Source organism: Borostomias antarcticus (genome assembly GCF_949987555.1).
Source record: "Borostomias antarcticus genome assembly, chromosome: 3".
Taxonomy (NCBI): domain Eukaryota; kingdom Metazoa; phylum Chordata; class Actinopteri; order Stomiiformes; family Stomiidae; genus Borostomias; species Borostomias antarcticus.
The window spans coordinates 15994375-16282732 of record NC_140236.1 but is presented as its reverse complement, the minus strand read 5'-3'; the positions used below and the strand labels follow the sequence as shown (position 1 = coordinate 16282732).

Here is a 288358-nt window from a genome sequence, read left to right as displayed (position 1 = left end):
CACAGAGTGAAACCCCAACGCACTCACAGAGTGAAACCCCAACGCACTCACAGAGTGAAACCCCAACGCACTCACAGAGTGAAACCCCAACGCACTCACAGAGTGAAACCCCAACGCACTCACAGAGTGAAACCCCAACGCACTCACAGAGTGAAACCCCAACGCACTCACAGAGTGAAACCCCAACGCACTCACAGAGTGAAACAACAACGCACTCACAGAGTGAAAACGCAACCCTCAGTACGACCCTCTGTACGACCCTCTGTACGACCCTCTGTACGACCCCCTGTAAGAAACCTGTGAAACTTGTGAATCCAAAGCACTACCAGACTGAAACACTAACCGTGGTAAAAGAACATCCTGTTGTTACTGATGATTCATTCTCTTTAACTCAATCTGTTGATTTTCCAGAGAGGTCTGTGTTATTGGGATCTTTTCACCAAGGTCATCCACAGTTTCAAGATGTACGTAACAAGCAGTGTGGTGCAATCAGTCTGACTGCAATTTTGAAGTGCAAGATGAACAGTGTGCTGACTTGGGAGACTCAAGATTTGGATGATGTTCTTGTGAAAGGGACTGATCTGTATAAGTCAATGAGAGCTGAAGGTAAGATAAGCGACCATGTTCAAGAAAGGGGTTACATTGCTGTCTCTGAATTACCAAGGCAACACATATTATGGAATTCTGTTTTCTCAATTAACTTTGCTGATTCTTTCGCTGGATTTGTTCTAGTTGATGATTATGATGATGCGGTACGTGATGTTGCCATGCCATTTGATGTAACATTACAACGGACACTGCTGAGTAATGACGCATGCCTCTTAACCATTTGTGCTAATACATGTGCTATTGTGAAAGCAGGATCATGGTTTGCGGTCATTGATTCACATGCTAATAGAAATGTTAATCAGAAACTACAGAAGGCAAGTTGTGTTGCTTATTTTAGCTCTGCTACATCTCTTTATAGCTACGTTTTGGACTTGGCACAGTCATTTGGGGTAAGAACACCACAGTTTGAGATAACTGGAGTTGAAGTGACCATAACTGATGCCAGTGCTGAGGTGCGTACAACATCTGGTCCATCTTCCAGTTACATGGTAAGCACACCGACTACAACGATCAGCAACCCACTTTACAGCAATGTTGTCAAAGGTAAGCCTAAAGTGTACGGACAGCAGGCAGTTGGAAATACTTTCAGCGAGTCCACTACAATTGTAACAACTTCTGAAAACGGCAGAAAATCACATTGTACTCAGGCGGAAATGGAGAAAAACACTGAATCTAAAGCAAGCAGTAAAGTACTCTACAGTGACGTTTTAAAACGTAAGGCCAAGGTATGTGATGCTGACTTTGGTATTGGTGCTGCGAAACACAATTCAGATTTTTCTGAAGTATATACGATTGGCAGGGATGTAAACACAAAACACAGTACACCAAGGAAAACACAAAGCCGACACTATATTGAACCTAAAGCGTCTAATGATTTTCCTAGAAACCACAAGCCCCTTAATCGTTCTGAGCTTAAACCAGAGAAGCTTCACCAGAGTCGTTCATTCCATTATAACAAACAAGTGAGAGACGACAGTGATAAGGCAACAGAGTTTTCAAAAAGAAAGGGAGACAAACAATTCATAACAGAACCTATAGAAATAACCCATAACGGAAGTAAGGGATCAGATAAGGACAGTGTCATTATTAATGATATAAGAATTCATGAGCGACCTTTTAAACCATTAACAGGTCAGGATCAGGTGGCTCTGTGCACATGTTTAGAACTGCCTAATGCAAACATTGATGTTATTGCACCTGCAAATGTTTATAGCATCGGGTCTCCCTGTAAGATGAAGAGCATAAAGCCAGATGGAAACTGTTTCTACCGTAGTTTGTCCTTTAGCATATGCCAAAACGAAGAGAAGCATCTTAAAATTAGACGGGCTATCGTGCGACACCTTCGAGACAACAGTTCCAAATTTGAAACATATTTGAGAGATGAGAAACACATCTGTGCAGGACTACATGACCAAATCAAGAATATATTACAGTGGCTCATGGGCAACCGAAATAGACATTTTTGCTGCAGCTGACTTATTAAAAACAACCATCATGACTTTTAATGATAGATGGAATGCACATATGCCTACTACAGATTTGCTCACAGAGAATTGTATTTATTTAAACCACACTGGCAATCATTATGAAGTTGTTACATGTGTTAAACAGGGAGATGCAGGAAATGCTTGTGCAGGAACATGTCATGATAAGGGTGATAACTTGAGGTCATTACGGAAAAGGAAGCTTAATGATGAACCAGACAATGTAAAAGCTAAGAGAGAACGCCAACGGTACCAGAATAAGAGCGATTACAGAGAAAAGAAACTTAAAGATCTTAAAGATAAATATCACAAAGACACAGATTTTCAAGAATGTAAGCGTGAATGTATTCGAAGTAAATACAAGACTGATCCAAAGTTCCAGAGATACATGCGTGAACGTATTCGAAGTAAATACAAGACTGATCCAAAGTTCCAGAGATACATGCGTGAACGTATTCGAAGTAAATACAAGACTGATCCAAAGTTCCAGAGAGACATGCGCGAACGTATGCGCGAACGTGTTAGAATTAAATACAAGACTGATCCAAAGTTCCAGAGAGACATGCGCGAACGTATGCGCGAACGTGTTAGAATTAAATACAAGACTGATCCAAAGTTCCAGAGGGACATGCGCAAACGTGTTAGAATTAAATACAAGACTGATCCAAAGTTCCAGAGGGACATGCGCGAACGTGTTAGAATTAAATACAAGACTGATCCAAAGTTCCAGAGGGACATGCGTGACTACAGCATGAAGAAGTACCATGAAAATAATGATGTTCGTCTAAATAAAATCCAAAGAAGTCGTGAGAATTATTTTAAGTCGCAAAAGAGACAGGAAGACAGATTGTACTATTGCTAATTTTCGTCAAGAAGTCAGCCGTGGTCCAGAATATGTGTGCTCTGTCTGTCACCGTTTACTCTTCAGGAAACAGGTGGTTGAGTGTAAAAGACATTGCTATGAAATCAGAGGAGAGCAAATTGCTGCAGTTGCTAACAGATGTATAACATTGCAATATTTACATGTGTGTGATGCTGAATGCGAACATGAATGCTATTTCTCTACTAGTCCATCAAACAAATTATGGATTTGTTATACATGCCATCGAAAAATACTTTGTGGAAAACTACCAGAAGAGAGTGTTACCAATAACATGCATTTGGAAGAAATCCCCGCCAAACTTAAATGTCTTAACTCTTTGGAACAACATCTTATTGCACGTCATATTCCCTTCATGAAATTGTTGTGTTTGCCTCGAGGACGTCAGAATGCTTGCCACGGACCATGTGTGTCTGTTCCAATTAATACTACAGATGTAACAAATATTCTTCCAAGAAATGAATGTGATGATAAAATGATAAGAGTAAAACTTAAACGGAAATTGACTTTTAAAGGTCACTACGAGTATAAGTTTGTCCATACTGATCGAGTCAGAAATGCACTGAAGTATTTGATGAAAAACAATAAGTGGTATGACGATGTCTTGTTTAATGAAGATTGGGTAAACTCTCTGGATGGAATTGATCATGATGAGGAAAATATAAAACATGAAACAGTGTCAAGAAACAATTGAAAAGAGTGATGATGAAAACAGCCGTGAAGATGAAGTAGAGGAAGATTTAACATATATTAAAGATCAGAATGGGCTTTTGTCAGATACGTCATTACAACCAGTTGATCTGGGTTCTGAGATAATTGATCAGAATTTTCAAGACATAGTCAATGTGGCACCTGGTGAAGGCAACAGTCCAGTTAGGTTGCTGTCAGATATAACCAATGAAGCAAAATCTTTCCCTGTTTTGTATCCAACTGGCGGACCTACCTTCCATGATAAGAGAGAGGTAAAAATAACTCTGGCACGATACCTGAATACACGCCTACTCAATGCAGATGGTCGTTTTGCACGAAACACAGACTTTATATTTTATGCACAATACATTTCAGAGGTGTATCAAGTTGTGTGTAGTGTTTCCATTGCATTACGCAAAGGTGGTGGCAATAGTTCTTTGAAAGAAATAACACCAGACATGTTGTTAAACTCTGAGTCTCTTCGTAAAATATTACACACTAATGAAGGATACAAGTTTTTACGAGGAATTCGTGGGACACCTCCATACTGGATGTCAGCACAGAAAGATTTGTTTGCCATGATACGACAACTGTCCATACCCACTTTCTTTGCATCTTTTAGCTCTGCTGACTTGAGATGGCCTGAAATGCTGAACACTATGGCAAGACTAGAAGGACAACAAATTGATGTGGATAACCTTGATTGGTCTGAAAAATGTGGACTTCTACGCCGTAATCCTGTCACGGCAGCAAGAATGTTTGATCACAGATGGCATTCTTTTTTGCGTAATGTAATCATGTCTCAAGCTCAGCCCATAGGGAAGGTCAAGGATTACTTTTATCGGATTGAATTTCAACAGCGTGGATCTCCTCATGTACACTGTCTTTTTTGGATTGAAAACGCTCCTAAGATTGATAAAGAAGAGGATGCCGAAGTAACACATTTCATAGACACATACATTACTTGTGAGACTCCACCTCAAACTGACGCAGAGCTTTATGAGACTGTGAACAGCGTGCAAAAGCACAGTACAAGACATTCCAAAACATGCCGTAAGAAAAACACAGTCTGTCGATTTAATTTCCCACGACCACCATCGAGCCGTACTTTTATCACAAGAGGAGGCAACTCGGATGACTTGAATGGCAAAGACAAAACTAAAAATGCAAGTGCAATTATGAAGAAAGTCAAAAGTGCATTGAAGATCCCTGACATGAATTTTGATTCGACTGAGGCATTTTTTGAATCTCTTGGGATAGATCAAGGATTGTTTGAAAGAGCATATAATACATGTTCCAAAAAGAAAAGTGTTGTCCTTAAACGAAATCCAAAAGACATTTGGGTAAATCAGTATAACAGAGACTTACTGCATGCATGGCAAGGCAATATGGATATCCAATATGTGACGGATGCTTTTTCGGTAGTGGTTTATATACTGACATATATCACAAAATCTGAACAAGAAATGGGATTGTTGTTGCAACGTGCACAGAATGAGGCCATGAATGGGAACCTTGATGCAAAAGGAGCATTTAAAAAGCTTGGAAGCATATACCTGCACAACAGAGAAGTTTCAGCTCAAGAAGCAGTGTATCGGTTAACACACATGCACTTGAAGGAATGCTCTCGTCAAGTACAGTTTATTCCCATTGGAGAAAACCCTGTAAGAATGAGTTTGCCTTTGCACCTACTCCAAGGTAAAGCTGAACATAAAAGGTCTCATGATGACAGCAGTTTGTGGATGACCAATGTGGTTGAGAGATATAAGAACAGACCTAAGACGGAGCAATTCGAAATTCTATGCCTTGCCAGTTTTTGTTCTGAATACAGAGTACTCTCAAGGTCACAGGTGTCACCAAAGAAAGAGTCTTCAGAATGTGTCATAAAACTAGACAACGACTGCGGTTTTATCCAAAAAAGGACTCGAACTGAACCTGCTGTTGTAAGGTATCCCAGATTTTCTCCAACAAGAAACCCAGAGCAGTACTTTCATTCCTTGCTACAACTGTTTTTGCCATATTATGATGACCATCAGCTCAAGCCAGCCCACTTTGATACATTTGAGCATTTCTATGAGAATGGCGCAGTGAAATGTGTCAATGATCTCCAAACAGTGAAGTCAATTGTTGATGTTAATAAATCTCTTTTTGAAAGAGAAAGTGACGAAATAGACAAAGCTAAAGAATTGCTTGAACAGGACATTGATTTAGAAGATGCCTGGGCTCAAATATGTCCTGAAACAGAAAGAGAACGTCTTCATTGTTTGGAACTGATGAAAGACAAAGTTATGCATGATGAGGATGATCATGAGCAACTTATTCCAGACCTTACTGCAAATCCAGAAACCGCATGCACTCTTGAAACAAATCATGTGTCAATGCCCAGACAGGATGCACTGCATTTACTGCGCTCATTAAATGAAGAGCAGTCGGCAATATTCTATAGTGTCCGTAAGTGGTGTTTGCAGAAGCAGCTTGGACAAAATCCAGAACCATTTCGCCTATTTGTTACTGGTGGTGCTGGTACAGGGAAAAGCCATTTGATCAAAGCAATACATTATGAAGCCTCCCGACTGTTGTCTCCGCTTGCTGAAAACCCTGATGATGTCACTGTACTCTTAACAGCGTCTACAGGTGTGGCTGCATTTAACATTGGTGCTGCAACAATTCACAACACATTCTCCATTGGTGCTAATATCAGATTGCCATATCAACCTCTAGGTGATGAGAAGGTTAATTCTTTACGGACTAAAATGAGCAGTTTGCAAATTCTCATCATTGATGAAGTGTCCATGGTTGACCACCGCCTTCTGGCCTACATTCATGGTAGACTACGTCAGATCAAGCAGACTGGTGATTATTCCCCCTTTGGAAAAGTTTGCATTGTTGCTGTGGGCGATTTCTATCAGTTACCAGCTGTAAAAGGTACTCCTCTTTTTGCCGATAACAAAGGAGTCAATCTGTGGGAAAGCAACTTTGAAGTTGTTGAACTAACTAAAGTTGTTAGACAACAAGATGCAACATTTGCTGAGATGCTGAACCGACTGAGTTCGTAAAAAGAAAGAACCCCTAAGCGCCAATGATCTTCTGATGTTGAAACGGTGTGAAACTGGTGAAGAACCTGACCACATCCACATATTTGCTACTAATGGAGAAGTTGATGACTATAACCTTAAGAGGCTGCAAAAGACCTGCCCAGATGCAATCAGTATACATGCTCAAGATTTTATCAGAAATCCCAAAACTGGAAGAATGGAACAGATGGTTGGTTTTCACAGCAAAGTGTTTAATTCATGTTTATCAAATTGTGTTTCTTTGGGTATTGGAGCAAGAGTGATGTTGAAGAAAAACATTGATGTGTCTGATGGCCTTGTCAATGGAGCGTTTGGTAGAGTTGTGCACATCAGTAAAGGTCAACAACAGGATGATTTCCCTACAGCTATTCATGTGGAGTTTGTTAACCCAAATGTTGGCAAGATTCAGAGATCAAAAACACATCAGAGGTTTTCTGAACATTTAACTCTAATCAAAGTGGAAGAGGATCAAGTCACATATGCTGGTGGAGTACGCCGTCAATTTCCACTGAGACTTGCATGGGCATGCACAGTACACAAGGTTCAAGGTCTTACTGTTGAAAAAGCTGTTGTATCACTCAAGAAGATCTTTACTGCAGGGCAAGCATACGTTGCTTTGAGTCGTGTGAAAACTCTCACTGGATTGATAATTGAAGACTTCAAAGAGTCAACCATATATTGCAATAACAAAATAGACTTGGCCCTGAAAAACTATGCTGGTGGAGTACGCCGTCAATTTCCACTGAGACTTGCATGGGCATGCACAGTACACAAGGTTCAAGGTCTTACTGTTGAAAAAGCTGTTGTATCACTCAAGAAGATCTTTACTGCAGGGCAAGCATACGTTGCTTTGAGTCGTGTGAAAACTCTCACTGGATTGATAATTGAAGACTTCAAAGAGTCAACCATATATTGCAATAACAAAATAGACTTGGCCCTGAAAAACTTGCCTCGGTTTTCATTTGAAAAGTCTGTTTTCTCTAATGTTAACCATACCTGCACACTAGCACTTCACAATGTACAAAGTCTAAAAGCCCACATTCAAGACATTCATGCCCATAAAACCCTAATGCAAGCTGATTGTATTTGCTTAACAGAGACATGGCTCAACGTAGACACTGAAGAAGTACCACAACTTCCAGGATTTTGCTTCAACCACAACCCAAGGGCAAACTGTTATGACGACACTCAGCCACTTTTTGCAGAATTGAAACATCAAGAAAGAGGTGGAGTTGGTTTGTATTATTCAGACAACATTGACATGAACACCGTGATTCCAGAAAGATCCAATTTGGAATGGTTGTATTTTGCAATACCTCATGTAAATTTGACTGCTGCTGTTTTGTACAGGCCTAGTTCTTATAAAATTGACATGTTTCGGCAACAACTCTTAAAGGTAATCTGTGAACTTGAGAAGCATCCAGGGAAGAAAATCATAATGGGAGACTTTAATGAAGATGTCTTTGGATCATGTACAATTTTACAGGTAATGGAACACCATGGATATACTCAACATGTACAAACAGCTACAACTGAAAAAGGTACTCTCATAGACCATGTGTACATTAAAGGCCCAGACGATGTTATTGTTGAAGTTGTTCAGACATACTACAGTTTTCATGAAGCGATACTTATTTCATTTGTGTAATATTTTTTATAATCACCATTGAATATTAAAGTATACCTATTATATTCTGAGTGCCCTATATTGCACAATGTAATCTTGTCAATGTTATTGTTGCGCAGACTTACAGCATTATAGTTTTCATAGCATGGTACTTATATCACTTTGTTAATATCTCTCACAATTAAAGATATTCACCATTAAATAGTAAAGTATACCTACTGTGAATGTTCAAAGTTTGTTCTAACCTATTCCGTCCGCAAAGCAGGGGGGGGGGGGAGGAACATAAGACTGGACGGCTCCCCGTAGCAGGTTTAATTTAATTCATATTTCATTTAATAACACTACACAATTCTGTTTATTTATTCTTTTTCATTTCTGTTGAATTTGCTGGTTTATCTAGTTTTTTTTTCGTTATACAAATGTTACTGTTGGCTGTGTGAAACGAACTACAACAAAACACATTGTGAGTATATAGTTTAACAGTGTTTATTTTTCTAACATACACATGCTATATATGATATATTATAAGTTATATATTATATTATAATATATACTATATATTATAAGTGATGTTATTCTTGTTAAACATGCATTATGTTGGTTTGCTTCACCTACTGTATGTTAAAGCATGTACACTTTTTGTAGAAGGACATGTCTCCTCTAATTACCTTACAGATTTGAAATGAACTATTACAAAGGTAGTCGACCCTGCTCCTGCTTCCCTGAATGTAGAGGAGACCTTACAATGCTGTGGGCGATGGAAAGCCGGCTACAACCCTGATATTGCGTTTGTCAGCCATAGCATCTCTGGACTGAGCAAGAAGCTGGTACTGGAGCCACTGCCAAAAACCCAACACCGCCCCATTGGCCTTACAGTCAATGCCGCAGTAACCCCAGCCACAATTCCTTTCCGGAGAAGATTCAACTTTGGGAAAGCAAACTGGCCTGGTTTCCAAGAAGACCTTGAAGGGAAGATTGGCAACCTCCCAGCGGACCCCAAGAACTACGAAATCTTCACCAAACTAGTACACCAGGCAGCCCGGAAGAACATCCCAAGAGGCAGCCGCACCCAATACATCGCCGGCCTCGATGCTCCAAGCAGCAACAGCAAACTATATGAGCAATACCAACAGCTCTACGAATCTGATCCCTTTGCTGACAGCACCATCGAAGTAGGTGAGAGACTCATGACCTCCCTATCAGAACACCGCCAGCAGAAATGGCAAACCCTACTGGAGACAACTGATATGGCAAGAAACAGCAAAAAGGCATGGAACCTCATCTGAAAAATCAGCAATGACCCTCAGTGTTCAATAAAAATGCAAAGGACTGTGTAAAGACATGCGAAACTGTCATATAACCAACCAGCTTCAAAGACACGAAAGAGAGAGAGAAATGCTGTGGAGTGTATTACCATTCGTCCCCCTACTCTGGTTCTTCATAGCTGGTAAGCTGCTGGTAAATAACTATAATATTCATCATAATATTAATAATGCACTTTCCAATGAGAGATAATCTCAAAATGCTAAAAAAAATAAAAAATATTTCTTGTCTTCTCAGGTTCATCAGCCATCACCTCCCATAGGGACTATCAGCCAGGTTTGCCGAAGCCTATCCACACCAACACTACAGGTCTCATGGAAAGGCCTCTTTTGCAACAAAGGCAATTATACTATCTTGGGGTTGTGGAGGGCAGTTAATTTCTCAGTGGGCATTTATGTAGAATTCCTCATGGTAGACCTATTATGGGGGTAATTGATAAGTTAAAGTAGAACTAGAAGCCGTGGCTGTTTCCAGGTGACAGTGAATTAGTTGATTAACAAATGCATTTATTTTAAATTATTCTGAGCTTACCTGTTGTGAAGAAGCATTCATTTTGTCTCATTATTTTTCTATACATGTCTGTAACAGGTTCTTGGCACAACCACTCACATAGCTCACATGTTCCAGTCTACCTGTTGTTCACAGCTAGCTGTCTCCAGAAAACAGTGAGTCGATCAACAAATAAATCTGTTTTTAATTATTCTTATCTGGTGTGAAGGTGCAGATGCATTGGTCTTTTGTCATTACTTCCCTGTACATGTCTGTAACAGGTTCTTAGAGAGACCTCTGTTGCAGGTAGCTCATCTTTTCCAGTCTGCCTGCTTGTCGCTTACAGCCAGCTGTCTCCAAGTGTTTACGACACAGCCAACAGTAACATTTGTATAACATTTGTTTTTATGATTTTTGTGCAACAAGCTGCTCTAAATAAATTGCCCCTAGTGGGACTAATAAAGTTGTTTGAATTGAATTGATCACCAAATGAGTCTGTTTTAAAATTTTCTGAGCTTACCGGTCATAAAGAAGCATTGATCTTGTGTGGCACATACCAGTAGTGGGGCTTGATGAATTTCATTCAGTTTCACCAGCAGTGGGACAGGCCAACCTCCTCCAGCCCCCGAGGACCAAGCTCCAAATGGGAGACGGGCCTTCTGCTCCGCCGCTCCCATGCTATCCCTGACCATCTGAGGGCGCCACAGATTCTGGATGCTTTTTAAAAAGGCCTAAAAACCCACCTTATTTTATGAAAGATTTTTGTTAGATTGTGTCAGATTGTTTGTGTTAGTTCTAGCCCTGTGTAGCCTGTCTTGTCATGTTTTTTTTTATTTTACATTAGCTGCTGTAGCTTTTTTATGTTTTGTCCTGTAGCACTTTGTTTGTTCAATGTAAAGTGTATTTACAAATAAAATATTATTATTATTGCTATTGCTGATGCTCATCAACCATCACCAGCCACAAACTCCATCAACCAGTTGCAGGGCTTGCCGAAGCCCACCCACAACACTACAGGCCTCATAGAAAGGCCTCTTTTGCAAAGGCCCCTAAGCAGCAGAGGCAGCCATCTACTCATTTAAGGTTATGGAGGCCCATTTTTAAAAGTGTGCATTTCTGTAGAAGGCCTTGGGTAGAGATATTATACTGTAGGCTATGTATAATTGATGTATGTGTGATATAGTTGCTGTTGTAACAGTCATGTTTAAGTACAGTTATTTCTGTGTTTATAAAGGAATTTCGACTTTAATAACTTTAATGGTATTTCTGTTTGAGATAGTGTGTATGATTGCAGAATGCATGCATTCCATTTACAGCTTTAATAGAACAAGGCTATTATATAAAAAGGCAAGTGTATAAAAATATATTAGATTAAAACGACATGAATGGTAACTAATTCTCAAGCTGTCAACATGTGACTTGATGACAGGGGATCCATAACCAGTGTGCCAAATGTGGTTTTGATACATTAGCTGAATCCCAATCTGAGTGCGCAAACCACCCTTCCGCCCCTTCACACTTGAGCCTGAGTCCTGAGCACTTAATGTCAGCTGGAAAGGCCAGAGGGTGCAAGGGCCCTGAATTAAATGCTATTAAAGCATTTCTGATACAACTCCTGTTTAGCGGCATTGTCGCCAAATGCAATTGGCTGTCACAAGCGAACGCATTGGAAAATTAGAAAAAATCATATTGAACCTTTGTAGACTAGGATTAGTCTACATATTGTGTTTTTCACTAAATCCAAAATGGCAGACAATTCAATATAGTATGCAAGACGTAATAGGGTTTGTTTAACTCGGCTTGAGCCAAGGAATCATATAGCACCTTGATTTTGAAAATTGGACTAACGGTTCAAAAGTGGCGTGCATAAATGCATTGGCAACTTTGACATGTTGGTGGCGCTAGAGTGTAGGAGCTGAGGACATGGGTCTTGGTGAGAGGGGTCATGGGACTGTCCCGAATCAGTGTGCCAAATTTCATAACTTTCTACCATACGGTTCTATGGGCTGCCATAGACTCCAATGGCAGAAGAGTATAATAAAGAAAAAAAAAAGGATGATAATAAGAAAAGGTAGAAACATAATGGTGCAAGTACAAGGCTAGACTGACGTGGCGACACGTGGAATCTTCAAAACCTTCCCCTACTCCACAGAAGTCTACACCCACTCACTGCATTTCCTTTACCCACTTTGACTATTTGTACACGGCCATGAACATGGCAAACAATACGCAACCAAGTTCCGTCTGCTGCATTTTACACAAGAGGAGCGCATTATTGTACTATATGTGATTGTCTGTACTGTATGTGCTTGTGTCTATGTAATTGTGTCTATTGTATGTTATGTTCTCTGCTGTACTGTATGTCTGTGATTGTCTACTGTATGTGCTTCCGTCTGATTTTCTCTACTGTATGCAATTGTCTATGTGATTATCTTTACTGTATGAGCTTGTCTATGTGATTGTCTCTACTGTATGTGCTTGTCTGGATAATCGTCTCTACAACAAAACCCATGAATATGATGTACCGTACTGTAAGATGCCTCCCCCACATGGCAAACATTTGTAATACACACATATTACTTACTCTAAACAATAGGCACACGAGTCCCTGGTCTGTGAGCCAAATTTCACAACTTTTAACTGGCAGGAGCGACCGACAATGATTCTGTTGTCTGCCATTGACTTCCACAGCAGCATAATTACAATAATTATAAGAATGCACTTTGGATGAACGGGAATCGAACCCTGAACTCGCTGCTTGCGAGACTGACGCGCTACCCGCTATGCCACGACGGATCTTACAAAGTGCGTCGCAGATTTGAGTGGATAATGTCAGCTTCTGCTTCCTCTTGGTAGAGTGAGTCCTGAGCACTTAATTAATGTCACCTGGTAGGGTTGCTTCCTCTCGGTAGAGTGAGAGGGGGGGGTGTCTTTGTTTAAATTGGCACACAGCGAAAAGTATACATAGCATAGCTCAACTATTTACTTCTTCAGAATCCAGACAATCACGCGAACATTTCCATGTATAAAATGTCCTTCGGTCTTCAGAAGTGTAGGAGAGGTGAAGAGTTAGAAACAGTTAGAGATTCTAGAGCGAAGAGAGATTTTCTAGAGTGTGGCTCCATTGATTTCAATGGAGGGGGGGGGGTCATTATTCGAACTGTCACAGAGTGAAAAATATACATCGAAGAGCTTAGCTTTTTTGATTTTATGAATCCCAAGAGTCGTGTGAACGTTTTGATATATAAAATGTGTATGAGCTGTGAGAATTGGAAGAGGGATGGCAGTTTAGAAAATGTGTGACTTTTTCCAAAATGCGCCTTTCACCACTCTGAAACTGGTGAAATTGTGCAGAAGACAAAAAGTGTTCCTATCATTCTGCAATCAAACAAATGAAGTAATAATGAAACCATAGGGTGTTTTGAACTCAGCATGAGCCAGGGAATCCATTGCTACCATAATTTTGAAGATTAGACATACAGTTCAAAAGTTACTGGCATAAACGCAACTCCAACTTTGACACGCTGGTGGCGCTAGAGTGCACTAGATGTCAACATGAGGCTTGGTGACAGATGTCATGGATATGTCCCGGATGAGTGTGCCAAATGTGGTTTTGATGGATTAAAACATTACTGAGATATGATCCCTGTTCCTGTTTTGCAGCTTTTCTGCCAATTTTGATTGGCTGTCACGAGCGAACGCAATGGATAATCAAAAATCCCTGTACATCCTTTGTAGACATTGGTGTATAGATGACATCCACCGATGTCCGTGCAGATTGGTGAAAGTTCCTAGGAGGAGATACATTTTAAGGGTTTTGCACATCATTCAAAATGGCGGAGGAGCCAAGATGGCCACAATGACGTCTTAGAGTGCGTTGAATCCGGCTTGAGCCAAGGAATTGAAGGACACCTGAAGTTTGAAAATTGGACTTGCTGAAGAAAAGCTGCATGCATAAATGCACCTCCAACTTTGACACGTTGGTGGCGCTAGAGAGGGTGAGGTGTGGACATGAGACTTGGTGAGGAGGGTCAGGGCACTGTCCCGAATGAGTGTGCCATTTTTCATAACTTTCTACCATAAGCTTCTATGGGCTGCCATAGACTACAATGGCAGAGGAATAATAATAAAGAAAGAAAGAAGAAAGAGAAAAGGTAGAAACTTAATGGGTGCCTGCGCAGCTGCGCTGCTTGGCCCCCAATAATCCTTCGAAATTCAATAGGGCCTCGCACCGCCAGTGCTCGGGCCCTAATAATCCTTCGAAATACAATAGGGCCTCGCACCGCCAGTGCTCGGGCCCTAATAATCCTTCGAAATACAATAGGGCCTCGCACCGCCAGTGCTCGGGCCCTAATAATAATCCTTCGAGTTTCAATAGGGCCTCGCACCGCCAGTGCTCGGGCCCTAATAATCCTTCGAGTTTCAATAGGGCCTCGCACCGCCAGTGCTCGGGCCCTAACTAGTGCTGCGAGCAGCAGTGAGCGGGCCCTCGCACCCCACGCGGGTCGGGGTGTGGCGCCGTTAAAGGGTGTGCTATTTCGGTGTCCAGTACTGACAGAAACTTCCTGTCACCAGTAGGTGGCGCTCTAAGCGTGACTCAATACCGACGCATAGATGTGTTCAGGACAGTACCTTGATGAAGCGTGAGAAATGTTGTGTAAATCGGACAAAGTATGTAGGAGTTATGAGGACTTCCTGTAAGCAGTAGATGGCGCTGTAGGTATGACGCAATACTGACCTACAGATGTGTTCAAGATGCGACCTTCATCAAGCATGAGCAATTTGGAGTAAATCGGATAATGTATGTAGGAGTTATGAGTACTTCCTGTTTCACCAGTAGGTGGCGCTGTAAGTGTAACTCAATACCGACGCATAGATGTGTTCAGAAGGCCACCTTCATGAAGCATCAGCAATTTGGTGCAAATCGGATGATGTATGCAGGAGTTATGAGGACTTCCTGTTTCAGCAATAGGTGGCGCTATACGTATGACGCAATACTGACACATAGATGTGTTCAGGACAGAACCGTCATGAAGCGTGAGATATATAGGACAAATTGGATAATGTATGGAGGAGTTATGAGTACTTCCTGTTTCACCAATAGGTGGCGCTATAAGTATGATGCAATACTGACACATAGATGTGTTCAGGACAGAACCGTCATGAAGCGTGAGATATATCGGACAAATTGGATAATGTATGGAGGAGTTATGAGGACTTCCTGTTTCACCAATAGGTGGCGCTATAAGTATGACGCAATACTGACACATAGATGTGTTCAGGACAGAACCGTCATGAAGCGTGAGATATATCGGACAAATTGGATAATGTATGGAGGAGTTATGAGGACTTCCTGTTTCACCAATAGGTGGCGCTATAAGTATGACGCAATACTGACACATAGATGTGTTCAGGACAGAACCGTCATGAAGCGTGAGATATATCGGACAAATTGGATAATGTATGGAGGAGTTATGAGGACTTCGTGTTTTATGGCGAAATGTCAAACTTTGGCGGGGCGCCACGGCAAGGGTGTTTGGTGAAAACTCAATTTTTTGGATAACTTTTGATCACAAAGGTCTTAAGATGAAGTTGACCCGATATGAAGTTGATCGGATGAAATCTGTAGGGGGAGTTCGTCGAAGTACGAGGCATGGAAATGGTCAAAACAAGGACAAAATGGCACATTAAGAGCAAAATGGCGGACTTCCTGTTGCATGTTGGGTATAGCTCCAAGAGACATTTAAGTGTGGCTCGATGAAATACATATGCCCACCGAATTTCGTTCGCCTACATCAAACTGAAAGGTGGGGCTCGCCATTTTAAACTTTCCAGGGGGCGCTCTTGAGCCGTTTTGCCACGCCCATTTCCGTCACCCATGAATTATCAAATTTTTCACCGGTACTGACGTATCTGCAAAGTTTCATCCGTTTTCATCGATGTTTAGGCCGCCAAAAAGGCATTCGTTTGGGGAGAAGAAGAAGGAGAAGGTAGGAGAATAATAATCCTTCGAGTTTCAATAGGGCCTCGCACCGCCAGTGCTCGGGCCCTAATAATCCTTCGAGTTTCAATAGGGCCTCGCACCGCCAGTGCTCGGGCCCTAATAATAATCCTTCGAAATTCAATAGGGCCTCGCACCGCCAGTGCTCGGGCCCTAACTAGGGCTGCGAGCAGCAGTGAGCAGGCCCTCGCACCCCACGCGTGTCGGGGTCTGGCGCCGTTAAAGGGTGTGCTATTTCGGTGTGTAGTACTGAGAGAAACTTCCTGTCACCAGTAGGTGGCGCTCTAAGCGTGACTCAATACCGATGCATAGATGTGTTCAGGACGGTACCTTGATGAAGCGTGAGAAATGTTGAGTATTGGATAACGTATGTAGGAGTTATGAGGACTTCCTGTTTCACCAGTAGGTGGCGCTGTAGGTATGACGCAATACTGACTTACAGAAGTGTTCAAGATGTGACCTTCATCAAGCATGAGCAATTTGGAGTAAATCGGATAACGTATGTAGGAGTTATGAGTACTTCCTGTTTCACCAGTAGGTGGCGCTGTAAGTGTGACTCAATACCGACGCATAGATGTGTTCAGAAGGTGACCTTCACGAAGCGTCAGCAATTTGGTGCAAATCGGATGATGTATGCAGGAGTTATGAGGACTCTAGGTGGCGCTATAAGTATGACACAATACGGACACATAGATCTGTTCAGGACCGAACCGTCATGAAGCGTGAGATATATCGGACAAATTGGATAATGTATGGAGGAGTTATGAGGACTTCCTGTTTCACCAATAGGTGGCGCTATAAGTATGATGCAATACTGACACATAGATGTGTTCAGGACAGAACCTTCATGAAGCGTGAGATATATCGGACGAATTGGATAATGTATGTAGGAGTTATGAGGACTTCCTGTTTCACCAATAGGTGGCGCTATAAGTATGATGCAATACTGACACAAAGTTGTGTTCAGGACAGAACCGTCATGAAGCGTGAGATATATCGGACAAATTGGATAATGTATGTAGGAGTTATGAGGACTTCCTGTTTCACCAATAGGTGGCGCTATAAGTATGACGCAATACTGACACATAGATGTGTTCACGACAGAACCGTCATGAAGCGTGAGATATATCGGACAAATCGGATAATGTATGGAGGAGTTATGAGGACTTTGTGTTTTATGGCGAAATGTCAAACTTTAGCGGGGCGCCACGGCAAGGATGTGTGGTGAAAACTAAATTTTTTTGATAACTTGTGATCACAAAGGTCTTAAGATGAAGCTGACCGCATATGAAGCCTCCGTGGGGAGCGTATGACACGGATTATGATGCGCTGAATACCCCTGCTGACTCTGTGGACCACACAAAAGATGGTCGACCGGGGCATGTCAAAGGCCTCTGACACAATCTGGTAGGAGGTTGCACTGGCCAGCCAGTAGACAAAGACTAGCACCTGTGTGTGAATGACAAGACCATTGTAAATGAGTACTGAGAAAAGTTCTAAATGCAATGAATTATTATTATTGTTAATGCTATAATTAGTGTTGTGGAATTTACATCCAAACACCTTAAACCTTTGTTCTCTCTCTCCTTTTGTAATTCATCACCTCCCCCAAATATTCACATAGCTGTGCTAACATACAAAATGGCCTCCAGGAGGCCATACACTTTGAATCTGTCTACAACAGAATAACCATCCTTTGTCATCCTTTGTCCCCAATTGCGTGGAATCGTGGAACTACCGACCAGCTCTTCACTCTCGCAAGGATCTTGGAGGGGGCTTGGGAGTTTGCCCAACCTGTCTACATGTGTTTTGTGGACTTGGAGAAGGCTTACGACCGGGTCCCCCGAGAGGTCTTGTGGAGGGTTATGCGGGAGTATGGGGTGAGGGGGTCCCTACTTAGGGCCATCCAATCCCTGTACACCCAGAGCGAGAGCTGTGTCCGGGTCCTCGGCAGTAAGTCGTCTGCCTTTCCGGTGGGTGTTGGCCTCCGCCAGGGCTGCGCTTTGTCACCAATCCTGTTTGTGATTTTCATGGACAGGATATCGAGGCGTAGCCGGGGGGAGGTGGGTTTGCAGTTCGGTGAGCTGGGGATCACGTCACTGCTTTTTGCAGATGATGTGGTCCTGATGGCATCAGCTGCCTGCGACCTCCAGCACTCTCTGGATAGGTTCGCAACTGAGTGTGAAGCGGCTGGGATGAGAATAAGCACTTCTAAATCTGAGGCCATGGTTCTCAGCAGGAAACCGGTGGCCTGTCCGCTCCGAGTAGGAAATGAGTCCTTACCCCAAGTGAAGGAGTTCAAGTATCTGGGGGTCTTGTTCACGAGTGAGGGAACCATGGAGAGGGAGTTTGGCCGGAGAATCGGAGCAGCTGGTGCGGTTCTGCAGTCGCTATACCGCACTGTTGTGACGAAAAGAGAGCTGAGCCAAAAGGCAAAGCTCTCGATCTACCGGTCTATCTTCGTCCCCACCCTCACCTATGGTCATGAAGGATGGGTCATGACCGAAAGAACGAGATCACGGATACAAGCGGCCGAAATGAGTTTTCTCCGGAGGGTGGCTGGGGTCTCCCTGAGAGATCGGGTGAGAAGTTCAGTCATCCGGGAGAGACTCGGAGTAGAGCCGCTGCTCCTTTGCGTCGAAAGGAGCCAGTTGAGGTGGTTCGGGCATCTAGTGAGGATGCCTCCTGGGCGCCTCCCTAGGGAGGTGTTCCAGGCGTGTCCGGCTGGGAGGAGGCCGCGGGGTAGACCCAGGACCAGGTGGCGGGACTACATCTCCGCACTGGCCTGTGAGCGGCTAAAGATTCCCCAGGCAGAGCTGGTTGATGCTGCTAGGGAAAGGGATGTCTGGGGCCCCCTGCTGGAGCTGCTGCCTCCGCGACCCGACCCTGGATAAGCGGATGAAGATGATGATGATGATGATGATGAGTCAGTGTTCTGTCTGTGCCATTTGGCGATTCATTAAACCAGACCCTTCTGAGTCGCCCAGGGCCGGAGCGAACGAGCGCTGGGTCACTTCCGGGAACAAGCCCGAGACCACGGCAGGCCTGTTACCAATCAGGCTCACCTGCCGCAATAATCGCGGTCGGCTACAAGAAGCCAGCAGCCCCGCCGCTCAGTGCTTGGTTATACTGAGACTGTGGTAATTCTTCTCCGAAGCCCTCAGCTGAAAGAACGTCCTTTGTTGTTTTCCTTTTTGCATATTAACTCGTTTCCCTCTCTTCATTTCCCACTCCAAGACCCCGTCTTCGTCCCGCGCCTCCCACTGCGACTCGGCTCTCCAGGCTCCCCTCCGCGCTTCCCTCCCGCTCCGCGTTCAGCCCTGCCTTCCGCCTCAGCGCCGGCGCCCGCGCCACCTACGCAGCTCCCGGACTACCCCTCTCCGCCGGCTCGCTTCCTCGCTCGCCTCGTGCCCCTCGGACCTGACCTCTCCCCCTGACGCCCCTCCACTGGGATCTCCCCGGCTCGCCAGTCCCTGCGGTAGCCAGACGCACGCACACAGATCTCTCCACATAGCCATTCGCTCTCACGCATCCATTCATTAATGTCACATCCCAATTTTTGTTTATTACTATTATTAAACCGCCTTCGGGCTAGTTTGACTTTACCCTGTGTCCGTCTGCTTCCCTGGGTCTGCTTCCCTGGTCCGGTCCTCCGGTCCTCAGGGGTACCCCCCTTCCCTGGGGCATAACAGTTAGGCTAGATACATGTGGCTTATTTCATTTTGAAACAACTAGTCTTGTGTTGTTTAGCAACTGTATTGCCACCCACACAATGAAAAAATGCACTAATAGGCATAGAACGATGACAATCTACTGATTTACTATAGAAAAAGATACGCGTCCGAAACCATTCGCCTCTGCTGCATGGTCGAATTTGTTGAAAGTCACTTGAAATTGTTAATTTATATAGCCTACTGTTTCTCTTCCTTATATTTCCTTCCATTGTTAATATAAATGGTCAATGTATAAAATGTATTATCGATGGCACCTATGGCCGTTCTCGGGAGCGCACTATTGGTTTTCTAGGAAGTGCGCAGAACGGGGAGAGGCCGGAAGAAAGATGCTCTAGAATGTCGCGCCAGTTTTAAATGTCCTACTGCAGCAATGAAGATCCACATTACCAGCTTTAATGTAGCCTACCTGTAAAAGTATTGAGTTGGGTAGGCCTATTATGTTCGTGGAGAGCGGAACATACAGCATACGGCATGGGGAAACAGGAACGTTCGGATTACAAACAGCTTAGATCAAAGCATCTCCAGGGACTGGTGAGAGCGATCAATATTCTGACGATTAGATTATTGAATGGAGAATATTACTTAAAGTGTCTAGCCTACTCTTGTTTGGGTTATACTTTGAAGTGTGTAGGCTTCTTGTTTGGGAACCTGTAAGCAGCGAATAGGCTAGTTCAAGTTCATCCTAGTCTGTTCGCTTGGCTGTTTTTGTTGTTGCGTGATCCGTTATTCTTTGCAAATTGATATTAACTAGGCTATAGTATGTAAGGGATACCCTACTAACACAGTGGGTTGCAGCAACGTTGTACATAAGTTGTACTTTGGTAAGTTGCAACGTTACCATCAGGCGATGTGACAACGTCCATCTATGGTCTAAAATAACTTTAACCTCCCAAGTCTAATTAGACTTTACTGCAATGTTGCAGAAACATTGGCAACAGGGGTGCCTGCAACGTCATTAAATAACGTGACAGTGACGTTGTATTACAGTCCTATTAGGCTAGCAATCGGGCTAAATGGTAAATGGTAAATGGACTGCACTTATATAGCGCTTTTATCCAAAGCGCTTTACAATGGCCTCTCATTCACCCATTCACACACACATTCACACACCAATGGCAGCAGCTGCCATGCAAGGTAGCCTGCTCATTGGGAGCAATTTGGGGTTCAGTGTCTTGCCCAGGGACACTTCGACATGTGGACAGGAGGAGGCGGGATTCGAACCGCCGACCCTACGATCATTGGACGACCCACTGAGCCACAGCCCCCCCACGACTATCCCGTGACGTCACTGCTTGCTTGGTTCACAGTTGAAGTAGGCAGGATTCTTTGCCAAACTGCTCCTGTCTTTATCTTGTCTCTATCTTTCGCTTATATCCTTCATATTATACTGTACGTTGAGGTTAATAACTCATCTTAGAAATGTTATTGATTGTATATTTCCCTGTTTGTTATAAATTGAATGCTTTTTCACTAATTAAAAAAAAAAAAAGTAGGCAGGATTCTTTATCACTGCGACCCATGGTGGAAATCATGTGTTTAAAGGTGCCATCTCCTCCGGAATGTAATCAATGAAATAAGAGATTTGACACATGAATGCTCAATACGGATAAAAACAGAACAGCCAATCACACTTCTGACCAAGTGAAATGATTGGAATGACCTGTCAAATTGCCTAATCAACCTGCACACAATTTGATGTTTCTTTTCTAATCTACTAACGGTTTATGCCCCCTTGCTGAAAACAGAGCTGGAGGGAGAGCACCTTTAAATGACACCCTCATGAGCAACTGGACTTTAGTTTTACATTTTCATAGTCACAGCTAATTATTTAATATAATTCGGATTGTGATTGAAAATCAGCTATGATCACCAGAATCAATAAAGTTTGTCTCCAAGTATTTGCCGCTTAAGGCATTCTACTAACTTTTCGGTGTCGACCAAGATATCATTTTTCAAAAGACGTGTCTATGAGAAATCCCATTCATTCTCTCGGCATTAGAAAACGCTACCACTAGGGGGCGATGAGATTACTTTCCCTCCCTATATAGACCTTTTACAGCCGTCGGCAGAAGTATGCGCGAGCATTCTTGAAACAGCAGCAGGGGGAGACAGACGGATTCAGAACAAGGAACCCTAACCCAGAGCAGTATTTTAGTGCAAATATATTTTATATGCCATCAAGATGTCTAGCTGTTGCGTCTACGGGTGTACAAATCGGCGCTCTAGTGGATTAAAACTGTATTCGATTCCAAGAGGAAACCGGCCTTTTCAGAGAAACCGGAGGCGAATCCTAAGCGTACGGACTGGACTGAGGACATCAGAAATGCCCGCGTTTGCGGTGCCCATTTCATATCAGGTACGTTATTTTGACTATCTGGTTTAACTGGAATGTCTGGTTGAAATGTAGAGTAATATCTTAATTGGAAGCCTAATGATAGCTAGCTAATGTTAGCTAATGCTAGCTAGCACGCTACCTAGTGTAAGCTAGCTAACTCAAGGTCCGAACTTGGCTAACGTTTAGACAATATTGCAAATACTCCGACAAACTATTGCAAACCTTTTTTCTGTTACTGCCCTACTAACACAGTGGGTTGCAGCAACGTTGCACACATAAGTTGTACTTAGGTAAGTTGCAACGTTACCATCAGGCGATGTTGTGACAACGTCCATCTATGGTCGAAAATAACTTTACCCTCCTAAGTCTAATTAGACTTTACTGCAACGTTGCAGAAACATTGGCAACATGGGTCTCTGCAACGTCATTACATAACGTGAGAGTAACGTTGTATTACAGTCCTATTAGGCTAGCATACTATGGGGTTATTTTTGTGCCAAAATTCTGCGCACACACAAATATGTTTTGCACACGCGTAAACTTAATTTCGAAGAGAAATGTATCGTTGCGCAAATTATTATTAATTTTGAGGAAAGGAAAATCTATTTTGTACTCAATAAAAGTGTATTTGCACGGATGGTAAAGTCCATATATGCACGCATGATGCCTGATCTGCTCGCTCTACTTCCTTGCTCTGTGCGTGGCGCACGGTGTGTGTGCTCAAACCTCTGCCTGCTTGCTCAAAGCTTTGCCATTATTTTTGTGCCAATATTCTGTGCGCAGGAGGGGATATCTGAGCGCACAAAGAGATGTTTTGCACACGCATAAACTTAATGTCGAAGAGAAATGTGTCGTCTCGCAAATTATTATTAATTTTGAGGAAAGGAAAATCTATTTTGTACTCATTAAAGTGTATTTGCATGGCTGGTAAAGTCCATATATGCACGAACGAAGCCTGATCTGCTCGCTCCACTTCCTTGGTCTGTGCGTGGCGCACAGATTATCGTCGAGTATCTAGCTGCAGACTCACACAGCTGTCCGCTCGTCAAATTTGTGCCAGAATTCTTATTGGCTGGCCTGGTCTTCAATCACAATATATCCTGGCCAATGGCAATGAGAGGAGATTCCCATTAGATCAGAGAAGGCGGAGAAGTAGAAGACGACGGGAGAGCAAAATGTCGGAATCTAATACACCGCGACCTGTAAGTTATACGTTTGTAATCCTTTAACTATTAATATTATGGTGTTCATCTTCTTATGGCGGTTGTTTTTGAACTGTATTTAACCTGTTTTTTCGAGCCAGGTAACAGCAAGTTAGCTAAGTTTGCAAGCTAGCTAACTACCGTAGCTTAAGTATGTAGCTAGCTCTAACATTAACGTTAGCTACATAGCATTAGCTAGATAGCTAACGGAGGCTCTGGCTAGTTGTGATGTCTAATCTAGCAAATTGAATTTTAAATTGTGTGCTTAAGTTAACTTGTTTAAATTTATTTAGGGGCATGGTACAGTTGAGTCAGTGGCCAGGGACCTGGTGTCATTGCTGCTTGGTACCATGAGCCCCGAGGCCGGGACTGAGAGACGAGGGTCAAGTAACGTGCAGCAGACTGAGAGACCAGGGCCAAGTAACGTTATGCGGCAGATGAACCCAGGGCCAAGTAACATTACAGTGCAGCAGACGAGACCAGGACCAAGTAACGTTACTGTGCAGCAGGAGATGTCTAGGTTAATGCTTACCCATTCGTTCATAAAGTTTCATTGGCAGTTTGTTTTGCTGTTGCATACATGATCAGATTAGACATTGATCTGTAACTTAACTGGTTTAGAAAATGTATGCATGATAGATAATTGTAAATGCAACGGTTTCTTGTTATGGATGACTTATGTCTCGGACTTATCCCATCTGAGACATAGTCCTCCATGAACGGATGGGATAAATAGATGAGGATGTTACAGATGGACCGCTAGACTACAGATAGTAAATTGCCAGTTTGGGAACCTTTAAAAGTCTAGCTGAGTACCTAGGACTGGAATAAGGAACTGATTAGCACTGATAGGATACTGTAAGGACAAGTGATTACATGAATTCCAATGTACCTGTACTTGTTACACATGGCAAATAAACTTGCTATTCTATTCTATTAACCTGATATCCACTTATTTTTTTAATCCTCAGATCTTTCCCATGCTATTATGGCTCAAAAGCAGGCAAGCGTGGCAAAAAAAGGTTTTTAACTGCCACAAAAGAGCCCACCAGTAAGACATTTACTTTGCATTTTTACCTGCTGCCAAAACATACAAGCAGGACACCTTTGCCAGCAAAGGAGCTTGAACTTCTGCAGATGGGTCTGGGAAGACAGACCGTGTGTATTCCTGAAGACAGCAATCACACAGAGGTACAGTTATCAGTCCAGTAATTTGTCTCAGTGTGAAATGCAGTCACGACAAGACATAGCCTTAGTCATGTGCCACTTTTTCCCTATGTTCTTTCTCTGTCCCTCTGCTTTGCTTATCCAAGATTTCAAGGATCCTGACTGAGGAATACCCAAAAATGGAGGCCCTTCGCGGAGGATGGCTCTTGCACAAAGCAGCAGGTGTGCAACACAAAAATCTAAGATTTAGCTTTGCTTGGTTTTTGTCTTTTACTGTTATTTACGACATCCCGATTTCCATCATTGTCATTTTTTTCTGTAAACAGACTTAATTGTGAATTAAGTACTTATTGTAGCATAACAGATTTAACCATTGACATTCTTTTGCTCATCGACAAAATAAGGAAATCTGATTTTCACCTGGTTTCCACCTGCCTTAGCTGCACTTAATGCCGATTTCTATTTCTTTTTCCTTCAAAGGTGGTAGTGGTCAAAGAAAACTGATAGTAATTCCGCCAGAAGCAGAGGGCTACTGTGCTACAGCTCTGCGAGCTGTGTCAAGTGGTGGCAAAGCCACGTTCTATATAGTGCCACTCCAGGAGACTTTGGACACCTCTCCTCTGCCTCCTGACAGCCACCACTTTGCGAAGATGCCCAAGAGCACATGCCAGCAGTGCAACGAATCCATGCCGTTGCATATGCTGTCAGTGCACATACAGACTTGTAAGGGAGAACTGTCAGATGACACTGAGGATGAGGAACAGGTGAGGGCAAAGTGTTTTGGTGCCAGTAGGGCTGGGCTATGTCTCGAATAATTTGATTAATTAGCATTAAGCTTTTTACACAATGTGAAAAATGGCTAAATTGCAAAATGGAGATTAGTGCTTCCTCTGCTGTCACAGTCACTCAAACGCCAGCCCCAGCACCAGCAGTTCTTTCAGGGCACATTTCAAAATCTAGGTTTGGTCCTCCAAAACCTTTCTAATCTTTCAAATTATATCCGCTTTGCATGCCTCTCTCTCTGCCGATTGCTCAGGTGTTTATCGCCCAGCCCTAGGTGCCAGTGATAATTGGAACATGACCGGAAAGATATGGATTGTTTATTGAATGTATTGCCTTGTCTTTATGAATCTGCAGACCGCCAAAGATGTATGGGTGGTTGAGGACAAGACGAAGGTAAACGTAACACATCACATCAAAAACAACTATCGTTCCAGTTGGTTGTGTTGAGCCGTATGGATTTTCAGAGGTGGCTATTCTCATGCAGTGGATTCATTTGGAGATGTGACTCGTCTCTTAAGCAGTTCTCAAATTTGGGCCGTTTTCATTAGCCTACCCTGTAGTAGGAAATCTAAGCCTACCAAAATTGATGACATAGCCTACTTAAATGACATAGGCCTACTGGAATGCCTCTCAATGTTTCCAGTGTTTATTCTAAAAGGTCAGTGTATAAAGAAAACTATTTTTGAATCCTGTTTTCTCTTGAGTCCATGTAAACAGAAAAAAATTGAAAGTATTGCCTTGTCGTTATGAATCTGCAGACCGCCGAAGATGCATGGGTGGTTGAGGACAAGACGAAGAATGTAAACATAACACATCGCTAACATCAAAAAACACTATTGTTCCCGTTGGGCCAGTATCTGTCAGTGTGTTAGGTGTTTGTAACATAACAGCCTTTTCAAATTTCAGGTGGTTTGTCCAATTTGCACCAAAGAATTCACAGAAGATTACATCACAATCCATGCTAGCCATTGTGGAGAAAGGTGATCTGCTTTGCTTGTGTTAAGTATCATAAACATCTTTGAATAGAAGCATCATGATGTCTGTGTATATGCATTGTTTTAGCCTTGGACTTTATGTTATTTTTTATCTTGTTTCATGTAGTGATAGTGAGACATGTGCATGGAGTTCTGCTGCAAACAACACTGATGAAAGTACTCCTGCTCAAGCTCCTGTATGTACACCAAAAAGGTAAGTTGTGTTTTTAAGGCAAGCTTACCATTTACATTAAATACAGAATGTGCCACTTTCGTTATTGTTCTACCAACAGCCAGTCACAACATTGGCTGTCTCTCAAATTTATTAAAGAAGCTGTTCGCCAATCAACAAAACACGTTACACAATCACATAACCATCTCTTATGTGAGACCAACTCTGTTGGTCCGATTGTGAGTTAGTAGCCTTAATATCTTCCAAAACACCATGCATGTTAAAAGGGAGTAAGGTTTACAAACATGTTTGTGATTGATTCAATATATCTTGCCCTTCACATTGCAGACGATGTACTAAGCTTCCTTGAAGAGCAAGTCGACACCACTAAAGAATTTAAACTGTGTGTAAGCAGAGAAGACCTTCTAGAGAGGGGCATTCTTCAGTGGAACAGGAAGAAAGTCTCTCCAGTCAGTACAGTCAAAGTACAGTACATAGGAGAGGCAGGCATTGATACTGGAGCTCTTAGGAAAGAGTTTCTGACTGGTGAGTTTATGTACGTGTCTTGCTCTGATGGATAACAATAACAAAGGGTAATCTTAAAGCAGGTCTTGCTCTTGGCTTAAGATATGGTTTCAGGTGTTGAGAACAGATTCTTCGAGGGAACTGGGAGCCGGGGCAAAAATCCCAAGTACTCCTTGACAGACTTGGATAACGAGAATTTCAGGTGAAGTCTTTTTCTATTTGAATGAAACGTAGACAAGGACTGTTTTCATTGTATTTTACAACTTACAACTTTTTCCCCTTTTAAAAACAGAACTGTTGGTGAAATATTGGCTGTCAGCCTAGCACAAGGTGGCCCAGCTCCTGCATTTCTGAATGAGTGGTGCTACAATTTCCTCTGCACAGGAGAAGTGAACTTGCATTCTCTGTCTAAGGAGGATGTGACTGATTTAGAATCTTCTCTTCTCATCAGCAGGGTAAACACTCACTTTTACTCTTTTTTAGATATGCATCAGGTCTAACATTTGAACATATTATCTCACCCTGTCTTCTTTTACTATTTTGTCTTTTCAGGTTGAAAATGCTGCAGATCCTGAAACACTTATGTCGTTAGCTGATGATATACTAACCTGTGGATATACTCGCCAGATTAAAGAGGAGTGTAAAGAAATCATCATTCGGTAAGGACTTTGAGAATAAAGCTAATTTGTGATATCATTCTTGTACTTTTTTATTTTTAACCACTTTTTGCATGATTTGTCTTCAAAGGGCTATTGTCTTGCACTCTACAACTGGTCCCAATCCTCCAACAACTGCGCAAAGGTATGGCACTGTACGGCCTGGTGGATCAGATGGCTGAAAACTCTGAGGCTTGCAAATCCCTGTTCGTTCCTGGGAAGATCATCAAAGTAAGTGCATCAATTATAATATTCTGTTCTTCCTGACATTGCTCTTTTCCCCATATTTCTAGTTCTTAAACACTGAGATCCAATATTCATCAAAAATTGCTTTATTTACTGTTTTCTTTGTAGCCGGACGCTGATTTCATAATGATGCACTGCAAGCCAAGTTTCAGTGAAAAAGGAACATTGAATGAGAACGCTGAGAGGAAGGTTGTCAACTTCCTACAAGATTTCCTGGAGGAGCTTGAAGCAGCAGGTACATAACATATTACGTCAGTTTTATAATGGTTCTACTGTGCGGAACACTAAGAAACACCCATAGATATTTAAAATTATCTTCAGACTTAGTTAATCTGCTATGCTGCATTTCTTTGACCATATTCTTCTAAAAATAAATGTTACAAGGACACAAGTTTTGGACCGTAAGCCAAAGTAGCTCTTGTCTAGTCTTAATTTTATTGAAAACTGAATCTTACATTGCAGATGAGACAGTCGGTACTGCTGCTGACGACACAGAACCCCTCTCCGTGCAGGATGTCCTCAAGTGGATGACGGGTCAAGCACACATCCCCATCCTCCCACAGGAAAAGAGAGATTTTAAAATCACATTTGATTTTGAACATTGCTGTAGGGAGAAGCTAGGTGTTCACACTGTGTGCTACCCTACAGTGAGTGCGTGCAGTTGTACAGTAACATTTCCAGTTCAGCATCTGACTAATGGCCCTGAGTTCAAAAGAATAATGACAGAGGCAGTTAGATATGGTGGAGGATTTTTTAGAGTTTAATTAGTAATATATACCAGGCGATTTGTGTCTGTGGGAGGTTTGGGAGTTTAGTGTAGAAAGATATACCAGACGATTTGTGTCTGTGGGAGGTTTGGGAGTTTAGTGTAGAAAGATAAACCAGGCGATTTGTGTCTGTGGGAGGTTTGGGAGTTTAGTGTAGAAAGATATACCAGGCGATTTGTGTCTGTGGGAGGTTTGGGAGTTTAGTGTAGAAAGATATACCAGGCGATTTGTGTCTAGGAGGTTTGGGAGTTTAGATTTACTCTGTCAGCTACAGAAATCCCTGGGACCATGTCCTCACAGCTGTAGTACAAACTGTTGAAAATAAGTGCAAGTGTGTACACGTCTCAGAAACCATTGCACCATTATGTGTTTACATGAAGAATATTAGAAAACTGACATAGGTCTACTCTGAATAGGTTAATGTATCAGGAGGACAGCAGTGTTATAAAATGTTTGTTTGCATAGAGACGATAAATGGTTTCCTTTGCTGCACTTTGAATGTTATATCTCTCGCCACAATACAGGGTTGTGCTGTTTATTGATCTTGCAGCTTTTTGTATATCGTTACTTTATATACAGTTGTGATGTAGAGCTTGTTACAGTAGCGCCTAGAAAAGTCACTCAATGTTGAATAAAAATTGTTTCAGTGTAAAATATGAAATGTTCATTGCTTTCTAGAATAGATGTCATAAAATTTTCAAAATCACACTGCAATGCTCTTTTCCGTCAGCAGATGGCACAGGGGGTCATTCTGACAAGCTTTATATTTCTAGCATTATCTGTAGAGTTAATGTGCAGAATGACGCCAATTATTTTAATGTTTCATAACTGAAGCACATTTGTTATAGTTCCTGACATTGCCAAAGTGTTATGACTTCTCAATGACACAGGGTTCTTCCGTTGTACCTTACATGCTGAATTCACTGCACACATTGATCACAATTTCCAATAAATAAAGTTTTATTTTATTTGATGTCACAGGGAGTTGTTTATATAGGCATACGATAATTCATAGACTCCCTGATGATACAGCAGTGATAGGCCTGATCTCCAATAATGATGAGGGCCTATCTGGAGGAAGTGAGGCTCCTGACCCAGTGGTGTCAGGATAACAACCTCCATCTGAACGTCAAAGACAAAGGAGATGCTGGTGGACCTTGGGAGGAAGCAGGAGAGGAACTACACCCCCATAACCATCAACGGGGCCCCTGTAGAGAGAGTGGACAGTTTCAAGTACCTTGGTGTTGTAAAAGTTATTTCTATCCTTAGATTGTCAAAGAACACGCTGAGTGGTCGATCAAGCTGGTTTTAAACAAAGTCAATAGTTTATTCTATGATACGATTCTGCAGAGTTGGACCCTCGCACCGGAAGTGATTCCAGGCAAGAGTGAAGCATGGGAGGAGGGTTCGTTGGTTTATACAGTGGAAGAGGAAGTGACAGTTTCAGGGGGAAGACAGGGAAGTGATGTCACACAGGGAGGGATTTGTAGTTCTGACAGACTGATCTATGAGAACGAACTACAAGGTTTAGAATTATAGTCCAGGGGGAAAACAGAACACTTTGTTGAGACTTGAAATTCATTCACAATTCCCCACTTTGTGGATTAAATATCCACAACTATAATAGAAATGAAAGAATCAACAATGTGAAATCAAATTATAAAATAGGCCTATCATAAAAATAATCCAACATCTTTGTCAAAAAATCCTATTCTACACATATGGAAAAGAAGTAATCTATTTCTCCACTAGGTGGAGCATAATTAAGATTTAACAAACTCAAGTTATTTAACACACCAAGATCATTTTCTTCTCATATGCAATCACGTACCAAAACTCCTCATCTTAATTTGGCATAAGCAAGGTAAAAAGATAACATGATTATTAATCTAAGACATCATATATTCATGACTGAGTGGGAAAAAAAACCTCTTTGTTTTAGAAGAAAACCCTTAAATTCAAATTAGAACCAACAGATTATGTATCAAAATATTCCAAATAGTCAATGTCAATGGCACAGACATCATTAAGATCCTGAATTGAATTAATAGTAAATTTAACTTTTTCTATCATTATTTAGGCAGCATAGGCATATCTGGAACAGCATTTAAACATACACTTAAGAATATTTAAAAAATAATAACGATGAAGAACATACAACTGAAAACACACATATTTGAGAATATCCAGGACTTGCAAAAGCATTCCATTTAGGAACATTATCTAAGATCTGAATACCTTTATCGTTTGCTTCATGGAACTCAATGTAGCATTTGGATCTGAACTAACCGAACAGCAGATATAGCCAGTATTCTCTCTAAGGGAAGTCTATTTTGTAGCACAATCTTTTCCATGTAATTTACTTCTGTAGCTAAGGCTGAAATTACTTGGTATTGTGCGATCATGTGTCATGCGTTCATGAGAGAAATACTATACTGAAACTAAATTGAAAATTCGAGACAGCTCTATGGTGTCTAGTTTGATTGCTGATGAATTCCCTGCATTTGAGTGTGATCAATCTTCTTACTCCTGGACATTACATGAGCAAGATAACATTCATATGACACTGTTGCAATTTAAAGTTGAATACGCTATTTCCCTATAGCTCAAAAATACACCATTTGGAATGGCTCTCTGAACCTTAATTTCACATCTCATAAATCGCTTAAAACATTAATTTGTCCTAATCTATGTGTTGTATCTGAAAATATTAATACATGCTGTGATATATTGAAGAGGTCACTTCAAATTGTTTAACTCGCTTTTCAAGTTCAGCCCTGTGGATGCAATTCTGTTAGGAATTCTGTTAATTCATTTTAATACTTGGTTGATGTAGTTAGGTGCATAGCAGTTAAACACAGTTAAACACAGTCCCCTGAGAATAGTCTGGAACAGCTTCTACAAAGATCAACTTTATAATTATGAATTTTCAATACTTCTATACCCACTCTAAACTAAACTCCAGTCACAGTTTCAACAGTATAACCTGGAAATCTCTGTTGCTTTCAAATCTTATATATGCAGAATGTAGTATTTTCCATTCCTCTTCGTCTCAACAGTCAAGTGGAGTGCAACATTCAAATAGGACAAACGCTTGTCCACGTTGCCATAATGATCCTGAGAAGGAGGTGACAGGCAAGGTCACTTCTTTCAATAGCTCCTCCTCAGAGGAAGCCACAGTGTGGTGGCCCATGATTGTGTTTTGCTGAAGTGGTGGTCAGAGTTGTCATCCTGACAGCAATGAGGAAAAGTAGTGCGTTATTCTTTGTTTGATTTCTCATCTGAGGAGACCAGAGAGTGAGCTTTCGCCCTGGTGGTGACACTGGATATTGCATCTTGGTTGTTGGAATTCTCAGGCCGGGTGGCCTCGTCCTGGTTTGGAACCAGCCTGCAGTGGCTGGCGTGTACCCGCAAAGTCCTCTCTGCTACGTCTGAGTTAGCAGCAGGAACTGGTACGGGCCCAGCCAACGGGCACTCTGGTTTCAGGTCTCTGCTCACAACCCATTGGCCTGGTTGGAAATGATGCAGGTCGGCTCTCTCAGGTCGGCAGAGACCTGTGAATCCACAGTTGAGAGACAGCATAGACAAAACAGGACAGCACCGCAGCTTTTAGCAGCGGAGTTAGCAGCCATACTACCTATGGACACAGGATCAGAGATTTCAATAGGAGCTTGGCCTTTGCCACCATCTTAAAATATTACACATTAAGTTTCTTCTTCAGCTCTGCATCTTGTTCTTTCAACTACTTTCTAATTTCCTTCAACTACAACCTCCTCACTACCTTCAATTCAACTTCCTCACTACCTTCAATTCAACTTCCTCACTACCTTCAATTCAACTTCTTCATTACCTTCAATTCACTACTACTAGTCTGTTTCATTAGCAACAACCAGTTAACTTGATAACATCCTTTACTCCCCCTCTTTTTTGAAACATGATCTGGTCAGTGTGCTAATTTGAAAACATAATGAAAGCATGGAATATGCAGTATAGGTTATGCTAACTATGAAATGAGCATTCATTCACATTCAAAATCAGAGTGAGAGGAGAATATCTGAGAGGTTTGAGCGTGGCTTAATTGATCTCGGTCAATATGTTGAGTCATGTCTCTCTGCCTTCTGGAGGAGGAAGCAGAGTTAAGAACAGTGCATCTTTGAAATGCACGGTCAACAGTTCATTCTTATTAAAGCAGCAGCCACGCTGTGTGTAGGTGCGATGTAAAAGATGAATAGACACAACATGCCGGACATGGACAAAACTGTGTGCGCAGTGCTACTAGGTCTAGAACAGCACCAGTGGTAGCTGCCACTGATTTCAAGTAGGACCCCAGTCCTTTTAACAGAGTCAAGTCTTAAACAAGGCGTAGTCATTGTTAGAGCCAGTCGGGCTCGTCAGTCCATGTAATCTTGTCAAGTGGAGCTAGCTTTTGTCTAATGAGGGTTATGTCTGCTAAATCAGGGATAGACTCTGCAGTAGTCTATTCCCAAGCAGTGCCTTTGTTTATTTATCATTATTAAGTGACCAAGGTAATTAACCTGCTCACGCACCAATTAGATTTAGGTCTTAGAAATTCTATGGCCATTTCCTAAAATAAAACAACATATTCGTATCATCAAACCATGAGTCCTTGTTTCTAACAAGAAATTGTTATTGAAAATAATCATTTAAAAAAAGGAGCGCCAACACATTATGTAAAACAGCGCCCTCTAATGGTAAAAACAAAAATTCCCTTAAATCAGGGTGAACAAATGGAAAAAATGCATTACTCAAACCAAAAACAATAAATGAATAGCTTCATATGGGGTTCTCAAACCATGAACAAATATAATTTATCTAAACCGCTCTCAAAAGAACACTAGGGGTGTTATAAGTTGAGCTCAATTTCAATAACCACATTTCTGCGTTTGAGGACAGAGGGTTATGAGCACGCTTAGGACGTGATGGTTCCTTGGGTCTGACAACCGCTTGGTTACTATTCTTAAATTTAGCCTAGATCATATCTATCTCTTACCCACAGTCAGTTGGGCAACGTGGGGGTGAGGCGTTTGACCAGTGTCCCCACGAACCAAGGTGTCAGCCCATATAAATGGGAGCAGCCTCCATCTCTCGTCCCGTGCCTGTGTCTACTCTGTAAACAAACTTCAGAAATAATACGTGACACATTTGTTTTACCATGCAGCTGTCTCTGTGGGCCGTCAGACGCACAGACAGAGCTGCATGGGCAGTTTACATATAATAAAAGACAGACAAAACAAAAGACATTTCAATTTCTCACCACTCTTGTGGGTAACACCAATTCTTAGAAATTATGCGCCGGAGGCACATAAACATAACAAAATAAATCATAGACCGCAGTTTTGATAAATTGGAGTGATGTCTTTTCTTTTTCTTTTTTTTCAAGAATATGTATCTGAGCATATTAAGTTAACATGACAATACAGTGAATTGAGTTTGAAGTTAGCAACATCTAACACAACTTTAAGTGGCAGTCATTTCAAATTATTAAAATACTTGCGGTTCCAACCGGTTTGGCATTTATCCGGTAGTCCAGGAACGTCAATTCTCTGTAAAACTCAAAACCAATGAATGTGCATCCGAAATCAGTAAAACATGAAATCTTAAACAAAACAAAATTCTCCAAATTGGGTCGTCAGACAATATGTATCAGACTAAGATATTGGCAAATATGAATTTTTTCTTTTTTCTCTTACCTTTACCCCCCCCCCCCCCCCCCCCCATGTCACGTACACTCTCACTCTCCCTAGACTTTCCCTACTGAAATATCTATCTTATCTAGTCAGAATCCACCACCCTGTGGAGTATTAACAAAAGACTTTTGAAATTTAGCGTATTGTCTACATTCCCTCCGGTAATGCCCTTTGCGGTTGCAAAAATAACAGCGCTGATCAGATTTGTAAACCCTGCTGTTTTGTTGTGAATATCTCTGATTATCTCTATAGCCTCCATCTTGTTTTTTCTGTCCCATCGGTAGTTGCTTAGTGCGAGCGGTATTGTTGAAACACCTACACTGTGCAGCTCGTCTCACAGAGTCCCTTCTTATCTCAGCTTCACATTGTTCACTTAGCAGACGGATTATTGGCAAGCATAGTTTACCAAACTCATTAGCCAGATGTTCAAAAGAATCAGCAGAACCTGGACGGTCAGCTTGTGAGTTATAAGCAGAAACAAAGGGATGGGGCAGAGACACTGAAGGGTCAAAATGGTGACATGGGGTCACAGAGAGACCAATTTGAGCATGAGACACAGCAGGAGGGCATGAAATAGGAGAAGTAACCCTATGGTCAATGGGAGAGGAACCAGAGGGAGGTGTCTCAGAAGAGTAATACCCTAGGGGGGGCGTTATTTCAGACATCCCTGTTTGGGGTAAGGGTGTTATCTGAGATGTAGCAGCCGTAGAGATGACAGTTGGTCGAACAACAGGAAGGGACGTTTGGACAGGAACAACGGACGTGGCCTGAACCAACAAAACTGTTGTTTGGATAGGTGTCACAACAAGGAGGGCCAGTATTGGGGGTTGGTTGAAATAGTTTACATCAGCTTAACAAGGGACATGGCCTGAAACAACAAAACTCTTGTTTGGATAAGAGGTCAGAACAGGAAGAGGGCCTATCTGTCCCTTCACTTCTCACACACATGCTTCAGTGCACTAAAAATAACTCCCATTTTAAAAGAAAATATGAGAACAAACAATGTAATAAAAAGTTACAGAAAAAAAACTAAACACGTTTAGTCAACCAAATTACTGCTGTGCTGAGAGATACTTGTTTGTTTTTTTATCCTGTTATATATATTTTTTTTTCCCAAGATGGCAGTCATCAGAAGCCAAATTGGTTGACCCTCGAGAAGAGAAGAGGGAACAGGAAGTCTCTCTTTTTTTCTTTTTTTTTCACACAAGCAGCAAAACAGGAAGTTAACCACGTTTGCACAGAGGATAGAACTAACTAACACGTGGGTAAATCAACATGTGGATGAGGCAGCTAGCACCTTGAAACAATAGAACAGAGGAGAAAGCTAGTTTGTAGCTAGTTTGAGCAGAACAAGAACAGTAGCCTAGCTAGAATGCAGCTAGCATGAAAATCAATCACAAATGTACACAAACCAAAACCCAGCATAAAACCAAAACACCCAACATAACCATGCGTTTAACAGTTAAACAGGACCTCAAATCCCAAAACAAAAACAGATCTACCTTGGCGTAGACTCAAACATACAATGGACCAAACATTTAAGAAGCCTCAGCTTCACATGAAACACAAAACGCAGCACAAACAGACATCCAAGTCTACAAACAAAACAATAAGGATTACGTCGTAGGTACGACTACCTAGCTAACCCCCCCGGGGATTCCAAATAACCTTTCGAAGTGAAACAGCCATCTTCGTGTCGTGCTCCTTCACAACACGAGATACAGAAATAAAAAGAAATAATGAGCCCAAGATAAAAGCTCTCTCGCGCCGCGGCAACCCCCCACAACGCGGATCCCGAAACAATCAAAAGAGCAGGCTTTCCGAAAGTGAAACGTTGCGTAGTACTAAACACACCCGTTCTCAGAAATGCACACTTACAAAACCAACCCTGGTATATTGGCCTTTAAGCGAGCATGCGGTTCAAAAACCGACTTTCTACCCAGGACACGTGTGCGCGACACCGGCTCGAATAAACACTATTGTCTAAGTTTTCACACAGCTGAACAAACAAAAGACCACTCTTAACTAGGTTCAAACAACGTACCAGACATTCAGCAGTTCCAGGCTGATTCGGGTCCCGGGGGAAAAACCACACCAGCTAGTTTGTGCGTCCCCGAGATTGAAGTCCCCCGTTCCTTGAGAAAGGAACGTCACGCGTCCGTGAATTCAGCCCAAAACACACCGAAGTCCGGCAGTCGTTCCCATTAGAGCATTGTCGTCGCCATATTGTAAAAGTTATTTCTATCCTTAGATTGTCAAAGAACACGCTGAGTGGTCGATCAAGCTGGTTTTAAACAAAGTCAATAGTTTATTCTATGATACGATTCTGCAGAGTCGGACCCTCGCACCGGAAGTGATTCCAGGCAAGAGTGAAGCATGGGAGGAGGGTTCGTTGGTTTATACAGTGGAAGAGGAAGTGACAGTTTCAGGGGGAAGACAGGGAAGTGATGTCACACAGGGAGGGATTTGTAGTTCTGACAGACTGATCTATGAGAACGAACTACAAGGTTTAGAATTATAGTCCAGGGGGAAAACAGAACACTTTGTTGAGACTTGAAATTCATTCACAATTCCCCACTTTGTGGATTAAATATCCACAACTATAATAGAAATGAAAGAATCAACAATGTGAAATCAAATTATAAAATAGGCCTATCATAAAAATAATCCAACATCTTTGTCAAAAAATCCTATTCTACACATATGGAAAAGAAGTAATCTATTTCTCCACTAGGTGGAGCATAATAAAGATTTAACAAACTCAAGTTATTTAACACACCAAGATCATTTTCTTCTCATATGCAATCACGTACCAAAACTCCTCATCTTAATTTGGCATAAGCAAGGTAAAAAGATAACATGATTATTAATCTAAGACATCATATATTCATGACTGAGTGGGAAAAAAACCTCTTTGTTTTAGAAGAAAACCCTTAAATTCAAATTAGAACCAACAGATTATGTATCAAAATATTCCAAATAGTCAATGTCAATGGCACAGACATCATTAAGATCCTGAATTGAATTAATAGTAAATTTAACTTTTTCTATCATTATTTAGGCAGCATAGGCATATCTGGAACAGCATTTAAACATACACTTAAGAATATTTAAAAAATAATAACGATGAAGAACATACAACTGAAAACACACATATTTGAGAATATCCAGGACTTGCAAAAGCATTCCATTTAGGAACATTATCTAAGATCTGAATACCTTTATCGTTTGCTTCATGGAACTCAATGTAGCATTTGGATCTGAACTAACCGAACAGCAGATATAGCCAGTATTCTCTCTAAGGAAGTCTATTTTGTAGCACAATCTTTTCCATGTAATTTACTTCTGTAGCTAAGGCTGAAATTACTTGGTATTGTGCGATCATGTGTCATGCGTTCATGAGAGAAATACTATACTGAAACTAAATTGAAAATTCGAGACAGCTCTATGGTGTCTAGTTTGATTGCTGATGAATTCCCTGCATTTGAGTGTGATCAATCTTCTTACTCCTGGACATTACATGAGCAAGATAACATTCATATGACACTGTTGCAATTTAAAGTTGAATACGCTATTTCCCTATAGCTCAAAAATACACCATTTGGAATGGCTCTCTGAACCTTAATTTCACATCTCATAAATCGCTTAAAACATTAATTTGTCCTAATCTATGTGTTGTATCTGAAAATATTAATACATGCTGTGATATATTGAAGAGGTCACTTCAAATTGTTTAACTCGCTTTTCAAGTTCAGCCCTGTGGATGCAATTCTGTTAGGTTAGTCTGTTAATTCATTTTAATACTTGGTTGATGTAGTTAGGTGCATAGCAGTTAAACACAGTTAAACACAGTCCCCTGAGAATAGTCTGGAAAGATCAACTTTATAATTATGAATTTCCAATACTTCTATACCCACTCTAAACTAAACTCCAGTCACAGTTTCAACAGTATAACCTGGAAATCTCTGTTGCTTTCAAATCTTATATATGCAGAATGTAGTATTTTCCATTCCTCTTCGTCTCAACAGTCAAGTGGAGTGCAACATTCAAATAGGACAAACGCTTGTCCACGTTGCCATAATGATCCTGAGAAGGAGGTGACAGGCAAGGTCACTTCTTTCAATAGCTCCTCCTCAGAGGAAGCCACAGTGTGGTGGCCCATGATTGTGTTTTGCTGAAGTGGTGGTCAGAGTTGTCATCCTGACAGCAATGAGGAAAAGTAGTGCGTTATTCTTTGTTTGATTTCTCATCTGAGGAGACCAGAGAGTGAGCTTTCGCCCTGGTGGTGACACTGGATATTGCATCTTGGTTGTTGGAATTCTCAGGCCGGGTGGCCTCGTCCTGGTTTGGAACCAGCCTGCAGTGGCTGGCGTGTACCCGCAAAGTCCTCTCTGCTACGTCTGAGTTAGCAGCAGGAACTGGTACGGGCCCAGCCAACGGGCACTCTGGTTTCAGGTCTCTGCTCACAACCCATTGGCCTGGTTGGAAATGATGCAGGTCGGCTCTCTCAGGTCGGCAGAGACCTGTGAATCCACAGTTGAGAGACAGCATAGACAAAACAGGACAGCACCGCAGCTTTTAGCAGCGGAGTTAGCAGCCATACTACCTATGGACACAGGATCAGAGATTTCAATAGGAGCTTGGCCTTTGCCACCATCTTAAAATATTACACATTAAGTTTCTTCTTCAGCTCTGCATCTTGTTCTTTCAACTACTTTCTAATTTCCTTCAACTACAACCTCCTCACTACCTTCAATTCAACTTCCTCACTACCTTCAATTCAACTTCCTAACTACCTTCAATTCAACTTCCTCACTACCTTCAATTCAACTTCTTCATTACCTTCAATTCACTACTACTAGTCTGTTTCATTAGCAACAACCAGTTAACTTGATAACATCCTTTACTCCCCCTCTTTTTTGAAACATGATCTGGTCAGTGTGCTAATTTGAAAACATAATGAAAGCATGGAATATGCAGTATAGGTTATGCTAACTATGAAATGAGCATTCATTCACATTCAAAATCAGAGTGAGAGGAGAATATCTGAGAGGTTTGAGCGTGGCTTAATTGATCTCGGTCAATATGTTGAGTCATGTCTCTCTGCCTTCTGGAGGAGGAAGCAGAGTTAAGAACAGTGCATCTTTGAAATGCACGGTCAACAGTTCATTCTTATTAAAGCAGCAGCCACGCTGTGTGTAGGTGCGATGTAAAAGATGAATAGACACAACATGCCGGACATGGACAAAACTGTGTGCGCAGTGCTACTAGGTCTAGAACAGCACCAGTGGTAGCTGCCACTGATTTCAAGTAGGACCCCAGTCCTTTTAACAGAGTCAAGTCTTAAACAAGGCGTAGTCATTGTTAGAGCCAGTCGGGCTCGTCAGTCCATGTAATCTTGTCAAGTGGAGCTAGCTTTTGTCTAATGAGGGTTATGTCTGCTAAATCAGGGATAGACTCTGCAGTAGTCTATTCCCAAGCAGTGCCTTTGTTTATTTATCATTATTAAGTGACCAAGGTAATTAACCTGCTCACGCACCAATTAGATTTAGGTCTTAGAAATTCTATGGCCATTTCCTAAAATAAAACAACATATTCGTATCATCAAACCATGAGTCCTTGTTTCTAACAAGAAATTGTTATTGAAAATAATCATTTAAAAAAAGGAGCGCCAACACATTATGTAAAACAGCGCCCTCTAATGGTAAAAACAAAAATTCCCTTAAATCAGGGTGAACAAATGGAAAAAATGCATTACTCAAACCAAAAACAATAAATGAATAGCTTCATATGGGGTTCTCAAACCATGAACAAATATAATTTATCTAAACCGCTCTCAAAAGAACACTAGGGGTGTTATAAGTTGAGCTCAATTTCAATAACCACATTTCTGCGTTTGAGGACAGAGGGTTATGAGCACGCTTAGGACGTGATGGTTCCTTGGGTCTGACAACCGCTTGGTTACTATTCTTAAATTTAGCCTAGATCATATCTATCTCTTACCCACAGTCAGTTGGGCAACGTGGGGGTGAGGCGTTTGACCAGTGTCCCCACGAACCAAGGTGTCAGCCCATATAAATGGGAGCAGCCTCCATCTCTCGTCCCGTGCCTGTGTCTACTCTGTAAACAAACTTCAGAAATAATACGTGACACATTTGTTTTACCATGCAGCTGTCTCTGTGGGCCGTCAGACGCACAGACAGAGCTGCATGGGCAGTTTACATATAATAAAAGACAGACAAAACAAAAGACATTTCAATTTCTCACCACTCTTGTGGGTAACACCAATTCTTAGAAATTATGCGCCGGAGGCACATAAACATAACAAAATAAATCATAGACCGCAGTTTTGATAAATTGGAGTGATGTCTTTTCTTTTTCTTTTTTTTCAAGAATATGTATCTGAGCATATTAAGTTAACATGACAATACAGTGAATTGAGTTTGAAGTTAGCAACATCTAACACAACTTTAAGTGGCAGTCATTTCAAATTATTAAAATACTTGCGGTTCCAACCGGTTTGGCATTTATCCGGTAGTCCAGGAACGTCAATTCTCTGTAAAACTCAAAACCAATGAATGTGCATCCGAAATCAGTAAAACATGAAATCTTAAACAAAACAAAATTCTCCAAATTGGGTCGTCAGACAATATGTATCAGACTAAGATATTGGCAAATATGAATTTTTTCTTTTTTCTCTTACCTTTACCCCCCCCCCCCCCCCCCCCATGTCACGTACACTCTCACTCTCCCTAGACTTTCCCTACTGAAATATCTATCTTATCTAGTCAGAATCCACCACCCTGTGGAGTATTAACAAAAGACTTTTGAAATTTAGCGTATTGTCTACATTCCCTCCGGTAATGCCCTTTGCGGTTGCAAAAATAACAGCGCTGATCAGATTTGTAAACCCTGCTGTTTTGTTGTGAATATCTCTGATTATCTCTATAGCCTCCATCTTGTTTTTTCTGTCCCATCGGTAGTTGCTTAGTGCGAGCGGTATTGTTGAAACACCTACACTGTGCAGCTCGTCGCACAGAGTCCCTTCTTATCTCAGCTTCACATTGTTCACTTAGCAGACGGATTATTGGCAAGCATAGTTTACCAAACTCATTAGCCAGATGTTCAAAAGAATCAGCAGAACCTGGACGGTCAGCTTGTGACTCAAACATACAATGGACCAAACATTTAAGAAGCCTCAGCTTCACATGAAACACAAAACGCAGCACAAACAGACATCCAAGTCTACAAACAAAACAATAAGGATTACGTCGTAGGTACGACTACCTAGCTAACCCCCCCGGGGATTCCAAATAACCTTTCGAAGTGAAACAGCCATCTTCGTGTCGTGCTCCTTCACAACACGAGATACAGAAATAAAAAGAAATAATGAGCCCAAGATAAAAGCTCTCTCGCGCCGCGGCAACCCCCCACAACGCGGATCCCGAAACAATCAAAAGAGCAGGCTTTCCGAAAGTGAAACGTTGCGTAGTACTAAACACACCCGTTCTCAGAAATGCACACTTACAAAACCAACCCTGGTATATTGGCCTTTAAGCGAGCATGCGGTTCAAAAACCGACTTTCTACCCAGGACACGTGTGCGCGACACCGGCTCGAATAAACACTATTGTCTAAGTTTTCACACAGCTGAACAAACAAAAGACCACTCTTAACTAGGTTCAAACAACGTACCAGACATTCAGCAGTTCCAGGCTGATTCGGGTCCCGGGGGAAAAACCACACCAGCTAGTTTGTGCGTCCCCGAGATTGAAGTCCCCCGTTCCTTGAGAAAGGAACGTCACGCGTCCGTGAATTCAGCCCAAAACACACCGAAGTCCGGCAGTCGTTCCCATTAGAGCATTGTCGTCGCCATATTGTAAAAGTTATTTCTATCCTTAGATTGTCAAAGAACACGCTGAGTGGTCGATCAAGCTGGTTTTAAACAAAGTCAATAGTTTATTCTATGATACGATTCTGCAGAGTCGGACCCTCGCACCGGAAGTGATTCCAGGCAAGAGTGAAGCATGGGAGGAGGGTTCGTTGGTTTATACAGTGGAAGAGGAAGTGACAGTTTCAGGGGGAAGACAGGGAAGTGATGTCACACAGGGAGGGATTTGTAGTTCTGACAGACTGATCTATGAGAACGAACTACAAGGTTTAGAATTATAGTCCAGGGGGAAAACAGAACACTTTGTTGAGACTTGAAATGCATTCACAGTGTCCAGATCACCAAGGACCTGACATGGTCAACACACAGACACTCGGTGAGGAAAGCACGATTGAGAGCATCCTGACTGGGAATATCACCACCTGGTACGGGAACAGCAGCACGCAGGATCACAAGGCCCTACAGAGTGGAACGGTCAGCGGAACATGCATTAGGGGGGCCACTCCCTCACCTCGGGGACATCTACACCAAGAGATGCAAGACCAAGGCCAACAGAATCCTGAAGGACCCCAGCCACCTGTTCTCTCTGCTTCAGTCAGGGAAACGTACCGCACCCACATGGAAGGCACAGAGAGACTAAGAAAGAGCTTTTTTCCCCCCAGGCCATCCGGCACCTGAGTGACTAGCTAGTATATACAGTGTCACCACATTTAGATACATAGGGGCGAATTCACTAAAGGATTCCGTTTTCAGAGATGTGGTGGTATTTAAGCGCAAGGGGGGTGTCATGGCCAGCCTTTCCGCTGATTATGGCAGCAGTGATTGTTGCGAGGCGAAGGCATCGCAATGCCAGGCATGTTGTTTGTGAGAGAATATTTAAAAGAAGAATTTCACTTTTTGATTTAACACTAGAACCGCAGCGGCTCACTATATAGGCCTACCTATATCGGCCAGTAGCCGTTCAATGGACGTAGCGTACCATAAGAACGCATTGTTTTTTACGGTATACGGTCTTAGGATTGTACTGTACAACTCAAGGCTTAATGTTGTCCTTTCATACTACTCACTATGACTATGGTAATAAAATAACACAACAAAATGTTATTTTCGCACTAAATAAAATTCATAATTATCTAGTTGATATACGAATAAAACAATAAGCCGTTGTATTGGCTATGGGCTACTAGTTGTAGGTTATTGGCTACACGAGTTGATGCGCTCTGCTCTTACGCGCGGTTGAAGCGGCAGCTCAAATACACTTCGCACATCTGCACCTTGGCAGTGCAACTGCCACAGACAGTTTTGGTACACTTTGTGCACTGGTAGACAGTTCTGTTCTTGCTGCAGCTTGTCTTCACCATGCAGGTATTTTTTGGGGGGTGTTCTTCTGTGGACACTGCGAGAGCCGCCGCCGGTGGCTGTTTGGACGCCATCCACTCGGCGCGCAGCTCTTCAGCCAACTGGAGGATGAAGTCGCGTCTGGGGAGGCTCTTTAGACTATGCGTCTCTCCACCAGTCCCCAGCGAGTCCAAGCTCCCCCAATGAATAATACTTATTTATAATAGTCTACATAGTGCGAAACTGTGAATATAATAGGCTATACATATAGCGCGAAACTGCGCATTCCCTATAGCCATTCATTGAACGGCTGGCGGCCGATATAGGTATCAATTAAAAAAAAAAAACATTAAAAAAAGATAGTGTATTTGAATGATCTAGAAAATATTTAACAATAGGGGGTGCAACAGAACACCATTTTAGGAAAAGTCATTGACTGGCGGACTTCCGGAGATACAGGTTGCCAGCTCAAACAATTCTTGCACTATTCGACCAAATCAAAGATGACATTGAGCCAGTCAATAAAAGATCCCATGCAATACCTGGGATTACCAAACTGCTGGCAACACTGCAGGTTCTTGCGTCTGGATCGTTCCAGACACCGATGGCAGGTGGCTCTGGTCTATCACAGCCATCCATCAGCAGGGCCATGTGGGAGGTTCTACCAGCAATTGTAAGACTAGCTCCACAAAACATCACATTTCCTCAAAACATGCGGGAAATTGAGGAGACAAAGCAGGAGTTTTTCAACTTTTCTGGCTTCCCCAATGTTGTGGGTGCAATTGACTGCACTCACATACCCATAGTACCACCATTAGAAAACGAGCATGTCTTTCATAATAGGAAGCAAACATACTCAATGAACACCCAGGTAGTATGCAAACGGCAATAACATTATCACGAATGTGGTTGCCAAATTCCCTGGGTCGGTACACGACAGCTACATTTTTAGGAGCAGCGGCCTGTATGGGATCATGCAAGACATGGAGGACAATACCTGGTTACTGGGTAAGAAAGTTGTTAAGAGAAAACGTTACTGCTTTAATATTCATTGCAAATGTGCAATTAAAATATGTGCTTTTGTATTATAGGTGACGGCATGTATCATCTTCAGCCATGGATGATGACTCCCGTGCGTAATCCTTCCAACATTGGATAGGCGGCGTACAACCGGGCTCACATCAGGACGCGCGGTGTCATTGAGCGCACATTTGGAATCCTGAAAAGCCGTTTAGATGCCTAGATCGTACCAGTGGGGCAATGTTATACACTCCACCAAAAGTATGCCAGATCATCATAGCGTGCTGCATCTTGCATAACATAAAATGACAATTTTTCCTTTGTTCGTCTTTTCGAATCATTCCACCTCCGTTTGCAGTCTTCCGCGTTTACACACACCAATGGCACTGACTGCTTGAGAAATTAAACCCCAAATATGATTTTTTGCTGCAGCCGTGATATTTTTTTGCGGAAAGCTGTGAGACATGTTTTTGAACCTCGTTCGTGAGGACTTCAAGTTCGCGGTCTGAAAATCGTATCTTTCTTTTTCTGTCTGCCATCGTCCAATGATATGCATACGAGTTGTATGCGCATTATTTATAGTCATTTCCTATATCAGCAGCAAATTCCACTCATCCGCAAACACCGAATGGGCGTATTTGTGCTGGGATATTATTAGCGCAATGTCTTTTGTGAATGGGTTTTTACAACGGAGCACATAGCTGGAGCAACTGACGCGCAATGTAATGGTGCATTAACTGCCGCAATTCCGCTTTAGTGAATTCGCCCCATAGTGTCAGTATATCTAGTGTATAAAATATATCACTGTATACGACAGATGACAGTATATTTCACACCACTGTAGGCTACTATTTGACAAATTAATCTGAATCTGACTGAGACTCTCCTTTGTAACCACCCAACATGTGTGTAAATAATCATGAGATGTTGAAAAGTGACAGTGAGCATGATTACATGCAAAATTGAACCCATTCACACATCGAATGGCAAGGAGATGTCGGCATGGGCTGTCCCGTTATGATCATTGGATGTGCTATGAATATTCTTGGAATGTTGATCAAGGTACTGGCAAAACATTACATTGAACATAATTTTGAGTTCTTCAATAGACCTAATAATTTTAGATTGTTTTCATTGTGTAGGATAGACTACTGTATGTCTCTACGCATTACATTACAATAATTTAGCAGACGCTTTTATCCAAATCATTATAGACCTATGCATGACTGAGATAAGGCAATATACTACACAAAAGTTGAGTTAGATTATTGGCAGGGCTGCCGTTAAGTGTATTGTGTTGCGGTTATGAATAGTAATGCTTCATATTTGTTTTTAGATCAAATTGATGTAAACAATAAAATAAAGAGGAATCAGGTGAAGCTAAAATCGTATTCCTATACCGCAACAGACGTCAAAAGAACTCTGCCGCGAGCCCCACACTCAACCGTCGCCCTCTGCTGGTCGTGTGCACAAAATACACTTAATCAAACCCAGAAAGAAAATAGACCAAATTGTACGAAAATATTTTATTTGTGATGTCAAAAGCTGACTGTTGGAAATGGTGATGTCCACCTGTTTCACATCCTCCAGCTACTGCTTCCTGAGGTTCCACACAGAATAGGACATCAGTGTGCTTTGTCAAATAAAACACTGATTCAAAACACACAAACATATTCAGACACACCCACCCACTCCTACATATATAGACTAACCACTCTACTCCAACACCTACACACCCACAAAAAAGAAAGTAATGCCATACCCTAACCCTAAAGTAATCTATCCACTAATCTCTATCCACAACTAATATACAGCAGCATGGTTCGACGATGGTTTGATATTTCAGATACTATGCAAGAAACGTATGTATAAGTCACGACCATGTGAGGGTAAATGTTCAAGAGGATTGATGGCTCTCTGTAGCTCTGACAGGGCTTGCTCATCTAGTGGGCACTCCACTTCAGGAACCTCAATTGCACCACTGTAGTCTTCTGATAGTATGGCACTCTCCCAGTCTATGTCTGGGTCCTGAAGATCCTACACAATTATAAACAGATTAATGTCAACAGTAATGTGTCACACTGACACCTTTTCACACTATCCAAACATTTCTAACATTCTAAGACTATGTAGTTAAAATATTGTTAACACATTTGCAAGTATGTGGTTGTTTACAAACCCACCCAAGTAAAAAGCCATACTCTGTTTACTCATGCCTTTGTTATCTGTTATAAAAATTGTGACCGATTGAATAGATGACTGAAACCCATTGTCATTAAGACTACATTTTAACAAAGAGTACCTCAAGTCTCTCCCCTTCGTCTAGATCTTGCATATGTCCCATATGCCACATGCTAAATACAGGACAAAAACAACCGCCATAAGAAGATATGAACACCATAATATTAATAGTTAAAGGATTACAAACGTATAACTTACAGGTCGCGGTGTATTAGATTCCGACATTTTGCTCTCCCGTCTTCTTCTTCTTCTCCGCCTTCTCTGATCTAATGGGAATCTCCTCTCATTGCCATTGGCCAGGACATATTGTGATTGAAGACCAGGCCAGCCAATAAGAATTCTGGCACAAATTTGACGAGCGGACAGCTGTGTGAGTCTGCAGCTGGATACTTGATGATAATCTGTGCGCCACGCACAGACCAAGGAAGTGGAGCGAGCAGATCAGGCTTCGTTCGTGCATATATGGACTTTACCAGCTGTGCAAATACACTTTAATGAGTACAAGATAGCTTTTCCTTTCCTCAAAATTAATAATAATTTGCGGGACGACACATTTCTCTTCGGCATTAAGTTTATGCGTGTGCAAAACATCTCTTTGTGCGCTCAGATATCCCCTCCTGCGCACAGAATATTGGCACAAAAATAATGGCAAGGCTTTGAGCAAGCAGGCAGAGGTTTGAGCACACACCGTGCGCCACGCACAGAGCAAGGAAGTAGAGCGAGCAGATCAGGCATCATGCGTGCATATATGGACTTTACCATCCGTGCAAATACACTTTTATTGAGTACAAAATAGATTTTCCTTTCCTCAAAATTAATAATAATTTGCGCAACGACACATTTCTCTTCGAAATTACGTTTATGCGTGTGCAAAACATATTTGTGCGTGCGCAGAATTTGGGCACAAAAATAACCCCATAGCAATCGGGCTATCCCGTGACGTCACTGCTTGCTGGTTCACAGTTAAAGTAGGCAGGATTCTTTGCCAAACTGCTCCTGTATTATTTTATTATTTTAAATTTTCGCTTATATCCTTCATATTGTACTGTATGTTGAGGTTAATAACTCATCTTAGAAATGTTATTGATTGTATATTTCCCTGTTTGTTATAAATTGAATGCTTTTTCATTAATTAAAAAAAATTCTACTAACTTTTCGGTGTCGACCAAGATATCATTTTTCAAAAGACGTGTCGAGAAATCCCATTCATTCTCTCGGCATTATGGAACGCTACCACTAGGGGGCGATGAGATTACTTTCCCTCCCTATAGATGGGTTCGCCGCCTACGTCACAGCAGAGTGACCACGCAGCCTCTAGGCAAAAAGGCAAACGAACTCGCTAGCCACAGTAGCCAGGAGCTCCGTTTCATGTAGCTAATTATGCCTCAAAACTGCTGTGCTGTGAACTGTACAAACAGAAAAGGACAAGATGATGGCCTCAGATTCTTCAGCATCCCCTCGAGATGTCACCCTTTTCAGAGGAACCGCCGAAAGCTGTGGTTTAAAGCCATAAAGAGAACAGATTGGGGACCAACAAACACTTTTTTGTGTGGTGCGCACTTCATCTCGCTTAAGTTATCTAGCTAACGTCACCTCGGGGGTTTTTTCTCATCAAATTACATTGATTTGACCGTTGGTTTAGCTATTTATTTGTTTACTTACCGGTAATATAAGATTTAAGTAAACAGAAGTAACTCATAACCTGCACGCTAAACTAAGTTCAGGAATTGGAAGCCCAATGATAGCTAGCTAACGTTAGCTAATGCTAGCTAGCACGCTACCTAGTGTTGGCTAGCTAAGTCAAGGCCCGAACTTGGCTAACGTTTAGACAATATTGCAAATACTCCGACAAACTATTGCAAACCTTTTTTCTGTTACTGCTGGCTTTGTGTTCGCTGCGAACATTTGCAGAAACATAAGCGAACGGTCTGAGCTGGTAGTTTGTGTTAGTTAACGTTACTCTAAAATGGCCGCTGGACATATGAATTGTTTGTTTGTTTGACTCTGCTGAATTTGAGACTCACATTGGGAGCTCGCTCGTGTCAGGCTTTCTAAGGCCATCACGAATCTTAGGCTAATTTTACATAGGCAAAAGTGAAGGCGAAGCCAAGATAATGCTTTATATATTTTCCATTTGTCTGGAAAGTGGGAGACTGAGAACGATGCCACCCACGAGGTAAGCGGGGTACCATGGACAATAACGTTAGCTCGAAACAAAGATGGAGGCAGCTTTGTTTGCCACATTAGTAGTATCGGTGTGTATTGTTGGAGTTCACGAGTCAAAAACAGGCGTTCCTGTTAAAACTGCGAGTAGTAACGCGTGATTCACGGGCCTTATACATTTGATCTGTGCACTGCAGTGGCTAATGCCTAAGCTAGCTTCATGTTTCCCACACTGATGATTGACCGCCATTGACCGCATCTGTCCTGGGCAGATACCGGCAGAGAATCAAACATCAATGCTATTTGCCTACCAACTCCCCCTAGTGGCGTGTCACTAATTACTTATCGGCTGTAATGACTTGTTGAATTGTTCAGTTTTAGTCGCTTCTTCCCCTCTGCCTACTTTCCCATAGGGTCCTTATGTGTTTATAACCTTTATATTTTTTGTTTATTGGGCAGACTGTATTGCAGCGTGGAGTTTCTGGGGGAGGACACTGTGTCGGTTGTCCCAGTATCCTGGCTCTCCAAAAAGGATGGGGTAAGAACATGTTTGTGTGAACAATGTTACTGATTGGTGTGCTACTTTTCAATTGTACAGGAAAGCGGGTACTAACATGGTTTCACTCACAGTTGCAGATGTGTTCCTGGCCAATGAACAAAGTCAGCCAACGGATAAAGAGCTGTGTGGAACCTAACCCTGGCTGGGCACTCCACAGAGTCTGGGTTTTCCCAAAGTCCACAACTGGTACTGCATTTGCATTTTAAGCTGTTAAAAAATACTGATGGGAAAAAAATCATGACTCATTATTCTGAGGAAAAAGGATGGCTGAAATGTATTGATTATGGTACTTTATGCACACAGATCATTACGAAGGTGCCAGGCTCATGGCAAAGGTCTTCGAGCAGCAGTCGTCAACGGACGAGTGCCAAGACGTTAGAAAGAGACGGCGCAACACGCGCTATCACTCCAGTGACGAAGGTAATATACTTAAGTGCATTCAACAGTCTCAAAAGAGTAGTACTTTTGAAATCGAGTAATCTGAGCTAATTTACTGATATTCCACTAGATATGCCAAGCCCCGGGCAGCCATTGGTCCCCACAATGCAGGCCAAAGACAGTATGCCAGGTTCCGGAGTTGAAAGGCCTCTGCCGGTTGTCCAGTACAATCCATGTGTGCTGTAAAATCCAGGTATGCATGTTTGTGTTGAAATGAAATGAATGAAAATTCTATGCCTACTGCACACTGATAGTTGGACTATTTTTATTTATTTTGAATACCATTTTACTCATCTTGCAGATTTTCCAAGCTCGTCCCATGTGAGCGAGCGGGGCACAGGCCCCATGTATAGCACCCCAGCCAGACCAGGTAAGAGTGGCATGTAGTGCTGTGGTGTTGTGGTGTCTACCTGTTTCATGTCTTAATTTAGTTTCCCTCCAAATGCCAGAAGCCAAAGGCAACACCATAAGATTTCCTGCTAATCCCTTTACTGCTAATCCCTTTAGGTTTTCAGTTAGCTCTGTGATTGGCTTTTTTAGATTTTGAATACCATTTTACTCATCTTGCAGATTTTCCGAGCTCATCCACTGTGAGCGAAAACCATACGAGCCCAGGCCTCATGTATAGCACCCCAGCCAGACCAGGTAAGAGTGGCATGTACTGCTGTGGTGTTGTGATGTCTACTTGTTAATGTCTTAGATTATTTTCCTTCAAGTGCCAGAAGCCAAAGCATGCTGCCAACACCATAAAGTTTCTTGCTAATCCCTTTCCTTTATCCCTTTTGATTTTCAGTTAGGTCTGTGATGCCGTCGCCCAAGAAAACGGCTCCAGCAGCATTGACTCCATGTACCCCTCTACCCAATCGATGCTGCTCTGCAGATGCTGGTATGTGCAATTTCAGGAACTACTTCATGTTGCATGCAGGGATATATTTTGAGTTTAATTTAGTTTAATTTAGTTTTATGTCAATGTACTTATAGCCACATCTGTGTTTATCTAGATTTCCAGAGGTCGGTACATCAGCAGTTCTCGGACTTGCGGGAGCAACTCCGTGAGCTTGCGCAGAGTGTGAGGGAACTGGCCCAGAGCATGCGGCCTGGGGAGTCTGGAGGTGCCCAAGGAGAAGTGCTGAATGCACTGGACCCTGCCCAAAAGGAGGAGGAGCTGCAGGTCTTTGAGGCCAAGTTGAAGGACTGGGAACATCAGAGGAAGATGGTGAGTGTCTGCAGGGCAGAACTTTGTCTTATTTTTGCAGGGAAGGGTACAGTAAATGACTGTCTTTGTTTTGCAGACACAATACCTAGGTGCCATTGGTGGCAGAGACTTGGCTGACAGTCTGGCGGGTGCTGTCAGCTGTTGCCACACATGCAGTGTGGAGCGCCTACAGTGTGCATGGGAAGAAGGGGAAGAAGCCACTGAAGAGTATGACACTCTTCAATGTTCTAACACGTAAGAAATGGTTAATATTTTTAATATTTTATAATACATCGTCTTTGTTCCATGACCGATGTGAATTGAAACCATTACCTTTCTTGATAACTTAAAGGTGCAGTTATCGTCTCGATGCTAAAGGCTACGATGGCAGAGGTGGCCGCCCAATGATTGTGTACAACTTTTTTGTGCATGTATGTGCGTTGTGTATTTACAGCCATTTCATTATGTCTTTAGGTATCTGCAGAAGTCCGTCTGAGCACAGCCCATCCAAGCACAGTCCATCTGAGCACAGCCCAGCATTCTGATGAGGAAGACTTCCCTTCCTAGCTGCCCCCCAGCCCATCTGACGCCCACCCGCAGCCCATCTGAGCACAGCCCCCCCCCTCCAGCCTATCTGAGCACAGCCTGTCATTATTTTGTAAATAACTTTTTGGGAAATAACTTTTTTTTTTTAACAGGATGTTTTTTTAAATCCTTTTTGTTTTTAGAACTTGTTTATTATGTTTCAGGCCAGACATTGTGTGTACTTTTTTGTCTGGATAGCCATAGTGTGAAATTGTACTTTTTTAATATAATACATTGTTCTTAACTGTTAATAGTGTTGCGTCTTAACTTTTGTACCATCATTTTGCTTGCTGCATTGACTATGGCATTAATAGGCTCTTTGCACAAGCTCCACTACTTCCTGACACTCTACAGGCATATTTCTTTCCTGTCCTATACTAGTGGATGGAAGTGATTGATCAGGTGTGCTGCACACCGGATTCATCGCAATTGCTATCCAATAGTATAGGACGGTAAAGAAATATGCCTGTAGAGTTTCAGGAAGTAGTGGAATTGTGCAAAGAGCTGATTTGTTTTGTAATGCAAATTATAAATGTAGCCAATAGAAGTGTAGAACACGTTGCAGCAAGGTAACAAAGTAATATATAGACGTGTATACAACGTTGCAGCCAGGTATGACTACAATGTTACTTCCTGTCCACGTTGCCACAACGGCGACAAAATGTGCGAAATATACATCGAAATCATCACGGAAATCACAACGTTGTGTGCACATTGCAGCAACTTGTGTGCAGATACCGCATTTTCGTTGCATGCACGTTTAACTTGACGTTGAGTGGACCATACAAAAGTCTAAATTGCACATTGCTGCAACATTGCTCCAACCTGATTGTGTTAGTAGGGAAATAGGTGTGCCGTTATCGAAAAATAATGCACGATGCGGGGGCTAATTAGGCTACCCCACGAGCGAAGCCTGCCTCCGCAAGCTATCTCGCTTACCATGGCCACTTGCCAAATACAAAAAATACCTGCCTTTACTCAGAATGTCTACATGAAAATATAAAGAAATTTGTTATTTATGCTTTGCTCACGGCTGCTTGTAACTTGAAGTGTCTACTCTTGTTTGTGTTATGATTTGAAGTGTAGGCTAGTTGTTTGGGAAGCTGTAAGAATGGAATAAGCTACAGTTCAAGTCCATCCTAGCCTATTATCCGTGTGGCTGTTTTTTACTTTTACGTGCCTTGTTATTCTTATTTCCAAATTGATATTATCCACAAATATACCCATGATTGCTATAGCTCAAATTCATAAATAACCCGTTTGATTGTTAGGCCTATAGCTAATGTGAACACAGCGTTAGATACGGTTAGCTAGCTAACGCCGGTCACTCACCAAGACACCTGCCCTGTTCTCCACTGGTTCTCCTCACACCACAACTCAATCTCTCTCCTCTGGCCGTTATTTCTTCTAATCCTAGGTTGATCCTGCTCTCTTTGACGCCTAGCTGGCTCATAATTAAGGCTGTGGTCCATCATATGCGTCTGCATAAACATTTACAACCTTTTCAGTCTCAAAACTAGCCATTGTTTTGCTGTTCTACTGTTGCCAAACTTGACCGGACTCCCTTCTGCTACGTCATTTCCGGTTTGGGGATTTTTAAAATGCGGTAGTAACAAAACACCTCCAGAGATCACTGTAGTGTATATTATATATAATTTTTTAATGAAATTCTAGTTCCTACATCATTTTCCTACACATTGACTCATAGGGGTCTCCAACCTGCCATATGCCCTTTAAGTAACGTTAAATGGCTTTAACCGTCCATTCTGTATGGTTGATATGAAACAATTAATCATATGTGACAGCGGCTGGTGATTTGGTCTGCAACTCGGCAAACCCCGAAATGCGCTAGGGGGCAAAATAACTAAAAAAACTTTTTTTTTTCGTTTTTTGTTTTTTTGTGTATTACCAAAGTTGAAGTTGTGAAGAACCTACTTACTATAACAGACAACAGTTTTAGGTTCACGAAATACGTTTAATTAGTCTGCAAACTAAGCTCGTTTTTAGCTGATTTCGAGCCGGGTTTGGGGGCGGGCAGATCGATTAGCATGATTTGGTTTCATTGGCTATTGCTTCCGGGTTCTCCGCCCCCCACCCTTCCCCAACACGCCAGCTTTGTTTACATTCAGTTCCAAGTTTAACCATGGATGCTACAGCTTTTGCTAAAGAGAAGACGGGGATGGCATCCAGGACATGGAAAGAGTTTTAAGAGCAGCTAAAACTCCAGCAGAGCAGGACTCGTTCGTACACGGAGTTTTATTCTTGATGACCTGTGATACAGAGATGACTGTATCAGCAAAGCAAGTTGCTACCAAGCGAACGACGTACCAGATTCACACCACCGCCAAGCATTCTGCTTTGCTTTGGGATAAGCTGATCTTTATACTATCTGTGCTGTTTACATTACATTAACGTTAGTCGTTTAGCAGTAGCTCCTTTCTAAACAAGTGACTAAGTCTAGCTAGCATAACAAACTAACAAAGGCTAGCTAGCTAACGTTAGCTAACATGCTAGTTAGCTGAGCTAGCCCTTTGTTCCTAAACTAGCCAGCGTGGCAGCTAATATCGAGCTAGGTAGCTATATTTTAGAGAGAAACAGAATGAGAGAGCATGAGAGCTATGGTAGTCTGACACCTTTGTTTTTTGTTTTGGTTACAGGATGAGCAAAAAGGTGAGGATTTGCAGCTCTCCCTTGGCCCCTCCATACCAGCCAGCAAGAAGATCACTATGCACTACAGCTTTGATTTTGCACAACAGGTGAGAATACGTTCATCCTATCATGCATTAGCTAGTCTATTTAATCAACACTTTCTGGTACTATTTTATCTATATGGAGTGCCAGTACTGTGGGCAATAGTTTAATGTACTTTCTTCCTTCTATTATATTGCAGTTTTGATGCTGAGAGACCTGGCATGGTTGTGGCCAGAGAACACCGTGATGCACCAGCAGTCGAGTTTCAGCTACTGCGCAAGCCTGATGTCCTGCCCCCCAGAGAAGGTCTTCTTGTGCAAGCCCCACCCGGACTGGACATGGCCAGACAGACGTATCTCTTTGACAAGATCAGAGAGTTCTGTTCTGATGAGGGACGAGACGTCACACTCCACACTCCCCGCCAAACTCCACAGCAGCTCAGAACAAGACTGTCCGCTTGTAGATTCACTGCAGATCATCAGGACGGACAGCACTGCAGGAGAAAGGCCACAGCCTTTTCCTGTTTGTATACTGAAGCGTTGCTTGTTCTCTTGCACAGACTTGCCCACACTTGCACAGACTGCATTGTTAGAATATTGAATACTGAGCTGAGTACTGTTGTTATTACCTTGAGTATTGAGCTGGGGACTGTTATTACTTTGTTGTACACTTGATCACAATGAACACTATGCACCTTGTCTATAAAACAGACAACTGACTGTACACTTTAACACTTAGACTGTTGCCTTTTTTGTACACTTTACTACCTATGCTTGTACTTTATATCATGTATGTGACAATAAAGAACGTTACATTTGAACTTAATCTTATATTGTGTTGTGAATGCAGTTAAGAACAAGATTAATACTGACTCAAAGAGTGTGGGGTCATCAGTGAGAGAGCACCCCACTTGGCAGCCACTCCCAGTTAATACCCCAAGTTGACAACCACTCTGACAGATAATGACAGATCGTCCAGTGGGGGAGTGGCTGGGGGTGGGGTTACCAGGCTATTGTTCACGCCCATTACCTGGCAGTCAGAGGTGTGAAAATGTTGGAGAACTTTGGAGGAGGATTTCTCAGCTAAGTTGATTTGGCAGTACTAGCATTCAAATAAGCATATCTTCTTCAACTATGTTCAGATTTCAATGTATGAGACCTCATTTGAAAGCTTACAATCTGCACTTTCATAATCTGTAAAAAACTGAAAAATGATTTTGCCTAGTTGAGGACCAAATTACCAGCGGCGGTCACATATCTAAATCTAACTCCTCCCACATTTTCAATTGCAACCAAAATGCATGCACTGCATCATCAGACAGCCCACACCAAATGATCCAAACAGATTTTTGAAATATCAAAAACTGAGCGCATGATGCATCAAAATGTTTTACTATTACCAATACTGTACATTTACAACAAATTCTCGCTCAATAAATGTCCTATGTTCATGAAAAATGAGGGCATAATTGTCATGAAAGGGTAGATGGAGTGTGATTTTTTTCAGAATTATATCTCAAAAATTTAATTTTTAAAAATATGTTTAATTCTGTCCTCCGAAACCAACACTTCATACTGAGAAAACTGCACTACCCACAATCCAACGCAAGCTCCACCAATCGGAGACGTCGCTGTTGGCAACCCTACCCAGCCCCCGCCGAGGATTACAATGAGTAAATTCATTGATTTTCCACTGACTGAGCACACAGCTGCTGAAGTTAATGTTCAATTATGAAGAAAAGCAAACAAAACCCCAAAAAATGAATAAACATATCTCATCCCACATTTTTCAATCATTTAACACCAAACTTGCAACACTGGATCTTCAGACTGTAATTCACAAACTCATTGACCAGATTGTTGAATTATCAAAATCGAGCTTACAATGCATCAAAATGTTTTACAAATGTTTTACGATGCAAAATGAACATTGGAATGTCAACTTTCTTGTTGTCTTCCTATTCTCTCGCTTATTGCTCCTAAACTTGTCGTTAATAGCCTGGCCCCGCCTCATCGCTGCGTAGCAGCTTTAATCTAGATTGCTATTCCCCACACACACCCAAACAAACACACACCCACACACACACACACAGGCACACACGGCCATACACAAGTCCTGGGCCCAGATCCCTTTCCCAGCACCCTAACCTGGGTCCATATCCTATTCCAACCCCCACCCTACCCTCGACCCTACCTCTACCTGGACCCAGGCACACACACCCACTCACAGGCATACACCAGTGTATACCATATACACAATTTCTGTCATTAAATATTTAGCCCTTTTGCTCTGTAATTGTAATATATTCCCCTGTAACTTCTTCCTTAGTCAATGCCATGATCCTTCTATTTTAGTATTTGAGATTGCTATTCTTGCACTTTGCCTTCAGCACTTGATTATGCGCCTATTCACTTGTTTTCAAAAGAGATTCACTTGTGAGTTCTGGCAAACTGTAGTACTTTGGCTTTTCCTACTTTAAATGCAATTATTGTAAGTTGCTTTGGATAAAAGCGTCAGCTAAATGACTGTAATGTAATCTAAAACGCCTGTTTACTTTTTATCTATTTTTGGTTTGTTTTTGTATTCAGACTCAGCTACAGCACCTACTACTACATTTTCTGCTGCAGCTGCTGCTACACCTTCTGCACCTGCTGCTACACCTTCTGCACCTGCTGCTACACCTTCTGCACCTGCACAGTATGAGATAAAGGATGGCATGGTACGAGAAATTAAAGAGGCCGTAGCTGTTAGATCTTGAGATGTGTTTGTTGTTCGGAATCAACCGTGAATGAATTGAATTGAATTGAATTGAATTGAATTGAATTGAATTGAATTGAATTGAATTGAATTGAATTGAATTGAATTGAATTGAATTGAATTGAATTGAATTGAATTGAATTGAATTGAATTGAAAACCTTTATTGCCCCAGAGGGGAATTTGTTTTGCACACATCAAGCATACAGAAAACATTGAAATGTACGCCCCTCACCAACACCACAATGTCACCAACCACCATCATCGTCATCACCATCCTCACCAACATCATCGCATCAACATCATCATCACTGCAACAGGCATCAACAGCTGTTCAACAATTTAATGCTTCTTGGCACAAAAGAAGTGCTGGCTCGTTTTGTCCTTGTTTTGGGCGTTCTAAACCTGCGTCCAGAGGGGAGTAGGGGGAACTCTGAGAAGAGTGGATGGGAAGGATCGTCCAGTATTCATCTGGCAAGGTTGATGGTATATTGATCAGAGAGCTGAGAGATACTCTGAGTATCTGAGCCAGTGATTTTCCTCCCCGTCTTAGTAACCTTGTCCAGCATGTTTCTGTTCTGGATGGACAGACTTCCACCCCAGCACTGGATGGCGAAGGTCACCACGCTCTGAACGAACGTCAGGTAGAACAGTCTCAGTGTTGTTACGTCTGCCTTGAAGCTGCGTAGCTTCCTTAAAAAATAAAGTCTCTGTTGTGCTTTTTTGTATCTTGCCACTGTGTTGGCAGTCCAGGTGAGTTTGGAGTCAATGATAGTGCCCAGGTACTTATATTCCTCCACCGTCTCAATCGGTGTACCTTGTAGGGTAACCGCTTGCAGGGAGGGGGGGCTTCTTCTAAAATCAATCACCATTTCTTTTGTTTTTGAAATATTTAGAATAAGTGAGTTTGTCGTGCACCATTCATAGAAGTGGTCCACCTCAGTCCTGTAGTCCTGCTCTGTGTCCGTTAAGAGACCCACTAGGGCAGCGTCATCTGCAAACTTGACTAAAGAGCAGCTAGTGTGGTGACTGACGCAATCATTAGTATATAAAATAAATAACAGAGGGGATAAAACGCAGCCTTGCGGCACACCCGTATTTGTTGTGATGGTTGCTGACTGACTTTGACCCACCCTCACATATTGTCGTCTGCCTGCTAGAAAGTCCTGGATCCACTGTATTAGGGTCTGATCTACGCCCATAGCTACCAGCTTCTCCACCAAGATGTTCGATTGGATAGTGTTGAAAGCAGACGAGAAGTCTGCAAACAGAATGCGCACATATGAGGCTGGTGTTTCCAGATGTTTGTATATTCCATTCAGGAGGGTTATGACAGCATCTTCCACTCCCCGTTTCTCTCTGTAGGCAAACTGCATTGTGTCTATATGTGCCTGAGTTTGTTTTTTGAGATGGCTCAGAATGATACGCTCAAAGCACTTCATAGCAATAGAGGTGAGTGCCACTGGTCTAAAATCATTCAACTCTGCAGGTTTAGGTTTTTTCGGAAGTGGTACGATTTCAGCTGTTTTCCATGTCATTGGAACTGTGTGTGTATCCAGTGATTTTTGGAACAATTCACTGAATACAGGGCTGAGTTGTTCTCTGCATCTCATTAGGGTGTTTCCCTCCAATCTGTCTGGCCCGACAGATTTCCGTGTCTTTATTTGGGAGAAAACACGCCTCACTTCCTCAGAGCTGATAGTGATTGGTGTATGTATGGTGTGTACATAATATCTTGTCTCACCAATTTTACTATTTCATCTTTTGTACTTTTGGGACTATTCTATTGATTTCATTATGTCAGTCAGTACCGTATATGTACAATGCTTGGTCAGAACTGTTGTTTAAAAATACAGTAAGTGGCCAGCTGTAACAGGGGCAGTCGTGAGTTCATGGAGGAACTGCCTTGTAGCGACTGCCTGAGTGAAACTCACTCCCAAGCGTGTGTATAGGCAGGGTTTTCCCTGGCTTTTTGGAGGGCTTAGGTCAGGGGTGTCAAACTCAAATACACAGTGGGCCAAAATTTAAAACTTGAACAAAGTCGCGGGCCAACATTGAACAAATGAAAATTTTAATATGGACCCAAACAAGTTTTGCTTTAACATTGAATATGCACTTATCACTTTCGCTTTTGGTGCGCATCAATGGTGTGCACTAACATATGTGAATACGCCCTCAGACACAAGTGTTGGTGCTCCATCTGCTCAGTAGAGAAGCTTGTAAAACCCTGACTGTCCTACAGCCAGGCAGACAGACAGACAGCCGGCATGCAGACAGACAGCCAGACAGACAGGCAGGCAGACAGGCCGGCAAGAAGGCAGACAGGATTGAATGAACAGGAACAGAGCAAACACAGCGGCCGGCTAGGTCAACACAGGTGTCTCTATCACAGTGAGACGTTACATAACGTAAAGCTTCTGTTTTCTGCCTTTCTTTTCGCCATTTTTAAGAAGGGGTAACACGGTTACAGTTGTAGTATGAGATTGCTATGACTACTGTCACAGAAGAGAGGGCGTTTCTGGGTCCTGTCTTGATTGACGTGCCAAAACAACAGCAGAGCATTATGGGATTTGTAGTATTAGCGGTGAATGCGCTGTATAATACTGGCGGGCCAGCTCTAGTAGTCATTTGGTATTGCCTCGCGGGCCAAATATAATTACACTGCAGGCCAAATCTGGCCCGCGGGCCAGAGTTTGACACCCCTGGCTTAGGTGGTGTGTCGTGCAGTGGGGGGTGGTCCTGCTCTGGACATGCCGATAACATCAGAGTGTTACACCAGCATGCTTAATCCTCTAATTAATTTTGTAGCACAATAAGTCAAAGCGCTTTAATTCTTCCTGAAGCCTCTCTACTCATTCATTTATTTTGTTTTCACTCGTTCCTTTCAGATTCACATTGGTATGAAACGGTAGGAAGTCTGGAGGAAGGTGACACGAAACACCTAGGACTCCCTCTTCATCAAGGAGCTGTTAGTGGCCATTTGAGGGACAGCCGCGCTGAAAAACAGAAGCATGACTGGGAAGGAGTGCCCCACAAGCAAAGGCCAAGAACCTTAGCCCCCACTGACCCCAACCAAATTTAGCGCACTGAGAGGTATGTTCAGTCATGGCCTGGGTGAATATTTGATTCTGATTGGCTAGAGGGGTGTGCATTATTTCTCGATGCCTAGAGCCTCATCACAGTTCAAAATTTATTAATTTATTTCATGAAAAAATCATCTAGCGGAGTCGGCTGGAGTACCCTACTAACACAGTACGTAAAACTGACGGGACACATTGGTGTAATTGTGGTAACTTTGCGACGTCACCAGCAGCGGACCTAGCTGACACCTAGCTGACACTTGCCTTTTCAGTCGCAAAATAACCAAAATAGCCGTCCTCAAGTACACTGTAAGGGAACGTAGCCGCCACTGCTGCTTAAATCCGTAACTACGATGTAATTAAATAACGTGACAATGTGGTTACATCGCAGTCCCAATCTGACTTTATTGGAAATGTGTCACAGTGGGTCAGAACATTTGTAAATTACTTAGGTTTTAAAATAAATTTTTAAGTCATACAGTTACAGAATTGTAATAATGAGGAGAAATCCTGCATGTCTGCTTTGTGTGTAATTTCTCATTTACAGTTAATATTAACACTAAAGATTTGCAGTCTAGGCCTAATAAAAATAATGATAAAAAATATGCCTATGAATAAAGTCCTAATTTTGCAACCTAAATGTGAGCAATGAACGCTGAGCATTGAACGTAGAATGCAAGGCATTGGGCTACTTTCTTAGGTGACACATTTGAAGAACTAGACAAACAAGTTACACACTCTGTGCCAGTAGGTGGCGGTATGCACATTAAAGTTGTTTGCGATCCGCCACTAAACCCAGCGAAGAAGAAGAACTAAACTTCCGCTCCGTTTGAGACAGAAACGATTGAGAAAGACCAACACGCTACCCCGCGACAACACAGATCCTGTAAGTATCTCAATTTCAATGTATACATTAGTATGTATACATACATACTATGTATTTTGGTATCGTCCCAGATAAAACACCAACGTTATGTGCAAGCTACCCTTTTGTAATGATTATTTATATGCAGATGCTCTCTTTCCAATGTTAGCTAACTAGCTAGCCAGCTAACGTGATTAGCCTTTTTCGGGCAATGTGGTGGAGTCTAGCAGGCTCGCGCGAGCTCCTGCACGTTCGTACTGTTTCATCGCTTGGAATAAAATGCGATAATTAGCTTACTCATTGATTTCGCATTAACCCACGACACCGTTAGTATGTGTTCGTTTTTAGGCATTCATTTTTCCGATTTTAACGTTAACAGAATACAAGAAGCCCCAACAACGGAGCTAGGCTAGCTAGCAGGATTTGTTATAGCAGCCATCTTGGCTTTTGGCACGTGGTCCTGTGGAGTGTGCATGTCAGCCAACGAGAGGGTCACCCACCCACTTTCTCTCTCTCTCTCCCTCTCTCCCCTCCCATGCTCTCAGTTGCCAACCTCCCAGTTCTTGTTTGAACTGAGCAAGAAGCAGGTGAGCGGGGCAGGAAGAGGTGCTAAGACGGGGACAGGCGTGGCCAGGGGCAGTCCTGGGACAGCACCACAGGCTCTGTGAGTCATGTTCAGTTGAATGCCCTCATGAGTATTAACAGAAGAGCACCATATACATATGCACACACACACTCTAACATGTCGCTCTCTCCTCAGCTCAGCCCAATGGTCTCTGATGGTTCTGTCTGGCCAGCCCTTAGGTGGAGAAACACCTGATCATCAATATAGGCACACGTAAGTACAAATGCACATACGTTTCCATAGACGGGATAAACAAATGGGAATATTGATATTGAGTTAGCGGTAGACATGTGAGATTCATAAGACGCATCACTGACGCCAGTGACGCCACAATATCAGGGAAATTGAGCAATTGCTTCCCTGTAGTGCAAACTTGCAAGATTCGCTCAGTTATTAACCCTTCTTGCCTTTTTTGTTGTTGGTTTTCTCTCTCCTCCTTCCTCTCTGTGCAGTTCTCCTGTGTGCTGAGCCGCTATCCCATGTATTGCCACTGCTGACAGGGTAGAGCTCAGCCCCATGCAGAAGTGAGTGATGAGGAGAGGGAAGATCATTTTCCCGTTTTTTTTCCCTCCAGTTTTAGGAACCGTCTCAAGAATGTGTTCCCCACTTTTATGCCTTTAAATCAGGGTTGGAGTATTCCAGGTGTGTGGCCATGGCCATGAACATCAGTAGAGGAGGGAACCAAGTGTCTCATTCTCTCTCCACAGTTGTGTGGTTGTAACCCCCCACTAGCTACATATTCATTCAATCTTTATTTAACCTCGTGAATCAATTGAGAGTAAGCTCTCATTTACAATGACGTATAATCACTCTATATTTGAACTTGTACTACAGGTGAGATAATCCTTTTTAATGGTCTCTCTCATTGCTGTGCAAGACTTGGGTGTTCTCCTGCTCTGAGTGCCCATTCTCCTATACCTCCCAGATCTACCTCCACAAGCACATCAAGAGGAGCCATGACAACCTCTGTCTCTGCTGAGGAACACACAGAGCATTATGAAGTAGCCAGTGCCTTGGCGAAGGTGTTTGAGCAGCAGTCATCAATGGATTAACTCCCAAGACACAAGGAAGAGACAGCGCAACACACGCTATGACTCCAGTGACGAAGGTAATATAATAAAGTGCATTCAACAGTCCCAAAAGAGTACTACTTGAGTTGACTAATCTGAGCTAATTTACCTCTACTATATGTTCCAGTGCCCAGGCAGCCGGTCGGCAGAACTCAGACCAGACCAGCTATGCCAGGTGCCAGAGCCGGAAGGCCTGCTCTGCCAGTTATCAATGCAGGTATCCATGCATGTTTGTGTTGGTGAAATGTCTATGCATATTTGCACACTTACAGTTAACTCAGGACTGTCTGAAGACTCATGTACTCAGTTCACTAATTCGCTCATCTCACATCTCACTACTCGGCAGTAGATGTTCATCGCCCGGGTCCTTTGAGCCAAGGCGCTGTGAGCCCAGGCCCTTCAGCCCTTCAGACGTCCAGGCACGAGCAGCATGCATCAGCGATTAGCACCCCGGCCAGACCAGGTCAGGGTCTGACATGTCTCATGTCGAGTTGATTCTTCCCCTTATGCCAGAATCACTACGCCGCCAGCACCATAGTTTCCTGCTCATCCCTTTATCCTCTGGTTTTCAGGTAGTTCTCTGATGCCATCGCCTGTGAGACCAACAGCTCCAGCAGGGTTGCCATCAAGCTCTGCAGATGCTGGTATGCTGAATTTTGTGAACTACTTCATGCTGCATGTAGGGATATACTTTGAGCTGAATATCCATTATGGGACTGTACAATTACTTATAGCCACATCTGTGTTTAATATCCAGACTTCCAGAGGATGATGTGTCAGCAGTTCTCCAGCGTCATGCAGAGTCTGAGGGAGATGGCACAGACAATGATGAGGCTGGAGCAGAGACTGGAGCAGAGACTGTCCGGCGAGTCTGCAGACAGCTATCGGGGAGCAGTACTGGATGACCTGCACCCTGCTAAAACGGAGGAGGAGCTGCTGGTCTTGGAGGAGCAGCTGAAGGACAAGGATCATCAAAGGAAGATGGTGAGTAACTTCAAGGCAGAACTTTGTTCCTTATTTTTGCAGAGAAGTGTTAAGGAAATGTAAAAGTAAATGATTGTCTTTATGTTTTGCAGACACGATATCTGAGTTCCATTGGCGGCAAAGATCTGCCAGATGTGGTCCGGCGGGTGCTGTCAGCCATTGCCATACACAGAGTGTGGTGTGTCTACAGCGTCCATGGGAAGAGGGGGAAGAAGCCTCTGAAGAATATGACCCTCTACAATGTCATATTACGTAAGGGATTGTTCATATTTTCGCAAAATAATACATTGTCTTTGCTTCATGCCATGTGCATTGAAACCATTCCCTTTTTGGTTAAAAGGTGCAGTTATGGCCTGTAAGCCAAGCACCACTGTGACGGAGGTGTCTGCCCAGCTGCAGGAGATGCTGAAACATGCCCCTGCTCGATGCAAAAAGGTATGTGATGTCAGGCAGTTAATTTTCTCGTATCCAGTGACATGGCACGCTTCCAATGAACGTATGCGACTTGCTTTTACAGCCATTTCATTATGTCCTTAGGCATCTGCTCCAGCCCAGCTGACCTCCCCAGCCCAGCCCCTGACCGCAGCTCCAGCCCTGACCACAGTGGAGTATTCAGATGAGGATGACCTCTTCTGCCCAGACCCTCGATTCAGATGTGGGTGACCCCCAGCCCGTCTCCCTAAACCTGCCTTTCCAGCCTGCCAGGATGGATGCCTTTTTTGTAAATAGTTTTTGTAAATTTTAACCTTTTTTTTGTGGGATACAACGGTCTGTTCCCGGTCTGCCTGCCACAGAATGCGCACTGTTTCATTTTTGTTTTTAGAACTTTTGCAATTGTCAGATAATGGGTTGCTAGCCAGAGCTTGTACATGCTTTTTTTTGCTTTTCTGGCTATGCGTAATGTGACAGACCGTAAACCTCATCCTTGTAAATATGTATACTTTTAATTTGTAATGTACTTTGTGTAATAAAATGTTCTAAACTGTTCAGTCTTATATTGGTTTGTATCATAATGCTTGCTGCTATATCCCCATATAGCATTAATTCGTTTTTGTACTGGTAAATGCTAAATATAGCCAGTGGTACTGCAAATGCTAAATATAGCCAGGGGTCAGGGTTTAGTAAGTAAGTGACCATATTTGCACCGTGCGAAAAAGACGTGCAGACCAAGTCATATAAATACCTGTAAATCTAGTGTCAGCCAGGTGAGTTTATAACGGAGGTTCCTGCCCACGTGATCACGTGCGTTCTTTGCACGCGGCCGCAACTTCGGAATGACGTGTCGTTCTAACGTAGCGGCTACTAAACGGCAGATCTCGCGTTTCCGTAAATGGCCGCGTAATTTCCGCACGCGGCGCAGACGAATCGTCACCTATAGCGGCCGTATGTAGAACGTTTGCGCAACCTGCGTGTGTTAGTAGGGTAGCGGTACCTTTTAAATGTAAGTATTATGCCGCGTTCCAGATAGGATTTTGAGCCCGTAAGTTATGACTTCAAGTCACGACTCACGACTTCATAGCGTTCCAGGCAAACTGTCTGAATGCGTGGCATTCTGGATAAATGTAAACAAGCCGATATGGTAAGAGATTGAGATTTGGCACATTGTCAGAGCTGGCAAGCTAAACATTGTATGCCTAATTTCTCTATGCTAAGAAATCGTACGTTACATTTTATTTATTGACATAATCGACTTTTCGCCGTTTGCATGGTCACGTTCAGGTTTACCTTAATGTTAGCTAGCTAGCACTAGCTATGTCTTGTCAATATATTTGGGCATCATTACATACACATAGCAGATTGTAGTGCATAATCGTTTGTATTATTTTGATTACAACGTACAAATTTACTTTACGTTGCCCTAAAGTTATCTTTGTCGCCATACCCATGGGGGCTGCCATCTTGCTTAGAGGGCTGTGTGACGTCAGAGAGCGCAACTGGGAGTACATCGATCTGGGAAGTTACGGGTTTGACTGCCATTCCAGTGCATTGTCACGCGTAGAAGGTCGGAAAAACACAAGTTACGGGTTGCCTGGAACGCGCCATTAGTTAAAATTGTCCATAAAAAAATCTATTTTTTCTACAAATCTCTTAGTTATAATGATTCAGAGCTACAGTAGCAAGCATTTTTGTGTTCATACGTGAGGTCAAATTTTGATTTCGAAACGATTTGCGGATCTCGTTGCTAGCTGGTACCATTCATTGACCCAACGTTAGCTAACACTATCTATCTAAACGTTAGCTAGCTAGCTAACCCCCAGTATCTTGCAACTCTAATTTTAATTAACGTTACTGACTAGCCAATTGAACCTACTTGTCGAGTGTTGTGGGATTTTACAACTAGTCTCAAGACTATTCAGATAGCTTTCTGTTCTTTAAAACCTATTGATCCAGTCCCCTGCCTTTTGCTATTGTAAACACCTTAAACCTTTGTTCCTCTCTCTCTTTTGTAATTCCAAACACCTCCTGAACCTCTGTCTTCCTCACTTCTCTTTGAAGACAGACCCCTGTCTCACCAGGACAGGAAAGGCCTCACACCTCGTCCTTCCCGTCCTGGCTCAGGCCTTTTGTTCCTTTGTCTATATTCAAAGTGTACCGCGCTTTTCTTTTCATCCCTCGACCACTGTTTGATATCCGTCACCTTACTTTGACGTATAGACGAGTCAGCCAACCAAATGTCGGCTGCATCACATCCTTGTTTGAGCACATATAAGGCGGTACTAGGCAAGCTTAAGCTCACTTCTGTTCTGATGAACCACTCTGTGTTTTATCCTGAGGTCCTTTTGCAATCGTATTGTTTTCTTAATAAATCTGACTGAACCTTTTTGTGCGAACCTGGGCAAATACTTTATTTTTGACTAAAGATCGAAACTTCTACAACAATTGGCAACTCGGGACGGGATCGGCTGCTGTGAGGTTCGCCTGGAGCGGACGACGAAGGAAGCAGACGTGTGGAGCAGTAGCGAGCTCTGGAAAATATTTTCTCGTTGCGCCTATTTGCATGGGTTTGGAGAAGTCCGCCTCGTTGGTTTCACTCGGCTAAACTCACGGTACGTTGAAAAACAAATCCTTTTATGCTTGGTATTTGCCTTGGTTTCGTTTCAGATTGTGTTGGTCTAGATTGTTGAAAACAAAAACCCCCGGGGTGGGTTTAGTAACGGTCTAAGTAGTTGTGACTCAACAATAGCGATATATTATATTGTATTGTTCTTTGACTTCGTCCTTGTTTCGTTACTAGGGATTATGCCTTTCAGAAGAAGGGTAACTTTGGTCTCGTGACTTGTTCCCCTGCAGTTGATGTACAGTTCAGGTTGTTTATCGGTTGCAGTTTAGAACAGTTTTGAGTTAATACGCCAAAGTTGGCACAGAACGGGCTTCCCTTTGGCCGGTCGCGGGTGTAATTAAAACCGCAAAGCCGTTGTTTGTTTTCTCAACGAAGGTAGCTGCTGGGAGTGATTTGGTAGTGTCCGGTCCGCGTTTTCTTGGAGAAACGTTTTCCCTTTTTATCCCGGGTGGTTGGTGTAGCAACCAAAGGGCTGGTGGTCAGCCAGGCAGGCATATGTTTTTTTGCTTGTTGTAACGTGGGCCTTTGTTCGTCCTTTGTGTTCTGTGTCCCTGCACAGGGTTGTTAGTCTTTGTTGTTTACTGTTGGAGTTTCGGCTCTGTCTTGTATGTGTTGTTAAGCGCGCCTATTTTTTTATCCAGGTAAAAGTACTGTTTTTTTTCCGACACTGTTTTTGAGGGCCGTAAATCGTAACTGCTAGTGAGTAGTCTGAGAGACGTTCATCTCCGTGTTACGTAGGAGTGTGGGAGAGTGTCCTTTGTTTTGTTTTTTCGTAAGCGATTTTTGTGCATTATGGGTTCCACTACTAGCTCACCGCTTGATATTCTCAAATTGTCTGGTCCAGCTTAGATTGTTGCTCTCAAATATTCTGCTAGTGCCTGTTGGCAGATTCAGCTATGGAATAAGCATAGCAGTTTTCCGTCTCCATTTGATACTCTTAGCGTTAAAGGTTTGGCCAACGTTAGGGCTCAACTAGAAGCGTTTGAGAAAACTAGGGAGGGGAGGAAAAGTGGTAATGCCATCGATTGGGCGGTGTTTAAAATTTGGGAGTCAGTAGCGCGGGAAGGGTTTTTGAAGTCAGAGAAAAGAGACAAAGAAGCTATACAGCCAACGGCGTCTCCGCCACTTCCCCCATCGAATCACTCTGACCTAGATTTTTCCCCCGCGACTCGTTGCTCCGTGATCACACCACCTAACCAGGCTGTTGATCTTCCCCCTTTTCATGCTCCCGCCATTATTAGCCACGTCCCTTCCCCCTCTACGCCACCCGATCTTTTTTCCTCGGACATGCAGGCGCCTCCGCAATACAAATTAAGCGCGCCCCTTTCCCCCGACCGACCTGTTATTCCAGGTCCACACTCTTCTCCCGTCCATACTATCGCATCTTCTACGAGATGTTACACTAAACAAGAACAGATAAGGAAGGAAGAGTTGGCTAAAGCCATATCTGAGGCTAAGTTCAATTTGGAACAACTACAACTGGCTAGTAATAGTCTGGAGTGACCGCAACTTCTAGCCCCAATGGTACGATGCCCGAATCCTAATCCCCGACCGTCTCAACAAGATGATACAGATGGCTATGCTGCCTGGACCCCTGAGATCAGGGTGTATAGACCGTGGCGATCTGATGAACTGACGGATGTAGCTAAAACCTTGCCCGATCCAACCAAAGACATTGACGAGTTTGAAAATCTTTTTAACAGTTTAGTTCGAATGTATGAGCCTCACGCGGAGGAAATCGCCATGATCATACGACAAGTGCTTGGTTTAAAATGGGTCGATGTGAAAGATCCCTTGACATTACGTTGCCTTTTTCTCACGCCGATTTCGCCGACCAAAATACTGCGCTGTTGAACAGAATCAAAACTCGATTCCCAAAGAAAATGGATTGGGACCGTATCACATATTGTAAACAAAAATCCGATGAACAGTTCGAGAAATTTTGGGAACGACTAGAATCAGTCTAGTGGCATGGACAAAGCGAATGCCGATTATAAGAAAATTCTAAAACAACAGCTAATGAATAACTCTCTCTCCTCTTTGTCTGACCAAGTTAGGATGTGTTGCCACACCTGGGAGTCAACTTCTCTCGAGGAAGTTGTTGACCATTTCCGCTATGCGGAGCGGCTTCGCGATCACATTGAACAAAGGGAGGCGAAAGAAATTAAGTTAGGTACAGCCAAGTTACAAGCCGCTCAACTGGAACAGATAGAAAACCAGTCCGTAGGACCGGAGAAACAACAACGACCACAGGGTCGTCACACGAACAAGAATCGTAGGGATAGAAACAGAATGGACTACAGGATGAAACCGAGGGAGGGAAACGAAAACGGAGACAGAACTGACGCGTGTTTTCATTGTGGTAAAACTGGTCACTGGATTAGAAACTGTCACAGTTACCGCAGGCGAAATGAGAAAAAGAATCCTGCAACCTGGGGTTCGGCGCCACCTGCTGGAATTTCCCTGAACAACCCACAGCAACAGTCATGACTAGGCCAGGAACAGACAGAGAGTTTTGCTGAGGGACCGTCAGATAGTACAGCTGTACAGGATGAAGAGAAAGTTGTTCATATTTGTCAATACCTTAATCTGCATACAACACCGTCCGAGCTTCCAGTCGTAACTTTAGAAGTTAATGGAGAGCAACTCATGTTTTTAGCTGACACCGGCGCACACTCATCAGTCCTAAGCTCCTCAAAGATTAATGTTGTTCCTAAACTGACAAATGAAGTTGCAAAAACCATTGGTGCAGCAGGTATTGAAAAATCTGAGAGAATGACTACGTCACTTCCTTTTGTGTTGGATGATGCTGAATTCCAACACCAATTTATCTATTCTCATTGTTGTCCTGTTAACCTAATGGGGAGAGATCTGCTGTGCAAACTAGGGTTTCAAATGTGCTGTGACTCAAATGGGGTCACCATTATCCGGCCTAAACAGTTAACACCACTGCGCGACCTCATGTTTATAGAACCTATGACAAGTTGGACATATTCCTGGAACATTGAAAATAATGATCAGATGTCACTACAACGTTCTAAGCTGGTCTCAAAAATTAACTCCTGTTATTCATATGACACCCCTCTCACACCACATACTACATTACACTGCACTGCAAATGTATCCCCACTACAACAAGATCATGATTTTGAGAAAGTCTGGTTACAACCACAAAGTAGTGAGGTTCTTGAATGTGCTATGCTGTATGTAGATCCTGATCATGCAGCTCTCTCTGTGTGTCTGACAGAGACACAGAAACAGCTGTATGATAAAACACAAGGTGTCCCACACATTTCACTTGGTGTCTCTGAGTTTGTTAACAAGGAGGAGACAGGCACGTGGCTGCAGACGGCAATGGAAGCTACTGACTGGGTTGGAGATCCACACCAAGTAAGACACTCTCCAACAACAGGGGTAAGCTGCTTCCCTTTTAGATGGGTGACACCTGTGGTTCGTGGAATGCAGGGTCAACGCCTCAACCCCACGTTTGTCCAAATTCCTTCTGACAGCATAGAAAATCCATCTGTGTTGCAGGGGGTGCCCGACTCATTGTGGGCCAGAGATAAGTTTGATATAGGCAGGATTAAGAATGTCAACCCAGTAGTCGTCAGCCCAAAGGGATCATTCCGTCCAAGACGTGCCCAGTATCCTCTGAGTACAGAGGCAGAGGAGGGGATTGCTAAGGTTCACGCCTCTTTATTAGAAAGAGGTGCTATTGTTGAGATTGACAGCTCGCCTTGCAACACCCCTATTCTGCCTGTGAGGAAGGCTTCAGGTGAATGGAGATTTGTTCAAGATTTGAGAATTGTTAATGAAGCTGTCCATGCTAGAACAGCCATTGTTCCAAACCCTGTTACCATTCTGTCATCCATACCTGCCACAGCTACACATTTTAGTGTTATTGATTTGAGTAATGCGTTTTTCTCTATCCCTGTTCACCCTGTATCCAGAGAGTGGTTCGCGTTCACCTTTCAAGGACGGAGTTATACCTGGTGTGTAATGCCTCAAGGATATGTGGACTCTCCAACCATCTTTAATGTCGAGTTGGCACGGAACCTAGAAGGGTTCATCCCGCCAAAAGGCAGCACTCTCATTCAATGCATGGATGACCTACTTCTTGCCAGTAGAAACAAGGAGTCATGTATTGAGGATACAAGAGCGCTGTTGTTTTTCCTTGCAGAAAATGGCCACAAGGTTTCTAGAAACAAGATCCAGTTAGTATGTGAGCAGGTCAGATACCTTGGTCACTTAATAACAAAAGACGGCAAGGCACTGGGGACTGACCGTGTTAAAGTAATTCTTACACTTCCCCTGCCCACAACCAAAAAACAGATGATGTCACTGCTTGGGACTGTAGGTTACTGCCGAGCTTGGATTCCTGACTTTGCAGAGATAACACAACCACTATCTGATTTAGCTCATGGACAGAAATTAGCTCCCTCAGACAAAATTACATGGACTGACGAAGCCAGATTGGCTTTAACGACACTTAAACAAAGACTGTCCACAGCACCCTGTTTAGGTATTTCCTGACTATGACAAGCCCTTCCACCTGTTCACGAACGAGAAGGAAGGTTACATGGCAGCAGTATTAGCACAGAAGCATGGAGATAGGTACAGACCGGTAGCCTATTACTCCAAAAGACTTGACTCTGTTGTTAGAGGACTCGTGTCCTGCTTGAGATCAGTGGCAGCTACTACTGAGGCTGTATTGAGTTCTGTAGACCTAGTAGCACTGCAGTCGCTGGTTGTCCATGTACCGCATGCTGTGTCTGCTCTTCTTTTACAGGCAAAGACATCGCACCTGCACCCAGCAAGATTCTTGCATTACCAGAATGTACTGTTGACTATGTCTAATCTTACACTTCAAAGATGCACTGTACCGAACCCTGCAACTCTGCTTCCGACTCCAGAAGACGGGGAGCCGCATGACTGTGTGGCTATAGTAGAGGAGGTCAATAAGCCACGCTGAGACCTCACTGATGTTCCTCTCTCTAACCCTGATTTTGAGCTTTTTGTGGACGGATCAGCCCAGCGGTCGACAACAGGTCAACCACTTGTCGCATATGCAGTCACAACATTAGATGGAGTTTTAGAATCAGCAAAACTCCCACAACACCTTTCAGCGCAAGCAGCTGAATTGTTCGCTCTGACCAGAGCTTGTATAATAGCAAGTGGCAAGTCTGCAACCATTTACACCGACAGTAGTTATGCTTTTGGAGTTGTGCATGACTTTGGCTCCCTTTGGCGAAACCGTGGGTTCCTCACATCAACTGGTAAACCTATTGCACACCATGTGTTGATCAACAACCTTCTAGAAGCTATGCTTTTACCATCTAGCCTAGCAGTGTGTAAATGCCAAGCTCATGTTAAAAGCTCTGATCCTGTCTCTGTCGGTAACTCGACTGCTGACCTCGCTGCAAAAGCTGCGGCGGTCTCTGCTTCCTCCCCTGTGCTTTCTATGCTCTCTGTACCATCCACAGACCCTGACAAGACTCCTCCACTGTCCCTGGCAGACATTTCTAACCTACAAGCATCTGCTCCACCTGCGGAGAAAAAGAAATGGAGGAATAAGTGCACATTCCACAACCAAACTAACCTGTATCTAGGGCCTAATGACAAACCTGTACTACCTCGTTCATGTTTTCATTATGCTTTCAAACTAGCCCACGGGCCAGATCATGTTTCAAAAACAGGGGTGGTGGAGGATGTTAACAGGTATTGGTATGCACCAGGGTTCACAGTTTTTGCAGAACAAAGCTGTGCCAAATGCATCATATGCATGCAAAACAATGTTGGCAAAGGGATAAAAATGGAACTGTCAGCACATCCTCGGCCAAGTGGGCCATGGGAACATGTTATGATGGATTTTATTGAACTCTCTCCATGCCAGGGGTACAAATATTGCCTAGTGTTAACTGATGTTTTCCCCAAATGGACTGAGGTATTTCCTTGCAGGCATGCCTCAGCGTTGTCAGTGGCAAAGAGTCTCCTGAGAGAGATCATTCCGAGATGGGGCCTGCCAACCAAACTCTCTTCAGATCGAGGGAGCCATTTTGTAAATAGTGTCATTCAGGAAATCTGCAATAGCCTACAGATTGACCTTAGAACGCATTGTAGCTATCATGCAGCAAGTGCTGGAATAGTGAAGAGAGGTAATCAAACTCTGAAAGTAAAGCTCACCAAGCTGATGGCAGAGACAGGTCTGTCATGGATGAAAGTTCTACCTCTGGCACTCATGTACATGAGAGGGAGACCGCACCAGACCACAGGGCTGGCTCCATATGAAATCCTTACTGGTCGACCTATGAAAATGACTAACACACCGTTTCCCCAAAATAAGATTAGTCTCATGTCATGTGAAGATGATATGGTACAATATTGTTTTGCACTGAATAACATTCTAAAAGATGTCTTCAACAGAGTGAGGACCGCCATTCCTGAGGCTAAGGAGGGGTTCCTGCATCACATCCAGCCTGGGGATGGGTCCTGATCCGTGACCACAGACGAAGGAGCTGGAACTCGCCGAGGTGGCTCGGGCCGTACCAGGTACTACTCACCACGCAGACGGCTGTCAAAGTAGCTGAGAGGACTTCGTGGATCCATGCGAGCCATTGCCGACGGGTCCAAGCAGCAGAGGACGGTCCACCAGGGGATCGCCAACACCAGGAGATCAAGGATGCAGCTGAAGCAGAGAGCTCAGAGGCCAAAGCTATGGGCCGCCACACTGTCCTCTCCACTGATGAGGAATCGGAGGAAAAATGACCTTGCTGGTCACCTCCTTCTCATGGTCGTTATGATGGCAACATGGAGAAACTCCACAGCCATGACCTCACAAGATGCACCACACACGCACACACACCTGCACACACTGCAACTAACATTGAACATAACTGATTCAAACGCGACATTGAAGTTGCGATCTAGAAGAGAAGACGCCTTGCATTCCCCAATGACATTCTATTGCCCAAAAGAGAAGTGTCACCTAAATGACTGTTGGATATACACTATGAACAAGAATGACTGGACTCTGTTACGCTCTACAGATGTCAAAATCCAAGACGATGAGATGTTCCTTGGATCTACCCTGGTGACTCTGACCAATGCTGATGAAAATAGTTGGGCAATGCCATATTGGTGTGTTTTAAGCAGAGATGTGATTAATGTAGCTCGAAGCAAGAACTATGGTGCTGATATTTGCAAACCTGTCCCAGATTATCCCTCTACTATGGTATTTAATTGTAACAAGTATTTAACCAGGTCATCTTAACTCAGATCGGAAGACCCATCCTAACACTGCTATAAGTATGGTAAGGGAATTTGCATCAAAAATGAATTATGATGATTGTTGGATTTGTCAACAGGTCCCGGCTAGTACATCATCACCTACCCTATATCCAATTCCCTTAACACAAGCTGAGTGGTTACAATATGACTGGCAACCCATACATTCTCCACTAGGGAACAAGTCTCATCTTGTCAATTTCATGCAGGAGTAGATAGATTAATTAATTCCTACGACGGTATAGAGAATAGCATTTTAACACAGTTAACTATGCAGGTCAATCAAAACCAGAAACCAAGAGAATTTACTCGACTAGAACTAGCTAGAGTTATACATTTTTCCAGAGTACCTGGACCCCAGTTAATTCATAATATTCAAGCTGTCTTCACATAGGTATATACAGTTCCTTTAACTCCACAGTTAGCGTGTACTGGCTTATCCACAACTGTAGAATGGAGAAATTCAATTGTTTTTTCCGGGTTAAAATGTCAGATTATTGATTGTTTTGTCCAGTCTCAGAGAAAACTATTCAACCAAACTAATCTTAGAGTTCAAACAAACACTGATCAATTCAAAGTCGTACCTCTCCAGAAGGTAACAGGTTGTATTGATGTTTTTAGGAAGAACTTAGACTCAGCCATTACTGATTTAGGAACCAGCTCTTGTATAGACCCAGTCTATGAGTATCTGTATCGAGGCAAGGAAATAGAACTCCCTGAAGGCATTTTCCTAGTCTGTGGAAACACTACCTACTCTAAACTACCTGAGGATAGTATGGGACGTTGTTATTTAGCTCATTTAATTCCTATGATTAGGAAAGTTACTCAGGAACAGATGAAAGTACTCCATAAACAAACTACTATTAGACATCGTAGGGATCTCGCAATTTTCAATGCGTCACTAGGAATGCTGATTCCTAGTTATGGTTTTCTTCAGAATAATGCTGAAATACAGGTTTTATCGTATGTCCTACAAGATCACATAAATGCATCTGATAGAGTTATTTCTGCCCTTGCCCAAGAAGTAAATGAAATGAAGAAAGTCGTTCTCCAGAATAGGTTCGCATTAGATACAATCCTAGCCTCTCAAGGAGGTACATGTGCCATCGTAGGGAGTGAATGCTGTTCGTACATTTCTGATCCAAATGTCACACTAGCTGAATTTCATGAAGCAAACAAAAGAGGACTTGAGACCTTAAAGAAATTACATACCTGGGATATTTGGGGACAGGTTGATAATGCATTTTCAGGTTTTTGTAATATTTTTAGGACTATTATTATTGTTCTTGTGTGTATTATTTTTGGGTTCATTATCATTTCAGTGATTATCAAATGTGCTACAAAGTGTTTAGTGGATATTCCAGCTAAAGCACTAATGGTCCAGACTTCAGGGCCGAGTGGAGAAGTAGATGACCCCTTTGAAAATTATCTCGACGAAATGCATAGTATCTACTTACAAGATTTATAATGTTTTGAAACATGAGCTGATAAATGGATTTGAAGTTTTACTTCTTTGGGTTTTTTCCTCAAAATTTGACCAAGAGGTTTTTCCCCTTTTCAGAACGTCAACCTTTAAACTGGTAACCATGTCACCTTTTTACCTTGTTTCTGTCAACTTTATTTCAAGGTTTTTGGTGAATGGTTGTCCCTTTTAGATTAGTAGTCAAGCCATCTTTTTTTACCTTGTTTCCTGTCAAATTTCTGAAACAAGGGAGTTTTGGTGCGTGATTTGCACGTGGAAAGAAAATAATCTATTTTTTGTTAAATATTTCACAATAAAATTCCTTTTTTTATTCTTGCTCCACCTAGTGGAGAGATTACTTCCTTTCCACATGTATAGCATAGAGTTTTTACAATTTGTGTTTGGAATTGATTTTTGGTTATGCTTATTTTATATTTGATGTATATATTTTTTATGTGTCTGTTTCAGCCACAGATGAGGGAGATTGTCGTGGAATTTTAGAACTAGTCTCAAGACTATTCCGATAGCTTTCTGTACTTTAAAACCTATTGATCCAGTCCCCTGCCTTTTGCTATTGTAAACACCTTAAACCTTTGTTCCTCTCTCTCTTTTGTAATTCCAAACACCTCCTGAACCTCTGTCTTCCTCACTTCTCTTTTAAGACAGACCCGTCTCACCAGGACAGGAAAGGCCTCACACCTCGTCCTTCCCGTCCTGGCTCAGGCCTTTTGTTCCTTTGTCTATATTCAAAGTGTACCGCTCTTTTCTTTTCATCCCTCGACCACTGTTTGATATCCGTCACCTTACTATGACGTATAGACGAGTCAGCCAACCAAATGTCGGCTGCATCACATCCTTGTTTGAGCACATATAAGGCGGTACTAGGCGAGCTTAAGCTCACTTCTGTTCTGATGAACCACTCTGTGTTTTATCCTGAGGTCCTTTTGCAATCGTATTGTTTTCTTATAAATCTGACTGAACCTTTTTGTGCGAATCTGGGCAAATACTTTATTTTTGACTAAAGATCGAAACTTCTACAACACCAGCAATTCAATGTATTCTGTGATTTAAACAAATTGATATTAACGTTAGTATTCATCCAAAATAATTTCGGGTGTAACATAATTACATTGAGCGACGACACCAGGCAGCTCATCCTGTGGCGGACAGCCAACAAGAAACGCCGCTGTAACTGCATTGTTTGAGAGTAATCTGATGTATTATGTAGCCTACCTTTCCGTTAACTTGATTATTGATTTTGCAGGACCTACATTGAAGAGAGTGGCCTGTGGGGGAAGGTAGAGGCGGGCTACTTGAAAAAAAAGGGAGAATCTGGTGGCAAAATATAAGGTGATTTTGTTTTACAACATAGTGGCATTCATTCCTCTTAGGTGATGGATTAAGATTCCATTGTTCAACTGTTTAGCTCTGTTCCATGTCAGGCTGCATGTTAGCAAAGATATATATATATATTGATTCAGAGTTTATATGACACTAGAAAAGTTTTCTAACCTCCCTTCCCTGTCCCTCCCAGAACAGGGGTCAGCTCAGAGAATGGGGAGACCACAGCCGCGTCTTGGAAGTGGTACGGGTTGTTGGACGAGGCGATGGGGGCCAGCCACATTATTGACCCAGTGGTCCTCATCTCCTCGTCCGCCCTGTACCCTTCATCAACTGTGGCCTCCCCTCCCTCTGCGCTGACCCCACCCGCAGACAGAGCGAGGACAGGGAGAGGAGAGAAGAGGTGATCTAGGACTGGGGAGTTGGAGGAGAGGTGGAGGAAGATGTAAAGTAACAGGCTGGAAGAATAGAAGAAGGAGAATGAGAGAGATTGAGGAGAGAAAAATAGAGAAGGAGGCAGCTTACAGGGAGGAGCTGAGGGAAATGAAGATGGGTTGTGTTAATGTATTTATTAAACTGTGTTCAATTACATCGTCGGCCTCTTGTCTCATTCCTTTTAATGTATGCCCAGTCAAAAGAGAGCAAATGTCACTCTTCTAATGTCATTCCTCATGTTCGCTGAGTGATTAGACCCTCCAAGTTACATGACATGGATCTCAATGGACAAGCATGTCTGATGCCCTCAATGTGTAGGTGTACAGTAAGTAGATACTGCAGTTTGGTAGAAATGCTATACAAAAAGAGGAAACTTTACATGTAGAGTGTTATGTTTATCCTGGGTAGCCAACAAAGATGTTGACGAAGCGACTGTTGTGGTCACACACAGCCTGCAGCTGGATGGAGTGGTAGAGCTTGCAGTTGAAATAGCTCTGCTGCTCTGTCGCTGGTGGAATGAAGCGGACGTGTGTGCCATCGATGGCTCCGGCCGCCCGACTGAAGGCAGGAGATCCGGCTCCGACCTCCTCCAGCTCTGCCTCCGTGGGGTAACGTATCACACGGCATATGATGCGCTGAATCCCTCTGCCCACTCTGTGGACCACATCGCAGACCGTTGACCTGGGCATGTCGAAAGCCTCCGACACAACCCAGTACGAGGTTACACTGGCCAGCCAGTACACAAAGATGAGTACCTGTGTGAATGATAAGATGGACCATTGTAAAGCGTGGGTGCTGAGAAAAGCGCTATATAAATGCAATTAATTATTATTAATTATTATTATTAGCACCTCCATGGTCTTGCCCCATCCCTGGAGTTGACCACTCTCCAGGGTAGCCGTGAGGTTGGTCAGAGTCTGTCTGGACAATCTGAAGTCCCTCCTGGTGTCACCGCTCTCAAAGAAGGTCCTCAACAGAGGGACGTGGAGGTTCACCTGGGCATAGGGACCTCTGTGTCAAGGGGTGTAACACTAGTGTTAGGTGGGTGGGTAGGGTCATGCTAATCGAGTGCATTACGTTAGCTAGCTAGCTAACGTTAACGTTAATATTTACCTCAGCCTCCAGTAGGACGAGAAGCAATCGCATGATTGCTCCTCTCCTTGCAGCACGAACACGCCGCCTTCTCCTGGCGGCAGCAGCCGCACTCAAAACGGGTGGGAATGTTTTTCGTCAAATGGAAGGAAAAAGGTACCACATTTTATCAGCACAGGTTCAAGCTGGGTATGACGAAAACAGCCGTATGTAGCGACGCACCACCGTCATTTCCGCTGGAGACTCGAAGTAGTATACTACATTTATTTTGCATTCTGCATGGAGTAGTAGGTACTATACAGTAGGTACTATATAGTAGGCAGTATGCACATTTGGACATGGCCATGTTTTTCCGACTGGCTGAAGGTGCTTGTCTGTCGAGGCAAGTACCCCCGCCCACATAATCGCTCTCTATGGGGCGAAGGCCAGACCGATATTGCGGAGCCAAGCAGTGAGCTCGCTAGATCGGGATGGTTATACCGGGCTAGTATTGTATCATCTCGAATGAGCCTTATGGGATACACCAGGGTTTCCCAACCTGGGGTCCGGGCCCCCCTTAGGGGGGCGCCAACGACAATTTGAGGCCTTAATATTAGCTAGACAAATATTTGTCAAAGAATCATGTTATTGACGTCACAGCAAATTTAACAAAATACATGATTATATCTGATGAAGGGCCAAAAGCCTTGTATTTACAGCAGTCCAATACCATATAAATTCAACAAATTAATCTGAGACTATGAATCGTGTCAACATTAATATTACTGCTACACTGGTGAAGTATTTCATCGTACCCTAACTTACGCCTGATGGAATTTGCACACATACAAACATACACAGACTGGACGTTCACGGAGGGGGGGGGGGTGTGGAGTGAGCGACCAATGAAATTAGTTCGGGGCGTGGTAATTGCAAAACATTCTGTCGTCATTCTAGGAGAAAAAATCGCGCAAACGGTGCACACCGTTTTCAGATTGAACGTGCCCAGCGTTTACTAGGCCTATATGCCTTATGGGGATTGTAGTTAAAATCGGTCAATCAACGTTGCTATGATCTAAATGTTTCGATAAAAATCAAAATCAAACAACACGGTCATTGATAATATTAGTTTTGTAGTTTCTGCCTCTCTCATAATTCCATCATTTACAGATTAACTCTCTAAGGTAGGCGAGGTGCGACGTGGAGAACTACAAGTCCCGGGACTCCATTATCCAGGAAGAGAAACTGTGATGTGGTGCTCGATAACAAGGGACACAATTTTGTCTTCTGTAAAAAACAAAACAAAGACAATAATGTCATCGCGGTTGTAAAGCACGGCTTAAGAATGAAAGGCATCGTATGTAAATGTGCTATTTTCGTTCTATTTATGTTACTGAAGTTGTGCGTGTCAGACCGAGATGAGACTAGAGCGGTATCGTTGTTGAAAAAGCATGAGCGAGACGACGCAGTGGATCAGGATCATGAGAGCACTGTAAATTCACTGTTGGAGGATGAAAATATATCTACTGTCAACCAGTTTCAGAAAGATGGGAAGTCTACCAGGTGAGAACACGATAATTATCTACCATCATCACTTTAAATATGGTGCTCCAGTTTCTCAGTGCTGCTGAAAGCAGTCAAAATAAGTAGGCTAGGCTCACACAAAATATAAAGTATGGTAGTCCTCCAACAGCATGCACTAATTGGCTTATTTCCTGTTTTACTGTGAATATGCATAATAATGTTGGGCATGCTGTAGAGAGCTTGAGGGAAAATTGTAGAAACTTTTCAGCAGTAGTCTCTTGGCTGATCACGCGGTGCATTTCTCTCCTCTCCCTCAGTTGTCACCGAGGTAAAGTTGGTTTCACGCTCGACCTTCGTCAGACATTCATATTCGGAATTTTAGGGACCGTGGAGAAAGTACAATCATAAAAAGGAAAAAAATCAATAACGCCAATATTGGACAAAGATACCACTAGATACCAGTGTGCAGCGCGCCAGCTGTATCCAGACTTTAAAGCATTAATGAGCAGTGCTCCCCTAGGAGCTATCCATGCCGTCTTTATCGCAGCCCTGTCTGCACGCAAGAGCAACTGTAAATTTAGGGTAGGCTATTAAAATAAATGTCGTCTGCTGTTGTTATTTCTTCTTGCCCCCAGTTGCCTACTTCATTTCTATCCCCATTGTCAAAATCCGGTGCGCATTCCTGCTTTCAAAATAATCTGGAATCCAAGATCTAATTGTAGGCCTAGCCTAATCTCTATCTGCGCTGCTGTGATAACAATATATGATAGCCTATTATTACTAGGCTAGTGCCCGTCCCCACTGGTCAGCGGGAATTAACACGTGTCCGCGTGCCCTCCGCGTTTTCATCTGCTTGGGTGGGCGTGTTCGGGCTTCAAGCTAACGAGCGTTATAATCTTGCATAGAATACTGATTCTGTCAAATATATCGGTTCAAAACAATATTTATTTATCCAGGCATCTTAGTTTTATCAGTTTCATTATAGCGGAGCAGGTTATGTTTGCTCGTATGTGGTATTTATTTTGTTCACAAGTTCGCGATCATACAGCCAGGCTACAGAGCTCCAGGGACCCCTATGCCAAGCCGAGCTGCATCAAATTGTGGCCGGCCCAGAATGTGATGCAGCTCGGCTTGGCATAGGGGTTCCTGGAGCTCTGTAGCCTGGCTGTACGATCGCGAACTTGTGAACAAAATGAATACCACATAAGAGCAAATATAACCTGCTCCACTATAATGAAACTAAGATGCCTGGATAAAAAAATATTTTTTCGAAATGATATATTTGACAGAATCGTGATATGATGGCAGATACTTCACAATGCTAATGCAGGGACATGCAATACAGCTGGGAGAGCAAAATTCCAGACAAACGTGTAATACCCTCTCCTGATTGGACACTGGTCACGTACATTAGCATAAAATAAGATGGATGTCTATTTTATGCTAATTAGCTCGCGACTCCGCGACGCACCGCCAGTGCGTTTTCCCCTCGACCGGAAGATCATTCGACGCAAACGCTCTCCGTTGGTTTTGAATTGGACGCGGAAATTGACCCGAGTGACAGTTGACCAGTGGGGACGGCCCCCTACTGTTCACCTTATTATTTATTTATTTAGGTAGCCTACGTTATTGTAAATGTGCAACAGTAGGCTATATGGAACGCTGTGCACACAAAGTTGGATGAATGGAAAATAGCTTCAGATGAAGGAACAAGTTCGGGCAACATGCAACCACTTGACTGTAAATTGTGCATGTATTGCAGTCAAATCAAACAAGCTTGACATTTATTTGGAAACAGCAAGCAAGCATAACCTGTTTGATGGTATTTTTGATAACTGGTCAGTTGATATGTTTGCCCATATTACCTAACTTAGCATACATATGGCTCGACTGCTACTGTATAGGCTAGGTCTACCACCACTCGCCCGCAACAAACCTGGGGCCTCATTTATCAAAGAGCGTGTAAATTCTGGTGTAAAAGAGGGCGTACGACGAAAACGCGGAAAATGCGAAATGTAGCGTACGACGAGAATATTTACACGCTTTTCGGATCTATCAAAAATGTCGTACGCCCTTTCCTGCACGAGAAATCCGAGACTGGCGGAGGAGAGAGCGTACGCGCACGCGCCCCGTGTTCCGCCCTCTCCACGCCCAAATTCAACCATATATGGTCAAAACTATGACAGCGCACAACGTGGATACCCCGGAAGGAACCGACATAATATAGCGTGGAGCATTAGGACAGACAAAGACGTTTATGGAAAAACGCGGAAAGAAGAGAAACTTTTCGGAGACGGAGGTGCATGTGCTTGTTGGTGAGGTCCACGCGAGGAAAGAAAATCATCTTCGGAAGGTAAGCTATTTGTACGAGCCTACATTTGTCTGATTGCTCCTACAGTTTAGGTAGCCTACTGTACGTTTCGTGCATCCTGTATGTGGCGTAGGCTACACGGACATGCTGTATTATGTGGCTGTGAGGAAAGCAAACATTCCACACATTCTGTGGTAGGCTATGATTGATTCAGGACCAAAAACAGGGAACGATAACACAGATGACCACTTCATAATGTTAGACCATATTAAACATTTTCCCCTCTGGGAAATTAAGACTCTCATCTAAATCACCCGGTAAATCACACTTAAGCATTTATTTGGCTGCCAACAGAAAAACATATCAATTGAATATGGCTACACAATAAAATGTTTAATGCATAATCAAGTTAACAGACAAACTCAAAGAAAATGACTGAAATTGTTTCTCCAGACTCTGACGTGGGGTGGGACTCAGAGGAGGGGGAGTCTGCAGTGGTCCTTGACCTGACGGTCGTGCCCCCGCCGGTTGCAGCCTCTACATCCAGTGCCACGACCTCCAGTGCCTCCACCTCCAGCGCACCGGCCTCCACCTCCAGTGCCATCTCCAGCGCCTCCGTCTCCACCGCCCACGCCTCCACCTCCGGCTGCCAGCGTCCCTGCCTCAAGGGTCCCTGAGGGCTGGGCTTCCTATCAGACGCTGTGCTGGAGGCTCATGACCCTAGAGGCCCAGAGGGAAATGGCAGAAGGGATTGGGGCAGTTGTGGGGCAGTTGTTCAGCAGTTGGTGGAGGTCACCACACTACACCACCAGAGCCAACAGGACATCCTCACTGCACTTCATTCCCTCACACATGCTGTCACGGACCTCACACTGTCACTCACTACCACACTCACGGACCTCACACAGTCACTCACTACCACACTCACGGACCTCACACATTCACTCAAAAACGCACTCACACATGTCACACAGTCACCCACCAACAGACAATAAAATGGTAGAAATGTGAACCTTACTTGTTTGTGTCTTCATAGCTGGCGCATGACCTCAGTGTGGGCCCTTTGGCCCCGCTGGTAAACCTCATGACGGGGAGGGGGCTGAGGGCTTGGGTCCTCATTTTGTGGTGGGGTCTTGACTGGTTCTCATTCTTATCAGCTTTGAATATACATCTTGGCAAACATAACAGAATGATGTACAAGGAGGGGACAGATACCTAGTGAAAGTACTATTGGTTGCTAGTAAAAAGACAATAATGAGGGCTTGGTATAAGGTGGAACCCCCAACCAAGGAGCAGTGGTGGGTGTTGTGGAGGAGATTTATGAGATGTATTTATGCATTGAGGATGCAGGAAGGAAAGTTTGAAGGGAGATGGGAAAAATGGATGGATTATAGAAGGAAGTGTGATGATACCACTAATATTAAAATGGTCATATTTGAGTAAGAAAAAAAAGCTGCATGGATGGAAGTACCCATAAGCTGTTATTGTAAGTTTTTATGTTTTATTGTATTGTCGTTGTATGGATGGAAAATGCTAATAAAGATTAAAGTAAATAAGACAAAGAATATGTATCTTGGCTATGCACACACCAACAAGCCAGCCGTCACGCGCAGCGCCTGCCTCCAGTCTAGCCCCTACCCTGCTGTGCGCCAGGATGAATGAGTCATGCGTGGAGCCAGGCCACCGTGCCACTACACTTGTGATGAGCATGTCACATATGATTTGGGTATTTATAGTGTGCACATTTTAGCGATTCACATAGAGCTATTCATTCACTGATGGTGCCCTTTTGTGGGTGCAGTCGCCATCGCCGTCACCTCTTTGGAGTTCTATCTCGGCCAGTAGGCCGAGTAGCGCCGGATTCATTTAGGCTCGCATTACGCACAGGAGGACTGTCATTTATATGCTTACCAAACAGCAAACGGGTCCACATGATCACATATTACTGACAATCTAATTGGTCAATTATTGCCGTTTGATGGAGTGCCTGCATTAGGTGTGTGACATATAGCGCGGAAAGGTTTGGGACAGCGCATAGGTTCAGTTTGGGGAACAAATCCATATCGGACCATGAATGAGCCGGTTAGAGGACACGTCTAATCTTGCATTGCGATATATGTTTGTGCTGAATTGGGCTATTAGCCTACATGATTGTGCGTTCAGAAACTGTCGCTCTTATTCTCTCCGTCAAACATAGTAATTCACCGACGCATCACCTGCGTCGCCAGTTCCCCCTGTGTTCAAAAAGGGCGTAGAACACCGTGTAAATCGGTAGGACAAGTTGAGAGGTGTCCTACAAAAGCGCGGAGAAAGGCGACTAAATTTTCGCCCTTTCGGCTTGATAAATCGCAATGTGGGGGGGGGAAATGGCGTACGCCTGAAATCGCGAAAAAGACCGTGTAAAATATGGCGTACCTCAATGATAAATGAGGCCCCTGGACTGTTGCAACTGAACTGTTGAACAGGATGCTGTTGCAACACCCCTCCCCTGTTACCTGTTCATATTCAAATTACCTGGATGGATGTGTTTCATAGCTAGTATGCTGATGGCTGTGGGGGAGGGGGTTGCTAGTCGTTAGCAAGTTCCAGGCGTCAACCGCACATTCAAACTGATTATGCCAGGGCTACTGGCCAGTTATTTTTTCGCACATAGAATAGCCTACAGAAACTAACTATTATACAACTACCGTAGCTTAATAGCCTACATTTGATTGTTTTATATACTATGTAAATTAGACATTAGACCTTGTAATAATAATAGCCTACTACAAATAAAACATTGTCTTTCCTTCTTGAAATGCTTTCCATGTCCTTCCGGCAGCAGGGACGCGGAATCGAACCCGCGCACTTTGAATTACAAGTCTGCAACACTATCGATTGAGCCATTGGGCAGTTGTGGTAGCGTGTGCTTTGAATGGAATAAGTCTATCATAGGTTGGTAAATACGGGATGAAATTAATTAGTCTTTGCTGGTTTAGCGCTATTTATTGATTGTATATCGTAGTGTCATTACTCTGATTGCATCGTAGAAAATGTGGGATTTCTGAGTTTCCGGGTTTGAATGAATGAAGTCTAAATAGCCTAATGAATGAAGTCCGATCAGTTGGTAAAATGATAGCCCTTTAAATAACCAATTTTATGTCTACTGTCTTTGCTGTACCTAATCCAAAAGAGCAGTTCGCAATTCAGTCCGGTCAAACTGAGAAACGTAGCCTACATTAGTCTAAGCAATGGCAACTGTTTGTCAGACAAGCCTACTGTAGCCTCACTGTAGCAGTGCTTTACTGCCCCTCGTGGTTGCGGGTTGTAATATGTTTTTTACCGCCGCTGTCGCCACACTGTATGCCTGCAGACGCAGGCTTATACTTCTCATGACTGTAGCTAACTAGCTAGCGGACCTTGCTAAATGGCTAGGCTAGCCTGGGCTACTAAAGGCATCGTTTTATTTTCACATAAATCATCCACCTCAGACAAATTGCCAGCCAATCTGTTGGAGAAATTGGCTCTCTGTAATTTGTCTGGATCCTTGGTCCGACTCTCCCCTGCAGACTGTCAAACTGCTCCACAGAAAGGCGAAAGTAGAGCTGGAACCTATCGCTGTGGAAATGGAGCTCCTTCACAAGCCTGAATTCACCAAACTGCTCTCTGGACCTGAGGGTTTCATGCACCCACACTCTCCTCTTCCTTGGTGCTCTCCTCCTTGCTAACAGGGCTAGTGCAAGCGCACGCTTTTTAGCACGGGACAAATACATATCTAGCTATAGCTATTGCTGGCAACAACAAATGGCGAGTGTCGGCCCGCTCGTAAAGTCCGCCTATTTTGTGCTGTCCTCTGCGAATTGACTAAACTCCGTTGTCCTCCGCGGCTTCTTCGCTGAACCCAGCAGTGAGTGCAGCGCAAACCGCATCCTTCAGCAGTGGGCGCATCAAATTTGCATATTAGCTTGCCGAATGTAAAGCGTACATTTAACAATTAACATTTAGATTTAACATTTAGATTTAACATTTAGATTTAGCATTTAGATTTATATTTAACATTTATATTTTGCATTTATATTTAACATTTATATTTAAAGGAGTAGTAAAGGAAAAATGCATGTTTAGCCCTGTTTTAAGGTTACTTATGATCATATACAATGGTTCAGATCAAAATATTGACAAAACTAGCACTTTTGAGAAAGTCTGATAATTGCTCTACCACCGTTTTGGTCATACAATGGATGTGGGTGGGCACCTTGAAAAATCTTTCAAAAACATCTTAAACTCTCGATGTCAAAGACAAGAAGCTCACTGAGGGAGTAATTGGTGTCAGTTGGTGTTCTGATATCAAATTAGCCGCAAAGTATGAATCCTGTAGGGTTTTATTTAACATTTTATGAAATCCATTGACTTGTATTGAAGCGACCGTTGTAGATGTGTAGATAAATCCGCAGAGGGGATTCAGGAAGCGGAACTACTTACGGTAGCTATAGTTATTGTTTATGTTGCTAGGCTACCTAGTTTGCGGAAGTTTACACACATATGTGCTGCGACTAAATAGTTATATGCTAAATATTTAAAAAAGCCTTTCCAGATTAACTAGAATTTTACTTTATGGCGAATTATATGTCAGAACTCCAACTAACAGCTCGGTTTATTTTCAAATTCAAATGTAAGACAGCAGCCAGAGCAGCCAGCACTGTTTGTAGTGATGATAAGGATGACAGCCAGAGCCAGCTTGAATGTGTAGCTACATGGGTAGGCAATGTGTGTCTACATGGGTATTGGGTAGGCAAAATCCTGCTAGTTCCAGACTTCCCATTGGTAAACATATTTAATTACCTTGATCATGTCAATGAGATTGTGGTTAGTTTAATTTCAGACAATGAACAGTTTCATTTTAACATTTGCTTTTGGATGGAGATTGGTGCATATTGGTTTATGGTGTCATTCAGGCTTGTTCTGCAGCAGCGCCAGGTTCTGCAAAATCTGGTTCCCGTGGTCCCGAAGGCAAGGGGAGGTTACCAACAACAGTGCTGGCAATGGTGACTCTTTACATGCAGGCTGTGCACATCACTGTATGTAGCCTAGAACCTACAGGAAGTGGCAGGGAGCAATGCAAGTCCATCCATCCATCTTCATCCGCTTATTCGGGGTCGGGTCGCGGAGGCAGCAGCTCCAGCAGGGGGCCCCAGACATCCCTTTCCCTAGAAGCATCAACCAGCTCTGCCTGGGGAATCTTTAGCCGCTCACAGGCCAGTGCGGAGATGTAGTCCCGCCACCTAGTCCTGGGTCCACCCCGCGGCCTCCTCCCAGCCGGACACGCCTGGAACACCTCCCTAGGGAGGCGCCCAGGAGGCATCCTCACTAGATGCCCGAACCACCTCAACTGGCTCCTTTCGACGCAAAGGAGCAGCGGCTCTACTCTGAGTCGCTCCCGGATGACTGAACTTCTCACCCGATCTCTCAGGGAGACCCCAGCCACCCTCCGGAGAAAACTCATTTCGGCCGCTTGTATCCGTGATCTCGTTCTTTCGGTCATGACCCACCCTTCATGACCATAGGTGAGGGTGGGGATGAAGATAGACTGGTAGATCGAGAGCTTTGCCTTTTGGCTCAGCTCTCTTTTCGTCACAACAGTGCGGTAAAGCGACTGCAGAACCGCACCAGCTGCTCCGATTCTCCGGCCAAACTCCCTCTCCATGGTTCCCTCACCCCCCATCAGGAAGTGGCGTACAGCCGCCACAGGGCCCCATGTTAAAAAACTGTGGCGGCTTTACACTTTTCGAAGGCTGTACATTCCGATCCCGCGTGCCGCCGGGGTCCGCCAAAAATAGGCGGGCGGTCTCTAAAAAGCCGCCCGGGTCCCCGGCTCGCGCCGGCGCCCCCCGTTGGCGGCCCGGACCGACGCCCGGCGGCCCTCCGGACGGACCCCAGGTTTTACGGGTTTTACCGCCCCCCTGGGGCGATCCCGGCCCGTTCCACAAGAGGGCGACCATCCCTGCGGAGCCTGTGAGCGTTGTACGCCCGCGGTTTCGGCCGTGTCTCCATGGTGTACTGTTACTAGGTTTCGAGCCAATCCGAGCAATTTTAATTTTAACATGTAAACCTATTGCGGTTGTACACCGACCTATGGCGGCTGTACACGCCATTTTCTCCAAAGTGGTGGGGGCTAGGAGGCTGATATGGCAGTATGTTCATGTCTCCATGGTGTACTGTTACTGTGCAGAGTTTCGAGCCAATCCGAGCAATTTGAATTTTATCATGTAAACCTATTGCTGTTGTACACCAACCTGTGGCAGCTGTACACGCCCGTTTCTCCAAAGCGATTGGTGGTAGAAGGCTATAGCTCGGTGGTGTTAAAGTACCAAGTGTTGACATAAACATACTGGAATATCAGCCTCCTAGCTCTCTGTTAAGTGTGGAAATAAAGGAATGTACAGCCGCCATATAAACCTATTGGCACTGTACGCCTTTCCCGTACGGCCTACAAACATCCCACAGATATGAATAAAAACTTAGATTGCTCTAGAGTGTCCAAGGATCAACATATTTCAGCGTCAGCCCCCAAGATTAAGCGGTTTTCATTTTGGATCAAAATGATCAATTCTTGCACAGAAGGGTGTTGTACTCTTAGAGCCTGACAGTGTCCTGGGGCAAATTTGGAGATATGTGAGGATTTTTTTTTCTAGAGGGGTTAGCTGAAATATCTCTGCACAGTCTCGAAGGGCACTCACTCATGACCCACTGACCCGATTTTGAGGCCTCTAGTGCTTTCGGAACCCCCTCTGTAAAGTAAAACAATGTGCGTGTACAGGCGCCATAGGAATTCGGCGGCTGTACATATTCTCCCTAAGTCGCTTCCCGTAACCCGACCGAAGGTAGCAGAGACGAAAGCTCTGCACATTCTGCAATGGCAGTGCATGCTGAGTAACTGACCCGAGTACTGTGTCTGTACTGTGCATGTAAAGGTCCTCAGGGAGCTGTGACCTCTGTTTCAAAAGGTCATGTGTACAACGGCAACAGTTTGAATGGTGATTTCCCCCATTCATTCCTGTGGCGGTTGTACACGCCTGTTTCTCCAACATGGATGGGGCTAGGAGGCTGATACTGTAGTATGTTCATGCCACCAAAGGGTAGTCTAAGACCACCAAGTGGCATCCTTCTAGGCCAAACCACTTTGGAGAAACAAGCGCGTGAGTGTAACCCTAATCCTACCCTAATGGTCAATATCTCCAAAGATTATTGTGCTAGGAGGCTGATATGGCAGTATGTTCATGGCACCCCTGGGTACTCTAAGACCACCAAGTGTCAGCCTTCTAGCCCCATCCGTTTTGGAGAAACAGCCGTGTACAGCCGCCACAGGTCAGTGTACAACGGCAATAGGTTTGCATGGCAAGTGTCCAGGCCGATATATCTCCAAATTGACAGGGGCTAGGAGGCTGATATGGCAGTATGTTCATGTCTCCATGGTGTACTGTTACTGTGCAGAGGTTTGAGCCGATTCGAGCAATTTTAATTTTATCATGTAAACCTATTGCTGTTGTACACCGACCTGTGGCGGCTGTACACGCCTGTGTACTGTAGCGTATTAAAACAAATTGAGCGGTCCGATCGGTCCGAAACCCGTACGGCCCTTTGGCCTCGAGGTGACGATCACGCACGCCGGATTTCGTGCCGATCGGACCGCTCTGAATATCCCGTTCTCGGATTGGCCCATATGGGATGCTCCGATTGGTCCGACGTACAGAGGGCCCTTAGGCCCCGAGGGCCCGATCACGCTCACCGGACGTCGTGCCGATCGGACAACTTTGAAAATCGAGCTCTCCGATTGGTCCGAAACTCCGCACGCCGTTAGGCCACGGTCGGGCCTCCGCCCTGACCGGACGTCAGCCCGATCGGTGGGGGTCAAACTCAAAACCGGCCCGAGACACTTTTGGGCACCGCAGGCCTCATCGGCGCCCTCCGGAGGGCGCTGGGTTCGAATTTGGTGAGGCCACGCCCAAAAACGGCGTCCCGAGAGGTCGCATGGTCGGGGACGCCGTTTTTGACTGAAAAGTGCCTGGGCTGTACACGCGTGTACAGCCGTCCAAGGAACCTGCCCGGGTTGTACGCCGCGTACGGCCCAGGCGCGTACCGCCTGAGCTGTACAGGGCGTACGGCCTCCAGCCGGGTGGCATGGGCATTGTACGCCGCGTACGGGGCCCATAGGCCCCCATAGTGCGGTTGGCGGCGGGTCGGAGTCACCCCCAGGTGGTGAAATCGGGCCTGTACACTCGGGTGTACAGCCCTTATTGGGACTGTATTGAGGCTGTACACATTTTCGTGAGTACGTGTACAATGGTAGCACTTTGTGTACAGCTCAGGCAGTTTCAATGCAAGAAAACGTACAGCCCCCATTGACTTTCGGCGGACTTCCCTACCTCGTGAACAAGACCCCCAGATACTTGAACTCCTTCACTTGGGGTAAGGACTCATTTCCTACTCGGAGCGGACAGGTCACCGGTTTCCTGCTGAGAACCATGGCCTCAGATTTAGAAGTGCTGATTCTCATCCCAGCCGCTTCACACTCAGTTGCGAACCTATCCAGAGAGTGCTGGAGGTCGCAGGCAGATGATGCCATCAGGACAACATCATCTGCAAATAGCAGCGACGTGATCCCCAGCTCACCGAACTGCAAACCCACCTCCCCACGGCTACGCCTCGATATCCTGTCCATGAAAATCACAAACAGGATTGGTGACAAAGCGCAGTCCTGGCGGAGGCCAACCCCCACCGGAAAGGAAGACGACTTACTGCCGAGGACCCGGACACAGCTCTCGCTCTGGGTGTATAGGGATTGGATGGCCCTAAGTAGGGACCCCCTCACCCCATACTCTCGCATAACCCTCCACAAGACCTCTCGAGGGACCCGGTTGTAAGCCTTCTCCAAGTCGACAAAACACATGTAGACAGGTTGGGCAAACTCCCAAGCCCCCTCCAAGATCCTCGCGAGAGTGAAGAGCTGGTCGGTTGTTAAGGAAAAATGGTTTAGTTTAGATTTCAAAGAACACGCTGAGTGGTCGGTCAAGCTGGTTTTAAACAAAGGCAATAGTTTTATTCTGTTACGATGCTGCAGAGTCGGACTCTAGCACAGTGAATCCAGGCAGAGTGAGTCAGATGTGGACGAGGTTGATAGGTTATACAGTGAAAAAGGAAGTGACATAGTTTCAGGATGAAGAGGACAGGGAAGTGATGTCACACAGGAAGAATTTGTAGTTTTAACAGACTGATCTATGAGAACGAACTACAAAGTTAGAACAACAGTCAAGTAGGAAAAGAGAACACTTTGGTGAGACTTGAAATTCATTCACACGGTGGTTCCACGACCAGTACGAAATCCGCATTGTTCCTCTTCGATCTGAGGTTCGACTATCGGCCAGACCCTCCTTTCCAGCACCTTGGAGTAAACTTTCCCTGGGAGGCTGAGTAATGTGATGTCTCTATAATTGGCACACCCTCTGGTCCCCTTTTTTGAATATTGGGACCACCACCCCAGTCTGCCACTTTTGGCACTGACCCAGAATTCCACGCAATGTTAAAGAGGCGTGTCAACCAAGACAGCCCCTCAACACCCAGCACCTTCAGCATTTCTGGACGGATCTCATCAGTCCCTGGGGCTCTGCCACTGTGGAGTTGTTTGACTACCTCAGTGACCTCCTCCAAGGAAATTGACGACCCCCCATCATCTTCCGGCTCTGCCTCGATCGTAGAGGGTGGATTAGTCGGGTTCAGGAGTTCCTCAAAGTGCTCCTTCCAACGCTCAACAACCTCCTCAGTTGAGGTTAGCAGTGTCCCCTCCTTGCTGTATACAGCTTGGATGGTCCCCCGCTTTCCTTTCCTGAGGTGTCTGATGGTCTTCCAGAAACACTTTGGTGCCGACCAAAGTCCTTCTCCATGGTTTCTCCGAACTCCTCCCACACCCGCTGCTTTGCCTTGGTCACGGCCGAAGCCGCAGCCCTCCGGTCCAGTCGATACCTTGCAACTGCTTCTGGGGTCTCCCGGGCTAACATATCCCGGAAGGCCTCCTTCTTCAGTCCTTCTTCAGTTCACCCTCACTACACGCTTGGGTTTTCCAGGTCTGTCCAGAAGCTTCCCCCGCCATCGAAACCAGCTCACCACCAGATGGTGATCAGTGGACAGCTCTGCCCCTTTTTTTACCTGAGTGTCCAAAACACATGGCCTCAGATCAGATGATACGATAACGAAATCGATCATCGACCTTCGGCCTAAGGTGTTCTGATGCCAGGTGTACTTGTGGGCATCCTTGTGTTCAAACATGGTGTTTGTTATGGATAAACCGTGACTAGCACAGAAGTCCAACAACAAAACACCACTCGGGTTCAGATCGTGGTGGCCATGCCTCCCAATCACGCCCCTCCAAGTTTCTCCATCATTGCCTACGTGTGCATTGAAGTCCCCCAGTAGGACAGTGGAGTCCCCTGCAGGAGCCCCAAATAGGACTCCACTTAGGGTCTGCAGGAAGGCCGAGTACTCTGAACTGCTGTTCGGTGCATAAGCACAAACCACAGTCAGAGTACCCCCCCCCCACAGTCCTAAGGCGCAGGGAGGCGACCCTATCGTCCACTGGGGTGAACTCCAGCACAGAGGCGCTCAGCTGGGGGCTAGCTAGTATAGCCACACCTGCCTTACGCCTCATACCGTGAGCAACTCCGGAGAAGAACAGGGTCCAACCCCTATCCAGGAGTTTGGTTCCGGCAATGCAAGTTTTGTAAATAAAACTGCATTTCGGCACTCTTTGACCTTTTTCAATTAACTGTGGCTAAACTGCTGTCTAGTGTAAGACGTATTCAGCTGCTGCAAAAGTTGTTTATAAACTGGCTGAAGACATGTGATTGATGATTTTTTTTTCTGAATGTAGCCTTAATATGGAGGTACCATGTTAAAAGAATAAATTATGGACAGTGGACACTTGATTACATTTGTTTGGTGTCATGATTTTGACATTTCAATCACAAAACATGACAAATATGGACCACTCCTGTGATGTGTGTGCTGAGGAGGCTGGGGAACCAGTGTGAGTAAAAATTATGGTAGGCTCTTATGCAGTGAAGTTTTTTTAAAACCGTTTTAATTATTGTGATTTCTGTAGTGGGTAGAAATATCCAGTTTGTAAAAAAAATAAAAAAATCTTTAGGCTACTATAGCTTGTAGGTTTGACTTGTGCTTTGGGAACATGTGTTTTGCTTCTTCACATGCACGCATGTAGATAAAAACAACTGAATTTCCAGTCTGGCATATCTCTGTGCCCCCCCCCCCAGTCAAAAAGGTCCAGAATCGCCACTGTCTGTTGGTATTGGGGTGTACTCCAAGGCACTCAGCTATTCCAAAGGCGGAATAGCCGCAATTGACAAACCACTCCAACGTTTCCTGAGAAATGTTTAAACGGGGTCTCCCTACTAAACCACGTCTGTCTGCATATACGTCAATGGGAAAAACTGGCTTCAGTTAGCTGTAACCTTAGAAGTTCGCTTGTCGCATCAGCTACTAGCTCGACCACCCTTGGATTTATTTGAACTCCGCTAGCTTGTGCATTAACAAGAAAACATTTTAGCCATTCCAAGTTGAAAAGGAGGACGTCGTCGCTGATAGCAAGATCTCGACAGACTCAAAATTTATTTACAATAAAACCCTGCACATCAGAGGATGCCTGCGCCATTTTTTGAAAACTGCAGTCATGCACATGACATTTTTCATCAAAAGACATGTCCAATCGACAAGGATAGCCTGGATGTACACCTGTGGGCGTGGTCAGCTGATTGACACATATAACACACACCAGTTAAAAAAGCTTTATCGTTAGAGTGGTGTGTGTTGGGAAAGGGCAAAAGCTCAGTCTAATGATAAAAGTGCAAGCACACTGTTATGATAAACGCACAATCCAATGATGAAAGCACACTTTTAATGATAAAAGCACACCTAAATTATAAAAGTGCAGTTTAACGATTAATTTAATGAATAATTGAATGATTAATTTAATGAATAATTGAATTTGATTGCATTTTAATCATTCACACATTTAATTTGATTGCATTTTAATCGATCACACATTTAATTCAATTGCATTTTAATCGACAACATATTTATTATACATTTTTGTTACTTCCACCAATCATATAAAACGGGGCTAAACATGCATTTTCCCTTTTCTACTCCTTTAACATTTATATTTAGCATTTATATTTAACATTTGTATTTAACATTTAGATTTAGCATTTATAATTAACATTTATATTTAAAGTCCAGATTAACCCAGTTCAAAATTTTGTTATGAGCTTCATACACCACAGGAAAACATGTCATTAACCAGCCAGCCAAATCTGAGTGATTAAAAATGTCGCTAAGTATATAAAATAAGGCTTCAAAATCGGTTAAAAATCAGCAGCATTCTCTGGTCTGAGACTGTGGGGGCATGTCTGCTGAAGGCACCGAAGCCACACCCAATTGCGTGGGGAGGGGGTGTGAACGGAAGAACCTGTCAAATAGTACAGTTCTCTGGTCTGCATATTGTCACACTGGCACGCTGTCTATTTTGTGGTAGGAAGGCACAGCTTTGTGAAAACAGAGAGGAGTTGAAATTACACTTGTTTAATGAGTCAAACGCACAGATGCTTCCTCCTAACCTACCTCCTGACAAACAACACAGGTAAAACTGTAGCTACTCTATACCAACGCGCCAGTGTTACTGCCCTTAGATGCAAAATACAAAAACAGGCAACGAGGAATGTATGAGTCTGTCCCTACTTTCTCCCTGCCACCTCCGGACCCATTCCTATCCCTCCCAGGCGATCCTGTCGTCCCTTGGGATCAATGGAAAAAGTTGTTTAAAATGTACCTTTTAGTCACTGGCTTGAACAGCGCTGATAGTGCAAAGAAGCGTACACTACCGGAGTTGATAATCGGGACAGACTCATCCACTCTCGTTGGCAATGTTATGTGTGAGAATAACGAGCACTCGGCTTCAACTTTCCGGCAACATATCCAACAGAACTGGAATATTTAACCAGTAGCCGCCGAGCACCGCTTCACTGGCAGAGGGTGCGTCTTTCTCCAGCTGCAGCTGGTCTACCTTTACCATCCCCCTCGCTCCCGCCTCCCGGTCTTCCGCTGGATTGTAACTGATTGTAAATTGTAAATGATTGTAACCATTACCGGTGAACCCATACGCACATCAGGTGCCACAAATATGGCAGGCAGTTTCTGTATAGTTAACGCTTATAGTCATAATATGTCATCCATAACGTTTTTTGGGTGGGTGGTCGCCTGGTCGGTGCTGCTATGTTAGCTAGACTAAGGTTATATACACACTCCCATCTGCAACAAACTACATAGCTAATGTTAGCTATAATTCCTCCTAAGATTACATATAATTCATCATAGCTGACATTACCACATAAATGTCAAGACACATATTTTGTATATTAACGTAGCAGTGTATTTTCCTATTGCTTACTTTACCTAGCTAACGTTATAACATTAATTAGCTATAAGCACACAAGGCAGCGGTGTCGGCACCAAAGGTTGATGCGACAGGAGGAGAATGGAGGCCGGGGAGGGAGATGGTTGGCTCCGCAGAATTTACCAGGACCAGTCGTGAGTCCGTGAAACCCAAAAGCCTCATATTATAATTGCAGAAGCTTTCGGGAGTGAAATGTTTGCTGCAGAGGCGGGCGCTAGCGGTGACAAACTCCTCTGTAACACCATGGCTCTTCAAAAATGCTAACCATTTGCTTCTCATTTCAGCTTTACTCGGGAGTTGAAAGAAGGAGACCTTATCATCCCATTCCTGCTGGCATCCAGGAAGGATGCATTTTCGTTTAGTTTTATGCATAGGCATTGCTAACTAAGAAAAACTAGCTAATTCTAGACTGCTGGTTAAAACTAGCTAATTCTAGACTCAAGATTGAGCAGGAGAACCGAAGATTCAAATCCGTTCTAGCTTTATAAAGTGTTAGGGCGGGGATATGCTAAGAACACCGCTCTACGTCAACAAGTACCATTTTAAGCCCGCCCAGAAAATCCAGAAATCAAAACTGGTCAAAAACACAAAACTGGTCTAACTTCACAATTCAGTACTACACATGGTTCATCCCATTTTTACATGTTATCAGCAATGCATCACTAACACATGGAATGTGTTTTCAAGCAAATCTCAGATTTTGGTTAACTGGGACTTTAACATTTAGACTTAGATTTAACATTTGGATTTAACATTTAACTATCAAATAATTACTAGGCTACAAAACATCAACTGTGAAAAAGTTTACCTTATTTTACACGAATTTCACGCTAAATAAAAAAAGTGACATATGGAATGTTTTCAATGTGTGTTAGTGCTAAATCTGGTAAAATGGAGCTTTTATTTTACAGATGCAAGGGTTTACATTTGGCGCCCCATACTTGGCGCTCATATTTAAAAGTGTCAAATAAACATCACCAAAGCAGAAACGCCTATTCTAACAAACTATGGGTTTTGAAAGCTCTGCGCTTCCGTTAAGTGATCTTTTTAGCCGTTTTTTGTGGCATCGTCATTATTTTTCGAGGTAGTTTCCAGGATTTCCGACCAGACGCTGTCCGCTATGCGGAGTTGTATGGCAGTTGAAGAAGACTACCTAGAAAAATAATGACGATGCCACAAAAAACGGCTAAAAACCTATAAACGAAAAGACAAGGCATGACAAAAGACATCTACAGGAATGCATGGTGAGCGTCAGATTTGAAATTCGATGTCCGGAATAGTCCGGTCACCCTTTTCTATATCCTTTTATACGTGACCCCAAATTAGAGGAGCGACAGCGTATCTCTGGGGTCACATCGGGGCTAAGGCCTGACATGCCACATAGTGCCATTTAGGCCTAGGTGTTACAACAAGATGACATTCATCTTGTCACTATAATTAATTATTAATCATTCAGCGTTTCCGCTGGTAAGGTTTTGCCGTGGCGCACCGCCACAGCAACATCCTTGCCGCCACACCAAACATTTGATACAAAAAACAATAATACAAATTAGGCTATATATAAATAAAACTTTCTAAATATTTCTTTCTTAATGCGCTTTCAAAACCACTGTCGCGCCCACATTAGGACTATTTATTTTCAATAAAGAGTCTATAGGCCGCGCGCTCTGTGCCGCTCCATGCTGCTCCTTTCTGAGGTGATCGGAAGACTCATGAAGGGATTTTTTCTTCAGTGAGCGGCATGAGGTTACAACGATACAATTTTCCAGATGGGCATACAACTATTTTTGAAGAGGAAGAGAGAGGAGAATGATGAGACCAGTCAGGTAGGCTAGGTTATTGCCGGCTAGCCATGATTCACACCGAGGGATTAAGGAACAAGGCAAGCTACCTGTAGTAGGCTAACAGTTTTGCCTGCTTCCCAGGGACCAGTAAACTCTGTTCGGGCAAGAGGAATGCCTCATGCAGTTGTCTGATCGGACAAGTTAAAAATGAATATGATAAATTGGCCTTGTGTTGCTAACGTTACGTAACGTTATCTGAAAATTAGGGGTGTCACGGTAAATGTATTCGTATCGTACGGTACGGGGCACTCGGTACGGTACAGACATGTGCCGAGCAAACCGAACGGTACAGTCATGTGCCGAGTGACCCGACAGATCATTCGAGCAGATCCCTTTCAGTAGACTGACGCAAAATATTTGTCACAGTTGTGACAATGGGCTGTTTCTTAATCGACTCTTGTGAAATAGCGCCACACTTTGAACCTTTCACTCTCTCTGCCATCGCTTCTGTCACTGTGAAAACGAGTCTCCTCTCATCGCAGGTGTGTGTGCGCCACCCCCTCCCCCCCTCAGTTCGGCTCGCTCACATTGCGAAATAGGCTATACATGGGAGCCTTTGTAATCCATCTCCCATCTAATTGTACCGCAAGTTACTTAGGCCTACCATATTTTGTCGAGCACATAAGTCATTTGATATAGGCTACAGTCCCTTGCGATCTGTCTGTGATTTGGAAACGAGTAGCCTACGAGCAGTGTCATCATATCAGCGCACAACTCACATTTGTCAGTGGGCTCGCGTTGATATTCAGTCGTCCTCATTACCGTCCTCCTGAGGTAAAACTATTAATTCTGTTCGTTTTCCTTAGCCTAATGCACCGTAATGAAACACAGGTAGGCTAAGGGAATAATGTATATATCACAGAGGTTCCAATGCAGGCTATAGTCCTTGCAATGAGAGAAATGAAACTCTGAAGCTGCACACAGCGCGCGCTTGTTTGTACACGCACGTTTGCACACATAGTCTAGGCCTATATCTCTCTGGGAAAAAAGGCAGATTTATTTTTTTGTAAAGATTTTAATTTAGTAGGCTATTTGTTAGGGTTAGGGTTTATTTCATTTTCTACTGCTGGGGACATCATCACTGCCAGCAGGTCTTCCCTGTCTGCTGACAGTGTTGACAATTTTCTGGCTAAAAATATGAATGTTGAGTGAAGTGGGGTAAATGGGGTATGAATGAGGGGGAAACACTTAAAAGAAAAAGAAACAGCAAAGTTACTTGACACAGCATTGTAGGCTATTCCACTGGTCAACATTGTTGTTTTGTTATGTTGTTGTTGTTGTTGGTTTTTTTCTTTGGGGAGGGGGGCAGTGATGCAGCCTGAAAGGTATTGCTGTTTGTAAATGAAATAAGATTGATTCAAGATCATTTTCAAAGAATAGAAAAGGAATCAGAGTAGTGCAGGCGAGCCGCTCCTGAACCAAACCGAGACGCCCGTACCGAACCGTGATGTTTTCGTACCGTTACACCCCTACTGAAAATACAGTTTGAGCCGAAGCGGAGCCTGCTCCATTTGAGCTACGCGCTACTGTCTGTCTGTCCGTCAGTCAGCCCTTCAAGCGAGCGTTGTCAAGGAGACATACACCACAAGCGCGAGTAGGTTCTGCAACTTTCGTGCGAGTCAGGTGCAGCGCTGCCTGATGGATTGTGCGACGGTCTTTTTGGCTGACTGAACTAACTTGCGTTAATGTTCCTCCAGCCACCTAAAAAATGCCAATCAAAATAACAGAAAACAGCAGCTGTTACCATTATAACAGCTGCTGTTATAATGGTAACCTACAATACATCTGATTAAAATATGTCTATAAACCATATGATTTATTAAGTGCCTGTGTGGTTACCGTTTTATCCCGTCCAGTTACATGTAATTAATTACATTTTAAGCTCTAGGACTTTACCAGCCTTACGAGATAAGTTAGGCCATCTTTATAGGCCTACTTATAGGAAGGGGACAGGAGAGAGGAACAAGGGAGGAAGGAGGGCGGTCTCCGATCCCCCGCTTTGGTTTCGAAATCGGACTCTTTTTTCACACACCACCACACCAAGAGATCAGTTCCACAGGAAACACTGGTCATTACTAACAAAAATGATTAATGCACTGGCAAAGTTGTATCATCAGGTATACAGCCAGCAGTATAAGATGTAGATGAGACAGTCGGGTCCAGATGCTTTCCGGGGCTTCTGTCTCTTGAGTAGACAATTCACATTCTTCTCCAGGATGGAGAAGGGCTATGTCGCAGTGAGGAGGGAGTGCCGGGGGGGGGGGGGGGGGGGGGTGCAGTGCGGAATGACTGGCCTCCTGCAGATGTGGGGGCTGGGGGGTGCAGTTGTTGGTCAGGTCGTTGGCTATGCGTGAGTTGTCAGTGGCCTGGGAGGACTTTGGTTTGTAGTTTAATCTGTCTGACGACTTTTTCTAGACAGAGGATGAGATTTGACGATTCGTTCCTCCTTTTATTCTTGTGCGTGGCTGTAAGCCAGCGCACCATAGATAGCGTTAGGCGGGTTGTCACTCACTCCCTTACTCCATTGAATGTTGACCTGCATTTCTCTGTTGGCGCCACAAGAGGCAGTAGTCCCAGCACACCAAAATAATGAAGGACACCAAAATCAACCCGCTGGTCTCCAAAGCACGAGTAGAGTAGCGGTGAAAGCTTCGAACTCCCACCCGGGAGATCGGGTTTCAAGGCCCCGGTGGGGACGATTTTAGGAAACCATACCCACACCCTCTGCTAGCCTGTGGGTCTATTCCTACGTTTACTTTCGGCCTTTCAATCCCTCTCCCTCCCTCCTTTCACTCTCCTTTCCCCTTTTTTGGAAATACGGGGGAGATTCCATAGGAACAAACACACTGACCTCCCGCACTATCAAGTTCCTCGGTAGTGTAGTTGATTAAGCGTCCGACTCCCATGCGGGAGATCAGGGTTCGGTCCCCGGTTGAGAACGAACATGTTTGAATCCTAACTTTAGCCACAACCTTTCTTCCACTCCTCTCTGCCCCCCATTGGAACTGATGTGTCCAGGCGACAAGACCTATCTTAATTTATCAGACATTATTTCATTTCATTTCAATTCACAGCTATTTCAGTGGCATGACTAGCTTCCATTTTACCAGTCCTGCACAGAAACAAGTCAGCCACGCACATAAGCCAGGCTGGATCTGGCCTGGTTAGGTTTACATCATATCTGTGCGCTGTTAAAGATCCTTTTTTAAATGTAATTGAATAGAATTGAACGCTTATTGTCATTATACAAGTACTGTATAACGAAATGTCGTAAGAGCTTCCTCTAAAACAATACTCACAGCCACACAGCCACACACACACACACACACACACACATACACACACACACACACACACACACACACACAGAGGGTACACACATAGACTAACATAAGAGCATATACAGTATAAGAGCACACAGAAAATTGCACAGTCCCATATTTCTTCCATCAATATTCCGTTCAGTCCGAGTTTTAAGTCCCATAGGGTGATATAGGGTGTGGAAGGGGAGTGTTTGTTCAGCTCCACGAACAGCTCTAGGAAAGAAGCTGTTTCTCAGCCTGGAGATGCAGGCTTTGAAGGCCCTATAACGCCTCCTGGATGGGAGCAGGGAGAAGAGGTGGTGGGAGTGGTTTGCTTTGTCCTTTAGGATGCTGCCTGCTCAGCGTAGGCAGCGGGTCCTAAAGATGTTGTCGATAGTGGGCAGGGGGAGTCCGATGATGTTTTCGGCAGTCTTTATGACTCTCTGGAGGGACTTCCTATCGGTTTCCGTGCAGTTCGCATACCATGCTGTGATGGAGATGCAGTCAGATGTGTAGATGGAGTAGAGCAATGGGCTCAGCACGCAACCTTGTGGTGCGCCGGTGCTGAGAGACAGACTGGAGGAGAGGTGTGGGCCGAGTCTAACTGTCTGTGGGTGGTCAGATAGGAAGTCCTTAATCCACTTACACAGGGTGTTACTGAAGCCTCTGACCTCCTGCCTGGAGGAGATAAAGAAATGAATAAGCTCAACTTCCTACAGTTTAACAGCTCAAAGACTGAAGCCATCCAAATTGGCACACCACACCAGATCCAGTCATCCACCATCACCAGCATCACTTTCTCTGGCCAAAACAACCCCCTTTCCACATCTGTCACTAACCTGGGTGTTAGAATGGACCACCACCTCACCTTTGAAACCCACATTAAACACCTGTGCAAGACATCCTTCTACCATCTCAGGAACATCGGCAAACTCCGTCCCATGCTCACCCTGGCAGATGCAGACAAATTAATCCATACCTTTATCTCCTCCAGGCTGGACTACTGTAACGCTCTTCTAATCGGGATCCTTAGCTACAGCCTTCAGAGGCTCCAGTACATCCAGAACAGTGCTGCTAGGATCCTGATGAGGGTGCGCAAATATGATCATATCACCCCCATCCTTAAGTCACTCCACTGGCTCCCCATCTCACTCAGAGTTGAATTCAAGGTTTCCCTCCTCACCCACCTGTGAATACACGGAAATGCCCCCCCCCCTACCTCAAGGAACTCCTCACCCCTTAGACCGCCTCACGCACCCTGAGCCTGAGCATGGATGGAAGGAAAACGTCCGTAGGCTATGTCAGAGAAAAGCATGTCTCCCTGAGGTACTTGGCATTGTGAAGCATGAGAACAGTCTGGTGTGGGTAGTGTAGAGACCTTGATAAGGCTAGTCTAATACTTGTCCCCCCAAATGTGATTACTATTGGGGCAGAGCGTAATGTGTCTGTCTTGGGAGGCAAGGATCGCTAGTTTGATACCATCCCTGTTAGGGATGTTAATAGTTAATCGACTGTCAATTAATTGCCGATAAGAATTTACTCGAGTAAGATTTGGTTACTCGATTAATTGCTTGTTAATGGAACAGAACTCTTTTTTTTTTAATGAATGTTATCAATGGGAGTTGCGTGAAATATAATCATGATTTAGGGTCTGACTGCACATGATGGCGTCACACCATGTAGTGAAGGCTAATTGGGATGCCGGGGAATTTCAACGACACAGCGGAAGAAGACAAAAAAAAGCAAAACGCAGTCTGGCACGGGACGTTCTTATCAATGAATCGACTATCGTTTGTTAAGGTTAACAGTTATAGATTAATGAAATTCCTTGAAATTTGCAACCCTAATCCCTGTTAAATGCCGCAATACTAATGTGAGTGATTCACTTGAAATTGTCATTAGTCATCAAGCATGATCATTCCAGACTGATAGTTGGATTCACACCTTTTCTACCCTGATACAGCAGGTTGAACGATACAGATAATTCCGGCAACGACACCCTCCATGCCACGACCTCGGTCATTAAAGTGACGACCCCAGTACCCCCGACCCATAAGCCCATCCTACCTGTGCAGACAGGGGTCAAGGCCCAAGAGGAGGAGCAGTCCAGTGGGATGACCATATTCTTCAGTCTGCTGGTCATTGGTGAGTAGCTATACTGGAGGTATCTTTGTCACGACATGGCAAAACGTTTTTGAGGAAGGAAAAGTTAAAAGTCATGGGTTTGGTTTGCTTTTGGTCCACATTGCAGTTTGCTTAACTTGCGCATTGTGAACACCAAGCACCAAGCAATGATTGCTTTTTGAATTACGTTTTTGGCCATCAAGGCTTATCATACACACAGCTCACCTGACACTGCTCACGTGACACTGGCGCTCTCCCAAAATAAATCTGAAGTCACTTATATATGGTCTGAAGAAGAGAATCGGTTATCCCTCTACCCGGAGGGAATTCACAATTGCTTTTATTAATACATATATGACAACAAACTAATAACAATAACTGTTGAGAGGATTTCTCCTATTGAATGGTTGAGAAATGTGACAATTATGATAGTACAAATGCTGTTTTCATCATAGGACCTCTTCGGACTATAAAAGTTACTTAAGATTTGATTTGAGAGCATTACTGTTTTGTTGCCACTACATTGCACGTGTGTGTGTGATAACTTCTTGTTGATGACATTGGTCTAGAGTGCCTAGCGTGTTTTGTGCAGATTGGTGAAAATTCCTAGGAGGAGATACATTTTTCATAAAATAAAATATGGCAGACAATCAAATATGGCAAAAATGTATTTCACAAGGTTTTACCATACAGTTCTAGGGGTCCCATAGACTCAAATCATTACATTACATTACATTACAGTCATTTAGCAGACGCTTTTATCCAAAGCGACTAACAATAATTGCATTTAACGTAGGAAGAGCCAATGTACTACTACTTGCCAGAACTCACAAGTGCATCTTCTTTCTAAAACAAGTGACTAAGAGCATAATCTAGTGCTGAAGGCAAAGTGCAAGAATCACAATCTAAAGTACTGTGCAATATAATATAATACAATAAGTGCTTAGGTGGGAGGATTGTTGTAGTACTTCTTGAAGAGATGAGTTTTGAGCCTGCGACGAAAGATGGGCAGCGACTCTGCTGTCCTGACATCAGTGGGCAGCTCATTCCACCACTGCGGGGCCAGGACAGAGAAGAGCCGTGACCGTGTCGATCGACCGCAGGAGCCTCGGAGTGACGGGGCAACCAGTCGCCCTGAGGTAGCAGAGCGTAGCGGTCGGGAGGGGGTGTAGGGTTTGACCATGGCCTGGAGGTAGGAGGGGGCTGTTCCTTTCATTGCCCTGTAGGTTAGCGCCAGAGTTTTAAACTGGATGCGAGCCGCTACAGGGAGCCAGTGTAGGGAACGGAGGAGGGAAGTTGTGTGGGAGAATTTGGGGTGGTTGAACACCAGGCGAGCAGCAGCTTTCTGGACAAGTTCCAGAGGTTTAATGGCTGACGCCGGTGCCCCCGCGAGGAGGGAGTTGCAGTAGTCCAGGCGGGAGATGACCAGGGCCTGGATGAGTACCTGCGCCGTTTCATTAGTGAGGAAAGGGCGAATCCTCCTGATGTTGTAGAGCATGAATCTGCAGGAACGTGTGACGGATGTGACATGTGAGGAAAACGACAGTTGGTCATCCAGGGTCACACCCAGATTCCTCGCAGTCCGAGTCGGGGTCACCACTGTGTCTTCAATGGTGATGGCCAGGTCCCGGTGCGGACAGCCCTTCCCCGGGAGGAACAGCAGCTCAGTCTTGTCCAGATTGAGCTTGAGGTGATGTGTCGTCATCCACTCCGAAATGTCAGCCAAGCACCCAGCTATGCGTGTCTCCACTTTTGTATCAGAAGGGGGAAATGACAGAACCAGTTGGGTGTCATCGGCATAGCAGTGATAGGAGAAGCCATGCGAGGGAATGACAGAGCCCAGAGATGTAGTGTAGAGGGAAAACAGGAGAGGACCCAGGACAGACCCTTGTGGAACCCCCGTAGTCAGACTACGCGGTTCCGACGTCGACCCTCTCCATGTCACCTGGTAGGAGCGGCCCGTCAGGTAGGATGCAAACAGGGAGTGTGCAGAGCCATCGATGCCTTTCTCCTCGAGGGTGGAGAGGAGGATCTGGTGGTCTACCGTATCAAATGCTGCTGACAGGTCTAGGAGTATCAGGACAGAGGAGAGAGAGTTCGCTCTTGCGGCATGGAGTGACTCTGTTACTGCAAGGAGGGTGGTCTCTGTCGAGTGGCCAGCCTTGAACCCGGATTGGTGGGGATCTAGGAGGTCGTTCTGGTGGAGGTACGAGGACAGTTGGTTAAAGATAGCACGTTCAAGTGTTTTGGATAGAAAGGATAGAAGGGAAACCGGTCTGTAGTTTTTGACATCAGAGGGGTCGAGAGATGGTTTCTTTAGGAGGGGGGTGACTCTGGCAGTCTTGAAAGCAGAGGGAAAACATCCTGATACAAAAGATGCATTGATGACGTGGGTTAGGAAGGGAAGGAGTTCGGGTGCAACAGATGTTGGTGCAACATGTGGTGGGGCGGTTAGATGTTACAAGGTTGAGGGCCTCGTTGGGGGAGAGGGGAGAAAAGTGGGATAAGGTGGGGCGTGGAGAGAATGGGGGGGGGAGCAGGGAGGGGAGAGAGGGTGGGAGGGTGAGTTTCGTGCACGGAGCGTTGACCGGGGGAGGGGGGAAAGAGGATCTGATATCGTTAACTTTCTTGTCAAAGAAGTTGGCGAAATCATCAGGGAGAAGGGAGGAGTTGGGAGTAGGAGGTGGGGGCTGGAGTAGTGAAGAGAAGGTTTCAAAGAGTTTTTTAGGATTGGAAGCAGAGGTTAGGATTTTAGAGCGGAAGAAAGCAGCTTTAGCAGCAGACAGAGAGGAGGAGAATGTGGAAAGAAGAGATTGGAAATTAAGAAGGTCCTCTGGGAGCTTGCCTTGAGTCCGACAGCCATGGGGCAGGTGGAGTTGGGCGTGCAGGCCAGAAGAAGAAGAAGATGAAGAAGAAGATAATTAAGCTTGATGATGATGATAAATAAGAAAGGGTCAACTCAATGATGGCCTGCTGCTGCATGGCCCCTAAATATACAAACATAATATACGTATTTTTATTTTTTATTTTACCTTTCTTTAGCCAGGGGAACCCATTGAGACCAAGGTCTCTTTTACAATGGTGCCCTGGTTACATCATAAACAATATAAAATAATATAACAATAATAATTATTATATAATAATTATTATTATATATATAAGGCTGCGCAGCACTGGGTCGGGGCTGGGCGGAGTAAGAGGAGGAAGGAGAGAAATGGCAAATATATGAGGGTCTAGGTGAACACATGTATACAAAAACTGGTGTAGGCATATGTTTTCCTGTTAACTGCTACAGTTACAGTAGGAGATGGAACAAGGTTTGAGGTTGTGACATGGCCACATCTCTTTTCTGTCCTGGACTGCTCATATTTCACCATAGGCTCAAAACTTCTCTTCAAGTACTACCAGGGGCCTGTTCCAGAAAGCGGGTTCAATAAAGTCTGGGTCTAACCCTGAGGTTTGAATTGATAAATCCTGACATCGGCAACCCTGAGTTTTCGGTTACAGAAACGCGGCTCCCAGCTGATTCGCGCTGGCACAATCAACCTTGACTATGTACAGCTTGAGCTAAGCTTGTGCACGAGAACTATAAAAAGCCATCATCAGTAGAGATACGATACAATGATTCACCATGGCAACCAAAGACAACAAAAGATCGGCCTACGTCACCCCGGTGGAATTAGAAGTTCTATCGCGTGCATATGGTGATTTCGGGCACAAAATCCGAGTCAAAGTTCTAGTTTATTCTGTGAACATGTAACCACACTGTTTTAATATTAAGCTAGCCTACAGGTGAAAAGTAGTGGAATCTCATTGATTAATGTTGATTAAATGCACTTGGCATATAAAAACCTAACGTTAGCCTACATTTGTTATAATGTGTGCAGCATCACAAACAATCTTAAAAGTGCAGAGAATGAGGCCTAGTTTCGGAATCTGAATCGGTTTATTGCCAAGTAGTTTACAACACACTAGGATTTAGCTTTGGTCAATATACTGCATAGCATTGATGGAGACGGGTGCAGGGACAAGATGAGATGGTGCAAATGAGTAGTACAAAATACGAATACAATATACAAATGGAGTGAGATGTGTAGGCCTAGGCTACAAAATGTAATGTGTGCATAAAATTTTGTGTGGTGGTGCGTGTAGGCTATGTACAGTAGCCTATAAGCCAATCAGTGGTCATGTAGGCTATATTGTATACAGTATATGAATTGATTGATTACTTTATTGATCCTCCAAGGAGGAAATTAAAAGAGTCAGCATCACATACAATACAAAAAACACTTAAGAAGTGCAACATACACACACACACACAACACAGACATTTACATTCCCAAGTCACATTCCTCTGGGGCATCAAGAACATGCTAAAACACAATCACAAAGAACACAATGTACAGTTGCTAAAATAACAATCTGCAATATAGAAAATAAAAAAACACTCTCAAGTGGCCTATACTGTACATACCGCCCATGTGTACTGTTAAGTAGCCTAATGGCCATAGGCACAAAGGATTTCCTAAAGCGCTCAGTAGAGCACTTTGGCAATAGCAGCCGGCCACTAAATGAGCTCCTCAGACCACTGAACACACCGTGCAGAGGATGCAGAGGATGGTCCTCATGGAATAGTGTTGTAATTTTCAGACAGTAGCCTAGTCAATGTAGGCTACCTGCACCGATGACCTGCACATTAAAGGAGTAGTAAAGGGAAAATGCATGTTTAGCCCTGTTTTAAGGTTACTTATGATCATATACAATGGTTCAGATCAAAACGTTGACAAAACTAGCACTTTTGAGAAAGTCTGATAATTGCTCTACCACCATTTTGGTCATACAATGGATGTGAGTGGGCACTGTGAAAAATCTTTCAAAAACATGTTAAACTCTCGATTTCAAAGACAAGAAACTCACCAAGGTGTTAGTTGGCGTTCTGATATATAATTCGCCATAAAGTAAGATTCTAGATCATCTGGAAAGGCTTTTTTTAAATATTTAGCATAGAACTATTTAGTCACAGCACATACTTGTGTAAACTTCCGCTTGAACTGATTCCGATCTTGCGCAATGCCTTGAAGTAGTTCCGCTTCCTGAATCCCCTCAATCAATTGATCTTTTATTAATCAATAAACTGGAAAAGTATGGCATCAGAGGAGGTGTGCTTAACTGGATGATAAGCTATATAAGCAACAGGCATCAGTATGTGCAGATAGGTGACAACAAATCAACATGCTTAGAAATAACCTGTGGAGTTCCACAGGGGTCAGTATTGGGTCCAACATTTAATAATCTGTATATCAATGACATATGTAAGGTGTCAAGAATTATACATTTTATTTTATTTGTGGATGACACTAATACTTTCTGTTCGGGGGAAAATCTACAGCAGCTCTTGGAGGCAGTCACAGCAGAATTGAGCAAACTAAAAATCATCCATTGTATGACCAAAACGGTGGTAGAGCAATTATCAGACTTAACGTTTTGATCTGAACCATTGTATATGAACATAAGTAACCTTAAAACAGGGCTAAACATGCATTTTCCCTTTACTACTCCTTTAATGCTGTGAAACGACTTCCTGTATACTCATTTGGAGTAGGCACAATGAGGTTGCAGCATTACCAGAATATTATGTAAAATATCGTCATGACCTTCAACTGAATGCTTTCAACATACAGTAGTCACCTGCTATTCTGTGGAATTCCTCCTTCATGGTCAGAGGTTGTGTCCAGAGCAAGGGACACTTTCCTTAGTTATGGCTCTACACAGTAGCTTTCCCAATGTGTTCTGCATCGCCAATGTTATATAAAAAAAACTCCCGTTTGCAGAAATGCAGGGCAGCCCACATAAGTTCCTCTGATGTAAGAGCACGGCCACAATGTGAATTGTGTAGTCTAATAATAGTGATTTCAGGACGGAGAATGTATTTAGATACATACTGGAGTTTGCGGAAAAACGGTAACGTTATTAGATAATCCTCGGGGAATGATAGGACATCCCATCGCAGTCTTAAAATCCTCTCCCGGTGAAACATGCATGCACTTAAAACTTCACGAAGTAATGCGCTTCCTCATCTGGTAGGGAGAGACGGGGAGACAGTCTGGGTTTTTAGAGTAAACCTGCTAGTGAGCAGGGTTGGTTCCCAGAGTGAGTTACCATGGTAACTGACCCACACTGTCAGTGAACTCTCTTCCTGGAACGGGTTTGACTTGACCTGCTTTCTCGAGTTTGACTTAACAGTCTTCCTGGAACGGAAAACCCAGGCTTTCCCTTATTTGAGGGTTAGCGAACTCAGGATTTGTACTGAACCCGCTTTCTGGAATACCCCCCAGCCCCAGGATTGTCCCTCTTAAGCAATTTTTTTTTGTTTGTTATTTACTTTTGCACTTTACTTTAAGCACTAGGTTATACTCTTGAACAGTCTTTCCACTGTCGGGCTGAACGGTTGCTAGGTAGTTTAGCTCGGCTCTGTTCTGCCCCGGACTCGTGAGAACCGTTACCATCTGTTTTGCCACTGTCGGGCCGCTAACAGTATGGAGGAGGATTTGGTTTATTTTGGATGATTTCTGTTTTTTCTTTTTATGCGCCTACATGAGCGCACGAACCGGTTTCTCTACATAAACAAGCTAACGTCTGTAAGCTTACTGGAGCTCGAGCCAAGAGACTGGACGTGTATTGCAACCAATCAGTGAATACGTATAGGCCTATTAAGCCTGCCTAATCGAACAGTTCTGCTTCACTGAGTATGGATGTCTTTATTGTCTTTACCCATTGTACGTCATATGAAATTTTAGGAGTGGTTGAAAATACAGACACGTGACAGAAGAAAAGGCGGTAATTTCTTGGAGACAAAGGGACAAAGGATGGTTATTCTGGAGAAGACATATTTCTATGTGTGTGGACCTCCTGGAGGTCATACTGTCAGGAATTAGGTTAGCACAGCTATGTGAAAGGTTGAGGGAGGTGGTGAATTACAAAAGGAGATGTTGAAACTATAATTTCTATGACAATGTCTAACTGTGCCTTGGGAATCGTGCTAGGAACGGTTTATAAGCGATTTATGAGACCCAACCGTTTCCAGGTGAAAAGACCTTCGGAACCGTTACCTTGCGTGCTCAGAACCGTTCAGCCTGACAGCGGAAAGACAGCTTTAGTCACTTGTTTAGAAATGAGATGCACTTGTGACTTCTGGTGAATAGTAGTACACTAACTTCCTATGTTAAATGCAATTATGTAAGTCACTTTGGATAAAAGTTTTAGCTAAATGACTAATGTAATGCGAACAGCCAAATACATGCAATGCTGTCAATATTGAGGGTGGATGTCATATTATTGGTTGAAATTGGTTCAGTCCACTGTAGGTAAGCACAATTCGTTTTACATTAAAAACATGATTGGATTTTGAATACTGTGGCAACCCGGGCCCTCACAACCCAAAATGGCCGCCTGTGCAACAAAGTGGGTCCTAGCTGTAGAGAGCTTAATGACTACCTGAGATGATTGTCCACACCTGCCTCAGCAATCAGCCACATCCCCTTACCAAAAACTGGAAAGCCCAGGCCAGAAGAAGCCTGGGAGAAGAGGGTGAGGTAGAAAGCATGCTGTTGCATACATGTGATTTTGTTTGAGATCTTTCATTTGTGACACTAAGTTTATTAAAGAGACAACCTCTGGCGATTTTCTGCAACTTGCTTCCCTTGTCTGTGTGCCACTGCCATTTTGGCATGTATGGTCTTCCCTGTCCCCTGGGTTGCCACAATACAAAAAAACTATGAGGAAGTGTGCATGAGGTAAAAGAGGAGGAGACAATGACAAATACATGAGGGTGTCTTCATGTATTTGCTAGACTATAATTTAAACCTTTTCTAAAAAATATTTTGTTTAATATCATGTCACAGCACAATGCCTGAGTATGCATTAGCATTTTTATTCTGCATCCCCCTGGGCTTGAACTCTTGTTGAGCTGATCCTGATTCTAGAGAAGCCATAGATGGTTTCATACTGACTTAAACATCACAATGACAAGGGTTGTAGGCATGTACTGTAAATGTCACAGATGCATGTAACATGAAGGTTTCAGCAGTTTCCACAAATGCTTGTTAAAATAAAGGCATCACGAGTGGCAAAAACCAAAACCAAAGATTAAACAATAAAACCAATGTATACACTCAACAAGTAGAGAACAAAAGACAAAGCTTATAAGCTTACAAGTTGGCACAGCACCACACAAGGGACAATGCACAGCTACAGCAAATAATGAACAGACAAAGAACAAGAGGGGAGCTAGAGGATGTAGGCTATATATACGCAGACTAAAAAGAGAGGTGGAAAACCAATCAAACAATCAGTGGCATAGGTGTCCTCTGAGTCAATTTAGCCACTTGTAGTCCTAGGGTCCGCTATTGGGGGAGGGGGTTGCCAACAACAACTTCTCTGATTGGTGGAGACGTTGCTGTTGCACTATAGGATGGTGGGTAGTATATTTTTCCTGTATGAACAGCAGTAGTTTGAGGGGACAGACTTCAAAATACTGTCAAAATACAGTTTTTGAAATAAAATTCAGAACATTTTCACACATCTACCATGTCATGAAAATTTAGATTTATTGAGCGAGTATTTGCAGTAGCTGCATACAGTACTGTTTACAGTAAAACATTTTGATGCGCTGTGGGCTAAATTTTTGATATTTCAAAAATCTGTTAAGATCGTTTGTGGAGGACAGTCTGAAGATGTAATGTAGCAATTGGGGTATCAATTTACCCAAAAATGTGGGAGGAGTAGGGTTTGATAGGTTTTACAGTTTTTGACATAAACAGAGTGATGGACTTCATAATTCCTGCCAGCTCAAAGCATACAGTATGGAAGTTTATGCTCACCTGGGCCTACGGTTTGGTGGTGGTTGCAAAGTGATAGCATGTATGGCTGATTTATGATTTTTAAAAGTTTTTAACTTTAGACGGTTGCTGTAGCGCCACCATCAGGACTATTGGCCCCCAATGTCAGTTGAGGACTTCTGGCATAGGGCTGGACCTAGGTGCACATTTTGGGGATTTTTCATGCATGGAAAATCAGACTTCCTAGGAAGAAGAAGAAGAACATTGGCAAATACAAAAGGGGTCCGGCAGCTGAGGCTGCCCGGCCCCCAACAATATATAATGACATTCATACATTTGGCACATTTAAATACAACAACATTATCCAAAGCATACACAGACCTCGACCCCATATTCCTGAATCATATGTTTAAAAATGTCCAAAGTGACTAAGTCATCCAGTTTAAAACTTTCCTGCCCTATTCCATGCTCTAGGAGCACCATAACTTTCCTCTTTCCTAATTCAGTTTTGACTCGAGGGACCTCAAGAGGCAACCAATCCTGAGACCTTGTCTGGCACTTGCTTGAACGCCATTTAATAAGGGATGTTAGACAGTCTCTGAATAATGGATAACATTAGCAAGCTAGCTAGCGAGCTACTATTGTGTACAGTGGGACTACATGAAAGAGAACAATGTGGTCAGGACACTCGGACCACACAGTGAAACTGGACAAAAGCACCGTTTGTACAGTATGAACTTCATACAGGGCAGAGTTCTATTCGGATAAGTATTTCTGCTGGCTGGCTTGACTTGGGTGTAGTAGCAATGTACACTGGAGCAGCAATTATGAAAGAACGGGCTGAACTACAGAGCAGTATTACAGTATGTTAAAATTCGCCAAATTGTACATTTCCTCACCTTAACGTGACACCTGCACAACCCTGGATCCAGTTAATACACTTGCCACATATCAACTTCATACAGTGTTAATAAAATACTTGTAAAAATAAATAAATAATTAAATGAAGGCCTCACATAAAATGTTATTTTATAAAATAAAATTGTATGTGTTGTTTTCTCTTGCATTGACAAAATCAATATCAAATCAATTATCAAAGTAATTAATTAAATATTCTTTCTCAGATTTTGGGCAGTGCCCCAAATTAATATGAATTTCACGTTGTGCCATTATGATATATTTTAGTGACACTGAAAAATACTTCTATTAGTGCACTTTGATATCCATCGAGTTGGTACATCTATACTCACGTTCCTGTGTGTGTGTGTTATTCATTCTGCTCTCTTCCTTTCAGGTATCTGCATCATATTGGTGCATCTGCTTATTAAATTCAAACTGCATTTCCTCCCGGAAAGTGTTGCTGTTGTGTCCCTAGGTGAGTATGTGTGGCCTAATGAATGCTGACACCATTATTTATTGAATTTAAATGTCACGCCGTTATGCTGTTCCTGCAAATGTGAAATGTCCGACCGTTGGCACCTTCACCAGAAGCTTCAGTGTAGTGACACAAATGAAGCTTCTGAATATTGTGTTTCATTTGCCCATGCCCCACGCGTGGGTGCTTGTTTACTTCCTTGCTTCCTCATAGGTGTTTTATTGCAGCCCCTCAGTGTATAAAGCTGCTGGACTTTGGGTTGTCCTCTATGTGTCCTCTCAAATTGGAAGTAGGACACATCACTGCGTTGCAGACGATTGTTACCCACGGACTCCGGATGTACAGACATGACTAATATCTTCATGGTTGGACATATATGACCAAGCCATACTCATGTCATATCCAACATGATCGAACTACCTGAACAAGAGTCATCTGATCTATTTTGTGAAATATAATGACTGCAACTAATATTATTACACGCCTGTCTGAAATACACAATTCTAATTGGACAATTGCACATTCTACCGCTCAATAATTTTTTGATAATCGATCGACGTCAAGGCAACAGAGCAATATTGACCGCTGCTAATAAACACATTATATGTCTCTGGGCGACAGTGGAAAGTTGTCTGAAAGTTTCAGAACATTCTAACCTAACGCCAATTGCCCAAGCACACAGGGCCATTTAGCTGGCAAAATAAAAAGTGTAGGCCTATTGTATTCATGTCATTGGTAAGTAGCTATGTAATAAGTGGGATAACGTATGGCCAGCTGGTCATTATCAGCTGGTGTTGGCTTTTGCTGGAAATTGTTCTTGTTGACTGCGTTGTTTGTACCAAAAATAAAAATGAACTCTGCTTCAACCAATCACACACTGAAGATCTCTTGATGAATGAAGATCCAAAACACGGGTGGAGCTCTCTTTCTCAGCTGTTTGTAATAAACAAAGTAGACAAGAACAATTGGAATAGTTCAATTAAACTAATATTACAATGTTTTTTATCCAAATTCAACACAAAATGCTACTTCTAATCACTACTGCAGTCTCAAAATGATTCTACCTCTTGTCTCAAGCACACCTGATGCAACTAATCAAAATTACCCAACCCCCTGTTTCAAGCACACCTGGTGCAACTAAATAGTTCAGGTGTGCTAGAGATAGAACACATAAATACCTGGACTGGCTAGCGGTTTGTTGAGAGTGACGCTTGATTGGATGTTAGAAATATGGCAAGTCAAAAGAATTGTCCAAAAAGTTCAGAGAAGAGATCATTGCCTTGCACAAACAAGGAAAATGATACAAAAAGATAGCAAAAGCACTGAATGTTCCTAGAGAATACAGTTGGAAGCATAGTTTGCAAGTTTAAAGTTAAAGGAACAGTGGCTACACTACCTGGATGTGTCAGAAAGAGGAAGCTATCAGTGGCTGCCACCAGATTCCTGAGTAGGCAAGTGGTCAAAAACCCTAGAGTGACTACAAAACACCTGCAGCAAGACTTAGTGGCAGCAGGCACTGACGTTTCAGTTTGCACAGTAAGGCGCATACTGAACACTGAAGGGCTCCATGCCTGGACTCCAAAACATACACCACTACTGACCCGAAAGCACAAGAAAAGTTGGCTCCAATATTCTCAAAACCATATAAATAAGCCACAGAAGTTTTGGAATTCTGTTCTGCAGAGTGATGAAACAAAACTGGAACTTCTCAGGCCTATGGATCAGCGGTATGTCTGGAGGAAGAAGAATGAAGCATATGCTGAAAAGAACACCCTGCCTAGAGTGAAGCATGGCGGTGGCTCAGTGATGCTCTGGGGCTGCTTTGCTGCCTCTGGCAGGGCACGATGGATTCAGTCAAGTATCAGGAAATCTTAGGAATAAACGTCATGCCGTCGGTGATGAAGCTGAAGCTTGGGTGTAGTTGGACCTTCCAACAGGACAATGATCCCAAGCATACCTCAAAGTCCACCAAGGCTTGGTTTCAGATGAAGAAATGGAAGATTATAAAGTGGCCATCACAGTCGCCTGACATGAACTCCACAGAAAATCTCTGGTGGGAATTGAAGAAGGCGGTTCCAAAACGCGCAACCAAAAATATTACTGAACTGGAGGCCATTGCCCATGAGGAATGGGCTAAGATTCCTCAGGAACGCTCTCAGGTTGGCAGGCTATTGTGCGATTTTTACCCCAGCGATAGCGCAGGGCGATGTTTTTGGTGACGTGTGTGCTTGCGTTTATGCTTATGTTTGTCTGTTAGCAGGATTATGCAAAAACTACTGGACCGATTTTCTCAAAACACAGTGGAAGGGTGTAGCATGGTTCTACTTAAAACCTATAACATTTTGGAAACGGATCCAAATCACTGGGTGGGTCCACGGGCTGCCCAAACATGGCCGAACATTCCCTGCCATTCATTTTTGGACCAGGATTACACAAAAATTACCAGACCGATGTTCATGAAACTGTGCAGGGGTGCAGGATGGGCCAACTTGGAACCCATTACATTTTGGAGCAGATCTGAATCACAGGCCCGGTCCACGAATGAAAACAGACTTAGAACCAAGCCAGCTCCCTGTGTGGGAGAGGTAGAAACAAGGGGTTTGGACTGGGGTGTGTGTAGGGAGAGCCCAGAGTGCACCGGAATGCCCCCCACTGGCTGCAGCCCGAGGGGGGCACCACAGAGCCGAACAAACGCGGCCACCCATTCACCTCCAGTAATTTTTTGGACTTAGGCTCAGGACCGCAGGATTAAGCAAAAACTGCCTGAGCAATTTTCATGAAACTTGGTACATTTGCCCCACTCAAGGCATAGCCAGCGGGGGGCAGTGCAGTGAGCAAGAGTCCAAACTCTTGTCTCTAGCACCCTTATAGAGGTAGCTGGCTTCATTCTGTTTTGTTTTCATTTGTCGATCCGGCCTGTGATTCGGATCTGTTCCAAAATGTAATGGGTTCTAAGGTGGCCCATGATACACCCCTTCACCGAGTTTCAAAAATTCAATTTGGGTTCTAAGTTGGACTATGCTACACCATTCCAAATGAAAATGATGAAAATCGGTCTTGTATTTTTTGCGTTATCCTGCTAACAGACACGCACGCACCCACACACGCATGCCACCGAAAACATTACTGCGCTGCTGCTGGGGTGGAGGTAATTATTAGAACTATTGTAGATGAAGAAGTAATAATCTGTCTGGCATTTCCTTCCATTCACTGATGCTTTGCTGTACAATGTCGGTCATATAAAACATTGACGCCAATAATGGGAATAAGAGTACAGGGGGGCAAACTTATCACCTTTCGGCGAAATTCACAGTTTTTAATCCAAAATAGGTCATTTGTGTGATTCGTGTAGATCCAGTGAGGGGGGGCTGGGTCTGTGAGAACAGAGTCGCATGGAATAAAATAAGATGTATTCTGAGTTGTCAACAGAAAGGCTTCTGTGCTTGGAGCCTGTACTCTCATCTAGCTATGCTAGCTATAGCTGTCTTGCTACAGTAGCTAGCACTTGTAGCCAGCTAGACTAACGACGCTAGCTAGTGGCCTGTTTAGCTAGACATGCTGTCAACAATATCGTAAAGACAGCGGAGGAGGTTTTATATTAGCTTGTGTACACTTTGTATGGGGCTGTAACAATGCTACACAAACTTACTTTCACATCCAAATAGGTGCTCTACATCCATCTATTTTGTACCACGATAAACTATAGGGCTTACAGTAGCCTACAAAAATCAATCAAAAACTTTAAATAGCTTAAACATACATTTGTGGCTGTTTCTACCAAATAGCCTAGTCCACAATGATGTTATCCTGATATCAGACAGAATGTCAGTTAAAGCTGATATTTAAAACATGTCTTCCCGGGGGGGCATGCCCATGGACTCCCCTAAGGGCTTAGCATCTTTGTCACATTTTTCACCCCTGATGAGTTTGCACCCTTGATAGTAGGTTTTTACAATGGTTGTGAGTTGAGTCGCCATGTTATACTTTTTTCTGTACAGGCATCCTTATGGGAGGCTTCATCAAGATCATCGAGTTTCAGGAGCTGGCCAACTGGAAGGTACAGTGTGAGATGTTACTATTTCCCTCTCATTCCTCTACAGCCTCAGGTTGTAAACACCCAGAAAGGAGCAGAAAGGAGATTGATTAATCAATGCATGGTTTCAAATTGATATGTTATGGTTAAGGAGAAATGCTTCTAAATGTCAGACTTGGAGTTGATGCAGCAAAACTTGGATTGGATGGATACTGCATTGAAATGTCACAAATTAAACAATACGTAATGCTTCATATGGGATACTGTTGCAAATTAGGGTTGTTAGTTTAATGGTAGTTAATGTTGCTTTTGATAGATTTTGTTTTTGAAAAACATAACCAAGTAACTAACCAGTTTCAACGCAAAATGAAATTTTCATCGCATTGCTGCTGCCTGTGTATGGAAAGACAAGAATGAATGCTAACTAACTAGCTAGTTGTTAGCTTGGTAATACCTACTTCTGCTTAATAGTATTGTTCTGTCAGGAAATTAATATGGCCTCACGAAAAAAGCAACAAATTGAGATTTAACTAGATAATGCTGGCTAGCTTCGTGAGACCATCTTGATGTCGCAAGCTCACGTTGTTACTCGCAAATGAGTGTGGATAGAGATAGAGAATTTTGAGCCCGATCCGAAAGCGATCTCGCAAATCAGTGTTGGTTCTGAGGATTTTGAAATACAGACAGCTACACTGGGTGGGTTTATCACAGCGTCGACGGCCTTTAAGGAAATGTACAGTCTGGGTTGCAGATGAATTAACTGTGTCAAACTAATTGTGCCACCACAAGACGCGGCGGCCTCAGAACATCAAAACAACTATGACACCACAGATTGCCCAGGTCTGCGGTGGCCGAGTGGGTAGTGCGTCTGCCTCACATGCTGAAGGTTGAACATGTAAGTTCAAGCCTCGGTGTGGACCAGGGTTTTGTCACTGGATGCTATAGAAGCTGTGTAAAAATGTGGTTACCTGGTGGTGCTATTTCAGTTATTGAATTTATGTGGTAGAGCCACCGCCCATAAATAAACGAGCGTGGGTCATATTTGTTTATTATAGACCCTTTTACAGCCTACGTCAGCACAAGTATGCACGCATTCTCGAAACAGTAGCAGGGGGAGACAGACGAAGTCAGAGCAAGGAGCAGTAAAGAGCAGTATTTTAGTGCAAAGAGTAGTACTTTATATACCATCAAGATGTCTGGCTGTCGCGTCTATGGGTGGGTCAATGACGTGACGCCTACTTTTTCTGTCCAACTGAATTTTTTACCTTAAAAAAAACATCAAAATACTTAAAAAGATAACATGTATTTCTAATACCTTCCCCATATACATACCCACTCTAACCTCTCCAAACATTTTAGTTATTGGTCATTTTTCTGCTATCTGAAGTGTCAAAACATCATGTGGGGCGACCGTCCAGCCTTGACTTCTATTTGGACAACCGGTTTAAAATCACTTTAAATTGATTTAAATATATCCCTTGCCCTATTTGGCATAATTTCACATGTTTTGCATTCATTGACAAAATTATGAAGCATTTGCACATATATTTCCATCATAATATACAAACGAATGTTGTCTGAATATGTTCACTTTATGAAATATCATCGGGGGCGACCATCAAGAAAACACAATTGTGGGACTTTTATTTTGAAACCACCTCAAGGACAGATGTTGCATCAGCCAGCCACATGTGAGAGACCCAAACAAACAATTGGCAGGTTAGTAAGTCTCTCTCATATTTGCAAATACATCTCTTTTGTAACTGCTGTAATGTACTTGCCACTTTTGGATATCATGTGGGACGACCGCCCCAAAACTGTGAATAATAAGTTTTATCTGCAAATCTATATTTTGATGATAAATTTGATAGTGACATGTGGTAAGAAGTAGCTAGTTTGGTTTCTGTAGCTAACAGTTAGCCTGTAATATTTGACTGAACTTGAAAATATCATCTGGGGTGACCGAGTATCATGTGGGGCGAGTGTTTTACATGATAGATATATGTCCTGTATTTGTAGTTTCTATATATTTATATTGTATTCATGATTTATACATAAGGTTCTTTGTTTTAGCATTACTCTTTGTATACTTTAAGATATATTTTTCTAAATTTCAGTCATTTTCCATTCCTATTTAGGAATAAACGTTTCTTTTTGATTATTGTACAATCTCATGAGATAAATTTAAAAACTGTATAGCATGACATTCCATTTAGCTAATGGTACATGTATTAGTCATGTTTAACCAGTTTAACCTATTTTCTAGATGGCACCACAAACGAGCAAACAGAAGACTGCTCGCTACAGGCAGCGGGCCAACGCAGACCCTGCAGCAAGAGCCGACTATCTTGCCAGGAAAAAAAAAACTATAGGTAACATGCAGTACATCTTTCTCAGTTGTATTTCAAACTGTCATGTTAGTAGGATTAGGAATGACCTTTTCTGTAATATCTTGAACTTAAGTTTGTATGTAATTTAGGCCAGTATCACATTATACATCAAGAAAGTATGTGTTTATCGCCATTGACTACCGTACATATTTTTTCTGAATTAAGGTCCCATCCATGGGACGTCTTTTCCTGCTTCCGCTTAGGCACTCTATTGTAGGCTAGACATGCAACGTACACAAACACCATCCACGTGACACAGGGGTCAGACGTCAGACGTCAGCTAGCTAGCTAACTACTGTACCAGTTAGCTAACAACTATGTGGACACAGGCTGATCTACTGTACAAATTGGACACAGGAGTGTTCTCATATGGAACGAGGCTAGCACAATTGTTTTAAGTCCAGCAGTAACCTTAGTGGTTTAATTTCTGTCCTTCGCCTAGCTATTCTTGTCAGGGTGAACTGACCAGCTTTATTCATTCATTCATTTCAGACACAGAGGCAACACAATGATACAGGCACAATATTTTGAAATAAGATGCCGTTGGTCAATGTTGTGTTTTTGTTTTTGTATTTGCAAAAAAAGGCTCTATACACCCATCAAAATAGATACACAAAACAAAGCCAAACGTGTATCAGTAGTGCACTAGTACTACTACCAAATAGCCTGCTACTGTTGAGTAGGGGTCCATGTCACATTCCTGAATTTCTGGGCATCTGCCCTTTTCTTTTTTAATAATATTATTAATTCAACAATCTAATTCAGGCCAAATTTTCCAATATATAGTCCTTATAATCAGTTCGTTTTAAGTCCTTCATCCATTCCCTTACGTTAGGTTATAGCTCCCATATTATAACGAGACTTGAATATGACGAGACGTATTGAACAGGTTTCAGTAATGATGCAGAAGTTTGTAGGCCTACTTGTGAATAAATAGGCTGTCCCCGTCCCGTATGTTGTCACTCTGTCACATTCAAGAGATAAATAGGCTTACTATTTTAAACCTAACCGCAGATATGGGCAAACATGATTTAGGCCTATTATCAGATCTGTATGATAATTGAACAACAAATTGATTTGTTAAGTCAATGATCAAAAATAATGATTTTTTAATTTAATGAATTTCTAATTTGATAATTTCCCTAATTCCCAATCAAAAGAATGTAGGGAATTTGTTTAGAAAGGAGGTGAACTCGTGCTATTAGTAGTAGTGAGTAGAGTGGTATTACAGTCGCTTTGGATAAAGCCAGTCCTGCTTGTGAACTTGCTGGCTAGCATAATTTAAGCATAACAAGTGTAATGCGCACCAGCCATGTAATGCAAACTGAGATGGAAATGTACTGTATGGTTAGAGTAGGCTACATGGACCGCTGTGCTTAACCCTCCTTCTCTTTCTCATACATTGACAAAACCAATGATGATATGATAAGGACACGAAAATGGACCTTTGTGACATGTTTGTTCTTGAAGCATGTAATGTGCATTGCACTTTAACTTTTGAAATGTTTAATGGTTTTAAAGGAGTAGTAAAGGGAAAATGCATGTTTACCCCTTCTATGCTAAATATTTTAAAAAGCCTTTCCAGATGAACTAGAATCTTACTTTATGGCGAATAATATGTCAGAACGCCAACTAACACCTTGGCGAGTTTCTTGTCTTTGAAATTGAGAGTTTAACATGTTTTTTGGATGATTTTTCACGGTGCCCACCCACATCCATTGTATGACCAAAACGGTGGTAAAGCAATTATCAGACTTTCTCAAAAGTGCTAGTTTTGTCAACGTTTTGATCTGAACCATTGTATATGATCATAAGTAACCTTAAAACAGGGCTAAACATGCATTTTCCCTTTACTACTCCTTTAACATTTGTGATATTTGAATGTTCCTGACAAAGCTTGTAACCTACCGTGCGTTTCACGTTTTAATTTTTTTTAACTTTTGTGATATTTGAATGAATTGAAGAATTTTTTTGACTTGACCACTTGGAAATATTGTAATAAAAGCTTTGTTCAGTTTTCATTTGTCTGAACTGTATTGTGTACATTTTAAATAGACTTTTAACTACCTGCGGTTTTCTCATCATTTGGGGCGACCATCTGTCATGTGGGGTAACCAGCGTTTGGCAATATCTGTACTAAATTCAAAATAGAATATCCATCAGTTTAAACTAAAATATTAATCAATGGTATACTATGCTTAAGTAGATACTATCTGTACACATTTTAAATCAGTTTTGTGGCTTTTAGAGTAAAAATTGGTATTGTAACTGCATTACGAGGGAGACACTGCCACTATAGAATAAACTTATAAAATCATGGTTTACAAAAAATGAAAGGATACACAAGCCTGTCTTTCTTAAACTGTTTATTTAATTACTGATACTTGTTAAAATATTAGTAATGTTAAGGAAATATGTTAATTTTGAGATAAATTACAGTCGCCCCAAATGACTTTTTTTTTAAGCCGTGTGCTATTAATTCAACTTTAAAAACACTAAAATCTCTTAATTTGGGGTTTTTGCATAAATGCATGTGTACATTACATTCCAAATGTTTGAACAATGGCCAAATATATCCTTATTTTTAGTGTTTTAAAATTGGCCTATTCAAAAGTCTTATCCGTCAATGACCCGGGTGTACAATTCGGCGCTCTAGTGGATTCAAACTTTATTAATTTCAAGAGGAAACTGGCCTTTTCAGAGGAACCGGAGTCGCCTGTGGCTACAAGCCATTAAGCTTATGGACTGGATTGAGGACATCATCAGACATGCCTGAGTTTGCGGTGCCCATTTTATATCAGGTAAGTTATTTTGACTATCTGGTTTCACTGGAATGTCTGGTTGAAATGTAGAGTAATATCTGAAGTAAACAGAGAAGTAACCCATAACCTGCACACTAAGCTAAGTTCAGGAATTGAAGCCTAATGATAGCTAGCTAATGTTAGCTAGTGCTAGCTAGCATGCTCGCTAGTGTTAGCTAGCTAACTCAAGGCCCGGGGAGTCGGGGACATACTCTGCACTTTTCTCTCAAAGTGCTTTAGCTAAAGTTAGCTACTATAAGCTAGCTTGTCCTTGTCCTCAATCCTTGCCTCCCTCACTACCCTCTCCTCCACCATCAGGGCTGAAAATTAACACCAGCCACCCGCCAATGGCGGGTAAAATTTCCATTTGGCGACTAAATTTCGGCGGCTATCCGCCATGCTGGCGGGTAAATGTTTGTACCAATAGAGTCATGTAATAAATTATGCGTGCGACGCCACATCCATGCCATGGGCGTTCTGTTTGTTGTGTGTTGCACTTAAATAGCTCCCCCGCTGCACCAAATAAAGTTTTCAGTCATGACTGTTGCAGAGCCTCGCGCACTAAGAGAGACTGGTGACCCGAGGCTACTCGCGCACAGAATATCATTCCCATTTACCTCAGAGGACGCGCGCTACTACAGTCAACACCTACAGTAGATGTGTACTATCCTGTCTCTGGGCTTCCATAGCATACCAAGCCACTGTTTCTCAGAAGGGATGTCTTTAATCGCTTGTCATGTAGCTTATAAACTCTGAAGACGGTACTGGTTCCTCCTTGACTGACTTCACTGGTCATCCAGCCATAAGTGTAGTTTTAGGTATGGACACTGTCGGCAACAGCGGGAATTTTTATCAGGCAGCAAGTAAGATTGAAGTTATTGAACAATAGGTAATACAATATGTTGACCGACAATTATTTTTCTGTACAGAGTTGTATCAATGATAATAGTTTAGTTTGCGTCCTGCTAAATGCCTATGTAAACTGTGTTAGTGCTAGCTGGTGGTGCAGTCAGAGCTGTACCTATGTACCTAAACGTTTGCTGAGGCAGAGATAAGGTAAAGGTGCTGTAATGTTGTCATAACAGTTGTCTTTAGCTAGTAATAAATCAGTTTTGGTATAACCGTTGCAAACTCCTAGGTTTGAGCAATGACTAGCTAGGTTCACTCGCCCACTGAATTGCATAGCAGGCTAAACAAACGAGACGTCTGGTTTGTTTATGCAATTCAGTTCAATAGTCCAAGTCCAGCGTAATCATATTTCATATGCTACACAGAATAGGCTGTAGGCTACACGGAAAAGAGTGTTTCATGTCTGCAAGTAGTTTGATATTGTCAATCATTTCTCTTTTATGACCAGAAAAAAAGAAGACAAAAATGGACATTAGAATTTTTTTGGTCAAAGCAGCAGAAAGGCAGGATCAGGAGAGGCAGGAGATGCATCAGGGTTACAGGTGAGATTATAGTCTGACTCAACAGATGTAGGTTTTGTGGATAAACTTTGTCATTCGTTGTCACATTGCTCAATCAGTGGCGACGGAAATTAATCTGATTCGGCCACCACCTAGATTCAATCCAGACTACGTGAAACAACAACAACCCATTGTGTCCCTACCAAAACTCAAATCAAACCAAGCATCCAGCTCAGGTTTAACTTTACATGATGACAGGCTGTGAATATGTTACAGTATATATATATTTTGTTCATAAACACATAAAGACCATGAGGTTAAGGCTTTGATCATTTATATCTCATATTTGGGTAGGGTTAGGTAGTTATGGATAATTCTACACCGTGGAAGTGAATGGAAATGAATAATTGAATTTCTATGAATTGCAATGTTTCTAGGCATCGAATTAAACTAATTTATTTTAAATTTTACTTTGGCCTCTTCCTTAAGCATGTATTCAACATAATACTATTATCTGAATGAAAAGTACTGAAACAGATGTATAATGTGACAAAAAAGGCAATTTATTATTTTGGCCGGTAAAAAATATACTTGGCCGGTGGATTTTTTCATCTACCAGTCCCCTTGGCAGGTGAGCCAAAAAGTTAATTTTCAGCCCTGTCCACCATGCTGTGTGCTTAAGAGCACACTAACGCCTAACGCGCTAGCTAGCATCTGTTGTGTAAAAATTATCCAAGTTCTCAATCAGAAGTTAAAATAATTTAGAGTCCAACAAATAAAGGCACTTGAAGAAAACAGAGTCCGATGTAGCAGGTTTTTATTGGTCCTTCAATGAAAACAGCATCAAAAATCGGTTGGTCCTCAGAGGCCCCTCGACGATACAACAACTCTGTCTGCACTGTCTTATATAGCCTACCGTAATCCCCGCCTCTATCTTGGCCACAACCCATTTTCCAAAACCCACCCCTAACTTGGCACGAATCCAATGGTGTCCAATATGCCGACTCAGCACCGGCCTATGCCAAAATATGTCCCTTTAATACGCCATTATATCCAGCAAGGGGGGGAATAGGGAAAAAATAGGAAATTAGGAACACTATCGGTACATGGGAAAGCGTAGACTGTTTTTGTAATCAAGACTGCTAGTGTCAGCATCGATAATTCAATCTTTTGACAGATCAGGGGGAAAAAGGAGGAAATTGGGGAATTTAAGCGGTCAGTGGAGAGTGTAGACTATTCCAGCAGCTTTAAACTGCTAGCCTCAGCAGTAGATAACTCAACTTTTGACAGATCAGTTTCCTGTGGCTACATCTAGTGGTCACATCTGATATTACTATTGAGCAGATCTCTGTTGCAACATTTTGGTGTTGTGGCTGTCTAAAACAATCATACCATATGATGATTATGATTACAATATTATGAGATGATTACAGTATACTTGATTACAGTATACTTGACATGTTATGTAATTGCACTGCCTGTATCATGGACACAGTCACAGCCATCCATGATCAGATAGGATAAGTAGATGAGCGTGATACTGATAGAATGCTAGTTTGCCAGTAAATTGCCTTTAAATGTCTAACTGTGTACCTAGGACTGGAATGAGGAACTGATCAGCACTGATACTGAGGACAAGCGAAGACAAGAATTCCAATGTACCTGTTCGCTATGCATATTGTTGCTATTGTGTGTACCTTTACAACTTATGTTTGCATCATGTAACCTATGTCACAATAAAAAAAAAACTTGAAATTTCATCTTGTATTCATATTCATAGGAGGCTTACCTGTAACAATAGCCAACCCTCCAGCTTGCTTTCAAACTCCAGTCCCAAACCCCACTGAGGCCTATCGTAGTCCGGACAATAGAAATGTCCAATTTGATAATGTTTTTTGACATTCATCTTCTCCGCTACGGGGGCTCTACAGGTTCGGGCAGAATGGCCTGTAAAAAATTTGGTTGCTGGAGGCCTGTTGGCAGAATCATGGTTTGTCATTTTGGAACTATTCATAGAATAGTACATGGGCATTGTGCATATATAACCATATAGAAAATAATTCTGAACACTGCCTTTAATCAATTTAATGTATTACTTTTTAGTAAGCTTTCTAGCTAACATTGTCATTGAAAAGCCCATCAAACCACCACTGACAGCCACCGACAGATAATGACAGCTAGTCCAGTGGGGGAGTGGTTCGGGGCGGGGTTAACCAGCTACTGTTCCCACCCATTACCTGGCTGTGAGAAGTGTGAACAGCTCTGAATCTTTGAAGCCCTTTTTCTCTGCTTAGTGAATTCAGGTGTACCAGAATTGGGAGTATTCAGGTGAACCATTGGGAGTAATAACAATGTCAGAGAAGACCCTGTGCAAGACCCCATGGTACGCTACTGCATTTTAGACAGACAGTCCTTTTTACAATAGGAGTAGGACACTTCAAATCCTATGGTAATTCATTTTTGTATGGGATGTGATGCACCAGTCGCTCTACACCTATATGTGGTTTATTTTCGGTGATAAGACTGACTGTTGACTGGCACAGCTTTAGGTGGTGATGGAGGAATGGGCTTAATGTATTGATACTCTTTTGTGCGTGGCAGTAAGCCAGCGCACCTAGTATAGCGTTCGTCCGGTTATCACTCCCTCCCTCCCTTTGTTACTGTGGACAATGTTGGCCTGCATTTCTCTGTTGGCACCATAAGAGGCAGTAGTCCCAGCACACCAAAATCAAGAAGGACCCCAAAATCAACCGGCCGATCTCCACTGCACAAGTAGAGAACTGGTGGGAGCATTGGACTCCCACCCTGGAGATTGGGGTTGAAGACCCGGTGGGGATAACTTTATGGGACTATACCGCAAACCTCCACATGTTCATCCTTTCACTCCAACCTTTACCCCTTGCCTTATAGATCAGATCCTCTCCCAACCCCAACCCATATTCTAACCCCAACCCACACTAGGGACTGGAAGAAGGACACCAAAACCAACCCACCGATCTCCACTGCACAAGTAGAGTAGTGGTGAGAGCATTGGACTCCCACCCAGGAGACCGGGGATGACTTTATGTTATCATCAGTGTAACTGCTTTAGCCACTGACCACTACCATTAATGTTATAGAAGCTGCTGCTAGTTGTTGTGAGCTCATGAGCTAACTGGCTATTCCGCTATTATTGTGCTGGATTAGCATTGGAAGCATTGGAACTGATGTGTCCAGACGACATGACCTATCTTAATTTATCAGACATTATTTCATGTCATTTCAATTCACAGCTATTTCAGTGGCATGACTAGCTTCCGTTCTACCAGTCCTGAACAGAAACAAGCCAGCCACGCACATAAGCCAGGCTGGAGCTGGCCTGGTTTTCTCAAAATTAGACCCTATGTTCCTACAGCCCTATGTTCTCACATTTCTAAGTAATCATACTGCAAAGGCATGAGGCGTGTAGCGGTAGGTGGCGCTATTGTGACCGTTTGAAAAACCAAATGCACAATTACGCAGATACTACTGCACGGATTTTCAAGAAATTTGGTGGAGAGGTGTAGCATGGAGCGAGGAATACTTCCTCAAATTTTAATCGTGATCCGAGGCCACGCCCCCTTGATGCTGATTGTCCCACAGTGTTCGCTCAATATCTTTGGTCCCAGAGCTACAAAACTTGGTGGGAGTGATGTTAGGGGCCCATAAATCAAGTCCATGGTAGAGACCACGCCGCCCTCGATGCTGATTGGTCCACATTTTTTTCACTCAGTGATATTTTTAGAATTGTTCCATGCTACACGCCTGAGTGTGTTTTGATTGATTAGGCTAATGTCAATTCTTGCTACTTAGCTTGAAGTTGCCACCTACTGGCCCTGGACTCTGCAGCAGACTGGATAGAGCTTGAACATTGTTTAAAAGTGTTACATTTGTGAAATTTGCTCACAAAAAATGCTCAATGCCCATGTCGTGTCAGATGGATTGGTCAACCCAATCAGGAGAAAAGCGGCTTCAGACAGGCAGACAAACACACAGACATACTTTTCTCTATTCTATATTTAGATTACAGTACTTAGAAATGTGGGAACATAGAGCTGTGGGAACATAGAGCTGTGGGAAAATAGGGCTGCGGGAAGATAGAGCTGTGGGAACATAGACACGCTCCCATTTCATTAATGTCAAATAACAAGAATAGAACATAGCCTACACTTAATATGAAGGCTAAGCCTTCTATAGACAACTGACTAGCTATTGATCCACCAGGCTTACTACACTAGATGCATAACAGCCGTCAGCTCAAGCTGAAGATAGGCCTATTAAAGTAGGTTAACCTACAAAGTTTCATGAACAGGTTAGGCCCAATTGACAGAAGAACAAGGCTACAGACTATGGTAGCCTATTTATCCATCAGGCCTAATACTGTAAATGCATAACAGCAGTCAAGTGATGGTCGGGGCACCGGGAATGCAGTTTCTAAAAATCTATTTTCTGCCGCGAAACGGTTGTTTTCATCAATCTGTCTTTATCAATCGCTAGTTGTGCTTACATAGAGCGTAGGCCTGTTGTGGTTTTTCACATGCCTCTGTAATATGATCTTTAGAAACGTCTTTAGACACGAAATAGTGCCCCGACCATCGCCATTACATGGATATACTGGCTCGCGCTGGATTTTAAATTTCTTCTACATGCCTCCGAACTACACCAAAGTGATCTCGGTGAGTCAAACATCTTATAATATGTTGTAAATAAGGTCCAGGTTGTCAAAAACAAGCATTGTCCTTTAAGAAACCATGAGATTCGCCATTAAGAGAAGGCAGGTGCGAACTCTTCCAGCGGTTTACCAACACGTCGTGAATCAGACGGGAGCTTTCCTTATAAACGTTCTTAGGAAGAAATTTAAGAACAGAACTTAATAAGATATTGGTGAATGAGGCCCATTGGTCCTCATTCCTGAACATTTTCTTAAGTGTCTTCTTAAATGTCTTCTTACGAACTTCGTAAGACCAACCCTAAGAAAGATCCCCGCTGGATTCATGAATGGGTGGAAATGTGTTCCTAAACCGCCAAAGTGTTCTCAGCTGTGCTCCCCTTCTTAAGTTGAATGCGCATTCTCGCACACCTGAATTTGCATACATAAACGCCCCGCCAGCTCCTTAAAGGAGTAGTAAAGGGAAATTGCATGTTTAGCCCTGTTTTAAGGTTACTTATGATCATATACAATGGTTCAGATCAAAACGTTGACAAAACTAGCACTTTTGAGGAAGTCTGATAATTGCTCTACCACCGTTTTGGTCATACAATGAATGTGGGTGGGCACCTTGAAAAGTCCTTCAAAAACATGTTGAACTCTCGATTTCAAAGACAAGAAGCTCACCAAGGGTGTAATTGGTGTCCGTTGGTGTTCTGACATCAAATTCGCCACAAAGTATGAATCCTGTAGGGTTTTATTGATCATTTTATGAAATCCATTGACTTGTATTGAAGCGACCGTTGTAGATGTGTAGATAAATCCGCAGAGGGGATTCAGGAAGCGGAACTACTTACGGTAGCTATTGTTATTGTTTATGTTGCTAGTGTAATGGAATTAAATCTGATCGAAAGTAAAAAGATTTGCCAAGGTTCGCTCAAAGAGGTTAAGTCTGATTTATTGAGAAAACATACGAGCGCAAGGACTTCAGGATAATGCACGTGAGTGGTATCCAACAGAAGAGCCGCAGTCTGGTCTTGCACGGCCTTATATTCAAGCAATACACAGGTATGACGCTTCCAGGGATGTGATTGGCTAACCCATCTGTACATGTCATATTAAATGGCAGACATCATCAACAATGGTCAAGAGTTGAGACACGTGATATGAGAAAGGGCGGTAAATCTTGCAAGGACAATGAAACAAAGAATGGTTATTCTAGAGCAGACAACGTCTAGGTGTGTCGACCTCCTGGAGAGGTCATAATGTTATAAATGAGGTTAGCACAGCTATGTGAAAGGTTGAGGGAGGTAGTGAAATTACAATTTCTATGACAATTCCCTGGTTTGTGCCTAACCAGGCACTAAAAAATATAGAATCCATCAAAACCATTTTCCAGCTCATGTTTCAAAACATTATAACTATTCTAAACAAATATCATACATTTCTTCAAGATAATTTCAAAGTTCATTCACTCCTGTTGTGGACAATCGAATGTCATTGGGGAAAACAAGGCGACTCCTCTTCTGGATTGCAGCTTCCATGTCTCATTGTCTGAATGTTCAATGTTGGTTCCAGTGTGTGCGTGTGTGTGTTTTGATGCAGTCATTGCTGTTGAGCATCTCCACGTTGCCATAACAACGACCATGAGAAGGAGGTGACTGGCAAGGTCACTCCTCCTCCGAGTGCTCATCAGAGGAGAGGACAGTGTGGTGGCCCACTGCTTTGCCCTTGAGATCTCTGGTTCGGCTGCATCTTCAGCCTCATGGTGTTTGCGATCCCTTCGTGGACCGTCCTCTGCTGCTTGGACCCGCTGACAATGGCTCACATGGACACACAAAGTCCTCTCAGCTACTTTGACAGCTATTCCACACAGGCCTGAATGCCATGGTCCTGATTGCTCCATCTTCTGTGGGTAGGTTCACCCCGCCACCTCTACTTCTCAGGCTGCTCGTCTGCTCCTCTGGTCTGGGATGCCCCTGCAACGGCTCTCATGGACCCACGAAGTCCTCTCAGCTACTCTGACAGCCGTCTGCGTGGTGAATCTGGTACGGCCTGAGGTCGCAGATAAGGACCCAATCCCCAGGCTTGGTGTGATGCAGGAACCCCTTTTTGCGTCAGGACTGGTTATCAGCACTCTGTTGAAGATATTCTCAGAAACATTGTTAAGTGCAAGTCACATTCTATCATCAGGCTAGTCATAGTCAGGAAAACAGGCTTTTTGGTTAGTCTCTGTTTAAGCATCGTTAGAGCCAGTCGGGCTCCGTCAGTCCATGTAATTTGTCAGGGGGAGCTAGCTTTAAATAAAACAACAACATTCTCGTCTCATCAATACATGACTCCTTGTCTTTCTAGCAAGAAGTTGATCTATACATTTGAGACCTAACACATTAGGTAAAACAACGCCCCCTAAAGGTTAAAACGAAAATTCCCTGAAGTCAGGCTGAACAGAGATGGGGGGGAAAAATGCATTACTCAAATCAAATAACACTAAAATGAACTTGCTTCATTTACAATTCTGAAATTCTGAACAAAAATCAATTCTCTCAGTTCAACAGCCACCTCTCTTCCTAGTAAAAAACATGCAATCCCCTCTTCTGCGTTTGAGGACAGAGAGTATTGGGCACACTTCGGATGAAATGGTCCCTTGGATTTGACAATCTTCCCTATGTCATACTTACCTCTCGCCCACAGTGAGTCGGGCGATGTGGGGTCGCGGCATTGGCCATGCATCCCACGAATCACAGGTGTCACCCATCTGTAGGGAAGCAGGCCGGGTAGCCTCCATCTCCACCTCCGGTCCCGTGCCCGTCTCCTCTGTTAAGAAACTCAGAAGTCGCAAGTGAAGTAACGGAACACCTTGTGTTCCATCATACAGTTGTCTCTGTGTGTCTATCAGATGCACAGACAGAGCTGCATGGTCAGAGTTTAAATAAAACACAAACAGGAGTAAAATCTTTTGAGAAACAGCTTGATGAGTTGGAGTGATGTCTGATCCTTTTTACAATATTCCAAGAATATGTCCAACTATTTTTTTAAACTCCATAAACATGATATTGTGTGGTGGTGTTACCTGTTGGGGCTGGGTGACAGTAACACCCTTGGAGTCACAGCACATGGTTCCAACAGGTTTGGCATTCATCCGTCAGTTCAGGAACGACAGTTGTCTGTAAAAACACTCAGAAAACACTCCTAACAGATGAATGTGCACCTGAAAACTATAAACATGAGATCTTTAACATAAAACATCCCACAAAAAATACAATTGGGTTGTTAGGCGGTGCTGTATGCAGATTAAGGCATTGGCAAACATGCTCAAACCTGACGTCGTCAGCTGCATCAGTCTTGTCCTGTGTATCACCTAAAAAATGGGTCTGTCTTGACTAGTTAAAATCTACCTTGTGGATTGTTCAATGAAACTCCAGCAGGTGGCGCTGGACCCCAAGTCTGAGGCTCCTCCCTTTCATTCAGCTTGCGGTAACTGTGACACTGCTCGATCCAGTGACCATATTGACCACAATGGAAACATGCATCATCCTTCCCACTCTGTCTGTACCTGTGAACATGCTTAGACCTACTGCTACACTGCCTATTCTCCCTTTGTTGTCCCCCCCGTTTTTGTTGCACCCCGGCACCATCCTTGACTTTTTTTCAAATTCCGTTGTTCAATGTAATGTCGGAGGCGTTCGGAATACCGGAAATGATCAACAACTTCCCAGAGAGAAGTTGATTCCCAGGTGTGGCTGTGTGATGTTAGGGAAATAGCACAGAGGATGGGCAAACCTAGGCTGTGGGTCCACAGTCAGGACAGGTGAAGTGGGGGAGCTAAAGAGGTGAGAATGGATGCTGTTAACTTTCTCCCTGAAGAAGGTGATGAACTCGTCACACCTCTTCTCTGTAGCCTCAGTGAGCAGATGGTTTACAGTGGAGAAAAGTTGTTTTGAGTTTCCAGGACTATTGCTGATGATATCGGAATAGAACTGTGACCGTGCAGCACTAAGGGACTTGGTGTAAACCTTCTGATGATCCCTATGGGCTTGTTTGTGGACAGTCAGCCCTGAGACCTTGTAGCGCTGCTCGAGGACATGCCCAGCTGTCTGCATTTTCCGCAGCTCGCCGGTGTACCAGGGGGCAGAGCGCAGGAAGGAGACCGTCCGGGATTTGAGGGGGGCATGGAGATCAAGAAGACCAGTAAGAGAGGCAGAGTTGTAGAAATCCACTGACTCTGTGACTGAGGGAAGGTCAACAGAGCCAGAGGCGATGTGCTGGAGATCCTGGGTGAGGTCATCTTGGTTTATATTTTTCATGTTCTTATACTCTATTTGTCTCTTGGGCCTGGTGCCGGGGGAGGGGAACAGCAGCTCCATGGAGACGATGTTGTGATCAGACACACCCAGACTGTAGACGTGTAATTTGTTGATGGGAGTCGTGTTGGTGATAACCAGATCGAGTGTGTGTCCTTTTTTGTGTGTGCCATCCTTAACATGTTGTTGTAGGTTAAGACAGTCCAGTAGTTGGAGGAGCACAGCTGCAGAGTGACAGGATGGATTGTCGACATGAATGTTAAAATCTCCAAGAATTATGACATTTTCAGAAGTTGTGCAGAGTGAAGTGAGAAGGTCGTGGAACTGTGAGAAAAATTATGACTTGGGTTTAGGGGGGAGGGGCGGTAGATGAGGAGCACGGTCAGGGTAGGGGACTTGCATTTAAATGCAAGGCATTCAAATTAAGACTGGCGGCAGTGGGGTTGAAGACAGCTCCAGTTCTTGACGGTAAAAGACAGCTAGGGATTTCTGCAGAGGTCTGAGTACACTGAAATTCACTCGTCACCTATCCAACTGGGAGTGTAAAGATCTGTGAGAGATGATGGTACTAAGGGGATGGAAAGAAGACGGTGGATTTGGGGAGGTAGTGCTAGAGACCGCCAGGCCATGGAGTGGCGCTAGTGAGTGTAGCATTGGGAGTTGTAAGGAACAAAGAGCACTGTTAGAGTCTAGGGCAGTGGTTCTCAAACTTTTCCTGCCCAAAGCACACCAAAGGGCAAGCCAAAATCTCAAGGCACACCTATGTTCATATCCATGCAAAATAGCCCCTATAACACGTGCTATTACTCTTATGACTCACTGTAAATTTGTATTTAATGCCTATTTGCTAATGCCAAACAATACAAACAATATTTATTAACAAAATAATTGAAGAATTAATTTAAAGCTTTATAGATTTAAATCAAAGCAGCAATACACCCATTAAACCAGACAGGTCACAACATTAAAGTGAGGTCATGGAACTTAAGAGGAAGAGACAGAAGTGCGTGTGTGTGTGTGTGTGTGTGAGCGAGAAAGAGAGAGAAGGAGAGGGAGAGAGAGAGAGAGAGAGAGAGAGAGAGGAGGGGTAGATCTGGCCTGAGACAGCAGTAGGCTTATCCCTGGTGTACAGTAATCACTCTTTACAGAGAGAAGGCCTGAGAATGAAAACTAATTTGTATAACAGGAACTACTAAACACAATTAAAGGACAATGCTCGTTTTTGACAACCTGGACCTTATTTATGGCATATTATAAGACGTTTCACTCACCGAGATAACTTTGGTGTAATTCGGAGGCCTGTACAAGAAATTTAGAATCCAGCGCGAGCCAAGTATATCCATGTAATGGCAGCGGACGGGGCACTGAGAATGCAGCTTCTAAAAATCTATTTTCTGCCACGAAACGGTTGTTTTCATCAATCTGTCTTTATGAATCGCTAGTTATGCTTACATAGAGTGTAGGCCTGTTGTGGTTTTTCACATGCCTCTCTAATATGATCTTTAGAAACGTCTTTAGACACGAAATAGCTTCTCCACTTGCTCCAGCACGCATGCGCACAGCGCGCAAGCGTTGCTCCAGCACGCTGTGCGCATGCGTGCTGGAGCAAGTGAGGAACTATTTCGTGTCTAAAGACGTTTCTAAAGATCAGTCTTTTAATATGCCGGAAATAAGGTCCAGGTTGTCAAAAACGAGCATTGTCCTTTAAACTGAGTATGCATTCAGTTAAAAAAACAAAAAACTTTAGTCTAAAATTGTGCTGAGAGTGTGCAGGTGAGGCAAGCAGGATGAACTGGAATGGGATCCTAGAAGCACAGCACAAAAGCACAGAAAAAAGACTATTAATCTTTTAGAAAGTTTCAGAAATATAATATCTTATCTATTCATCATTTATATGTACAAACACCTTGATGATTATTTAATTATGAATGAATAGTTATTGAAATTAGGCTAACAGATCCTTATTATAATGTGTTGCCAAAGTGTAGGCCTAATAAGCCTATAATGTGTTAAAGAAATTAGTGTAATTTAAAATTGAATCAGTAACATTTACTATTATCAATAGGTTTTGCCTACTTACAAGCTAGTGAGACACATGTGCCTGTCGCTGGCCGCAGATTTTCTAAATCCTTGGTGGTACTGAAGAGAGGGCCACTCGCAAGTATTGTTCAACAGAGAGGCGCGACCGGCTCTTGTTCTTCATATACACCAGAGTAGAGAACGCCAGCTCACACAGGTAGGTAGTGGGGAACTGAAGAAGTTGCTCAATAGCGTGGCTGGAGATGGCCGGGTACTCTGATGCAGAAGCCAACCAAAACTGATCCAGAGGGAGCTCTCTCAATTTGAGTTTCAGTGTGCGGTCCATACAGAGCTCTGCGCATTCCTCTCTCTCTCAAAGTGAGATTTTATGTTGATGCTTCCTGGTTGAATGGGTCTCGAATCCAGTCATAGTCCTCGATGTCGTCCACACGTGGGAAGTAGTGCTCAAACCTCTCTTTTAGGCCGGATTCATATTCGACGCAAACTACATAAGCGCAAGCAACGCAAACTTCGCAAGGCCACGCATGATCTCGTTGCGTCCTTGCATGTGTCATGCCGAAATTTGTCACTTGACGCAAGCAATAGTAAGAGAATAGGAACATCCACCAAGAGCAAAGATTATCTTGAAAACAGAGCATTATAAACAGTGTGGGTCTGACCATACCTGCATATGCAAATACCTAACTAGCCAATTATAGTGAGTAGGCTAGGCCACAGCTCAAGGGAACAAAGACAGGGATCAAAGATAGTTGAGAGGAGGGGACCCCTGGGGAGGTCTCCTGCCATAAAGTTGATTAAAAGGCCTGGAGATAGGGGGTCAGGGCAATAAACAAAGGGCAGCTTCTCGCTTTACACAATGTCTTGATACAGAGAATACACTCATACATTTGAATGTATCCATTACAATTTCTATTACAATTCCCTCCTTTTGTGACTTCATCAGTCACAACTTCATAATTCAAATGAGTAACACTCATAACAGGAGACAATTTTCTTAAAGGAAATGCAATCATTGAAATACAGTAAGTTTACATTACATTACAGTCATTTAGCAGACGCTTTTATCCAAAGCGACTAACAATAATTGCATTTAACGTAGGAAAAGTCAATGTACTACTACATGCCAGAACTCACAAGTGCATCTTCTTTCTAAAACAAGTGACTAAGAGCATAATCTAGTGCTGAAGGCAAAGTGCAAGAATAGCAATCTAAAGTACAGTGCAATACAATACAATACAATAAGTGCTTAGGAGGGAGGATTGTTGTAGTACTTCTTGAAGAGATGAGTTTTGAGCCTGCAACGAAAGATGGGCAGCGACTCTGCTGTCCTGACATCAGTGGCCAGTTCATTCCACCACTGCGGGGCCAGGACAGAGAAGAGCTGTGACCGTGTCGATCGACCGCAGGGGCCTCGGATTGACGGGGCAACCAGTCGCCCCGAGGTAGCAGAGCGTAGCGGTCGGGAGGGGGTGTAGGGTTTGACCATGGCCTGGAGGTAGGAGGGGGCTGTTCCTTTCATTGCCCTGTAGGTTAGCACCAGAGTTTTAAGCTGGATGCGAGCCGCTACAGGGAGCCAGTGTAGGAAACGGAGGAGGGAAGTTGTGTGGGAGAACTTGGGGTGGTTGAACACCAGGCAAGCAGCGGCTTTCTGGACAAGTTCCAGAGGTTTAATGGCTGACGCTGGGGCCCCAGCGAGGAGGGAGTTGCAGTAGTCCAGGCGGGAGATGACCAGGGCCTGGATGAGTACCTGCGCCGTTTCATCAGTGAGGAAGGGGCGAATCCTCCTGATGTTGTAGAGCATGAATCTGCAGGAGCGTGTGATGGATGTGACATGTGCGGAAAACGACAGTTGGTCATCCAGGGTCACACCCAGATTCCTCGCAGTCCGAGTCGGGGTCACCACTGTGTCTTCAATGGTGATGGCCAGGTCCCGGTGGGGGCAGCCCTTCCCCGGGAGGAACAGCAGCTCAGTCTTGTCCAGATTGAGCTTTAGGTGATGTGTTGTCATCCACTCCGAGATGTCAGCCAAGCACCCAGCTATGCGTGTCTCCACTTGTGTATCAGAAGGGGGAAATGACAGGACCAGTTGGGTGTCATCGGCATAGCAGTGATAGGAAGAGCCATGCGAGCGAATGACAGAGCCCAAAGATGTAGTGTAGAGGGAAAACAGGAGAGGACCCAGGACAGACCCTTGTGGAACCCCCGTAGTCAGACTACGCGGTTCCGACATCGACCCTCTCCATGTCACCATGTCCATGTCTCTTCCAATTCAACAGCCCTTAAAGGAGTTGTAAAGGGAAAATACATGTTAATCCCTGTTTTAAGGTTACTTATGATCATATACAATGGTTCAGATCAAAAGGTTGACAAAACTAGCACTTTTGAGAAAGTCTGATAATTGCTCTACCACCGTTTAGGTCATACTGTACAATGGATGTGGGTGGGCACCTTGCAAAATCATTCAAAAACATGTTAAACTCTCGATTTCAATTGACAAGAAGCTCACCGAGGGGCTAATTGGTGTCCGTTGGTGTTCTGACATCAAATTCGCCACAAAGTATGAGTCCTGTAGGGTTTTATTGATCATTTTATGAAGTCCATTGACTTGTATTGAAGCGACCGTTGTAGATGTGTAGATCATCCGCAGAGGGGATTCTGAAGCGGAACTACTTACGGTAGCTATTGTTATTGTTTATGTTGCTAGGCTACCTAGTTTGCGGAAGTTAACACACGTATGTGCTGCGACTAAATAGTTCTATGCTAAATATTTAAAAAAGCCTTTCCAGATGAACTAGAATCTTACTTTATGGCGAATAATATGTCAGAACGCCAACTAACACCTCTGTGAGTTTCTTGTCTTTGAAATTGAGAGCTTAACATTTTTTTTGAATGATTTTTCAAGGTGCCCACCCACATCCATTGTATGGCAAAAATGGTGGTAGAGCAATTATCAGACTTTCTCAAAAGTGCTAGTTTTGTCAACATTTTGATCTGAACCATTGTATATGATCATAAGTAACCTTAAAACAGGGCTAAACATGCATTTTCCATTTACTACTCCTTTAATAAAACATAGTGTTACAATGTTAACAGCCTCAACTTCCCAATTGTCAATCTTCCAAGACAAAAATATCAACTCCCACTTTGGTTAAAGATGACTAAATGTCTACCTAATCGATGTTATGTGTACATTTAACTTTGTCACTTTACTTTAATTTGGATAAAAATCTCATTTTTACAGAGGGGAAAACATCCAAACGAAAGTACAGTCAATGTAAAGGCATTCTGCCAGTCATGGAAGTTAAATAGAATATTGTAAATTTTACTAGAGATTTTAATCCCAAAATCAGATAAATTAAGCAAACATACATCTCTGGAAATAAAGTCTGAACTGAATATTTGTATTCATACGGGAGTACACAGTCATAAATCATAACTCAACTTAATTGGTGAAACAAAGATTTGGAAAAGCAAGATCTCACTTCACTTGAACCCAATAAGAGAGAGAATTGTCCTTTGGTGAAGACAGTTCATTTCAACAGTCTCTTTGTCCAAGCTTTATCTTTCTGCTCGGGAGAAAAGTCACTTGTTGAAGAACACCTTAAGTGTGTGAGATTTGAGTGTGTGATTCGCAGATGTTCGATGGAGCCATGTTTTCACTATCAAGACAATCAAGACAATGAGTATGGCCTCTGTATCCCCTGAGTGGGAAATATTCACACCCTTCTCTGCTGTGTGGAACCACCTGTTTTGGTCTAGATGGTTTTGTAACCTCCTAGTGGTTGAGATGACTCCTCCTGAAAGAGAAGCTAGGAGCATCCCAGCAGGGGTTGTCAATATGGACCTTAGGTCCTTCAACAGCCATCTGGAAGGAAGATCTATTGTACCCTTCTCATTTGAGTGTAATGCTAACTCCTCAAATACAGGTCTCAGAACCACACAATGACCATCTCTCCTTCAATGCCATAGCATTTCAACTTGTTTTGAGGTTGTCATGACAACCTAGTGTGATGGAAGGTGACCAGTAGTGATGAACGGCAACCGAGTCCTGAAGTTGTAGACCAGCCAGTCACTGGAACAGCTTCAGTATCGGCAGTCCAGCCCTGTAGAAGACAAAAGAGCTGGGGACGTTGGCGCCGGAACACACTGGAACCTCAGCTGGCCTGATGGAGTCCTCCTTGGTCTGGCCCCTTTCTTGGAGATGTAGGCTTTGTGCCACCACTGGAGTCGGCCTGGCACCTAGTTGGCGCTGAGTAGAACCCGCGATGACAGCTGGTCAGTTGTCTAGAAGACAACTTCTGATCGCCATTCAGTTACTGGTGCTGGACATGACGCTGCTTCTTGGCCCCTGTTTGAAACAGCTCGCAATTCTGGAAAAAATATTATTTTTGGAGTTATGGTTGTACAACTTGGAGTGTCTATCTATAAAGTCATTTTTCCCCCATGAGGTGATAAAAAATGTTCATAAGTCAGTTTATGTCCAGTGTTCAACAATGACCTGATGACATTCAGATCAGTCCATTCCCTGTGTTTGGTGGGTCCCTGTTCAAGGGATTCAAGCAGGGATTTAAGCAGTCCAATGACAACTCATTTATTAAGAAAACAAAAACCATCAAAAGCTTTTTCTTCCTTTTTTCACCTTCATGTGATATCTCTTTTCAGCCTTCACCCTTCTATTGACACCATTTCTGACTGTCAACCAATATAGTTATATAGTTAGTAGGAGAAAAACATTGTTGGGGGAAAAAAAACTTCAATACAAAACAAGAAATGAAAATAAACTTTTAAAGGTTAAGTGTATGAACAGTGAAATTGCAACCACACCATTTGATGTCAACACAAGTACACTGCCCTACAAAGCCGAAAGACCGTAACTTAATTTTTGTAGAAAATGTGTTTTTGTCATTTTTGGGACATTAAGCATCTACTTTATCATGTGGACAAGTATCTTGAGTCAATTGTGTTGTTTTTTCGAGAAAATAGTGGGTTGACTTTACCTTAACTTCCAAAAGTGCTACAGAAGCCAAGGCAGAAGAACGTAACTTAGTTACGGTTCTTTGCCATGGCTTCTCGGCACTCTTCAACGTTCGATTTGAGATACGGTAGGCTACTCTGCCTTTGTTTTGCTGTGCATCAACATGGAGTAAGCCTACTGTTTACTGCGCTCAAGTTACAGTTCTATATTTGTATAATATCTGTCACCGAAGCATTTCTGACACACATTAGCTATAAATTGAACAACACTGCTCCCATATGTGATCAGAACAATGCAAACAAAGCTTTGGAAATAAGCAATGCTTGCCAGCTATAAGTTATCGTAAATCATAAACAATTAATGATTTTTTTTCTTGTCAGCTACAATGCCTTCTATATTAGTTTCTGGAACAAGATAAACTAGTGCTGCGAGCAGCAGTGAGCGGGCCCTCGCACCCCACGCGGGTCGGGGTGTGGCGCCGTTAAAGGGTGTGCTATTTCGGTGTCCAGTACTGACAGAAACTTCCTGTCACCAGTAGGTGGCGCTCTAAGCGTGACTCAATACCGACGCATAGATGTGTTCAGGACAGTACCTTGATGAAGCGTGAGAAATGTTGTGTAAATCGGACAAAGTATGTAGGAGTTATGAGGACTTCCTGTTTCACCAGTAGTGGCGCTGTAAGTGTGACTCAATACCGACACATAGATGGGTTCAGAAGGCCACCTTCATGAAGCATCAGCAATTTGGTGCAAATCGGATGATGTATGCAGGAGTTATGAGGACTTCCTGTTTCACCAGTAGGTGGCGCTGTAAGTGTGACTCAATACCGACACATAGATGGGTTCAGAAGGCCACCTTCATGAAGCATCAGCAATTTGGTGCAAATCGGATGATGTATGCAGGAGTTATGAGGACTTCCTGTTTCACCAATAGGTGGCGCTATACGTATGACGCAATACTGACACATAGATGTGTTCAGGACAGAACCGTCATGAAGCGTGAGCTATATCGGACAAATTGGATAATGTATGGAGGAGTTATGAGGACTTCCTGTTTCACCAATAGGTGGCGCTATAAGTATGACGCAATACTGAAACATAGATGTGTTCAGGACAGAACCGTCATGAAGCGTGAGCTATATCGGACAAATTGGATAATGTATGGAGGAGTTATGAGGACTTCCTGTTTCACCAATAGGTGGCGCTATAAGTATGACGCAATACTGACACATAGATGTGTTCAGGACAGAACCGTCATGAAGCGTGAGATATATCGGACAAATTGGATAATGTATGTAGGAGTTATGAGGACTTCGTGTTTTATGGCGAAATGTCAAACTTTGGCTGGGCGCCACGGCAAGGGTGTTTGGTGAAAACTCAATTTTTTTGATAACTTTTGATCACAAAGGTCTTAAGATGAAGCTGACCTGATATGAAGTTGATCGGATGAAATCTGTAGGAGGAGTTCGTCGAAGTACGAGGCATGGAAATGGTCAAAACAAGGACAAAATGGCACATTAAGAGCAAAATGGCGGACTTCCTGTTGCATGTTGGGTATAGCTCCAAGAGACATTTAAGTGTGGCTCGATGAAATACATATGCCCACCGAATTTCGTTCGCCTACATCAAACTGAAAGGTGGGGCTCGCCATTTTAAACTTTCCAGGGGGCGCTCTTGAGCCGTTTTGCCACACCCATTTCCGTCACCCATGAATAATCGAATTTTTTACGGGGACTGACGTATCTGCAAAGTTTCATCCGTTTTCATCGATGTTCAGGCCGCCTAAAAGGCATTTGTTTGGAGTAAAGAAGGAGAAGGAGAAGGAGAAGAATAATAACTAGGGCTGCGAGCAGCATTGAGCGGGCCCTCGCACCCCACGCGAGTCGGGGTGTGGGGCCGTTAAAGGCTGTGCTATTTCGGGGTCCAGTACTGAGAGAAACTTCCTGTCACCAGTAGGTGGCGCTCTAGGCGTGACTCAATACCAAAGCATAGATGTGTTCAGGACGGTACCTTGATGAAGCGTGAGAAATGTTGAGTAAATCGGATAACGTATGTAGGAGTTATGAGGACTTCCTGTTTTACCAGTAGGTGGCGCTGTAAGTGTGACTCAATACCGACGCATAGATGTGTTCAGAAGGTGACATTCATGAAGCGACAGCAATTTGGTGCAAATCGGATGATGTATGCAGGAGTTATGAGGACTTCCTGTTTCACCAATAGGTGGCGCTATAAGTATGACGCAATACTGACACATAGATGTGTTCAGGACAGAACCGTCATGAAGCGTGAGACATATCGGACAAATCGGATAATGTATGGAGGAGTTATGAGGATGTACTGTTTCACCAATAGGTGGCGCTATAAGTATGACGCAGGCTGACACATAGATGTGTTCAGGACAGAACTGACATGAAGCGTGAGACATATCGGAGAAATCGGATAATGTTTGGAGGAGTTATGAGGACGTACTGTTTCACCAATAGGTGGCGCTATAAGTATGACGCAATACTGACACATAGATGTGTTCAGGACAGAACTGTCATGAAGCGTGAGACATATCGGACAAATCGGATAATGTATGTAGGAGGTATGAGGACGTACTGTTTCACCAATAGGTGGCGCTATAAGTATGACGAAATACTGACACATAGATGTGTTCAGGACAGAACTGTCATGAAGCGTGAGACATATCGGACAAATCGGATAATGTATGTAGGAGTTATGAGGATGTACTCTTTCACCAATAGGTGGCGCTATAAGTATGACGCAATACTGACACATAGATGTGTTCAGGACAGAACTGTCATGAAGCGTGAGACATATCGGACAAATCGGATAATGTATGGAGGAGTTATGAGGACGTACTGTTTCACCAATAGGTGGCGCTATAAGAATGACGCAATACTGACACATAGATGTGTTCAGGACAGAACCGTCATGAAGCGTGAGATATATCGGACAAATCCGATAATGTATGGAGGAGTTATGGGGACTTCCTGTTTCACCAATAGGTGGCGCTATAAGTATGACGCAATACTGACACATAGATGTGTTCAGGACAGAACCGTCATGAAGCGTGAGATATATCGGACAAATCCGATAATGTATGGAGGAGTTATGAGGACATCGTGTTTTATGGCGAAATGTCAAACTTTGGCGGGGCGCCACGGCAAGGGTGTTTGGTGAAAACTCAATTTTTTTGATAACTTTTGATCACAAAGGCCTTAAGATGAAGCTGACCCGATATGAAGTTGATCGGATGAAATCTGTAGGAGGAGTTCGTTGAAGTACGAGGCATGGAAATGGTAAAAACAAGGGAAAATGGCACATTAAAAGCAAAATGGCGGACTTCCTGTTGCATGTTGGGTATAGCTCCAAGAGACATTTGAGTGTGGCTCGATGAAATACATGTGCCTTCTGAATTTCGTTCCCCTACATCAAACTGAAAGGTGGGGCTCGCCATTTTAAATTTTCCAGGGGGCGCTCTTGAGCCGTTTTGCCACGCCCATTTCCGTCACCCATGAATTATCAAATTTTTCACCGGAACTGACGTATCTGCAAAGTTTCATCCGTTTTCATCGATGTTTAGGCCGCCAAAAATGCATTTGTTTTGGAAGAAGGAGAAGGAGAAGAAGAATAATAACTAGTGCTGCGAGCAGCAGTGAGCGGGCCCTCGCACCCCACGCGGGTCGGGGTGTGGCGCCGTTAAAGGGTGTGCTATTTCGGTGTCCAGTACTGACAGAAACTTCCTGTCACCAGTAGGTGGCGCTCTAAGCGTGACTTAATACCGACGCATAGATGTGTTCAGGACAGTACCTTGATGAAGCGTGAGAAATGTTGTGTAAATCGGACAAAGTATGTAGGAGTTATGAGGACTTCCTGTAAGCAGTAGGTGGCGCTGTAGGTATGACGCAATACTGAAACATAGATGTGTTCAGGACAGAACCGTCATGAAGCGTGAGATATATCGGACAAATTGGATAATGTATGGAGGAGTTATGAGGACTTCCTGTTTCACCAATAGGTGCCGCTATAAGTATGACGCAATACTGACACATAGATGTGTTCAGGACAGAACCGTCATGAAGCGTGAGATATATCAGACGAATTGGATAATGTATGTAGGAGTTATGAGGACTTCCTGTTTCACCAATAGGTGGCGCTATAAGTATGATGCAATACTGACACATAGATGTGTTCAGGACAGAACCGTCATGAAGCGTGAGATATATCGGACGAATTGGATAAGGTATGTAGGAGTTATGAGGACTTCCTGTTTCACCAATAGGTGGCGCTATAAGTATGACACAATACTGACCCATAGATGTGTTCAGGACAGAACCGTCATGAAGCGTGAGATATATCGGAGGAATTGGATAATGTATGTAGGAGTTATGAGGACTTCCTGTTTCACCAATAGGTGGCGCTATAAGTATGACGCAATACTGACACATAGATGTGTTCAGGACAGAACCTTCATGAAGCGTGAGATATATCGGACAAATTGGATAATGTATGGAGGAGTTATGAGGACTTCCTGTTTCACCAGCAGGTGGCGCTGTAGGTATGACGCAATACTGACTTACAGAAGTGTTCAAGATGCGACCTTCATCAAGCATGAGCAATTTGGAGTAAATCGGATAACATATTTAGGAGTTATGAGTTCTTCCTGTTTCACCAGTAGGTGGCGCTGTAAGTGTGACTCAATACCGACGCATAGATGTGTTCAGAAGGTGACCTTCACGAAGCGTCAGCAATTTGGTGCAAATCGGATGATGTATGCAGGAGTTATGAGGACTCTAGGTGGCGCTATAAGTATGATGCAATACTGACACATAGATGTGTTCAGGACAGAACCGTCATGAAGCGTGAGATATATCGGACGAATCGGATAATGTATGGAGGAGTTATGAGGACTTCCTGTTTCACCAATAGGTGGCGCTATAAGTATGATGCAATACTGACACATAGATGTGTTCAGGACAGAACCGTCATGAAGCGTGAGATATATCGGACGAATTGGATAATGTATGTAGGAGTTATGAGGACTTCCTGTTTCACCAATAGGTGGCGCTATAAGTATGATGCAATACTGACACAGATGTGTTCAGGACAGAACCGTCATGAAGCGTGAGATATATCGGACAAATCGGATAATGTATGGAGGAGTTATGAGGATGTACTGTTTCACCAATAGGTGGCGCTATAAGTATGACGCAGGCTGACACATAGATGTGTTCAGGACAGAACTGACATGAAGCGTGAGACATATCGGAGAAATCGGATAATGTTTGGAGGAGTTATGAGGACGTACTGTTTCACCAATAGGTGGCGCTATAAGTATGACGCAATACTGACACATAGATGTGTTCAGGACAGAACTGTCATGAAGCGTGAGACATATCGGACAAATCGGATAATGTATGTAGGAGTTATGAGGACGTACTGTTTCACCAATAGGTGGCGCTATAAGTATGACGAAATACTGACACATAGATGTGTTCAGGACAGAACTGTCATGAAGCGTGAGACATATCGGACAAATCGGATAATGTATGTAGGAGTTATGAGGATGTACTCTTTCACCAATAGGTGGCGCTATAAGTATGACGCAATACTGACACATAGATGTGTTCAGGACAGAACTGTCATGAAGCGTGAGACATATCGGACAAATCGGATAATGTATGGAGGAGTTATGAGGACGTACTGTTTCACCAATAGGTGGCGCTATAAGAATGACGCAATACTGACACATAGATGTGTTCAGGACAGAACCGTCATGAAGCGTGAGATATATCGGACAAATCCGATAATGTATGGAGGAGTTATGGGGACTTCCTGTTTCACCAATAGGTGGCGCTATAAGTATGACGCAATACTGACACATAGATGTGTTCAGGACAGAACCGTCATGAAGCGTGAGATATATCGGACAAATCGGATAATGTATGGAGGAGTTATGAGGACTTCCTGTTTTACCAATAGGTGGCGCTATAAGTATGACGCAATACTGACACATAGATGTGTTCAGGACAGAACCGTCATGAAGCGTGAGATATATCGGACAAATTGGATAATGTATGGAGGAGTTATGAGGACTTCCTGTTTCACCAATAGGTGGCGCTATAAGTATGACGCAATACTGACACATAGATGTGTTCAGGACAGAACCGTCATGAAGCGTGAGATATATCGGACAAATTGGATAATGTATGGAGGAGTTATGAGGACTTCCTGTTTCACCAATAGGTGGCGCTATAAGTATGACGCAATACTGACACATAGATGTGTTCAGGACAGAACCTTCATGAAGCGTGAGATATATCGGACGAATTGGATAATGTATGTAGGAGTTATGAGGACTTCCTGTTTCACCAATAGGTGGCGCTATAAGTATGACGCAATACTGACACATAGATGTGTTCAGGACAGAACCGTCATGAAGCGTGAGATATATCGGACAAATTGGATAATGTATGGAGGAGTTATGAGGACTTCGTGTTTTATGGCGAAATGTCAAACTTTGGCGGGGCGCCACGGCAAGGGTGTTTGGTGAAAACTCAATTTTTTTGATAACTTTTGATCACAAAGGCCTTAAGATGAAGCTGACCCGATATGAAGTTGATCGGATGAAATCTGTAGGAGGAGTTCGTTGAAGTACGAGGCATGGAAATGGTAAAAACAAGGGAAAATGGCACATTAAAAGCAAAATGGCGGACTTCCTGTTGCATGTTGGGTATAGCTCCAAGAGACATTTGAGTGTGGCTCGATGAAATACATGTGCCCTCTGAATTTCGTTCCCCTACATCAAACTGAAAGGTGGGGCTCGCCATTTTAAATTTTCCAGGGGGCGCTCTTGAGCCGTTTTGCCACGCCCATTTCCGTCACCCATGAATTATCAAATTTTTCACCGGAACTGACGTATCTGCAAAGTTTCATCCGTTTTCATCGATGTTTAGGCCGCCAAAAATGCATTTGTTTTGGAAGAAGGAGAAGGAGAAGAATAATAACTAGTGCTGCGAGCAGCAGTGAGCGGGCCCTCGCACCCCACGCGGGTCGGGGTGTGGCGCCGTTAAAGGGTGTGCTATTTCGGTGTCCAGTACTGACAGAAACTTCCTGTCACCAGTAGGTGGCGCTCTAAGCGTGACTCAATACCGACGCATAGATGTGTTCAGGACGGTACCTTGATGAAGCGTGAGAAATGTTGTGTAAATCGGACAAAGAAAGTAGGAGTTATGAGGACTTCCTGTAAGCAGTAGGTGGCGCTGTAGGTATGACGCAATACTGACCTACAGATGTGTTCAAGATGCGACCTTCATCAAGCATGAGCAATTTGGAGTAAATCGGATAATGTATGTAGGAGTTATGAGTACTTCCTGTTTCACCAGTAGGTGGCGCTGTAAGTGTAACTCAATACCGACGCATAGATGTGTTCAGAAGGTGACCTTCATGAAGCGTCAGCAATTTGGTGCAAATCGGATGATGTATGCAGGAGTTATGAGGACTTCCTGTTTCACCAATAGGTGGCGCTATAAGTATGACGCAATACTGACACATAGATGTGTTCAGGACAGAACCGTCATGAAGCGTGAGATAAATCGGACAAATCGGATAATGTATGGAGGAGTTATGAGGACTTCCTGTTTCACCAATAGGTGGCGCTATAAGTATGACGCAATACTGACACATAGATGTGTTCAGGACAGAACCGTCATGAAGCGTGAGATATATCGGACAAATCGGATAATGTATGGAGGAGTTATGAGGACTTCCTGTTTTACCAATAGGTGGCGCTATAAGTATGACGCAATACTGACACATAGATGTGTTCAGGACAGAACCTTCATGAAGCGTGAGATATATCGGACGAATTGGATAATGTATGGAGGAGTTATGAGGACTTCGTGTTTTATGGCGAAATGTCAAACTTTGGCGGGGCGCCACGGCAAGGGTGTTTGGTGAAAACTCAATTTTTTTGATAACTTTTGATCACAAAGGTCTTAAGATGAAGCTGACCCGATATGAAGTTGATCGGATGAAATCTGTAGGAGGAGTTCGTCGAAGTACGAGGCATGGAAATGGTCAAAACAAGGACAAAATGGCACATTAAGAGCAAAATGGCGGACTTCCTGTTGCATGTTGGGTATAGCTCCAAGAGACATTTAAGTGTGGCTCGATGAAATACATATGCCCTCCGAATTTCGTTCGCCTACATCAAACTGAAAGGTGGGGCTCGCCATTTTAAATTTTCCAGGGGGCGCTCTTGAGCCGTTTTGCCACGCCTATTTCCGGCACCCATGAATTATCAAATTTTTCACCGGGACTGACGTATCTGCAAAGTTTCATCCGTTTTCATCGATGTTTAGGCCGCCAAAAAGGCATTTGTTTTGGAAGAAGAATAATAATCCTTCGAAATACAATAGGGCCTCGCACCGCCAGTGCTCGGGCCCTAACTAGGGCTGCGAGCAGCATTGAGCGGGCCCTCGCACCCCATGCGTGTCGGGGTGCTGCGCCGTTAAAGGCTGTGCTATTTCGGTGTGCAGTACTGAGAGAAACTTCCTGTCACCAGTAGGTGGCGCTCTAGGCATGACTCAATACCGAAGCATAGATGTGTTCAGGACGGTACCTTGATGAAGCGTGAGAAATGTTGAGTAAATCAGATAACGTGTGTAGGAGTTATGAGGACTTCCTGTTTCACCAGTAGGAGGCGCTGTAAGTTTGACTCAATACCGACACATAGATGGGTTCAGAAGGCCACCTTCATGAAGCGTCAGCAATTTGGTGCAAATCGGATGATGTATGCAGGAGTTATGAGGACTTCCTGTTTCACCAATAGGTGGCGCTATACGTATGACGCAATACTGACACATAGATGTGTTCAGGACAGAACCGTCATGAAGCGTGAGATATATCGGACAAATCGGATAATGTATGGAGGAGTTATGAGGACTTCCTGTTTCACCAATAGGTGGCGCTATAAGTATGACGCAATACTGACCCATAGATGTGTTCAGGACACAACCGTCATGAAGCGTGAGATATATCGGACAAATCCGATAATGTATGGAGGAGTTATAAGGACTTCCTGTTTCACCAATAGGTGGCGCTATAAGTATGACGCAATACTGACCCATAGATGTGTTCAGGACACAACCGTCATGAAGCGTGAGATATATCGGACAAATCGGATAATGTATGGAGGAGTTATGAGGACATCGTGTTTTATGGCGAAATGTCAAACTTTGGCGGGGCGCCGCGGCAAGGGTGTTTGGTGAAAACTCAATTTTTTTGATAACTTTTGATCACAAAGGTCTTAAGATGAAGCTGACCCGATATGAAGTTGATCGGATGAAATCTGTAGGAGGAGTTCGTCGAAGTACGAGGCATGGAAATGGTCAAAACAAGGACAAAATGGCACATTAAGAGCAAAATGGCGGACTTCCTGTTGCATGTTGGGTATAGCTCCAAGAGACATTTTAGTGTGTCTCGATGAAATACATGTGCCCTCCGAATTTCTTTCCCCTACATCAAAATGAAAGGTGGGGCTCGCCATTTTAAATTTTCCAGGGGGCGCTCTTGAGCCGTTTTGCCACACCCATTTCCGTCACCCATGAATTATCAAATTTTTCACCGGGACTGACGTATCTGCAAAGTTTCATCCGTTTTCATCGATGTTTAGGCCGCCAAAAATGCATTTGTTTTGGAAGAAGGAGAAGGAGAATAATAATAATAATAATAACTAGTGCTGCGAGCAGCAGTGAGCGGGCCCTCGCACCCCACGCGGGTCGGGGTGTGGCGCCGTTAGTGGGTGTGCTATTTCGGTGTCCAGTACTGACAGAAACTTCCTGTCACCAGTAGGTGGCGCTCTAAGCGTGACTCAATACCGAGGCATAGATGTGTTCAGGACGGTACCTTGATGAAGCGTGAGAAATGTTGAGTAAATCGGATAACGTATGTAGGAGTTATGAGGACTTCCTGTTTCACCAGTAGGTGGCGCTGTAAGTGTGACTCAATACCGACACATAGATGGGTTCAGAAGGCGACCTTCATGAAGCGTCAGCAATTTGGTGCGAATCGGATGATGTATGCAGGAGTTCATGAGGACTTCCTGTTTCACCAATAGGTGGCGCTATATGTATGACGCAATACTGACACATAGATGTGTTCAGGACAGAACCGTCATGAAGCGTGAGATAAATAGGACAAATCGGATAATGTATGGAGGAGTTATGAGGACTTCCTGTTTCACCAATAGGTGGCGCTATAAGTATGACGCAATACTGACACATAGATGTGTTCAGGACAGAACCTTCATGAAGCGTGAGATATATCGGACGAATTGGATAATGTATGTAGGAGTTATGAGGACTTCCTGTTTCACCAATAGGTGGCGCTATAAGTATGACGCAATACTGACACATAGATGTGTTCAGGACAGAACCTTCATGAAGCTTGAGATATATCGGACGAATTGGATAATGTATGTAGGAGTTATGAGGACTTCCTGTTTCACCAATAGGTGGCGCTATAAGTATGACGCAATACTGACACATAGATGTGTTCAGGACAGAACCTTCATGAAGCGTGAGATATATCGGACGAATTGGATAATGTATGTAGGAGTTATGAGGACTTCCTGTTTCACCAATAGGTGGCGCTATAAGTATGATGCAATACTGACACATAGATGTGTTCAGGACAGAACCGTCATGAAGCGTGAGATATATCGGATGAATCGGATAATGTATGGAGGAGTTATGAGGACTTCCTGTTTCACCAATAGGTGGCGCTATAAGTATGACGCAATACTGACACATAGATGTGTTGAGGACAGAACCTTCATGAAGCGTGAGATATATCGGACGAATTGGATAATGTATGTAGGAGTTATGAGGACTTCCTGTTTCACCAATAGGTGGCGCTATAAGTATGACGCAATACTGACACATAGATGTGTTCAGGACAGAACCTTCATGAAGCTTGAGATATATCGGACAAATTGGATAATGTATGTAGGAGTTATGAGGACTTCCTGTTTCACCAATAGGTGGCGCTATAAGTATGATGCAATACTGACACATAGATGTGTTCAGGACAGAACCGTCATGAAGCGTGAGATATATCGGATGAATCGGATAATGTATGGAGGAGTTATGAGGACTTCCTGTTTCACCAATAGGTGGCGCTATAAGTATGACGCAATACTGACACATAGTTGTGTTCAGGACAGAACCTTCATGAAGCGTGAGATATATCGGACGAATTGGATAATGTATGTAGGAGTTATGAGGACTTCCTGTTTCACCAATAGGTGGCGCTATAAGTATGATGCAATACTGAAACATAGATGTGTTCAGGACAGAACCGTCATGAAGCGTGAGATATATGGGACAAATTGGATAATGTTTGTAGGAGTTATGAGGACTTCCTGTTTCACCAATAGGTGGCGCTATAAGTATGACGCAATACTGACGCATAGATGTGTTCAGGACAGAACCTTCATGAAGCGTGAGATATATCGGACGAATTGGATAATGTATGTAGGAGTTATGAGGACTTCCTGTTTCACCAATAGGTGGCGCTATAAGTATGACGCAATACTGACACATAGATGTGTTCAGGACAGAACCTTCATGAAGCGTGAGATATATCGGACGAATTGGATAATGTATGTAGGAGCTATGAGGACTTCCTGTTTCACCAATAGGTGGCGCTATAAGTATGACGCAATACTGACACATAGATGTGTTCAGGACAGAACCGTCATGAAGCGTGAGATATATCGGACAAATCGGATAATGTATGGAGGAGTTATGAGGACTTCCTGTTTTACCAATAGGTGGCGCTATAAGTATGACGCAATACTGACACATAGATGTGTTCAGGACAGAACCTTCATGAAGCGTGAGATATATCGGACAAATTGGTTAATGTATGGAGGAGTTATGAGGACTTCCTGTTTTACCAATAGGTGGCGCTATAAGTATGACGCAATACTGACACATAGATGTGTTCAGGACAGAACCTTCATGAAGCGTGAGATATATCGGACGAATTGGTTAATGTATGGAGGAGTTATGAGGACTTCCTGTTTCACCAATAGGTGGCGCTATACGTATGACGCAATACTGACACATAGATGTGTTCAGGACAGAACTGTCATGAAGCGTGAGATATATCGGACAAATCCGATAATGTATGGAGGAGTTATGAGGACATCGTGTTTTATGGCGAAATGTCAAACTTTAGCGGGGCGCCACGGCAAGGGTGTTTGGTGAAAACTCAATTTTTTTGATAACTTTTGATCACAAAGGTCTTAAGATGAAGCTGACCCGATATGAAGTTGATCGGATGAAATCTGTAGGAGGAGTTCGTCGAAGTACGAGGCATGGAAATGGTCAAAACAAGGACAAAATGGCACATTAAGAGCAAAATGGCGGACTTCCTGTTGCATGTTGGGTATAGCTCCAAGAGACATTTAAGTGTGGCTCGATGAAATACATATGCCCTCCGAATTTCGTTCGCCTACATCAAACTGAAAGGTGGGGCTCGCCATTTTAAATTTTCCAGGGGGCGCTCTTGAGCCGTTTTGCCACGCCTATTTCCGGCACCCATGAATTATCAAATTTTTCACCGGGACTGACGTATCTGCAAAGTTTCATCCGTTTTCATCGATGTTTAGGCCGCCAAAAAGGCATTTGTTTGGGGAGAAGAAGGAGAAGGAGAAGGGAGAATAATAATAATCCTTCGAAATACAATAGGGCCTCGCACCGCCAGTGCTCGGGCCCTAATAATCCTTCGAAATTCAATAGGGCCTCGCACCGCCAGTGCTCGGGCCCTAATAATCCTTCGAGTTTCAATAGGGCCTCGCACCGCCAGTGCTCGGGCCCTAATAATAACTAGGGCTGCGAGCAGCAGTGAGCGGGCCCTCGCACCCCACGCGGGTCGGGGTGTGGCGCCGTTAAAGGGTGTGCTATTTCGGTGTCCAGTACTGACAGAAACTTCCTGTCACCAGTAGGTGGCGCTCTAAGCGTGACTCAATACCGACGCATAGATGTGTTCAGGACGGTACCTTGATGAAGCGTGAGAAATGTTGTGTAAATCGGACAAAGTATGTAGGAGTTATGAGGACTTCCTGTAAGCAGTAGGTGGCGCTGTAGGTATGACGCAATACTGACCTACAGATGTGTTCAAGATGCGACCTTCATCAAGCATGAGCAATTTGGAGTAAATTGGATAATGTATGTAGGAGTTATGAGTATTTCCTGTTTCACCAGTAGGTGGCGCTGTAAGTGTAACTCAATACCGACGCATAGATGTGTTCAGAAGGTGACCTTCATGAAGCGTCAGCAATTTGGTGCAAATCGGATGATGTATGCAGGAGTTATGAGGACTTCCTGTTTCACCAATAGGTGGCGCTATAAGTATGACACAATACTGACACATAGATGGGTTCAGGACAGAACCGTCATGAAGCGTGAGATATATCGGACGAATTGGATAATGTATGGAGGAGTTATGAGGACTTCCTGTTTCACCAATAGGTGGCGCTATAAGTATGACGCAATACTGACACATAGATGTGTTCGGGACAGAACCGTCATGAAGCGTGAGATATATAGGACAAATTGGATAATGTATGGAGGAGTTATGAGGACATACTGTTTCACCAATAGGTGGCGCTATAAGTATGACGCAATACTGACACATCGATGTGTTCAGGACAGAACCTTCATGAAGCGTGAGATATATCGGACGAATTGGATAATGTATGGAGGAGTTATGAGGACTTCCTGTTTCACCAATAGGTGGCGCTATAAGTATGACGCAATACTGACACATAGATGTGTTCAGGACAGAACCGTCATGAAGCGTGAGAAATATGGGACAAATCGGATAATGTATGTAGGAAATATGAGGACTTCCTGTTTCACCAATAGGTGGCGCTATAAGTATGACCAATACTGACACATAGATGTGTTCAGGACAGAACCGTCATGAAGCGTGAGAAATATCGGACAAATTGGATAATGTATGGAGGAGTTATGAGGACTTCCTGTTTCACCAATAGGTGGCGCTATAAGTATGACGCAATACTGACACATAGATGTGTTCAGGACAGAACCGTCATGAAGCGTGAGATATATCGGACAAATTGGATAATGTATGGAGGAGTTATGAGGACTTCCTGTTTCACCAATAGGTGGCGCTATAAGTATGACGCAATACTGACACATAGATGTGTTCAGGACAGAACCGTCATGAAGCGTGAGATATATCGGACAAATCGGATAATGTATGGAGAAGTTATGAGGACTTCGTGTTTTATTGCGAAATGTCAAACTTTGGCGGGGCGCCACGGCAAGGGTGTTTGGTGAAAACTCAATTTTTTTGATAACTTTTGATCACAAAGGTCTTAAGATGAAGCTGACCCGATATGAAGTTGATCGGATGAAATCTGTAGGAGGAGTTCGTCGAAGTACGAGGCATGGAAATGGTCAAAACAAGGACAAAATGGCACATTAAAAGCAAAATGGCGGCCTTCCTGTTGCATGTTGGGTACAGCTCCAAGAGACATTTTAGTGTGGCTCGATGAAATACATATGCCCACCGAATTTCGTTCGCCTACATCAAACCGAAAGGTGGGGCTCACCATTTTAAATTTTCCAGGGGGCGCTCTTGAGCCGTTTTGCCACGCCCATTTCCCTCACCCATGAATTATCAAATTTTTCACCGGGACTGACGTATCTGCAAAGTTTTATCCGTTTTCATCGATGTTTAGGCCGCCAAAAAGGCATTTGTTTTGGAAGAAGGAGAAGGTAGAATAATAATAATAATAATAATAATAATCCTTCGAGTTTCAATAGGGCCTCGCACCGCCAGTGCTCGGGCCCTAACTAGTGCTGCGAGCAGCAGTGAGCGGGCCCTCGCACCCCACGCGGGTCGGGGTGTGGCGCCGTTAAAGGGTGTGCTATTTCGGTGTCCAGTACTGACAGAAACTTCCTGTCACCAGTAGGTGGCGCTCTAAGCGTGACTTAATACCGACGCATAGATGTGTTCAGGACAGTACCTTGATGAAGCGTGAGAAATGTTGTGTAAATCGGACAAAGTATGTAGGAGTTATGAGGACTTCCTGTAAGCAGTAGGTGGCGCTGTAGGTATGACGCAATACTGAAACATAGATGTGTTCAGGACAGAACCGTCATGAAGCGTGAGATATATCGGACAAATTGGATAATGTATGGAGGAGTTATGAGGACTTCCTGTTTCACCAATAGGTGCCGCTATAAGTATGACGCAATACTGACACATAGATGTGTTCAGGACAGAACCGTCATGAAGCGTGACATATATCAGACGAATTGGATAATGTATGTAGGAGTTATGAGGACTTCCTGTTTCACCAATAGGTGGCGCTATAAGTATGATGCAATACTGACACATAGATGTGTTCAGGACAGAACCGTCATGAAGCGTGAGATATATCGGACGAATTGGATAAGGTATGTAGGAGTTATGAGGACTTCCTGTTTCACCAATAGGTGGCGCTATAAGTATGACACAATACTGACCCATAGATGTGTTCAGGACAGAACCGTCATGAAGCGTGAGATATATCGGAGGAATTGGATAATGTATGTAGGAGTTATGAGGACTTCCTGTTTCACCAATAGGTGGCGCTATAAGTATGACGCAATACTGACACATAGATGTGTTCAGGACAGAACCTTGATGAAGCGTGAGATATATCGGACAAATTGGATAATGTATGGAGGAGTTATGAGGACTTCCTGTTTCACCAGCAGGTGGCGCTGTAGGTATGACGCAATACTGACTTACAGAAGTGTTCAAGATGCGACCTTCATCAAGCATGAGCAATTTGGAGTAAATCGGATAACATATTTAGGAGTTATGAGTTCTTCCTGTTTCACCAGTAGGTGGCGCTGTAAGTGTGACTCAATACCGACGCATAGATGTGTTCAGAAGGTGACCTTCACGAAGCGTCAGCAATTTGGTGCAAATCGAATGATGTATGCGGGAGTTATGAGGACTTCCTGTTTCACCAATAGGTGGCGCTATAAGTATGACGCAATACTGACACATAGATGTGTTCAGGACAGAACCGTCATGAAGCGTGAGATATATCGGACAAATAGGATAATGTATGGAGGAGTTATGAGGACTTCCTGTTTCACCAATAGGTGGCGCTATAAGTATGACGCAATACTGACACATAGATGTGTTCAGGACAGAACCGTCATGAAGCGTGAGATATATCGGACAAATTGGATAATGTATGGAGGAGTTATGAGGACTTCCTGTTACACCAATAGGTGGCGCTATAAGTATGACGCAATACTGACACATAGATGTGTTCAGGACAGAACCCTCATGAAGCGTGAGATATATCGGACGAATTGGATAATGTATGTAGGAGTTATGAGGACTTCCTGTTTCACCAATAGGTGGCGCTATAAGTATGATGCAATACTGACACATAGATGTGTTCAGGACAGAACCGTCATGAAGCGTGAGATATATCGGACGAATCGGATAATGTATGGAGGAGTTATGAGGACTTCCTGTTTCACCAATAGGTGGCGCTATAAGTATGATGCAATACTGACACATAGATGTGTTCAGGACAGAACCGTCATGAAGCGTGAGATATATCGGACGAATTGGATAATGTATGTAGGAGTTATGAGGACTTCCTGTTTCACCAATAGGTGGCGCTATAAGTATGATGCAATACTGACACAGATGTGTTCAGGACAGAACCGTCATGAAGCGTGAGATATATCGGACGAATTGGATAATGTATGTAGGAGTTATGAGGACTTCCTGTTTCACCAATAGGTGGCGCTATAAGTATGACGCAATACTGACACATAGATGTGTTCAGGACAGAACCGTCATGAAGTGTGAGATATATCGGACAAATCGGATAATGTATGGAGGAGTTATGGGGACTTCCTGTTTCACCAATAGGTGGCGCTATAAGTATGACGCAATACTGACACATAGATGTGTTCAGGACAGAACCGTCATGAAGCGTGAGATATATAGGACAAATTGGATTATGTATGGAGGAGTTATGAGGACTTCCTGTTTCACCAATAGGTGGCGCTATAAGTATCATGCAATACTGACACATAGATGTGTTCAGGACAGAACCGTCATGAAGCGTGAGATATATCGGACAAATCGGATAATGTATGGAGGAGTTATGAGGACTTCCTAATTCACCAATAGGTGGCGCTATAAGTATGACGCAATACTGACACATAGATGTGTTCAGGACAGAACCGTCATGAAGCGTGAGATATATCAGTCAAATTGGATAATGTATGCAGGAGTTATGAGGACTTCCTGTTTCACCAATAGGTGGCGCTATAAGTATGACGCAATACTGACACATAGATGTGTTCAGGACAGAACCGTCATGAAGCGTGAGATATATCGGACAAATTGGATAATGTATGGAGGAGTTATGAGGACTTCGTGTTTTATGGCGAAATGTCAAACTTTGGCGGGGCGCCACGGCAAGGGTGTTTGGTGAAAACTCAATTTTTTTGATAACTTTTGATCACAAAGGCCTTAAGATGAAGCTGACCCGATATGAAGTTGATCGGATGAAATCTGTAGGAGGAGTTCGTTGAAGTACGAGGCATGGAAATGGTAAAAACAAGGGAAAATGGCACATTAAAAGCAAAATGGCGGACTTCCTGTTGCATGTTGGGTATAGCTCCAAGAGACATTTGAGTGTGGCTCGATGAAATACATGTGCCCTCTGAATTTCGTTCCCCTACATCAAACTGAAAGGTGGGGCTCGCCATTTTAAATTTTCCAGGGGGCGCTCTTGAGCCGTTTTGCCACGCCCATTTCCGTCACCCATGAATTATCAAATTTTTCACCGGAACTGACGTATCTGCAAAGTTTCATCCGTTTTCATCGATGTTTAGGCCGCCAAAAATGCATTTGTTTTGGAAGAAGGAGAAGGAGAAGAATAATAATAAATATAGCTGCAAGCAGCGATGTGGGGGCCAAGCGGGACGCACGACCAGCGCATCAAAGACAACAAGCAAAACATGTCAAAAGCCAGACATGGTTGAATAGGATTCGATCTCTGTACCTGCTGCTTGCAAGGCCTACACGCTAACCACTGTGCTATGCAGGATGTTGCGAAAGTGAACCACCCTAGTCCACAAGGCATGTGAGCCTTCCCTAACCCCGTGAGTCTGAGTCCTGAGCACTTAATTAATATCACCTGGCAGGGTTGCTTCCTCTCGGTAGAGTGAGAGGGGGGGGTGTCGTTGTTTAAATTGTCACACAGCAAAAAGTATACATAGCATAGCTCAACTATTTACTTCTTCAGAATCCAGACAATCACGCGAACATTTCCATGTATAAAATGTCCTTCGGTCTTCAGAAGTGTAGGAGAGGTGAAGAGTTAGAAACAGTTAGAGATTCTAGAGCGAAGAGAGATTTTCTAGAGCGTGGCTCCATTGATTTCAATGGAGGGGGGGGAGTCATTATTCGAACTGTCCCAGAGTGAAAAATATACATCGAAAAGCTTAGCTTTTTTGATTTTATGAATCCCAAGAGTCGTGTGAACGTTTTGATATATAAAATGTGTATGAGCTGTGAGAATTAGAAGAGGGATGGCAGTTTAGAAAATGTGTGACTTTTTCCAAAAACCTCTGAAACTGGTGAAATTGTGCAGAGGACAAAAAGTGTTTCTTTCATTCTGCAATCAAACAAATGAAGTAATAATGAAACCATGGGGTGTTTTGAACTCGGCATGAGCCAGGGAATCCATTGCTACCATCATTTTGAAGATTGGACATACAGTTCAAAAGTTACTGGCATAAACGCAACTCCAACTTTGACACGCTGGTGGCGCTAGAGTGCACGAGATGTCAACGTAAGGCTTGGTGACAGATGTCATGGGTGTGTCCCGGATGAGTGTGCCAAATGTGGTTTTGATAGATTAAAACATTACTGAGATATGACCCCAGTTCCTGTTTTGCAGCTTTTCGGCCAATTTTGATTGGCTGTCACGAGGGAACGCAATGGACAATCAAAAATCCCTGTAAGACTTTTGTGGACATCGGTCTATAGATTGTGCATACTGCGTGTGGTGCAGAATGGTGAAAAAACCTAGGAGGAGATACATTTTGAGTGTTTTACACTAAATCCAATATGGCGGGAAATCCAATATGGTGGAAAATGATGTCATAGGGTGCGTTGAACTTGGCTTGAGCGAAGGAATCCAACGCTGCCTCGTTTTTGAAAATCAGGCTTACAGGTCAAAAGTTGCATGCACAAATGCACCTCCAACTTTGACACATTGGTGGCGCTAGAGCGTTCAAGCTGTGGACATGGGTCTTGGTGAGAAGACTTTGGGGACTGTCATGAATGAGTGTGCCAATTTTCCCAACTTTTTACCATACGGTTCTATGGGCTGCCATAGACTCCAATGGCAGAAGAATAATAATAAATAATAAGAAAAGGTACAAGAACAATGGGTGCCAGCGCTTAGCGCTTCGCTGCTTGGCCCCCAATTAAAGCTGCAAGCAGCGTTGTGGGGGCCAAGCGGGACGCACGACCAGCGCATCAAAGACAACAAGCAAAAAATGTCAAAAGTCAGACATGGTTGAACAGGATTCGATCTCTGTACCTGCTGCTTGCAAGGCCGACACGCTAACCACTGTGCCACGCAGGATGTTGCGAAAGTGAACCACCCTAGTCCACAAGGCATGTGAGCCTTCCCTAACCCCGTGAGTCTGAGTCCTGAGCACTTAATTAATATCACCTGGCAGGGTTGCTTCCTCTCGGTAGAGTGAGAGGGGGGGGTGTCGTTGTTTAAATTGGCACACAGCGAAAAGTATACATAGCATAGCTCAACTATTTACTTCTTCAGAATCCAGACAATCACGCGAACATTTCCATGTATAAAATGTCCTTCGGTCTTCAGAAGTGTAGGAGAGGTGAAGAGTTAGAAACAGTTAGAGAATCTAGAGCGAAGAGAGATTTTCTAGAGCGTGGCTCCATTGATTTCAATGGAGGGGGGGAGTCATTATTCTAACTGTCCCAGAGTGAAAAATATACATCGAAGAGCTTAGCTTTTTTGATTTTATGAATCCCAAGAGTCGTGTGAACGTTTTGATATATAAAATGTGTATGAGCTGTGAGAATTAGAAGAGGGATGGCAGTTTAGAAAATGTGTGACTTTTTCCAAAAACCTCTGAAACTGGTGAAATTGTGCAGAGGACAAAAAGAGTTCCTTTCATTCTGCAATCAAACAGATGAAGTAATAATAAAACCATGGGGTGTTTTGAACTCGGCATGAGCCAGGGAATCCATTGCTACCATCATTTTGAAGATTGGACATACAGTTCAAAAGTTACTGGCATAAACGCAACTCCAACTTTGACACGCTGGTGGCGCTAGAGTGCATGAGATGTCAACGTAAGGCTTGGTGACAGATGTCATGGGTGTGTCCCGGATGAGTGTGCCAAATGTGGTTTTGATAGATTAAAACATTACTGAGATATGACCCCAGTTCCTGTTTTGCAGCTTTTCGGCCAATTTTGATTGGCTGTCACGAGGGAACGCAATGGACAATCAAAAATCCCTGTAAGACTTTTGTGGACATCGGTCTATAGATTGTGCATACTGCGTGTGGTGCAGATTGGTGAAAAAACCTAGGAGGAGATACATTTTGAGTGTTTTACACTAAATCCAATATGGCGGGAAATCCAATATGGTGGAAAATGATGTCATAGGGTGCGTTGAACTTGGCTTGAGCGAAGGAATCCAACGCTGCCTCGTTTTTGAAAATCAGGCTTACAGGTCAAAAGTTGCATGCACAAATGCACCTCCAACTTTGACACGTTGGTGGCGCTAGAGCGTTCAAGCTGTGGACATGGGTCTTGGTGAGAAGACTTTGGGGACTGTCATGAATGAGTGTGCCAATTTTCCCAACTTTTTACCATACGGTTCTATGGGCTGCCATAGACTCCAATGGCAGAAGAATAAATAATAAGAAAAGGTACAAGAACAATGGGTGCCAGCGCTTAGCGCTTCGCTGCTTGGCCCCCAACTAGGGCTGCGAGCAGCATTGAGCGGGCCCTCGCACCCCACGCGTGTCGGGGTGCGGCGCCGTTAAAGGCTGTGCTATTTCGGTGTCCAGTACTGAGAGAAACTTCCTGTCACCAGTAGGTGGCGCTCTAAGCGTGAGTCAATACCGATGCATATATGTGTTCAGGACAGTACCTTAATGAAGCATGAGAAATGTTGAGTAAATCCGATAATGTATGTAGGAGTTATGATGACTTCCTGCTTGACCTGTAGGCGGCGCTTAAAGTATGACTCAATACTGACCTACAGATGTGTTCAGGACGTGACCTTCATCCACCCAGAGCAATTTGGCGTAAATCGGATAACGTATGTAGGAGTTATGAGTACTTCCTGTTTCACCAGTAGGTGGCGCTGTAAGTGTGACTCAATACCGAAGCATAGATGTGTTCAGGACAGAACCTTCATGAAGCGTGAGATATATCGGACAAATTGAATAATGTATGGAGGAGTTATGAGGACTTCGTGTTTCACCAATAGGTGGCGCTGTAGGTATGACGCAATACCGATGCATAGATGTGTTAAGAAGGTGACCTTTATGAAGCGTCAGCAATTTGGTGCAAGTCGGATGATGTATGCAGGAGTTATGAGGACTTCCAGTTTCACCAATAGGTGGCGCTATAAGTATGACGCAATACTGACACATAGATGTGTTCAGGACAGAACCGTCATGAAGCATGAGCTATATCGGACAAATTGGATAATGTATGGAGGAGTTATGAGGACTTCCTGTTTCACCAATAGGTGGCGCTATAAGTATGACGCAATACTGACACATAGATGTGTTCAGGACAGAACCGTCATGAAGCGTGAGATATATCAGACAAATTGGATAATGTATGGAGGAGTTATGAGGACTTCCTGTTTCACCAATAGGTGGCGCTATAAGTATGATGCAATACTGACACATAGATGTGTTCAGGACAGAACCGTCATGAAGCGTGAGATATATCGGACAAATTGGATAATGTATGGAGGAGTTATGAGGACTTCCTGTTTAACCAATAGGTGGCGCTATAAGTATGACGCAATACTGACACATAGATGTATTCAGGACAGAACCGTCATGAAGCGTGAGATATATCGGACGAATCGGATAATGTATGGAGGAGTTATGAGGACTTCCTGTTTCACCAATAGGTGGCGCTATAAGTATGATGCAATACTGACACATAGATGTGTTCAGGACAGAACCGTCATGAAGCGTGAGATATATCGGACAAATTGGATAATGTATGGAGGAGTTATGAGTACTTCCTGTTTCACCAATAGGTGGCGCTATAAGTATGACGCAATACTGACACATAGATGTGTTCAGGACAGAACCGTCATGAAGCGTGAGATATATCGGACAAATTGGATAATGTATGGAGGAGTTATGAGGACTTCCTGTTTCACCAATAGGTGGCGCTATAAGTATGACGCAATACTGACACATAGATGTGTTCAGGACAGAACCGTCATGAAGCGTGAGATATATCGGACAAATTGGATAATGTATGGAGGAGTTATGAGGACTTCCTGTTTCACCAATAGGTGGCGCTATAAGTATGACGCAATACTGACACATAGATGTGTTCAGGACAGAACCGTCATGAAGCGTGAGATATATCGGACAAATTGGATAAAATATGGAGGAGTTATGAGGACTTCCTGTTTCACCAATAGGTGGCGCTATAAGTATGACGCAATACTGACACATAGATGTGTTCAGGACAGAACCGTCATGAAGCGTGAGATATATCGGACAAATTGGATAATGTATGGAGGAGTTATGAGGACTTCCTGTTTCACCAATAGGTGGCGCTATAAGTATGACGCAATACTGACACATAGATGTGTTCAGGACAGAACCGTCATGAAGCGTGAGATATATCGGACAAATTGGATAATGTATGGAGGAGTTATGAGTACTTCCTGTTTCACCAATAGGTGGCGCTATAAGTATGACGCAATACTGACACATAGATGTGTTCAGGACAGAACCGTCATGAAGCGTGAGATATATCGGACAAATTGGATAATGTATGGAGGAGTTATGAGGACTTCCTGTTTCACCAATAGGTGGCGCTATAAGTATGACGCAATACTGACACATAGATGTGTTCAGGACAGAACCGTCATGAAGCGTGAGATATATCGGACAAATTGGATAATGTATGGAGGAGTTATGAGGACTTCCTGTTTCACCAATAGGTGGCGCTATAAGTATGACGCAATACTGACACATAGATGTGTTCAGGACAGAACCGTCATGAAGCGTGAGATATATCGGACAAATTGGATAATGTATGGAGGAGTTATGAGGACTTCGTGTTTTATGGCGAATTGTCAAACTTTGGCAGGGCGCCACGGCAAGGGTGTTTGGTGAAAACTCAATTTTTTTGATAACTTTTGATCACAAAGGTCTTAAGATGAAGCTGACCCGATATGAAGTTGATCGGATGAAATCTGTAGGAGGAGTTCGTCGAAGTACGAGGCATGGAAATGGTCAAAACAAGGACAAAATGGCACATTAAGAGCAAAATGGCGGACTTCCTGTTGCATGTTGGGTATAGCTCCAAGAGACATTTAAGTGTGGCTCGATGAAATACATATGCCCACCGAATTTCGTTAGCCTACATCAAACTGAAAGGTGGGGCTCGCCATTTTAAACTTTCCAGGGGGCGCTCTTGAGCCGTTTTGCCACGCCCATTTCCGTCACCCATGAATTATCAAATTTTTCACCGGGACTGACGTATCTGCAAAGTTTCATCCGTTTTCATCGATGTTCAGGCCGCCTAAAAGGCATTTGTTTGGAGTAAAGGAGAAGAAGAAGGAGAAGAAGAATAATAACTAGGGCTGCGAGCAGCATTGAGCGGGCCCTCGCACCCCACGCAAGTCGGGGTGTGGCGCCGTTAAAGGCTGTGCTATTTCGGTGTCCAGTACTGAGAAAAACTTCCTGTCACCAGTAGGTGGCGCTCTAAGCGTGACTCAATACCGATGCATAGATGTGTTCAGGACGGTACCTTGATGAAGCGTGAGAAATGTTGTGTAAATCGGACAATGTATGTAGTAGTTATGATGACTTCCTGCTTGACCTATAGGCGGCGCTATAAGTATGACTCAATACTGACCTACAGATGTGTTCAGGACGCGACCTTCATCAACCCTGAGCAATTTGGAGTAAATCGGATAATGTATGTAGGAGTTATGAGTACTTCCTGTTTCACCAGTAGGTGGCGCTGTAAGTGTGACTCAATACCGACGCATAGATGTGTTCAGAATGTCAACTTCATGAAGGGTCAGCAATTTTCTGCAAATCGGATGATGTATGCAGGAGTTATGAGGACTTCCTGTTTCACCAATAGGTGGCGCTATAAGTATGACGCAATACTGACACATAGATGTGTTCAGGACAGAACCGTCATGAAGCGTGAGATATATCGGACAAATTGCATAATGTATGGAGGAGTTATGAGGACTTCCTGTTTCACCAATAGGTGGCGCTATAAGTATGACGCAATACTGACACATAGATGTGTTCAGGACAGAACCGTCATGAAGCGTGAGATATATCGGACAAATTGGATAATGTATGGAGGAGTTATGAGTACTTCCTGTTTCACCAATAGGTGGCGCTATAAGTATGACGCAATACTGACACATAGATGTGTTCAGGACAGAACCGTCATGAAGCGTGAGATATATCGGACAAATTGGATAATGTATGGAGGAGTTATGAGGACTTCCTGTTTCACCAATAGGTGGCGCTATAAGTATGACGCAATACTGACACATAGATGTGTTCAGGACAGAACCGTCATGAAGCGTGAGATATATCGGACAAATTGGATAATGTATGGAGGAGTTATGAGGACTTCCTGTTTCACCAATAGGTGGCGCTATAAGTATGACGCAATACTGACACATAGATGTGTTCAGGACAGAACCGTCATGAAGCGTGAGATATATCGGACAAATTGGATAATGTATGGAGGAGTTATGAGGACTTCGTGTTTTATGGCGAAATGTCAAACTTTGGCAGGGCGCCACGGCAAGGGTGTTTGGTGAAAACTCAATTTTTTTGATAACTTTTGATCACAAAGGTCTTAAGATGAAGCTGACCCGATATGAAGTTGATCGGATGAAATCTGTAGGAGGAGTTCGTCGAAGTAAGAGGCATGGAAATGGTCAAAACAAGGACAAAATGGCACATTAAGAGCAAAATGGCGGACTTCCTGTTGCATGTTGGGTATAGCTCCAAGAGACATTTAAGTGTGGCTCGATGAAATACATATGCCCACCGAATTTCGTTAGCCTACATCAAACTGAAAGGTGGGGCTCGCCATTTTAAACTTTCCAGGGGGCGCTCTTGAGCCGTTTTGCCACGCCCATTTCCGTCACCCATGAATTATCAAATTTTTCACCGGGACTGACGTATCTGCAAAGTTTCATCCGTTTTCATCGATGTTCAGGCCGCCTAAAAGGCATTTGTTTGGAGTAAAGGAGAAGAAGAAGGAGAAGAAGAAGAATAATAATCCTTCGAGTTTCAATAGGGCCTCGCACCGCCAGTGCTCGGGCCCTAATAATCCTTCGAGTTTCAATAGGGCCTCGCACAGCCAGTGCTCGGGCCCTAACTAGGGCTGCGAGCAGCAGTGAGCGGGCCCTCGCACCCCACGCGTGTCGGGGAGTGGCGCAGTTAAAGGGTGTGCTATTTCGGTGTGCAGTACTGAGAGAAACTTCCTGTCACCAGTAGGTGGCGCTCTATGCGTGACTCAATACCGAAGCATAGATGTGTTCAGGACGGTACCTTGATGAAGCGTGAGAAATGTTGAGTAAATTGGACAATGTATGTAGGAGTTATGATGACTTCCTGCTTGACCTGTAGGTGGCGCTATCAGTAGGACTCAATACTGATCTACAGATGTGTTCAGGACGCGACCTTCATCAAGCGTGAGCAATTTGGAGTAAATGGGATAATGTATGTAGGAGTTATGAGGACCTCCTGTTTCACCAGTAGGTGGCGCTGTAAGTGTAACTCAATACCGACGCATAGATGTGTTCAGAAGGTGACCTTCATGAAGCGTCAGCAATTTGGTGCAAATCGTATGATGTATGCAGGAGTTATGAGGACTTCCTGTTTCACCAATAGGTGGCGCAAAAGTATGACGCAATACTGACACATAGATCTGTTCAGGACCGAACCGTCATGAAGCGTGAGATATATCGGACAAATTGGATAATGTATGGAGGAGTTATGAGGACTTCCTGTTTCACCAATAGGTGGCGCTATAAGTATGACGCAATACTGACACATAGATGTGTTCAGGACAGAACCGTCATGAAGCGTGAGATATATCGGACAAATTGGATAATGTATGGAGGAGTTATGAGGACTTCGTGTTTTATGGCGAAATATCAAACTTTGGCGGTGTGCAGTACTGAGAGAAACTTCCTGTCACCAGTAGGTGGCGCTCTAGGCGTGACTCAATACCGAAGCATAGATGTGTTCAGGACGGTACCTTGATGAAGCGTGAGAAATGTTGAGTAAATCGGATAACATATGTAGGAGTTATGAGGACTTCCTGTTTCACCAGTAGGTGGCGCTGTAAGTGTGACTCAATACCGACGCATAGAAGTGTTCAGAATGCGACCTTCATGAAGCTTCAGCAATTTGGTGCAAATCGGATGATGTATGCAGGAGTTATGAGGACTTCCTGTTTCACCAATAGGTGGCGCTATACGTATGACGCAATACTGACACATAGATGTGTTCAGGACAGAACCGTCATGAAGCGTGAGCTATATCGGACAAATTGGATAATGTATGGAGGAGTTATGAGGACTTCCTGTTTCACCAATAGGTGGCGCTATAAGTATGACGCAATACTGAAACATAGATGTGTTCAGGACAGAACCGTCATGAAGCGTGAGATATATCGGACAAATTGGATAATGTATGGAGGAGTTATGAGGACTTTGTGTTTTATGGCGAAATGTCAAACTTTGGCGGGGCGCCACGGCAAGGGTGTTTGGTGAAAACTCAATTTTTTTGATAACTTTTGATCACAAAGGTCTTAAGATGAAGCTGACCCGATATGAAGTTGATCGGATGAAATCTGTAGGAGGAGTTCGTTAAAGTACGAGGCATGGAAATGTTAAAAACAAGGGGAAAATGGCACATTAAGAGCAAAATGGCGGACTTCCTGTTGCATGTTGGGTATAGCTCCAAGAGACATTTTAGTGTGTCTCGATGAAATACATATGCCCTCCGAATTTCGTTCGCATACATCAAACTGAAAGGTGGGGCTCGCCATTTTAAACTTTCCAGGGGGCGCTCTTGAGCCGTTTCGCCACGCCCATTTCCGTCACCCATGAATTATCAAATTTTTCACCGGGACTGACGTATCTGCAAAGTTTCATCCGTTTTCATCGATGTTTAGGCCGCCAAAAAGGCATTTGTTTGGGGAGAAGAAGAAGAAGGTAGGAGAATAATAATAACTAGGGCTGCGAGCAGCAGTGAGCGGGCCCTCGCACCCCACGCGTGTCGGGGTGCTGCGCCGTTAAAGGCTGTGCTATTTCGGTGTGCAGTATTGAGAGAAACTTCCTGTCACCAGTAGGTGGCGCTCTAGGTGTGACTCAATACCGTAGCATAGTTGTGTTCAGGACGGTACCTTGATGAAGCGTGAGAAATGTTGAGTAAATCGGATAACGTATGTAGGAGTTATGAGGACTTCCTGTTTCACCAGTAGGTGGCGCTGTAAGTGTGACTCAATACCGACACATAGATGGGTTCAGAAGACCACCTTCATGAAGCGTCAGCAATTTGTTGCAAGTCGGATGATGTATGCAGGAGTTATGAGGACTTCCTGTTTCACCAATAGGTGGCGCTATACGTATGACGCAATACTGACACATAGATGTGTTCAGGACAGAACCGTCATGAAGCGTGAGATATATCGGACAAATCGGATAATGTATGGAGGAGTTATGAGGACTTCCTGTTTCACCAATAGGTGGCGCTATAAGTATGACGCAATACTGACACATACATGTGTTCAGGACAGAACCGTCATGAAGCGTGAGATATATCGGACAAATCCGATAATGTATGGAGGAGTTATGGGGACTTCCTGTTTCACCAATAGGTGGCGCTATATGTATGACGCAATACTGACACATAGATGTGTTCAGGACAGAACCGTCATGAAGCGTGAGATATATCGGACAAATTGGATAATGTATGGAGGAGTTATGAGGACTTCCTGTTTCACCAATAGGTGGCGCTATAAGTATGACGCAATACTGACACATAGATGTGTTCAGGACAGAACTGTCATGAAGCGTGAGAAATATCGGACAAATCGGATAATGTATGTAGGAGATATGAGGACTTCCTGTTTCACCAATAGGTGGCACTATAAGTATGACGCAATACTGACACATAGATGTGTTCAGGACAGAACCGTCATGAAGCGTGAGAAATATCGGACAAATCGGATAATGTATGTAGGAGATATGAGGACTTCCTGTTTCACCAATAGGTGGCGCTATAAGTATGACGCAATACTGACACATAGATGTGTTCAGGACAGAACCGTCATGAAGCGTGAGAAATATCGGACAAATCGGATAATGTATGGAGGAGTTATGAGGACTTCCTGTTTCACCAATAGGTGGCGCTATAAGTATGACGCAATACTGACACATAGATGTGTTCAGGACAGAACCGTCATGAAGCGTGAGATATATCGGACAAATCGGATAATGTATGGAGGAGATATGAGGACTTCCTGTTTCACCAATAGGTGGCGCTATAAGTATGACGCAATACTGACACATAGATGTGTTCAGGACAGAACCGTCATGAAGCGTGAGAAATATCGGACAAATCGGATAATGTATGGAGGAGTTATGAGGACTTCCTGTTTCACCAATAGGTGGCGCAATAAGTATGACGCAATACTGACCCATAGATGTGTTCAGGACAGAACCGTCATGAAGCGTGAGATATATCGGACAAATCGGATAATGTATGGAGGAGTTATGAGGACTTCCTGTTTCACCAATAGGTGGCGCTATAAGTATGACGCAATACTGACACATAGATGTGTTCAGGACAGAACCGTCATGAAGCGTGAGATATATCGGACAAATTGAATAATGTATGGAGGAGTTATGAGGACTTCGTGTTTTATGGCGAAATGTCAAACTTTGGCGGGGCGCCACGGCAAGGGTGTTTGGTGAAAACTCAATTTTTTTGATAACTTTTGATCACAAAGGTCTTAAGATGAAGCTGACCCGATATGAAGTTGATCGGATGAAATCTGTAGGAGGAGTTCGTCGAAGTACGAGGCATGGAAATGGTCAAAACAAGGACAAAATGGCACATTAAGAGCAAAATGGCGGACTTCCTGTTGCATGTTGGGTATAGCTCCAAGAGACATTTAAGTGTGGCTCGCTGAAATACATATGCCCTCCGAATTTCGTTCGCCTACATCAAATTGAAAGGTGGGGCTCGCCATTTGAAACTTTCCAGGGGGCGCTCTTGAGCCGTTTTGCCACGCCCATTTCCGTCACCCATGAATTATCAAATTTTTCACCGGGACTGACGTATCTGCAAAGTTTCATCCGTTTTCATCGATGTTCAGGCCGCCTAAAAGGCATTTGTTTGGAGTAAAGAAGAAGAAGGAGAATAATAATAATAATAATCCTTCGAGTTTCAATAGGGCCTCGCACCGCCAGTGCTCGGGCCCTAACTAGTGCTGCGAGCAGCAGTGAGCGGGCCCTCGCACCCCACGCGGGTCGGGGTGTGGCGCCGTTAAAGGGTGTGCTATTTCGGTGTCCAGTACTGACAGAAACTTCCTGTCACCAGTAGGTGGCGCTCTAAGCGTGACTCAATACCGACGCATAGATGTGTTCAGGACAGTACCTTGATGAAGCGTGAGAAATGTTGTGTAAATCGGACAAAGTATGTAGGAGTTAGGAGGACTTCCTGTAAGCAGTAGGTGGCGCTGTAGGTATGACTCAATACTGACCTACAGATGTGTTCAAGATGCGACCTTCATCAAGCATGAGCAATTTGGAGTAAATCGGATAATGTATGTAGGAGTTATGAGTATTTCCTGTTTCACCAGTAGGTGGCGCTGTAAGTGTAACTCAATACCGACGTATAGATGTGTTCAGAAGGTGACCTTCATGAAGCGTCAGCAATTTGGTGCAAATCGGATGATGTATGCAGGAGTTATGAGGACTTCCTGTTTCACCAATAGGTGGCGCTATAAGTATGACACAATACTGACACATAGATGTGTTCAGGACAGAACCGTCATGAAGCGTGAGATATATCGGACGAATTGGATAATGTATGGAGGAGTTATGAGGACTTCCTGTTTCACCAATAGGTGGCGCTATAAGTATGACGCAATACTGACACATAGATGTGTTCGGGACAGAACCGTCATGAAGCGTGAGATATATAGGACAAATTGGATAATGTATGGAGGAGTTATGAGGACATACTGTTTCACCAATAGGTGGCGCTATAAGTATGACGCAATACTGACACATAGATGTGTTCAGGACAGAACCTTCATGAAGCGTGAGATATATCGGACGAATTGGATAATGTATGGAGGAGTTATGAGGACTTCCTGTTTCACCAATAGGTGGCGCTATAAGTATGACGCAATACTGACACATAGATGTGTTCAGGACAGAACCGTCATGAAGCGTGAGAAATATCGGACAAATCGGATAATGTATGTAGGAGATATGAGGACTTCCTGTTTCACCAATAGGTGGCGCTATAAGTATGACGCAATACTGACACATAGATGTGTTCAGGACAGAACCGTCATGAAGCGTGAGATATATCGGACAAATTGGATAATGTCTGGAGGAGTTATGAGGACTTCCTGTTTCACCAATAGGTGGCGCTATAAGTATGACGCAATACTGACACATAGATGTGTTCAGGACAGAACCATCATGAAGCGTGAGATATATCGGACAAATTGGATAATGTATGGAGGAGTTATGAGGACTTCCTGTTTCACCAATAGGTGGCGCTATAAGTATGACGCAATACTGACACATAGATGTGTTCAGGACAGAACCGTCATGAAGCGTGAGATATATCGGACAAATTGGATAATGTATGGAGGAGTTATGAGGACTTCCTGTTTCACCAATAGGTGGCGCTATAAGTATGACGCAATACTGAAACATAGATGTGTTCAGGACAGAACCGTCATGAAGCGTGAGATATATCGGACAAATTGGATAATGTATGGAGGAGTTATGAGGACTTCCTGTTTCACCAATAGGTGGCGCTATAAGTATGACGCAATACTGACACATAGATGTGTTCAGGACAGAACCGTCATGAAGCGTGAGATATATCGGACAAATTGGATAATGTATGGAGGAGTTATGAGGACTTCCTGTTTCACCAATAGGTGGCGCTATAAGTATGACGCAATACTGACACATAGATGTGTTCAGGACAGAACCGTCATGAAGCGTGAGATATATCGGACAAATTGGATAATGTATGTAGGAGTTATGAGGACTTCGTGTTTTATGGCGAAATGTCAAACTTTGGCGGGGCGCCACGGCAAGGGTGTTTGGTGAAAACTCAATTTTTTTGATAACTTTTGATCACAAAGGTCTTAAGATGAAGCTGATCCGATATGAAGTTGATCGGATGAAATCTGTAGGAGGAGTTCGTCGAAGTACGAGGCATGGAAATGGTCAAAACAAGGACAAAATGGCACATTAAGAGCAAAATGGCGGACTTCCTGTTGCATGTTGGGTATAGCTCCAAGAGACATTTAAGTGTGGCTCGATGAAATACATATGCCCACCGAATTTCGTTCGCCTACATCAAACTGAAAGGTGGGGCTCGCCATTTTAAACTTTCCAGGGGGCGCTCTTGAGCCGTTTTGCCACGCCCATTTCCGTCACCAATGATATATCCGATTTTCACCGGGACTGATGTATCTGCAAAGTTTCATCCGTTTTCATTGATGTTTAGGCCGCCAAAAAGGCATTTGTTTCGGAAGAAGAAGGAGAAGAAGGAGAATAAGGAGAATAATAATAATCCTTCGAGTTTCAATAGGGCCTCGCACCGCCAGTGCTCGGGCCCTAACTAGGGCTGCGAGCAGCATTGAGCGGGCCCTCGCACCCCACGCGTGTCGGGGTGTGGCGCCGTTAAAGGGTGTGCTATTTCGGTGTGCAGTACTGAGAGAAACGTCCTGTCACCAGTAGGTGGCGCTCTAGGCGTGACTCAATACCGAAGCATAGATGTGTTCAGGACAGGACGTTGATGAAGCGTGAGAAATGTTGTGTAAATCGGACAAAGTATGTAGGAGTTATGGGGACTTCCTGTTTCACCAATAGGTGGCGCTATAAGTATGACGCAATACTGACACATAGATGTGTTCAGGACAGAACCGTCATGAAGCGTGAGATATATCGGACAAATCGGATAATGTATGGAGGAGTTATGAGGACTTCCTGTTTCACCAATAGGTGGCGCTATAAGTATGATGCAATACTGACACATAGATGTGTTCAGGACAGAACCGTCATGAAGCGTGAGATATATCGGACAAATTGGATAATGTATGGAGGAGTTATGAGGACTTCCTGTTTCACCAATAGGTGGCGCTATAAGTATGACGCAATACTGACACATAGATGTGTTCAGGACAGAACCGTCATGAAGCGTGAGATATATCGGACAAATTGGATAATGTATGGAGGAGTTATGAGGACTTCCTGTTTCACCAATAGGTGGCGCTATAAGTATGACGCAATACTGACACATAGATGTGTTCAGGACAGAACCGTCATGAAGCGTGAGATATATCGGACAAATTGGATAATGTATGGAGGAGTTATGAGGACTTCCTGTTTCACCAATAGGTGGCGCTATAAGTATGACGCAATACTGACACATAGATGTGTTCAGGACAGAACCGTCATGAAGCGTGAGACATATCGGACAAATCGGATAATGTATGGAGGAGTTATGAGGACGTACTGTTTCACCAATAGGTGGCGCTATAAGTATGACGCAATAGTGACACATAGATGTGTTCAGGACAGAACCGTCATGAAGCGTGACATATATCGGACAAATTGAATAATGTATGGAGGAGTTATGAGGACTTCGTGTTTTATGGCGAAATGTCAAACTTTGGCGGGGCGCCACGGCAAGGGTGTTTGGTGAAAACTCAATTTTTTTGATAACTTTTGATCACAAAGGTCTTAAGATGAAGCTGACCCGATATGAAGTTGATCGGATGAAATCTGTAGGAGGAGTTCGTCGAAGTACGAGGCATGGAAATGGTCAAAACACGGACAAAATGGCACATTAAGAGCAAAATGGCGGACTTCCTGTTGCATGTTGGGTATAGCTCTAAGAGACATTTTAGTGTGTCTCGATGAACTACATTTGCCCACCGAATTTCGTTCGCCTACATCAAACTGGAAGGTGGGGCTCGCCATTTTAAATTTTCCAGGGGGCGCTCTTGAGCCGTTTTGCCACGCCCATTTCCGTCACCCATGAATTATCAAATTTTTCACCGGGACTGACGTATCTGCAAAGTTTCATCCGTTTTCATTGATGTTAAGGCCGCCAAAAAGGCATTTGTTTGGGGAGAAGAAGAAGGAGAAGGGAGAATAATAATAATCCTTCGAAATACAATAGGGCCTCGCACCGCCAGTGCTCGGGCCCTAACTAGTGCTGCGAGCAGCAGTGAGCGGGCCCTCGCACCCCACGCGGGTCGGGGTGTGGCGCCATTAAAGGGTGTGCTATTTCGGTGTCCAGTACTGACAGAAACTTCCTGTCACCAGTAGGTGGCGCTCTAAGCGTGACTCAATACCGACGCATAGATGTGTTCAGGACAGTACCTTGATGAAGCGTGAGAAATGTTGTGTAAATCGGACAAAGTATGTAGGAGTTATGAGGACTTCCTGTAAGCAGTAGGTGGCGCTGTAGGTATGACGCAATACTGACCTACAGATGTGTTCAAGATGCGACCTTCATCAGGCATGAGCAATTTGGAGTAAATCGGATAATGTATGTAGGAGTTCAGTACTTCCTGTTTCACCAGTAGGTGGCGCTGTAAGTGTAACTCAATACCGACGCATAGATGTGTTCAGAAGGTGACCTTCATGAAGCGTCAGCAATTTGGTGCAAATCGGATGATGTATGCAGGAGTTATGAGGACTTCCTGTTTCACCAATAGGTGGCGCTATAAGTATGATGCAATACTGACACATAGATGTGTTCAGGACAGAACCGTCATGAAGCGTGAGATAAATCGGACAAATCGGATAATGTATGGAGGAGTTATGAGGACTTCCTGTTTCACCAATAGGTGGCGCTATAAGTATGACGCAATACTGACACATAGATGTGTTCAGGACAGAACTGTCATGAAGCGTGAGACATATCGGACAAATCGGATAATGTATGGAGGAGTTATGAGGACGTACTGTTTCACCAATAGGTGGCGCTATAAGTATGACGCAATACTGACACATAGATGTGTTCAGGACAGAACAGTCATGAAGCGTGAGACATATCGGACAAATCGGATAATGTATGGAGGAGTTATGAGGACGTACTGTTTCACCAATAGGTGGCGCTATAAGTATGACGCAATACTGACACATAGATGTGTTCAGGACAGAACCGTCATGAAGCGTGAGACATATCGGACAAATCGGATAATGTATGGAGGAGTTATGAGGACGTACTGTTTCACCAATAGGTGGCGCTATAAATATGACGCAATACTGACACATAGATGTGTTCAGGACAGAACCGTCATGAAGCGTGAGATATATCGGACAAATCGGATAATGTATGGAGGAGTTATGAGGACATCGTGTTTTATGGCGAAATGTCAAACTTTGGCGGGGCGCCGCGGCAAGGGTGTTTGGTGAAAACTCAATTTTTTTGATAACTTTTGATCACAAAGGTCTTAAGATGAAGCTGACCGAATATGAAGTTGATCGGATGAAATCTGTAGGAGGAGTTCGTTGAAATACGAGGCATGGAAATGGTCAAAACAAGGACAAAATGACACATTAAAAGCAAAATGGCGGCCTTCCTGTTGCATGTTGGGTACAGCTCCAAGAGACATTTTAGTGTGGCTCGATGAAATACATATGCCCACCGAATTTCGTTCGCCTACATCAAACCGAAAGGTGGGGCTCACCATTTTAAATTTTCCAGGGGGCGCTCTTGAGCCGTTTTGCCACGCCCATTTCCCTCACCCATGAATTATCAAATTTTTCACCGGGACTGACGTATCTGCAAAGTTTTATCCGTTTTCATCGATGTTTAGGCCGCCAAAAAGGCATTTGTTTTGGAAGAAGGAGAAGGTAGAATAATAACTAGTGCTGCGAGCAGCAGTGAGCGGGCCCTCGCACCCCACGCGGGTCGGGGTGTGGCGCCGTTAAAGGGTGTGCTATTTCGGTGTCCAGTACTGACAGAAACTTCCTGTCACCAGTAGGTGGCGCTCTAAGCGTGACTCAATACCGACGCATAGATGTGTTCAGGACAGTACCTTGATGAAGTGTGAGAAATGTTGTGTAAATCGGACAAAGTATGTAGGAGTTATGAGGACTTCCTGTAAGCAGTAGGTGGCGCTGTAAGTATGACGCAATACTGACCTACAGATGTGTTCAAGATGCGACCTTCATCAAGCATGAGCAATTTGGAGTAAATCGGATAATGTATGTAGGAGTTATGAGTACTTCCTGTTTCACCAGTAGGTGGCGCTGTAAGTGTTACTCAATACCGACACATAGATGTGTTCAGAAGGTGACCTTCATGAAGCGTCAGCAATTTGGTGCAAATCGGATGATGTATGCAGGAGTTATGAGGACTTCCTGTTTCACCAATAGGTGGCGCTATAAGTATGACGCAATACTGACACATAGATGTGTTCAGGACAGAACCGTCATGAAGCGTGAGATAAATCGGACAAATCGGATAATGTATGGAGGAGTTATGAGGACTTCCTGTTTCACCAATAGGTGGCGCTATAAGTATGATGCAATACTGACACATAGATGTGTTCAGGACAGAACCGTCATGAAGCGTGAGATATATCGGACAAATCCGATAATGTATGGAGGAGTTATGGGGACTTCCTGTTTCACCAATAGGTGGCGCTATACGTATGACGCAATACTGACACATAGATGTGTTCAGGACAGAACCGTCATGAAGCGTGAGCTATATCGGACAAATTGGATAATGTATGGAGGAGTTATGAGGACCTTCTGTTTCACCAATAGGTGGCGCTATAAGTATGACGCAATACTGACACATAGATGTGTTCAGGACAGAACCGTCATGAAGCGTGAGATATATCGGACAAATCGGATAATGTATGGAGAAGTTATGAGGACATCGTGTTTTATGGCGAAATGTCAAACTTTGGCGGGGCGCCACGGCAAGGGTGTTTGGTGAAAACTCAATTTTCTTGATAACTTTTGATCACAAAGGGCTTAAGATGAAGCTGACCGAGTATGAAGTTGATCGGATGAAATCTGTAGGAGGAGTTCGTTGAAATACGAGGCATGGAAATGGTCAAAACAAGGACAAAATGGCACATTAAAAGCAAAATGGCGGCCTTCCTGTTGCATGTTGGGTACAGCTCTTAGAGACATTTTAGTGTGGCTCGATGAAATACATATGCCCTCCGAATTTCGTTCGCCTACATCAAACTGAAAGGTGGGGCTCGCCATTTGAAACTTTCCAGGGGGCGCTCTTGAGCCGTTTTGCCACGCCCATTTCCGTCACCCATGAATTATCAAATTTTTCACCGGGACTGACGTATCTGCAAAGTTTCATCCGTTTTCATCGATGTTTAGGCCGCCAAAAATGCATTTGTTTTGGAAGAAGAAGGAGAAGAATAATAATAATAATAATAATAATCCTTCGAAATTCAATAGGGCCTCGCACCGCCAGTGCTCGGGCCCTAACTAGGGCTGCGAGCAGCAGTGAGCGGGCCCTCGCACCCCATGTGTGTCGGGGTGCTGCGCCGTTAAAGGCTGTGCTATTTCGGTGTGCAGTACTGAGAGAAACATCCTGTCACCAGTAGGTGGCGCTCTAGGCGTGACTCAATACCGAAGCATAGATGTGTTCAGGACGGTACCTTGATGAAGCGTGAGAAATGTTGAGTAAATCGGATAACGTATGTAGGAGTTATGAGGACTTCCTGTTTCACCAGTAGGTGGCGCTGTAAGTGTGACTCAATACCGACACATAGATGGGTTCAGAAGGCCACCTTCATGAAGCGTCAGCAATTTGGTGCAAATCGGATGATGTATGCAGGAGTTATGAGGACTTCCTGTTTTACCAATAGGTGGCGCTATTCGTATGACGCAATACTGACACATAGATGTGTTCAGGACAGAACCGTCATGAAGCGTGAGCTATATCGGACAAATTGGATAATGTATGGAGGAGTTATGAGGACTTCCTGTTTCACCAATAGGTGGCGCTATAAGTATGACGCAATACTGAAACATAGATGTGTTCAGGACAGAACCGTCATGAAGCGTGAGATATATCGGACAAATTGGATAACGTATGGAGGAGTTATGAGGACTTCCTGTTTCACCAATAGGTGGCGCTATACGTATGACGCAATACTGACACATAGATGTGTTCAGGACAGAACCGTCATGAAGCGTGAGATATATCGGACAAATCGGATAATGTATGGAGAAGTTATGAGGACATCGTGTTTTATGGCGAAATGTCAAACTTTGGCGGGGCGCCACGGCAAGGGTGTTTGGTGAAAACTCAATTTTCTTGATAACTTTTGATCACAAAGGGCTTAAGATGAAGCTGACCGAGTATGAAGTTGATCGGATGAAATCTGTAGGAGGAGTTCGTTGAAATACGAGGCATGGAAATGGTCAAAACAAGGACAAAATGGCACATTAAAAGCAAAATGGCGGCCTTCCTGTTGCATGTTGGGTACAGCTCTAAGAGACATTTTAGTCTGGCTCGATGAAATACATATGCCCTCCGAATTTCGTTCGCCTACATCAAACTGAAAGGTGGGGCTCGCCATTTGAAACTTTCCAGGGGGCGCTCTTGAGCCGTTTTGCCACGCCCATTTCCGTCACCCATGAATCATCAAATTTTTCACCGGGACTGACGTATCTGCAAAGTTTCATCCGTTTTCATCGATGTTTAGGCCGCCAAAAAGGCATTTGTTTTGGAAGAAGGAGAATAATAATAATAACTAGTGCTGCGAGCAGCAGTGAGCGGGCCCTCGCACCCCACGCGGGTCGGGGTGTGGCGCCGTTAAAGGGTGTGCTATTTCGGTGTCCAGTTCTGACAGAAACGTCCTGTCACCAGTAGGTGGCGCTCTAAGCGTGACTCAATACCGACGCATAGATGTGTTCAGGACAGTACCTTGATGAAGCGTGAGAAATGTTGTGTAAATCGGACAAAGTATGTAGGACTTATGAGGACTTCCTGTAAGCAGTAGGTGGCGCTGTAGGTATGACGCAATACTGACCTACAGATGTGTTCAAGATTCGACCTTCATGAAGCGTCAGCAATTTGGTGCAAATCGGATGATGTATGCAGGAGTTATGAGGACTTCCTGTTTCACCAATAGGTGGCGCTATAAGTATGAAGCAATACTGACACATAGATGTGTTTAGGACAGAACCGTCATGAATCGTGAGATAAATCGGACAAATCGGACAAGTATGTAGGAGTTATGAGGACTTCCTGTAAGCAGTAGGTGGCGCTGTAGGTATGACGCAATACTGACCTACAGATGTGTTCAAGATGCGACCTTCATCAAGCATTAGCAATTTGGAGTAAATCGGATAATGTATGTAGGAGTTATGAGTACTTCCTGTTTCACCAGTAGGTGGCGCTGTAAGTGTAACTCAATACCGACGCATAGATGTGTTCAGAAGGTGACCTTCATGAAGCGTCAGCAATTTGGTGCAAATCGGATAATGTATGCAGGAGTTATGAGGACTTCCTGTTTCACCAATAGGTGGCGCTATAAGTATGACGCAATACTGACACATAGATGTGTTCAGGACAGAACCGTCATGAAGCGTGAGATAAATCAGACAAATCGGATAATGTATGGAGGAGTTATGAGGACTTCCTGTTTCACCAATAGGTGGCGCTATAAGTATGACGCAATACTGACACATAGATGTGTTCAGGACAGAACCGTCATGAAGCGTGAGATATATCGGACAAATCGGATAATGTATGGAGGAGTTATGAGGACTTCCTGTTTTACCAATAGGTGGCGCTATAATTATGACGCAATACTGACACATAGATGTGTTCAGGACAGAACCTTCATGAAGCGTGAGATATATCGGACGAATTGGACAATGTATGGAGGAGTTATGAGGACTTCCTGTTTCACCAATAGGTGGCGCTATAAGTATGATGCAATACTGACACATAGATGTGTTCAGGACAGAACCGTCATGAAGCGTGAGATATATCGGACAAATTGGATAATGTATGGAGGAGTTATGAGGACTTCGTGTTTTATGGCGAAATGTCAAACTTTGGCGGGGCGCCACGGCAAGGGTGTTTGGTGAAAACTCAATTTTTTTGATAACTTTTGATCACAAAGGTCTTAAGATGAAGCTGACCCGATATGAAGTTGATCGGATGAAATCTGTAAGAGGAGTTCGTCGAAGTACAAGGCATGGAAATGGTCAAAACAAGGACAAAATGGCACATTAAAATCAAGATGGCGGCCTTCCTGTTGCATGTTGGGTATAGCTCCAAGAGACATTTTAGTGCGTCTCGATGAACTACATATGCCCACCGAATTTCGTTCGCCTACATCAAACTGAAAGGTGGGGCTCGCCATTTTAGATTTTCCAGGGGGCGCTCTTGAGCCGTTTTGCCACGCCCATTTCCGTCACCCATGAATTATCAAATTTTTCACCGGGACTGACGTATCTGCAAAGTTTCATCCGTTTTCATCGATGTTTAGGCCGCCAAAAAGGCATTTGTTTTGGAAGAAGAAGGAGGAGAAGAAGGAGAAGGAGAATAATCCTTCGAAATACAATAGGGCCTCGCACCGCCAGTGTGCTCGGGCCCTAACTAGGGCTGCGAGCAGCAGTGAGCGGGCCCTCGCACCCCATGCGGGTCGGGGTGTGGCGCCGTTAAAGTGTGTGCTATTTCGGTGTCCAGTACTGAGAGAAACTTCCTGTCACCAGTAGGTGGCGCTCTAAGCGTGACTCAATACAAACGCATAGATGTGTTCAGGACAGTACCTTGATGAAGCTTGAGAAATGTTGTGTAAATCGGACAATGTTTGTAGGAGTTATGATGACTTCCTGTAAGCAGTAGGTGGCGCTATTTGTATGACCCAATGCTCACGCAGAGATGTGTTCAGGATGCGACCTTCATCAAGCGTGAGCAATTTGGAGTAAATCGGATAACGTATGTAGGAGTTATGAGTACTTCCTGTTTCACCAGTAGGTGGCGCTGTAAGAGTGACTCAATCCGGACGCATAGATGTGTTCAGAATGCGACCTTCATGAATCGTCAGCAATTTGGTGCAAATCGGATAATGTATGTAGGAGTTATGAGGACTTCCTTTTTCACCAATAGGTGGCGCTATAAGTATGACGCAGTACTGACACATAGATGTGTTCAGGACTGAACCGTCATGAAGCGTGAGATATATCGGACAGATTGGATAATGTATGTAGGAGTTATGAGGACTTCCTGTTTCACAGATAGGTGGCGCTATAAGTATGACGCAATACTGACACATAGATGTGTTCAGGACGCAAACATGATGAAGCGTGAGATATATCGGACAAATCGGATTATGTATGGAGGAGTTATGAGGACTTCGTGTTTTATGGCGAAATGTCAAACTTTGGCGGGGCGCCACGGCAAGGGTGTTTGGTGAAAACTCAATTTTTTTGATAACTTTTGATCACAAAGGTCTTAAGATGATGCTGACTGAATATGAAGTTGATCGGATGAAATCTCTAGGAGGAGTTCGTTGAAGTACGAGGCATGGAAATGGTCAAAACAAGGACAAAATGGCACATTAAGAGCAAAATGGCGGACTTCCTGTTGCATGTTGGGTATAGCTCCAAGAGACATTTTAGTGTGTCTCGATGAAATACATATGCCCTCCGAAATTCGTTCGCCTACATCAAACTGAAAGGTGGGGCTCGCCATTTTAAATTTTCCAGGGGGCGCTCTTGAGCCGTTTTGCCACGCCCATTTCCGTCATCCATGAATTATCAAATTTTTCACCGGGACTGACGTATCTGCAAAGTTTCATCCGTTTTCAATGATGTTTAGGCCGCCAAAAAGGCATTTGTTTCGGAAGAAGGAGAATAATAATAATAACTAGGGCTGCGAGCAGCAGTGAGCGGGCCCTCGCACCCCACGCGGGTCGGGGTGTGGCGCCGTTAAAGGATGTGCTATTTCGGTGTCCAGTACTGACAGAAACGTCCTGTCACCAGTAGGTGGCGCTCTAAGCGTGACTCAATACCGACGCATAGATGTGTTCAGGACAGTACCTTGATGAAGCGTGAGAAATGTTGTGTAAATCGGACAAAGTATGTAGGAGTTATGAGGACTTCCTGTAAGCAGTAGGTGGCGCTGTAGGTATGACGCAATACTGACCTACAGATGTGTTCAAGATGCGACCTTCATCAAGCATGATTAATTTGGAGTAAATCGGATAATGTATGTAGGAGTTATGAGTACTTCCTGTTTCATCAGTAGGTGGCGCTGTAAGTGTAACTCAATACCGACGCATAGATGTGTTCAGAAGGTGACCTTCATGAAGCGTCAGCAATTTGGTGCAAATCGGATGATGTATGCAGGAGTTATGAGGACTTCCTGTTTCACCAATAGGTGGCGCTATAAGTATGACGCAATACTGACACATAGATGTGTTCAGGACCGAACCGTCATGAAGCGTGAGCTATATCGGACAAATTGGATAATGTATGGAGGAGTTATGAGGACTTCCTGTTTCACCAATAGGTGGCGCTATAAGTATGACGCAATACTGAAACATAGATGTGTTCAGGACAGAACCGTCATGAAGCGTGAGATATATCGGACAAATTGGATAATGTATGGAGGAGTTATGAGGACTTCCTGTTTCACCAATAGGTGGCGCTATAAGTATGACGCAATACTGACACATAGATGTGTTCAGGACAGAACCGTCATGAAGCGTGAGATATATCGGACAAATCGGATAATGTATGGAGGAGTTATGAGGACTTCCTGTTTCACCAATAGGTGGCGCTATAAGTATGACGCAATACTGACACATAGATGTGTTCAGGACAGAACCGTCATGAAGCGTGAGCTATATCGGACAAATTGGATAATGTATGGAGGAGTTATGAGGACTTCCTGTTTCACCAATAGGTGGCGCTATAAGTATGATGCAATACTGAAACATAGATGTGTACAGGACAGAACCCTCATGAAGCGTGAGATATATCGGACGAATTGGATAATGTATGTAGGAGTTATGAGGACTTCCTGTTTCACCAATAGGTGGCGCTATAAGTATGATGCAATACTGACACATAGATGTGTTCAGGACAGAACCGTCATGAAGCGTGAGATATATCGGACGAATCGGATAATGTATGGAGGAGTTATGAGGACTTCCTGTTTCACCAATAGGTGGCGCTATAAGTATGACGCAATACTGACACATAGTTGTGTTCAGGACAGAACCTTCATGAAGCGTGAGATATATCGGACGAATTGGATTATGTATGTAGGAGTTATGAGGACTTCCTGTTTCACCAATAGGTGGCGCTATAAGTATGATGCAATACTGACACATAGATGTGTTCAGGACAGAACCGTCATGAAGCGTGAGATATATCGGACGAATCGGATAATGTATGGAGGAGTTATGAGGACTTCCTGTTTCACCAATAGGTGGCGCTATAAGTATGACGCAATACTGAAACATAGATGTGTTCAGGACAGAACCTTCATGAAGCGTGAGATATATCGGACGAATTGGATAATGTATGTAGGAGTTATGAGGACTTCCTGTTTCACCAATAGGTGGCGCTATAAGTATGATGCAATACTGAAACATAGATGTGTACAGGACAGAACCGTCATGAAGCATGAGATATATCGGACAAATTGGATAATGTATGTAGGAGTTATGAGGACTTCGTGTTTTATGGCGAAATGTCAAACTTTGGCAGGGCGCCACGGCAAGGGTGTGTGGTGAAAACTCAATTTTTTTGATAACTTTTGATCACAAAGGTCTTAAGATGAAGCCGACCCGATATGAAGTTGATCGGATGAAATCTGTAGGAGGAGTTCGTTGAAGTACGAGGCATGGAAATGGTCAAAACAAGGACAAAATGGCACATTAAAAGCAAGATGGCGGACTTCCTGTTGCATGTTGGGTATAGCTCCAAGAGACATTTTAGTGTGTCTCGATGAACTACATATGCCCACCGAATTTCGTTCGACTACATCAAACTGAAAGGTGGGGCTCGCCATTTTAAATTTTCCAGGGGGCGCACTTGAGCCGTTTTGCCACGCCCATTTCCGTCACCCATGAATTATCACATTTTTTACCGGGACTGACGTATGTGCAAAGTTTCATCCGTTTTCATCGATGTTAAGGCCGCCAAAAAGGCATTTGTTTGGGGAGAAGAAGAAGGAGAAGAAGGAGAAGAAGAATAATAATAATAATCCTTCGAGTTTCAATAGGGCCTCGCACCGCCAGTGCTCGGGCCCTAACTAGGGCTGCGAGCAGCAGTGAGCGGGCCCTCGCACCCCACGCGTGTCGGGGTGCCGCGCCGTTAAAGGGTGTGCTATTTTGGTGTCCAGTACTGAGAGAAACTTCCTGTCACCAGTAGGTGGCGCTCTAAGCGTGACTCAATATCGATGCATAGGTGTGTTCAGGACGGTACCTTGATGAAGCGTGAGAAATGTTGAGTAAATGGGATAATGTATGTAGGAGTTATGATGACTTCCTGCTTGACCTGTTGGCGGTGCTATAAGTATGACTCAATACTGTCCTACAGATGTGTTCAGGACGGTACCTTGATGAAGCGTGAGAAATGTTGAGTAAATCGGATAACGTATGTAGGAGTTATCAGGACTTCCTGTTTCACCAGTAGGTGGCGCTGTAGGAATGACGCAATACTGACTTACAGAAGTGTTCAAGATGCGACCTTCATCAAGCATGAGCAATTTGGAGTAAATGGGATGACGTATGTAGGAGTTATGAGTACTTCCTGTTTCACCAATAGGTGGCACTGTAAGTGTGACTCAATACCGACGCATAGATGTGTTCAGAAGGTGACCTTCATGAAGCGTCAGCAATTTGGTGCAAATCGGATGATGTATGCAGGAGTTATGAGGACTTCCTGTTTCACCAATAGGTGGCGCTATAAGTATGACACAATACGGACACATAGATCTGTTCAGGACCGAACCGTCATGAAGCGTGAGATATATCGGACAAATTGGATAATGTATGGAGGAGTTATGAGGACTTCCTGTTTCACCAATAGGTGGCGCTATAAGTATGACGCAATACTGACACATAGATGTGTTCAGGACAGAACCGTCATGAAGCGTGAGATATATCGGACAAATTGGATAATGTATGGAGGAGTTATGAGGACTTCCTGTTTCACCAATAGGTGGCGCTATAAGTATGACGCAATACTGACACATAGATGTGTTCAGGACAGAACCGTCATGAAGCGTGAGATAAATCGGACAAATTGGATAATGTATGGAGGAGTTATGAGGACTTCCTGTTTTACCAATAGGTGGCGCTATAAGTATGACGCAATACTGACACATAGATGTGTTCAGGACAGAACCTTCATGAAGCTTGAGATATATCGGACGAATTGAATAATGTATGGAGGAGTTATGAGGACTTCCTGTTTCACCAATAGGTGGCGCTATAAGTATGATGCAATACTGACACATAGATGTGTTCAGGACAGAACCGTCATGAAGCGTGAGATATATCGGACAAATTGGATAATGTATGGAGGAGTTATGAGGACTTCGTGTTTTATGGCGAAATGTCAAACTTTGGCGGGGCGCCACGGCAAGGGTGTTTGGTGAAAACTCATTTTTTTTGATAACTTTTGATCACAAAGGTCTTAAGATGAAGCTGACCGACTATGAAGTTGATCGGATGAAATCTGTAGGAGGAGTTCGTCGAAGTACGAGGGATGGAAATGGTCAAAACAAGGACAAAATGGCACATTAAAAGCAAAATGGCGGACTTCCTGTTGCATGTTGGGTATAGTTCCAAGAGACATTTTAGTGTGTCTCGATGAACTACATAAGCCCACCGAATTTCGTTCGCCTACATCAAACTGAAAGGTGGGGCTCGCCATTTTAAATTTTCCAGGGGGCGCTCTTGAGCCGTTTTGCCACGCCCATTTCCGTCACCCATGAATTATCAAATTTTTCACCGGGACTGACGTATCTGCAAAGTTTCATCCGTTTTCATCGATGTTTAGGCCGCCAAAAAGGCATTTGTTTGGGGAGAAGAATAAGGAGAATAATAATCCTTCGAGTTTCAATAGGGCCTCGCACCGCCAGTGCTCGGGCCCTAACTAGGGCTGCGAGCAGCATTGAGCGGGCCCTCGCACCCCACGCGTGTCGGGGTGCGGCGCCGTTAAAGGCTGTGCTATTTCGGTGTCCAGTACTGAGAGAAACTTCCTGTCACCAGAAGGTGGCGCTCTAGGCGTGACTCAATACCGAAGCATAGATGTGTTCAGGACGGTACCTTGATGAAGCGTGAGAAATGTTGAGTAAATCGGATAACGTATGTAGGAGTTATGAGTACTTCCTGTTTCACTAGTAGGTGGCGCTGTAAGTGTAACTCAATACCGACGCATAGATGTGTTCAGAAGGTGACCTTCATGAAGCGTCATCAATTTGGTGCAAATCGGATGATGTATGCAGGAGTTATGAGGACTTCCTGTTTCACCAATAGGTGGCGCTATAAGTATGAAGCAATACTGACACATAGATGTGTTCAGGACAGAACCGTCATGAAGCGTGAGATAAATCGGACAAATCGGATAATGTATGGAGGAGTTATGAGGACTTCCTGTTTCACCAATAGGTGGCGCTATAAGTATGACGCAATACTGACACAGAGATGTGTTCAGGACAGAACCGTCATGAAGCGTGAGATAAATCGGACAAATCGGATAATGTATGGAGGAGTTATGAGGACTTCCTGTTTCACCAATAGGTGGCGCTATAAGTATGACGCAATACTGACACATAGATGTGTTCAGGACAGAACCGTCATGAAGCGTGAGATATATCGGACAAATCGGATAATGTATGGAGAAGTTATGAGGACATCGTGTTTTATGGCGAAATGTCAAACTTTGGCGGGGCGCCACGGCAAGGGTGTTTGGTGAAAACTCAATTTTTTTGATAACTTTTGATCACAAAGGTCTTAAGATGAAGCTGATCCGATATGAAGTTGATCGGATGAAATCTGTAGGAGGAGTTCGTCGAAGTACGAGGCATGGAAATGGTCAAAACAAGGACAAAATGGCACATTAAGAGCAAAATGGCGGACTTCCTGTTGCATGTTGGGTATAGCTCCAAGAGACATTTAAGTGTGGCTCGATGAAATACATATGCCCACCGAATTTCGTTCGCCTACATCAAACTGAAAGGTGGGGCTCGCCATTTTAAACTTTCCAGGGGGCGCTCTTGAGCCGTTTTGCCACGCCCATTTCCGTCACCAATGATATATCCGATTTTCACCGGGACTGATGTATCTGCAAAGTTTCATCCGTTTTCATTGATGTTTAGGCCGCCAAAAAGGCATTTGTTTCGGAAGAAGAAGGAGAAGAAGGAGAATAAGGAGAATAATAATAATCCTTCGAGTTTCAATAGGGCCTCGCACCGCCAGTGCTCGGGCCCTAACTAGTGCTGCGAGCAGCAGTGAGCGGGCCCTCGCACCCCACGCGGGTCGGGGTGTGGCGCCGTTAAAGGGTGTGCTATTTCGGTGTCCAGTACTGACAGAAACTTCCTGTCACCAGTAGGTGGCGCTCTAAGCGTGACTCAATACCGACGCATAGATGTGTTCAGGACAGTACCTTGATGAAGCGTGAGAAATGTTGTGTAAATCGGACAAAGTATGTAGGAGTTATGAGGACTTCCTGTAAGCAGTAGGTGGCGCTGTAGGTATGACGCAATACTGACCTACAGATGTGTTCAAGATGCGACCTTCATCAAGCATGAGCAATTTGGAGTAAATCGGATAATGTATGTAGGAGTTATGAGTTCTTCCTGTTTCACCAGTAGGTGGCGCTGTAAGTGTAACTCAATACCGACGCATAGATGTGTTCAGAAGGTGACCTTCATGAAGCGTCAGCAATTTGGTGCAAATCGGATGATGTATGCAGGAGTTATGAGGACTTCCTGTTTCACCAATAGGTGGCGCTATAAGTATGACGCAATACTGACACATAGATGTGTTCAGGACAGAACCGTCATGAAGCGTGAGATATATCGGACAAATCGGATAATGTATGGAGGAGTTATGAGGACATCGTGTTTCATGGCGAAATGTCAAACTTTGGCGGGGCGCCACGGCAAGGGTGTTTGGTGAAAACTCAATTTTTTTGATAACTTTTGATCACAACGGTCTTAAGATGAAGCTGACCCGATATGAAGTTGATCGGATGAAATCTGTAGGAGGAGTTCGTCGAAGTACGAGGCATGGAAATGGTCAAAACAAGGACAAAATGGCACATTAAGAGCAAAATGGCGGACTTCCTGTTGCATGTTGGGTATAGCTCCAAGAGACATTTTAGTGTGTCTCGATGAAATACATGTGCCCTCCGAATTTCGTTCCCCTACATCAAACTGAAAGGTGGGGCTCGCCATTTTAAATTTTCCAGGGGGCGCTCTTGAGCCGTTTTGCCACGCCCATTTCCGTCACCCATGAATTATCAAATTTTTCACCGGGACTGACGTATCTGCAAAGTTTCATCCGTTTTCATCGATGTTTAGGCCGCCAAAAAGGCATTTGTTTCGGAAGAAGAATAATAATAATAATCCTTCGAGTTTCAATAGGGCCTCGCACCGCCAGTGCTCGGGCCCTAATAACTAGTGCTGCGAGCAGCAGTGAGCGGGCCCTCGCACCCCATGCGTGTCGGGGTGCTGCGCCGTTAAAGGCTGTGCTATTTCGGTGTGCAGTACTGAGAGAAACTTCCTGTCACCAGTAGGTGGCGCTCTAGGCGTGACTCAATACCGAAGCATAGATGTGTTCAGGACGGTACCTTGATGAAGCGTGAGAAATGTTGAGTAAATCGGATAACGTATGTAGGAGTTATGAGGACTTCCTGTTTCACCAGTAGGTGGCGCTGTAAGTGTGACTCAATACCGACGCATAGATGTGTTCAGAAGGTGACCTTCATGAAGCGTCAGCAATTTGGTGCAAATCGGATGATGTATGCAGGAGTTATGAGGACTTCCTGTTTCACCAATAGGTGGCGCTATACGTATGACGCAATACTGACACATAGATGTGTTCAGGACAGAACCGTCATGAAGCGTGAGATATATCGGACGAATTGGATAATGTATGTAGGAGTTATGAGGACTTCCTGTTTCACCAATAGGTGGCGCTATAAGTATGACGCAATACTGACACATAGATGTGTTCAGGACAGAACCGTCATGAAGCGTGAGATATATCGGACAAATCCGATAATGTATGGAGGAGTTATGAGGACTTCCTGTTTCACCAATAGGTGGCGCTATAAGTATGATGCAATACTGACACATAGATGTGTTCAGGATAGAACCGTCATGAAGCGTGAGATATGTCGGACAAATTAGATAATGTATGGAGGAGTTATAAGGACTTCGTGTTTTATGGCGAAATGTCAAACTTTGGCGGGGCGCCACGGCAAGGGTGTTTGGTGAAAACTCAATTTTTTTGATAACTTTTGATCACAAAGGTCTTAAGATGAAGCTGACCCGATATGAAGTTGATCAGATGAAATCTGTAGGAGGAGTTCGTCGAAGTACGAGGCATGGAAATGGTCAAAACAAGGACAAAATGGCACATTAAGAGCAAAATGGCGGACTTCCTGTTGCATGTTGGGTATAGGTCCAAGAGACATTTTAGTGTGTCTCGATGAACTACATATGCCCACCGAATTTCGTTCGCCTACATCAAACTGAAAGGTGGGGCTCGCCATTTTAAATTTTCCAGGGGGCGCTCTTGAGCCGTTTTGCCACGCCCATTTCCGTCACCCATGAATTATCAAATTTTTCACCGGGACTGACGTACCTGCAAAGTTTCATCCGTTTTCATCGATGTTTAGGCCGCCAAAAAGGCATTTGTTTGGGGAGAAGAAGAAGAAGAAGGAGAAGGTAGGAGAATAATAATAATAATCCTTCGAGTTTCAATAGGGCCTCGCACCGCCAGTGCTCGGGCCCTAATAATAATCCTTCGAGTTTCAATAGGGCCTCGCACCGCCAGTGCTCGGGCCCTAATAATAACTAGGGCTGCGAGCAGCAGTGAGCGGGCCCTCGCACCCCACGCGTGTGGGGGTGTGGCGCCGTTAAAGGGTGTGCTATTTCGGTGTGCAGTACTGAGAGAAACTTCCTGTCACCAGTAGGTGGCGCTCTAAGAGTGACTCAATACCGACGCATAGATGTGTTCAGGACGGTACCTTGATGAAGCGTGAGAAATGTTGAGTAAATCGGATAACGTATGTAGGAGTTATGAGGACTTCCTGTTTCACCAGTAGGTGGCGCTATAAGTATGACGCAATACTGACACATAGATGTGTTCAGGACAGAACCGTCATGAAGCGTGAGATATATCGGACAAATCCGGTAATGTATGGAGGAGTTATGGGGACTTCCTGTTTCACCAATAGGTGGCACTATAAGTATGATGCAATACTGACACATAGATGTGTTCAGGACAGAACCGTCATGAAGCGTGAGATATATGGGACAAATTGGATTATGTATGGAGGAGATATGAGGACTTCCTGTTTCACCAATAGGTGGCGCTATAAGTATGACGCAATACTGACACATAGATGTGTTCAGGACAGAACCGTCATGAAGCGTGAGATATATCGGACAAATTGGATAATGTATGGAGGAGTTATGAGGACGTACTGTTTCACCAATAGGTGGCGCTATAAGTATGACGCAATACTGACACAGATGTGTTCAGGACAGAACCGTCATGAAGCGTGAGATATATCGGACGAATTGGATAATGTATGTAGGAGTTATGAGGACTTCCTGTTTCACCAATAGGTGGCGCTATAAGTATGACGCAATACTGACACATAGATGTGTTCAGGACAGAACCGTCATGAAGCGTGAGATATATCGGACAAATCGGATAATGTATGGAGGAGTTATGAGGACTTCCTGTTTCACCAATAGGTGGCGCTATAAGTATGACGCAATACTGACACATAGATGTGTTCAGGACAGAACCGTCATGAAGCGTGAGATATATCGGACAAATCGGATAATGTATGTAGGAGTTATGAGGACTTCCTGTTTCACCAATAGGTGGCGCTATAAGTATGACGCAATACTGACACATAGATGTGTTCAGGACAGAACCGTCATGAAGCGTGAGATATATCGGACAAATCGGATAATGTATGTAGGAGTTATGAGGACTTCCTGTTTCAGCAATAGGTGGCGCTATAAGTATGACGCAATACTGACAAATAGATGTGTTCAGGACAGAACCGTCATGAAGCGTGAGATATATCGGACAAATCGGATAATGTATGTAGGAGTTATGAGGACTTCCTGTTTCACCAATAGGTGGCGCTATAAGTATGACGCAATACTGACCCATAGATGTGTTCAGGACACAACCGTCATGAAGCGTGAGATATATCGGACAAATCCGATAATGTATGGAGGAGTTATGAGGACATCGTGTTTTATGGCGAAATGTCAAACTTTGGCGGGGCGCCGCGGCAAGGGTGTTTGGTGAAAACTCAATTTTTTTGATAACTTTTGATCACAAAGGTCTTAAGATGAAGCTGACCCGATATGAAGTTGATCGGATGAAATCTGTAGGAGGAGTTCGTCGAAGTACGAGGCATGGAAATGGTCAAAACAAGGACAAAATGGCACATTAAGAGCAAAATGGCGGACTTCCTGTTGCATGTTGGGTATAGCTCCAAGAGACATTTTAGTGTGTCTCGATGAAATACATGTGCCCTCCGAATTTCTTTCCCCTACATCCAACTGAAAGGTGGGGCTCGCCATTTTAAACTTTCCAGGGGGCGCTCTTGAGCCGTTTTGCCACGCCCATTTCCGTCACCAATGAAATATCCGATTTTCACCAGGACTGATGTATCTGCAAAGTTTCATCCGTTTTCATCGATGTTTAGGCCGCCAAAAAGGCATTTGTTTGGGGAGAAGAAGAAGGTAGAATAATAATAATCCTTCGAGTTTCAATAGGGCCTCGCACCGCCAGTGCTCGGGCCCTAACTAGTGCTGCGAGCAGCAGTGAGCGGGCCCTCGCACCCCACGCGGGTCGGGGTGTGGCGCCGTTAAAGGGTGTGCTATTTCGGTGTCCAGTACTGACAGAAACTTCCTGTCACCAGTAGGTGGCGCTCTAAGCGTGACTCAATACCGACGCATCGATGTGTTCAGGACAGTACCTTGATGAAGCGTGAGAAATGTTGTGTAAATCGGACAAAGTATGTAGGAGTTATGAGGACTTCCTGTAAGCAGTAGGTGGCGCTGTAGGTATGACGCAATACTGACCTACAGATGTGTTCAAGATGCGACCTTCATCAAGCATGAGCAATTTGGAGTAAATCGGATAATGTATGTAGTAGTTATGAGTACTTCCTGTTTCACCAGTAGGTGGCGCTGTAAGTGTTACTCAATACCGACGCATAGATGTGTTCAGAAGGTGACCTTCATGAAGCGTCAGCAATTTGGTGCAAATCGGATGATGTATGCAGGAGTTATGAGGACTTCCTGTTTCACCAATAGGTGGCGCTATAAGTATGACGCAATAATGACACAAAGATGTGTTCAGGACAGAACCGTCATGAAGCGTGAGATATATCGGACGAATTGGATAATGTATGTAGGAGTTATGAGGACTTCCTGTTTCACCAATAGGTGGCGCTATAAGTATGACACAATACTGACACATAGATGTGTTCAGGACAGAACCTTCATGAAGCGTGAGATATATCGGAGGAATTGGATAATGTATGTAGGAGTTATGAGGACTTCCTGTTTCACCAATAGGTGGCGCTATAAGTATGACACAATACTGACACATAGATGTGTTCAGGACAGAACCTTCATGAAGCGTGAGATATATCGGACGAATTGGATAATGTATGGAGGAGTTATGAGGACTTCCTGTTTCACCAATAGGTGGCGCTATAAGTATGACGCAATACTGACACATAGATGTGTTCAGGACAGAACCGTCATGAAGCGTGAGATAAATCGGACAAATCGGATAATGTATGGAGGAGTTATGAGGACTTCCTGTTTCACCAATAGGTGGCGCTATAAGTATGACGCAATACTGACACATAGATGTGTTCAGGACAGAACCCTCATGAAGCGTGAGATATATCGGACAAATCGGATAATGTATGGAGGAGTTATGAGGACTTCCTGTTTTACCAATAGGTGGCGCTATAAGTATGACGCAATACTGACACATAGATGTGTTCAGGACAGAACCTTCATGAAGCGTGAGATATATCGGACGAATTGGATAATGTATGGAGGAGTTATGAGGACTTCCTGTTTCACCAATAGGTGGCGCTATAAGTATGACGCAATACTGACACATAGATGTGTTCAGGACAGAACCGTCATGAAGCGTGAGATATATCGGACGAATTGGATAATGTATGGAGGAGTTATGAGGACTTCCTGTTTCACCAATAGGTGGCGCTATAAGTATGACGCAATACTGACACATAGATGTGTTCAGGACAGAACCGTCATGAAGCGTGAGATATATCGGACAAATTGGATAATGTATGTAGGAGTTATGAGGACTTCGTGTTTTATGGCGAAATGTCAAACTTTGGCGGGGCGCCACGGCAAGGGTGTTTGGTGAAAACTCAATTTTTTTGATAACTTTTGATCACAAAGGTCTTAAGATGAAGCTGACCGAATATGAAGTTGATCGGATGAAATCTGTAGGAGGAGTTCGTCGAAGTACGAGGCATGGAAATGGTCAAAACAAGGACAAAATGGCACATTAAAAGCAAAATGGCGGCCTTCCTGTTGCATGTTGGGTATAGCTCCAAGAGACATTTTAGTGCGTCTCGATGAACTTCATATGCCCTCCGAATTTCGTTCGCCTACATCAAACTGAAAGGTGGGGCTCGCCATTTTAGATTTTCCAGGGGGCGCTCTTGAGCCGTTTTGCCACGCCCATTTCCGTCACCCATGAATTATCAAATTTTTCACCGGGACTGACGTATCTGCAAAGTTTCATCCGTTTTCATCGATGTTCAGGCCGCCTAAAAGGCATTTGTTTGGAGTAAAGGAGAAGAAGGAGAAGGAGAATAATAATCCTTCGAGTTTCAATAGGGCCTCGCACCGCCAGTGCTCGGGCCCTAACTAGTGCTGCGAGCAGCAGTGAGCGGGCCCTCGCACCCCACGCGGGTCGGGGTGTGGCGCCGTTAAAGGGTGTGCTATTTCGGTGTCCAGTACTGACAGAAACTTCCTGTCACCAGTAGGTGGCGCTCTAAGCGTGACTCAATACCAAAGCATAGATGTGTTCAGGACAGTACCTTGATGAAGCGTGAGAAATGTTGTGTAAATCGGACAAAGTATGTAGGAGTTATGAGGACTTCCTGTAAGCAGTAGGTGGCGCTGTAGGTATGACGCAATACTGACCTACAGATGTGTTCAAGATGCAACCTTCATCAAGCATGAGCAATTTGGAGTAAATCGGATAATGTATGTAGGAGTTATGAGTACTTCCTGTTTCACCAGTAGGTGGCGCTGTAAGTGTAACTCAATAGCGACGCATAGATGTGTTCAGAAGGTGACCTTTATGAAGCGTCAGCAATTTGGTGCAAATCGGATGATGTATGCAGGAGTTATGAGGACTTCCTGTTTCACCAATAGGTGGCGCTATAAGTATGACGCAATACTGACACATAGATGTGTTCAGGACAGAACCGTCATGAAGCGTGAGATAAATCGGACAAATCGGATAATGTATGGAGGAGTTATGAGGACTTCCTGTTTCACCAATAGGTGGCGCTATAAGTATGACGCAATACTGACAAATAGATGTGTTCAGGACAGAACCGTCATGAAGCGTGAGATATATCGGACAAATCGGATAATGTATGGAGGAGTTATGAGGACTTCCTGTTTTACCAATAGGTGGCGCTATAAGTATGACGCAATACTGACACATAGATGTGTTCAGGACAGAACCTTCATGAAGCGTGAGATATATCGGACGAATTGGATAATGTATGGAGGAGTTATGAGGACTTCCTGTTTCACCAATAGGTGGCGCTATAAGTATGACGCAATACTGACACATAGATGTGTTCAGGACAGAACCCTCATGAAGCGTGAGATATATCGGACAAATCCAATAATGTATGGAGGAGTTATGGGGACTTCCTGTTTCACCAATAGGTGGCGCTATAAGTATGATGCAATACTGACACATAGATGTGTTCAGGACAGAACCGTCATGAAGCGTGAGATATATCGGACGAATTGGATAATGTATGTAGGAGTTATGAGGACTTCCTGTTTCACCAATAGGTGGCGCAATAAGTATGACGCAATACTGACACATAGATGTGTTCAGGACAGAACCGTCATGAAGCGTGAGATATATCGGACAAATTGGATAATGTATGGAGGAGTTATGAGGACTTCCTGTTTCACCAATAGGTGGCGCTATAAGTATGACGCAATACTGACACATAGATGTGTTCAGGACAGAACCGTCATGAAGCGTGAGATATATCGGACAAATTGGATAATGTATGGAGGAGTTATGAGGACTTCGTGTTTTATGGCGAAATGTCAAACTTTGGCGGGGCGCCACGGCAAGGGTGTTTAGTGAAAACTCAATTTTTTTGATAACTTTTGATCAGAAAGGCCTTAAGATGAAGCTGACCCGATATGAAGTTGATCGGATGAAATCTGTAGGAGGAGTTCGTCGAAGTACGAGGCATGGAAATGGTCAAAACAAGGACAAAATGGCACATTAAAAGCAAAATGGCGGCCTTCCTGTTGCATGTTGGGTATAGCTCCAAGAGACATTTTAGTGCGTCTCGATGAACTCCATATGCCCTCCGAATTTCGTTCGCCTACATCAAACTGAAAGGTGGGGCTCGCCATTTTAGATTTTCCAGGGGGCGCTCTTGAGCCGTTTTGCCACGCCCATTTCCGTCACCCATGAATTATCAAATTTTTCACCGGGCCTGACGTATCTGCAAAGTTTCATCCGTTTTCATCGATGTTTAGGCCGCCAAAAAGGCATTTGTTTGGGGAGAAGAAGGAGAAGGTAGAAGGTAGAAGGTAGAATAATAATCCTTCGAAATACAATAGGGCCTCGCACCGCCAGTGCTCGGGCCCTAACTAGTGCTGCGAGCAGCAGTGAGCGGGCCCTCGCACCCCACCCGGGTCGGGGTGTGGCGCCGTTAAAGGGTGTGCTATTTCGGTGTCCAGTACCGACAGAAACTTCCTGTCACCAGTAGGTGGCGCTCTAAGCGTGACTCAATACCGACGCATAGATGTGTTCAGGACGGTACCTTGATGAAGCGTGAGAAATGTTGTGTAAATCGGACAAAGTATGTAGGAGTTATGAGGACTTCCTGTAAGCAGTAGGTGGCGCTGTAGGTATGACGCAATACTGACCTACAGATGTGTTCAAGATGCGACCTTCATCAAGCATGAGCAATTTGGAGTAAATCGGATAACATATGTAGGAGTTATGAGTACTTCCTGTCACCAGTAGGTGGCGCTCTAGGTGTGACTCAATACCGAAGCATAGTTGTGTTCAGGACGGTACCTTGATGAAGCGTGAGAAATGTTGAGTAAATCGGATAACGTATGTAGGAGTTATGAGGACTTCCTGTTTCACCAGTAGGTGGCGCTATAAGTATGACGCAATACTGACACATAGATGTGTTCAGGACAGAACCGTCATGAAGCGTGAGATATATCGGACAAATTGGATAATGTATGGAGGAGTTATGAGGACTTCCTGTTTCACCAATAGGTGACGCTATAAGTATGACACAATACGGACACATAGATCTGTTCAGGACGGAACCGTCATGAAGCGTGAGATATATCGGACAAATTGGATAATGTATGGAGGAGTTATGAGGACTTCCTGTTTCACCAATAGGTGGCGCTATAAGTATGACGCAATACTGACACATAGATGTGTTCAGGACAGAACCGTCATGAAGCGTGAGATATATCGGACAAATTGGATAATGTATGGAGGAGTTATGAGGACTTCCTGTTTCACCAATAGGTGGCGCTATAAGTATGACGCAATACTGACACATAGATGTGTTCAGGACAGAACCGTCATGAAGCGTGAGATATATCGGACAAATTGGATAATGTATGGAGGAGTTATGAGGACTTCCTGTTTCACCAATAGGTGGCGCTATAAGTATGACGCAATACTGACACATAGATGTGTTCAGGACAGAACCGTCATGAAGCGTGAGATATATCGGACAAATTGGATAATGTATGGAGGAGTTATGAGGACTTCCTGTTTCACCAATAGGTGGCGCTATAAGTATGACGCAATACTGACACATAGATGTGTTCAGGACAGAACCGTCATGAAGCGTGAGATATATCGGACAAATTGGATAATGTATGGAGGAGTTATGAGGACTTCGTGTTTTATGGCGAAATGTCAAACTTTGGCGGGGCGCCACGGCAAGGGTGTGTGGTGAAAACTAATTTTTTTTGATAACTTTTGATCACAAAGGTCTTAAGATGAAGCTGACCCGATATGAAGTTGATCGGATGAAATCTGTAGGAGGAGTTCGTCGAAGTACGAGGCATGGAAATGGTCAAAACAAGGACAAAATGGCACATTAAAAGCAAAATGGCGGACTTCCTGTTGCATGTTGGGTATAGCTCCAAGAGACATTTTAGTGTGTCTCGATGAAATACATATGCCCTCCGAATTTCGTTCGCCTACATCAAACTGAAAGGTGGGGCTCGCCATTTTAAACTTTCCAGGGGGCGCTCTTGAGCCGTTTTGCCACGCCCATTTCCGTCACCCATGAATTATCAAATTTTTCACCGGGACTGACGTATCTGCAAAGTTTCATCCGTTTTCATCGATGTTTAGGCCGTCAAAAAGGCATTTGTTTGGGGAAAAGAATAATAATAATCCTTCGAAATACAATAGGGCCTCGCACCGCCAGTGCTCGGGCCCTAATAATAATAATAATCCTTCGAGTTTCAATAGGGCCTCGCACCGCCAGTGCTCGGGCCCTAATAATAATCCTTCGAAATACAATAGGGCCTCGCACCGCCAGTGCTCGGGCCCTAATAATCCTTCGAGTTTCAATAGGGCCTCGCACCGCCAGTGCTCGGGCCCTAACTAGGGCTGCGAGCAGCAGTGAGCGGGCCCTCGCACCCCACGCGTGTCGGGGTGCGGCGCCGTTAAAGGGTGTGCTATTTCGGTGTCCTGTGCTGAGAGAAACTTCCTGTCACCAGTAGGTGGCGCTCTAAGCGTGACAATACCGAAGCATAGATGTGTTCAGGACGGTACCTTGATGAAGCGTGAGACATCTTGAGTAAATCGGATAATGTATGGAGGAGTTATGAGGACTTCCTGTTTCACCAGTAGGTGGCGCTGTAGGTATGACGCAATACTGACTTACAGAAGTGTTCAAGATGCGACCTTCATCAAGCATGAGCAATTTGGAGTAAATCGGATAACGTATGTAGGAGTTATGAGTACTTCCTGTTTCACCAGTAGGTGGCGCTGTAAGTGTGACTCAATACCGACGCATAGATGCGTTCAGAAGGTGACCTTCATGAAGCGTCAGCAATTTGGTGCAAATCGGATGATGTATGCAGTAGTTCTGAGGACTTCCTGTTTCACCAATAGGTGGCGCTATAAGTATGACGCAATACTGACACATAGATGTGTTCAGGACAGAACCTTCATGAAGCGTGAGATATATCGGACAAATTGGATAATGTATGGAGGAGTTATGAGGACTTCCTGTTTCACCAGCAGGTGGCGCTGTAGGTATGACGCAATACTGACTTACAGAAGTGTTCAAGATGCGACCTTCATCAAGCATGAGCAATTTGGAGTAAATCGGATAACATATTTAGGAGTTATGAGTTCTTCCTGTTTCACCAGTAGGTGGCGCTGTAAGTGTGACTCAATACCGACGCATAGATGTGTTCAGAAGGTGACCTTCACGAAGCGTCAGCAATTTGGTGCAAATCGAATGATGTATGCGGGAGTTATGAGGACTTCCTGTTTCACCAATAGGTGGCGCTATAAGTATGACGCAATACTGACACATAGATGTGTTCAGGACAGAACCGTCATGAAGCGTGAGATATATCGGACAAATAGGATAATGTATGGAGGAGTTATGAGGACTTCCTGTTTCACCAATAGGTGGCGCTATAAGTATGACGCAATACTGACACATAGATGTGTTCAGGACAGAACCGTCATGAAGCGTGAGATATATCGGACAAATTGGATAATGTATGGAGGAGTTATGAGGACTTCCTGTTACACCAATAGGTGGCGCTATAAGTATGACGCAATACTGACACATAGATGTGTTCAGGACAGAACCCTCATGAAGCGTGAGATATATCGGACGAATTGGATAATGTATGTAGGAGTTATGAGGACTTCCTGTTTCACCAATAGGTGGCGCTATAAGTATGATGCAATACTGACACATAGATGTGTTCAGGACAGAACCGTCATGAAGCGTGAGATATATCGGACGAATCGGATAATGTATGGAGGAGTTATGAGGACTTCCTGTTTCACCAATAGGTGGCGCTATAAGTATGACGCAATACTGACACATAGATGTGTTCAGGACAGAACCGTCATGAAGCGTGAGATATATCGGACAAATTGGATAATGTATGGAGGAGTTATGAGGACTTCCTGTTTCACCAATAGGTGGCGCTATAAGTATGACGCAATACTGACACATAGATGTGTTCAGGACAGAACCGTCATGAAGCGTGAGATATATCGGACGAATTGGATAATGTATGGAGGAGTTATGAGGACTTCGTGTTTTATGGCGAAATGTCAAACTTTGGCAGGGCGCCACGGCAAGGGTGTTTGGTGAAAACTCAATTTTCTTGATAACTTTTGATCACAAAGGTCTTAAGATGAAGCTGACCCGATATGAAGTTGATCGGATGAAATCTGTAGGAGGAGTTCGTCACAGTACGAGGCATGGAAATGGTCAAAACAAGGACAAAATGGCACATTAAGAGCAAAATGGCGGACTTCCTGTTGCATGTTGGGTATAGCTCCAAGAGACATTTAAGTGTGGCTCGATGAAATACATATGCCCACCGAATTTCGTTCGCCTACATCAAACTGAAAGGTGGGGCTCGCCATTTTAAACTTTCCAGGGGGCGCTCTTGAGCCGTTTTGCCACACCCATTTCCGTCACCCATGAATTATCAAATTTTTCACCGGGACTGACGTATCTGCAAAGTTTCATTAGTTTTCATCGATGTTTAGGCCGCCAAAAAGGCATTTGTTTGGGGAGAAGAAGGAGAAGGTAGAAGAAGAAGGAGAACTAGGGCTGCGAGCAGCAGTGAACGGGCCCTCGCACCCCACGCGTGTCGGGGTGTGGCGCCATTAAAGGGTGTGCTATTTCGGTGTGCAGTACTGAGAGAAACTTCCTGTCACTAGTAGGTGGCGCTCTAAGCGTGACTCAATACCGAAGCATAGATGTGTTCAGGACGGTACCTTGATGAAGCGTGAGACATGTTGAGTAAATGGAATAACGTATGTAGGAGTTATGAGGACTTCCTGCTTGACCTGTGGGCGGCGCTGTAAGTGTGACTCAATACCGACGCAAAGATGTGTTCAGAAGTTGACCTTCACGAAGCGTCAGCAATTTGGTGCAAATCGGATGATGTATGCAGGAGTTATGAGGACTTCCTGTTTCACCAATAGGTGGCGCTATAAGTATGACGCAATACTGACACATAGATGTGTTCAGGACAGAACCTTCATGAAGCGTGAGATATATTGGACGAATTGGATAATGTATGGAGGAGTAATGAGGACTTCCTGTTTCACCAATAGGTGGCGCTATAAGTATGATGCAATACTGGCACATAGATGTGTTCAGGACAGAACCGTCATGAAGTGTGAGATATATCGGACAAATTGGATAATGTATGGAGGAGTTATGAGGACTTCGTGTTTTATGGCGAAATATCAAACTTTGGCGGTGTGCAGTACTGAGAGAAACTTCCTGTCACCAGTAGGTGGCGCTCTAGGCGTGACTCAATACCGAAGCATAGATGTGTTCAGGACGGTACCTTGATGAAGCGTGAGAAATGTTGAGTAAATCGGATAACGTATGTAGGAGTTATGAGGACTTCCTGTTTCACCAGTAGGTGGCGCTGTGAGTGTGACTCAATACCGACACATAGATGGGTTCAGAAGGCCACCTTCATGAAGCGTCAGCAATTTGGTGCAAATCGGATAATGTATGCAGGAGTTATGAGGACTTCCTGTTTCACCAATAGGTAGTAGCGCTATACGTATGACGCAATACTGAAACATAGATGTGTTCAGGACAGAACCGTCATGAAGCGTGAGCTATATCGGACAAATTGGATAATGTATGGAGGAGTTGTGAGGACTTCGTTTCACCAATAGGTGGCGCTATAAGTATGACGCAATACTGACACATAGATGTGTTCAGGACAGAACCGCCATGAAGCGTGAGATATATCGGACAAATTGGATAATGTATGTAGTAGTTATGAGGACTTCCTGTTTCACCAATAGGTGGCGCTATAAGTATGATGCAATACTGACACATAGATGTGTTCAGGACAGAACCGTCATGAAGCGTGAGATATATCGGACGAATTGGATAATGTATGTAGGAGTTATGAGGACTTCCTGTTTCACCAATAGGTGGCGCTATAAGTATGACGCAATACTGACACATAGATGTGTTCAGGACAGAACCGTCATGAAGCGTGAGATATATCGGACAAATCCGATAATGTATGGAGGAGTTATGGGGACTTCCTGTTTCACCAATAGGTGGCGCTATAAGTATGATGTAATACTGACACATAGATGTGTTCAGGACAGAACCGTCATGAAGCGTGAGATATATCGGACGAATTGGCTAATGTATGTAGGAGTTATGAGGACTTCCTGTTTCACCAATAGGTGGCGCTATAAGTATGACGCAATACTGACACATAGATGTGTTCAGGACAGAACCGTCATGAAGCGTGAGATATATCGGACAAATTGGATAATGTATGGAGGAGTTATGAGGACTTCCTGTTTCACCAATAGGTGGCGCTATAAGTATGACGCAATACTGACACATAGATGTGTTCAGGACAGAACCGTCATGAAGCGTGAGATATATCGGACAAATTGGATAATGTATGGAGGAGTTATGAGGACTTCCTGTTTCACCAATAGGTGGCGCTATAAGTATGATGCAATACTGACACATAGATGTGTTCAGGACAGAACCGTCATGAAGCGTGAGATATATCGGACAAATTGGATAATGTATGGAGGAGTTATGAGGACTTCGTGTTTTATGGCGAAATGTCAAACTTTGGCGGGGCGCCACGGCAAGGGTGTTTGGTGAAAACTCAATTTTTTTGATAACTTTTGATCACAAAGGTCTTAAGATGAAGCTGACCGAATAGGAAGTTGATCGGATGAAATCTGTAGGAGGAGTTCGTTAAAGTACGAGGCATGGAAATGGTCAAAACAAGGGGAAAATGGCACATTAAGAGCAAAATTGCGGACTTCCTGTTGCATGTTGGGTATAGCTCTAAGAGACATTTTAGTGTGTCTCGATGAACTACATATGCCCACCGAATTTCGTTCGCCTACATCAAACTGGAAGGTGGGGCTCGCCATTTTAAATTTTCCAGGGGGCGCTCTTGAGCCGTTTTGCCACGCCCATTTCCGTCACCCATGAATTATCAAATTTTTCACCGGGACTGACGTATCTGCAAAGTTTCATCCGTTTTCATCGATGTTTAGGCCGCCAAAAAGGCATTTGTTTTGGAAGAAGAAGGAGAAGGAGAAGAAGGAGAAGAAGGAGAATAATCCTTCGAAATACAATAGGGCCTCGCACCGCCAGTGTGCTCGGGCCCTAATAATAATCCTTCGAAATACAATAGGGCCTCGCACCGCCAGTGCTCGGGCCCTAATAATAATCCTTCGAGTTTCAATAGGGCCTCGCACCACCAGTGCTCGGGCCCTAATAATAATCCTTCGAAATACAATAGGGCCTCGCACCGCCAGTGCTCGGGCCCTAATAATCCTTCGAGTTTCAATAGGGCCTCGCACAGCCAGTGCTCGGGCCCTAATAAATATCTAACGTTAGATAACTACGTAACTATGTTTCTTTCTGGCTGCCAGTATTTTTTGTCAACAATAGCAAATTTCGCTTTCTCTTCAGGGATCATGGACACTCATTCAGAACTGGTCTCCCCTCGGAGAGGACCGTTCTTCATCCGAATTTGCACCTATTCAAGTGTTCTGCCAGAAATGATCCATTGTATGTTTGATAATTTATTAAAAAAAAAACTTTTCTTGCAGTTGGCCTACCTACTGTATCTAAAATGAGCAGTGGTGAAAGTTATTATATTCTGTTATGATCAAGGAGTTAATAAGCAGACAGATTATTTGTTCTATTGCCCTCTAATGTGGTATGGCTTTGCAACAGCAGCACAAATAAACTTTGAAACACAAAGGGGAGAAAGCTGAAAATTTGCCTGTGGACTCTTCAACTTAGCTAGCTAATATTCCAGTCTGCAAAAACACGGCACTCTGTCTAACATCTAACATTTTTGGTAACTAAGCCAAATAACTTAGTTAGCAGGCTATCTAGCTAGTATAGCTAAAGTGGAGTACATGCAAATGAACCTATAGACTTATGTGCCTAACCGGTCAAAATATAATCTGCAGTTAACCGATTAACCGGCTGAAGGCTATTGCTAATGTAACTCTTTCCTCTCCCCCTCCCTGCTCTTATCGTTCCCACTAAGCACCATATGAATGAACTAGAAAGGGTGCTCAGAGAGCAAAGGCCTTCTCGCATTAATGCATTTTGTTGGTGTAACTGAGTTCAAATGGTTTAAGTCACACCTCAGTTTATATGTAATAGCCTACCACAGGATCCAGGCTAAGATTTTTTCCTAATACCGTGTTTATCTGATTTGTTTCTCATGAATCATATTTTGTTTCACATGTATAGAAAGATAACACTGTTTACAAAAACAGCAAATAAATGAAGTTCATATCTATCTAAAGCTGATTGGAATCTTCATTCTAACGAAGAGCCAACCTTAAAAAAAAAATCTTAAAAACACATCTTTGTGGAGATCTATAAGAGTTGTGTCTTATTCATGATGAAGTGAAGGATGGCTATGTTTCGTGAAAATCACTCTGGTATTTTTTGCGTAATCCTGCTAAAGAACAAATTAAATAACGAACATACGCAACAGAAAATATATCCCATGCCCTGGCAGTCGCCGGGCGTGGAGGCAACTTTGTCAAAACAGAGAATGGGAGTGGATAATAACATATCAGATCTTCGCATACTGTATGTTACCACACTGTTAGCCTATACTACTCATCTGGAGGATAACCAACTTCAAAATTCTCACATATCCTGTTAGCATTAGATAAAAAACTGCATTTTGATTTGACGCATTCAGGATAGAGTATTTAAATGGGTATGTACAGTACATTACCATGTAAGCAGACATGCATGTCAGCCATGTGAAATGCATTACAGAAATGGGAATGCTCTGCACATTTTAAACCTCTATCCATAATGGATCATAGCAGCATGGAACCACAGAGTATGGGTGCACCTGTTCAAACCTGTTCTAAAGCCGAGTCTCTGTCTTATCCCACAGGAAGAGGAGATGTTCAGACCAAACATGTTCTTTCTCCTGCTTCTACCGCCAATCATCTTTGAGTCTGGATACTCTCTGCACAAGGTACACTCTAAAAAAGGGTGCTTTATACAGTAGAAGCACAATAGAAGAACCATCTGAAAAAAAAGTTCCATGCAGAGCCCCATACTACAGTTCAAAATAGAACATTCTTCAGCTCCATGGGGTTCTTTCTGAGAACCTTTCAGCTCTGAAAGGTTCTATATGAAAGCTTTTTTCATACAGTTGCAATCAGAATTATTCAACCCCCACTGCATATTAGGCGTATTGGCAAAATGTAAAATTTCTCAGCTGTTTGTAATAAAAAGAAGACAAGAACAGTTGAAATAGTTAAATAAAACTAATATTACAATGGTTTTATCCAATTTCAACACACAATGACTGCAGTATCAAAATTATTCTACCCCCTGTATCAAGCACACCTGATGCAACTATTCAAAATTACCCTACCTCCTGTTTCAAGCACACCTGGTTCAACTAATTAGTTCAGGTGTGCTAGAGATGGAACACAAAACCTGGACTGGCTAGGGGTGTGTTGAGAGTGACGCTTGATTGCATGTTAGACATATGGCTAAGTCAAAAGAATTGTCCAAAACGTTCAGAGAAGAGATCATTGCACAAACAAGGAAAAGGATACAAAAAGATAGCAAATGCACTGAATGTTCCTAGAGATACAGTTGGAAGCATAGTTTGCAAGTTTAAAGTTAAAGGAACAGTGGCTACACTACCTGGATGTGGCAGAAAGAGGAAGCTATCAGTGGCTGCCACCAGATTCCTGAGTAGGCAAGTGGTCAAAAACCCTAGAGTGACTACAAAACACCTGCAGCAAGACTTGGTGGCAGCAGGCACTGACGTTTCAGTTTGCACAGTAAGGCGCATACTGAACACTGAATGGCTCCATGCTCCAAGACGTACACCACTACTGACCCAAAAGCACAAGAAAATTCGGCTCCAATATGCTCAAAACCATATAAATAAGCCACAGAAGTTTTTAAACTGGCCACATTTTGGGAATCTACATGGCTACTTTCTCGCCTGAAAACATTCAAACTTCATAAAGCGACATATCAACAGTCATGGAGACAAAATTGCTCTCCAAAATTGCTCTTTTGTTCGGAGCAGTGAGGCGGGCGCATTTGATTGTGGGATATCTTCCTTCAAAATCCAGTCGGAGGCACCTCAGCAGGTAGCACATGACTTGAGGCCTCCCTTCCTCCGCCTAAATAGGCAGCATTTTAGTTGTTTGAGACACAGCCTATGTTTTCTATCTCTAGAACACCTGAACTAATTAGTTGCACCAGGTGTGCATGAAACAGGGGGTTGGGCAATTTTGATTAGTTGCATCAGGTGTGCTTGAGACGGGGGGTAGAATAAATTTGAAATGTATGACTACAGTAGTGATTAAAAGTAGCATTTTGTGTTGAAATTGGATAAAAACCATTGTAATATTAGTTTTATTGAACTATTTCAACTGTTCTTGTCTACTTTGTTTATTACAAACAGCTGAGAAATCTTTAATTTTGCCATTAAGCCTAATATGCAATGGGGGTTGAATAATTTTTATTGCAACTGTTACGACTGTGGACATTTGAAGGTCCGCATAACACATTGCTGCAGACATCTGAATATCTTTGACAAACAGCAGGTTTGGCTCAAGTTTACTTTGTCCAGATATTTCCAGATACACCACCTTTCATTATGCAATTTTGCAATTGCACCATGAACAGTTGTGCTTCATTTAACTTTCTAAATAGTTTTGGGTCGTGACATTAGGCTACCAATACGTAGAGGCAGCAAATATTGTATAATGTTGTGACTGTTTTGTCTCGCATCAGAGATATTTTGGTCTGCCTTCATTTTCAAAAATGGTAGCATCGTTTTGGATGTCACTACATCATGTTCACAGAGAACTGTGGGATTTTTTCTTGTGCGCTCTCATTGAAGTTTACATGAATGTACTACTGTATCAGCAGAATAAACCTGCAAATGCTTCCACTGCTTCAGTGACACAAAGAGGCGATACATCATTGGTGGGGGACAACCTGTTTCTTTTGCACTTGTTTGTTATTTGACTGATCATTGTAGATATGTCTTATACCATTTCATATAGCTCACATTATACTTTTGTGTGGTGGTCAGGGGAATTTTTTCCAGAACATTGGCTCCATCACCTTGTTTGCTGTAATTGGCACAGCCATCTCAGCTTTTATTGTGGGAGGAGGAATCTACTTCCTAGGACAGGTAAGCGTTCTGAAAGACTCACTTCAGTTAAAATGGTTGGCATATCACTTGATTACATAAATCCTGGGATTACAGTACCAACACAAGTATGACTTTTTATTAAGATCATTGTAATACATTAGGTAACATTTGTTAATTTCACTTTCAAAGTGTTTCGTTAGCCTAGGTTCAATTCATTGCAGATTGGCCACATAAAAGCACTGCCCTACTTTGAGAGTATGAATATGATGTGTCTTCTGTCTTCATCACAGGCTGACGTCATCTACAAGATGACTATGACAGACAGGTGAGTTGTCTGTTGAACAATCTACCTGTGTAGGGAGGGATGAGTACCCCTATTGGAGAGGTGTAGAGGTGCCAGAGGTGTGATGCTTCAGCCTTTTCCTCTCCAGCCCATAGTCTTAGAGCTTAAGGCACTTACAAATTTAGTCTGCGTAATGGGAAGAGCTGCACTTTCAGAGAAAACATGTTCTTGTTGTCCCTTTACTTATGCAGTCGCGTGGACTTGAGTGTTCTGGAGTTTTCCACATATGATTCTCCACATGAATTCAGGCAAGCCAATTCTACAGTACATTGGCAGTACACTGGCTGTCGCCTACATAGGCAGTTTATATGACTGTTTAATGAAAGCCAAACGCTGAATCGAGGGGAAAGCGTCCCCTTTAAATTTCTCTATTGCGCGTTCCTTGTGACATTGTTTCACCCTGCACATGTCCATATGTTAAATTAGTTAAAGTTAAATGAGCATTTCATTACTTTTTAAGGGTTGTACCCTAACCACCAGCAGGCATCGTTGAGCAAGCAACCCCAAGAGGCAGCAGTATGCCAGACCTGGGGCAGCCCGTGTGGATCAGACGAACCCCCCCTCACGACCAAAGGTCCAGAATTTAAGACCAAAGCCCCCCTCGTCAACAACTCACCCGACAATCGAAATAATCTGTCCGCATCCCCCCCCATATACCTCATACTTCTTCCCCCAAATGGCACATTTGCTCCTAATGTGCCATTTTTTCCTTGTTTTTACCATTTCCATGCCTCGTACTTTAACAAACTCCTCCTACAGATTTCATCCGATCAACTTCCTATTTGGTCAGCTTCATCTTAAAGGACAATGCTCGTTTTTGACAACCTGGACCTTATTTACGACATATTATAAGACGTTTGACTCACCGAGATCACTTTGGTGTAGTTCGGAGGCATGTAGAAGAAATTTAAAATCCAGCGCGAGCCATATGCATGTAATGGCGGTGGTGGGGGCACCGAGAATGCAGTTTCTAAAAATCTATTTTCTGCCGCGAAACGGTTGTTTTCATCAATCTGTCTTTATGAATCGCTAGTTGTGCTTACATAGAGCGTAGGCCTGTTGTGGTTTTTCACATGCCTCTGTAATATGATCTTTAGAAACATCTTTAGACACGAAATAGCTTCCTCACTTGCACAGCGTGCTGGAGCAACGATTGCACGCTGTGCGCATGCGTGCTGGAGCAAGTGGGGAGCGCCCCCTGGAAAGTTTAAAATGGCAAGCCCCACCTTCCAGTTTTCCGTAGGCAAACAAAAGTTGATAGACATAGCTAATTTATCCACACACACAAAAAAGTATCTTGGAGCCATACCCTAAGTCCAACAGGAAGTCCGCCATCTTGCTCGTTTTTGACATTTCCATCCCTCCTACTTTAACAAACTCCTACAGATTTTATCCGATCGACTTCACACTTGGTCTGCTTCATCTGATGACCTTTCTGATTAAAAGTTATCAAAAAAATGTAACATTTACTAAACACCCTTGCCGTGGCACTGCGGCGAATTTTGACGTTTCACCATAAAACAGGAAGTCCTCATAACCCCTCCATATATTATCCAATTTGTCCGATATTTCTCACGCTTCATGAAGGTTCTGTCCTGAACACATCGATGTGTCAGTATTGCGTCATACTTATAGCGCAACCTATTGGTGAAACAGGAAGTCCTCAAAACTGCTACATACATTATCTGATTTGCACCAAATTGCTGACGCTTCATGAAGATCGCATCCTGAACACATCTATGCGTCGGTATTGAGTCACACTTACAGCGCCAACTTCTGGTGAAACAGGAAGTACTCATAACTCCTACATACATGATCCGATTTACTCCAAATTGCTCATGCTTGATGAAGGTCGCATCTTGAACACATCTGTAAGTCAGTATATGTAGGGGTGGGTAGTATACCCACCTCCCTTGTTCTCTGTAAAGCGCATTGTGTTGCCTCTGGGTATGAAATGCGCTATACAAATAAAGCTTTGATTGATTGATTGATTGATTAATTGCGTCATACCTACAGCGCCACCTACTGGTGAAACAGGAAGTCCTCATAACTCCTATATATGTTATCCCATTTACTCCAAATTGCTCAGGGTTGATGAAGGTTGCATCCTGAACACATCTGTGCATCAGCATTGAGTCATACTTATAGCGCCGCCTACAGGTCAAGCAGGAAGTCATCATAACTCCTACATACATTGTCCGATTTGCACAACATTTATCACGCTTCATCAAGGTACCGTCCTGAACACATCTACAGTGTATGCGTCGGTATTGAGTCACGCTTAGAGCGCCACCTACTGGTGACAGGAAGTTTATCTCAGTACTGGACACCGAAATAGCACACCCTTTAACGGCGCCACACCCCGACACGCGTGGGGTGCGAGGGCCCGCTCAATGCTGCTCACAACCCTAGTTGAATTGGTTTTTATTTCACTCATGTTCAAGCTGTGGAGAGAAAACACAGAAATTAAAAATGCAGTCCTAACCATGACCTTCTGCTGTGTTCGAATTTATACTTATATCCTGTTCCAGCTTTCTTATCTCTAGCTTGACATTCTTTAAGGGCTTCTGTGGCTCTGGACCCCAAAGACAGATGCAGACAACAAAGTGCTAAAAAATGAAAATGTTTATTAAAGGTAACCGAGGGCGTCCCACAACGTGGGAGAAAAACATCCGGCTGGTGGGGCTCAGGCTCCGGTCCTAGGTCGGCGTAGTTCGACTGGAGGGCGAGAGAGAGACAGTGGTTAGACAGGCGTAACTTGAGTCGGCAAAAATGTTACGTGGCAACAAAAACTAACGTTAGTCAACGATTGAACTGGCATCGAAGAGTAGGCACCCAAGGTAGATATACAGCCGTGGATGAGTTGAGGAGGCTCAGATTATCCCCTGATGGGGAGCAGGTGAGCTGGCTGGCGTCCGAGCAGGAACGTGCTGCTTGCCCAGTGGGGGCGCTGCGAGGTCTCGAAGGAGAAACCCAACCAGTGTCTTGAGGGGAAGGCTGTCTCCTGGCGCCCCGAGAGTAGGATGTCGACAGCGCAGCTTGAGAGAAAGAAACCCGACCAGTGTCCCGGGAGGTGTAGGGCGAAGGCGTGACAGCCCCCCCCCCCCTTCCCCCCGACGGCATAAATATATGGGAGATAGGTACTGCATTTGTAATGCGCTCCCCATCCAGTTGTTACACTGGCCCGGAGCGCCATTCACACACCAATGGTGGCAGCTGCCATGCAAGGCGCTAGCCTGCTCATTGGGAGCAATTTGGGGTTCAGTGTCTTGCCCAAGGACACTTCGAGAGGTAGTTGGGAGGAGCCGGGATTTGAACCACAGACCCTACGATCACTGAACGACCCGCTCTACCTCCTGAGCTATACCGCCGCCCCTGGTATAAGTATAAGTCAGAGATCACGGAGAGGTTTGAGCCGAACTGCCCACGGGTTGATGACAGCCTCGATCTCGAACGGACCAACATGCTGAGGGGACAGCTTCCTGGACTCCGTCCGAAGGGGCAGGTTCTTGGCACGTAACCAGACCTTCTGTCCAGGAACGTACTGGGGAGCTGGGGCGCGCTGGCGGTTGGTGGCGAGTCGAGACTGGGTAGCGGCACGGAGCAGAGCCGCACGAGTCATCCTCCAGATCCTTCGGCAACGGCGCATGTGGGTCTGTATACTCGGAACCGCGATCTCGGTCTCCTGCTCAGGAAATAGGGGGGGCTTGTATCCAAGAGAACAAAGGAAGGGAGAAAAGCCAGTGGAGGCATTGGTCAGTGTGTTATGGGCATACTCCACCCAATGCAACTGTGAACTCCAGGCAGTGGGGTTGGCTGAGGTGACACATCGGAGAGTAGTCTCCATCTCCTGGTTGGCTCTTTCAGCCTTTCCATTGGTCTGGGGATGGTTTCCGGACGACAGGCTGACAGTGGCTCCGATGACTGCACAGAAGGCTCTCCAGACCTGGGAGGTAAACTGGGTTCGACGGTCAGAAACAATACCAACAGGGATGCCGTGTTGGCGGAAAACATGGCTGTTCACTATGTCAGTGGTGTCCTTAGACACCTCAGAGGGCAACTAAGCAAAGTGATGAAACGAGCCATCTTAGAAAAACAGTTAAAAACAGTGAGTATACTGGTGTTATCTCCAGAGGGGAGGAGCCCGGTGCAACCACCGCGAGGAGTTCCTTGTTGCCCACATCGTAGTTCCTCTCGGCAGGGGTGAGGCGTCTAGACAGAAAAGCACAGGGGTGTAGTTTGTTGTCTACCGGAGAATGCTGGGACAGCACAGCTCCCAGCCCCGAGTCGGAGGCATCCACTTCCACGACGAACTGGAGAGCAGGATCAGGTTGCAGTAGAACCGGCTTCGTGATGAACTGACGTTTAAGGCTCTGGAAAGCATTCTCTGCTTCAGGGGTCCAAATGAAGGGAACAGCTAGGGAGGTTAAGGCATGGAGAGGCGCAGCAATACGATTTTAATCCCTAATGAACTATCTATAGAAATTGGCGAATCCTAGGAATTGTCTAAGGTGCTTACGGGACCTGGGGACGGCCCACTCAGCTACAGCGGTCACTTTAGCTGGATCCATTTAGATTTTTCAAGGGCTGATCACATATCTAGGGAAGGCACAGTGGTGACGTGGAACATGCATTTCTCGGCCTTAATGTAGGCGCTGGCGCACCCGACAGCGTAGCAGGCGCTGGAGCACCCGACGTAGGCGCTGGCACACCCGACGTACATGAGATGTGTGTTCTGCAGGGGTTCTGGAAAAAATCTAAATGTCGTCTAAGTAGACCACAACAAAGTGGTTTAGCATGTCCCGCAGGATGTCGTTTACCAGGGCTTGGAAAACAGTGGGAGCATTAGTGAGACCAAACGGCATGACTAGGTACTCAAAATGTCCCAGGGGGGTGTTAAACGCGGTCTTCCATTCATCTCCCTCCCGCATGCAAGTGATAGGCCTTGCGCAGGTCTAGTTTAGTGAAGATAGTAGCTTCTTGGAGGGGAACGAAGGCCGAGCTGAGCAACGGCAACTGATACTTGTTCTTGACAGTAATGTGATTCAACCCCCGATAATCGTTACATGGATCTGGATAATCAATACATGGATCTCTTTGAAGCTTCAAAGCACCGCCACCACCACAGAAGAAGACTACCTCGGAAAAATAATTTCACTCGGACAGAAAGCGTCTAAATAAGTTATTTAATGGTGGCGCCGAGGCTTCAAAACCCACCATTTGTTTAAATAGACCCTTTTGCTTAGGTAAGTGAAGTTTCATGTGTATCTGACACTTGTAAATATGAGCGCCTCTCCTAAATAGGCCGACACCGATTTATTTTGACGGCGAAGTGAATGGAGCGGGAAAGGACTGTTGTCTGGCATGAGCGAGCATAATGCGACAACAGGACTGAGAAGGGCTAAACGCAAGCTAGCGTCGTTAAACTTTCGGTTCAGCCAGCCAAAAAGACGGTCGCTCAATCAGTCAGTCAGGGCAGCGCCTCTCATTCGCATGTTGTAGGCTACTCGTGCTTATGGTGTGGGCCGTCTCCTTGACAAATTATGCTTGCTGACGCCGTGTGCACATCTTGACGCATTGCCGGATTGACGGAGACCGGAAGTCATTCATTCGAATGGAGATCGGAATGACGGACAGTAACGGACTAGCGCATGTAGCAGCATCCGTTGGCCCCCCTGCGTTGGGATGACGGATACATAGAATTTTTCCTATTTCTGCGTTGAGAACGGACCGTCACAGTAGCCGGAAATAGAAAGTAGAAGTGCTTTTTTCACAATAAAACTTTAATTTTGGTTGATTCTGATGGTGTTGTTAATTATTATCATACACATGTAATGTTTTTATTGTTCGAACACTTTCCCTCCCAAAAGGCGGTGTTTTCTTGCTTATAATAGCATATATAGGCCTATCCATTGTTTGAATAGGCTATTTAATTCATTCATTCATCATGAGAGGCAAGCTTCGTAAAGCCCTGGACTGGGTTGCACCAGTTTGTCTTATCTTGTGACTAAACCGAAGCATTTAGTCACCTCTAAACCCTGACTAAACTCTTAGTTGCTACTAGTTAGTCGCATACTACAGTAGTTGGTGTCTAATTTCGGTTGCACCATGGCAATTTAGGCGTTGTCTTAACTACTTAGTACTAACTAGTTACAAAAAAATAGTCGTTGTATGACTGTGACGTATGAAAGTATTTATATACTTGGTTTAAGGTAGATTTCAAAGAACACGCAATGTGGTCGATTCAAGCTGGTTTCAAACAAAAGACAATAGTTTTATTCTGTTACGATTTGCAAATTCTGACTCGAAACAGGAAGTGTATCCAAGTCGAGAGTACTGGGACTCTGTCGTGCAGTCTCTTTTATAACTTCATATAGAGGGAGGTGACGGGCACTCAGACAAAGGGTAAAGGGGAGTGACGTCACAGACCAAATGTTCTATCTAAAAAGAGGGATTCTCTGAGAATGGATGAAAAGGAAGGTTCACAGAGGTATGTCGGAAAACAATAAGAAACAACTTGGAAGTAACACATTGGTGATACTTGAATTTCATTAACAGACGGCAGAATTCAAGTCCACTGACCAGTTGCTGGTGGGCTATGAGAGGCAGGATCCCAGCCGACCGTTGCCTCCCCCCAACCCGCAATGGAGGGTTATCAACTGGGTTGGGATTCCCCCTTTCATCACTAACCAGCAACTGAGCCAATTGAGCTAAAGGTGTTTAGCTAGCTCGATCGTGAAATTCCTTAAACTGAATAAATATGACACCAATAAGCACATCGGTGCCAATAGTTAGCTTAAATGGTAAATGGACTGCACTTATATAGCACTTTTCCACCTTAGCGGCACTCAAAGCACTTTACAATGGCCTCTCATTCACCCATTCACACACACATTCACACACCAATGGCGGTAGCTGCCATGCAAGGTGCTAACCTGCTCATTGGGAGCAATTTGGGGTTAGGTGTCTTGCTCAAGGACACTTCAACATGTGGACAGTCGGAGCTGGGATTCGAACCACTGACCCTTTGATCATTGAACGACCCACACTACCAACTGAGCTACAGCCGCTCCGTAATCTTGATATAACTGAGACAGCTGCTAAAAAAAATATTTTTTCCACTGACAGATTTAGCTACAATGTTTCAGCCCATTGAAGTGACGGAACTATGCTGCGCTGTTCTGGAGGTGGAAGTCCGCTGAAAAGAACGGTCCGTTAAAACAGCGTAGAAAGATGAGCACGTAGCGTGACAGACAGCAGCGCGTAAGAGGCTCCGCTTCAGCCCAAACATAGGCTAGGCTACTGGGTGTAGCTCCACGTCGTGTTTCTAGACTGTATTTTTTAGATAACGTTACCACACTTCAACTATAGGCTATTTTTTACTTGTCCGATCAGACAACTGCATGAGGCACTTGCCAGAACAGAGATTACTGGTCCGGGGAAGCTATAGGCTAGCCTACCTGACTGCTCTCACTTCATTTCACCTCACTCGTCCTCCCGGCTTCAACACGGAAAAAAAACGCTAACGTTACATACAATCGGCTCGCTGTCTGTCGCACGCGTGCTACAGGGCAAATAAATTAATCGCACAGACATTTTTTTTCATAGCACGTGCAACATATATGTCGCAATGTACAGCCCTGCTGTGAAGAGAGGAACATTACAATTATTGAAGCAAGAGAAGACAGGACTGTATGAGATGCAGTGATATTACCTAGGCCTACTCACATATGGGTCCGGTAGGCCAATGGGTTCAGCATCTGTGGTCATGGGATCCAGAAGTTAAATGGTACCAGTACTGCTCACTGAAAGATATAGACGCAGGCTACCGTTATTACTACAGTTGAGAGGCTGACATGTGGAGGGAGCGTAGTGGACAGGTGGATAATACCTTGTACATATCTCTCCTGGGCATCTTGATGTTTGATCTCTGAGGAGGTCCTGCACTCTATCCCGTCAATCACAGGCCGCCCCTTGTTGCAGCTGAGGACCAGCTCCTCTGCTGGAGTGAATTCCTCTAGTGGAGATCCCCCACCAGTACCAGCCGCATACGGCTTCTTTTTTTTTTTGGCTACATGATAGATATTTTCAGCTCAACCTCTATTTTGTAAAATGTAATAAAATTAATATATTATTATATTACTTACATTAATATTTTTATTAGGCTACTTACCACTGTGGAAAATGTTATTATATTTTACTTTTACTTGCTGCCATGTTCACTTTTCACTGCTAAGATGGCTCCTGTTGGGATGTTACAGTGAAGAATAAATAGGTTGATTCGAAGTGCATTACATAAAATTGATATGATAGGCAGAGCAAGACGATTATACTAGTGAAATGCATGTAGGCTTAACTTCATATGGTCAGTGATCTCTCTCCCGTTTCCTTTCTCTCTCCTGTAGTTTTGCATTTGGTTCTCTGATCTCTGCTGTGGACCCAGTGGCAACAATCGCCATCTTCAACGCTCTGAATGTGGACCCTGTCCTCAACATGCTGGTGTTTGGAGAGAGCATCCTCAACGATGCAGTCTCCATCGTATTGACCAAGTATGCCCATCTCCCACTTCTGCTCTTCTCTTATTTCCTGTGCCTCTTCTACCCATCCTTTATAGTTTCATGGACTCTTAAAGGGATAATACAGTGGTTGAACGTGACACATGCCAGTTAACTTTAGGTAAAATCAAAGTGAATATGTCCATAAATGTTGTTATTCCGTCATTTTAAAGTACTAGAAAAATCCTTTTTATATGGCCAATTTTCCCCCTCTCCAAGCTCACCTCGTTATGTGGGTGTGTCAAAGAGGGCATCAGTCAGAAATGATTGACAGGCCGCGGTTCGGGGTTACAAACTCATCATTACCAGACGGATTGTTTTTCACTGCCGTTGTTTTCGCGTTTGGAAATACATGGGAGTGAATGCAGCTATGGCTCATGTATTTCCAAACGCGAAAACAACGGCAGTGAAAAACAGTCCGTCTGGTAATGTTAGTTTGTAACCCCAATAGTGTATTCAGCCTGTTATTTTGACTATTTTGGTTCTTGAAGTGGTGTTTTTACAGTGAACTTCTAACATTGAAGTCAACGGGCACTTTCACATCCGCACCCCCAATTACGTCAGACCAATATGGCTGCCAGGTGAATAAGGCGAATTGGCCTATACAACACGGCACACTCACAACAGTTCTGGTAGGATATCGCTTTGGAAACCTTACAGCACAGTTTGCACCTAGTTCTGGTAGGATATCGCTTTGGAAGCCTTACAGCACAGTTTGCACCTGATTAATTCTAATTCCTGCATAACGTTATCAGGGCTTTTCACGGCTAATAGGATCAGAGCTAACACTGCTGTAGCTAACAGCTAGATGGCTTAAATCAGATATAACTAAAGTTTGTCCACTGGGACGTCACAAACAAAACGAGCTGAAAATGTGACTAAAAAAAAATTGTCTAGCTCTCCAAAACTAAAGAAAACACTCATTTGATAGTTCGATGGTGTTCACACAGTGCCCCAATGTACCAATATCATACAAAACACCAGGAAGTAAGGTTCTGGACTGAACTATCCCTTTAATGTTATCCACTTAAGTCTTGAACTAGTGTATAGAACCAGTGGCATCTGGTGGGTCCTAGAACCAGGTAAGCCAGGACCAATTTTTTGCGCTTTCTAAGCATGCCCTGATGGGAGGTTTCACATCAACAGAAGTGCGCTGAGTAGTGTTTGAGGCGGGATCCCGGGAATCCCGGGTAGGGCACCTGTCATTTCCCTCCTGGGAAATGGCATCGGGACCCGCCTTCCCGGAGGTTGTTTTTTTGGCCCGGAAATTTAACCATTGTGCATCAGTAGCCTAAAACAATTAATAAACACTTAATATATTGTGTGAAATGTATTATTTAAGTGGGCATATGAACTATGTATTTTTTTTTAAAGTTATGCACGCAGAGGCAAAGAAAAAGAAGCACCGGTTAGCCCTACTACAGCGGTGGATCATAGGCATTAGCCAACTACAGCGGTGGATCAGAGGCAAACATGTACTGCATAGTGTGCAGTGTCACTGTCTCACATAGGCTAATAATAATAATAATAATAATAGCCTAATAATAATGTAGGCTAGCCTATTATAATTGCTGTAGCATATTAACCATGATCTAATAATACAATTACAACAATAATAGTCTACCACAATAGGTTTAGAAACAAAAGGCTGAAATCTGAAAAGCTGAGGCCAGTTGTCTCTAAAAATTCCATGACACTATGCAACAAGAAATGCAAAGGGCCCCCTGAGCTCGTGGGCCTGGGCCCGGTAGGCCCGTTCAGTAATATATCTTTGCACTCTGTTCTAGCATAACTTTTACCACAGAAAGTGATGCACGTCCCACCTCAAATTCTCTGTTTTCTTCTCATCCCTCCAGTGACAGTGTAGGTCTCCCATCTTGTTTTATTTTGAGCTGCTGCTCAAAAGGTAGTTTTGTGAAATCAACTTTCAACAAATACTCAAGATCTCCGTTTTCCATGTTCATTGATGCTGCCAGTAGCTAGATTGCTAAAGTGGGTAACTTGATTGACAGGTAATGTGAATGACGGGACAGTCATGACAAGTTTTGATTGGATGAACCGTCCCAATGTTAAAATGTCAATTGGAATTCCAATGTAAGCACTTCGAGAGCCGGCTTAACCTACGCCCACTTTTAAGCATTTTGACAAATAACAGATTAGGTTACATTTCGACTGATGACAACATTTTTCGCGGTTTTATATGTGTGGGCTAATTTGATTGGTTGATTTTCATTTGGTCTTGATTTCTGTAAATCAGAATCCTTTTACCTGGCCTACAATGTTAAGTGAATGACAGGCTAGTAAGACAGCTGTCAACGGACCGTAACGTGGACTGTATTTTCATGAGAACTGTAGGGGGCGACGGAGCACTACCAAAACGCTAAACACGGATGAAAATGAAGCGATATGGCAGAATACAAGACACATTTAAGTCAAAAACAGTCTAAAAGACCATTTTCGTGTCTTCTTTCAGTGAATGAAAGTGCAGAAATCAAGTTTTATTTGGATTTGTATGGGTAAGCCAGGCTTACCCTGGCTTATAGGAGCAATCGCCACTGTATAGAACAGTGGTTCCCAAACTGGGTACCAGGAGGCCGCACAATCTCTGTTCATACTATTGTGCCCATTGAATAGCCTTCTGCCACATGTAAAAAACAGCAAAGTTAATCCAGTTAAACAATAATAAAACATTTATATAATAATTTATATTAAACACCCCTGTTAACATTTTTATTTACACTGCAACTATGTATGAAACATAACATGTCTGTTGTAAGGATAACGCACCACGCTGTCGTGCAAAATCATTTTGAAATGTTCCCCTTAATAGCTGAGGATCCTGCTCACAACATACCAGCCCTACAGAGTGGTGAGGTTGATGTCAGAGACTGCCACAATGAGTATGTTTTGTTCAAAAGTACAATAATTTCAATAATAAAAGATGGGTTTTGTGAATTTTTAAGCCTTTAGTTGGTTCTGAGGCCTTTGTTGATAGTGATATGCATTTTTGCATACATTTTTGAACAGGACTACAGCAGTCTAATGTCTTTGTGATGGCCCCCATTTTTACTGGCCTAGCTATAACCAGGCTAGGTCCAGCCTGGCTTATGTGCGTGGCTGGCTTGTTTCGCTACATATAGACTAGAGGAGTTTTGCTCAGCATAGACGGTAATCTCTGAGAATGTCCTGCGTTGGAGTCCAATGCTCTGACCACTACTTTACTTGTGGAATTTATGTAAGGGATAAAAAGGTTGTAGTGAAAGGATGAACATGTGGAGGTTTGGGGTATAGTCTCATAAAGTCATCCCCACCGGGTCTTGAACCCCGGTGTCCCGGGTGGGAGTCCAATGCTCTGACCACTACTCTACTTGTGCAGTGAAGATCGGCGGATTTATTTTGGTGTGCTGGGACTATTGCCTCTTGTGGTGCCAACAGAGAGATGCAGGCCAACATTGTCGGGAGTGAGGGAGGGAGGGAGTGATAACTCGTCAAACGCTATACTAGCTGTGCGGCTGGTAAGCTACGCACAAAAATGCATGTGAAATTCACATTTGTTGTAGCAAAATCTGTCCATGGAAAAAAAACAGGATTGAGCTAGCTCAGGCAGTTTTTTGTTTATATGTGTGATATTTATTTGGTATTCAGAAAATGCTGCAATTTCTAGGGCTAGCTCAGGCTATGAAAAACATGGTGGCCATTTGACTGCTGTAGTCCAGTTTCATTAATCGTTAGCATATCTCAGCAACATTGACCTCAGAGCCAACTATGGGCTTCAAAATTCACGAAACCCATTTTCGATTAAGAACACAATTAAACTACTGGACAGTGTGGCATTCAAAATAATATAAATACAATCTGTTTTTATTGTAAAAATGATTATTACGTTAAAAAAGACCAAACTGATTGGGTGGGCGGGGGGGCTGTGGTCTAAGCTGACTTGCTTCTGGATCACTCACACTGACTGTCTCCTAAAATATAAATCAACAAATAACCCCAACATGAGTCATTACTGAATTATTATTTTGCATCATGTTGATAACTTACAACTAAGTTAACACCAAAATAGGCAATATGGTTACATAATAGATAATTTACAATTAATCAATTTTAGCATTATGTTTAATCATCATCTCAGTATCAATTTAATTTAAGACCTCACCTGAAACCCTGAAGCATCAGTCTGCTCTACATCTCCAGTCCTATCCTGGGTTTCACTCTCTAGACCGCTGCTGTGTTCTTCCACTCTCTCTAGGCTGCTGCTGTTCTTCTCCACTCTCCCTAGGCTGCTGCTGTTCTTCCACTCTCCCTAGGCTGCTGCTATTCTTCTCCACTCTCCCTAGGCTGCTGCTGTTCTTCCACTCTCCCTAGGCTGCTGCTGTTCTTCTCCACTCTCCCTAGGCTGCTGCTGTTCTTCTCCACTCTCTCTAGGCTGCTGCTGTTCTTCCACTCTCCCCAGGCTGCTGCTGTTCTTCTCCACTCTCTCTAGGCTGCTGCTTTTCTTCTCCACTCTCCATAGGCTGCTGCTGTTCTTCTCCACTCTCCCTAGGCTGCTGCTGTTCTTCTCCACTCTCTCTAGACTGCTGCTGTTCTTCTCCACTCTCCCTAGGCTGCTGCTGTTCTTCCACTCTCCCTAGGCTGCTGCTATTCTTCTCCACTCTCCCTAGGCTGCTGCTGTTCTTTCACTCTCCCTAGGCTGCTGCTGTTCTTCTCCACTCTCCCTAGGCTGCTGCTGTTCTTCCACTCTCCCTAGGCTGCTGCTGTTCTTCTCCACTCTCTCTAGGCTGCTGCTGTTCTTCCACTCTCCCTAGGCTGCTGCTGTTCTTCTCCACTCTCTCTAGGCTGCTGCTGTTCTTCTCCACTCTCCCTAGGCTGCTGCTGTTCTTCTCCACTCTCCCTATGCTGCTGCTGTTCTTCTCCACTCTCTCTAGGCTGCTGCTGTTCTTCTCCACTCTCTCTAGGCTGCTGCTGTTCTTCTCCACTCTCTCTAGGCTGCTACTGTGTTCCTCCACTCTCTCTAGGCTACTGCTGTGTTCTTCCACTCTCTCTAGACCAGTGGTTCTTAACCTTGTTGGAGGTACTGAACCCCACCAGTTCCATATGCGCATTCACCGAACCCTTCTTAATTGGAAAAATAAAATATGATTTTTTCAAATTCAAAACATACTGTAGGTATATATTTTACTGGTGCACAAAATGAACCGTGCATCAACATCACTGTGTTCAAAGAACAAAACCATCAAAACATGATTTTCACACAAAAACAAAAACATAATAATGAATATTTACTGCAAATCAGTGTGACTTCTGCTGTTGCCTTTCAGAGACCAGTTCAGACCTTGGCAAGTGCCACTCTCATGTCATTTTCGCAACAAAGTCTGTTCCTTTCACAATCACACGACGTACCATCACGACAGTCACAAGTCGACTACTGAGCGCACCAAATTCCCTGCAGCACAGATAGGCCAAGCGATGTAGCGTGATCACCTGCAGCCAATGATGGCCAAGCGGGGCGTGTCATCACGAATCATATGAGTCGGGTGTGTGTCTTGACCTCCGCCGAACCCCTGAGACTGACTCACCGAACCCCTGGGGTTCGATCGAACCCAGGTTAAGAACCACTGCTCTAGACGGTTGTGCTTCTTCACTCTCTATATACTGCTGCTTGTTTTTCCTAAATAAAAATGATTTAATTAAAATTGTGATTTTCATGGGATTTTTAGACTGACATTCAACTATAAATTGATATATCCGTCTATTAGGGATGTCACAATACCATACATTTAGTAGTCAATACCAATAGTGAAATTCCACGATCCTTGATACCCAATTCGATACCGTAGTTGAAAAAATATATATCCCATGTACTTCAACATACAGTATGCTTCTTTATTAAAAACACCTTCTAGCCGATACTGTGAAAAGAAAATTATGAGATTTCAGTTTCAAGTATAGCTAATAACTGTAAGAAAACAGGCTTTTATCAAAATAAACAGGTACAGGCTTTTATCAAAATAAACAGACCTGAGGCCTCATTAGAGTACCTCTGACTAATAATGCTCCACGAGATGGACAAGCCATCAGCGGTGAAGGTTCCGGTGCGGTACCTACAAAGGCTTTCACGGCCTGGCTAGATATGAATATTCAATGTTTCCCCTATGATTGTAACAACCCTTGTCAGGCAAAAAAAAGCCTTCATGCCACAACTGGAAGACTTTAATATCGCTAACGTTTTTAGCATTTTATTGGAGTTTAATGTGGCAAAAATTTGCATCAAGGCTAGCGAGGACAATTCCTGGGTTTGACACACCAAGCTATAGCCCATCAGCTAGAATTCATTGCTGACACTAGTAGTGAGGACGTTGTGATGTTCCATTCAAATCTCAGCCAGCAGGGTCTACATAAGTACAGTAAATATAGCTAATGTATAATAGCTAATGTAAATAATGTAATAACATGGCTGCTATCCTAATGTTACACTGTAGGATGATAGAAGCCAGCTAGTTAACGTGATAACAGTTCGCTAGCTAGCTAACATCATCAGTTGACAATTTGCCACAATGGAAAGACCGGTGATGTTAGGTAACGTTGGCACTAGCTGGTTTTCATGTGGCTACTGCCTAGTTAGTTTACTAGCTAATCTGAATCGGGTGTATTCGTAAATGCGCTCGGAGTGCACCCAGAGTGCTCTCTGGTCCGGAAATGCTGAGGGCTCAGAGCGTCCCAGTTCAAAGATTCAGAGCACTGTGGAGCACTCAGTGCACGCACTGGGTGCTCTCACTGAAAAGACGGTTTGTCCGAGTGATCTGACTGTTCGTAAAGTAACTGATTTCAGAGCGCTCTATGACGTTGAAGCCAGAGCGCATTTCAGAGCGCTCAATGACGTTGAAGCCAGAGCACTCTGAAATCAGAGCAGATTCTCAGAGTGCATATACGAACGCACCCATCAGGAGTGTTTTCTCTTTTCAGACTAGTGCTATGTGCGTTCATAAATGCGCTCTGAGTGCTCTCTGGTCGTTCTGAAATTCAGAGCACTCCAAACATCCCCGTTCGAAAATTGGGAGCACTCAGGTACTGTACTGGGTGCTCTGACTAAAAAGACGGTTTGTCAGAGCAAACTGACCTTTCGTAAATTAACCGATTTCAAAGCGCTCTATGACGTTGAAACCCGAGCGGTTTGAAATCAGAGCAGATTCTCAGCGCATTCACGAACGCACCCAATCTGTCTTTAATCCTCTTTGGAGGGGGAGGTGACATGATGGATGTAACGTTAGCTAATTACAAACGTCTTCGCGTGGCTAGCCTGCTTAATGGCTGAATCGCTGTCTGCCTGTAAAGGCTGTTGCTTGTTGGTCTTCATATCCAGCGAATATTTGAAAAGTAACTATCTATTTCAGCCAATCAAACGTGAGTATTCCTAAATTTAAAAATAAAAAAAATACTGGGATGGCACATTCCCGATGGTGGATGGTGAACGTTAACGCTCTATTCAATTCAAACCTTTATTTATGCTCGAGAGGCACTGAGGTTGCCCTCATTTACAGTGACGACGAGCGATGTATGTAACTCCGAAGATAACACAAACAAATTTAATAATGGTAGGGACAATTCTGTCCTCCCAAAACATAGGAAGGACTCCAAAGATAATGCGAACGAGGTTGTTTAAAAATTGTTAGGGACAATTTTGGCCTTCCGAAAAATTGGTAGGGACATGTCCCCCTGTCCATATGCAAACCTATGCCAGTGTAGCTATCGTTACCGCCAGCAACCTGGCTTTTCGTTGCACAATTCCATTGCGCCGTAAATCCTCTATATTTTCTCCCAGGAACTCGTATCTGGTGGCAGACAGAATTACATAGGGAAAGTGAGGCTTATAAGGAACCTATCTATTTTCATTATTTACTAACCTTTATTTTACCAGGGGAGCCCATTGACATCAGGGTCTCATTTGCAATGGTGCCCTGGTTAAAAAACAAAGAAAAACAACACATTCAAATGTATAATAAATACAAAAACACCATATTATTACACAAACATAGATAAAACCGATGTTTGAATGAAAATAAATATATTGAAATAAAACTGAGGAAATGGATAAAACTGATAACAACATTATTTAAAGGACAATGCTCGTTTTTGACAACCTGGACCTTATTTACGGCATATTATAAGAGATAACTTTGGTGTAATTCGGAGGCCTGTAGAAGAAATGTAAAATCCAGCGCGAGCCAAGTATATCCATGTAATGGCGGCGGACGGGGCACTGAGAATGCAGCTTCTAAAAATCTATTTTCTGCTGCGAAACGGTTGTTTTCATCAATCTGTCTTTATGAATCGCTAGTTGTGCTTACATAGAGCGTAGGTCTGTTTTTCACATGCCTCTGTAATATGATCTTTAGAAACGTCTTTAGACACAAAATAGCTTCCTCACTTGCTCCAGCACGCATGCGCACAGCGTGCTGGAGCAACGATTGCGCACTGTGCGCATGCGTGCTGGAGCAAGTGGGGAAGCTATTAACGAGCTTTGTCCTTTAAAGGTGTCATATTATGCTAATTTTCAACAATTTAATAGTCTTTGGGGTCCCCAAAACATGTCTTTGAGTATTTTTGCTGAAAATACCACTCAGAATAAGCGTTCTAGCATGCTTCTATACCCCTCCACTGAGATAAGTTTGAGCGCTTTTTTCATATGCAAATGAGCTCCGCTAAGAGCAAGTCACAGGCAAGAGAACAAGGGCTGTTGACGGCGCTATGCTACCTCAAATATTGCTGGCTAGCCTGGGCCATCCACACTTGATGCCACTGTGCCAAATTTCATTGTCCTCTCTCCCTGACTAAACATGATAGCGTTAGTGCCCATGTTATTATCTCCACGGTTACATGCTGTTACCTCTAGCTATATTCGCTAGCTAGACACCACAAGGCTATATGACACCATTCCACTACAAACAATAAAAGCTAGATTCTGTAGGCGAGGGGAATCCAATGATGTCCACTTCTTAACATTTGATCATTTTTAATGACCGCTCGATGAACTAGAAGTCTACCAATTTCATTCCACATCAGAGTAATCTACAAAATGTATTGCAATTACAATTTTCATACTAATCCTGGCCACCATTTTGAAAAAAATGTAGGCTACTGTTATCCAAATGCCAATTGCCAAGATTTATGTATGGTAGGTAAATTCAACTAATTATGTCTTCAATATCATCATATTATATCCATCCCTGAAAATTGACCAGAAAACTGTCATCACTGGCAGCCACTAATGGACATTTTGAAAAATGGTTGCCATGGACACCATATTGAAAATTCATGATGCCCCAATATCCTTTTTTATGCCCTTGGCTATATCTCTACCATTGCCACACTTTTATCACAAAATGCATAATTGTTATGCTTATCTGCTCCACTATTAGGTATTTTAACTATCGGCATGTATTTAAGCAGGCAGTCCCTGATACTGTATAATTTATCTTTGGAAGAATAGCCATATTCACTATACAGGTATCAACTCTGCACTTCAGAGCTGTATTATCTGTAACTTAAAAAACATGTTTAATGCAGGGACTTAAAGATAGGGAAACAAGCAGTCGAAGACTTGCCTACATACAGGCATGCATACAGCAACAGCTGTGAGGAGTGACTCAGTGCTGACAAGATTGCCAGTGGAATGATACTGCCCTCGAGGACAATATGTGGTAGTATCAATTGATAACTGATATTTAAAAGTGGTATATTTCCATTCACTGACTAACATGTCCTGTCACTTTGTCTCCTTTTCTCCTGAAGCACGGCTGAGGGATTTGCCCGCTCGGATAACTCCATGGTAACAGGCTGGGAGACATTTGTACAGGCATTGGGCTACTTCCTGAAGATGTTCTTTGGTTCTGCTGCCCTCGGAACTCTCACTGGTCTCATCTCTGCCATTGTATCCTCTCTGCCTTTGTGTGTGCATGTTTAAATGTTATTGTCTCTATAATTTTGAGAAAATGTGATCAAGATGAGTGGTTCATAGGAGATTACTTAAAGTGAACCATGTAGGGGGTTTATATTCGGTTTCCAAAACTGAGAGGTTTTTACATTGGAAAAGGAACCAAAACTAAGCCTCCTAAGCCTGACGAACAAAGAGTAAACTGGACAATGTATAAATATTACCAGCACATCTTCAAATCTCAATTATCTGACTCTATTTTACATTACTTAATCTGTGCAAGGACTAGTTATTTATTGAGAGAAAGTACAAAGAAGAGTGAGAAAAGAGGAAGAGCAGCAGAACAAAAAGAGACGGAACCATGGGAGAGGACCCAAAGACAAGGACTCAAACCTTAGACCAATATGATCGAAAGCGTGGAGCTTAGTGGAATGGGAAGCTGTGACAATGGAGCACAGCGAACTGAAGTAACCCCATAAATGAGAACAAAGAAAAATCAACAGGAAGCCAAGGAGCCAATTGGCCAGCCAGGGAACTATTCCCTGACAGAATAGAATTTACCAATTGGCCATCAGGAACTCCAATCTTGCACAAGACAGTATCTTCCAGTCTAGAACCATGTGATATGATGCAGAAATAATCAAAAGATGAAAGGTCATTTTCCTGGCAGTGGGTAGCTACAGGTATATCAGTTCATGTGCTATTTCATAGTTATCCAGGTTCCATGGGTCATGGAATTTCTGCAATATCATGGAATTTTGAAATGAATTCTAATGAATTCCAGTAACTCCATGAAGTGTTGAGTGATGAAAGTGATGAGCATTGAGTGATGAAATATTGGGAAATTTTTAACAAATTTGATATTTAATCAATTTTCAGAACTGTGGCAGCAGCTCTTATTACCTCTTATTCTTCTTTGTTTGGGTAGGTTGGTTGATTCATCCTCTCCCCCCAGGCTCGGGGCCGAGGGGCTATCCTTTTACCACCCCGAGCCTGGGTGAGGGAGTCACCCGAGCTATATATCCAGGCACACCTCCTGGAGCCACGTCACCATTTTGTCATCCACGACTGTCAGGCCACGTTGGGTGTCCGATATATCTGACAGTACTGGATGACGTGGTCTGCGGTTTGCTCCACAGCACCACACTCGCACGCGGCACAGGATGCCAAGTAGTTGGGTCATCTGTGGCACTTCCGTGACCGTGGAGAGCGAAGGTCCAGGTCAAAGAATATACATATTTGGTGTTCATCCCATCACATTTTCATAATGAACCAAAAATAATTTTGCACTATAGCCTAACATAAAATAGTATTCTGTATGCAAAGCTAGCAAGGTTAATTGCTTGAGCTGAATTTAAAGGTAAACTCAAAACAAACTATAAAATTCACTATGAAACTAGGGCTGCGAGCAGCATTGAGCGGGCCCTCGCACCCCACGCGTGTCGGGGTGCGGCGCCATTAAAGGCTGTGCTATTTCGGTGTCCTGTACTGAGAGAACATTCCATTCACCAGTAGGTGGCGCTCTAACCGTGACTCAATACCGATGCATAAATGTGTTCAGGACGGTACCTTGATGAAGTGTGAGAAATGTTGTGTAAATCGGACAATGTATGTAGGAGTTATGATGACTTCCTGCCTGACCTGTAGGCGGCGCTATAAGTATGACTCAATACTGACACATAGATGTGTTCAGGACAGAACCATCATGAAGCGTGAGATAAATCGGACAAATCGGATAATGTATGGAGGAGTTATGAGGACTTCCTGTTTCACCAATAGGTGGCGCTATAAGTATGACGCAATACTGACACATAGATGTGTTCAGGACAGAACCTTCATGAAGCGTGAGGTATATCGGACGAATTGGATAATGTATGGAGGAGTTATGAGGACTTCATGTTTCACCAATAGGTGGCGCTATAAGTATGACGCAATACTGACACATAGATGTGTTCAGGACAGAACCGTCATGAAGCGTGAGATATATCGGACAAATTGGATAATGTATGGATGAGTTATGAGGACTTCCTGTTTCACCAATAGGTGGCGCTATAAGTATGACGCAATACTGACACATAGATGTGTTCAGGACAGAACCGTCATGAAGCGTGAGATATATCGGACAAATTGGATAATGTATGGAGGAGTTATGAGGACTTCGTGTTTTATGGCGAAATGTCAAACTTTGGCGGGGCGCCACAGCAAGGGTGTTTGGTGAAAACTCAATTTTTTTGATAACTTTTGATCACAAAGGTCTTAAGATGAAGCTGACCCGATATGAAGTTGATCGGATGAAATCTGTAGGAGGAGTTCGTCGAAGTACGAGGCATGGAAATGGTCAAAACAAGGACAAAATGGCACATTAAAAGCAAAATGGCGGCCTTCCTGTTGCATGTTGGGTATAGCTCCAAGAGACATTTTAGTGCGTCTCGATGAACTACATATGCCCTCCGAATTTCGTTCGCCTACATCAAACTGAAAGGTGGGGCTCGCCATTTTAGATTTTCCAGGGGGCGCTCTTGAGCCGTTTTGCCACGCCCAGTTCCGTCACCCATGAATTATCAAATTTTTTACCGGGACTGACGTATCTGCAAAGTTTCATCCGTTTTCATCGATGTTCAGGCCGCCTAAAAGGCATTTGTTTGGAGTAAAGAAGGAGAAGGAGAAGGAGAAGAAGGAGAAGAATAATAATCCTTCGAGTTTCAATAGGGCCTCGCACCGCCAGTGCTCGGGCCCTAATTAAAACAGAATCCTAGGCTACTAAATTTCATCAACACACAGTAAAGGGAACTTGTCTTCGAACTCAGCGGACTGTCTAGCCCTAATCCCTGTTGCGCAATGTCCCTTTTCAGGGTGCGCGCGCCAACGTTATTGACACAGAACTCTGTACTGTACAAAACAGAAATATTTTGACCTGTACTAGTCAGATACATGCCAGGGAAGCCAGGAATAGGGCTAAACATGAAATTCAGTGTCCTTATCCTTTAAAGTCGCACTGAAATGAAAAAAGCATTCTGTCCCATTTTGGTTCACATAATTAGGGCCCGAGCACTGGCGGTGCGAGGCCCTATTGAAACTCGAAGGATTATTAGGGCCCGAGCACTGGCGGTGCGAGGCCCTATTGAAACTCGAAGGATTATTATTCTCCTACCTTCTCCTTCTTCTTCTTCTTCTTCTTCTTCTCCCCAAACGAATGCCTTTTTGGCGGCCTAAACATCGATGAAAACGGATGAAACTTTGCAGATACGTCAGTACCGGTGAAAAATTTGATAATTCATGGGTGACGGAAATGGGCGTGGCAAAACGGCTCAAGAGCGCCCCCTGGAAAGTTTAAAATGGCGAGCCCCACCTTTCAGTTTGATGTAGGCGAACGAAATTCGGTGGGCATATGTATTTCATCGAGCCACACTTAAATGTCTCTTGGAGCTATACCCAACATGCAACAGGAAGTCCGCCATTTTGCTCTTAATGTGCCATTTTGTCCTTGTTTTGACCATTTCCATGCCTCGTACTTCGACGAACTCCTCCTACAGATTTCATCCGATCAACTTCATATCGAGTCAGCTTCATCTTAAGACCTTTGTGATCAAAAGTTATCAAAAAAATTGAGTTTTCACCAAACACCCTTGCCGTGGCGCCCCGCCAAATTTTGACATTTCGCCATAAAACACGAAGTCCTCATAACTCCTCCATACATTATCCAATTTGTCCGATATATTTCACGCTTCATGACGGTTCTGTCCTGAACACATCTATGTGTCAGTATTGCGTCATACTTATAGCGCCACCTATTGGTGAAACAGGAAGTCCTCATAACTCCTCCATACATTATCCAATTTGTCCGATATATCTCACGCTTCATGAGGGTTCTGTCCTGAACACATCTATGTTTCAGTATTGCGTCATACTTATAGCGCCACCTATTGGTGAAACAGGAAGTCCTCATAACTCCTCCATACATTATCCAATTTGTCCGATATATCTCACGCTTCATGACGGTTCTGTCCTGAACACATCTATGTGTCAGTATTGCGTCATACTTATAGCGCCACCTATTGGTGAAACAGGAAGTCCTCATAACTCCTCCATACATTATCCAATTTGTCCTATATATCTCACGCTTCATGACGGTTCTGTCCTGAACACATCTATGTGTCAGTATTGCGTCATACTTATAGCGCCACCTATTGGTGAAACAGGAAGTCCTCATAACTCCTCCATACATTATCCAATTTGTCTGATATATATCACGCTTCATGACGGTTCTGTCCTGAACACATCTATGTTTCAGTATTGCGTCATACTTATAGCGCCACCTATTGGTGAAACAGGAAGTCCTCATAACTCCTCCATACATTATCCAATTTGTCCGATATAGCTCACGCTTCATGACGGTTCTGTCCTGAACACATCTATGTGTCAGTATTGCGTCATACGTATAGCGCCACCTATTGGTGAAACAGGAAGTCCTCATAACTCCTGCATACATCATCCGATTTGCACCAAATTGCTGACGCTTCATGAAGGTAGCCTTCTGAACCCATCTATGTGTCGGTATTGAGTCAAACTTACAGCGCCACCTACTGGTGAAACAGGAAGTCCTCATAACTCCTACACACGTTATCCGATTTACTCAACATTTCTCACGCTTCATCAAGGTACCGTCCTGAACACATCTATGCTTCGGTATTGAGTCATGCCTAGAGCGCCACCTACTGGTGACAGGAAGTTTCTCTCAGTACTGCACACCGAAATAGCACAGCCTTTAACGGCGCAGCACCCAGACACGCATGGGGTGCGAGGGCCCGCTCACTGCTGCTCGCAGCCCTAGTTATTCTTCTCCTTCTCCTTCTCCTTCTTCTCCTTCTTCTCCCCAAACGAATGCCTTTTTGGCGGCCTAAACATCGATGAAAACGGATGAAACTTTGCAGATACGTCAGTACCGGTGAAAAATTTGATAATTCATGGGTGACGGAAATGGGCGTGGCAAAACGGCTCAAGAGCGCCCCCTGGAAAGTTTAAAATGGCGAGCCCCACCTTTCAGTTTGATGTAGGCGAACGAAATTCGGTGGGCATATGTATTTCATCGAGCCACACTTAAATGTCTCTTGGAGCTATACCCAACATGCAACAGGAAGTCCGCCATTTTGCTCTTAATGTGCCATTTTGTCCTTGTTTTGACCATTTCCATGCCTCGTACTTCGACGAACTCCTCCTACAGATTTCATCCGATCAACTTCATATCGGGTCAGCTTCATCTTAAGACCTTTGTGATCAAAAGTTATAAAAAAAATTGAGTTTTCACCAAACACCCTTGCCGTGGCGCCCCGCCAAAGTTTGACATTTCGCCATAAAACACGAAGTCCTCATAACTCCTCCATACATTATCCAATTTGTCCGATATATTTCACGCTTCATGACGGTTCTGTCCTGAACACATCTATGTGTCAGTATTGCGTCATACTTATAGCGCCACCTATTGGTGAAACAGGAAGTCCTCATAACTCCTCCATACATTATCCAATTTGTCCGATATATCTCACGCTTCATGAGGGTTCTGTCCTGAACACATCTATGTTTCAGTATTGCGTCATACTTATAGCGCCACCTATTGGTGAAACAGGAAGTCCTCATAACTCCTCCATACATTATCCAATTTGTCCGATATATCTCACGCTTCATGACGGTTCTGTCCTGAACACATCTATGTGTCAGTATTGCGTCATACTTATAGCGCCACCTATTGGTGAAACAGGAAGTCCTCATAACTCCTCCATACATTATCCAATTTGTCCTATATATCTCACGCTTCATGACGGTTCTGTCCTGAACACATCTATGTGTCAGTATTGCGTCATACTTATAGCGCCACCTATTGGTGAAACAGGAAGTCCTCATAACTCCTCCATACATTATCCAATTTGTCTGATATATATCACGCTTCATGACGGTTCTGTCCTGAACACATCTATGTTTCAGTATTGCGTCATACTTATAGCGCCACCTATTGGTGAAACAGGAAGTCCTCATAACTCCTCCATACATTATCCAATTTGTCCGATATAGCTCACGCTTCATGACGGTTCTGTCCTGAACACATCTATGTGTCAGTATTGCGTCATACGTATAGCGCCACCTATTGGTGAAACAGGAAGTCCTCATAACTCCTGCATACATCATCCGATTTGCACCAAATTGCTGACGCTTCATGAAGGTGGCCTTCTGAACCTATCTATGTGTCGGTATTGAGTCAAACTTACAGCGCCACCTACTGGTGAAACAGGAAGTCCTCATAACTCCTACACACGTTATCCGATTTACTCAACATTTCTCACGCTTCATCAAGGTACCGTCCTGAACACATCTATGCTTCGGTATTGAGTCATGCCTAGAGCGCCACCTACTGGTGACAGGAAGTTTCTCTCAGTACTGCACACCGAAATAGCACAGCCTTTAACGGCGCAGCACCCAGACACGCATGGGGTGCGAGGGCCCGCTCACTGCTGCTCGCAGCCCTAGTTATTCTTCTCCTTCTCCTTCTCCTTCTTCTCCTTCTTTACTCCAAACAAATGCCTTTTAGGCGGCCTGAACATCGATGAAAACGGATGAAACTTTGCAGATACGTCAGTCCCGGTGAAAAATTTGATAATTCATGGGTGACGGAAATGGGCGTGGCAAAACGGCTCAAGAGCGCCCCCTGGAAAGTTTCAAATGGCGAGCCCCACCTTTCAGTTTGATGTAGGCGAACGAAATTCGGAGGGCATATGTATTTCATCGAGCCACACTTAAATGTCTCTTGGAGCTATACCCAACATGCAACAGGAAGTCCGCCATTTTGCTCTTAATGTGCCATTTTGTCCTTGTTTTGACCATTTCCATGCCTCGTACTTCGACGAACTCCTCCTACAGATTTCATCCGATCAACTTCATATCGGGTCAGCTTCATCTTAAGACCTTTATGATCAAAAGTTATCAAAAAAATTGAGTTTTCACCAAACACCCTTGCCGTGGCGCCCCGCCAAAGTTTGACATTTCGCCATAAAACACGAAGTCCTCATAACTCCTCCATACATTATTCAATTTGTCCGATATATGTCACGCTTCATGACGGTTCTGTCCTGAACACATCTATGTGTCAGTATTGCGTCATACTTATAGCGCCACCTATTGGTGAAACAGTACGTCCTCATAACTCCTCCATACATTATCCGATTTGTCCGATATGTCTCACGCTTCATGACGGTTCTGTCCTGAACACATCTATGTGTCAGTATTGCGTCATACTTATAGCGCCACCTATTGGTGAAACAGTACGTCCTCATAACTCCTCCATACATTATCCGATTTGTCCGATATGTCTCACGCTTCATGACGGTTCTGTCCTGAACACATCTATGTGTCAGTATTGCGTCATACTTATAGCGCCACCTATTGGTGAAACAGTACGTCCTCATAACTCCTCCATACATTATCCGATTTGTCCGATATGTCTCACGCTTCATGACGGTTCTGTCCTGAACACATCTATGTGTCAGTATTGCGTCATACGTATAGCGCCACCTATTGGTGAAACAGTACATCCTCATAACTCCTCCATACATTATCCGATTTGTCCGATATGTCTCACGCTTCATGACGGTTCTGTCCTGAACACATCTATGTGTCAGTATTGCGTCATACTTATAGCACCACCTATTGGTGAAACAGTACGTCCTCATAACTCCTCCATACATTATCCGATTTGTCCGATATGTCTCACGCTTCATGACGGTTCTGTCCTGAACACATCTATGTGTCAGTATTGCGTCATACTTATAGCGCCACCTATTGGTGAAACAGTACATCCTCATAACTCCTCCATACATTATCCGATTTGTCCGATATGTCTCACGCTTCATGACGGTTCTGTCCTGAACACATCTATGTGTCAGTATTGCGTCATACTTATAGCGCCACCTATTGGTGAAACAGTACGTCCTCATAACTCCTACATACATTATCCGATTTGCACCAAATTGCTGATGCTTCATGAAGGTCGCATTCTGAACACATCTATGCTTCGGTATTGAGTCACACTTACAGCGCCACCTACTGGTGAAACAGGAAGTACTCATAACTCCTACATACGTTATCCAATTCGTCCGATATATCTCACGCTTCATGACGGTTCTGTCCTGAACACATCTATGTGTCAGTATTGCATCATACTTATAGCGCCACCTATTGGTGAAACAGGAAGTCCTCATAACTCCTACATACATTATCCAATTCGTCCGATATATCTCACGCTTCATGAAGGTTCTGTCCTGAACACATCTATGTGTCAGTATTGCATCATACTTATAGCGCCACTTATTGGTGAAACATGAAGTCCTCATAACTCCTACATACATTATCCAATTTGTCCGATATATCTCACGCTTCATGACGGTTCTGTCCTGAACACATCTTTGTGTCAGTATTGCATCATACTTAGAGCGCCACCTATTGGTGAAACAGGAAGTCCTCATAACTCCTACATACATTATCCAATTCGTCCGATATATCTCACGCTTCATGACGGTTCTGTCCTGAACACATCTATGTGTCAGTATTGCATCATACTTATAGCGCCACCTATTGGTGAAACAGGAAGTCCTCATAACTCCTACATACATTATCCAATTCGTCCGATATATCTCACGCTTCATGAAGGTTCTGTCCTGAACACATCTATGTGTCAGTATTGCATCATACTTATAGCGCCACCTATTGGTGAAACATGAAGTCCTCATAACTCCTACATACATTATCCAATTTGTCCGATATATCTCACGCTTCATGACAGTTCTGTCCTGAACACATCTTTGTGTCAGTATTGCATCATACTTATAGCGCCACCTATTGGTGAAACAGGAAGTCCTCATAACTCCTACATACATTATCCGATTTGTCCGATATTTCTCACGCTTCATGACGGTTCTGTCCTGAACACATCTATGTGTCAGTATTGCGTCATACTTATAGCACCACCTATTGGTGAAACAGTACGTCCTCATAACTCCTACATACATTATCCGATTTGCACCAAATTGCTGATGCTTCGTGTAGGTCGCATTCTGAACACATCTATGCTTCGGTATTGAGTCACACTTACAGCGCCACCTACTGGTGAAACAGGAAGTACTCATAACTCCTACATATGTTATCCGATTTACACCAAATTGCTCATGCTTGATGAAGGTCGTGTCCTAAACACATCTGTAGGTCAGTATTAAGTCATACTTATAGCGCCGCCTACAGGTCAAGCAGAAAGTCATCATAACTCCTACATACATTATCCGATTTACTCAACATGTCTCACGCTTTATCAAGGTACCGTCCTGAACACATCTATGCTTCGGTATTGAGTCACGCCTAGAGCGCCACCTACTGGTGACAGGAAGTTTCTCTCAGCACAGGACACCGAAATAGCACACCCTTTAACGGCGCCGCACCCCGACACGCGTGGGGTGCGAGGGCCCGCTCACTGCTGCTCGCAGCACTAGTTGGTCATAGTGTTCACCTATTCAACAATGTATGCCAAAAAACTTACAAAATTCTACATTTGTTGTAATCTTATATCAAAGTATATAATTTCTTACTTCCTGGAAAACGGTAGGTCACGTGCAATGACGACAACAGGTACCTTAGATTTTAGCCCAATAATCTCACGACATCCACCCGTCAATCAACGCTATCCTTCTATCGAATCTGTCTAAAGTTCTTAAAACCTGTCCACTTGTCAATGTTCCAATCAAATTCCTCTAAACATATGTCCCACCCTCATAGCTTGTTTGCGTCGGAAATACGTCAAACTACGGAAGTTAGATGATCTCAAACGTCCGTTTCAGTGCGACTTTAACCTCCGGGGGTTAGTCTGTCCTAGGACACTTTCACCCCCGGGAGGTGAGTCTGTCCTAGGACACTTTAACCCCAGGGTTAATATGTTCTAGGACACTTGAACCCCCGGGGTTAAAGCGTCGGGGGGGGTTAATCTGTACTGTTACACCGGAACTATAGGTAGATCGGAGGCGATTATCTGCCTCTCTTACTACATTTCTTTTGAGTGCCTGGTTTTCCAGGTATATGTTGCTTAGTCTACAGTACATTCAATAATGTTATACATCTTAACCACGGGACCAGTCCCTGAAGCACTTTGACCTGAGAAAGACTCCATCTCTGGAGTTTGGAATGATGATCATTTTTGCATACCTACCCTACGGCCTGGCAGAGGGGATCAAACTGTCTGGTGTGTTTAGACACATACATCCCTCTCTCTCTCTCAAACACACACATATACACAAAATATATTTTTCTTTAATATTGATAACTTCTCTCTTTCCTCCTGTCTCTGCAGGTATCATGTCTATCCTTTTCTCAGGCATCGTAATGTCCCACTACACGCATCACAACCTGTCTCCCGTCACTCAGATCCTCATGCAGCAGACCCTGCGCACTGTGGCCTTCATGTGTGGTTAGTATACCTCCACTCCTCTTCCCCTATTTTATGGAAGCAAAGTGTATATGGTTGAAGCAAAAGTCCTCATTATTCTCAGATTACTTCTTTCCTCACCCTCCCATCTCTCTAGATTCTCATGTGATGACATGGACACTGCTGTGTTTTCTCTCTCTATCCACAGAGACATGCGTGTTTGCCTTTCTGGGTCTTTCCATCTTTAGTTTCCCTCACAAGTTTGAGCTGTCCTTTGTCATCTGGTGCATTGTGAGTACAGTTAATCTCTTTTTATTGTTTAGTAGCTTCGCTTAACGGTTACATAACGTTGTGGTGGGAATGAAAACTAAATGAGAACCACAAAGCGTTTCACAAGCGTTTTATGTGTCTCCAGAAGTTATCGAGTTCACATGGACACGCTTATCACAGCACCATTTGCAACACTGGGCATGCACATGCCTGTTGGAAACAGACCCTGACAGTTATTTATGAAAATAATTTGTTCCTAAATGAAGTCTCCGACGTAACTTCAGGTGAGGCACGGATGTCAATGCCGGGCTAATCGGCAGAGGCTAATCAGTCACACCCCGTATGACGCAACCCACCAGCTGACTGTCAGCTGTCATAGCATTGGTTCAGCTCGCAGAGTGCATGTATTTAAGCTGTCAAAACATGTCATCGTTCGCTCTTGCCATTACTGCTGATCGCTCGTATCTGCGTGCTCGCTGCTTCCGCGTTCTCTGCTCTTGCGTTCCGTGCTCATGTTTGTGTTTTGGTGCATTTTGCTACCTGCTGCCCGCGATGTCCTCTCCGGTCCGTGATTTGGGGTGTCTGTTTAGTGGTGTCGTGGAGCGGCCGGAGCCCGAGGAGCACGTCCCTCTGTATGAATGCCGGCTCCCGTTCATTCTTCGCCTGCTGGACGGTTTTAACTTGTCGATTTTCCCTCTGCCGACCCGGGCCTGGGTGTCGCGGCCCTGCGTAGCACCTTCTCCCGGCTGGGTGTTCCTCTGTCCGACGGGAACTGGTCGGACCGCGCAATCAGGTAGAGTTCCTCGGTGTCCTCTTGGATAGCGTAAACATAAAAAATAAAAATAAAAACTAATGCAGGCTCTCTGCCCCTGGAAGCTGGATCGGAGTTAGTGGGCTGAGTTACCTCCGAGCGTCTTCCCGATCGCGGCCCACTCTGATCGTCATAGAGGCAGGGGGCTAGATGCCGTTCCCTCTTCCGGCACTCTGGGCCAAGTGGCCCAGAGGGGGGGAACATCTAGATTGCCGCTTTCCACATGCGTGGAAGGCAGGGGGCCCCCTGAACAGATCACACCGCCAAAAATGCATATGCGTAAAAATTAATATGCTCTATATATTGTTGCATGCTAATAAATGGGTCAATTTTGACTAAAGTGATCTCGACTGAAATAAACTTTTTTAATGCATTTATTTAGAGCTGCCTGTCTTCATGCACAAGAAAAATCTTGGTCATCCTGTTCTCAAAAAGGGTGATTCTATCAGTTAGTAATTAATTAGAAGGCCTAATTCATTATTCAGCATACGATGTTGTTGTTATTATTATTATTATTATTATTATTATTAGTGTGAATGCTTTAGAGCATTTTTACCCTTTGTCTAACTCGTTGCCATGCCTACAGTTTTTAAGCTACACGGACATATCATAGCCTAAAATGATCAGCATTTTCTCAGGATTCCTACAGTGTCAATATCTAGGCTGTGAGCTGTATATTTTTTGAGAGAGAGCTGTCTGAAGCCGGCATGCCTTTCCATTGAAGTGAATGAGAGGATGCTCACAGTGTCAGTTGGGATTTGAATTTGGGGACACACGCAGGCTCTCTGTAGAGGCACCCTTTTATGACTACTGTGGTAGCATTCATATTCCTTCATTCCATTCTTCCTTCCTTCCTTCCTTCCTTCCTTCCTTCCTTCCTTCCTTCCTTCCTTCCTTCTTTCCACTCTTTTTCAGGCTGTAAACTCATATTAATACCTTTTCTCCCCGGTTTCAGCTATTGAACTCAATAAAACTATGAGTTATGATGAGTGGTTAAATCAATTTTCAGTGTAGTACTAGCTGTACTTATAACAAACACACTGCTTCTCACTGCAACTGCTTCTCAGTTCAACTTCCATACAACACCTCCACAGCTACTGCTCGGCCACAGAGTTGGCTATAGACACACGGTCTCCAATGAGGGGTGCATGGTGATGGCCTGGCGGTCACTGACCTGCTCCTGACTGGCTCTGACCCGAGGGGACGGAGTCTCGCCATCACGCCATTATCCACGCCACGGTCCCCACATCTCAGCCCCTGAGTTGGCTAAAGACACAGTTTTCACAGTTGCGTGCATGTGGGTGGCCTGGAGCATGTGGGTGGCCCAGAGAGCAGAACACTGTCCTCGACCGGCTCTGACCCGAGGGGGCGGAGTCTCGCCACCACGCCACTACCACACCACGAACCTCACAACACAGCCTCTGAGGTGGCTAGAGACACACAGTCTTCACTGGTGAAGGCAGGTGGGTAACCCGGTGCGGCCTACTCTGTCCACGACCGGCTCTGACCCGAGGGGGCGGATTCTCGCCACCACGCCACTACCACACCACGAACCTCACAACACAGCCTGTGAGGTGGCTAGAGACACACAGACTCACTGGTGAAGGCATGTGGGTAACCCGGTGCGGCCTACACTGTCCACGACCGGCTCTGACCTGAGAGGGCGGAGTCTCGCCACCACGCCACTATCCACGCCACAGACACTACAGACACACGGTCTTCACTGGTGGGTGCAGGGAGATTGCCCGGACGTCACTGCACTGCCCCCGACCTGCTCTGACCAGAGCGGGCGGAGTCTCGCCATCACGCCACTACCATGCCACGGACCTCACAACACAGCCTCTGAGGTGGCTAGAGACACACGGTCTTCACTGGTGAAGGCAGGTGGGTAACCCGGTGCGGCCTACACTGTCCACGACCGGCTCTGACCCGAGAGGGCGGAGTCTCGCCACCGCGCCATTATCCACACCACAGACACCACAACTAAGACCCTGTGTGAGCTACAGACACACGGTCTTCACTGGTGGGTGCAGGGAGATTGCCTGGACGTCACTGCACTGCCCCCGACCTGCTCTGACCCGAGGGGGCAGAGTCTCGCCATCACGCCAAAAACTGGCTGTTCCTGGCCATGGGGGCTTGCTTCATGCGCCACTGAGTAACTTTCATTGGATTGAAAGGGCCGCCGTCTTTGCATGCCTTATCCACTTCTTATAATACATCCATGATCCAGCCATGATCAGTTATGCTCGCGTCAACAGGCTGGTGTCTATTAACTTTTTCAGCTCGATCCAGAAGGTAGAACGCTAGAGCCCGCCTACCATCATTTTTCCGTCCGGCGGATGATGCTGCAGCAGTGTTATTATTTAAATCAGCAATATTTAAATTTTGCCTTGCGCCTGACGAGACTACTGGCTGCAGTGTAGAGAGCGACAAACAAGCTGCTAAAGTCATTGCTGATTATGGTGTTGTGTGCACACAATACCACTTAGTGCGTTGTTATCAACTTCTTTGCTAACAAAGGCTAGAGCTACTAGTTATGGGGGCGGCTGTAGCTCAGTTGGTAGAGCGGGTCGTTCAATGATCGAAGGGTCAGCGGTTCGAATCCCAGCTCCGACTGTCCACATGTCGAAGTGTCCTTGAGCAAGACACCTGACCCCAAATTGCTCCCAATGAGCAGGTTAGCACCTTGCATGGCAGCTGCCGCCATTGGTGTGTGAATGTGTGTGTGAATGGGTGAATGAGAGGCCATTGTAAAGCGCTTTGAGTGCCGCTAAGGTGGAAAAGCGCTATATAAATGCAGTTCATTTACCATTTACCATTTAGTTAGCTGTTGATAACGAGATCAGCTGTTGCAACTGGAACGCTCACCTCGGGAGTGACCATTGCCAGTTTCCACTCGCACCTCCCGGGACAAATGGAATGCACCATAACGTTATATTTCTCATTCGTGTGGATAGTTGAAGCGGTGCATTCTGTAGGCTACCTCAAAAGAGTCCGCTAAATTACCACGTTTAATGCTTTATGTATACTATCTGTTATTGTGAAATGTGATGATTTCTGTACAGCCAAGATCGAACCCAGCATGGGCAAGTGAGCGTAAAGGAAATAGCCTACTGCCAAGCAACACAGTGACACCTGTTATATAGACTAGTGTCTCAACTTGCATTTAAACGATAATGTAAACTTCAAGCATTCAAAGTAAACTGCAGACACTTTCAGGTGGATGAAAATAAAGTGTCTGCACATTAAAATGATTGACTTCATAGAAAACTATATCTCGCCTATAGACTTAACATGTCATTGGCTGTATAACTCCCATCTCAAATGTACATCTTGTAAACTACTGTCTGCAGACTCTGAACCAGCTCACTCCTCTCTCTACTACTGCTCTGCTTGGCTGTTAATTAATGTGAATGGGACGTTTTCACAAAACTAGCAACGTTTTGGAAATTGGAGAGGAAAGATGTCAAGCAGAAAGAGGAAACTACAGGTGGTGCTACAGTAACTAATTCAAAAAGCCAGTAGAAGAGCACAGCACATGAGAGGTGGTGGTGGGAGGTGGGAGGAAAGGTAGAGGGGGGGACGTGGAAGGGGGAGAGCAGTTGAGGGAGGGAGGGGCAGGGGCGGAGGTCTGCACTCTTTGAGTGTTAGCCCCTCTAGTATTCTATTTACTTATATGGTGTTGTCCATCTACTTTTTTATGCATTGAGATGCACTATATATGTTGTCTTGTCTGTTTGTATCTGTTTTTACGGTGGCACTAAATTTCCCCCCTGGGGATTAATAAAGTAAACTCAACTCAACTCGTGTGGGGAGGTTAGAATAACGAAATGCATGACAAAGTGTTAGTAGCCTGACATTCAGATTCAGGGGCTGGAGCCAGGCTTGTTAGAGGAATCAGAGTTGTTTTTTTGTTTTTTTTACTTAACTTGCTTCTGTGGAAAGACATCAATGCAATATATGCACACAACCTGACTTACTTAGTCTTCTTTACCCTGTTGAGGGGCAGAGCTCTCCATCTCACTCTCTTCTGGGCCTGGGCTTTTGCTTCCTGCCGGCTCACTCCGATGTTCTTCAGGTCTTGGAGGGTGGAACATCTCCAGGTGTTTCTTGGCCTACCCTGTTTCCTCTTTCCCTGTGGATTGTAGTCCAGGGCCTGTCTCGTGATGTTATTTTAGTCTTTCCTAAGGGTGTGACCTATCCAATTCCACTCTCCTTTTGATGGTGGTAGCTATGTCGTCCTGGTTTGTGATCCTCCACAGCTCCTAATTTGTGGTTTTGATGGGCCACCATAGCTTGAGGATGTAACGCAGGCATTTGTTAACAAAAATCTGGATCTTGCTTGTGAGGCCCTCGGTTGTCTTCATCGTTTCAGAGCCGTAGAGCAGGACGGTCTTCACGTTGGTGTTGGAAGATCTGAAGTTTGGTGTTGAGAGCTGCTTAAATGGCCAGATTGGCCGTAGGATCTTAAATGCTACCTGTGCTTTGCTGATGCGTAACTCTATATCCCTGTCTGCTCCCTGTGTGCACACAACTGGTTTTATCTAAACTTCCATTTGGAAGCTTTTTGAAATTAAATTCACCATGCCGTATGTGAATGTCTGTGGAATGTCCAACATGAAACCAACTTTACCTCGGACAGTTATCTCAGCGCAACCTGCTTAGCGCATGTTTACAACAGTGTTTACATGGCTGAATTACTGCATGTGAAACGCATATTTATCCATGTTTCACATGCCTTTCAGTAATTCAGCCAGGTAAACACTTGTGTTTGGAATTATGGGAGGAGGTTCTGGCAAATCAATTTTGGTAATATGATTAATTAGGGCCCGAGCACTGGCGGTGCGAGGCCCTATTGTATTTCGAAGGATTATTATTATTATTAGGGCCCGAGCACTGGCGGTGCGAGGCCCTATTGAAACTCGAAGGATTATTATTATTCTCCTACCTTCTTCTTCCAAAACAAATGCCTTTTTGGCGGCCTAAACATCGATGAAAACGGATGAAACTTTGCAGATACGTCAGTCCCGGTGAAAATTTTTATAATTCATGGGTGACGGAAATGGGCGTGGTAAGACGGCTCAAGAGCGCCCCCTTGAAAATGTAAAATGGCGAGCCCCACCTTTCAGTTTGATTTGAGGCCCTATTGAATTTCGAAGGATTATTAGGGCCCGAGCACTGGCGGTGCGAAACTCGAAGGATTATTGGGGGCCAAGCAGCGAAGCTGCGCAGGCCACCATTGTTCTTGTACCTTTTCTTATTATTGGGGGCCAAGCAGCGAAGCTGCGCAGGCCACCATTGTTCTTGTACCTTTTCTTATTATTGGGGGCCAAGCAGCGAAGCTGCGCAGGCCACCATTGTTCTTGTACCTTTTCTTATTATTCTCCTTCATCTTCCTCTGGCATTGGAGTCTATGGCAGCCCATAGAACCGTATGGTTAAAAGTTGTGAAAATTGGCACACTTATTAATGACAGTCCCCTGAGTCTTTTCACCAAGACCCATGTACACAGCTCGAACTCTCTAGCGCCACCAACATGTCAAAGTTGGAGGTGCATTTGTGCACACAACTTTTGACCTGTAAGCCAGATTTTCATTTTTCATTTTCCTCCGTATTGGATTTCCCGCCATTTTGGATTTTGTTAAAAACGCTTAAAATGTATCTCCTCCTTGGAATTTCAACCAATCTGCACAAAACTCGGTATACACATTCTCAAGATCAATTTTCACAAAAGTCTTACAGGGATTTTCGATTCTCGAAAGCGTTCGCCCGCTACAGCCAATCAAATTTGGCGTCCAAGCCGCCAAACAGGATATGGGGTCATATCTCAGCAGATTGTTCATGTATCAAAGCCACATTTGGCACACTCATCAGGAACAGTGCCATGACCCGTGTCAGCAAGTGTCATCGCGACAGCTCGAATCCTCTAGCGCCACCACCATGTCAAATTTGGAAGTGCATTTAGGCACACAACTTTTGACCCGTGTGACCGATTTTCAAAAGTGAGGTACCGTTGGAATCCCTGGCTCATGCCGAGTTCATCGCACCCTATGATGTCATTTTCCACCAATTGGATTTCCCGCCATTTTGTATTTTCTGTAAAACACTTAAAATGTATCTCTTCCTAGGGATTTGCACCCATCTACATGAAACTGGCTGTACACATTCTATAGACCAATGTCCACAAAATTATCACAGGGATTTTCGATTGTCAAAGGCGTTCGCCCGCTACAACCAATCGAATTTGGCGTCCAAGCTGCCAAACAGGAAGTGTGGTCATATCTCACTAACGTTTTAATGTATCATAACCACATTAGGCACACTCATCGGGGACAGTCCCGTGACCCCTATCACCAAGTCTGTCGATACCTCAAACTCTCTAGCACCACCAACCTGTCAAAGCTGGAAATGCATTTATTCTGAACCGTATGCCCGATTTTCAATACTGCAGTAGAGATTCGAACGCGGCTATGGCGTATTTCGCTTGTTGTCTTTGATGCACTGGTCGCGCGTCCTGCTTGGCCCCCACATTGCTGCTTGCAGCTATATTTCTTCTTCATCTTCCTCTGTCATTGGAGTCTATGGCAGCCCATAGAACCATATGGTAAAAATTGGCACACTTATTCATGACAGTCCCCTGAGTCTTTTCACCAAGACCCATGTACACAGCTCGAACCCTCTAGCGCCACCAACATGTCAAAGTTGGAGGTGCGTTTGTGCACACAACTTTTGACCTGTAAGCCCGATTTTCAAAAACGAGGTAGCATTGGATTACTTGGCTCATGCCGAGTTCATCGCATCCTATGATGTCATTTTCCACCAATTGGATTTCCCGCCATTTTGTATTTTGTATAAAACCCTTAAAATGTATCTTCTCCTAAGGATTTTCACCAATCTACATGAAACTGGCTGTACACATTCTTTAGATCAATGTCCACAAAACTCCTAGAGGGATTGTCGATTGTCGAAGGTGTTCGCTCGCTACAGCCAATCGAATTTGGCGTCCAAGCCGCCAAACAGGAAGTGTGGTCAAATCTCAGTAAGGTTTTGATGTATCATAACCACAGTAGGCACACTCATCGGGGACGGTCCCGTGACCCCTGTCACTAAGTCTATGTCGACACCTCAAAGTCTCTAGTGCCACCAACCTGTCAAAGTTGGAAGTGCGTATATTCTGAACCGTACACCCGATTTTCAAAACTGCGGTAGCGATTTGAATGCGGCTATGACGTGTTTCGCTTGTTGTCTTTGAGGCGCTGGTCGCATGTCCTGCTTGGCCCCCACATTGCTGCTTGCAGCCCATAGAACCATATTGTAAAAAGTTGTGCAATTTGGCACACTCATTCGGGACAGGCTCCTGACCCTTGTCACCAAGTGTCATGTCATCATCTCGAACACTCTAGCGCCACCAACGTGTCAAAGTCGGAGGTGCGTTTATGCACGCAACTTTTCACCCGTAAGTCCGATTTTCAAAATTGAGGTACCGTTGGATTCCTTGGCTCAAGCCGAGTTCAACGCACCCTATGACATAATTTTCCACCATATTGGATTTCCCGACATTTTGGATTTAGTGAAAAACACTTAAAATGTATCTCCTTCTAGGAATTTCGACCAATCTACACGAAACTCGGTATAGACATTCTTTAGACCAATGTCCACAAAAGATGTACAGGGATTTTCAGTTCTCGAAAGCGTTCGCCCGCTACAGCCAATCAAATTTGGCGTCCAAGCCGCCAAACAGGATATGTGGTCATATCTCAGCAGATTGTTCATGTATCAAAGCCACATTTGGCACACTCATCAGGAACAGTGCCATGACCCGTGTCAGCAAGTGTCATCGCGACAGCTCGAACCCTCTAGCACCACCACCATGTCAAAGTTGGAAGTGCGTTTAGGCACACAACTTTTGACCCGTTGGACCAATTTTCAAAAATGAGGTACCGTTGGAATCCCTGGCTCATGCCGAGTTCATCGCACCCTATGATGTAATTTTCCACCAATGGGATTTCCCACCATTTTGGATTTAGTGAAAAACACTTAAAATGTATCTCCTCCTAGGAATTTTCACCAATCTGCACGAAACGTGGTGGGTGTCATCTGTAGACCAATGTCTATAGGAATCCTGAAGGGATTTTCGATTCTCGAAAGCGTTCGCCCACTACAGCCAATCGAATTTGGCGATCAAGCCGCAAAACAGGAAGTGTGGTCATATCTCAGCAAATTGTAAATGTATCAAAGCCACATTTAGAACACTCATCAGGGAAAGTCCCATGAAGCCTGTCAGCAAGTGTCATCCTGACAGCTCGAACCGTCTAGCGCCACCACCATGTCAAAGTTGGAAGTGCATTTAGGCACACACATTTTGACCTGTTGGACCAATTTTCAAAAATGAGGTACCGTTGGAATCCCTGGCTCATGCCGATTTTATCGCACCCTATGATGTCATTTTCCACCAATGGGATTTCCCACCATTTTGTATTTTGTGTAAATCACTTAAAATGTATCTCCTCCAAGGGATTTTCACCAATCTACATGAAACTTGCTGTACACATTCTCTAGACCAATGTCCACAAATGAATTACAGGGATTTTCGATTGTCGAAGGCGTTCACTCACTAGCCAATCAAATTTGGCATCCAAGCCACCAAACAGGAAGTGTGGTCATATCTCAATAAGGTTTTGTTGTATCATAACCACATTTGGTACACTCGTCGGGGACGGTCCCGTGACCCCTGTCACCAAGTCAACACCTCGAACTCTCTAGCGCCACCAACCTGCCAAAGTTGGAAGTGTGTTTATTCTGAACCGTATGCCCGATTTTCAAAACTGCGGTAGGGATTCGAATGCGGCTATGGCGTGTTTCGCTTTTTGTCTTTGATGCGCTGGTCGCCCGTCCTGCTTGGCCCCCACATTGCTGCTTGCAGCTATATTTGGGGGCCAAGCAGCGAAGCTGCGCAGGCCACCATTGTTCTTGTACCTTTTCTTATTATTCTTCTTCATCTTCCTCTGTCATTGGAGTCTATGGCAGCCCATAGAACCATATTGTAAAAAGTTGTGCAATTTGGCACACTCATTCGGGACAGGGTCCTTAACCCTTGTGTGTCATGTCATCATCTCGAACACTCTAGCGCCACCAACGTGTCAAAGTTGGAGGTGCGTTTATGCACGCAACTTTTCACCCGTAAGTCCGATTTTCAAAATTGAGGTACCGTTGGATTCCTTGGCTCAAGCCTCAAGGTCCTGAACAGATCTATATGTCCGTATTGTGTCATACTTATAGCGCCACCTAGAGTCCTTATAACTCCTGCATACATCATCCGATTTGCACCAAATTGCTGACGCTTCGTGAAGGTCACCTTCTGAACACATCTATGCGTCGGTATTGAGTCACACTTACAGCGCCACCTACTGGTGAAACAGGAAGTACTCATAACTCCTACATACGTTATCCGATTTACTCCAAATTGCTCATGCTTGATGAAGGTCACATCTTGAACACTTCTGTAAGTCAGTATTGCGTCATACCTACAGCGCCACCTACTGGTGAAACAGGAAGTCCTCATAACTCCTACATACGTTATCCAATTTGTCCGATATATCTCACGCTTCATGACGGTTCTGTCCTGAACACATCTATGTGTCAGTATTGCATCATACTTATAGCGCCACCTATTGGTGAAACAGGAAGTCCTCATAACTCCTACATACATTATCCAATTCGTCTGATATATCTCACGCTTCATGACGGTTCTGTCCTGAACACATCTATGTGTCAGTATTGCATCATACTTAAAGCGCCACCTATTGGTGAAACAGGAAGTCCTCATAACTCCTACATACATTATCCAATCCGTCCGATATATCTCACGCTTCATGAAGGTTCTGTCCTGAACACATCTTTGTGTCAGTATTGCATCATACTTATAGCGCCACCTATTGGTGAAACAGGAAGTCCTAATAACTCCTACATACATTATCCAATTTGTCCGATATATCTCACGCTTCATGACGGTTCTGTCCTGAACACATCTATGTGTCAGTATTGCATCATACTTATAGCGCCACCTATTGGTGAAACAGGAAGTCCTCATAACTCCTACATACATTATCCAATTCGTCCGATATATCTCACGCTTCATGACGGTTCTGTCCTGAACACATCTATGTGTCAGTATTGCATCATACTTAAAGCGCCACCTATTGGTGAAACAGGAAGTCCTCATAACTCCTACATACATTATCCAATCCGTCCGATATATCTCACGCTTCATGAAGGTTCTGTCCTGAACACATCTTTGTGTCAGTATTGCATCATACTTATAGCGCCACCTATTGGTGAAACAGGAAGTCCTAATAACTCCTACATACATTATCCAATTTGTCCGATATATCTCACGCTTCATGACGGTTCTGTCCTGAACACATCTATGTGTCAGTATTGCATCATACTTATAGCGCCACCTATTGGTGAAACAGGAAGTCCTCATAACTCCAACATACATTATCCAATTTGTCCGATATATCTCACGCTTCATGACGGTTCTGTCCTGAACACATCTTTGTGTCAGTATTGCATCATACTTATAGCGCCACCTGTTGGTGAAACAGGAAGTCCTCATAACTCCTACATACATTATCCAATTTGTCCGATATATCTCACGCTTCATGACGGTTCTGTCCTGAACACATCTTTGTGTCAGTATTGCATCATACTTATAGCGCCACCTATTGGTGAAACAGGAAGTCCTCATAACTCCTACATACATTATCCAATTTGACCGATATATCTCACGCTTCATGACGGTTCTGTCCTGAACACATCTTTGTGTCAGTATTGCATCATACTTATAGCGCCACCTGTTGATGAAACAGGAAGTCCTCATAACTCTATTAATTGGCATTGCAATTGCTGTGCTTTCAATGCATCAAAATTGCTGTTTATATATATATATATATTATTATTATTATTATTAATTATGAAGTATAATTCCTCATCATCATCATCCTGTATGTTTTTATTTTAACAAACTATGAAGTGTCAGATCTCCACCACCACCCTTAACTGGGGGACATTCTACATTTAGTTAGAAACTGAAAAGCATTTTTCTAAATCAAAATATAAGTATATATTTAGTATATATATATATATATATATATATATATATATATAGAACAGCTATAGTAGCTCTATTTCTCCAGTGTCATAATATCTAATATATTATCTGCAACCATGTTACACAGGCAGCGTGGTGTAGCCTACTAGTAATGGTTTTCACAAACCCAGCAATAAACATGTATTACTATAAATATAATTGAAATTAATTATAAAATTAAATGTAGCCTAACTCTATAGGCCAATAAGCTGAGGAAAATGACTATAGGCCTAATTGTAGGCCTATAGCCTACTCAAGTTTAAACAGTGCTTAAACCACGGGTAAGTAGGGTATTGTAGTGAAATTATTCTTATTATTCTTATTCTTATTATTTTTAAATCTGTTTAAATAGTTTATTATTGTTATATCAGAGATAAGGACTTTGATTATAGCCTATCTTAGGCCTACACTACCCTACTAACACACGCAGGTTGCGCAAACGTTCTACATACGGCCGCTATAGGTGACGATTCAACTGCGCCGCGTGCGGAAATTACGCGGCCATTTACGGAAACGTGAGATCTGCCGATTAGTAGCCGCTACGTTAGAACGACACGTCATTGAGAAGTTGCGGCCGCGTGCAAAGAACGCACGTGATCACGTGGGCAGGAACTTCCGTTATAAACTCACTTGGCTGACACTAGATTTACAGGTATTTATATGACTTGGTCTGCACGTCTTTATGCACGGTGCAAATATGGTTGCGGCCGCGTGCAAAAAACGTGGGCAGGAACTTCCGTAATAAACTCACTTGGCTGACACTAGATTTACAGGTATTTATATGACTTGGTCTGCACGTCTTTTTCGCACGGTCACTTACTTACTAAACCCTGACCACTGGCTATATTTAGCATTTGCAGTACCACTGGCTATATTTAGCATTTACCAGTACAAAAACGAATTAATGCTATATGGGGATATAGCAGCAAGCATTATGATACAAAACAATATAAGACTGAACACCATTAACAGTTTAGAACATTTTATTACACAAAGTATATTGCAAAACAAATTAAAAGTATACATATTTACAAGGATGAGGTTTACGGTCTGTCACATTACGCATAGCCAGAAAAGCATAAAAAAGTATGTACAAGCTCTGGTTGCAACCCATTATCTGACAATTGCAAAAGTTCTAAAAACAAAAATGAAACACAGTGCGCATTCTGTGGCAGGCAGACCGGGAACAGACCGTTGTATCCCACAAAAAAAAGGTTAAAATTTACAAAAACTATTTACAAAAAAGGCATCCATCCTGGCAGGCTGGAAAGGCAGGTTTAGGGAGACGGGCTGGGGGTTACCCACATCTGAATCGAGGGTCTGGGCAGAAGAGGTCATCCTCATCTGAATACTCCACTGTGGTCAGGGCTGGAGCTGCGGTCAGGGGCTGGGCTGGTCAGCTGGGCTGGAGCAGATGCCTAAGGACATAATGAAATGGCTGTAAAAGCAAGTCACATACGTTCATTAGAAGCGTGCCATGTCACTGGATACGAGAAAATTAACTGCCTGACATCACATACCTTTTTGCATCGAGCAGGGGCATGTTTCAGCATCTCCTGCAGCTGGGCAGACACCTCCGTCACAGTGGTGCTTGGCTTACAGGCCATAACTGCACCTTTTAACCAAAAAGGGAATGGTTTCAATGCACATGGCATGAAGCAAAGATAATGTATTATTTTGCGAAAATATGAACAATACCTTACGTAATATGACATTGTAGAGGGTCATATTCTTCAGAGGCTTCTTCCCCCTCTTCCCATGGACGCTGTAGACACACCACACTCTGTGTATGGCAATGGCTGACAGCACCCGCCGGACCACATCTGGCAGATCTTTGCCGCACATGGAACTCGGATATCGTGTCTGCAAAACATAAAGACAATCATTTACTTTTACATTTCCTTAACACTTCCCTGCAAAAATAAGGAACAAAGTTCTGCCCTGAAGTTACTCACCATCTTCCTTTGATGATCCTTGTCCTTCAGCTGCTCCTCCAAGACCAGCAGCTCCTCCTCCGTTTTAGCAGGGTGCAGGTCATCCAGTACTGCTCCCCGATAGCTGTCTGCAGACTCGCCGGACAGTCTCTGCTCCAGCCTCTGCTCCAGCCTCATCATTGTCTGTGCCATCTCCCTCAGACTCTGCATGACGCTGGAGAACTGCTGACACATCATCCTCTGGAAGTCTGGATATTAAACACAGATGTGGCTATAAGTAATTGTACGGTCCCATAATGGATATTCAACTCAAAGTATATCCCTACATGCAGCATGAAGTAGTTCACAAAATTCAGCATACCAGCATCTGCAGAGCTTATGGCAACACTGCTGGAGCTGTTGGTCTCACAGGCGATGGCATCAGAGAACTACCTGAAAACCAGAGGATAAAGGGATGAGCAGGAAACTATGGTGCTGGCGGCGTAGTGATTCTGGCATAAGGGGAAGAATCAACTCGACATGAGACATGTCAGACCCTGGCCTGGTCTGGCCGGGGTGCTAATCGCTGATGCATGCTGCTCGTGCCTGGACGTCTGAAGGGCTGAAGGGCCTGGGCTCACAGCGCCTTGGCTCAAAGGACCCGGGCGATGAACATCTACTGCCGAGTAGTGAGATGTGAGATGAGCGAATTAGTGAACTGAGTACATGAGTCTTCAGAAAGTCCTGAGTTAACTGTCAGTGTTCAAATATGCATAGACATTTCACCAACACAAACATGCATGGATACCTGCATTGATAACTGGCAGAGCAGGACTTCCGGCTCTGGCACCTGGCATAGCTGGTCTGGTCTGAGTTCTGCCGACCGGCTGCCTGGGCACTGGAACATATAGTAGAGGTAAATTAGCTCAGATTAGTCAACTCAAGTAGTACTCTTTTGGGACTGTTGAATGCGCTTTATTATATTACCTTCGTCACTGGAGTCATAGCGCGTGTTGCGCTGTCTCTTCCTTGTGTCTTGGGAGTTAATCCATTGATGACTGCTGCTCAAACACCTTCGCCAAGGCACTGGCTTCTTCATAATGCTCTGTGTGTTCCTCAGCAGAGACAGAGGTTGTCATGGCTCCTCTTGATGTGCTTGTGGAGGTAGATCTGGGAGGTATAGGAGAATGGGCACTCAGAGCAGGAGAACACCCAAGTCTTGCACAACTCTAACATCACAGCTAGGAGAGCGAATGAGAGAGACCATTAAAAAGGATTATCTCACCTGTAGTACAAGTTCAAATATAGAGTGATTATACGTCATTGTAAATGAGAGCTTACTCTCAATTGATTCACGAGGTTAAATAAAGATTGAATGAATATGTAGCTAGTGGGGGGTTACAACCACACAACTGTGGAGAGAGAATGAGACACTTGGTTCCCTCCTCTACTGGTGTTCATGGCCATGGCCACACACCTGGAATACTCTAACCCTGATTTAAAGGCATAAAAGTGGGGAACACATTCTTGAGACGGTTCCTAAAACTGGAGGGAAAAAAAACGGGAAAATGATCTTCCCTCTCCTCATCACTCACTTCTGCATGGGGCTGAGCTCTACCCTGTCAGCAGTGGCAATACATGGGATAGCGGCTCAGCACACAGGAGAACTGCACAGAGAGGAAGGAGGAGAGAGAAAACCAACAACAAAAAAGGCAAGAAGGGTTAATAACTGAGCGAATCTTGCAAGTTTGCACTACAGGGAAGCAATTGCTCAATTTCCCTGATATTGTGGCGTCACTGGCGTCAGTGATGCGTCTTATGAATCTCACATGTCTACGGCTAACATTAACTCAATATCAATATTCCCATTTGTTTATCCCGTCTATGGAAACGTATGTGCATTTGTACTTACGTGTGCCTGCCTATATTGATGATCAGGTGTTTCTCCACCTAAGGGCTGGCCAGACAGAACCATCAGAGACCATTGGGCTGAGCTGAGGAGAGAGCGACATGTTAGAGTGTATGTGTGCATATGTATATGGTGCTCTTCTGTTAATACTCATGAGGGCATTCAACTCAAGACTCACAGAGCCTGTGGTGCTGTCCCAGGACTGCCCCTGGCCACGCCTGTCCCCGTCTTAGCGCCTCTTCCTGTCCCGCTCACCTGCTTCTTGCTCAGTTCAAACAAGAACTGGGAGGTTGGCAACTGAGAGCATGGGAGGGGAGAGAGGGAGAGAGAGAGAGAGAGAGAGTGGGTGGGTGACCCTCTCGTTGGCTGACATGCACACTCCACAGGACCACGTGATTTCTGACACGTTTAGAGGAACAGGGCAACATGTCTACCACCCTTCACACTCAGTAATTAAATAGATTTTGCAAGACACTATATTAGTAGTCTCACCGAGACATGGATCACACCAGAGAACACTGCCACACCCGCAGCCCTGTCAGATGTGTATTCTTTCTCCCACACTCCCAGAGCTGCGAGGCGAGGTGGTGGTACTGGCCTGCTCATTTCCCCAACATGGAAATACTCACTCGTCTCCATCCCACAGTTCTCCCCTCCCTCTTTTGAATTCCATGCTGTCTCTGTCATGTATCCAATCAAGCTCACCATTGCTGTTGTGTATCGCCCACCAGGTCCTCTTGGTGAATTCCTAGAGGAGCTCGATACACTAGTTTCGCACTTCCCAGATGATGGGTCCGCACTCATCCTTCTCGGGGACTTCAACATCCAGAGTGAGAAATTGGAACCTTTCCTCTCCTTCCTCTCCTCCTTCGATCTTCACCTCTCTTCTTCTCCTCCCACTCACAAAGCCGGCAACCAGCTGGATCTCATCTTCACTAGACACTGTTCCACCCCTAACCTCTCTGTCACTCCCCTCCATCTCTCTGACCACTATTTCATGTCCTACTCCCTCTCCATCCCCTCTTCCCCTGTAACTCCTCCTCCTACCCATATGGTTACCACCCGTAGCCATCTCCGCTCGCTCTCCCCTACTGACCTTTCCTCTACTGTCACCTCCGCCCTCCCCGCCCCTGAATCCTTCTCTCTCCTACCCTCTGATACTGCCACTGATCTTCTCCTCTCTACTCTTTCCTCTTCTCTGGACAATCTCTGTCCCCTCACCTCCAGGCCTGCACGCCCAACTCCACCTGCCCCATGGCTGTCGGACTCAGTGCGTACTGATAGACGGAGCCTGAGAATAGCTGAGCGCAAATGGAGGAAAGGCAAGCTCCCAGAGGACCTTCTTAATTTCCAATCTCTTCTTTCCACATTCTCCTCCTCTCTGTCTGCTGCTAAAGCTGCTTTCTTCCGCTCTAAAATCTTAACCTCTGCTTCCAATCCTAAAAAACTATTTGAAACCTTCTCTTCACTACTCCAGCCCCCACCTCCTACTCCCAACTCCTCCCTTCTCCCTGATGATTTCGCCAACTTCTTTGACAAGAAAGTTAACGATATCAGATCCTCTTTCCCCCCTCCCCCGGTCAACACTCCATGCACGAAACTCACCCCCCCATCCCCACCCTCTCTCCACTCCCTGCTCCGCCCCACCTTATCCCACTTTTCTCCCCTCTCCCCCAACGAGGCCCTCAACCTTGTAACATCTAACCGCCCCACCACGTGCTCCCTAGACCCTGTTCCCTCGACTCTCCTTCAGTCTGTTGCACCCGAACTCCTTCCCTTCCTAACCCACCTCATCAATGCATCTCTTGTTTCAGGATGTTTTCCCTCTGCTTTCAAGACTGCCAGAGTCACCCCCCTCCTAAAGAAACCATCTCTCGACCCCTCTGATGTCAAAAACTACAGACCGGTTTCCCTTCTATCCTTTCTATCCAAAACACTTGAACGTGCTATCTTTAACCAACTGTCTTCGTACCTCCACCAGAACGACCTCCTAGATCCCCACCAATCCGGGTTCAAGGCTGGCCACTCGACAGAGACCGCCCTCCTTGCAGTAACACTCCAAGTCACTCCATGCCGCTAGAGCGAACTCTCTCTCCTCTGTCCTGATACTCCTAGACCTGTCAGCAGCATTTGATACGGTAGACCACCAGATCCTCCTCTCCACCCTCGAGGAGAAAGGCATCGATGGCTCTGCACACTCCCTGTTTGCATCCTACCTGACGGGCCGCTCCTTCCAGGTGACATGGAGAGGGTCGACGTCGGAACCGCGTAGTCTGACTACGGGGGTTCCACAAGGGTCTGTCCTGGGTCCTCTCCTGTTTTCCCTCTACACTACATCTCTGGGCTCTGTCATTCGCTCGCATGGCTTCTCCTATCACTGCTATGCCGATGACACCCAACTGGTTCTGTCATTTCCCCCTTCTGATACAGAAGTGGAGACACGCATAGCTGGGTGCTTGGCTGACATTTCGGAGTGGATGACGACACATCACCTCAAGCTCAATCTGGACAAGACTGAGCTGTTGTTCCTCCCGGGGAAGGGCTGTCCGCACCGGGACCTGGCCATCACCATTGAAGACACAGTGGTGACCCCCACTCGGACTGCGAGGAATCTGGGTGTGACCCTGGATGACCAACTGTCATTTTCCTCACATGTCACATCCGTCACACGTTCCTGCAGATTCATGCTCTACAACATCAGGAGGATTCGCCCTTTCCTCACTAATGAAACGGCGCAGGTACTCATCCAGGCCCTGGTCATCTCCCGCCTGGACTACTGCAACTCCCTCCTCGCGGGGGCACCGGCGTCAGCCATTAAACCTCTGGAACTAGTCCAGAAAGCTGCTGCTCGCCTGGTGTTCAACCACCCCAAATTCTCCCACACAACTTCCCTACTCCGTTCCCTACACTGGCTCCCTGTAGCGGCTCGCATCCAGTTTAAAACTCTGGCGCTAACCTACAGGGCAATGAAAGGAACAGCCCCCTCCTACCTCCAGGCCATGGTCAAACCCTACATCCCCTCCCGACCACTACGCTCTGCTACCTCAGGGCGACTGGTTGCCCCGTCACTCCGAGGCTCCTGCGGTCGATCGACACGGTCACGGCTCTTCTCTGTCCTGGCCCCGCAGTGGTGGAATGAGCTGCCCACTGATGTCAGGACAGCAGAGTCGCTGCCCATCTTTCGTCGCAGGCTCAAAACTCATCTCTTCAAGAAGTACTACAACAATCCTCCCACCTAAGCACTTATTATATTATATTGCACTGTACTTTAGATTGTGATTCTTGCACTTTGCTTCAGCACTAGATTATGCTCTTAGTCACTTGTTTGTTTTAGAAAGAAGATGCACTTGTGAGTTCTGGCAAGTAGTAGTACATTGGCTCTTCCTACGTTAAATGCAATTATTGTTAGTCGCTTTGGATAAAAGCGTCTGCTAAATGACTGTAATGTAATGTAATGTAATGTCCACATCATGAGTACCTATTATGCAAAATTTGGATTTGTATGTGAGTGAAAACGTAGTACACAATTCTTTACCCGTTTGACAGCATGAGCAACCATTTCAACAGTTAAGAGTAACATGAAATCACATCCCAAAACCAAGATGGCTGCTATAACAAATCCTGCTAGCTAGCCTAGCTCCGTTGTTGGGGCTTCTAGTATTCTGTTAAAGTTAACTTCGGAAAAATGCATGCCTAAAAACAAACACATACTAACGGTGTCGTGGGTTAATGCGAAATCAATGAGTAAGCTAATTATCGCATTTTATTCCAAGCGATGAAACAGTACGAACGTGCAGGAGCTCGCGCGAGCCTGCTAGACTCGAGAAGACTCCACCATTGCCCGTAATTAGGAAACAATGGCCCACGACAACACTTCATAAAAGTTATAGTGTACACAACTGAAATATTCTCACGTTGCCAAGCCAACATTATAATTTAAGCTACAATTACACAAAAGCGAAAGTTATAACAATAATTGCGACAGAGTAATTTTACGTAGGCTACTTAGCTAGCCATGATGTACAGAAAAAGGCTAATCACGTTAGCTGGCTAGCTAGTTAGCTAACATTGGAAAGAGAGCATCTGCATATAGATAATCATTACAAAAGGGTAGCTTGCACATAACGTTGGTGTTTTATCTGGGACGATACCAAAATACATAGCTAGCTATGTATACATTGAAATTGAGATACTTACAGGATCTGTGTTGTCGCAGGGACAAAGACAGCGTGTTGGTCTTTCTCAATCGTTTGTTCCGAACGGAAGTCGTCGTTTTCTTCTTCTTCGCTGGGTTTAGTGGCGGATCGCAAACAACTTTAATGTGCATACAGCCACCTACTGCACCAGAGTGTGTAACTTGTTTGTCTAGTTCTTCAATTGTGTCACCCAAGAAAGTAGCCCAATGCCTTGCATTCTTTGTTTTACGTTCACTGCTCAGCGTTCATTGCTCACATTTAGGTTGCAAAATTAGGACTTTATTCATAGGCATATTTTTTATCATTATTTTTATTAGGCCTAGACTGCAAATCTTTAGTGTTTATATTAACTGTAAATGAGAAATTACACACAAAACAGACATGCAGGATTTCTCCTCATTATTACAATTCTGTAACTGTATGACTTCAAAATTTATTTTAAAACCTAAGTAATTTACAAATGTTCTGACCCAATTTCCAATAAAGTCAGATTGGAACTGTGATGTAACCACATTGTCACGTTATTTAATTACATCGTAGTTACGGATTTAAGCAGCAGTGGCGGCTACGTTCCCTTTCAGTGTCCTTGAGGACGGCTATTTTGGTTATTTTGCGACTGAAAAGGCAAGTGTCAGCTAGGTGTCAGCTAGGTCCGCTGCTGGTACCGTCGCAAAGTTACCACAATACCACCAATGTGTCCCGTCAGTTTTACGTACTGTGTTAGTAGGGTAGACTACTCTGTTGATAACTGCTGCTGATAACTGAACGGCATGGATCAAACATTTGATCGGTTGTGTTTCTGTTGTTAAAATATACTTTCATAATTATTTCATATTTCAAAATAGCCGGATATTATATAGGCTAGTGAGAGGCTGAGCATGCGTAGCTGAAATAGCTAGCGTTAGCTAGATATACTACACTGAGCTAACAAGCTACCGGTCCTCCTCTGCTCAAACAAACGCTACAGTTCACATAGGCTATTGCAGCAGGTAGGCTACGACAAGAAAACCAATATCCCTACTAACACACGCAGGTTGCGCAAACGTTCTACATACGGCCGCTATAGGTGACGATTCATCTGCACCGCGTGCGGAAATTACGCGGCCATTTACGGAAACGCGAGATCTGCCGATTAGTAGACGCTACGTTAGAACGACACGTCATTCAGAAGTTGCGGCCGCGTGCAAAGAACGCACGTGATCACGTGGGCAGGAACCTCCGTTATAAACTCACTTGGCTGACACTAGATTTACAGGTATTTATATGACTTGGTCTGCACGTCTTTTTCGCACGGTGCAAATATGGTCACTTACTGACCACTGGCTATATTTAGCATTTGCAGTACCACTGGCTATATTTAGCATTTGCAGTACCACTGGCTATATTTAGCATTTACCAGTACAAAAACGAATTAATGCTATATGGGGATATAGCAGCAAGCATTATGATACAAACCAATATAAGACTGAACACCATTAACAGTTTAGAACATTTTATTACACAAAGTACATTACAAATTAAAAGTATACATATTTACAAGGATGAGGTTTACGGTCTGTCACATTACGCATAGCCAGAAAAGCAAAAAAAAAGCATGTACAAGCTCTGGCTAGCAACCCATTATCTGACAATTGCAAAAGTTCTAAAAACAAAAATGAAACAGTGCGCATTCTGTGGCAGGCAGACCGGGAACAGACCGTTGTATCCCACAAAAAAAAGGTTAAAATTTACAAAAACTATTTACAAAAAAGGCATCCATCCTGGCAGGCTGGAAAGGCAGGTTTAGGGAGTGGGGCTGGGGGTCACCCACATCTGAATCGAGGGTCTGGGCAGAAGAGGTCATCCTCATCTGAATACTCCACTGTGGTCAGGGCTGGAGCTGCGGTCAGGGGCTGGGCTGGGGAGGTCAGCTGGGCTGGAGCAGATGCCTAAGGACATAATGAAATGGCTGTAAAAGCAAGTCGCATACGTTCATTGGAAGCGTGCCATGTCACTGGATACGAGAAAATTAACTGCCTGACATCACATACCTTTTTGAATCGAGCAGGGGCATGTTTCAGCATCTCCTGCAGCTGGGCAGACACCTCCGTCACAGTGGTGCTTGGCTTACAGGCCATAACTGCACCTTTTAACCAAAAAGGGAATGGTTTCAATGCACATGGCATGAAGCAAAGACAATGTATTATTTTGCGAAAATATGAACAATCCCTTACGTAATATGACATTGTAGAGGGTCATATTCTTCAGAGGCTTCTTCCCCCTCTTCCCATGGACGCTGTAGACACACCACACTCTGTGTATGGCAATGGCTGACAGCACCCGCCGGACCACATCTGGCAGATCTTTGCCGCCAATGGAACTCAGATATCGTGTCTGCAAAACATAAAGACAATCATTTACTTTTACATTTCCTTAACACTTCCCTGCAAAAATAAGGAACAAAGTTCTGCCCTGAAGTTACTCACCATCTTCCTTTGATGATCCTTGTCCTTCAGCTGCTCCTCCAAGACCAGCAGCTCCTCCTCCGTTTTAGCAGGGTGCAGGTCATCCAGTACTGCTCCCCGATAGCTGTCTGCAGACTCGCCGGACAGTCTCTGCTCCAGCCTCTGCTCCAGCCTCATCATTGTCTGTGCCATCTCCCTCAGACTCTGCATGACGCTGGAGAACTGCTGACACATCATCCTCTGGAAGTCTGGATATTAAACACAGATGTGGCTATAAGTAATTGTACGGTCCCATAATGGATATTCAGCTCAAAGTATATCCTTACATGCAGCATGAAGTAGTTCACAAAATTCAGCATACCAGCATCTGCAGAGCTTGATGGCAACACTGCTGGAGCTGTTGGTCTCACAGGCGATGGCATCAGAGAACTACCTGAAAACCAGAGGATAAAGGGATGAGCAGGAAACTATGGTGCTGGCGGCGTAGTGATTCTGGCATAAGGGGAAGAATCAACTCGACATGAGACATGTCAGACCCTGACCTGGTCTGGCCGGGGTGCTCTGGCTTCATCCAATTTGTGGACCAATGTTCTGGAAACATATGCAAATTAATATTATTTTATGTATATGATGCATTATTTGCATATTTAAACATAACATTTTCAAAAACTTTTTATACAAAACATAATTGTCTCAATGTGAGTAATCAATTGGGGAGGTTTCGTGGAGGTATCTATTAGGTAAAAAGTTTTAGTGTCTTCAACTTTTCTGGTGGAGCGAAAAAAGGCCCCTGCTATATCTTGCTCCCCTTCGCGTAATTCGCTCATAGTTCGGGCTGAGGTTGTGATAGAGACATGATCTTGGATGGGTTTTATGCGCTGAGTCTCCCGAACACGTAGAGACAAACCCCGAGTCAATCAGAGCTCCCTACGCTGAGCTGTGGTAACTTTCGCGCACCTACCACACAATACCCCCGGAAAACCGCAAAAATTAGGCATTCACTAGAGGGTAGGTGCGGAAAAGTGACCATAACTCAGAGGAGGAAGGTCTGATCGATTCGCGGTTGATCTCCCCGTGTTCAGGAGACCCGGGCACATGAAAACGCCATTGGGATCATGTCTCTAGCATTCACACCGCCCGATCTATGAGTGAATCTTGTGAAGGGGAGCAAAATATGGCAAGAGTCTTATTTTGCGAAAACTCCGGTTTTGAACAAAAGCACTCCATACCTTTAGCAGGTGACCATAAGCTACTAAACCAAAAGGTCTATCATATCAAAACATAATCTAGGGATGTATAGGTATAAAAAAATCACATCTTGAATTTGCCCACCCAGATGGTACCGAAAAAGTGTTTGGCCCAATCAGTCTCGGTTGTTGAATTTGTGCGCGAGGACTTATATCGCGCGAGTGCGCAGTTAATATCTGCACGTGTGAAATAACATAATCTGCCCGTGAGTGTGTTTTACGCGTTCTTGACTTTTGACATAAATGAGACGCCATAGATCCACAATAAAAAATGTCCAGGGGTGTGTGTTGGGGGGGATTTTTTGCAGACAGCCGAACTAGCCAATGAGGTTATTTAAGGAACACAACACATGGACACCTAACCTTACAATGCATGCCTCAACAGAAAGCTACCCTGCTATATTTGCTACAAAATCCATTGGAATCCATTGGTGCCCTGTATGGGAACACCAATGCTCAATCACAAATACAGTATTTACACAGGCTATCACAATTTTGTACACAGGCAACGTTTTCGGCCTTCTGCAATTGTGTCATGTTAGGTATTGTCACTGAATTAAGTTCAAATTTTATTGTGATTTTATTTTTTTGTCCCGCTTAAAGATAATACTTTTTTTCTTTCTTTCAAAACTGCTGGATTTGTTTATCGACAGGGATGTTCATGGATAATTTATCAGTTTGTATCTCTTATCTGACCCTCTACTTCTGTGGCCAGTATTTCATTTTGTCTTCTCATTTGGCTCTGTTTAGGTTCTAGTGCTGTTGGGTCGAGCAGTGAATATCTTCCCTCTGTCCTTCCTGCTCAACTTCTTTCGAGACCACAAGATCACACCCAAGATGATGTTCATTATGTGGTTCAGTGGTAAGAATGGGTGTGGGTCTCGGTCTGGATCAGGATCACTTAAGCAAAATACTGTGCGGTCTGTGTAGCTAAATGGCAGTCCGAGCACAGACCTCCTAGCCTCATATCATACCGAATTATCAACTCGTTACACTCCGTTGAGATCTTCGGTCTGACATTGCTTCCACTGGAACCAATTTCCATGGGGGAGGGAGATTAGAATTTCCCTAACCAATCACTAGAGCCCAACATATCCGCCTGAATCTAACGTAAATTTAATTCGAAACGAGAATGCAAAGAACATCTCCCCTTTGAATAAATGCCTTCAATGCAGAGTACTGTTAATATTTCAAAGTAATTGTTACTATTAGTCACTCTTTAATTGCCATTGAACAGCCATTGTTATTACTCCTCTTTGGGTCCGCCGCACAGCTTGATAACTCTCGACAATTAACTAACGGCGTTAGTCCCGCCCTTGTGATTGGCTAATTGTTCCCCGTCCCCCGCGGCACTCATTTTATTGATCATTTTTTACTCAGAGACATGGCTGTTTCATGTAGCAACACCAGATCAAGAATCAGTCAACTTGGAAGTTGGCGACTTCGAATGTCTGGACCTAGGCTACAGACCTCCCCCCACCCTTACATTTTTTGTAACAACGCAGATCCTCCCCACACTTAGCCTACAGGATGGTTGGTTGTCTTGCATTTTCTCTGGCTCTTTCTGTTGCACTACTGATATTTTGTGTGTGAGCATTGCTAGTTTATGGGACTGAACGTGGGCACCGAAAAACAGACAGAGAAGGCATAATGTGCAGAGAACTAGTTCTTGCTGAAAACACCGCAGACACCACAGACACAATTTGTACCATAAACAAGGCTTTACTCACACTGTCAGATCCTTATAAGCTTCAAGGGATATCTCAGTGCCATATCTACAGCACAAATAATACTGCCACAGCCTTCTGTATTATAATTTGCATTGTCCTCTCCTTCCATTGGCATCTCTTCCTCTCTCCCCTTCATATCTATCACCTCTCTATTTCTCCCTCCCCTCTGTCCCTCGCTCCATCCATCCATCCGTCTAACCCTCCATCTCTGTCTTCCCTCCGGCAGGTCTGCGAGGTGCCATCCCCTATGCCCTGAGCCTCCACCTGGGCCTGGAGCCGATAGAGAAGCGGCAGCTGATTGGCACCACCACTATTGTCATTGTGCTCTTTACAATCCTCCTCATGGGGGGTGGGACCATGCCCCTCATCCGCATCATGGACATCGAGGAGAGCCAGTCACGACGCAAGAGCAAGAAAGATATTAACCTCAGCAAGACAGAAAAAATGGTAAGACATAAAGATATACAGGGGTGAGTAGAACATTTGGCAAGCTAAGCTAAAGTTACAACCAAGCTAAAGTTAACTATTTATACTGTTAGCTATCCAGATCAGCAAGTGACAGACGACAGCACTAGCTAACGTTAGCTAAGTTAGTGGACTAGCAATAGAATTAGATAGCTAACTACAACTCATAACATTACACTAGCTAATGTTACAAGTATATAGCTATGTTACCAGTGTGTTAACTGTGTGGAAGGACGCAATGGACTGTGATCAAAGCAGACATCCCGAAATATCAAAAGCTCATTTCTTTATCCATTTCTCTCATTCATAACATAATCAAAGCTGAAATAGCTATGCTCATGCTGACAGTCACAATCAGTTCTCCATTCAGACCTTATCCGTGTAGACACATCGTATCAAGAAAGTACTAGCCTACTTCTACCGAGTCTATTAAAATGACTCTAAACAGACACTGGCCGATTAGTAATCATTGATGAACACCCACATATTAAAATATGTCTATGTTGCCGTACAAATCATAAAATTTGTTAAGTCTCCACTTTTAGCTGTCTGGGTGGTAAACAGGCAAAACTCTCTGGGTCACTGATGCCATGGAGACGACAATTGTCGCCTGAAGCATAAATGCTACAGTAGATGTCGAGTGACATTTTTGTTTTTGTCAAGCAACATTTTGTCGAGCAACACTTTTCAAGAACCATAAATTAGGCTTCAGCCTTCTTTCAGTTTTGCTCTTACACATCACACTCTTGCATTAGCTACTGGGCCTGAATATGGTCACACAGTTGGACTAAGGCAAACATCTAAGGCTACTGGCAAAAGTTAAACACAATACAGAATACGCATAATTGTCAAATTTTGTCAGTTCACTCACGTAAAGTATATGGAAGTTAGTGGAGGGGCAACCAGTGAAGGGGTGGAATAATGGAATGAAGCGGCAGCAGTGTGCCTTTCCCATGTGTGCCATAGTATAAAAATCGGCTTGGTGTAAACATTGATGAATGAGCATCTGAAAGATAGCTAGCCAGTTAGCCTAGCAATCAAATTGGTGATTTACAAGCTGTAGCAATCAACTTCACAGGTATATTTTTCTTGGCTAAGAGAAGATCAAATCGGACTTTATTGATCCCCCCAGGGGGGAAATTAGGCATTTTAGCATTGAAAACAATACAGAAAGGTGTATAGTATTGTAAAGAATAAGATAGGTACCCGCCTACATTCAGTCTGTAGGAATATAAATAACTATACAATTATACAAGTATATATGTTAAGGAGTAGTTAAGGAGTAGAAGCATAGTCTAGATATATTAGCCAGCTCGAGTTTAGACATAGTATGTAGCTTTAAATAGATCTAGCCTATAGCTAAATAGGTACATTTCTATGAGAAATTGAAGTGTTAGACTTTCACCGCTGCTCCATGGTGCTGGTGGCTGACCATCTCTCTGACCAACTGTCCTGGAAAACTGAGGTTGGGAACATAAGGTTTGCTCTCTTGACAACACAAGTGTACATTTCTACCACTCAGCAAAGACCAGAAACTCTCTCCCTCCCCCTTCTTTCCCTCCTCTCTCCATTGACCCTTGTTCTCTTCCATTCCCCTCTCCTTCCATCCCTCTCTCTCAAGGGTAATGCCATTGAGTCAGAGCACCTGTCTGAGCTGACAGAGGAGGAGTATGAGGCTCATATCTACCAGAGACAAGACCTGAAGGGCTTCATGTGGCTCGATGCAAAGTACCTCAACCCCTTCTTCACCCGCAGACTCACACAGGAGGTAGGTGCATAATGTGTTTATGGGTGTAGATGCTGTGTGTGTGTGTTCACAGTATGTATTTTGTATCGTTTTTGTTGTGTGTGTGTGTGTGTGTGTGTGTGTGTGTGTGTGCGTGCGTGTGTGTGTGTCTGTATTTGTGATGTATTTTTTATGAAAATCCAATGCTGCTGGTAACGCAGATGAAAAAGTGAAGATTGTGGAGCTTAAAGACCCATTATGTAGCGGCCCAGTTTTGTGGACTTTAGCAGCCCCTAAAGGCCACTAGAGGCATTACAACTGCAGTACCATTGTCGTAAAATGCTGAGAGACGCCTGTTACGCCTCTCATGTGCATTTGTTGACAACTGACAAGCGGAGGAAAACTGGGTCCTCCGGCAAATTCGAAGAGGAGAGCTAAAGGTAAAGCAGAACGTTCATGCGAGAGAAAACCGCAGCTCGCAGTCAAAAGTTACATAGTGCAAATACAGGTCGCCGGACCACTCTGTGGGAATGGAAGAGGTGCTGTTCTTGCTATAATAATCCAGCACACCAATAGAACGACTTTGAAACTGATATTTTAAGATGAAATCAACAACATAGTGGCGCTTTAAAGGCGCCACTAGCACAGTTGTAAAAGAGGTTGGATTAAAGGAGTAGTAAAGGGAAAATGCATGTTTAGCCCTGTTTTAAGGTTACTTATGATCATATACAATGGTTCAGATCAAAACGTTGACAAAACTAGCTCTTTTGAGAAAGTCTGATAATTGCTCTACCACCGTTTTGGTCATACAATGGATGTGGGTGGGCACCTTGAAAAATCTTTCAAAAAACATGTTAAAGGACAATGCTAGTTTTTGACAACCTGGACCTTATTTACGACATATTATAAGGCGTTTGACTCACCGAGATCACTTTGGTGTAGTTCGGAGGCATGTAGAAGAAATTTAAAATCCAGCACGAGCCAGTATATCCATGTAATGGCGGTGGTGGGGGCACCGAGAATGCAGTTTCTAAAAATCTATTTTCTTCCGCGAAACGGTTGTTTTCATCAATCTGTCTTTATGAATCGCTAGTTGTGCTTACATAGAGCGTAGGTCACTTCAATACAAGTCAATGGATTTCATAAAATGATCAATAAAACCCTACAGGATTTATACTTTGCGGCGAATTTGATGTCAGAACACCAACGGACACCAATTACCCCCTTGGTGAGCTTCTTGTCTTTGAAATCGAGAGTTTAACATGTTTTTGAAAGATTTTTCAAGGTGCCCACCTACATCCATTGTATGACCAAAACGGTGGTAGAGCAATTATCAGACTTTCTCAAAAGTGCTAGTTTTGTCAACGTTTTGATCTGAACCATTGTATATGATCATAAGTAACCTTAAAACAGGGCTAAACATGCATTTTCCCTTTACTACTCCTTTAAGCTAATCAAATACACGTGAGTGTGTTGGGGGTTTGGTTTCATATGGCCAAACACAAAACCTGTTTTCCATCCCTTTAAATACCAGTGTGCCAACGCTATAGAATGGCAATTTCCCAATGACAGTTTTGCGCAGTTGCACCAGGACACCCTGACTATCTATTGTAATGTACCACCCAGCCTCTCCAAACATCTGACAACATTTTTAACATTCCAAAGGTTCTCTCGATCACTGATCTGGGCCTAGAAAAAAGACGAAGCATGTTGTGTGGCACAATCGTATAGCCTGCAAAACAGACTTCCTTGCAAAAAAAGTCCCCTTTGTGATACAGTCTGGACTTATAGCCGCCCAGATTTCAGTGTGCGGGAGTACTTACTGTACCTTTCCTTCAGACAATCAGCATAACAAAACGTTTGGCAAATCCAGTCAGAAGAACGGCGAAAACGTCTTTTAGTCTGAGAAACTCCGCTAGTGCATATTCTTGTTCTTGTTTAATTGTTGTTATTAAGTCTATATCTTCAATAATTGCACTTATAGCTGTGTTTATTCTACTAATGTTAACCTATCGCTCTTTGCTTCGGAAGACTGTTTTCCCAACGGCCTGTATTTCTGTATTTTCACACATCAACTACGGGAACCAGTCGGGCTGCCTCCTCACTGGAGGGCAGAACAGCAGTTAGAACGCAGGTCCCTGATTGCTCCAGTTAAAAATGTGATTTATGTAAATTGATGTGGAGGGGGAGAAGTTCAGACTGATCAGTGGAGAGCAGAATGTGAGCTCACGTGATCAGGATGGTGACACCAGGCTAACAATTATAGGCTATGGCGTAATCAGGATAATTGGCACATGTGACACAACATGGGTCACCCACGAGTGTGCATCACAAACCACCTGCATATTTATGGAGTGGAACCCCGATTCACATAAATGATACCGTGATCATCACAACTGTGTTAAGAAATCTCATGTATACCTTTATTTGCCAGCTGAATGAGTCTGAAAATGAAATCATCTTGGTTTTATCAAACATAAGGTTTAGTACTACACACTACCAATCCCATTGGAGACATTGGTACAGGTGTAAGACATTAATATACATTTCAAACCATGATATTTTATTGCTCTCTTCTATGTAATTTATTGTATGTTATGTCCTGTCTTTTACCTGGCCAACACATATAGCTCAGTTCCCCACAAATTCCTCTGGGAATCCTTCAACTTTAAGTACCAGAGCCCATCTTTACGCTCTTCAAGACCTACTTCCAAGACCTGCAACTGTCCTTTAACACAGCCTCCATCTCTTATAGTTAAGGGGGTGCTTGGAGAAACAACGTTCTGCATCGATGACAACCCAATACCAACAATGTCCGAGCAGCCTGCCAAAAGCCTGGGCAGATGGTACAGTGCAAGCCTCAAGAACAAAGAGCAGGTAGGTGCAACAACTTAGGCAGGACATCATCAACAGTCTGGAGAACATCAACAAGACCTTGCTTCCTGGAAAACTGAAGCTCTGGGGCCGGTTGCACAAAACATCTTAAGTTTTTCCCTTAAGTATTACCCTGAAGGGTTAATTTCCCCTTAGTTAAGGGAATTACTTAAGGGTGTTGCACAGAATCCCTTACAAGGTTTCCTTAGCTAAGGGGAAACGTTAAGGGTTTTTGTACAAGGAAAGAGATTTTACAGCAGTAAAATTGTAGTTTCCATGGTGACCATTGGTTTGCTTGCACGTGACCGGCTATCTGTCACAACACTACACTGGGACGTCCTGAGACGCTGGGGAAAATGTCTGAGGAGAAAAAGAGAAAGCCGAACTGGTCTGAGGAAGAGAAAGTTGATGGAGTGTTGATTTTTCCGATTAATAAATTGCTCCTCGTACTGGGTGGGTGCTTGAATCTTGATGTGCGTCCCGTCTATCACCCCGCACACTTTCGGGAAGCCGGCAACATTAAAAAAGTGCGCCGGTACCGCATCCTCCTCCCGTTTAGATGGGAAGTTGACCACCTCATCCAGCAGACCGGTAAGGGCGTTTGATACCCGGTGAACCACATGGCACACAGTAGAACGGTGGTCATGAATAATGTCTGCGAGGACCGACTGAAAAGATCCCGTCGCATAAAATCGGAGCGCAATCATCAATTGTAACGGGGCTGGAAGCGCATAGCTTCAGAAGGTTGGGTGGTCCAAGCCCAGGCGGTCGGACAAGTCAAAAATGGACTGTCGATCAAATCTGTAATTAAATATCAGTTGTTCCTCACTAAGAGTGTCTAGTGGGTTCTCCCTGTCGCGGAACACTCTTCTTGGGACTCGATTTCCATTGTTTATGTTCATAAACGCAGCCATAACTTAGCTAAGGTTGGGGTAGAGGTCCCTTATGTTTTTTCCCTTATTTTGCTTGCTAAGGTCTTTTGTGCAACACCTTAACTGACTTTAAGGGACTCCTTAAGTATTATACCGAGATAAGTAGAAAACCTTAAATATTTGAGGGACATCTTAAGGAAACCTTAAGGGGAATACTTAAGGGTGTTTGTGCAACAGATTTTATTTTAAGGAAACCTTAAGTCAGAACTTAAGGGAAATATTAACTTAAGATGTTTTGTGCAACCGGCCCCTGGTGCCTACACTATGGTCTCCTCCCCCGGATAATGTGGCCACTCATTGTCTATGAAGTCCCAATAACAACTGGGGAGAAGATGGAGCAAACCGATACTTCATACTGTACGTGAAGAAATGGCTTGGTGTCCCGAGATGTCTAAGTAACATTGGTCTCTACAGCAAAAGGGTCCATGAACTATCTCTCACATGTTTTATGGAGGAATATAAGGGCACTAAAGTAAGACTCCAGATGACACTGAAGGACTCCAAAGACCAGACCATCAGCAATGCTGCACCACCACTATTAACTGGGCAGAAATGGACACGATCCGACGCAGTGCAGCAAGCTACATCAGCCCTGAGGCACAGAGACATTGTGGGGCAAGTCCAGCAGGGAAGAGCGGGCTTTGGCATTGTGGCAAACAAACCACTGACAGGAGGAGACAGCAAGAAGTGCGGTGGAAAGGTGTGGAGAGGAGAGATCAGCTGGAGGGATCTATGGGAAATGGAAGCAAGCAAGATTAGCTTTATGATCAGAGCTATATATGACATGCTTCCATCACCAAAGAATCTCCATCAGTGGTTTGGCGAGGATCTGACCTGTGCCCTCTGCCCAACTCCAGTGACTCTCAAACAAATCATGGCAGTTTGCAAGACTAGTCTCACGCAAGGTCGCTACACCTGGCGGCACAATCAGGTCCTCAAGAGCCTGGCATCAGCTCTTGAGAACAAGCAGGTAGTGATTAAAACTCCTTGCCCCCGAGAGCAACCAATCCCCTGAATGAAACAACTTTCGTCCGAGAAGGACAGAAAAGGCCCAAACAATCTTCTACCAAGCCAGAGAGAGGACACCTATGCAGAGCCTGCGACTGGAAGATCCTAGTGGACATTGGCCAGCAGCTAATCTGTACACCTGAATTTGCTTCTACCAACCTCAGGCCGGATTTGGTACTCTGGTCCTCTACACTGAAGTCTGCTTACATCATAGAGCTCACAGTCCTATGGGAGGACTCGGTCGAGGAGGCCTATGATCATTAGAAACTACGCTACACAGAGCTAGCAGCAGAGGTCTATCTGGTTGAAGTGAGATGCAGAGGATTTGTGGTGTCTTCTACCATCACATTGCTGAAGGAACAACATTCAGTAGTGAATGAAAGAAGCAGCCAGTGGTTATGGCTCAAGCAGAGGGCTGCTGGGCTCCAAGAACATCAAGATAACACCAAGAGATCAGGAAAACAGAAGGGTGGTGGAAAAACATAAGCAAGGGGAAACTTTTGAGGATGAGCGGTGCCCACTTGAAAACCCCCACCTGTCAACTGTCTGCCATTCCCAACAAGGGGAATCTCATGTAAGTGCTCACCACCTATTGGCACAGGGGGTTTATGCTCTTGATGTTAACAAGAGTTTAACATCATTTCCAGTGTTTTTTTATTCTGTACCCAAGTCTGAAATAAAGTTTATAGGGCTGTACCTAAAACCAGGGATTCAATGATTTTTTCCTTTTTTTTCTCATATACCGCCAACTTTAAACTAAAACTTGACTTCACTTTTGGACTTCTGCTCCACTCCAACTTTGATTTTTAGCCCTTTATTCACCAGGAGAAAACACAAGAGGAACAGCATGTTGGTAACCGAGAGCTGCAGATTGTGTGGTTGACATGCACAACACGACTACACTGAAAGTGGAGTTTCTAAAAATGTTCACCCTGGACAGAGTTTTCAAAAAAGTCCGGTTTCAGTGACCTAGAACGCCCTTTGCATGTGGACAGAAGGCCAAACTGTGTAGAACCAGGCCAAGTCCAGCCTGGCTTATGTGTGTGGCTGGCTTGTTTCTGTTCAGGACTGGTAGAACGGAAGCTAGTCATGCCACTGAAATAGCTGTGAATTGAAATGACATGAAATAATGTCTGATAAATTAAGGTAGGTCTTGGCGCCTAGACACATCAATTCCAATGCTTCCAATGCTAATCCAGCACAATAAGAGCGGGATAGCCAGTTAGCTCAAGAGTTCACAACAACTAGTAGCAGCTTCCATAACATTAATTGGGGTTAAAATAAGGGTTGGGACAGGATCTGACCTATAGGGGCAAGGGGTAAAGGTTGCAGTGAAAGGATGAACATGTGGAAGTTTGGGGTATAGTCCCATAAAGTCATCCCCACTGGGTCTTGAATCCTGCTCTCCCGGATGGGAGTCCAGTGCTCTGACCACTTCTCTACTTGTGCAGTGGAGCTCGGCAGGTTGATTTTGGTGTCCTTCTTGATTTTGGTGTGCTGGGACTACTGCCTCTTGTGGTGCCAACAGAGAGATGCTGGCCAACATTGTCGGGAGTAAGTAAGGGATGGAGGGCGGGAGGGAGTGACAACCCGACAAACGCTATACTAGCTGCACGGCTGGCCAGCCATGCACAAAAATGCCCAGTTAAAAAAATACCAGTGTTTGTGTGGACAGGGTCTAAAATCACACACTGGTGCAGCATTATGCCAGCTTGGTTTGGTTCATTAAAAACAAGCAAAGATAGCATAATGAGGGGTCTTCTCAACAGCAAAATAGCTGGATCTTATACAGTAATTGAGTGGCTGTGGCTCAGGAGGTAGAGCGGGTCCAATGATCGTAGGGTCAGTGGTTCGATTCCCGGCTTCTCCTGTCCACATGTTGACGTGTCCTTGGACAAGACACTGAACCCCTAATTGCTCCCAATGAGCAGGTTACCTTGCATGGCAGCTCTCACCATTGGTGTGTGAATGAGAGGCCATTATAAAGCGCTTTGGATAAAAGCGCTATATAAGTGCAGTCCATTTACCATATAATTACTAAGCCTGATCTATTTATACCAGAGATTTTCTTAGAATGGTGTAACTCCTCTCTCACTTCTCTCATCTCCCATGCTCACTCTCCTCTCTGTCTCTCTGTCCCCCCCCTCCCCCTCCCCCCTTCTCTTTCTCAAATTCCCCCTTCTACCCTGATTTACATCTGTATAGCTCACAGCATTCTTATTTCCATGTGAAAACCTAGGCCTAGGAGCTGGGGGGTCGACTGTCAAGTTCCTGGCAGAGTTTCTGTGCTGCCTACAAATTCCTGTGAAATCTGCACTTCCCACTGCAATATACAGTACTGCTTAATGACAAAAATCCCATTTTCATGTAGTGTCATTATCGGCATGTATTGGCAAAACATTGGTGTACACATATCATGTGCTGATGTCACAGTCCGAAAAATTTAGTTTTGAACCCTGCTGGCACCAGCAATTGCCCAGCAGAGTTCCTTTCCTTGCCAGAGTTCATGTCCTAATCACGTGTCAGATAATCTGCGCAAAGGGGTCACAAGCTTCCTTAATCAAGGCTCATCTGAAGCACCATGAACCCACCATCACTTTTACTTGTGTTCCACCAGGGCTTTCATTCTTTTTTTTCACTCACTCTTGTATAAAGGTGAAACATTCATTAAACATTCAGCCTGTGGGTCAGCCTGAACTTAATGACTGAGGTGGCGGGGAGATGAATAATGGCCAAACTGCTGGCCATCTACTATTTACACTTTTCTATTTTTTGTTACACTCTTGTATATTTGGATTATTGTATATCTACTGTAAATTGGTAGTTAAATTTGTAGTTAGTCTTGATTGCATTTCTTGTACAGTATACTGCTGCTTTAACACTGTAATTTCCTCTCGGAGATCAATAAAGGACTATCTGCCTACCTACCTATTCACACTGCCTCTACCACCAATAGCTGAGAGGAAAGTATATAATCACAAGTAGAGGAACAGGTGAATCTTATCACATTCACTTCACTCTCCTGCTTCATCCTGCCGAAAACCTACCTACTGTATGTGTATTCTAAATGCAGAGCTTGACATATAGTTGAATTTGATTGTATCCACTGGCCTGGCCGGAAGATATAGCCAAATTTTGCCAATACTTAAACAGGATATACATGGAAAGCATTTTATAGAAATCAGATGGCAGCTGTCTGGAACTGCAACCATTCTGAAATGCTACACTCAGTGCTCAAAACGTTATTTATGCTAACACGAATGAGTGAGAGGAGCTGGGGTGTCTCCCTCCGTGTTCTCTGCTTGTCTGTGGAACGTGACTGCAGGCTGGGTGCCTGTCTCTTTTCCAAAATGATTCATAGCCTTAGCCTAGTTGAGAATCTCTCAGCAATGTGATATGTAAGCAAATGTAATCTTTGTATATATCATTTTACAAATATAGAACATTCGCACTGGCCCAAGCGAGCTATTGAAAAGAGTCATCCACTGGCCCAGAGGTGTTGAAGACACAAGCGAGCCATCACTTATGTCAAGCCCTGAAATGTATACGCTTTTATTTTTCAGGACCTCTTACATGGACGTATCCAGATGAAGACCTTGACCAATAAATGGTACGAGGAAGTTCGACAGGGACCCTCAGGATCTGAGGATGACGAGGATGAACCTGAGCTTCTCTAAACTAGACTGGTCCCACTCACTCAACAGCTCGGAGCAGGACCATATGTGTCCTGAGCTCAGGGTACCTGACAGGACGAGAGACAAGGTTGTGTCCCAGAGGAGTACCTTCCTCTTTGTCGTCTATGGAATAGTGACCAGTCACCACTAGTGACCACTGTGGACTGTACCAGTTGAAAGATCTTTCATTGAACACCACTAGCATAAACCCCCCTACACTGGAACACATCATTTTACCTGAGCCAACCAGGGCCTTAACAGAACATGGAGTGTTTTGGAATGTTAAGGCAGAGAAACTGGAATTAAGGCTTCCCTTGTGCCATTTGAACTAGCCAGCAACTAGACTCGGTGCCCCAGACTTTCTGTCACAGGAAGGTCTGGGAAACAAGTGCTACAAAAGTGGCCTACACTGACCTCTATGGGGAGCGGGAGAATCTCCCCCACATAGCCATTGGTTCAATGTCAATGCCTGTCTTCTATCCAGCGACACCCACAAGACAACACATGTAAGGCAGATCACTCCCTACTCCTGGCCCCTTCCTGATTCTTTTTGGAGTATGCTTCTAGTTCTTTTGGGGATAACCCTAGCATGTGACGTGTTGTTATCCACAATTTTTGGGGACCCTTTTGGGAGCAAAAGTGTAACTAGTAGTGTTGTGAGAGGAAAGGTAATACGCTTTGACCAAGACTAAACTATTAATCACTATCAAATGCTTCTCCTCTCAGGACACCAGTTATTTTACTATAGATCTCCAATCTTAATTACAATTTCAATACATTCATTTCATAGAATGCTAAACAAATAAGATGAAAGCCACTGGGGAAATAATCAACTGGCCAACCTTCAGCAGTCATATATCTACTGACTTTCTACTACTTATCTAGGTAACTACTCTACAACACACTTAAATTCCACTTCACAATCTTATAATCACACAGTCCTGTTATCCCAGTCTATGCTCAGGTGACAGTAACTTGAATCATTTTATTACTGAATTAGCGCATGGTTACACCATCAATTATATATACTGTAACATAGTTGCCACATCAGAAGCAGCATTCTTCATGGCTGTGAGGTAGAACTGGTTTTAGTAGTCTTTGAGACTACATGCTACACTGGCAGGGTGATTAGCCAAGTACCACTTTCACAAGATTGTACTAAATTTTCTTAAAGGTAACTTTAACATAACAGGGTTTGAAGGGAAAAGAAGGGACCTCCTGGGGAGAGATTTCTCTTGTAAAGCAATATAAGAACACTTTTCACTCAATATAAGAACACGTTTCACTCAATATAAGAACACTTTTCACTCAATATAAGAACACTTTTCACTCAGTATAAGAACACTTCACTCAATATAAGAGCACGTTTCACTCAGTATAAGAACACTTCACTCAATATAAGAACACATTTCACTCAATTTGACCTTTTTTGTTGTTTGCAAATAAATTAGCAATGTGTCTTAGTACCCACCTGTGGAATGGTTATCAAACTTAAATATGAATTCTAAGCAGTTATTAGCAGGTTCTGAAATATGTTTAATGTGAAACAGTCACAGGGAGTGTCTGAGTGTCTTGTCTTGTGAAGCTCTATCTATTTATCTTGTTTTCTATTTATTAATTGGATCATCTTTATGTTGCTGGGATAAAGGGTTTTATTCTATTTTTCATTCTAAAATGATGTTGATGGAAGTTTTATTTGAAATAAATTAAATAGTTTGTAGACAACCTTGGCCAAAGGTATTTGATGTGTTAATTCAGATGTTTTGTGTTACTCAGATGTTACATTAGCATGATGATGCTGACATGCTGCAAAACACCTTGATCATACATGCATCAAAACAATTTTTATTTATATAGCGCCTTTCACTTTCATGCAAAGTTGCAATACAAGGTGCTTTGCAGGGCAATAAAACCTGAGTCAAAATACAATAAACTACAACAATACAATGAAACTAGAAAGTACATTTCCTGGAGAAAATGTGAGGTGGGCTAGCTGCTGCAGCTGTATGTAACAGCTACTGCTAAAACTACTATGGACCAGGCAATCTCCATGCACCCATCGGCAAAGACCGTGCGTCTCTAGCCCACTCAGGGGCTGAGTTGTGGGGTCTGTGGCGTGGACAGTTGCATGGTGGTGAGACTCCACCCCCTCAGGTCAGAGCTGGTCGAGGACAGTGCACCCCTCTCCGGGCCACCTACCCGCCCGCACCGGTGAAGACCATGTGTCTCTAGCCCACTCAGGGGCTGAGTTGTGGGGCCATGGCGTGGATAGTGGCGTGGGGGTGAGACTCCGCCCCCTCAGGTCAGAGCCAGTCAGGGACAGTGTAGCCCTCTCCGGGCCACCTACCGGACTCAACCGGTGAAGACCGTGTGTCTCTAGCCCACTCAGGGGCTGAGTTGTGGGGCCCGTGGCGTGGATAGTGGTGTGCTGGTTAGGCCCCGCCCCCTTGGGTCACAGCTAGTCGGGGACAGTACAGTGACCTCTGGGCAATTTCAATGCATCCACCAATGAAGACTGTGTCTCTAGCCCACTCAGGGGTTGAGTTGTGGGGCCCGTGGCGTGGTGATGAGACTCTACCCCCTCATGTCAGAGCCAGTCGGGGACAGTGTACCCCTCTCCGGGCCACCTACCTGACTCCACCATGAAGACCTCCGGGCAGAAGGAAGGAAAGAAAGAAGGAAGGAAGGATAGAAGTAAGGGAAGGAAGGAAGGAAGGCAGGAAGGAAGGAAGGAAGGAAAGAAGGAAGGAAAGGAAATGAATGAAGGATCGAAGGAAAGAAAGAAAGAAGGAAGGGAAGGAAGGAAGGATGGAAGGAAGGAAGGATGGAAGGAAGGAAAGAAAGGAGGAAGGAAGGAAAGAAAGGAGGAAGGAAGGATGGAAGGAAGGAAGGAAAGAAAGAAGGATGGAAGGAAGGATGGATGGAAGGAAGGATGGAAGGAAGGAAGGATGGAAGGAAGGAAGGAAAGAAGGATAGAAGGAAGGGATGGAAGGAAGGAAGGAACGATGGAAGGAGGGAAGGAAGGGAAGGAAGGAAAGAAAGAAGGAAGGGAAGGATGGAAGGAAAGCAAGGAAAGAAAGAAAGAAAGCAAGAAGGAAGGAAGGAAGGAATGGAAGGGAGGATGGAAGGAAGGAAGGATGGAAGGAAGAAAGGAAAGGAAGGAAAGATGGAAGGAAAGAAAGAAGGAAGGATGGAAGGACGGGAGGGAAGGAAGGATGGAAGGGAGGATGGAAGGAAGGAAGGAAGGAAGGAAGGAAGGATGGAAGGAAGAAAGTAAAGGAAGGATGGAAGGAAGAAAGGAAAGGAAGGAAGGATGGAAGGAAAGGAAGGAAAGGAAGGAAAGGAAGGAAGGAAGGATGAAAGGAAGGAAAGAAAGAAGGAAGGAAGGATGGAAGTAAGGGAAGAAAGGAAGGAAGGATGGAAGGAAGGAAGAAAAGGAAATGAATGAAGGATCGAAGGAAAGAAAGAAAGAAGGAAGGGAAGGAAGGATGGAAGGAAGGAAGGAAGGAAGGAAGGAAAGAAAGGAGGAAGGAAGGATGGAAGGAAGGAAGGAAAGAAAGAAGGATGGAAGGAAGGAAAGAAAGAAAGAAAGACGGAAGGAAGGATGGAAGGAAAGAAGGATGGAAGGAAGGGATGGAAGGAAGGAACGATGGAAGGAAGGAAGGAAGGAAGGGAAGGAAGGAAAGAAAGAAAGAAGGAAGGGAAGGAAAGCAAGTAAAGAAAGAAAGGAAGAAAGCAAGAAGGAAGGAAGGAAGGAAGGAAGGAATGGAAGGAAGGAAGGAAGGAAGGAAGGAAAGAAGGAAGGAAAGGAAGGATGGAAGGAAGGAAAGATGGAAGGAAGGAAGGAAGGAAGGAAGGAAGGAAGGTAAGGAAGGATGGAAGGAAGGAAGGAAGGATGGAAGGAAGGAAAGGAAGGAAGGAAGGAAGGAAGGAAGGAAGGAAGGAAGGAAGGAAGGAAAGAAAGAAAGAAAGAAAGAAAGAAAGAAGGAAGGAAGGATGGAAGTAAGGGAAGGAAGGATGGAAGGAAGGATGGAAGGAAGGAAGGAAAGGAAAGGAGTGAAGGATCGAAGGAAAGGAAAGGAAGAAAGAAGGAAGGGAAGGAAGGAAGGATGGATGGAAGGATGGATGGAAGGAAGGAAAGAAAGGAGGAAGGAAGGAAAGAAAGGAGGAAGGATGGATGGAAGGAAGGAAGGAAAGAAAGAAGGATGGAAGGAAAGGAAGGATGGATGGAAGGAAGGAAGGAAGGAAGGATGGAAGGAAGGGAAGGGAAGGGAAGGGAAGGGAAGGGAAGGGAAGGGAAGGGAAGGGAAGGATGGAAGGAAGGATGGAAGGAAGGAAGGAAAGAAGGAAGGATGGAAGGAAGGGAAGGATGGAAGGAAGGAAGGATGGAAGGAAGGAAGGAAGGATGGAAGGAAGGAAGGAAGGAAGGAAGGAAGGAAGGAAGGAAAGAAAGAAAGAAAGAAGGAAGGGAAGGAAGGAAGGATGGAAGGAAGGAAGGAAGGAAGGAAGGAAGGAAAGAAAGAAGGAAGGAAGGAAGGAAGGAAGGGAAGGGAAGGGAAGGATGGAAGGAAGGATGGAAGGAAGGAAAGGAAAGGAAGGAAAGGAAGGATGGAAGGATGGAAGGAAGGAAAGAAGGAAGGAAGGAAGGAAGGAATGAATATGAATGCTACCACAGTAGTCAATAAAGGGTGCCTGTACAGAGAGCATGCACGTGTCCCCAAATTCAAATCCCAACTGACACTGAGCATCCTCTCATTCACTTCAATGGAAAGGCATGTTGGCTTCAGACAGCTCTCTCTCAAAAAGTATAAAGGTCACAGCCTAGATTTTGACACCGTATGAATCCTGAGAAAATGCTGAACATTTTAGGCTATTATATGTCCGTGTAGCTTAAAAACTGTAGGCATTGCGACAAGTTAGAAAAAGAGTAAAAATGCAAAATTAGCAGCTCAAAAGCTAGAGTGTGTTGCCATACGTTTCAATGAGGAGCGCAGTTGCCGAACAAATCGTCATACAGCGAAAACTATACGTCATACGGCTTAGATACTTACATTGTACGAATCAGCACAGTTGTGTGAACATTTTGATGTATAATATGTGTGTGAGCTTTCAAAACTGTAGGAGTGCCAGCAGTTTACAAAATGTGTGAATATTTTCAAAGCAACTGCTGCCACCACTCTAAAAACATAAAATTTCTGAACATTCCAAAAGCAGTTTCAAGCAGTTTCAATAGGACAAAAAAATGTTTTAAAAGTTAAATTTCTTAAAAACTATAACAAATATCAAAAATCTGAATGGATCCGTTCAAGAGCTGAACGTCATGAACATTTTAAAGTTTGAATGAAGTTTCTAGGACAAAGTATGAAGAACTAGTTAAGGTTCAAAAAAGCGGGGAGAATAATAATAAAGAAAGAAAGAAAGAAAGAAAGAAAGAAAGAAAGAAAGAAAGAAAGAAAGAAAGAAAGAAAGAAAGAAAGAAAGAAAGAAAGAAATAGTGGGAACATCACAAGTTGGGCTAGCTTCTGCAAGCTAGCCCACCTAAAAATAATATAGGCAAATACAATAGGGTTCCGGCAGCTACGATGCCTGGCCCCTAATTAAGACAGGCAGGTTACATACATGACACACATGCATACTAACCCTAACCCTACGAGTCATGACTGCACTCTCCTGGCATACGTCGACAGCGTTGGCAGCGTCCACGTCTTCGACCTGATGAGCAGCGAGCTCTTCGTCATTCCCACGGTAACTTCCCATCGTTTCCTGTTCACTAGCCTGGGTTTGTTTCTTGTTCACTAGCCTGGGTTTGTTTCCCGCTCACTAGCCTGGGTTTGTTTCCCGTTCACTAGCCTGGGTTTGTTTCCTGTTCACTAGCCTGGGTTTGTTTCCTGTTCACTAGCCTGGGTTTGCACTTCCTGCTATTCTAGTGAACTATGTCCCTCTGAACTACCTGCACTGCCTTTGACCACACCACCAGTCCACAAGGTGAACAGCACAGGGCATTTGTTTCAGAGTGTTTTGGTATTAGGTGAACCTAGACGTTGTACTGGCTACGGATGAGAGACAGACAGGACCCAGCGACTGTTGCTGTAGCGCCACCTTCAGGTTTATTGACCTACAATGCAGGCTGAGGACTTTGGGTATAGTACTGGAGCTATGTGCAAATTTTGGTGATTTTTTGTCCACGGGAAGTAAGACTTCAGTGGAAGATGGAGAATAATAATAATATAGGCAAATACAATAGGGTTCCGGCAGCTACGCTGCCTGGCCCCTAATGAGCAGAATTATGCACTTTTTGTTTGTGTAAACATTAAACTAATGCGTCTTGGAGCAACAACTTTGGTTGATGCTGGACGGTATTTAAAGTGAAATCAAACAAGGTTTAGAGATGATTTTATTGAGATAAACCACGATAAAATCTGATTAAATTTATCATTATACCGGTAATCGTTACATCCCTAACACACACATACACACACACACTTGGACGTTAACCAATCAACCGATCATCCATTCAGCTGTCTCACTTCCTCTCTGCTCCAAAGGTCCACTCTCCGTTTACCAATGGGAGCAAACGACAGGCTGTAACCAGGCGGCCGTCCGCGCCGCCATCTTGGATCTAACTGTCCTGTCCCCTTGTCTTCTCCCCCCCCCCTCTCTCTAGTACCCCGTTCTCCTCCCCCCCTCTCTCTAGTACATCGTTCTCCTCTCCCCCCCTCTCTCTAGTATCCCGTTCTCCTCCCCCCCTCTCTCTAGTACATCGTTCTCCTCCCCCCCTCTCTCTAGTACATCGTTCTCCTCTCCCCCCCTCTCTCTAGTACATCGTTCTCCTCTCCCCCCCTCTTTCTAGAACCCCGTTCTCCTCTCCCCCTCTCTCTCTAGTACCCCGTTCTCCTCTCCCCCCCTCTCTAGTGCCCGTTCTCCTCCCCCTCTCTCTCTAGTGCCCCGTTCTCCTCCCCCTCTCTCTCTAGTACCCCGTTGTCCTCTCCCCCCTTCTCTCTAGAACCCCGCTCTCCTCTCCCCCCCTCTCTCTACTACCCCGTTCTCCTCCCCCTCTCTCTCTAGTACCCCGTTGTCCTCTCCCCCCTTCTCTCTAGAACCCCGCTCTCCTCTCCCCCCCTCTCTCTAGTACCCCGTTCTCCTCCCCCTCTATCACACACACAAACACACTCACGGGTTCAATGATCTTAGAACAGACAACGCATTCAGATAAACGCATTCAGACAAATCAGCAACACAGCGTTCACTACTACTGGGCCAGCCTGCGCTTACAGTACACTCACACACACACACACACACTCACACTCACACTCACACTCACACACACACACACACACACACCTATTGCTCATCAAGCTTTACTTCAAGCCTTTACCTCCAGGCTGAGGAAGCCTCCGTCGTGGGCGGGGGTAACCCGTGGCGACGGCTCGAACCACTCGCAGGACTTCCCCAGCAGGTTGCGGAGGTTCCGGACCGACGCCACGGTCAGCGCGCCAGAGCAGCGCGCCAGGATCACCACACGCTCGCTCCACCAGCACACCTCCACCAGGGGGTAGTACCGCTCCCGGTCTGAGCACACACACACGCGCACACGCACGCACACGCGCGCGCACACACACACACACACACACACACACACACACACACAGGTATAGATTAGGTAAACACATACACGGACACAGCAATATACAGGGATGTACTTGTAACCAAGATGTCCACTTGTGTGACATACATGACACACACACCAGAGGGCACACACACACACACACACAAACACAGAGGACACACACACACAGAGGACACACACACACACAGACCTGCAAACTCCCGAGAGTGAAAAAGGTGACAGGTCCGAAACCAAGTTATGGTAGGGGGGTCCGGGGGCATCCTCCCCATGAAGACATTTTTTGTGATTTTAATATGCAAATGACGCTTTTTTGAGCGTTTTGAAACTAGAATTTCTGTGTGCGAGTAGATACATGGCTCTTGCGAGGCGCATAGTATATCCATCCCAATTACAACCCCAAATACAACTAGAAAGTACATTTCCTGGAGAAAATGTGAGGTGGGCTAGTTGCTGCAGCTGTATGTAACAGCTACTGCTAGAACTACTACGGACCAGGCAGGGGCTGAGTTGTGGGGTCTGTGGCGTGGCATGGTGGTGAGACTCCGCCCCCTCAGGTCAGAGCTGGTCGAGGACAGTGTACCCCTCTCCGGGCCACCTACCCGCCCGCACCGGTGAAGACTATGTGTCTCTAGCCCACTCATGGGCTGAGTTGTGGGGCCGTGGCGTGGATAGTGGCATGAGGGTGAGACTCCGCCCCCTTGGGTCAGAGCCGGTCGTGGACAGTGTAGGCCATGCCGAGCTACCCACCTGCCTTCACCAGTGAAGACTGTGTGTCTCTAGCCACCTCAGAGGCTGTGTTGTGAGGTCCGTGGCGTGGATAGTGGCATGATGGCGAGACTCCACCGTCTACGGTCAGAGCAGGTCGGGGGCAGTGCACTGACATCCGGGAAATCTCCATGCATCCAACAGTGAAGACCGTGTGTCTGTAGCTCACTCAGGGGCTGAGCCGGTCTAGGACAGTGTACTGCTCCCCTGACCACCCACATGCACACAACCGTGAAAACTGCGTCTTTAGCCAACTCAGGGTCTGAGATGTGGGGACGGTGGTGTGGATAGTGGCATGGTGGCGAGACTCCGCCCACTCAGGTCAGAGGTTGTGGGGGGCACATCAGTGATTGCCAGGCCATCCCCATGCACCCCTCATTGGAGACCATGTGTCTATAGCCCACCCCGGGCGGAGCAGTAGCTGTGGAGGTGTTGTATGGAAGTTGAGGTTAGAAGCAGTAGCAGTGAAAAGCAGTAGGTGTTTGTTATAAGTACTGCTAGTACTACACTCAAAAATAGATTAGACCACTCATCATAACTCATAGTTTTATTGAGTTCAATAGCTGAAAGAGGAGAAAAGATATTAATGAGTTTGCAGCCTGAAAAAGAGTGTCATTCTGAATATTTCTTTTAAGATAAGGAAGGAAAGAAAGAAAGAAAGAAAGAAAGAAAGATGGATGGATGGATGAAAGAAAAAGAAAAAAAGGATGGATGGATGGATGGATGAAAGAAAGAAAGAAGGATGGAAGAAAGAAAGAAAGAAAGAAAGAAAGATGGAAGAAAGAAAGAAAGAAAGAAAGAAAGGATGGATGGATGAAAGAAAGAAAGGATGGATGGATGGATGGATGGATGGATGGATGGATGGATGGATGGATGGATGAAAGAAAGAAAGAAAGAAAGGATGGATGAAAGAAAGAAAGAAGGATGGATGGATGAAAGAAAGAAAGAAGGATGGATGAAAGAAAGGATGGATGGATGGATGGATGGATGGATGAAAGAAAGAAGGATGGATGGATGAAAGAAAGGATGGATGAAAGAAAGAAAGAAAGAAAGAAAGAAAGAAAGAAAGAAAGAAAGAAAGAAAGAAAGAAAGAAAGAAAGGAAGGATGGAAGGATGGATGGAAGGAAGGAAAGGAAGGAAGGAAGGAAAGAAGGAAGGATGGAAGGATGGAAGGAAGGAAGGAAGGATGGAAGGAAGGAAGGAAGGAAGGAAGGAAGGAAAGGAAGGAAGGAAGGAAGGAAAGAAGGAAGGAAGGAAGGAAAGGAAGGAAGGAAGGAAGGAAAGGATGGATGGATGGATGGATGGATGGATGGATGGAAGGAAGGAAGGAAGGAATGAAGGAAGGAAGGAAGGAAGGAAGGAAAGAAGGAAGGATGGATGAAAGAAAGAAAGAAAGAAAGAAAGAAAGAGGGATGGATGGATGGATGAAAGAAAGAAAGAAGGAAGGATGGAAGGATGATGGAAGGAAGGAAGGAAGGAAAGAAGGAAGGAGGGTGGAAGGAAGGATGGAAGGAAGGAAGGAAGGAAAGAAGGATGGATGGAAGGAAGGAAGGATGGAAGGAAGGAAAGGAAGGATGGAAGGAAGGAAGGAAGGAAGGAAGGAAGGAAGGAAGGAAGGAAGGAAGGAAGGAAGGAAGGAAGGATGGATGGATGGATGGATGAAAGAAAGAAAGAAAGAGGGATGGATGGATGGATGGATGAAAGATGGATGGATGAAAGAAAGAAAGAAGGAAGGAAGGATGGAAGGGAGGATGGAAGGAAGGAAGTAAAGGAAAGGAAGGAAGGAAGGAAGGAAGGAAGGAAGGAAAGCAGGATGAAAGGAAGGAAGGAAAGGAAGGAAGGATGGATGGATGGATGAAAGAAAGAGGGATGGATGGATGAAAGAAAGAAAGAAAGATGGATGGATGGATGAAAGAAAGGATGGATGGATGAAAGAAAGGATGGATGGATGGATGAAAGAAAGAAGGAAAGAAGGATGAAAGAAAGAAAGAAACAAAGATGGATGGATGGATGGATGAAAGAAGGAAGGATGGAAGGAAGGAAGAAAAGAAGGAAGGAAGGAAGGAAGGAAGGAAGGAAGGATGGAAGTAAGGAAGGAAGGAGGAAGGAAGGAAGGAAGGAAGGAAGAAGGAAGGAAGGAAGGAAGGAAGGAAAGAAGGAAGGAAGGATGGAAGGATGGAAGGATGGATGGATGGATGGAAGGAAGGAAGAAGGAAAGGAAGGAAAGGAAGGAATGAAGGAAGGAAATAAGGATGGATGGAAGGAAGGAAGGAAGGAAGGAAGGAAGGAAGGAAAGGAAGAAAGGAAGGAAGGAAGGAAAGATGGAAGGGAGGAATGAATATGAATGCTACCAGAGTAGTCATAAAAGGGTGCCTGTAGAGAGCCTGCACGTGTCCCCAAATTCAAATCCCAACTGACACTGTGAGCATCCTCTCATTCACTTCAATGGAAAGGCATGTTGGCTTCAGACAGCTCTCTCTCAAAAAGTATAAAGGTAACAGCCTAGATATTGACACCGTAGGAATCCTGAGAAAATGCTGAACATTTTAGGCTATGATATGTCCGTGTAGCTTAAAAACTGTAGGCATGGCGACGAGTTAGAAAAAGGGTAAAAATGCAAAATTAGCAGCTCACAAGGTAGTGTGGGCCCATACATTTCAATGGAGAGCGCAGTTGCCGAACAAATCGTCATACAGCGAAAACTATAAGTCACACGGCTTAGATACTTACATTGTACGAATCAGCACAGTTATGGGAACGTTTCGATATATAATATGTGTATTAGCTGTTAAAACTGTAGGCATAGCGACAAGTTAGAAAAAGAGTAAAAATGCAAAATTAGCAGCTCAATAGCTAGAGTGCGTTGCCATACGTTTCAATGAGGAGCGCAGTTGCCGAACAAATCATCATACAGCGAAAAGTATAAGTCACACTGCTTAGATACTTACATTGTACGAATCAGCACAGTTGTGTGAACATTTTGATGTATAATATGTGTGTGAGCTTTCAAAACTGTAGGAGTGTCAGCAGTTTACAAAATGTGTGAATATTTTCAAAGCAACTGCTGCCACCACTCTAAAAACAAAGTTTCTGAACATTCCAAAAGCAGTTTCAAGCAGTTTCAATGGGACAAAAAATAGTTTTAAAAGTTAAATTTCTAAAAAACTATAAAAAATATCAAAAATCTGAATGGATCCGTTCAAGAGCTGAACGTCATGAACATTTTAAAGTTGTAATGAAGTTTCTAGCACAAAGTATGAAGAACTAGTTAAGGTTCAAAAAAGTGGGGAGAATAATAATAAAGAAAGAAAGAAATAGTGGGAATATCACAAGTTGGGCTAGCTTCTGCAAGCTAGCCCACCTAAATACAACAATACAAAGAAAAAAAAGAAAAAAAGGTAGCAATACAGTAAAGAGTATGAGATACGAAACATGGTGGAGCAGGGGATAGATTAAAATAAGGTAAATAAAAAAAAAAAGTGTTACAAGTGTACAGATTGTGGTGCCTTCAGCTCCTCTGGCAGGCTGTCCCAGAGGCGAGGACCATAGACACTGAATGCCGCCTCACCATACTCCTTAGTCCTCACCCTCGAGGAACAAGAGACCAGTGCCTGAGGACCTGAGGTGTATGGCGGGAGTGCACATTAAAAGTATGTCTGACAAGTATTCAGGTGCTAGTCAATGGAGGGATTTGAACACCAATAAAAGGATCTTAAAATGGATTCTCAAACTAACAGGCAACAATGAAGGGACTTTAGGACAGGTGTGATGTGTTCTCCTTCTGGTCTTGGTTAGCATGTGCTGCTGCATTCTGAATGATCTGTAGCTTACTTATAGCTTTTTTAGGAAGACCAGACAGGAGAGCATTGCAGTACTCAAGCCTGCTAGAGATAAAAGCATGTACATACTACACATATTCCAAGGTCTGTGTGTGCAAACAATGACAAGACTGTGTTTCTGAAAATCATGCCATGCATTTAGTCTGTCAAATAATTCACTTCCTTTGGGTCCTGGTACAATGTTCTGGTGCTGGAAATCTGGTATGACAGGAGAAACAGTATTTCAGCTTTTTATGTTGTATTGATTAGTTGTTTAAGATCCTTGTTCATACTTGCTATACTGTACCTTGGCATTCTTGGATGGTCAGTTCAGACAGAGAACTTCCCTTCTCCATTCTCTACACTGGCTCCCTGTAGCAGCTCGCATCCAGTTTAAGACTCTGGTGCTAGCCTGCAGGGCAGTGAAAGAAACAGCTCCATCCTACCTCCAGGCCAGGGTCAAGCCGGACAACCCCACCTGGCCATTTTACTGTGCTTCCTTGAGGCGGTTGGTTACCCTGTCACTCTGAGGTCCCTGTGTTTGATCATCCTGGTCTCGTCTCTTTTCTGTCCTGGCCCAACAGTGGTAGAATGAACACCCCACTGACGTCAGGACAGCAGAGTCGCCTCCCATCTTTCACTCCAGGCTGAAAACTCACCTCTTCAAGAATTATTACCCTGACTCTTCCTCCTAGCACTTATTGTATTTGTACTTAGCTGATAATTATATTATATATACTAGATTGGGCTCTTAGATGCTTGTTTAGAAAGAGATGCACTTGTGAGTTCTGGTGAGTAGTAATGCACTTATTGTAAGTCACTTTGGATAAAAGCATCTGCTAATATAATGTTATGTTGTAGGCCTATTCATTTATAGGCTATCCCTTGAAGCATCACGGACTGTAGCATATGAATAAAAGCCACATTACGTAGATGACACGAGCCTAGGCTTATCATAGTAATGATTCCGTATGTCGATAGCCTACAACTATAATAAGCCCTATACCGCACCAAACAAATGTTGCATTCGGCGTTGAAGTATATTTATTCAGTTAATAATTTATTTAGTTAATTATTCGTATGTTTAATTATCCACCTATTCATTCATTAGTGTATTTATGTATTTATAGCCTATATTTGATTAGGCTTTTATGTAAACCCGAATGACCACTGAGGCAAGCCGCAATTACAATGATGTTGAGCAACGGTGAATGGAAATGTCCTACTTGAGGCAACTGCAGGATACATTAGGCTATATTGTACATCATCATATATCCTCATATTGCAATATGATTGTCATGTAGCAGGCATGCGAGGAATGGTTGCCTAAAAATGCATGTCATCCCAATGCTCACATGCCACTTTGGAAGAATTAGCTGTGCGCAAAACAGCGCATGGAGGTGATGCGTCTCCAAGTTGTAAGAACACAAGGGAGCAAGTTAGATTATTAATTTGCTGAATCGTCATGTGTGTAGCTATATTTAAGCTTTATAGAATCACATGAAACCCATCCATGGACCCCTTATATTTACAAGACCTCGATACAGGCACTGATATAGCTGGATTATAGTAGGCCATGACGCACGGGGCCTTGGATATGCCGGGACTTGGCACAGATGTTCTAATATGTGCTTGGCTATCCCGCAACATCCGTTCGAACACGCAGCTTCTATAGGCCTACAGAATGTTTTGAGAAAGTATATGCACGATATCCCGGAAAATACACAAATTGGCTGCTGCAAAGAACCCTCAGATCTATCGTACAGTTTAATTGGGGATAATTGCCTTAAGTAGTCACTATGCCTACATGTTTGCATTGCTATGGATGTCATTGTTAATTGACCCATTTGTACATTGATAAGTTAGGCCTTTTCATGGGCCACCCTGTGAAGCATTAGGCTACGTGCAATATAGATCCAAACGATCGGATTGTTGCTGACGAATGACGACGACAATATTCTCGGCACCAACAACGATCGTAGCGCAGAGAATGTGAGCCGGAGAATAGCCAGTCTGCGCGCTGGCCTGTGCGCATGCGTGCTGGAGCAAGTGGGGAAAGGCGTGTAAAGATCATATTACAGAGGCTAAAGACCCCGTATTTGAAAACCACAACAATGGCTCGCGTTGAGGAATCTCAACTGTCGATTCATTCAATCTGATTGATGAAAACAACCGTTTAGCGGCCGAAAATAGATTTTTAGAAACTGCATTCTCGGTGCCCCGATCGCCGTCATTACATGGATATACTGGCTCGCGCTGGATTTTAAATTTCTTCTACCGGCCTCCGAACTACACCAAAGTGATCTCGGTGAGTCAAACTTCTTATAATATGTCGTAAATAAGGTCCAGGTTGTCAAAAACGAGCATTGCCCTTTAAGTGTTGATTGTGATTTATAAAGGGCAGCTGGCGTTGGCGTGGCCTAAGTGAACATGGGTTGTGATATGCAGCGTTTTATAAATCGGAGATTTTTTGTGAGTATATTTTCGTACTTACTTAGCTAAGCAAACTTAGGATTCTACGCAACGTTTATAAATGAGGCCCCAGGTTGTCAAAAACAAATGTGGCCAGGTGAAGTCTGGGTAGGTGTGGCATCGGTTGGGGGGGGGCGTGGTCCCTGGGCTGCAAGCCTATTTCCAGCCACAGGGCGCGCGTTTTGAACAAACATTTCCTCTTTGTGGGTTGGAGTCCATGCGGCAGCCTGGCCCAGGATAGGTTGCCAACTTGCAGAGGTATTTAGGCTATATTGTTTGTCTATTTTTGTTTCCTTGCTATGTCTGATCATATTGTTTTCATCCTTATTACTTGGTAATGTGTTGTGATTTATAGTGTGTGTGTGTTGTATTTTGATTTATTATTGTAATTCCTGATGATTGTGGTGTGTGGCTGACGGAATATGTTTGTCCTCAGCGCGGCGTAGGCTGTCTGAGACCATTCTGCTGGGATAGGGTGTGGGGTGCGCATGGAGGGGTGCTGAGGTATTTGGGTTTGTTTTTGTATTTGGTAAATGTGTTTGTTTCTATGGGTTGGATTATGGTCTTTCTGAGTTGGGGGGAACAATGGGTAACATGTTTTCTCTGCTTTGGCAGCATTGTGGGTCTGCTGGTAGATCGCTGCTTTAGCCTGTAGGCCTACTGTTCATACCTACCATGCTATTGTTGGAGTTGTGTCCGATCTGCCTCTCTTAGTGATTTTATTAAATAAAGGTGTATTTTTGTATATTACACAAGTTGTCTGGCTATTTATCTCAAAGAGCCCCCGACCTGCATCGGCCCTTAGGGTTACAATTTGGCGCTGCGAGCCAGTCAGTTGGGTGTGCCAGTCTATCGAGAGGCAGGTCGGACGTGCATGGTGGTTAGTTTGTAGGATACAGTTGGTGGGATAAAGCAGTGACTACGTAACATCAGAGAAGAGGAGCAGCGGAGTCAGTCACCGCCGCTAGAGCTCGCGGCCGGCTCAACTGTGCGGTGGGGTGTGAGAGGAGCAGTGATCTGGCTGTTCAGTGGACTTAATAACTAAAGATGAGCGTGGAAGATTTGCAATCGGAGCTGGCTGCTCTTAAAGCAAGAGTACAGGCTGATAAGGAAGCCATGAGCCTGTTGAAGGGCGAAAATGACTCTTTATTGCTACAATTGGACTCAAAACAAGGGGGAGGTTCCTCCCACTCTTCTGATCAGTCCTCCACTGGCCATGGGCTGCAGACTGGACTGGGAGGCGAGAGCCTATCTGTCGGCACCAGGGAGCGCATTGTATATTTGCCAAAAGAAAGAAAATGTGCTGTTTTCACTGGTGGTTCAAGCACTGCCTTTTATGAATGGTTAGATGAGTTGAATGCTACTTTGATTTACC

The 288358-nt window shown here is 43.9% G+C and overlaps 2 protein-coding genes across 3 annotated transcripts; both read left to right on the top strand.

Annotated features, from left to right (window-relative positions):
- Positions 1-24806: 24806 nt before the first annotated feature.
- LOC311307267 (uncharacterized protein) lies at positions 24807-26914 on the top strand (the record flags this gene model as incomplete). Its single annotated transcript, XM_084436064.1, has 7 exons — positions 24807-24837; positions 25096-25379; positions 25753-25791; positions 26157-26198; positions 26305-26378; positions 26500-26586; positions 26893-26914. The coding sequence occupies exons 2-7, from the start codon at positions 25266-25268 to the stop codon at positions 26912-26914; spliced, it is 378 nt and encodes a 125-aa protein (XP_084292190.1). The 5' UTR covers positions 24807-24837; positions 25096-25265.
- Positions 26915-79863: 52949 nt separating this feature from the next.
- Positions 79864-273984, top strand: slc9a8 (solute carrier family 9 member 8). Of its 2 annotated transcripts, XM_084461744.1 has the most exons (16): positions 79864-80162; positions 103042-103223; positions 113334-113414; positions 117413-117471; positions 204425-204508; positions 206603-206704; positions 206956-206990; positions 215414-215557; positions 225356-225494; positions 235662-235767; positions 235876-235992; positions 236159-236241; positions 260642-260753; positions 261848-262068; positions 263708-263854; positions 272190-273984. In XM_084461744.1, exons 1-16 carry the CDS (start codon positions 79945-79947, stop codon positions 272301-272303), a joined length of 1944 nt encoding a protein of 647 aa, XP_084317870.1. In that variant the 5' UTR covers positions 79864-79944; the 3' UTR covers positions 272304-273984. The 2 variants fall into 2 exon arrangements, with proteins under 2 accessions (XP_084317870.1, XP_084317869.1); XM_084461743.1 differs by having other exon boundaries at positions 235662-235992.
- The last annotated feature ends 14374 nt before the right edge of the window (positions 273985-288358 follow it).

What these genes read in the sequence shown, in the direction of transcription:
- slc9a8 (XM_084461743.1), top strand. Translation starts at nt 79,945, where the DNA reads ATGAAAGGCATCGTATGTAAATGTGCTATTTTCGTTCTATTTATGTTA. An exon ending in CTTCAGTCTGCTGGTCATTG is followed by an intron (nt 103,224 to 113,333) that starts GTGAGTAGCTAT and finishes TCTTCCTTTCAG; the next exon opens with GTATCTGCATCATATTGGTG. An exon ending in CTGGTCTCATCTCTGCCATT is followed by an intron (nt 225,495 to 235,661) that starts GTATCCTCTCTG and finishes CCACGGGACCAG; the next exon opens with TCCCTGAAGCACTTTGACCT.